Source organism: Dermacentor andersoni, chromosome 6 (assembly GCF_023375885.2).
Source record: "Dermacentor andersoni chromosome 6, qqDerAnde1_hic_scaffold, whole genome shotgun sequence".
Taxonomy (NCBI): Eukaryota; Metazoa; Arthropoda; class Arachnida; order Ixodida; family Ixodidae; genus Dermacentor; species Dermacentor andersoni.
In genome coordinates this window covers 26,120,903-26,409,260 of record NC_092819.1, presented here as the reverse complement: position 1 = coordinate 26,409,260, position 288,358 = coordinate 26,120,903, and the positions used below count along the sequence as shown (strand labels likewise).

Here is a 288,358-nt window from a genome sequence, read left to right as displayed (position 1 = left end):
CTCAGAGAAAACTCGCGGAATTTTTGCTTCTACCAGGAAAAATTAGCTGTAATTTTATTAAAAGGAAACAAAGGTCGCGGTAATGCTGGCTCGAGCAACAGAGAGGGATCGTAACGAATCGTCTTTGACGCCATGTCGTCGGCTGGAGGAGTTGCCAGTGTACACTCAATGACTGACTTTCCGGACGCCAGATAATTCGGACGGCTTCGTGGAACCACTAAACACTCCATAGATTCGATGTATAAAAATGTATGAAATTTCGGTCGCAATATCCGTTCGGCGCTTTCGCATGCGAATCTACTGATCTACCACCGTGGCAAACGCTAGACCTAGCTGCTTTGTTCGGCGCCGTGTTATTCATTGAAAGGATTCGCCGCTGTCAGCAATGGCACCGACTCCGACTTTGTGGTCCTCGCAGTTGGCTTCAAAGCTTGGAAAACACGACGCGTTGCATAGCATAATGCGGGTTCCCAAAAGTCAGCTTCGCCTGTATACTGCAATGTTACGCGGTGAAGCATACGCTAAAGTATTGCGGTGAAGCATAACAAGCGTGGGAAGGGGCAACTGTCACGGAACACAGTATGTATTCCTTAATTATACACACGTCCATCCGCAATCTCCTGTCACAGTACGAGCACCGACTTGCGTAATAAGCGTACTGGCAGGCCTTTTTGGATGTGCCTGCGACGATTTGAGAGGGCAGTAAAAGACATGCATTCATTTTTTTGAACTGCTCCATTTTTCGGACGTTTTTGCGGCACCAAGGAAGTCCAAAAAAACGGATGTTGACTATACAGCCGACCAACAGGATGCTTCAAATAGTCCGTGGTGCGAACGCACGGTGGAAGAAGGACGAGAACAGAAAGGACCTACGCATTGAGGAATTAACAGGGAAGGAACCGTGCCGCTGCTTCTTCCAAGGAGCTTGAGCTCTAAAGACAGTGTTGGCTGACGCCGAGGTGTAGGTGTCCCTCATCCAAACCAAAATAAACTCTTTAAAGTAGTGAAACGCAACACTGAGGCATTGTGCGCGTGCTGCGAGTATGTCGGGACAGTTCAGGATGACATACCAGCTGTTGAGACCGAATCTCGCTTGCAACAATGTTCGAGCCTCATACCAATGAGCTTGCTATCAGTTAATAGAAATAGCTCATATCTCCTTCAGTCACAGCATCCACATTTGTGTACGCGACCTATTTTTCGTATTTCTGTGCAGTGGTAGCAAGGAATAGAGCACAGACATTAAGCTTAGGGTAAATTGCTCATTCTGATAACCTAATTTACTTCGATTCTACTTCCGAGTGATATGTATTGTTACAGAGTACTGATTTAGTGAAGGCACTACCATGTTTTATGTGACGTTTGACATGTGGCATGCCAGTAGCAACCTTGAAATATATTTTTTCTTTCTTGAATTCGAGCGGGGGATTTAATACTTTTTATGAAGAAATATAGCATGGCTAACTTTATAATAATCAAATATTTAATTACTCTAATTCTGATGACTCATCATAAAATGCTCAGAGTCATTCTGCCACCTTAATTTGTTTTCAGTGAAGTCTCAAGCACCATCTATGCTTCACATATGTATCGACAGTCGATCATAATTCATGCCTGAATGGTATACTTGAATATACCTGTTTCTATGTGCATCTCATCTTATTTATATTTGAGGATGTTTGATTAGATTTGCAATAAGCTTTACCATTTTTTTTTCATAGATATTTTATTCGCTGTGCATATTACTAACCCCTCCCTTCTGATTTCTTTTTGAATAATATAAACGCTGCTCCTTACTATTGAAACTGGATCGTCTTTTTTTTTTTAGTTTTTAGAATGCTTACTAGAGAGTGACAACATCCGGTGACATGTCAGCCCATCTTGACAAAAAGTGAAGTTCTGTATTACTCGGGGAATTTTGCTAAGGCACTCGGGGAAAACCTTGAAAACTTGGGGAATTTGGAAATGTCAACTTGGTAGACACCCTGTGCAGGGGCATCAATAAAAAGGTAAGCAACGTTGCTGCCTCTTCCACATGTTATATGTGAGGCTAGTCGGGCACAGAAATGCACAATCGATACCAAGGGTTTACAGGATGTGGGTTTTACAGTAAAGCTATGTTTTTGCATGGTCTTGGCACCTGGAGTACGGCTAGACACTGCATAATGTTCTCGTGATGAAACGTGGAGTGGACTTTGAAATCTTGCCTAACCTGCACGAAAATCCAGCAATATCATAAAATAAGTCACATGAATTTCTTGTTAGTGCATACTTGCTAATAAAAAAACAGTGACTGCTGTTTTGAAGTCAAGATGATGCATTTCAACGTAGCGCAACTCCAACAAAGCTTTAAAGACAGTTGCTAGCCACTTTGATGTCCCACCATCAACAATTCACTCTCGTCGTACCAAATATTGGTGTCTATCTTACTGGATAGCCACTATGGCACGGGCTGTTGTACCTCGGTGGCTGATGCAAGGCTTTTAGGTTTCTAACCCTTTGAGTGCCAGGTGTATTGAGCATATCCAGCTGCTGTCTGCTGGAAGATTTTTCAAAATATACCAAATTCAATTTCTGTCTAAATAACACATTAGCAGGGTCTATATTCTTATGGTATGTATTGGCAGTATGTTGCTGAACCTTTTACAAAGTTTCTTGATGTGACTATTCATACAAAAAATTAATCATTAGCCAAATTAATTTCATTTATGATATGCCTCTTCATTGCTATCATAGTCACTACAAGTCAGAGTTCACAAGAAGCTCCTGAACTTATGCATCATTAAAAAACTGCAGGCTTCTTGCACCGGTCTCCTATGGCAAAAAAAAGAGAGATGCCAGCTTGGAGATAGACGTGAGCAACACTAACAGATACAGTCGAATGCTGTTAATTCGACCCTGGTGGAACTGACAAAATTAAGGAATTATCCACTGGGTCTAATCAAACAAAATTCAGAAATAACGCCGTAGCACACTACGGATTAATTTGGCTGTATTTTCCTGATTCTAACGCACACCCGAATCAAATGTGCACCCACTTTCTTTGTGTCTAAAGTAAAAAAAAAATAACCTAAAAATGACACTAACGCTCCTAAACAAAGTAGAAATCTAACCTGCGCCTGATTTTATAGCAAAAAAAATGGCCAAGAGTTTAATGTCTTGCACGATGGCAGCTAGTTTTCTAATGTCAATGTTGCCGCAGTACATTCGTGTTATGCGGTAAAGCATACGAAAGCTGCAAAGGCTCTTTTTGGTATCGTGTCCAATTGCACCGCGCAGACAATTTTCGGCCCAATTTTCGTAGAAAACAGAAGAACTCGCATATTAGAATAGGGTAAGTAGCGTAAGCACACATTGTTAACTGCGATTATTGCTTGAAAATTTTCCTGCGGTCAGCTGAAAATAAGTATTTTCGACTGGGGATGACGAGTTCAGTGCATTCGCTGTCTCGTAAGTTCCGCCAAGACAGGCACTCTCTAAATGGGTCACTATAGAGGTCAGGCGCATGCATTCTGGCTGGTCAATTTCGAATTAGCTGGCGAAGGCCAATTTTAGAATTGAAATAACTAAAGTTTGGTCCCATAGAAATGCATGGGTACCAGCCGGGACCCTCGGGCGAGGCCTTCGGCCGGGATCGAATTACCCACAAAAAAAAAAAAAAAAAAAAATTAGCCAGAGTCAAATTAACAGAAGTCTACTGTACAAGTCAGGTTAGCTTTACCGCACCACCTGTCATACACTACAAACAAAACCAGCCACACATTTCAGTCTAGTATATATGGCTGTTTTCACTTGCAAATTTGGAGAAAGGCAAAGAGGGAGTGTAAATTGGCATGGCTTTACTTGGGCTCAGCAAGCTGTCTGCTGAGGCACCCAGACGAGTTGACTCAGGCATGGCACTCAAAGTATTCAAGCCCAACATAATTATGCTTGTAGGTGTCATATGTAGTTGTCTCTGCTGTTCACCATGTTGAATGAACACCAACTAGCCCAGCTTTGAACTTTTGGGGCCTTGTAGTTTTTTGCATCGAAGTGATTTCATCCCAAAGCTTTTGAGGAGTTTATCACATGTGGGAAGTGGGTCACGGTGCCGATCTGATTGATGGCTCTCTGCCTTGCAGGTCAAGCAATGCAGAACCGCGTGCAGAGTTGTCGCTGCCTGTGACAGTGTGTGATGGCACTGCTCGCGCCAACCTGCTGGAGTCTATCCGACAGGCCGGCGGCAAGGCAGGCCTTAAGAGTGTGCATCGTCCACAGCAGCAACGCAAGCAGGTGGCGCAACCTTCCATTCACCGTAGGAAGTTTCATGGTAATTCAGTGGAACTGTCATTTCATACTTTCTGCTACAACATATTTATTGTATATTGCTTCTAAATATTATCCATATATTATTAGTTGACAGGAAACTTGGCTTGCTGCTGGTCAGACTTTTCATCTCAAAACCCTAGATTGCATATTCCGCATGTTTACGCTTCAGACGTACTTAAAATTTATGACTCTTTAAAAAGACGTACCCAATATGTATTTATCACTGAACCATCGATTTTCTTTAAGTATCGCTGTCTAGATTACACAGCCCTCAGATATTATTTGTGCGAGCACAGTTACAACAATTGTATGTGTCCATACGTCAAGTTTGCCTTTCAAATGATGCCTTACCAGACGTCAAAACTGAATTCAGGGATATATTTCCAAATCATGCTAAACTATTACCAAGCAGACATTTAATTAATATCTTGCACGACCACCTACACCAGCTAGTCACTGACAAGGTAATATGTACTGACGCTTCTCTGTGCAATAAGACTCAGGAATGGTTACATAATCTGAATGTCTTCAATGGTCTCACTCTCTGCACTTTCCGGACTTCACGCCCATATTTCAGGCAGAAATATTAGCGATTAAATTAGCATTACGAAAGCTTCCCCAAAATGACCCATTAGCTGTTATCGCGACCGACTCACTGTCTCTAAGCACAGCACTTACTGCATCCTGAAATTCAGGAATTCAACAACCATTTTGTTCGATGGTGCCTCCGTACTTACGGAAAGTATGTTTGTTTTGGGTACCGGGACATCGTGGGTTGCACTTCAACGAAATGGTTGGTTCACTCGCACGAGCATCCCTCAATGGCCCTATCCTGGGTTGCCGACATCAGCTTATGTCACCGCGGCTAGGTACACAAGTTTCTCGACATCGAAAAATTCTGCAGTATCCATGCTAACACCGTCTACTGAGTTCCACCATCTTGGCTTGCCATAGAATAATAATTGGTGTCCTTCAAGGCAATTCGAAGTTTCCTTTTCGAAACTCAGATATCGTATACCGCCTCCACATTTTTAATTACACAGGTCTGGTCTCGTCATGTCCTCTATATGTTCTTTCTTCAATGCACCTAAATCTATCGATCATTACTTTCTCTCGTGCGGCCGATTTTCTACGCAACGAAAACTCTCAGAAAACTAATTTAGCAAACTTCGGCTATAGCTAACCCCGCCAAACATTCTTTTGGGGCGACTTCGTTGGTATCCACTCACAAGAATGCATTTCTTGCAGTTTACAATTTCATTAGAGGGACACAAAGAGCATTTAAACTAACCAATTATTTCTATTATTTCATTTCTTTATGTTAACTTCCTTTATCAACGTTCTTAGCAATACTTTTTTATTTCTAAATCAAATTTTTTTACTTCCACGCCGTTTTCTTCAAGTTTTCTTTTGTTTTACTTCTAAACGTACCGGAAACCGGCTGCTTTTTGGGAAATTCCCCATGATTGGTATGCGTCAGTGTTTGGAAACGAGGAAAGACGAGACGCCCACCCCGTCCTTCAGCCCCGAACGCAGCGTCCGAGTGCCGACCGTCGAGCTAATGCTGGTTCAACACAATTCGACGAAGGCGACAGATGCGTTGCGGTGACCGGCCATCGTACAATCGTGAACACACGAGAAAGATCCGCCCCAAAGCACGAGAATACAGGCACTTGGGAGTGGGCAGAAGTTGCACTGATTTGGAAACGAAGCCGGCAGTACAAGGAACAAGAAGTTGTCAATGAACTCCGCCTGTTACGTATTTAATCATTAACTAATGTATTTTATTTTTCAATCATATTATTACCCGATTCGAGGACTATCCCCCATAGTGGTTTCTCCCATTAGTTGAGGCTTCATCATCATCATCATCATCATCATCATCATCATCATGTCCTCGCAGCGCCTGCACAGACCAGTAACTTGACAGTCATGCTCTTCGCTCTGGCGATTGCCGGTGCTGCATTCTTGCTCCTGCTCAAGCATGTCTCCCGCATTGTCGTGAACCTCACCGGCCTGCTGCTTGGTCATTGCACCTAGTACCTCGTTGAAGGGAGAGCTGACCATGAGGGAACAGTCGTGGAAGCCATACATCAGGTAAAGCGAATTAAGTATGCGCAAGAACAAAAAAGAAAACATTAGGTTTCAGGCAATACAGAGTCGTCTGTTGCCCACCACGTGCACTACGCCACCCTACTACTAGGCCAAATTCGTTTGCTGCGCACAACACAACTCTGCCAATTTGTGACGCAACAGTTATTTGTGAATAGTAAAAAGATAATCAAGAGCAGCAGATGCACGTTTTTCTCATGCCAGTAACAAAAACTTCCTTCTTTTATTCCGTACAACGGGTTACTTCCTAGTCCAAACAACATTCTATACCTAGTCAATTTTCTGCGCAGCTCTCCTTGTGCTAATGTGCCGATAAATATCCAACAAAATGTACTTAAAATGTCTGTAGTCTTTCTTCATATGTGGTTTTGTTTCACAATACAACATGTAAGACCACTAGAGCTTCATTCAGATCTGTAACATTGTGAACAAGGTATCATTAAGAAATTCCTCTCGAGCATACTGCAGATGTTTCTTAAAATGCACTTCGTTTGTTATATCATCATCTAGGCATTAATGGCACAAATGAAAGTCAATAACAACAAATAGCATGAAGATTTTTTTTTTTTTTTTTTTGAGGAACACTTACTGCAGGAGACGCATATGTCAATCGGCGGTTGATCGTCGGTAGAAGTTGGCCAATGACAGAGTGATGCCCAAAGATATTATAGAACGCGTAGCTTCGGGAGATAAAGAAACATTTTATAAAAGCAACGCAAGTAGGTTACACTCAGTGCATCAGGGCAACCTGCTCAGTACAACTCACTTTCGAATGGTCTTCAAGACGTTCCTCTAATACGCTGAATGTACGTAACGCACTTTCTTTAACACAGCCTATAGGCTCACTTTTGTGCGACTTGCTTGAAGCATAGAGCTAGCATAGCAAGCATAGCAAGCATAGTGCTAGAGCTATGTTACGAGTTTCATCATTGGCTGGAAGTCACCCTTCATGAGAATTTCGGTGTCGACACGATAAGGAGGCGACAGCATTTCAAATTTTGTCGAACACTCGTTTCTGGCACAGCATGCTTTCTTTGCGTATTAAGATTATTCGTGACTTTGCCGCAAGGAGTCGCCCTCCCCGTTCCCACATTTACAATGTCAATGAAACCACTTAAGTCAAGAGCGCTGAGCAACATTAGTACTTGCACAAATTTACTGAATTAAGCTCGAGAAGATTCTAGCATCCCAAGATCCATGTATGCTAGCCACGTAGTAAATAATCCTTGAAAAGGAGGGTGCAAGTGTGGAAGCAATGACTGCCTGATGAAAACATACGCTGCACGATGCTTATGCAAATATTGATACATGCGGAAACATTTTCTAAAGATAAGCTAATCAGGAGACCGTCCTAATAGCTATCGGAGTTACAAAAAGAATAAAATATCAGTAAGACATTTTTTTCTTAACCTTCCAGCTTCTGGGGCTTTATTTCTGCAGCGGCTTTTCCCTCACGGCGTCCTTTTTTGAGATTCAGGTTGATGTAGATTATGCGCAGCATAATCCACGCGCAGCAGAACTACTTCAGCAGATCTGCGCGACACTTATTAGAGCGAAATACATTGTATTTCTTGTAGCAGACTGCCGTTTAGCTTACATTTCAGTACAGTGGTACACCGAACAACTGCGCGACCAGCACCATGTCCTTCCCTTCCTGTGCGATAATGGAGTGCCACCTGGCTCCGCAAGAGTTGGTAGAACTCTAGGCTCACATGATCAATCAAATGCTCTAGTGCTTCCTCCGTGATAATCTTTCGAAAGCTCTAATTTCGATGACGTGCAGCACCTTTGTGTGTCATTCCTCAGTCGGCCGATGACGCCTGCGGTTTCTGTTGGGTATATTTTCCGCTTTCGGCCTGCCTGCGGCGGTGTAGAACATTTAAAGACAGATACATCGCTACAACACCTTGTTGGGCTAGTTGGCAAATTTTCGGCGAAGTTGCACGTAAGGTGAAGTAAAACTACACACAGGCCCATAGGACAAGCGCAGTGTACTGTCGATGCTTGAGTGTCCGGTTCCATTGTGAAGCGAATTCCATTGCCGACGAAAGCGTGCCACATAACATCGCTTCACATTTATGAAAACACGACATAAAAAGCCCATTCATTATCAAATTTGTAGCGCAGTTGTCAAAAAAACAGAACTATTTACGTAAAATAGTACTTTCAATCCACGCAGGTAAGTTCTATTTATATTTGTTGCTGGATTTTAGTGCAAATATGCTTCCAAGTTTTAATAAGCAAAGTTCCAAGTTTTAGTGCTGCTATATATTAATGCAACCTGCTCAGTATTTCTGGTTTCTCAATAATAGCTGGCCGAGAATACTAGGAATCAGATTGTTAAAGCTAGTTTTTACGATCGATGAAAGTTTTTGAGTGATCTTGTTAAGCATCAGGTTATTGAGCGTTTTACCTACTTTGGCTTCATTTTTCTGCAAAATACCCGTAAGAGGAAAAATAATTTTCGATAGTTTAAAGCTGCTGGGCGAGTGAGCACTGGAATTTTCACTCCGGAAGAATTTCTGCTCTAAAGCGACAAACCAGACTCAGGGAGAAGACGGCTGCGCGCGGCACTGGCGATACTGGCTTCGCCGTCTCGCATGCTGTAGCTCCATGCGCTGCGCGACTTTTCACGAACGTGAATTCGCTCATTGCCAGCGAAAACTGTTCGGCACTGTAGCATAGAGCCCATAATCGGGAACATCGCGCACCGCAGACGAGCAAGCGATAAACTGATAAGCACGCAGTTCCTTGGCGCCCACGGAGCGAATTTCGCTGCGTAACGTCACATGGCTCCGGGCGCCGTAGCAGACGACGTGGAAAAGACAGCGCTCGCCGTGCTTATGACACTTGCGCTGTGCCCTATCACGTGGTTTCTGTGCGTAAATAATGAACTACAAGAGCACAGATTCGCAACCACTAATAGCTTTTCCTTACTTTCATCGATCAGGGACCACTCTTCCAGTTTAACAGTCGACACAGCCGACCACAACAGACAGGGTCGGCGTAGTCGCTTTCTGTGAACTGGTCCGAGCAGAGACCGCAGCCGTTGTACTGCTACTGCTCTATGTCAGCCCCGCCAGGACTCCACATTTAGCGTATTTTCGCCATATGACACATTTGAAAACTGGTCAAAGTACGCGTAGTCTTGATTAAAGAACACCCTAAAGGCGAAACCAAAGCTGGGAGTACGAAGAAGCGACGAAAAAATTCTGTACTTCTAGGCACAGGCTGAAAAGTGAAGCCCACCTCGGTCGTCGCGCAGGTAACTCGTACTTGTGTTTCAATGGGCAAGCGGTGACCTGCTACGTAATTGATTCCTTTTGGCTTCTGCCGAGTTCCCGAACATTCAAAGGTGTTAATGCCACAACAAAACACTCGTCACCTGAGTTTGTGCAGCGAGCATTCAAATACATTCGGCAAATAAAACTTGCAAGTTTTCTACTCGTGGAAAAAAGGAAGAGCAACCGCTAACGTACACCAAAGCGGAATTTCCATCTTCGCGTCGGTTAGCATCAGTCGGCCCATGTCTACAAGTAGCCTTCACTTTCTTACAACAGCACATAAAAAATGGGCTGCGCCAAGCCAAAAAAGATAATCACTTGAAAACAACCGCGGAAGGTTTTTTTTGTTTCGTCATATAGCTGTTTTGATAAGGATAGCGCTTTTGCCTTCATAACGACTGCAGAAAAACTGCGCTTACCTCTCGTCCGCTGGAAAACGGAAAAGTTTCACCCTGCTGTTCCTCCCAGAGACGCCGCATCACACAGCGGCGCAGCACGCTTTTGTGCCATTTCCTCAGTTTTTCCGACATTGCCGGAACGTTCAGGGGCACAGAAAGCAAGTTGTTAAGTGCGGAGCACATGAAAAAAAGAAAAAAAAACGTGCACGTGCAAACAAAGCGGCAGGAGCAGAAGAATAGACTGGCAGCCGAAGCCATAGCCGAAGCTGAAGCGATAACAGCGAGAGCGCCGCCCATTGGCGCAACTAATAACCGAGTAAACGAATATATGTGACGCTGAAAAAGAAAATAGCCAAATGCACATTTTATTTCTACATATAATTGTACACTTTACTTTATTGCTATGTAGGTTGAAAAGACAGAGCGACATATGCAAAAGTTGAATCTTCTTTTGGCTATCAGTGTCAAGGCGACGCTTTTTTTTTTTTGCCAATACCGAAACCAGCCTCACTGTCCACCCATTGGAAACGTCACACTGCTGTAGAGGCTGCCAGGCATGCTATGGCTCTCGACGGTGTGCTTTCAGTTCACAGGTACACGCGCATTCACGCTGCCGCGTTCCTCATTGGCACACTGTCAGACACACTGTCGTGTGTCCTGGAAGCCATATGCGGCCTTATCCTTACCGAGATAAAGGGACAAGTGACCATAAGTTTCTTATCAGGGGACGAGTCACCCGTTAGGGGACAAGTGACGCCCCCCTATACCCTACGGCATCGTCGCCGGGGTCCCGCCCCTCCTCTTCCTCTTTCGGTCATACGAAGCCCATCGAGGTTCCCAATGATAGACACGACCTTCATTTGAGTTATTGGACCAATACGCTTCCTTCTCATTTTCTTATTTTTATCATCCTTTAGCCTCTGCACTAACCGTCTGTATTAAACGTTTAGAAAATTGTGGAGGAGCATTACTTCGTCTGTTATGTTTATTTGTTCCCAACCACACGTTCGTATAGAGAATCGCTCGTGGTTGCAGCGTAGAGAGACGGCAAGTATGAAGGCTAAATATCTATCTGTATGGTGTGTCAGTACATGTTTGTCATTCGACAAGAGATTACTTCATCGTAGGAAAATTTTGAACTGAAGACAGCCCGCCTCCAACTTAGACATTAGGCTTTAATCTGAACCACCCCAAAGAACAGACAGAGGCATGGCATGGAATGCAGCGCCTCAACGCAAGGAATCTATGGTCATCTTTTGCGCCACGCATCGCCCTTGCCGAGGTCGAAATCTGCGGAAAGCAAAAAATAAAAAATTAAGAAAAATACACCCTCTCCGTCACTTCAGTGCCGATGGTGCGGTATGAGAACGTTGTCTACGATTAATGTAAAGAAATAAATCACCTGCACCAACGTTGATGCGTTCATAAGCAGTAAAATTTCCTTGATAAACTTATTGACAATCTATCACAACATTTGACCCAGACTTTCATATGATTAAATACGGGAAATCAAATTTCTTGCATTTTTTCTCTGCCACTTTCAATATTTTCCTCTCTTAAAGAAGCGTTGTTTTCGGCAACAGTGGCGCCTTTGTTATAGCAGGACGCCGGGTCATCAATTTCGGTTAACTGAATTTTTCCCTTTAGTGGGAAATTGCCTCCCACATACAGCATGGGCCAGACTCGCGTTAGAAAATTAATGTTCCACTGGAAATTATGTTATAGCTCTCATTTCTCTTACTTAAAGAAAGAAGAGAGCATTTATGTATAATGGGTAGCCATCCATAAAAAAGACCGATTTGTAGGCCTCCTTGTTATTTTAGTAACAATAATTGCTCTAAAACTAATTAGACATTCCCCTTATTATGATCCGTACTGTAAGCACGGTACTGCAGCAAGCGTTATCTGGTCACACCAATCCCTCTGCGCCACCAAGGCTCCCAGTATGACCACTGCAGAAACAGTTGACTAACCAGTGTTCGTACAGAACATTAAGCCCAAAACTGAAGGACAATTCAAGGACTTCAAGTAAAGCAAAACCTAAAATTCAAGGAGGGGCAAACATACCTTATTCGATTGAATTTGAAGATAACCTTGAATTGTCATATATTATTTTCCATCAGATTATTGAAAAGTTACGACTACTTGACGTCGCTTAATTGACGCTTCGAAACTATTCAGTTAACTGAAATTCAAACATGCATTTGGCATGAAAGTCTGCATTCTATGACCATATATAACCGCTCAAGAATAAAACACATTGCGTCTTGTACGAGTCAAAACGATTGCATCACTCAATCTCGCTAGCCAGGTGTCGCCCACGAACTAATAAAGAAGTATACTTGTTGCAACTAGAACAAAATTAAAACGTCATTCCGTTCGCGAATTGATAGGTTATCATCTGGTGAATACAAGAACCACCGACAAGGCAGCGTCCATAGTATACTCGGTCAGCTTCCTTTCTTTTTCTGCTCTTGCAGTAAGTGGATACTCAAACTCATAAAGACCCGAATGCAGACACTAGGACTGCCTGCCGTTGAACATCAAGGCTTCATCATGCATTCAATAATACTACTTTACCCAGGGTAGGACGTTTTCCGCCATCAAGTCAGCATTGATGGGCCTTGAGGGACACTACGGTCCGTCTGATTGGCTCAAAATGTCGCTATTATATAACGTGACAGTATGGCGGAATTTGTCGACGTTCAGACCCCCAACCAGACCCATTTGCGTCCGTATTCACGGAATCGCCTTGACAAGACAAGACCGATTGCAGCTCTCCCCATCTTCAACTGACGTAGTCACTGCGCTTCTGTCACGTACACAAAACTCCTAGGCTAACATTTCGTAACCATCAACTCACTGCAGGTACTCCAAACACTGGCATTTTAACGGTTATTTCCCAAGCAGCTCCCTGTTGCAGAAACAGTCAAAGAGTGTTGTTTCAGCGCAGTGTCTAGTTCATTCCAGGGGCGGCACATCCTCAGAGTCGAAAGTCGAGTAGGAGCTTCGTGTTGAAGCGTGTTTGTCAAATCGGGAGTCACAGACGCCAAGCCCCCTTCGATCTACCCAATGAAGGTTGTGAGCCGTCTTAATAGACGACTTTGACATACTTACTCAAGAATTTCGTCCTTCAGCATACCGACCTTCCCAACAGTCCAGCATTCCGTAATCCGCTCTTGCCAACGGCTTTCTGGACGCCAGTTTGTTGGGTTCACACGGATCACGTTCTGTGTCGAACAGGTATCGGCCCTCGCCATGCACTTCAATACCCGGTAGAGAGGGATCCTACCACAAGCACCGCACCGCGACCTTCTGACGCTAGCTAGATGGCACTACCGAACCACCTGCACGACTTCATCAGCCGGTGCACGTGCTCGAGCGCGGTCTCGTCCTTTTCAAACTTAGGCATGCCGCCTGGTGTGGGGACGTGTTGCTGGAGTGCGTCCTCCCCAAAGGGATTAGGAGCATGGGACGTCCGACTTGTGATTACGACGAGTTTGTGGTTGCCGTCCCGGTAGGCCACCAGCCCAGAGGCGGAGTCAGTGTTGATGAGAAACTCGTTGCGAGGCCAGAATGCGGCGCTTTCGGATTTCGCCTTGGACAGGGCTGGCCCTGGCCGAGGCCGTTGATGGCACCTATAGGTGACTGATGCGGCCACCTGATCAAGAAGAATCGTTATTGCGGAGATGTTAAGGCGCTTAAGCACTTCTAGCTTCCACGGTTATTTCAAGCCTAATAGCTTCTTCAGTATTTTCCATGTCACACTTTGATATGTACCTTCCCCTTGTTAATATTTCACATGTAAAGGTGATGGAAGCGTTCATGCTCTTTTAATTTCTTAAGTTCCTGGTTACCGGAAACAGCATGTTAGCTTCCTGTTAATTACCAGACCGTTTACTGCAGTCTCCCCGCTTCTTTAGGGAGCAAATAAATCCAGATAGAGATTTTAAAAAAAACGTTATCTAGTGTAATTTGATTCGGCGTTTTCTTTAGCGGTGCCCTCAGGAGTCGACACTCACCGGCAGCCGAGAACAGAGTGGGCAGCCAGTCGACCAAGCGCACGGATCGGGGAATGACCATGCGGGAACCAGGCTGGAGCACACCAGCGCCGGCAGACGGATTCCGCCTTCCCACAGCATGTCCTTGACACCCCGCAGCGGCCAGTTGGAGCCAGCGTTCGAGAACGTTCCCCACGGCTTGGCCCCGTTGTCGCTGGTGAACACGATGACGCTGTTGCCGAGCATGCAACGTCTGTGCAGGGCCTCGACGATGCGGCCGACGGACTCGTCCAATGCGTCCACCGCGCCTGGTGAGAGCCAGCCGTAACATGCGAGGTTTAGCTTGACGTACTCGTAATGTGACAAAAAAGGTTATTGTAGCCGCAAGGGTAAGCGTCAAACGTACACTGAAACGGATTCGTCGTCTACAACAACTGTAAAGGACACCAAGAAACGACGCCAAGTTTAGTCTGCTGAAGAGTCCTTCAAGACAGCCGTATTTATTCGAATAAAGGTCGACGTTATTTCTTTGTTTTCGAAAATATTCCCTGTGACGGTGAACAAAAACCTGCTCAGTCTGAGCGCACACTAAAGTCGGGTATGCGCCTCGAAAGGCCAACGTCTGCAAAAAAGGTGGGGGCTCGAGCTGGTTCACCGGCGGGAGCTGCCACCAAACCCGTTTGTCGAGTAAAAGCCCGGGTTTACCGAGGGAGAGAGGACGGGGAGGCGAGCGCGCCAGCACCCTGTGGTTCCCACGGGAAGATATTAGGTTTTAAATAGAAGAGGTAACCACATAAAACAAGACAGGAGAAATATTCGGTGGTACACATAAAGATCCAATTAACGATTTTTCATAACGCGCTAGGCTAATATGTAGCCAAATCGACTCACGCACACTTTGCGCTGAACACATCTCAGTGAACTGTCAAAAGCTATCAGTATGCCGTCAATAGTTTGCTTAAGCCCACTAACGTCCCGGTCACTATGGAATATGTTGTGGTACGGTGGGAAAAATTGTGAAGAGGTAATTTCAATGCACATCCATGTCTCGGAAATAACACTAATAGGAAACGAAGACGAAACAACCTTAGAGAAAGAGTGACGCGCTTAATTGTGTGCAAAGATGAAGAAAGTTGGAACTTCGGACGTTATCACGGAACAACGAAGCGCGATGCAGAACCGGCACATAATCAAACAATCCAATCCACTCAATCAATGAATCAATCAATAATCTAACATGCCCGGGAACAGCAATGAGTTCTGAGTACTGGTGCACAGAGAAAGAAAAATAGATAAAAATGTAAAACTACAACCAAGAGGTATTACAACAATTAGACGAAAACAAGAAAGGATGTCTCGAGCTTGTTCGGTGGCGTGGTTAGCAACATCCGCCCGGCATTGTCGCTTGCGATTCTTCAACATTAGACTGCTTGAAAGTTAAATCAGTGCGCATAGTTAATACGTCCTTAAGCAATGGCTCATACGCCCGTAAACGCGGCCTCCCCGTTACGACGGCAGAAGAGAATTGACATTCTACGCTAGAATGACGAGCGGCAGCTCAGCCAGCTGCAGAAGACGCCAACGAACGCGGAAGCAGTGGCACGAGCTCGTCTGTGCGGTAGCGCTGTGGAAGAGGACGACGACGCTCGAGCTATTGCCGATGATGATAGCTTTAGCGAACTCCAACAACAACGGCACATGGTCCGCAGACCACGCGCACTTGGTAGAGGGCAGAAATTGCGCTGATTTGGAACAGAAGGCGGCAGCACAAGGAAGAAGAAGAAGGAAAAGAAGAAGTGTTCGGTGGCCTCTGCCCTGTCCTCGCAGCGCCAGCACAGACTGTTCACTTCTCGCCCTCGCGGTGGCTGCCGCAGCGGTCTTACTCCTGCTCAAGCGGGTCACCCACATTGTGGTGAAGAGCACCAGGCTGCTGCTTGGATATTGCCGCCACTACCTCATTGAAAGCACAGCTGACGGTGCGGGAACGGCCATGGAAGTCATAAGTCAGGTAAGGCGAATCAAGCATACGCAAGAACGAGAAGAAAGCTTTCGTTTTCAGACAAAATTGACTCGTCTATTGCCCACCATGTACGGTTTCTTTCTATGGTTCTTTTCATTTTTTAACTTTGACTTCTGTAAATCTCTCCGCAGAATCTCTTCTGCTACGTCCGTCCTTCTGAATGCCAATAATGCCATTTCGTTCACCGCTCGCTAGAACTCGTCGTTAGTTTAGGTAGTTTAGGTAATTTAACGACCGCCCTACGAGAAGTCGAGGCGTTATGGTATAAACAGTCCTGGACGAACGAAGCTCCACGTAAGCATATTCCCACTAAGAACAGGGCGTTTTCGCAACCACGAGGCGAGTAGCGTGGTCTCATTTTGGCCGAATATACCTCTTTGCGAATCAATTATGTTCGCAGCTGGATTCTCGACAGCATTCTACTCGAAAACGATAGTGGACCTACAATGGCACCAATGAGTGGGAAACAACGTGCACGTTTCCATTAACTAATAGCAACTGCACGAGTGTAGCCTTTAAATGGACAGTAAAGAAAGATACTAAATCAATTTACACTGCCATGTGTTCTTTCATAACTCTATTTTCTTTATAGCTTGAGGTAATATCGATTAATTAATAAGCCTAGAGAATGAAAATCAGTCCCATTTTTTTCTCGCAAGCACCTCAGCGCCTCTACGTCATTGTGATGTCAGATTTCATCGGATTTGAGCTTATCGACTTTAGGCTACCTTGCAACAGAACGCTGTACATCTATACATAGTGTTTCCGACAACATTCTAGAGGGTACTCTGGCGCTGCATTCGTTGACCCACCATGGTAAAGAGCGAAGTACTTGCATTTGTCTGATCTTCGTGCTTGTGAATTCGAAAGTTCTTGTGGCCTTGTATATTGCCATTTATGTGCATTCATTGTCCTAAATTTCAGAGCAAACCATACCCTTGAAAGTGCAGAAGACGCTGCGAACCTGCACAATCGCTACTAACTGCGACTATTGAGCTTGTCGAGGTGGCCAAATCGAAACGCGCCAAGCGTCTCAAGCCACTGGCTTGCCCGACATAATTTCATAAGCGCGCTTCGCATCGCCTATAGATACATGGGTCCATGGCCTAATCGTTTCAATATCAGGCCTGTGTGCTAGAGGTGCTGTATTCGAAACCTGCCGTCGGGCAATTTTAATAATGTTTATTTCAATATTCATTACGGAGTACATTGGTGAAAATGACGAGTTTACAAAGTCACAGAGCCGTTTGAAACCAGAATGACGAAGTTTAGGCAAATCCATGTATTTCGCCATAATTTCCATGCTGGCACAACGGCTCCCATTTGCCGCTCCCATAGAGACTACCGCCAGAGTTTCTTTTAGTAATTATTGTATCAAACTCTATGCATCCATACCGATTACACAGTAACTGAGCTCCAGCAGACGCCCTCGAAATCCTTGAAGCCATGCGGCGTGCTTCCATACGGAAAATACAAGGTGGCGTCGCCTCCCGCTTTAAGCTACTTTAATCATGAAATGCTTTCAGCTCCCGTTTTCGGCGACCTTGAAGCGACATTGAGCCAAAAGCAGGAGCCTTTAACCGGGCACTGAAACGAGAACATCCGGTCAAGTTCTGAGAGCAAAACGACATGAAAGGGGCAAACCGTGAAGGCCGCCTTACATACACTAGTTATCCCCCCCCCCCCCCCCCCCCCCAAAGAAGTTAACAAAGCTATTCCTTCCGAGATCTTCCAAATGTATCTTCACAATATCCCTCAAGCTGTAACTTCCAGTACGCTGAAGTTTTGTTTGTCATTTCCAATAGCGACGTCCAAAAGGCGGATAGAGCGCACTATGCGCCTGACTCTCGTCTGTTGGCGCTGAGAAAGAGTTGTCTATGCCCTTTTCAACGTCATGGGTCTCGAGGTCCCCGGCGCGTACGGCTCGTCCGGCCGCGTCCAAGCCGGTGGCGTCCGGCACACCGTGGAGGGTTGTTTGACCGAGACGAGTCTTGCAATCAGGTTCTGTCTGCGACAGGAAACTATTGCGTCCATATGGACCAATGTATGGCGTGGTACGGGGTGGTGGGGTATGCCGTTGCCAACATGCACACCCGTTTTAATATTGTGGCTAGTATCTTCTCCAACCAATCTGCTTTGCCGGTAGCCATTTGATGCTTACATCCACTCTAGGTTACGGGAGAGCCAGCATTTCTTCCTTGTTGCGTCATTCCTGTCTTACCGTGGTTTCTTTTCGCGGTTTGAATAACTTCATTCTTATCGTATAAGCGTGATACACAAATGCAGCTCAAGTTAGTGCTTCTCTTTACGGTCCCTTTAAAGCACGACATACATGGCACAACGCAGCATCCGATATGACGTGCGAACGCGTCCGAAACGTGGCTGTTCCGATTGCTCGAACACGCTGAAAACTGTTCGATCCTGTTGGCTACTCGCGGTATATGGTTGTTGATAGCGAAGTTCACGTCGCACTTCATGTCGTGTGTGGACCTGTACCTTGTGTCTCCTCTTTGCAGCTTTACATAAGACAGTGTGGAAATACGACTGCAAAATAGAGCTATTTTGTTTTGTTCCACAGATACACATCCCCAGCAGTTCTTTTCAAAGCGTGCTCGTCGCCAGCTTCCTGGGACTCTGTGTTTTGGTGTGCGCCCTGAAGCCGTGGCGACGGCTCTCCCGCATGCGGGCGCACCGTGCGAGAGCTCCCGCTGTCCCAAGTCGGCTATCAGCCGGCGAACCGGCTGGCACGGACTTCCTGGAAGACAACGATCCGCTGGTAGGTCTTCAAGGCAATATTTGCAACATTTTCGAGCGCAGCGTTGAGCGTCGGCGTGCCTCGGCGGCGTAGCCGAGCGAACGAGCGCAGCGAAAGATGAAAATACGGCGAGAGCGAAGCCAGGGGAGCGAGGAAGAAAGCGGAGGAGGAAGGTAAAGCCGAACAAGACCTTCTAGACCAGTAGAAGGTGTTGAGCGGAAGCACGAAGACGACAGCAGTGGAAGCCACCTTGAAATACCACCATAAGGCGCTCATGTCCACCCATCCTTATTTATCTAGGGGCCTTACGCACCCTCAGATGCGACGGCACCGGCTGTGCGGGGAAAAACTACAGCCTACCCGCCGTGGTTGCTCAGTGGCTATGGTGTTGGGCTGCTGAGCACGAGGTGCCGGGATCAAATCCCGGCCACGGCGGCCGCATTTCGATGGGGGCGAAATGCGAAAACACCCGTGTGCTTAGATTTAGGCGCACGTTAAAGAACCCCAGGTGGTCGAAATTTCCGGAGTCCTCCACTACGGCGTGCCCCATAATCAGTAAGTGGCTTTGGCACGTAAAACCCCATAATTTAATTTTTAAAAACTACAGCCAGAAAGGTCGTATTCGCGCATAGCGTTCGCCGCAAGCGCTTCCCGTTGAAGATTACGGTTGCATCAGCTGCAGTTGCCGGGAAGCGGTAACTGTGGTGGCCTGTCTATATATTGCAACGTGCGCCGGTCGGCTCGGTGATCGGTGCGATGTCCCATTATATCGCGACATGATAACACTTGTAGAGCTGAGCTGAAATTTCGCATTAGGGAGTACAAGAGTCGTCGGCTTTTAAACCCCGACTCACGGCGTCAAGCTGTATTTCTTGAACCACAGTAATACGCGCATGCAAGCGTAATGCCAAGACGAAGGTTCTCATTATGCGTGCGGTCAGTTGTTTTTCATGCACACTTTGTTCCCCTGCTTTTTGTCTATCACAAGAAAGGGATTCTGGATTCATCCACTTTTTCTGAATCTACCAGCCATCTATCTATCTATCTATCTATCTATCTATCTATCTATCTATCTATCTATCTATCTATCTATCTTTTTTTTTTGCTTGTTTTCTTGCTTGCTTGCGTGTTTGTTTGTTTCGCTCATTCAACATGCCCTGTAAACGCTTTTTTTGCCCACAGAGCTCTGAACACCTGTCCGCGAACATAGACGAAGTGTTCGCAAACCTACTCGCAGCGTGCGGTCAGCAGACATGTGCGACGTTTGACCAGCTCTTCAACCGCATGTACGCGGTCTCGGTAACATTTTATCGCATATTCTTACAAATTGTAGCGGGAACTTCATAAGAGCAAAGCACTTATTTGTTGCATTAGCCAATGCGTCTAAACTAACTCTTCATCTTCCATGTCTTTTGCCTTCATTGGCATAGCTTTATTTGAAACCAAGTTACTTTCTCCTGTAGCAATATTTATTTTTGCACTGTGCTGCGACGATCAATATTTGCTTCTCGTGTGCTTTTCTTGGCTTCATTTCTCCTGGCTTCATAAGGTTATTATTTGCAGAACAATAATGCAGAAAGGTTTCCCACTTAACACTGTCAGAAGATCGTCCTGATAGAGAAATTAAATACATATATATTTCAATCCAACACGATTCAATGCGTTTTCCATAAAATCTACTGAAGGCAACTTTTGATAAAAAACGGAATAAACCGATTGATAAAAAACGCAATCAACCGATTGATGGGAACCTAGATTCCTCTAATAGGCAATGTATGACCAAGCAGAAAACTACAGTTGAATTGCATTGTCAATAGCGCAACATAGAGCAGGGAAAGAAAAGAGAAAGAAAGGAAAATGTCACAACTTCGCCCGAAAGGCGAAGCATCGATTGTGATAGCAAGCTAGTATAGAGCTATACGAAGTAACGATAGCAGTATTATGGGCCGCATAAACTCGGGAACCTTCGCTTGCTAACTGGATTAACAAGCATGGCGTCAGCGCGCACGAGTAAACATAAAAAATTGGAGGACGCTTAAGCTTCGCCTTCAAGAGTGGAACGCGATAGCGTTATCGCACCCCGTTCGCACCGCCCCACTCATTCGCTTGGCATGCTCTTGAGTCACACAGAGGAAACGTGCGCCTCAGCAAGCGGAACGAACCAAAGAACTCGGTGTCTCGGAGGGAGAAACGATCTACGCGAGGCAAACGTCGTGATCGGCACGGACAGCCAGGCCGCGACGCGCCATGGAGGTGGACGCGATCATGGGGCTGACACCTCAATGGGATCGTCCTCAATCTCGATTGGGAGCACCACGCAGGCGCATGACCCCTCGCCAGTAGCACGGCACACATCGCAGGAGACGCCTTCCCACCAGACGCGCTACGGCGCGTCTGGTGGCAAGTGGGGGGAATCCTGCACCCACACCTGGTGGTGGGAATCCTACACCGGCGGCCACGCGGGCCCTAACTTGAAAGTGACCTGGGATGAGTACATGCCTAGGTGGGCCGAGAGCTTATAATTTTGTATGTGCTGTGTTCTTGCCGCTGAGTTCGCGTTGAAGCGAGAGGCAGAACCAAGGTCAATTCGCTCCCTGCTGTTGCCGCTCTTCCTCATGCTAGCATTTTGACAGCGAGAGTCCGTGGTGCTCACCGAGTGATATATGTTTAATAATGATAATGTTAATGATAATGTTAATGATAATGATAACGATAATGTTTGCCAGTACGGACGCGACAGCATGCTTGTTACTTTAATTAACGGCCGATAAGGCTACTATCAGTACTTCGTATAGCTGTCTACGTACTAATTTGGTATCGCAATCGATATTTCGTCGTTCGTGCAAAACTTCTACCTTTTTCGTTAATCATTGTACTAGTGCTTCGAGTTCTCGATACATTCCTCTTCCTTACTCTGACAGCTGCTAGTTTGCTCGTTTGCAGGCTACCAGCTAGTTCAATTGGTTAGCTTACTTGGAAGACCAACTTTCACAATGTTGGGAGGGGGCTCAGAGAATTTTCTTTTGATGGTGTTGAAACTCATGGGAGCGGACGAGAAGAGAAAGAAGATGGCGGGCTCCAGAGGTGCGCGCGCTAAAGAAAAGCAATAAAGAAAAAGAAGAATCTTGATTTCGTTCGCATCGAACGCAGCTGTCTCGTCTCGTTTCTGCGACATGGTGCCGTGACCAGGATTGCGGCGACTCCTCTTCCGACTAGCCACGGACTACCAGAACGACGGACTGGCCACAGAAGACGGAGAAAGAGGAGGCCCGAAGGCGAACCAACGGCAGCGAGGCGGGACACAAACAGCAACGAGCGGCACGGACACAGAGGGCGATCAAGACTCAGATGACGTTTCGCCGCAAGAATCTGTAAGCGACCAGCAGTTTTCTCAGTCATTCAAGATGAACAGAGAAGTGATTTTGAAAAAGCGAAAAACGCTGAGGACACAAATAACCAACTTAATAAGCGATGCTGAAAAGAAAATAAAGGAAAATCAGGATCCCACAGCGATGTCGCTGATAGCCAGCCAGATTAAAGGTATTGCAGACTCGCTGAAGAAAGCAGACGAGCAGATGGAGCAGTTCATAACACCCGAAACAGCTGACTCGGAGTTTGCGAAAACCATTGAGTACGAGTTAAAGATAATAAGTGCTCTGAACGGCATCAACACGTACCTTTCTCGACAAGGAATACGGGAAATAGCGAGGGAACAACCCAACTTTATGACGAAGCTAGACAATCGCAGCAGGCAACAACAGTGAAGCTACCAAAGCTAGAAATGATGAAGTTTGACGGCGATAAAATGAAATGGTAGAGATTTTGGCGGCAATTTGAAACAGCTGTACACGAAAGAACCGATTTGAACGAAAATCAGAAATTTACGTACCTTCTGTCATGACTAACCAGAAAAGCGGCAGCTGCCGTGGAGGGACTACAGTTTTCCGACAGTAACTATGGGAATGCCATTGATCTACTCAAGCAGAAGTACGGAAAAGATGACGTGCTGGTAGAAATGCATATGAAAGAATTAACTAATTTGAATACAGTAGCAAACTGCAATGACCATGACGGTTTAAGAAAGCTGTCACAAAAGGTGCAAGTGCACATACGTGGATTGGAATCCTTATGATTGAAACGTGAGTCCTATGCATCGATGTTGCTTCCGATCTTGAGAAGAGCGTTGCCAGTGGATCTGTACATTGGATTCCAGTTAAAACAAAGAGAAGTGATCAATATATCTTCAGCACAAAATCAGAATGTGGCTTTACGTCAAGAAGATATTTTCAGGCGCTTGATGAAATGCATAGAAGATCAGGTGGAGTGCAGAGAGGAATTGTCGACAGAAAGGAGAGAAAGCTACGGCAACAGAACTGAGAGCAAGCAGCAGGCAAGAACTGTTAATTTTCAAAGTACAGCTGCAAGGTTTTGCATATTTTGCGAGAATACTACTCATAATACTGACGATTGTAGGAAAACGATGCCTTATGAAGACAAGAAAATGAAGCTCGAAGAGGCAAACAGCTGTTTCCGTTGTACCAGGCCTCGCCATACTGCTAAAATATGTAAGGCAAACATTAGGTGCAAGATATGTCAAAAATGGCATGCGACGTCTATGCGCCGAAGCAAAGAACTGGCAGCACAGTGTACAGCATCTACTCCTGGTGAAACTGAAAATCAGGAAGAGAAAACATCTACTTGCCAGTTTATGAACCTATCATCAAGTGTTTTTCTGCAGACTGCAGTTGCATTAGCAGAAAGTAGAAGGCAGTCATGTTATTGTCGTGTTCTGCTGGACGTCAAGGAAAGCCTCGAAGAGCAGCATTCTCAGGAGAAAGCGGAACTCCTCTCTGAGCAGGTGGTACGTACCAAGGAGCTGCTGGGCAAGCATCGGGAAGAAGTGGAGCAGTTGGAGAAAACAGCGGAGACAAGGCTAGCTGACCAGCGGAGACGCGTGACGGAAGAGCTGGACGTCCTTCATTTCAGCCTCTGGGAAACGGTACAGGCTCTTAGCCGGTATACCAACGAACAGCAGGTGAAGGCTTCTGCCGAAATGGCAGAGCTTATCAACAAACACGGTGAAGAGGTCCAAAAACTGTCCTCTGCCCTCGAGGAAGAGCAGAAAAGACAGAGTCACTCCGCAGTGCACTTGATTCCCTCAAGAAAGAAAGGGACGAAGTCGTAGAGCTTGCAGAGAGCATCATAAGGGCCAGGTCGAACTCGGTGGTTGACCCAAGCACTGCAATTAGGCGACTTGCAGAAGAGAATGCGACGTTGCGACGAGAGGCGGAAGCGGCACGCACCGAATTTGAGTATATGCTCCATGAGGAGAAGTCTAGACTGAAAGATGAAGTGGAGACTGTTCGTGTCGAGTACGAGTCTACACTGAAGAATCTTGAGGAGAAGCTCCGAGGGACCGAGGTCGACCACAGGAGACATCTGAAGGAACTGCTTGCAAGACAGAAGCAGTACCAGGAAGAAGTGAAATTGAAAGACCAAGAGCTACTTCTACTGAAACACAAAGTGGAGCAGTACGCTGACACGCTTGGCTCGCAAAGGCTGGAGTATGACCAGGAGCGGGAAAACATCGAGCGGAGTCTGGAGGCCAAGCCCGCTGCCGGGATCGAGTCACTCAAATCAGAGCACGAGGAAAACACTGAGATGCTGAGAGAGAGTCTTCAACGAGAGCTGCTGGTACGCCATATTCATCAACTCACGCTGCATGGAGGAATAAGCGACACATCATCGCAGCTTCGAATTAAGTACTGGATAATACAAGGAAGACAGCTGGTGAAGAAGAAAATTGATGGATGTATAAAGTACCAACGATTTAACGCCAGACCGCTACACCAAGAAACAGCCCCACTTCCTGCTGACAGAGTCAGCTTTGTTGCACCATTTACAGTGACAACGCGAGGACGTTCAAGAAGGCCAACAGAGACAGCAATCGTATGATTAAAGAACTACAGGAAGAAGTCTCCAAAAGAGCAAGCCAAGCATGTCAAATCAAATGGAAATGCATCGCAGAACAAGCTCCTTGGTGGGGAGGCTTTTATGAAAGGATGGTACGAAGCATGAAACCAGCAATGAGGAATGTTATTCGAAAAAGACTGTTTTCAAGAGAAGAGATGCAAATAATAACAACTAAAGTTGAAGCTATCCTTAATAACAGACCGTTGACCTATGTACACAGCGAACCGGATAAGCCTCTACCTGTTGTGCCAGCTGAGATAGTAGGTGGAAAGCATAGGATTAAAAACATAGCCGAATGTAAAAAAAAAAAAGGTCAGCATAGAAGAAATGTGGAGAAATAAGCAAAAAATCACGAAAGATTGCTGGAAAAGATGGAACAGGGAATATCTGAAAGAACTGGGAGAGCAGTGTAACGCAAGAAAGCAAGTAATGACGGTGAACCAAGGAAATATCGTTTTGATCGGCGCACGCACTCCTAGATCCTTCTGGAACCTGGCTAAGGTCATTGAAGTATATTCTGAAGTCGACGCGAAGCCGCGCGTCTCTCTCTCTCTCTCTCTTAAAAACGAAAAGAATACTCGGTCGGAGACCAGTACATCTTTACACACTTGAAGGCTGCTTCCAATGATGAGAAGAAAGCTTTTCGCGGCCGGAAGCTGTTGAAACTCATGGGAGCGGACAGAAGAGAAAGACGACGGCGGGCTCCAGAGGCGCGCGCGCTCAAGAAAAGCAATAAAGAAAAAGAAGAGTCTTAATTTCGTTCGCATCGAACGCAGCTGTCTCGTCTCGTTTCTGCGACAGATGGTGAAGTCTTCTTTCTGAATATAACAAGAAAAAACGCGCGGGTGTTGGAATTGACAGCGCAGTGAGGAATGGTAAACTAAAATTATTTTTCCTCTATTGTGTCTTACACATTGCCCACTTACTTTCTCTCTCACTCCTCAAGTGTCTCAAAAGAGGAAGACAAGTTCGAGAAGATTGCCGAGGGCAAGCACTCGGAGGTCTTCCGCATCCACACTCATACGGGCGACAGCGTGCTCAAGGTGGTGAAGCTCGGCTACACGCAAGAGTCGCAGGATCGCCTCTTGACCCAAATAAAAATAGCCTCGTGAGTACGCATGCCACCGACTGTGCTTAGTTGAGTGCAGTTGACAGCGCATACGCCAGCGCTGCGGCGACACGGTGTGATGCGGGCGGCGGCGCAAGGTGCGCTGTGGACATTCCGATCACGATAAACCGCTATCGCTCTTTAGCACATCATCCATCCGCGTCGGACCATTATGAACCGTGACGAAATGCACTCCCCCGGCGGCACGCGTATTATTAACCCTTTTCGCGGCGATCCCGTGGGCGCTGCCATGTTTGACCACGTGGTGGCGGGCGTCTATTGCTTCCCTCAACTGCCTCCATTGCCCCCGCGTTTACAATGTGCGTGTGCATTTATTGTGCATATACGGCGCGGACATATTCAGTTATGCGCCCGCTCACTCATTGCCGCTTTGGCGATAGAGTGGGCGTAAGATGCCGCCCCAGTTGGAGTAGATGTGTGTAGATACTGCGCGCGAAACGAACTACGACAAGAATGGACGATACTCCCTTTGTCGTTGTTTAACGAGCGGTACTCGCCCTTGTCGACGGTGCGGGGCAGAATCACTTTGTTAGAGCGCTAGTGATACAACGCTGGCGGATGAGCAAATTTCTGTAACCTCGAGGAAAGCCGTACATGTCGGAAGTGCCGGTAACACGTGCGGAAAATTTCAGCAACGATCCGCGAAGGTGGCTACCCAGATTCATTCCATTCCTTACTATACCAGTCACTATCTTTGCGGCCAACTACTGCACAAGTCTACAATCCAGATAATGCAATCCGGCATGATTGGAGCACGGTGCGTTAGCGAAAACTCAGTTGCATTTCGGACGCCTGATCGCACATAAGCAATGTGGAAGCGGTAATACAGGTGTTCTGTGGCGGTAATGGTTTCGTATTCGTGCGCTCTCGCTGAGGCGACATGCGGCGCGCCTCCCAAAGCGTCATCTCGTTTCTCTAGAACAAACTGCTCCGCGAAAAGGGTCAATAGCACGGCCGCGAGGACCTTATCTTGAAAGCGATCTGCGAAACAGGCAGTTTGCTGCATTTGCTGAGAGCTCCGTGAGCGCTGTGTTACCGCCTCTTCGTTCGCATTGAATGGACAGTCAGCACGAAGCTAAAATCACTCGTTGGTGCGGACTCTGCCTTGCAAACGATCGTCTTACATAACGGACGTACGGTTTTCTCATTGGGTAAGCCCAGAAGTGCTTGCGCGTTTAAAACAAACACAGGTTTGAACTGTGTACGCCTGCTGTATAGAAAGACTGTCACCAACACATTTCCTTGTGAGATCATGCAGTGAACGTCACAGATTTTTCTTATCTCGGCGTCTGTATTCCGGCCCTGCAGGAGACTCGCAGAGCTAAGAGAGAGGCTAGACTACTTCACGTAGGGCTTCGTGGAACTCACGTCACGACAGCGTTCCATGTAGCCAAGTGCCTAGATGGTGTGCGTCAGTCTACTTGTATATCCTAACGCGGAGTTTCGACAACGGAAGTTAGGTGCGCACAAATCGAAAGGTTAAACGTCTAATTGCTTGCGTTGTATGGCGAACATTTTGCACTAATGAACATGGATTTTCACGATGCGTGGTATCGGCGTTTTCTTTTTCATCGCAGCGTCACTTGCGTGTTCGACTCGTACCCCGCAAAACTCCTGGAGGCCCGACAACGAGCAGCCCTGCATGATGAGCGGCGAGACGGAAATAAGTCAGATGACGAAAAAAAAAAGAATAACTCGAAGCCGGTTTGTCGAACGCCCTCAGGACCTCAATAAAAGTTCATTGTCTCTCTGTCTGTCTGTCGAACGCCCCCACAGTGAGATTTGTCTGCCTTTACAATATTGCCACACACCAGAGTGGAAGGTGCACGAGAAGCGCATGACGCTTCAGACTGTTCAGTCGGCGCTATGAGGCGAGCGGACGCTCGGTGCATGGAAGGTCACGTGCACTGGAACGATCGCGCTACTTGTTTTAGCTAACGGCAGCTGTAGCGACATCGCAGCGAAACGGTATCGGAGGTAGTATATCATACCATTTAGAGCAGCCGCTTTTTCCCAAAGGTGTGAAGGAGACATCGGGCGGTCGCAAATACAAAAAATATCTATGTAGATAAATCTCGAAACTTAAATCCCTCACTGGGCCAGTGTACATATCTTCATGTCGGTACTGAGCCTTCGTCACATCCTTCGCAGTTCGAACGCCACGAGCGTACCTGGCCTGGCACATGTCGTACGGCGGCGTTCCTCTCGACTAGCTCAAGGTGGGTGCGTGGTTTGTAACGACTTCACCCGCCCTTCACACCAGAATGATGTGCTCTCGCTGGCAAGTGCACACAGTCTCGACTGTGTTGCATGACGGGGCTGCCGACGACAAAGCCATGGCGAGCGAACAGTAGCAGCAAGCACGTTCTAAGAGACTGAGCACTATAGCAGTTCTTTTGCTTTTCCGGCCAGTTCCCGCAAGCCTCGGCAAAACACTCCTGGCCCCTATAAGCGCTCAGAAGCTTTGTTGAATAGCCAAGCTTCATGTCTGCGATGAATGCTTGCAAGAATCTACAACTTCGTTGAGGTCGTGCTTGTTCTTGTTGACGTCGTTCTGGCTCGACGCTTTACAGAATAACCATTGCCAAATACCTGTTGAAAAGCTCACCACGCGTAATAGTATTACTATCAGTTTTATTTCACGCCGTTATTTTCTATCAGACTTTTAAAGCGAAGCTGTTAAGGGCTACCTTCCCCACTGTCGTGTCCGCGTCTAGAAAAATATCCAAAAATAGTGCAATGCCGGGCCTACCCGCGGCGGAGGTGGTGAAGGCGTAAGCAGTCCCCACACGTGGTCCGATCCCGAAGATAGTGCAGTGCTGGACCAGAGTGGAAGGGCACTGAGTTTGTTGTTGAATGGGATGGCTGCACTGTATTCGACGTCAGAGCCACCGTATCTTTGTTAAGCCACGGTTGACAGCTTGTTGCCAAGCAGCTGACGCAAATACGTTGTTTGAAACAGAGTGAGTATGTGTTTAGTGGTACGCGCTCCTAATGACATAACGCGCTCTGACAGTTCTTTTTATACCACATCGATAATCCTCCGCATTCTCACAAACGCTATCTTTATAACGCCGTCTGCGTGGTGCTTTTCTATTGAATAGGCTACGGTCATATCCGGCCGGCCTGAGAAGTATATGGCCTGTCTGGAGGGAGATTAACAAAAGCGCCTCCGTCAATGCATGTTTACGTTAATAGCGCAAGAAAGACAACAACTCCAGATAAAACGACGGGACAAGCGCCAAGTCCAAACTAAGCTTTCTTCCGTATACGAAACGCACTTTCTAAATCGCTGTAACAAAAATTTTGGTTGCGTTAACATGGTTGCATTAACTGCTGAAATGGTTGCATTAACTGCTGTGACACAAAATTGCACAGTACTGGGCGTGATATCTTTGACTCTGGCCGGCCAGTCTACGTTTCCGTTCATAATGTGAAATCAGCGGTCCCCACGATGCAGTGACACGTGCAGCAAGAAGCACGATGACGTAGCATTGTCGTCTGCAGCGCTTGTCCCTAATGAACGCGTTTTTCAACTCTACGAACATTTCAGGGACACTTCAAAGAAAGACTGGGTCGAGCTGTATCAGTAAATCACCCCTCTACTTAACGTCAGAAACCAGTCTTACAGTGAGAATAGGCCTGGTGGCTTGGTAAGACAGAAAGAACCAAGGGCAAGTGAAGGTGCCATGACGTCATCAATTGGGAGGGCGTCTAATCGTGCCTGCAGATTTTTTTTTTTGTTGTTGTTATCGTTAAAGATACAGAATGTCATCTACATGACCCAAAGAGAGCGACTTTCGACAACCTTTGCTGAGGCATACCGAATGAATTCGAAAGAAAAATTGAAATCTCCCACGCCACACTGACGTACCGGCACCAGATTTTGGAGTAGAAAATGAAAAAAAAAAAGGAGAAGTGGAACTGTGGCCTTTTTCACTTCTTACCCTTCCGGGGCAAAGCAGAAGGGTGGGTCTAAAAATTAATCTGCAGAAAACCAAAGTAATGCCTAACAGTCTCGGGAAGAGAACAGCAGTTTACGATAGGTAGCGAGTCACTGGAAGCGGTAAAGGAATACATCTACTTAGGGCAGGTAGTGACAGCGGATCCGGATCACGAGACTCAAATAATCAGAAGAATTAGAATGGGCTGGGGTGCCTTTGGCAGGCATTCTCAGATCATGGACAGCAGGTTGCCATTATCCCTCAAAAGAAAGGTGTATAACAGCTGTGTCTTACCAGTACTCACGTATGGGACAGAAACCTGGAGGCTTACGAAAACGTTTCTACTTAAATTGAGGACGACGCAACGAACTATGGAAAGAACAATGATAGGTGTAACGTTAAGGGATAAGAAGAGAGCAGATTGGGTGAGGGAACAACCGCGAGTTAGACATCTTAGTTGAAATCAAGAAAAAGATATGGGCATGGGCAGAGCATGTAATGTGGAGGGAAGATAACCGATGGTCATTAAGAGTTACGGAATGGATTCCAAGGGAAGGGAAGCGTAGCAGGTGACGATAGAAAGTTAGGTGGGCGGATGAGATTAAGAAGTTTACAGGGGCAACATGGCCACAATCAGCACATGACCGGGGTAGTTGGAGAAGTATGGGACAGGCCTTTGCTCTGCAGTGGGCGTAACCGGGATGATGATGATGATGATAATGATTATGATGATTTTTTTCAGTGGAAGTCTCCATATAAAGGTGCAACTTACTTTTGAATATTCCGACTGTAGACGAGATAAAAATATGCCAATAAATCAATATATTAAGGAGGGGCTTGAAGAGAGTTTCGACGAGTTTATCGGTGTCACTGCTGTTAGTGTTAATCTAACACCAGAAGGCCCTCAACTTAATAACAGCCAGCACATCTACTTGTGACAGGTATTTCATTTCATTAACATGATATTACGCATCGTGCTCCATAGATGTCATTCAATCAATTAATGTTTGTAATAACGATGGCCAGTCTGACCTAAATATTTATGCTGCAGGTTTTTTTTCTTCAGTGCTCGCGCCGTGTTTCTATAAAGACAAACGAACTTGCAGCCTTTAAAACGACTCAATCATAATTCGACACTGGAAATGCTTATAATCAACATACCGGAAAATTAAGAAAGAAAGAATTGGGATATGAAAGATTATTATATCAGCATAACCTATTTAGTTCTTCTAACTCCTTTTCCTGCGCTGCAGTTGAAGAGGCCGCTAAACCTCTGGAGCGTCCTGCACCAGGTGGCGATGTCCCTGGCCGTGGCCGAAGAGGCACTGCAATTCGAACACCGGGCACTCTTGCTGCGTCGTGTGCTCGTCAACTACACGCTCGAGTGCGCCTCCCGCTACACCATCCGCGGCCGCGACTATCTCATCGAAACGTTGTTTCTGGAGGCGTGCATCTTGGGCGGAGCCTCGGCCCGTCTCAGCGATGGTCGGTCTTGCGGCCAGAGTGCAGGCGAGAACGCTCGATTAGGCTTTGGAACGAGGTAGCACCGTCGTTGCACTGACAGCGCGAGCACCCGCAATAGAGAGATATATATAAAGCAAGGAACGGAAATGCAGGGAGGTCAACCAGGCGAGCGTCCGGTTTGCTACCCTGCAGTGGGGTTAAGTGAAATGTGGATAACTGTCCGTTTCGTAATTGTTACAGTATCGGACTTCTGTGCTAGACGTCCCCTGTTCTAACCCTGCCTTCGAACAATTTTAGTTATCTATTCAAATACCTGTACGCACACATATACATCTGGAACACCAAGGCGACCAGTGGGGACAGGGGCATTAGCCCAGTAGCACAAACCGTCTGATATCTTCAGCCGGCACTATCTTCAAGATCGGCCACCTAAAGAGGTTAGGAAATGGCCGGATACGAAACGCGGAGGGTAGCTCGCTATAAGAAAGACAATGTCTTCAAGACATCAACGGCGTTAACTCAGACCACTCGGTCTGTGTGCCGGTCCTTCCGTGTGCCGCTCCTCATGCCACTGTGGTCACACTGTCTACGAACCACGGTCATCATTTGAGAAATGTTATCCAATTTCATCCCATCCAATTGTCATTCATATGTTCTGCATCCCGTAAGGGAGCGCAGAGCACAGCGTAAACTCACCATTTCCTTTCTTCAAAGCACTATATCTATACACTCACGGAACGGTCATTCATGTCGAGTAACTAACATGTCCCACCTCATAAGCATCTTTCACGTCGGAGAACTCACTCCTTTCGTCATATATCACCGCATGATAACTGTGGCATCATCACAATTCACGACAGCATGACAACGATGGAATGACGGAGGAGGAATGACATCGATGAATCACGAACGGTGTGTCGACGACGGAAAGGCAATTGGATCACGTTTCTCAAATGATGACGATTGTATATGGGCAGTGTGACCATAACGGCACTACGCAACGCCATGATGACTGCGATGGCGAGACGCGATGGTACGACGAGCTAGACACGAACGGACGGACGGACGGACGGACGGACGGACGGACGGTCAGGCAGGCAGGCAGGCAGGCAGGCAGGCAGGCAGGCAGACAGATAGACCAAATGACCGACCGACCAACCGATCGACCGACCGACTGAGTGAGCGACCTCCGTTAAAGCCTCCTTTGTACTTCTGCCCTTTTGATTATAATTTTTACTTTCTGTATTTAACATGCGGCGCTCGTGGTACTTCAGGCCAGGCATTGAACTCTTTACACGTTCAGCATTTCTCGAGCGAATTACAGCAGCAAGCGTACAAAAAAAAAATTATGCGTCCTTCGAAACTTCGTTTTCTGAGATCTGGGGAACTACCACTTGACATAAACGGTGTTCTTTGTACTTGTTGCTCTTTGAGGCTAATTTTCTTCTGCCGTCGCAGGCGACACACCGGTCTTCACGGTGATCAAGGACGATTCACACGAGCCGATGCAGCGTCACCTTCTCAACGTCGACATTAATATGAAGATAGTAATCAGGTAATATACGCACTTTCCTGTGCCTTATAGTCGCGAGCAAAAGTTTGTGGACCAAAAGTAGCGTGTCTTTTTTTAATAGCGCACGAACTACGCGCGCGTTTTCGTCTAATACAATGTACCAAACAGATTCCAGGCCGTGGAGCTGCTCTAGAAGATATCTTCATTTTTTCCTGATGCCGTGGTCTGCAAACATTTACTCGCGACTGTACGTTGTTACCAACTGACCTTACAATAAGTAGGAACAGCGGGGTAATCGACAGCTCCTGGCTCGCTGTTTTTACTGTTTATAACTGCTCCGGTGTGTCGTTCGGTACTCGGCATTCGTAATTTACTTAGCAAGTTAGCGTACTAATAAATGCCATGTGGACTTCGTGCAGGGCGTCTCGCTTTTGTTGTTAGTTTGAAGCTTAGCTTTATTGCGTGCAGCGTGTATGTCTGCGAGTGTGCGTTCTATATGTGTGATCGCTGTGTGTGTTCCGTGACTATCGTCCTACAGCTGAAGTGACACAGCAGGCGTTCAGCCAGGCTCACATCTACAGCTTATAACTGCAGCCACAATTTTTTTCTTTTTTTATCCCAGCGTATCTGTCCACGCCTTTTATGTATACACCGCATATACTCCATGGACAAATGTCGCTGACACGCGCTTATTTCCTCTGTTCTAACGCGGTTCATCGATTCCTGAACAAGCTACACGGGCATTAGCCGAGAAAAAGGGTAAACACGCACGTCCACAACTTCCCTATAGAAAATATGTTGGCATAATCTATGACATATTTCTATCAACATAAAAATGTTGATAGAAATATAATGATAGTTCGTCGAGCTTTCTGACGGGGGCAGTTACAAGCCCGTCGTAGAGTTTTGCCTCGTTTGTAAATACAACGCGATGCGCACTCAAAAGAAGCACGCACTCAGTGTTCTATCCCGCAGAGCTGTATATGGCACGGAGAACCCTTAGACCCGTTTATATAGGTATCTGCCTAACGCTTCGCCTAGCCATTTATTAGTTGCTTTTAGTGTTTTAAAACGAAGCTTTCTTTACGAGCTCCCCCTAGCTCTGGCCGAGCGTGGCTGCAGCGAGGTGCAACTGAGGTCTTGTCGAGTAGCTTACCCGCAGGACAGCACACGACTGCACAATGTCACAATCTCCAGTAGCGCGCTGACCCTGGCCCCGGTACTGCGCCATAGCAAAGCGAGCCCATGCCGTAGACTGTGTAATGCGCGGACACGTGACTGACGTTTCGGGGCTGTCCGTGTCTCGCCGTCTGCTGCGGTAGGCAGGTAATCGCTACGGGGCGAAACGCTGGGCAGAATAGAATCGATTGCGTGGCATTTATTTAACCGCTTCGCGCTAGCTTCGCTTCTCAAGTACCAACATTTGGGTCAAATCTGCGTACATGTCTTCGTGTGTGGCTAACTTGAAGAAGTGCTGATTTTACTATAGCTTTTTATCACTTGGCGATTCCGGTTAAGAGTAAACCGTACGTGCACATGTACTAATTTTAATATCAATAATATCATTACTAAATGAGAAATATGTTGATCTCAGGAGGCGCTAAGATTATTTCATGAGAGCCACCGAGTAGAAGCCATTTGTTGCCTGTATCCCGATACCCTCTATTATGAGCTGTCAGAAGTGCTGCAGGTGTACATCTCTTTTGATATATTTTGCATATCGTCACCTAACAAAATGAGTTGTACGGAAGTTCTTAAGGTTGACGAAGACAAAGTTGAAGGATTGTAGGCATCGAGTTGCAAGCAATGTACGCGTCTGCCTACGTGCGTGCGTGCGTGCGTGTGTACACACACACACACACACAACACACACACACACGCGCGTGCACGTACAATGTACACGTGCACGCAGTGCGTACAGCACAGACACCTCCGAGCGTGCACGTATGTACTGTGCTGTACGCACTACGTGCAAGTCTACATTGTACGTTCGAGCGTGTACATATGACACAAACAGCGCTCCGGGACTGACGTGCATAACTTTCAAAACAGTGTGGTCCAACGCCGTGGGCCACCTCGCATAGTTTCTTTATCGCTTTACATTTATATATCAACTTTTCTGTCCCTTGCCTACATTTTTTTCTTGTTATTCGTGGCCACGAGACAGTTCAGCCGTCAGCCTTGAGGTGGAACCGTTCCGATGCCTACAGCCTCTCCTTCTTCCTTTGCTAAAGAATATTACTTATTGAATTAATGTTTTATTTTTGATAGGATGGCTTGATCTTTTCTAACACTGTGAAAAAACTGCTACTGGTACAGGAACGACTGGCGCGCATTCCACCCTCTCACCAACCGTCTATGGCTGCGCTACTTGACCAAGGAACTGCGATGGCTATACAAGCACAGATTTGGCAGCGACATGAACGAATTCGAGACACTCTTCTGGTCGGATATTGGCAGCTGGAAGCAGAAGCTATTCAAGTACTCTTCGCAAGCCCAGTTCGTCGAAAACCTCCCCCACGTCTGAGCGCAAAGACGCCACGGGGGCTTGACAACGACGACGGGTTGATTGCGCGAGGAGAAACACGTTTGCTCGAAATTCTTTCGGCAATATTGCTGCAGCCTGTCTTGTTCCCTTGGTATGACACTTTTGCAATGCGCTTGGTGTACCTTTGATGTCTGCGAAAGTTCACTCACCAGCAGAGCGCCAACTAACAATTGGCGCTCTGCTGGTGGCTGGACTTCTGACAAACAATTGTCATTTGGTTGTCAAAAAGGGTACACTCACTCAGCCTTGCAGCCAGGTTAAGACTTATAAGCACACTTAACCTTCTTTCGAACGAAGCTGATGCCCAATACCAAGCTGAGTGGTATTCAACTTCAGCCTGCCGTGGTTTCCTTTTTAAACAGTTTTGTTGTGATACCGGTATACTTCTTATGTTTGTCAAAAAGCCACTCGTGTTTAGAATGGCAGAGCTCGGCCTGGATCACCTTTCGACGAAGTTGACGCTATATCATAAGGCGAGTCGTACTGCCCCAGCCTGTCTTACTATCTTCGTTATGGATTTGTAATGTTCGGCGAACCCTTGACGTTTATCGAACGTCCACTCGCCACGACTCTGCGAGAGTATATGGGCCCTTTTCAGGGCGATCCGCGGACGCCACCAGACTTGGTCACGTGGTGACGCGTCCATCGCTTGTCTCAGCTGTCTCCATTGCCTCCACGTTTTCAGTGGTTGTGCATGACGCCCCGGTGCGGATAAGCAAACCGTTATTTGACCGTGTGTCGTAGGCGGTGACTGGGTAGATGACACGCGAAGCCTTGGCCACAGATTCTGAGGACACGCAAGCGCTTTTGCAAATTATTGTGCCTTGTCCGAACGGCGCGAGCAGCGCGTACATGCGGTGCTTGCACTTTAAATTCTGGGATCTTACGTGCCAAAACCGCCAGTTCATTACGAGGCACGCCGCAGTGAAGGATTGACCACCTTGGGGTTCCTTAGCATGCACCCAATGCACGGCACACGGGCGTTGTTGCATTTTTCCCCAATGTAAAAAAGGCCAGGATTCGATCCCGCGCCTTCGGGCTAATGTAGCGCAGCGCCATAGCCACTATACGTCCCCACGGCAGGTTGAACTTGTACTGGAAGCGGGGCTGGAAATGCTTTCCGTGCTGCGCAAACTTTCCGCTCGTGAATTAAATTAATGTCTGTGTTTTTGCTCTTCATTCTTCATTTGGCTAACACTTTGAAACAGCGGCTTGTCATATTTCCGGTTCTGTGAAATTCCTGGTTGCGGTCACTATCTGATTTGCGACAGATGTTGTTCTTGCTGCGCACAACGTATATGTTCTTCACTCTGTAATAGCTTGTAGCACAGACATATTATGGCTACTCACTCGCTTACTCTGTGGACCTTTACGAAGCGTTCAGCTACAAACAATCGTGTGTTGTCGATGTAGTCGCCGTCAGCCATGCTTTGTGGGGTTCTCACCCGTGCCCTTGGAACATTTTTGATACTGTGCGAAAAATTTACTATGCCCGGAAGCGGCATTACTCCCTTTGTCACACTGTAACGAGCGATATACTCACTCTTGCCGACGTTATTGGGTTTAAGTGCTTTCTTTGGAGGTTAGCGGGACAACGCTGACGGATGTGTGATGTGATAACATTATTTGAAATCCGGTGATTGGGAGGCCCGGGCCTGGGGCCGCCTAGATGGGCACTGGGAGCTGCTGCTCCCGTGCGGCTTCCTTGGCTCGCTGGACGGCCCAAAGTTGGTTTGGTGTTCTGAGCTGAGCAGCACGGCCGACCACAGCGCCCGTAGATTTTCTGGGGAGACTGCCATTTTATTTTGGTATATTTCACATCCCCACAACATGTGTTGAAGGGTGGCTCTAACAGACTTGCATGGCTTGCACAAATCGCTCTCGTATATATCGGGGTAGAAAGTTTTTAGTTGCACGGGACTCGTATAAGTTTCTGTTTGTAGTCGGCTCCGAGTAACGGATGAGTGAATTATTTTATCCTCGAGGAAAGCCGTGCATCGCGAAAGTCAGGCGACACAGTCGGTCCTTATGCAGCAGTGGTCCGTGGAATTGGTCACGCAGATTCGTTCCATCCCTTGATATGCCAGTCGCTGTTTTGCAGCCAACTATTGCCCACGTCTTCCCTCTACAGTACTAAGTTTTGTAGTAGGAATGGGTTATTCAGTGCGTCAGCAAACACCCGTTGCAATTCGAACAGCTGATCGCACTTTCGCTGAGGCAACGGGAGGGCGCGCTGCCGAAAAAACCATCTCGTTCTTTAAGAGTAAAAGCGAACTACTCCGCTACCATCAAGGGTCTGTCTGTATGCAGTGAGCATGGGCTTCCAAGGGGCGCGGTTCCTCGTTCGGTCAAAGTAAGCGCATCGAGGGTCCCAATACTCGACACGACTTTCATTCGATTTAATGTACAAATATGCTTCTTGTTCTTCTTCTTCTTTTTATTTATTTTCGTCTGCGTTCGAAGACTTATCAAGCGCACAAGGAGTAGCTCTGCTCTCATGCGCCCTTGGAACCGAAGAATTGAAATTGCAAGAAGGTTAAGACTTTTTTCTTTCTTTTTTGTTTTCTTTGGTTGTTTTATTTATTTTTTTGTCTTTCCTTCTTTGTACTGTTCTGGGCATTTTCAAAAAAGTGAGGTACTGCATAAATGAACTTAGCACGCCGAGAAGCGGGTGGCCGCATATTGCGGCGTTTGTGTTCGTTTTCAGAACTATGCATTCATATAGCACACCTGACGCGATCTTCCCATATCCACGCCTGACTTGACATCTACATCGCTTTGCTTTCTGTCACTTCCCCTTTGCACTAACCATCTGTGTTAAACATTTATGAAAATATGTACGAGCATTACTTCGTCTGTTGTTTGTTCCAAACCACATGTTCGTATAGGGAATCGCTTATGGTTTCAGCGTAGAGAGATGCTTACGGCAAATATGCAGCCGAAATTCCTACCTTGATGGTGTGTCAGTGTGTGTTTGTCCTTCGACAAGTGATTACCCCGTCGTTGGAAAACTGTCAACTGAAGACAGCCCTGCCTGCAACTTCGACATTAGGCTTTATTCTGTATCGCCCAAAAAACAGACGGAGGCAAGCATGGCATGCGGTGCCTCAACGCCAGGATCGGAGGTCATCTTGTGTGCCACGTACCACCTTTGCCGTGGTCGTAAGCTGCGGGGGAAAAACAACCAAAAAAGAAAAAGATAAAAACGCCACTTTCTCCGTAAGTTCAACGCCAACAGTGCGGTATGGGAACGTTGTGTACGAAAATCTGTTCAATTTAATCATCTGCACCTGCGCTCATGCATTCATAAGCAATTAAATTAGCTTGATAAGCTTATCTTCTAGACATGGTTACACTTGACGTAGAGGTCCTATGATTCTTTTCGAGAAACTAAATTGATTGCAACATTTCTCTGCCACTTTTCAGCAAGTTCCTCGCTTACGGAATCCTTGCTACCAGCCACAGTGGCGCATTTAATATATCTGGACGCCGGGTCATCAGTTTAGGTTAACTGCATTTTTTTCCCTTTAGTGGGAAATCGCCTTACATATACAGTACGGGCCAGACTTTTGACAAAATATTAGTGTTTCAGTAAAATTAATTCCATCCCTCATTTCTCTTACTTAAAAAAAGAAAGCATTAGTGTATGATGGGTAGCCATCTATAAAAAAATGTCCGATTTGTAGGCCTGCCTATGTTATTTTAGTGACAATCATTGCTCGAACACTAATTTGACATTCCCTCTTAATATGATCCGTACTGTACGCATGGTGCTACACCAAGCGTTATCTGGCCACACCAGTCCCTCTGCGCCGTTAAGGCTCCCAGTATGACTACTGCAGGAACAGTAGACTAACCAGGGTTCGTACAGAACATTCGACCCAAAATTGAGGGACGATTCAAGGTCTTCAAGTAAACCAAAGGCTAAAATTCAAGGAGGGGCAAACATACCTTATTCGCACACATATACTAAAACATAGAGGGACATTTCCTTACAGCTAAGCTCTGCAGGTGGCTTTTCTAAGTTGACTCCCTGTGTAATAACGTCGATCGCCTTCTGGCATGAGAGTTAGTTGTGTTTTTGTTCATGCCAAATGGCTGATGCTTTCCCATCCGGCATTTTTAGGACCTAGGGCACGAAAATACAGCCATAATCACTGCGGTGTGAACCAATTAGCAAAACTAGGAAAAAATCAAGAAACATAATGGCACAAGATTGGTCGCTTCATCTGGCTTTGTTCAGCACTACGAGGACAACAGTGATTTAAAGAAGTTTTTCGTTGGTGGCTGCGTATAGCCACGTTTTTAAAGGAATATAATCTGGGATTGCATGATTCCCGAAAAGCAGCGTCCATGGCATAGCCCTTATACGAAGTTTGTTACTCTGAATGTTTAAATGTCCCCCGCAACCGCAGTTTTTAAGGTATTCAGGAAGCACAATTACTTTCAAGGAGCTCTCAGGGCCCTTGAATCTCTTTTTCTAAATTAAAGAGTTTTCAAGGATTTCAAGGAGGTGTACCAACCCTGAGACTTGGTTTGCAGAAACGTCACGGGCAGGGGCAGCTACGATTTGCCGTCTGCGCTACGTCTTTCCAGGGTGCCCAGACGCAGTCGTTCACATAGGGCAGCCCCGTCGGGTCGACCTTCATCTTCAGCGGTGACACTGCAGCTTCCGTGTACGGCTTCAGTTTCCTGGAGAGCCTGTCCACAACCTGCGGAGTAAGCAGGCAGCGTCCTTATGGTACCGATAGCTATATCGGCGAGAACTGGGGCAACGAACATCGACTACAACGGCAAGAGCAGAAGAAGATAGTGGAGTCGAAATGTGCCAGGGAAATGGGGAGGAAGGTTGAAACACCAAGCAGCAGGGAAAAGAGTCTGCTGACCCCACTAAGCTGAAGCAGAAGAAATCCATCAAAGTTTTCTCCGAACAGCCCACGCCTTCAGTATAATGCGCTTCTTACAAACGCGAATGGCCCACTTGCTCTTGTACTTCTTCCATCGCGGTCACTGACTGATCCAGTGGGGGAGCCCCACCACGCCACTGAGACGTAACAGCCAGCATTGAGCCCCACTCAATCTCCCTTAGCACCGCTCCGGAGTCACCCTACCAGAGGCTACCTTTAATCCGCTTCTGATCTCTCCTGGGCCATCACTGAAGCTGCCGCGACGAACTAGAGGTGCGGCTGTCATGGCTGCCCCGTTTGTCAAATCGGGCGTCACACATGCTAAGTCCCACTTTATCTACCCAATCAAGTTTGTGAGTCGTCTTTATAGACGACTTCGATCAAAAATTCAAGGGGCACTTTGTTATCCCTACGTCGACGATGCGAAAGCGGGTCGACCACCACACGATCACTGTGCCCTTTCAGTCGTTTAACTTCGCCACCTACCATGGTTGCTTTGTCGCTACGGTGTTGGACTGCTGAGCACGAGGTCGCCGTATCTAAAACCGGCCACGGCGGCCGCATTGCGATGGGGGCGAAATGCGAAAACACTCGTGTACTGAGGTTTAGGTGCACGTTAAAGAATCCCAGGTGGTCAAAATTTCCGTAGTCTCCCAATACGGCGTGCCTCATAACCAGAAAGTGGTTTTGGCACGTAAAACGTCATCATTTAATTTAACTTCGCCGTAATTAACAACAAAGGTCGCGGGTTTGACTGCGAACAGAGGGCGTGGGTTCGAGTGGCTAAATTAACTCTACCTTAATTAACTGTCCCTTCATTGCCTTCATCTTAACGTCAAAAGTCGTGGATTCGAGTGCCGTAATGAACTCTCTCTTAATTAAACCTGCCCTAATTCGCCTCATTCACTCTTTCTTAATTAGCTTTGCCTCAATTGACGTCATCAACTGCCTCGATTGGCTCACTTGGACCACTTGAACTTTTATGACCATCGTCGGTCGCGGCAACGGCGGATTTTCCGCCTCCTGAGCCGTAGAATGCTTGCGCATTAATAATCTCGTCTTTGAGCAAGCCGACCTTCCCACCAGTTCATCATTCCGTAATCTGTTCTTACCAACGGTCTCCTGGACGCCAGGTTGTTGAGTTCACACGGATCACGCTCTATGTCGAACAGGTATTGGCCCTCGCCATGCAGTTCGACACCCGGCAGAGAGCGATCCTCCCGTGAGCACCGCACCGTAGCCTTCTGACGCCAGCCGGATGGCACTACGAAACCACCTCCGCGGCCGAGCAGCTTCCTCAGGGTCTTCCAGGCTTGCGACGACTTCATCAGTCGGTCCAGGCGCTCCACCGCGGCCTCCTCGTTTTCAAAGTCGGGCATGCCCCCCGGTGTGGGGACATGTTGCTGGAGCGCGTCCTCCCCAAAGGGATTAGGCGTTTGGGACGTCCGATTTGAGATTACGAGGAGTTTGTAGTTGCCGTCCCGGTAGGCCGCCAGCCCAGAAGCGGAGTCAGTGTTGATGAGGAACTCGTTGCGAGGCCAGAATTCGACGCTTTCGGATTTCGCCTTGGACAGGGCTGGCCATAGGTCGAGGCCGTCGATGGTGCCTAGGTCGCGGACGCGGCCGCCTGGTCAAGAAGAGAAACCGAGAAGAGTGAGGGGCTTTCTACGAATATAGATATTGCAAACTTCACTGACATAATGAAAAGACGTATTGATAATGGAACTTATGCAGTAACTATTTTCGTCAACTTTGCAAGGGCTTTTGACTCTATTGACCACAACATATTTCTTATAAAACTGGAGCGTTATGGCATAACTACCCCCGAACCATTTACGTAGTTTTCTGAACAGCAGGAAACAACGCATTGCTATTAATGTTGTTAACTGGCATCCAATTACTATCAAATGTGGTGTTCCTCAAGACTCAATTTGGGCCCGATTCTCTTCTTAACCTTCATCCATGACCTCCCCCAGTGTTTAGCTACTTCGAAATGCATATTATGTGAGGATGATACCACCATTTTTTCTTCCCATACCAACCTTGACCATGTATTGTTCAACCTTCAAACAGATTTAAACTCTCTTCAGAATAGATCCACTATAAATAAACTAAAAATTAACCTAAAGAAAACGTGCTTGGGGCTAACCCTTCAGAAACAAGCTATTCACATTATATATTTCGCACTTCGACAATCGCACTCACTTCCGTTCTTTATTAAAAATGCCGTACTACGTTTATTCTTGTCTTTCTACTATAATCTTGGTCTATTATTTTTCAAAGGTTTTCATCGCTATCTTTACTTCAATATGAAGCAATCATACATATTGGTTAATGCTAGCTGCACCTGTTTTCCTATTAAAGTCTTTCTTTTTTTTTCCATAAGGTGCACACTGTCGAAAACTATTTTTTTCTGCGATATCACTATGGAGCTTCCTACCTAGTGACTAAAAACAATGCAACTCCCTTTCCATCTTATAATCTCAATTAAAGAGCTACCTATTTGAAACAAAAAATTACTAATGAACTCGCCATTGTGTATGAATGTCTGCGCCTACTTCAAATTTATCGTGAAGACACGTTATACCAGGGCATTAATTTTTGTTATCTTGTGTTGGTTTTCTTTTGTACTTTTGTACTGCTCTGATTTTGCAACTTGTTTTTTATTATAGGATCATGCATGACATCAGTCAACTTGTTTCACCTTTCATCTGCTTAATAATTTTTCACCTAAGCATTGTTTTGTACTAATTTACTTATCAATAAAACTGAATTGAATTGAATCGTTGGTGCACAGACGTTACCTTTATTAAACGTTTGTAACCTCCACGGTTATTCCAGGCTTAACTGCCTCTTCAGTCTTTTCCATGTCACACTTTCACATGTATACCTTCCGCTTAACTTGTTACTAATTTAACCTTCGCGTTCTTTTAGCTTTCTTGAGGCCTTCGTTACTCGAAACACCCCTTTGGCTTCCTGTTGATTACTAGACCATTTACTGCGGACTCCCCGCTTTTCTGGCAGCAGATAAATCCAGATAGAACTTTCAAAAAAACGTTGTCTAGTGTAATCTGATTCGGCGTTTCTCTTTAGCGGTACCCTCAGGAGTCGACACTCACCGGCAGCCGAGTACAGAGTGGGCAGCCAGTCGACCAAGTGCACGGGTCGGGACATGACCACGCGGGAACCCGGCTCGAGCAGTGGGCTCCACACCAGCGCCGGCACACGGACTCCGCCTTCCCACAGCGTGCCCTTGACGCCTCGCAGCGGCCAGTTGGAGCCAGCGTTCGAGAACGTTCCCCACGGCATGCCTCCGTTGTCGCTGGTGAACACGATGACGCTGTTGGCGAGCATGCGACGTCTGTGCAGGGCCTCCACGATGCGGCCGACGGACTCGTCCAATGCGTCCACCGCACCTGGTGAGAGCCAGCCGCAACAAGCTAGGTTTAGCTTGACGTACTCGTAATGTGACCAAAGGAGGGTATTGCAGCCACTCGAGTAAGCATCGAACGTACATTGAGAGGGATTCGTCGCGTACAACAACTATAAAGGCACACCAACAAGCAACGCTAAGCTTAATCTGCTGAAGTGTCCTTCAAGACCATCATACTTGTTCGAATAAAGGCCGACCTTTTTTTTTTCTTTTCTTCTTTCGAAAATGTTGCCTGTGACGTCGACTGTAAACCTGCACAGTTTGAGCGCGCACTAGAGTCGGATATGTGCCTCGAAAGGCCAACGTCTGCAAAAAAGATGCGGGCTCAGGCCGGTTAACCCGTGGGTGCAGCCACCAAACCCATTCGTCGAGTAAAAGCCCGGGTTTACCGAGGGAGAGGGGACGTGGAGGCGAGCGCGCGGAAAGTGTCGTGGGAGTACTCAGTCTGGAGTTGGGAGTCGTAGAAGGATTTTTGTAGGAAACTCTATGGTAGAAGGAGGGTTGCAGCAGACGCCAGGCAAAGTGTCTCCGAAGCAAGCTAGCCCCTATTCGACGCATGTGCTCCCCATTTGCCTTCGTGTATATATGTAACGTGTGAATGTTGAAAATGCATTCATTGTACAAAAAGAGGTGCCTCGTCATCTTTGGCGGCGACGAAGATCAATCCACTAGCTGCAGTGAGCAGCAAACCGCCGGCGGAAGAAGCTTGTGGATGATACTTTGCCCAAGATGAGCTATCGACCTATATTCGTGAACGAAGCTAGCAAAATTACCGAGCTAACGGAGTTCTTCCGCCGCGCCCACTGTAAATAAAGCCAGTCTCGAGATTATGTAGATTCGCTCAAAGAAACTGCGTACATATATCCAACGCGCTCGACGGCACCGAGGACAGCGTTGTTTGGCGGTGCCTAGGACGCTTGCGAACCATCGGACGAGGACGACTTTTCGGGCAGTTCCGACGACGATGCAGCATATGGCACCAACTCGCGAGATTTAGTGGTGGAGCTTACGGTAAATAAAGGTGTGTCATGTTCAAAGTTCTTTATTTTTCAGAAAAATGATATGGGTCAACATATATTCGAACTATATATACATATATATATATATATATATATATTATTTCCCAGTGAGTTAAGTATGTAACCGCGCACCCTTCGATTAAATACCGTATTATGTAGTCAACTGGAGGGCAAGCAAAAGGTGCGCCCGAGTCGCAGCGCAACTACGATAGTCTGACGTCACGAATGCAGAAGCCTTTTCGTGTGTTTCGGCTGTTTTTTGTTGAGAAAAGGCTATTACAATTTCCCTCGTTGAATCATTGTTTCTTTTGTTATGCAATGTAACCTTGGTTTATCGGTAAGAAATTTAGTACCGGCCCTAGCAAACGTTGTTCGAATGTCATGACGTCACGAGGACCTATAGCGAGTCTTCCGTTGCAGGATCGTTTCGCGCTTACCAGTACGGCGCTCACGGCATGAAGGAGTCACGCTTCTGACGTAATCTAGAGAGGCGGAATCTGACAATCCAGCTTCATGGGATGTTAAACAGAAACCCACAATCAGTTTAGACTGATAGAGCATTCTTTTAAAAATTTTGTTTCGCGGTAAGTGGGTGATTACAAGAAGTTAAAGGTCAAACGTTGCTTCCTTTTTTGTTAAGTTTCGATTCGGAACCACAGCGCTGCTATGTCACTGTGACGTCATGAACTCATAACGATTTTCGCGTATTCCGGCTGTTGTGGCGCATCACGTGTTTTTGAAACTTGGCGAGTTCCCGTCGTTGGCTCCTTTAGAATACCGCCATCTTTATATTACCGATAAAGTTACTTAGGCCTGAGCATAGACTCACAAGATCCATGACGTCACAGCTGACTGGCGTTACGCGCCAAGAGAGCGCTACTGATGTTCTTGCGGGCCACAAGCCTTAACGAAACTTTGTAAAAATATCTCCACTGTTTGCGTGAGTGTGTGTGTGTGTGATAGTACGTGCTGCATACTTGTCGACTGTTACGATTTTATCGTAAAATGACCCATCGTAAAATGACGCAACTTTGAGCGCTCGTTTACGAATGTCGTATTCGCACAAATATTTTGTGATGTATTTTCTTTAATTTGCATATAGTTTAGAGCTAAAACAACTAGTTCAAAACAAAGACAAATATAGTCGCCGAGTAATACTACACGGCCCGACTTTTTGGACCTATTGATTACACAGGCGTATAAGTAAAGCGTAAAACAAATGTACAGCGGCAACCGAATCATCGATAGCCGTTACGTGAATATTGCATTAGTAAACTTGATAAATATTCTTGCTTGTCTGCGGGACATATCGATCAGAGTACCAATTTACAGCATCCTTACAAAACAACATCTGCGAATCTCTAGTAAACAGTAAACATAAAAAAATAATAAAATGAATCTAAGTACTTTTTCAAGGTATTTCACTATTTCTTGCATTAACCCGCCGTGGTTGCTCAGTGGCTATGGTGTTGGGCTGCTGAGCACGAGATCGCGGAATCGAATCCCGGCCACGGCGGCCGCATTTCGATGGGGGCGAAATGCGAAAACACCCGTGTGCTTAGATTTAGGTGCACGTTAAAGAACCCCAGGTGGTCGAAATTTCCGGAGTCCTCCACTACGGCGTGCCTCATAATCAGAAGGTAGTTTTGGCACGTAAAACCCCATAATTTAATTTTATTTCTTGCATTCCACTTTAGTATCTTTTTTTTTTGGATTCTAAAGCTGGCAGGTCTGGTGCTGTTTGTGTGCTAACGTGATCGTTGTGTATAACATATTTATCACCCAGTACCTGGAAATAACGTGTTCGACGACCAGCCAAGCTAGCATCTCCAGCATATGACTAAAGTTTGCATCTCTCTCTCTCTCTTCAAGGCGACGCTGCCACCTTTCTTTCGTTTTGACGTGAAACATATTTCATTCCGGTCGAAACAGGAGGTCGCTTGCTAGAACCGCATGTAACGTAACAAAAACATGAGACACTAATATCGCTTACGCCTTCGCAAACGTCCTTGCTCCCCTGGCTACAGCCTTGCAAAATTGGCCGATACCGGACATAGTGCAATCAAACACCGGACACACTGCGATTCGAGCCAGCCCGACGAGGCAGGCGATGCACGTAAGCGCAGACGCGAGCTCCAGTAACGCCAACACGCTGTTGCGGTCGTTTCGTCATCGTCACTGCTTCGTCGTCAATCCACCTTCGCAACTCCATCGCCGTCGTGCCCCTGTCGTCATTGCATCGTTGTCACAGAGTCATTGTCATGCCGTCGTGGTCGTTCCATCGTCGTCACCGCGCCGTCATCGTCGTTCCAGTCACCTCCGCTCGCTCCTGGCTGTAGTGTTGGACGATTGCCCGGGACCGGACCTAGTGCAAACAAACACCGGATAGTGCGAATCGATGCAGTTCTTGCCGAATACGTGGGCCATACTGAAAGTTATGTCGTCGTCACACCGTCGTCGTCGTACCCTTGTCATAATTGCCTCTTGCTACAGTCTAGGGGGATTGGCCGGTGCCAGACACAGTCAAAGGCTGGAAAGCAAAAGAAATTTTACGAGGACGGGCGTGTCGTCGTCGACCGGTTTTCGGAGATATCAAGATTCTTTCCAAGAAAAGAGATAAAACAAATTAAGAAAGCATGGAGGCGTTTCATATCAAATGACTTGGAGACACATGCGTCAGCCAGCCGTCATTATCCCTCGCAGACAAAGAATTTGCGTATACCTTCGAAGCACGTGTCGCACGAATAACTATCCTGGTGTTTGTTGGTGTTTCCTTTGTTCACGATTGATCGCGCGACGTATGTACGAGGGGCTACCACCATAAATGTTTTGTTTCCTTTAAATAACTAGGCGCCCGTCCTTGTCAAGTTTCTTAAGCTTGTCCCATCTGTAACATGCACAGTTTTCAGGAATGCAACCGCACCAACTTGCCAGCTGTCTATACTTTTGATACAGCGTGAATCGAGGTGGCCCGTGCCGGCAGGTGATGCACGTAAGCGCGGACGCTAGCTCCAACGTCAACATGCCGTCGTCATCAGTGCGTCGTGGTCGTTCCATCGTCGTCATTTTGTCACAGTGATTCCACTGTTGTCCTCCCATTGTTGCCATGTATTTGTCGTCAAGCCGTCGTCGTTATTCCGTCGTCGTCATTCCAGCGTTGCCATTAAATGGTCATCGCATCGTCGTCGCCATTCCGTCGGCATAATGCCACTGGCATTATGGCATGATCGTCGTGTCGTCCTGGTCGTTCCATTGTCATTTTGTCGTATTGATTTCCATTGTCGTCGTGGCGCCGTCGTCATACCCTCACCGACGTTCCGGCATCGTCATACCGTAGTCGTCGTGCCGTTCAGTCATACTATTCTAACGATTTCAGCATTGTCATCATATTATCGCCATGCCGTCGTCGTCGTTTCATCTCCGTAATTACCTCCTTCACGGAGTCCTCTTTGCACGTTCCACCGCGTCGCTCCATCGTCGTCTTCATGGTCGCCACGCCATCCCCGTGATATCGTCCTCATGTCATTGCAATATTTACATCGTTATCATGCATTCGTCACGTCGTCGTCTTGATCGTTTCGTCGTCTTCAATTCGCCGTTGATTCTAGTGCCGTCGTCATAGTCATGTTCATGCCTTCCCGGTTTGTCGTCGTCATGCGTGGCATGTGCATGATCGAGTTCAACAGCTTTATGTTGAGCGAGGCAGTTCCCAGTGTAAATGTGTCCAACTGGGCAGTGTGGCTTCTACTTGCAAAATATCGCTAAGCAGGAACAGCGTTCCTCACGAACGCCAATGAAAGCTTCGCTTGATCCGATTCACACAGCGCGTGGAATCAGCAAATATTATTTATTTTATGCAGGCCAGAGCACTGATTCAGTCCGACCTCTCAGCTTTTCTATCATAACAAATACATCTCTCAGTAGAAGCATAACTTCCTAATACAGTTCAAGTTACGTTTCTCTTCGCTGTACCTACTTTACGAATCTTAGTGCCCCTTTATCGACGTTGCGGGATTCAAAAGGAAGGGAAATGTTCGTATTTCATGCAAAGACGGCGGCGTCCGTAGACGGCGCACAATACGCAGCCCGGGCTCCAAGTCTGCTCGTCATGCGAGGCCGCCGTGGCGGTGGCGCCATTCAATGTGGTCTCTCTGCTTGCCTCTCCAAGCGTGCCCTACTCACCGGCGAGGCGTGTCCTGTTGTGGTCGCCGATGTACGGAAACTTGGCCAGGTTTCTCTCAGGTGCGTCAGCCGTCAGAGTGTCCGTCTGGCCGTGCGCCGCCAGGCTGGCCATGTACAGGAACAGCGGCTGTCGCGTACAGAAGCAAGAGGTATAGCGTAAGGCACTACTTCTGCTTAGTGTTTTTTTTTATGTACATTCTCTGAGAAATCAACATGTACCAGTGCCAGGTTTGACATAGAGCGACCCTTGTATTCTTGCGAACGAGGATTGGCCTCTATATAGGCCGTTTCACTCGTTTGTACATAAAGGTATCATGTATATAGCAATTTCGTTTCCCTGGGGCAGTTCAAAGCCAGATGTTCTGTAGCGTCACTTTTGGGCTGAACTTGTGTGCGTACGTGCTCAATGAGCGTGTCTGCGTGCGCGTGTGCGTTAAAGAAGTAAATTCGGGGGTTTCACGCGCTAAATACCACGATTTGATTATGAGGCAAGCCAGGGGAGGGGGGGGGGGGGGGGGGGGGGTTCCAGATTAATTTTGATCACATGGGGTTCTTTAACTGGCACCCTCATACACGGTACACGGGCGTTTTAGCACTTCGTCCCCATCGAAAAGGGGCCCCCATGACCTTGTGCTTAACAACCCAACGCCTTAGCCGCTAAGCCATCAAGGCGGGCCTGCGTGTTCGTCCATGCGTGCGTGTGTGCGTGTGCGTGCGTGTGCGTGTGCGTGTGTGTGTGTGTGTGTGTGTGTGTGTGTGTGTGTGTGTGTGTGTGTGTGTGTGTGAAACAACGGATATCTAACCTTGTGCGTGTCATGTCTGTCGAGTATGTCGACAGCCCTGTCGGTGACGAGGTCAAGGTCGTACACGCCGTCCGCATCCTTCACCAGATCTTCGTTGTCCCAGAAGTCGCGGCCACATATGTCGTACTGAAAACAAAATGCAGATGATTCAACACACGTTTGAATCTATGTGAAGCGAAGCTTTAGTATAGAGGCCAATTACATGCTTCCCAACTAACGGCAGTGTGTACAATTTTGTTTGCTTTAATCCTAACCCCCCCCCCCCCCCACACACACGCGTGAGAAAACCGCGCACCCTCCCCGCCTACCTCCCTTGCGCGCGAGAAAACGCCGCCGCCGCATGTCGGGCCATCATCCTTCCTCGGCTCACCCTCACAAGTTTTCCCTCACACCTGAAACATACGGCGCGCTGCCGGGATGTTATCGCACTTGGACTTTATACGGAGCCTCACGGCGGCACCCACGCCACTGCCGACGGCGGAAATTTGCATGCAGTGTCGATATAACTGTTATCGCAATAAAAATACCCAATGTCGGCTACACCTGCTCGCTCACAATGCACCGAATATCCGTCGAAGCGCAACGATGGATATAATCAGCATTTAAAAGCACTTCAATTATGGTAACCTTGAAGCGCGAGCACTTGTATAGAGTATACAATCGTGCGGAGCATTTATTCACGTACAGTCGGAGACAAAAGTTAGTGGACAGCGCCGACGTGGGAAACTCCTAAGTTTCTCGAATTCAGCGTTCACAACCAGCAACTGAATTCGCTAAGCTTATAGAGCGAGGATATTTAGTAGGCACTTCTCAGAACTTTCGAAGTCGCAAAGAGTTGGAAAAGCTCCCCGTGTCGTCATAAGACATCGTCAGCTTCGCTTCCTTGGCGTGAGCACCACGTGCACTGCATGTTTAGCACGCCTTCTGCATACTTACATTACGATAATGAAGAACCTGACGTCGTCCACTCATCTTAGGCGTAATACGAAGCAGCCAGTACCTCATTTATTGGTTATTTCAAATTATTTATGAGTTTCTAAGCAAATCGAACCACCGACAAGACATGCAATGTCATTTGAAAATCACACTATGCTAACATGGCTAAAAAAGGACGCCACAGTTGCCCTTTGAGCGCCATCCACGAGTGGTGATGGCAGCCGCAATGGTCTCCTTGTCTCGCCAATCGCTATTATCAGTGGCGAGCACCCGAATAACCTCAAAAAATACTGCGCAGAGCCAACGCACATGTTGGGATCTACGTGAAGCGGAGCTGTAATGGAGCGGTTAATTAAATCCCATGTAACGGACAGTGATGCGTACAATTGATCGTGTGCAACGCGTAATCTCATGCAATGTTTATGCTTATTCGCAACAACGATCTCAACTTCAATGTAATGCAATTTTTATGTTTATGTGCTACGCCGCTCGCAAGCTACGCCGAAATCCAAACACCACATCAGGCGGATGCACCATGAGAGGCGGCAGAATGACGACGACGGAACGACCATGTCGACGACTCTATGACGACGAAATTACTACGGCATGATAAAGATGGAATGACGATGCCGGTCATGATAACAATAGGATGACGATGATGACGGCGGGACGAAGACGACGAAAGGACGGTATCATGATAACGATGACACTACGGCCTTGGGATGGCGATGCTGGTATTACACCGACGTAATGAAGACTCTGACATGACGACGATCCAATGACGAAGAAGGAATGACGAAGATATAATGACAACAGCATAATGACGGCATGATGACGATGGAACAACCGTGAGGGCATCATCACAACGGTATGGCCATGAATGCGTGACGACGACAGCATGGCGACAGCACAACGACGACGATGACATGATGACGATGGAATGACGAAAGCGTGAATACGTTGTCGTGATGACGATGGCATAACGATGACGGAATGACAATGAATGTATGATCACGCCGGCTGACGACGGCATGTGGTGACGATAGAAAACGACGACGCAATAATAATGACCGCGTGGCGACGGCGGCGTGGTGACGACGAAATGGCATCGCAGTGACGACGACCAAGTGGAGGCGGCGGATCGATGACGTAGGAATGTCAAGGAGTGGTCAAAACGGAATGTAGCCAATAAAATGACGACGAAGACGTCTTTGTGTTGGAGCTCACGTCCACGCTTACGTGCATCACCTGCCACCCTGGGCCGCCTCGATTCGCGCTGTATCTGACGCTATATATAGTTTGCACTATTCCCTGTATTAGTCAATCGTGCAAGACAAAACCTCCATATACATATTCGCAAATATATCTGCAGAGATGCCGACCGACCCACAGCAGACGGCAGCCAGCTACGCCCAACCAGGGAGGATAGGCAACGAACCACACTCCCTCTAAGGAAATCAAAACGATAAAACAATCTAGTGACCGTACAAGCAATAGATATTACAAAAGTAAATGGGCACACAAACAAACGACCAAGCGATCAGACGCAGGGAACTCACGAAGTTCAGTCCTTGGGTGAAGTAGTACTTGGCAGTGTTGTAGTAGCCATAGAAGGTGTCGAAGCCTCGCCGCGTGGGAGTAAGCTCGGCGCTGGAGTAACCAAGGTGCCACTGAGACGAAAGAAAAAGGCGGGCGGTTAGAACGGAGGAAGTTGTGGCTTGGCTGAAGACCGATATCGGCGGCCGCATGCTATGCCGAAAAGCGATGAGCAAGAGAGACGAAATGCAAGAGCGACATGCGGCGTCGGGGGAAGAGAGAAGGTGAGCGAAGAAGGACCGGTTGTTTTGGCTGTGGCAGCGTGCAACATGCTATACATACACAATAAAGCGACAACCACATTGTAAACCCCTCTCTCAAGTATTTTAGGCACGGTGTTATGGTGTGTCGGCGCGTCCTTTAGTATTGCGAAGATGTCTTCGAAGACCCAATCTTAGTTTTCATAAGTTTTCCGAACAAAATTGGACCGAACATGCGAAAATATTTTCAAATCACTGACGTCTTACTAATGTGCCGTCGCATCGATTCGGGCGAAAAAAAACGATAATTAATGAAAAGCTTGTCCTTCTTTTTCTACCAAGCAACCCATTCAAGCCAAATAAACGCAAATCAAAACTTGCAGAAAAGATAATTCACTAGATTAAAGAAGACCACCCCAACTACGGCACTTCTGCTCACCCTGACGAAGCTATGTCATGGACTGTTAAAACACAATTGACAATCACGTAAAGCGCCTCATCATACCGTATACGACGGAAAAGTGTCCTATGCCCGTCCGGCGTGCTGAAACACTCACTCATTGATTTGCGCAAACAGCTCTGCACGCGAGTAGCGTGCGGAGCTTGTACACTTACTTTTCCGAGACCGTGCGTCTTGTAACCAAGGCTCTTGAGTCGTTCGGCCAAAGTGGGTATATTCGGGTTCATGCCGCCCTCCTGAGCAGGAATCAGCACATCATGCTGTAAACCTGCAAAGCAAGCCGACTTCACGCTGAGTTTCACTACTCCATCGAGGCCGCAAATGATTAACACAAAGTGGGCTTCGTTATGAGTGGAGTTCCTCTAAGATAGCTATATGTAAGTGCACTCCAGCATCATGAGAGTTCCACAAAGGCACGCTCAATGGCGCCGACATGACAGCGGCGAAATTTTGCTGTCGCCAGTGCGAAGCCGCCTTGTTGTCTCTCTGTCATGATCGCGTGGTACAGGGAGTCCCAGCGAACTTCCGTCACTTGCCGAAGTGACCTTCACAGCGCTCTTTGCCGCTTCCAGGCAAAGAAAACCAAAGGGTCACTGTGTATACACTGCACGGTTTCTACCAAGTTGAGTACGGTGCCGCTCGTCTTCGAAATATCCGGTCTCAAATGCAAGAACTGTAGTGGGGTACGATGCAAAACATCGAATAAAGCGACATTTCGAATAAAACAATTCTGGCATAACGTAGCTTCACTGTACGTGTAGCTTCACTGGAAAAGAACGAAGTTACTGCGCGTCCGTCGGTTGCGATTGCTCGGTGCGACTTCTTTATTAGAAACCCACGACGCCTGGCTCGTGCGCGTGGTCATGCGCGCTTCTTTCTCTTCTGTTCTCAACAGTACGTGCAGCAGACAGGGACATGCGTTCTTGTTAACATTCGCGCGTTTCGCGCTTGTAACAGTGGCCCAACAACGCCTTGTTTTGCTCTGCTATTTGCGCGTCCAGAAGAACATATTGATAGACTATATAGTTGCATGGCATTGCATTGCGTGAGGGGCAGCGCAAACAAGGCACGCAAGACTACAAAGAAGGCAAGGACAGGGCACTAATATTAAGTGATGGTTTATTGCACGAGGTCAATGCATATATACCATGGTGCGACAGGGAGAAAAAAGAGAAAACAAAAGGCATCCAGCATAGATTAAATTAAAGCAAAATCATCTGTCACAGGCGGCTACTGCGAAAGAAACAGGATTTCTTGTAGTCTTCGTTTTTTGATTGAGAAATACTATTTATGTGTCTACTGTATCTCAAATGTCTACAATTTCCCTCGTTAGCTGATCCGTGTTGTCGGACAGCGGTCGCTCGTGATGAAGCGTTTTATCACGCTCGTACAGAGGCCGAGATTTAAATAAAATTCACCGACAATTACGATACCCCCTAACTGCAAATTTTGAGCGCATCTCTATACGTGTTTTCATTTCGCGATATATCGGCTGGCGCGGCCAATCTGTCTCGTGCGGCACGTTGCAAACGGATCGCAGTGTGGCGCGATTGCCTCGCTAATCGGAGATCGCGAGAGGCAGCACGTGGATGACGCGTGAGCTCGATTCACAGCAGCCGCCGCAGACAACGCTCCGCTCATGCAGCGCTTTGGAGAAAAGCCGACGCGTAGTGTGCCTCGATGCGCGCGCCCCCGCGAACGGAGCGAAGGCGAGCGAGCGCACGGAGGAACCATAACGACGCGCGCTACTATGGCGCCATCTCGTAGCGGTCGTCACCATAGCCCGTCTTTCGCGACACTACGCTTTTCTTCTCACGCTTTCGCCACAGCCTCATCCCCCGCTTTCCTCCTCGCACTATCTTTGCTCTCGCCGTAATTTCATCGCTCGCTGCGCTGCGCGTTCGCTCTCATCTATCGCTGTGCTCGTTCGCTTCGTTACGAGGTACGACGCCGACGCTCGCCGCAGGAATGGGCACCTAAGAGCTGCGCTCTAAAAGCAGCGCAGTCAGTCCAGTCACGCGAACTTTTTGGGCCAAGTTGTGCATGACGCGCTTGACTGTGATGTACTTCTGCAGCCACTGCGTTTTCGTGTTCCGTGTGGCAAAACCCGCAAGTGTATCCGTTTGTCCGCTTAGGTGCGTTTAAAAATAGCTTAAGAAACCGAAAAATCACTAACCCTGATGATTCAGATAAACTGCAAGGAGATCTTCACAATGGTCTAAGAAATGGCTCATGAAACTGAACGCTAGCAAGTGTAAATCGATGCGCATATCCCGTACGGCCAGCAATATCAATCAGTGCCGATATGTACTTAATGACACTTCATTAGCATCCATTAACGCTCACAAATATATTGGCATTCACATAACTAATGATCTTTCATGTAATATGCATACTAACTATATTACTGCTAATGCTAATCACATGCTAGGATATCTTCGTCGTAACTTTTCTACCGTTCCTACTTCGGTAAAATTAACACTCTAGAAAACCTTAGTTCGCTCAAAACTTGAATACGCATCAGCCATTTGGGATAACATTCAAGCATCACTAACCGTAAACCTTGAAGCAATTCAAAATCAAGCAGCTCGCTTTTGTTTTATCGAACTATTCCCGCCATTCCAGTGTTACATGTATGCAAAAAACCCTGAATCTTCCAGATCTTTCATTACGCAGCAAATGTGCTCGTCTTTGCCTATTCCACAAGGTTTATCACTATAACCACGTGCTCAAGAATCAACTTATCACCTCACCTTTCTACGTTTCATCCCGTTCTGACCACAGATATAAAGTTGCCGTCCCATCCACCCGAACGAACAAGTATTATGATTATTTTTTACCCCACACAAGTGTCGACTGGAACCACCTTCCTGCTTCCATCATTCAGATCACATATATATATATCTTCATTCAAAACAGCAGTCTACCACGCTATCGCTTAACTTTCTCTGTATACCATTGTCTGCATATTACATTGTTTTGTTATGTACCACTCCTTTCTGTAGTGCCTTAGTGGCTTGAAAGTATGTATAATAAATAAATAAATAAACATGTAAAATTTATCATTCTTTAATGATGACACATTTCATTGACAGTTCGTGAATGCGAGTCGATTTCGAGCTTTTTTTTATTTAATGTTTAGTGACTGTTCAGAAAGAGTGCTTAAAAATCAATGGGCACCAAGTTCATCATTTTGCGTAAAAAAAGTACTATGACGACGTGTACTGTCGAGCAGGCCACTCGGCTGTTGACAGGCACAGCAATCAACTATGCAACTTTCTGTCAAGACACCAGTACTTGCTTGAGTTAAGCTGTGGCGAAGCTCAGAATATGACACCCTTCACAGCGCAAGTGCACTGTGCACGCGACCACATGTTCTGAAAGTATGCACCAAACAGGCTCAAGCCCACTGACTGGGCTCTTCTTTCTTCTTATTCTTGACCTTCCCAGCTTGGCCCGAGAGAAGTTACTGTTTTTTTTTTCACCTTAAAACGACATGGAATGTGCGCAGCTCGTTATGACGCATACTGAAGTCACTACTGCGCTCACGGAATCGTGTGTCAAGCCAGCGTGCCCGCATCGACGCAGCTGTCTTCGGCGTCCCTTACCCATCCTGATGGGGTAGAGGCCAGTCAGAATAGCCGCCCTGGAAGGGGTGCACGTATGCAACGAGTACTGCTGCGTCAGCAAGAGGCCGTGGGCTGCCAGTGCGTCCAAGTTGGGGGTCGGGACCTGGTGCCCACCCACCAGGCTCGTGTCGGCCCAACCCTGCGACAACAAGCAGTCGTGTTGCAGTCTAAGATGGTCACGCAGTATGTCGCGGTGATTCGTTCTGAGATACCTTAAATAACAGTGGAGGACGCTTACCCTTCGTCTTCACGAGTGGAACGCGATAGCATTCAAAGAGCCCTGACTGCTTTTCATGCTTCCCGGCGACTGCAGCTTATGTAACCGTAACGTTTACCGGCAAACGCTGGCGGCGAAGGCTATGCATAAAGGCAAGCTTTCTAGCAGAAGCGAGGGCTCTAGCAACGGTCGATCTCCTCTTATTGTTTCGCACTTTTAATATTTCAGTCTGAGAAGTGCTAACATAAAAGATATGCGCTGTCATTTTTCTTTCTTTCTTTTTCATTACATTTCTTTGTGGGTTGCCGTTCTCAAAATTCCCAGGAATAACTTTGTAAAGAATGAAAGACAAGGTATGAGTAACTAGTGGTAGAAGAGTGGTTGCGTATGTGCGGTTCTGAATTTGGTTCGAAATTTTTTCTGTCGAAGTGACGTCCGACGCCAGACTTTCTGCAACATGGGGCCCTTATAACGCTCTCGCATTAAAAGACAGCGCTCTCCAAGGAGACCGGTTCGTCAGCGTTCAAACCTCGCGCAGAGGGCTCGTTGTGCTATTTATACTGAGCCACGTCGCTGTGAGGACAACGCGGTCTCGTCACGGAAGCAAGAAAAAGTAACATGGGTATTGAAATAATCGATTGTTTCTTCAAGGACCAAATGCACACGTAATCCTTTATTCTAATTTCATGTAACAGTGGCCTCGGCGAAAGTTGTGGGGTGCCTTTGCAGTCTGTAAGCACAACCCGAGCTGCAACACTGACGCGGCTACCTTGGCATGGAAAGGATGGCATTTCGCTGAAACTTGCTTAACTCACCATCTCGCATTAGCAATAGAAAATGCAAAGCGCTCTGGACAAAATATCGTATATTAGAATAGGTTTTACAAAACATTTCATTAATTTTCAACGCTTGGGAGAGAAATAGACAATACTAGGAGAAGAAGAGACAACAAAACGCGAATGGGACAGTTGAAATCCTTTCTGTCATAGGTTGCCTTATCCTATAGTATACTGTGTTTATACCTAACCTCTGGAAATACAAAAAAAAAACAAAGTTCCAACTAATCCAACTTTCTGCAATAAGATTCACCAAACAGTCATCGCTTGCAAACAGCGCAACTTCAGCGCTTTCCATATTAAACCGCGCGGAAGTGCGCTGCCACGCTTTTCAAAGAAAACTTGGGGCGCTCGAATAGCGATCGAATCGAATACCAAGTATTTTCTTATTTATAAACAAACTGAAATATAAAGGTTCCGTGCAGTCCGCTTGGTAAAAAAAAAAAAAAATGGGGCAATTATTGTAATCCAGTCCCGAAATGGACTTCTAGTCAACTGAAGGGCTTCCAAATTAGAAAAAGTTGCAGTAATGGAACACAGTAAGAGTATATCGTCTGATGCTTTAGGTGGAATGTGTAGTACTACATCAGCCCCCACCCCTCCCCGCCGCCCCCCATGATTCGTTGTAAATGGGTGTAAACATGGACAGATTCTCTAAATAATGAGTTCCTTTACGTACGTAAATGCGGCAAACAGACATCAACTGAAAAAGTGGACATTATTCAGCAGAAGTCGCTAACTCAGCTGATGAACTTCCGCAGCACCCGGGTGACCATTGTAGCAGAGTCACTCGGAAGCGTTACCAATTGCATCTGGATTTCTTCCTTTACTCACATAATAATCGTTATCTCTTACTCAAACAGATAAGAATATTCGGTAACTTCGAAAAGCATAATTCACGAATTGAATATATTGAGTACAACATCGACAGCAGTGAGGTGTCCGGGACAATGTCATAAATATCTGGATGTTATTATATCAACACTAAGAGCCCGTGGTGCTCCCGTGTAACTGCCATTTACTCAAAAACGGCTAAATCGCTCGGATACTTGCGTCGAAACCTTCAAAACACCCCTGTTAACGTTCATAAATTAGCCTATACTTAACTTTTCTACGCCCACTGTTGTAATAGGGCTCAGCCCGTTTCATAACAAGCAACTACAGAGAGTCCTTATAGTGTTTCACAAGTTAAACGTGAGCGTTAACTTCCAGCCATTGGATTCCCACCGCAAGATAGCCCACACACCTTTTTCTTTTTCTTTTACACGCACCGGAAAGCATGTCGGAACGCTTGCGTAACCTGCACAAGTTCATGTGTACCTTTGGTATAAGACACGCGCGTTCAACTCATCTACCCGCCGTGGTTGCTCAGTGGCTATGGTGTTGGGCTGCTGAGCACGAGGTCGCGGGATCGAATCCCGGCCACGGCGGCCGCATTTCGATGGGGGCGAAATGCGAAAACACCCGTGTGCTTAGATTTAGGCGCACGTTAAAGAACCCCAGGTGGTCAAAATTTCCGGCGTCCTCCACTACGGCGTGCCTCATAATCAGAAAGTGGTTTTGGCACGTAAAACCCCAAATATTATTATTATTCAACTCATCTGTTTTGCCACGAGCCACCTCACTGTGGAATGATCTTCCCGATGCAATGTGTTTTCTCTCTCTTTCTGACGTGTCCAACAGCGATACATGCCGTGAGCGACTGCATTCTCACTATGCGTAGCATCGCTTCGTTACGCACTTCCACAAAGCGACGTATGTTCTGTGAATGCTTGTTTCCATTTTGCAATTATAGTTTTTACCGTTCTTGAACTCGTTGGTATATTTATTACTGTCGGTGCTGTTTGCGGTGTTGTTTGTATCCCTACTTTTTCAATTCAATTCAATTTTATTTCCCAGAAGCATCTGGACGGCTTCCTGGCTAAAAGCTGCTAGAGCAGCTTGACAAAAGGCGCAGGAAGCCGTTACAAGGCATAGCGGACAAGTCACATAAAAAAAACAGGTATAATCGCAAGCAATGGAATCAAACACGATTTCAGTTTAAGAAATCAGTTTTGCAAGATACGCCAAAGAACAGCAAATTAAGTATTGAAAGAAAGAAACAAAGTTGAGAACAGGTAACGAAAAGACACAAAGTTGAAGTTCATTCTCAAATAATTTCAAAATGCACTGTACGCAATCAGTAGGCATGAAAACACATAATGGAAAAAAAAAACAATATGTCTTACAACACGATACATAAGCAATCGCAAACACTCGGTACATAACAATACATAATAGGCCAGAAACACGATATCAAACCAAATGGTCACTCACAATATGCTGGATCTTTTATTTAGTTATAATTGCACAACATATGTTCGAAGCTGCCTTCTACTATATCCAGCAGTATTTTGGTGCTTGTTAAGTATTAGGGGAAAATTGTGAGCAAGTGACTGAAGCTTGTAATTCGTACGAAAGTGTGGTATCGCCCACATATCAGTGCAGCGCTTTTTAACAGTCGACGAGTAACGTTGTAACGATGCCAGAGAAGAGAGGTAATTAACCAATTAACCTTACCCTATGCCTCAAACAGAGCCTGTTGGGTAAGATCCCTAAATAAATAAATAAGTAAATAAATAAATAAATAAATAAATAAATAGCGAGGACTATTCGACTCGCAACCGAAATTTCGAATCTTCGCACACCCCAAAAGAAAATATAACTGCACGACCACCTCTGAAAGCGTGATGAGCGCTCTCCTTCGCGCGTCCCCATCCCCCAGCCTTAGCTTGACGAGTCATTGCGCACTACGCAAAGGTAACGTCACAGTCTTTTAATGAAGAACTCTGATGCCACTTACCACATCGTCCGCTACAATAAAGACCACGTGCGGAGGTTTCTTGATGGCAAGCACGGCCGACGGCGTCAGCAAGACGAGAAAGGTGAGGATCATGCTGAAAGACAACACTAACACAAACGATTCATAATGAAAGTAAAGAGCTGAAAAAGGGGGGACGAAGAGAAGATAGGAGACGAGTGAGAGCTCACTCACAACTGAAGTTTATCAAGGAAGTCATGTGGCGTATATACATGTCAGGATAACAACAAAAACTACAGACACTCTTAACCAAACAGAGTCATCTAGTGGCAAAATAAAAGGAGGCACTAACTTTTTCATGACACTCACGTTATTAGCACAAGCAGGCGGGAAGTCACGTGGCTGGTGATAGAGTCATATCAAATAACGCGCGGTGATGTAGGCATCAGTCAGCCATCCGTCACGCTCTTGGACAAATGCAATGTCCGCCTGGCCATTGACTGCAATCTAGCACTAGATAATTCTGGTATATAGATTAAGAGTGTCGTAACTATTGTTATCCGCCGGTCGTTATTCTGACATGCATATAGATATATATGTCAAACGATTTCCTTAATAAAATTCAGTTCTGAATGACTGCTCGTCCTGTCTCCTATGTCGTCCGCGTTCCTTTTCCGCTGCTCTCGTGAAAACAGGTTTGCAGAAGGAGGTTGAGGTTGTAAAATGAACAAAAAGAAAAGAAAGAAGGAATACAAATACAAAGCAAGGGGGGGGGGGGGGGGGGGAGGTGGGCTGTTCGGGGGCATACACGTGAATAAAAAAATTGACAGTCACTTCAGCACACTATAAAGAGGATGTATGCGCTAGCCTGCGCGCTCACGAGGTATTCACTAAACTACTTGACATTCTCATTCGAATGTGTTGTTACTTCCTATTACTTGCTTTCTCCCACCTGAGGTCATGGGTTCGAGTGCCTTAATTAACTTCGTCTTAATTAACACCAAGGGTCGTGGGTCTGACTCTCACCAATGGTCGTGGGTTTGACCATCAATGGTGGCACCATAAATTCTAGTTCATTTGAATTGTGGCCCCACCAGAGGTCGAAGGTTCGACTCCCACCAAAGGTAGTGGGTCCGAGTGCCTTAACTCTATATTATTTAACTGTGTTTTAATTAATCTCGCCTTAATTAACATCAAAGGTCGTGGGTTCGATCATCAATGGTGGCACTATCAAATTTGGCACCATTGAATGTTGGTCCCACCAAAGGTCAAGGGTTCGACTCCCGCAAAAGATTGTGGGTTTGGGTACATTCATTGACCTTGTCCTAGTTAATACCAGATGTCGTGGGTTTGACTCCCATCCGTGGTCGTGCGTTAGACTCCCACCAAAGGTCGTGGATGGCACCATCTAGTTTCGTGCCATTAAGTATTGGTGTCGTAATGCGGAACAACGGATTTTTCGACCCATTAGGCACTCAAGGCTTTCGCTTTAAAACAAAACAAAAACAAATAGAATCGCGTTACGCGATTCACTGTAATCGAACAATTCCACTATAGCGTGGCTATAGGCGAAGGCACTGCACTGTTCGCGAGATATGGGATTTTGATGCGGTGATGTATGTTCTTTTGAGGCGAAAGCATCAAATGGCCAATTGAGTGAGAATGACGGCGTCTGTCGTCTGCACAGGCGAAAAACGGCGCTTAAGTTCCCATTGACTGCGACGCACCGTGACGAGGGCGTGTCGGCGGAGAAGAGCGGGCGAAAGGGTACACCTGCTGCAGCGATATCACACCAGGTGTTGCGTGAGGGGAGTGGGCATCACCGCGACGCCACGTCATCCTCGGTCTCGGTCTTGGAAGCCTGTGTTATCCGCACGTTCCTTGCCCGCGCAACCTCTAAAGCCCTTGCCCGCGCCTGCGTTCTAAAGGCGCCTCGGTAAGGCCATATCGAAACGCCCCAAGCGTCTCAACGCGTTCGCTTGCCCGCGAGGAACTCATAACTCAAAGGACCGCTTTTCGGCATTCAATTAGATATTAATGCTTTCGCATTCACAGCTCATAAGAAGTGCTTAGGTGCTCTCGGATTTTTGATACCACGTAACGTAGGGAGCACGGAGCTCCGGCCAAGCCCAACCTCTGCAGCTTTCTGTATGTATCCCTGGCACCACGTGACATCGTGGCGCATAGACTGAATAAATTATTAAATTATTCAGTTATTTATAAACATTATTTCGATTGAACCTTCCTTATTTATTCATATCGGGAGTAGACAGCTTGTTGCTGCAGTGGCTGCTGCCGCACATTGTAGAATGGCAACTTCGTTCGCCTTTTATCACCTGGGTCGATTAACAAAATGCTGCAAGATGTGGCAGAAGCACTGAATCAACGTCTATAACAAGAACAAAGTATAGAGGCCATTAGACTTTCCTAAAATTTACTCTAGATGCGCTTGAGGTGATCAGCAGCGTCACACAAGGCATGCCTCAGGCTGAAAGCGTCTGTTAGCACGAAGTCCCCAGTTCGATTTCCGGCCGCGGTTGCCGAACTTCAAATGCGGCGGCGAAATGCAGAAAAACGCTCGTCTATACTTCGGTTTAGGAGCACGTTAACGAAACCTATACTGCCCTTCACTACGGCGTCCCTCGCAACCTACTGTGCTGTTTCGAGACGGTAAGCCCCGCAATTTACTTAGGCTGGAGCCACCGTTCCAATAATGTGCTTAGGATTTAAAATGTACGCAATGACCGCGCCATAGGATATTAAACATCGCCGCAGTGAAACGAAACATTTCAACTTTTCTTTTTTCGTCTTGCTTCTTATGTACTGTGACATACATCTGTCGATTTACAATTCAGTCGTGTTTCGCGTAGTAAGCAAATAGAAGCGTGGACAACAGGAAAGGAAGCACTACCTTGAGCTATTCTTTGCTTAGTGCAGTCACTTGCCTGTTCGAAGTTCGCACGTTGCAGGCTAGCAGAAGCAGCGGCCGCGTCTCTACATGTGAGGTGCAAGTTGCAGCGAAGAGCGCCCGATCGCCACCGAAAGTGTTGACCTTGCCCGCCTATATCAAGTGATGTAGGCTGCTTTGGCACTGGCAGATGCGTGAAACTATTTTCCTTTCTACCTGGTGAAGGACACTCTCCTTTTACTGCAAGCGACTCGATAAGACACTGTTGTACCAGGACGGTAAAGCCATGACGCCACCAAGGAAGCACGAAAAAACACCGCACGCGATATTCGGAGGGTGTGGAGTGGGAATACTTCTTAACATCTTATACCTCCTCTGCAAGAAAAGGCAAACAAAAAACAGGATTACAGCTTCAACAACGTCTGCACAAGCCCTCTTCGAGCAAGGCTTAAAGTGCGCAAATGGGTCACTAAAGCAAAACACTATTAACTTTCCTCTGGAACTCTCTTCTTTTGATCTCCAGTGAAAGATAGCTTGTTACTACAATGAAAAAATATATAGAGAGAGAGAAGAAGAAGTTTATTATTTCTTTCCGAATGCAAAAGCACATGCACCAACAGAAGAAACCAACGTTGCGCATTTGAACGTAGTTCCGAACAGCAGCGGCGACGACGAGCGTACGTGACGTCACATATTTCTCAGTATTTCCCCGTATTTGGGTCTTCTTTGCACATGCAGGGAAACTCTACATTAGATCCCAGACTACATTTTGTTTACTTAAATGCGCAATATGTTTCTAGCTCTTGAACAAACAACAAGCCCTGTTTAAAACGTATTAACGTCCAGTGTCGCGAATTCATGACATACCGAATAATCGCCTATTCCACACTAACGCCTAGCAATTGCGGGCTGGTTTCGGTCCTTCTATGTTCTCCATACAGAAGGCGTCCTTGATGAAAATTTTGTATAGCCATCTTCAGGACAATCACCTGAACGACAAGCGAGCGCGCAACGGGACAACTCGCACGTGCAATTTCACGTTTTTTTTTTTCGTTTTTGACTTCTGATAAAGGAGATGAGACAAAATAAACTTGGTTTTGTGTCCTCTCGCTCCTCAACATTTATTTTACAGCCAAGCTGTTGGCCTTTAGGCGGTCGGCATTTTTCGTGTCCATCCATGAACAAACATTATCATCATCAGCAACGGCTCACGCCCCTCTAAGCAAGCAAAATATGCAATGGCTCATCCCACTCGTAATGCAGAGGCTACAAGCACTCAGAAAAGTGAAGCGAACAGTGCATACATTCAGTCAAATAACCCATACAACACACAGAGCAGTGTAAGTTTCAATGAAGAACAAGCTCAAAACAAGCACGTATCATCATCAGCAACGGCTCATACCCCCGTAAGCAAGCAAAAATGCTGTGGCTCATACCCCCGTAAAGCGGAGGCTACAAGCACTCAGCAAAGTGAAGCGAACAATGCATACATTCATTGGAATCACGCATACAACGTACGGAACAGCGCACGTTTCAATAAAGGACACGCTCATAGCCAGCACTTATCATCATCAGCGACGACTCATACCTTCCTAAGCAAGCAAAATGCAATGGCTCATCCTCTCGTAATGCAGAGGCTACAAGCACTCAGCAAAGTGAAACGAATAGTGCATACATTCGTTGGAATCACGCATACAACGTACATAACAACGTATGTACGTTTCAATAAAGAGCAAGCTCAAAACAAGCACCTATCATCATCAGCAACGGTTCATAATCCCGTAAGCAAGCAAAAACGCAATGGCTCATACCCCCGTAAGGCAGAGGCTACAATCGCTTAGCATGGTGAAGCCAACAGTGCGTACATTCATTGAAATCACCCATACAACACACAGAACAGTGTAAGTTTCAATAAAGAACAAGCCCAAAGAAGCATTTGCACCATGAATAAAACACGGCATATCGCCCTCAGCAGTTGTAGTGGTGGTTTTGCAATAGCTTCGCTGGACATACACTTTCGCAGGGCCGGGATGGCGAGCCAATTTTTTTTATAACATGGACGCGATTTAGTGGCACTGGTGAATCGAGATGCGCAGGCAGACTGCAATTGACTATGTTGTCGGGACGCTGGTGCAGCTTTTAATGCCTAATTTCACGGTTTCTGCTGCCGTGCAACGCTGACTGTGCGACTGTGCGTGACACTCGTGTGCTTTGTTTATGTTTATGAGTGGGTGCATGGCTTGGAATACGGTTTGAACTAAATGCAGAATGTTGCGTTCATTCCATCTAGCGGATGCACGTTCTTTTGATGAGTCAAGTCAGCTGAGGGCACGTCTTCCACTGGAACAGGACAGTGATAAAAGGTGTCTCGGCGACGATGTCGACGACTATGCAATCAACTTTCGAAACACGATGTCTCCCATAATCGACATGATCAGCGAGACGAAAACTGGAGTTGCTCCGAAAGCATCCCTCTCAGCAATAGAAAAGGTGTGTTGAGACCACAACAACAACAAATGATAGAGTGGACGAAGACACCCTGCATTTTTTTATATACTGCAATAACAAGGATGTGTTGTTGCGATGCTAAGTTACGTCCCGAACCCGGCTCCATATGGTAACATGGCTGAGGCTTCGGGTTGAAGAAATCAGACACTCGGAATTTGGGAAATCGAATACCAGCAGGTTTACTGGCACTTGAACAAAACTTATTTTCATCGTTGAATAGATAAAAAAAGTAAAGTGTTTAACGGCGAGCGTCTGGTGTTAGATACGGGACCGTTTCCTGAGCCTACTTCGATTTCTCCAGACCACATCGAATCGCACCACAGCTAATTAAGGAGCGCACAAACACGGATACCACATTCCTGAGGCACGGTACGTGCAAACAAGTTGGCGGACCCCACTTCGTGTGCAGCCGGTGGAGCTATTCACTGCTTGACTCTTCCCGAAAGTGAAGCGAGAGCCTGGCACTGTGGCGGGTAAAGTGGGTCCCGAAGCAAGACGGCTGTCATGCGCCGTGAAAACCTGGCGGCGTCGCCTCCCCTTCCGCCTATTGTGACGGCGCCTTGCAAGTCAGCAAGGCAAGACCGCATGGAGAAGAAAGCCCTCGGACAAACACACGAGCAGCGACTCTCTTCGCCGGGTGTGACTCCATCGCACGGGCGCCTACCACTGGCCGAAAATGGCGACACCCGAGCGGGCTCGCCGATTGGCCGAAAATGGCGTCACCTGAGCGGGCTCTCCTATTGGCCGAACGTGACGTTTCTTCGAGACACCGAAGGGCTTAAAAGACGCAGACCGGGAGCAGCAAGAGAGCATTCCTAGAGCATTCCTAGAGCATTCCTTGATTCATCTCTTTCGAGCTTCTTGCCACGGGCCGCAGCATCCGAGTTGCTGCCGGCCCGTAATGACTCTCCGACTGTTAATTGACTCTCACTGTAAATAATGTAAATAAACCTCCCAAGTTTTCATCCCGACGTCCTCCTCAACTCCTACACTGGATGAGCCTCATTTCCATGGCGCAGAGCAGCTTGCTTTCTCTCCGCACCGTCATTGTAGCACCTCTGTTCCAACCCTCCCTCCTGACGGTAGCCAATCGCACACAGGTCACAACCCACCAGGAAAACAGCCAATCAAGAAACACAAACAACACTGTCCCAGACGGAATATCGGACCAACAACCCCACCAAGTTCCAGCGGGCGCAAAGGCGGAGAGAGGGTCTGACCGTGGAAATAAGAGATCTTTTACTCCCGCTGGTCTTCTCCGCTGCTTCTCAGTATAGACCTTTTCATCGGGCGAGGAGGATAGGGCGCGCGGAGAGCCTTTCCTCCTCTCTGGCTTGGGCGAGCCGGCGCGGCGCTACTTGAAAGTATTGCTGTCGCGTGCTGCGGAACGATTCCGAGATGTTTTAGATGGTACTTTGTGAAATTTACACCATGTCCTTTCATATAAGGTCGTCAGGGAAGCTTTTCGATGCATCGGTAACTACTGTAGGCGGAAATATCTCTTGGGGGCGCAAAAATGTGACGCGCTTTATCAGCCGCGGTGTACGCACGGTGTATGTATGTGTTGTGAACTATTTTGCTTATGTCGGTTCTAATTCAACAAATAAAACCGGTGTCTCTGTATTAGCAGCATGAAATGGTAAATCTGCTCACTATCTGATCACTTGGCGTAGGAAGTAAAACATAAAGCATAAGAGCGCATGCTCGTGCACGGCCAACCTAAGGCAACCACGAAACATCTAAGCGGCAGGCGCTATCAAATATTTGTGATGCACCGGCATCGTTCTCGCGCATTTCAAGTCTAGTAGGCTTAAATTACCATGTGTCTACGCTAGCCTTCCTGCATGAGGCTGATGGCGCTGCTCAACACAGCGATCTCTGCGGTTGGTGAACCAGCACGATACATATGTAAGCTGAGCGTTTCAGCATTGCCTTTTTGGCCTGTATATAGCCATAATACATGAGAGGGATCGCATAAAAAGAATGCGATGCCTATTTTTGAGGACAAAATTTTCGCAATACGTGTGAGTGCGTCGTAGAGAACGGAACGAACACAACCGAAAAAAAAAAATCGGTTATCATCCTCTTTCTCGAAAAAGCAAGAGAAAACGGACTAACGCCGCAATACGACCTCGCATAGTCACGCCGCACAACGTTCATAAATATATAACCGCTGATAATATATAACCGCTGGACCATGCGGTATATAGAACAAAGATATCTGTAATCCAGCACCTACCACTGCTTACGACGCTTGCGCAATTCGTAAAGAGTCCCTTTGCTGGACAAGCTTAATCCAGACTGTAAGGTATGCTACTATTGCTTGCCAAAACTATTTTATTCAGGGGCGGAAACCTTATCCATCGAACCAAGTAGTTACGCAATGTAACCTGCAGCGAACAGTTTTAACGATTGTCAAAGTATAACATCACAGCTCCTATCGTAGCAGAACGGTAGCAGAACGTCGTAGCAGAACGTCGCGTATGTTTCATCGCTCCTAAACCGCAGCTTAGAAATAGAGGATAATACTGCAATAAGGTCACATTAGTGATCGGAACATTCAGAAATACACAATTGATCTCCGAGGCTGATTGTGGGCTCAAATATGCACGCACACATCGCGCTGCGTGTTCTGTCCACCTCAACGCCAGCAGAAATTCCAGCCATGACGCCTTAAACCACTTCAGCACGTTTCACAGAACCGTTCAACACGTAGAATACGCACGTCATACTAAACAGACCGCACGACCGCGAAAACAAACGCCAGAACCTACCGCCGAGCGCATACCTGCCATGCAAAAGACCGCTTTCACCCAAGCCAGTATGGCGCTGCTCATAGGCGGCGCCACTGCGTTCACAATATGGCGGCGCCTGCGAAAAAACGGTCTATAGGGCAGGCGCCAATTCATCGCGGCTTTCTCCGGGAAGCGTTCACGAGCCCTTCACGTCGTCTCTGCCTCCCCGGGAGTGGCAACTCTTTCTTCCCTTTATGGCGCTTCTGCTCTGACGAGGGGAGCTCGTTACGAGAAAATTAGCAGCGCCAAGCATCGCGTGGGAATTGTCTTCCCACTATCTTCTCAGCGTAGTTCTCGCATTCTACTCTTGCGCGTGGCAAATAGCATGTCGTCTACTGCAGTCATAACAGTGCCTGAAACTGAGGGCGTGAAGACTCCGAGTGAACATTCCAGATACCTTTTTTTCTTTCCTTCATTAACTATTTTATTATTTTTATTTTTGAAAGAGCGTGTTCTAAATTAGGGAATTGAAACTGCTCCAAAAACACAGAAAAATTAAGGCATTCATCATCCATGAAAACATTCCTATAGTGGCAAACAGGCGCGGATCTTACGGCACATTCGCTTCCCTACCAGGGTCAGTGAGGTTACGTAGAACGTAACACGAAAAACCAGGCTTAAGCAGGTTTCGTCGAAAAGTAAGGCTTTGGGTAAAGTAGAAGATTACTGTATCTTTTGCTTATGTTTTGTTTAACTAATGATTTTATGCTGTTTCGCTCTGTAATTTGTTTTCTCTTGTGAACATATCTGTCAACTAAGTGCACCGTTTTCCAGACCCTTTCGCAGCACCGCCGGAGGTTATCGAAGGACGTTATCCTTCGCGATGAATTATAACAGCGCAGGATGTGTCTATCCACGTCGGAGCCGGAAAAGCAGCGAAGCTGCAGTCGCCTTATCTAACGACATTCAAATGGAAGGAATTTTGACGAGGTCAGCGCTACAGGCACTAAAGTGAAGCAATTGTATTAGGTCTATCGACATGTGGGCAAAAAAGATGAAACACTTGCAGCCGACTTCCCAAGTTATGCACTAAGTAGTCATTAAGTATTGTTACTATCAGAGTGTATAGCAGTATTATCGGATACCGACAATTACCTTAATTGTTTGTGACTGTATTTGCGAGCTTTCTTTTTACATACCAAGAAGAAAAATTAACATTGTTCCTACCAAAAGCCATGTCAATGCCGTGTGCGTTTTCGCAAAATTAGAGATTTCGTCATTATCGTCATTATCATCCCTCCCCCTTGTTCGCTGACGACCTCCCTTCTCTCACTCTCTTAGAAAGAAGCAGGCTGAACCCCTGGCGAAGGAGAGCACTACGAGGCCATTTCCAACCGCAGGCGTCCCGCTGTCCCACAGGCTATATATGTGCGGGACGGTGTTTTGTACCGTTTTGGCCACTCGGGAGCCTGAGTTCTCCGGAAATGCCTGCGCGGTGGCGTCGAATTGTGTGTTTCTTTCTCGGGTGTGCTCGTACCACCTTCAAAAAAGACTCAAGAGGCAGGCGGCAAAGCGAAACACTGCCGGAAGCGAGGCACAGAACGGACCACCACTTACCGCTAGTAAATTTTCTCGATCCAGCTACAAGGACTCCTTATTGCGTTGATTAACGAGCGGTAGCCAAGCGAACGTGCAATGTTCATGCATCTTCATGTCGTCTAGCTTGTCACGCACGTTTTGTTGACAGCACGTGAAACAGTGCCGAAGCGCAAGTAGAAATTTACTGAAGAGGTTGGAAAAGAGTTTACGGTCAGACAAAAGAAATTTGCAATAAATGTTGAAATTTATTTACATATCTCCAACCACTCTCTCTCTTCCTCATCCCGCTATGGCGTCCTAGGTCGCATTAGCTATGATGTGTCTGCTCCATTCTTTGCATGTGTAATATTTTTACTGTAGGCCTTCTTTATATTATTTGTGTTTCTTTTTTCTTCGGATCTACACATCCTCTATTTTCGTTGCTTATAACACCATTGGGACGTATTAATAATTGTGTTTTTTTCTATGACATATCTGTTCATACATCGCATTGATTATTGCAATATTCTTTACTATGAGCCTGACCTGCTTGGACTGTGTTCTGGCCTGCAGCACGTACTAAATAAATGAATGACAATGTTCGAAATATTTAGTTCGAGTGCAAAATAAATCCGGCATCAAGGGGTTAACAAACAACGGAGAGCGAGGAGGAAACATGCACAAGGAAGCAACACACACACGACAGGGCGGCTGCACGCGTGCCTGTCTCTCTTTACGATCGTTTCTGCGTCCGGTGCTGCAATTTTGCATCCGGTGCTGGCTGGACCCGTGGCTAACATACAAGGTCAGGGGTGTTAGTCCTATGGCAAACGCCGAACACTTAAAGTTCTTCTTCCCCCTCCCCCTCCCCCTTCTACATGACAGAGAGCTCAAACTACGCCTGCGATGAGACAAACCGTAGTTGAAAGCTTTGCATGAACACTAACGACTCGGTGGGCACCAAAATATCTTACACGAGATGGATGTTCAACAGCGACAATCTGCATGAACGCTTATTTCATGTAGTTTACGTGTCGTCTCTCGCAGGGAGTCGCCATTTTTACTTGCCACAAAGAAGTGACCAAACAAAACTGTCACTCGTTCGTTCGTTCGATCGTTCGTTCGTTCCTTCGTTCGTTCAATCGGGCCACTCACTTACTTTGACAATCATCTTCAATGATTCCTACCCATGTTATTTGTTTATTTATTTACTTGCGTATTTAATAAAATTATAGGGTTTTACGTGCCAGAACCACAATCTGATTGTGAGGCCCGCTGTGGTGGGGGACTCCGGAATAATTAGGAGCACCGGGGTTTCTTTAAAACGCACCTAAGTCTTAGTACACAGGTGTTTTCGCATTGCGCCCCCGTCGAAATGCGGCCGCCGTGGCCGGGATTTGATCCCGCGACCTCGTGCTCAGCAGCGCGACACCTTAGCCACTATGCAACCACGGTGGGTCTTGCGTATTTATGAATTGCATAAGAAATAAACACAACTGCACCCTTCGTATTTAGTTTTATAGCATTTTTTTAATCGTTTCCCATGTATTCCAACAAGTGCCTTAGCAGAAGGGTTACAAATTGAGCTTGTTGGTAGATCGTCGGTGAATTGGGAACTGCCGTCTTCCTTGTCCCGTCGTTTCGTGCTGTTCCCGAGTTACCAACAATGTGCGTTGGATCTGCATAATTTTCTTTCTTTTTTCTAGAGCTCATTCTCGAATTCGGCCGTGTTCTTTTTCTTCAGGATGTGCAGCTGACAAACTGCGACCTTTAATACAACTGGAAAGGCAAGATCTGCTTCTGTGCCCCGGACTGCGTGCCGCGCTTTGTGGCTAATAATGTGCTCTACCCGAGCCTCGAATTATTCCGCTTGATTACCGATTTAAGCAGCTTATCGTAGCGGCTTTTCCGAAGCCCCCTCTCTCGTTCGCAATCCGTTTTCATCATTTCCCTATCGACCATCGATATCTGACGGATATCCGGACAAGGTCCGAGCGCCCATGTCCGGCACGGGTCGTTAACAGATATCCGACAGATGCGCGGAGAACACCCGGACATACAAGTGCAATACAGACATTTGTGCGAACGAACAAGGGTCGTCGTATTTTAAAATGCGACGTCGTTAGAGCAGCCGATAAATTTTATTCAGTGGATATCGTACGGGCGTCATCACTAGGATATCCGACAGCGGACACTGCCGGGAGGTATATTTTCTTCTGTCTCCCCGAAACAATTAAATGTTGGTATGCGATGATATGTAGCGTTACTTGTCTCTTCAGTATAGCGTACGGTTCAGCGGCCTTTACATATTCAGCTTGCAAGTACCCAGACGACACTAAAAGCACCATGGATATCCCAAAAAAAGATACACACGTGCGACATCCAAATGAAGACGTCCAGTAGACGTCTGAGCGACGTTCTAGCCAGCAAAGTCCAAAAAACGCGCCATCACGGATTCGAAGACACCCACATGATTGGCACGAAGAATCAGCACGGGAAATGTTTTCTGCGTACGTGTATACCAAGGGGGGGACGGCCTGCCAGTCGGCTAGGTGTGTGTGCTTGTCAGGACGGTCGGTCTCTCCAAATTTACATAAAATTTTAGGTTATACTATTACGGGCGTCCCAGAACATCACACACGGACTTTTCCACATAGAGTGGTCGGCCTCCCAGAGGTTCGGTCTTTTAGTTTTCTGATATGTTCAAATTATAACACGCCTCCAACTCATGCATGCACCCTACTTCGTGTATTTTCTCATAGCAGTTAACATGAAAACATTAATTAGTTGAATATCCCCCCTGTGCCAGGCGGATAGTCTTGAAGAAGGCAACAGCCCGGTGCACGGCCACGCGGACGCGCCGCGCTGGCGTTTGTGCGCACGCGACGTACTTATTGAACGCGACAGACATTGCATGCTACGCATTGCGTATGCGATGTGTCCCATGTAACGTGTGCCAAATTATAAAGATATGCAAATGCCGCGTAGCTGCAGTACAGAACCAAGATTATCATACGTTTGCCGTCGCGAAACGCAAAGTGCCACGCGATATCGGCTTTTTTTTTTTTTTGCGCGCTTTCAGGTTTGGAAGAAAGCTTTAAGGTGGCACGTATTGAGCAACAGAAATCTGGACCTGGAATTTTTCAGGATGATCTACAATTTTCTCATTGACACTTTTGCTCTGAATATCTGAGCGGTCAATCCATAAGAAATACAAGTGTTCCGACTTGCTCAAAGCGATGGCAAACAACATTACCTCGGTTATGTCCAGCTACGTGGCACGTGCATATTTCAAGTGCGTAAGCATTTCTACGCCTGCCCAACGAGGATACCAAATGCGTCCCTCCCGTAAGACGATCGCTTTCAAGACGGGGCCCGCGCGGCCACGCCATACGCAGCCTTCGTCGTAGTGCGTTTGACCCACGGTTGATAATGATTCGCCGCGAATGGGTAGGCATCATCGGAACGTCATCAGCGCATCTGGCGCCGCCACCTGCAGTAGTTTGCTGCATCATCAATTTACCTTGCGCCGCCGTCCGCAGCAGTGTCGCCGGAGCGCTGTTGTTTATACTGGTCCAATGAAGTTTCCGAACATTGATAATGACACCGGGCTGCGCGGAGGTAACCTTCGTATTCAGAAACGCATCTGAACTTGATCATGCTTGACTTGATATAAATGACGCCTGGTGCGAACGCACCGAAGACGCTCATTGCGTTTCTTATGGTGCTTTGACGACAGGCGTCGTTTAAATCAAGTCACGCATGGGTTTCAAATTAAGATGCATTTCTGAATACGGGGGTAAGCGGTACAATGTTTACGCATACTCAGCCAACTCTCAGAGGAGTTTCTGCGTGAACTTTAAAAAAGAAGTTTGACAACTTACGTGGGGCAACCAGTATGTCACATAAATGTAACGCATAGCGTTGAGTGCCAGCCGCGATCACTGCGAACAGTCCGCTGCTTTCCAATGCTACCAACGTGCAGAGCAGAGAACAAATTCAAGTCACCGCCTGAAATCATCATAGGCCATAACAGCCAAATAACGTCCCATGGATAACCTGTGAACGTCAAATATCCGAGCGCTGCATATAATGGATGTCTCTTTAATGTTCCAATGGAAAAAGTATGGATTTTAACACACAATGGATGTCCCTTGGATGTTTCACAGGGGAAAAAAAAGATTTAACACGACATTTAATACGCCCCAAAGACGTGGCAAATCAATTACACCACAGGCACAGATCGATCTCAATATGAGTCCCCAGAAGCGACGAAGACAAATCACCCGATGTGATGATAATCATGTGCAGACGATGAAGAAGTGCATAAGAAAAAGCCACAATTGTTACATCTAATGGATATCCGCATGTCTGAGAGCAACATCTCCAGAACGTCCAGTCAGCTGCATTCTTTTTTTCCAGTCAGCTACTATGATTGTGACAATTCTGTCCGGTCAGTTTCCATCGCTGCTGTATATTTAATACTATACTTCTTGTGCAAGAACAACGAAAAAAAAAATCAAACTTGAGCTAATGCACAAACACAGGACACCTTAATTTCGGTGTCCTGTGTTTGTGTATTCATTCAAGTCTGGTCCATTCATTGTTATTGCGCAAACCGATGTCAACCAACTAGCCCACTGCCGAATATAATTATGAGGCATGCCATTAGTGGGGGACTCTGGAATAATTCAGACAACCTGGAATTCTTTAACGTGCACCCAATGCTCGATACACAGGCGTTTTTGCATTTCACTCGCATCGAAATACGGCCATAATGGACGAGATTTGATCCCATGCCTTTGGGCTCAGCAGCACAATGCCAAACTACGTGCCACCACGATGGGTAATTATTCAGAGCCAACGCACATGTTGGAATCAAAGTGAAGCTGCAATCAAATGCCACACCACGAACGGCAGAGAGTATAATTATGCTTACTTTCATACAATGCAATGCATAATTTCATGCAATGTTTATATTCATCCACCGCAAAGGTCACAACCTTAACCACACCACATTTATGTTTATGCACTACACTGCTCACAGGCCATGCAAAACACAAACACCAAATCGGGCGGATGCACAGTGCGAGATGCCCATGCACGATGTCACGAGAATTCTACAACGGATGATGCCTGCAAAAGAATGGAGATGACAGGCGTATACACAGAGTACAACACACATCTATTTACACATAAGAATTCTGTACCTCTTGCATCACAGTGACACATGCTCATTCTGGAGGATTGTACAGGGATGGGCACACCCCAGTGGCACGTATCGAATGGCTAAACCAAAGAAAATTAAGTAGCTCAAGGAATCCATAAAATGAATTATTCTATTAAGAGACCAGCTTGCTTTACGGACACCTATGAGTCACCATTATATGTTTGTTTTAGGAAGGCATTTTTTTTTTATTATTATGCAGGAGAGGTGTGCTCACTGGCACTACTTTGTCGGCCAGCATACAGGGGTTGTAGAAAACTTAACATGAGGACACCAGACAGACAGCTCCTACTATAACTTCATGTACAAGGGTATAATATACGAGAGCTTCACCTCTACCGCCATCACATTCTAGTAGCAATCTACAAATAAATTGTGTGGGCCTCGTCGAGGAGCCTAACATCTCTAGAGGTCACCGGGACGAGTCAAAGACATCTTCCCTCGTCAAGATGGAATGCTTCGAGCCTGCCATCTGAAAGCTCAAGAGGGCAAATTTATAAGAAGGCCAGTGCCGAGGAACGAGGAAATACAGAGAGCACGTAGAGACGTTAACCAGAAATGCATCTGGTTAGCTATCCTATACTTTGGGGGATGGGAATGAGGGAATAGAAAGATGAGATAGAGAGGTAGAAGAGGGGGGAACAAAGGCTGCGGTGAGCTCACGCACACATGCGGAGAGCCAGAGCAAGTCAAAGGCGTTCACATAGGCCAGTTGCCCTCAAGAAAGACAAAAGTGCCTTTACAGCCTTGTGGGCCGACAAGCGATGGGGTTGGTCTTCAAGTAGCACCTGCACAAACAATGGCCGATTGTCCAGCCGCCACAATGCGATAGATGTTTGTCTTTCTGACCGAAATCAATCACAGTGGCACAACAAATGTTCGATGTTCTCTTCACCGCCGCAGACGTCACACACAGCACTGTCGGTCATTCCAGTCAAAGTAGTGTACACCTTCGTGAAAGCCACTCCCAACAACAGCTGGTATAGAAGCGATGCCTCATGTCGGTGAAGCTCGGGTGGAGGTTGAAGCGAAGGGTTCAGTTCGTGCAACCTGGTGCGCCTTATATTTTGTGTTTTACTCGAAGCGATCTTGCATGCCAAGTGACCAAGCCGAAATCGTACAAGCTCGAGTTAGACAACGCTAGTGGGGCACAGAAGTATGCAGAAAAAGACGAATAAATGTGCACAGGCAGGCACTGCAAAAGAAAAAGAAGCTGGAGCAAAGAGTAGCTCTCTGTCTAGTTTCTTCGCATCTCATGTTTTCTATAGGGGTTATACAAGCCTGTTTGCTGGTACTTGCATCCGGTGCACGTATCTTCCTGCACGTATACACGTATGCACGTATACATCTTGCATATATCTGCCAAAATGCCAACCAAACCAGCAGCAGACAGCAGCCATGCCAAACCTGGGAGGGCAGGCAAAGAGGTTCTTTAAAACTACAAGGTAGAGAACACCTTCCTATGTTACAGACATGTGCAGCAGTATGCAGGCAGAGATTCTAGAATGTAAACAAAGGCGTACTGCCTCCTCCTAATGGCACCAGCATTCTATTGGCAAGGAAGCTCAAGCCCATCAGGGTACTAAAGCCCACTACTCTTACTTACGCACTAACTTGTTAAATTTCAATATGCATACCTTTTTCTTGGCCTCCCCACTCAGTGATAAATGTTCAGAAGAGGCTAACAAGGAAGTCATGCTGAGACTAGGATAAAAGAAAAATTTTATTTTTTTACAAGGTATCAAAAATACACAATCAGATGTTACAAAAAAATATTTCTCTCATCAAAATACTTATAATTGCATAGAAATGGCAAAGAATATTACGCAAGTGCTCACTGCACGCCAGCGAGTTTGACTAGAGTGTGACCTTTTTTTCTTTCAAAGATGGCCTCCAAGAAACAACAGTTGATCAACAGACAGGAATTGAAAAATACATACATAAAAAAAAACTGCTCCACTGTGCGATATGTCACCGTCAAGGTAGATGAGTTCACCACGACAAATTCCTTTTCAAATGATCAAACATAAGCTAAAACATTATACTGAATGCTTGCAGTAAGTCTTCAATGAGCTGACCGCATTAAAAGTGGCAAAATAAAGTGCCAGACACCAGCTTGACCTTACATATGGCAAGACAAGGTAAGCTGACAAAGCTGAAAGAGTGCTCCCTCATATGGGCAGACACAGTGCACTGTGCACCAGGTTGCATGCCCACTGCACACAACTGGTATTTCATTCTAATCCAAATGTGCACAAACAGATGTAAACATACAAGAGTTCAGTACAACAAGCATTATTGCTACTATCCTTCAGGAGTGACAGCGTTCTCACATAGACGCAGCATAATTGGCAGAATGAGCAAATAGCGTGCAAGAAAGGCTTCAATGTGTCTGGCTGATGTATGCGAGCCTGAGAAATGATTGCCAACTGTTGCATGCTCTGAAATGAATACACATTGAATATTATTAACAGCGCACAGCTGATACTCAGCTCTTGAACGATCACAGTAACCTTGTAAAGCTTGGCAGAATTGGAGGCACCGTGATGAAGTGTTAAGACAAAACTTACACAGCGAGGTTATAGCACAGATTTGCCCTACTCTCAAGCACTGCTACTTAGGAAGGGTGATGGCTAGAGAAAGAGTTACACATTTTTGGTCATTAGGCACATGGAAAATCTGAACACGCATTGTAGAAGATGCTACTACAGCTGAAAGGAATGCACTCAGTGGCAGCAGACATTCCCGAGCTTGGAATTTCTCTTAAAGATAAAAAAACATGCCTTGTGCGGACATCAAGCACTACCAAATAAGTAATTCTGCTCATCCTTGATTAACAACAACAGAAGAGAGACACAGAAGTTTCAAAGCTTTCTCACTGAGGCAGCAGACCTTCAACACACCATAAAGCCCTGGAAAAAGATGGGCTTTAACATTAATCTTTGCACAGAGGACATCACCAGCATTGGCAAGCACTTCAAGAATGCATCAACTGCCACACACTCCTCAGCACTGTCAAACTCAAAACAATAGCTCCGCTTGCATTAAGTAGTACAACTTTAATCAACATTCACAAATAAATGAAACAAATCAACGATAAAAAAAAAGCATGAAATGTTGACATCAAAGTTATCAAGCCTCTCTCAATGAGCAAATGTTTGGCTTGGCAGTGGTTAACACTGCAGTTACAACCGTAAAATCTTAGCTGAATGAGGATCAAAAAAGGCACGTGAAGAGAAGGAAGTCCCGCACGTTTGAGATGAGAAGCACAGACCTCTCTTGGAAATCTTGCATGTCTCACTGGATGTTGGAATCACGGATGAATACACACTAAACACATCACACTCTTACGATACATAACTAAAACATATTGGTGCTTCGCAATTATAAAATGGCCTGGGACCATGACATCCATGGGATTGTGGTTGTCATGTTAACCAGTCTGGAGGTGTTGGTGTTCCAATGCATTGACCATAGGTCCAATGGCAAAAGTGCCCTGTTTAGAATCAAGCCTTGTTGAGCACTTTCTTGGCGGCTCGTATTAAAGGCACAATGGTTGAGAGTGAGGCTGCCTTCTGCAAGAACGGGTGCTCCAGCAACTCCTGTGCATTGGCACGCTTCTCAACATCCACCTTCAAGAAGAAAAATACAAGTATCGTTAACACACAAGAATCAGCATGACCAATAGTATTCTCAGCAGTTGAATAGTTTAGCATGGTATGAGAAATACCATCACGTTTAAAACCATCCGCAACCGGAGTTCTCCCCACAGAAAAAGCAGCATAGTATTGATGCTGTTATGAACAGTCAGGTTACCTATCCACGTTTCTATGATAAATTGCACACAACTTGACTGTGTGCACTGCTGGTTCAAGGAAGTGCATGGCATGCCAATGACCAGGCACGAGGTGCACAATGGGCACATTATAGGGAGTGTTTTGACCACACAAACCATCCTTGTGCACACCACTGTTTTCTTAAACACCAGTAAATCAGTCTGCTTGGTGGCTTAACTACAATGTATCCAGTGAAATTGACACACCATCACACTCCGCTAAATCAGCTCGGCAGCGAAGCTGGGGCGGCTTTTTATCTTCCTCTGCAGGTACAAACATAGTGCATACACACACTAACATTCTTGCTAAGTAGCGGTGTGCAAATTGTAAAATTAAACAGATCTGAGCTGAGAGGACCTTAAACTTTTTGCTTAAATCTCTAATATAGGTAGTAGTAGAAAGAGCATGTTTCACATACTCAAAAGAAATATATAAATTTACATCTTTTAATCTACACTAACAATCTTCTCAACTGTGTTCTTTCTTAATAATGCTGTTTGCAGACGACTCTGTTCTCGACCGTAAAATTAGTTGTCCTTTCAGTATCCAATAGCTCCAAGGCAACCTTAACTACATAGTAACTGACCGGAGTTCCAATTGGCACACGTAACTTAACTGAAGTAAATGTAAGGCTACGCACATACTTCATTCTAGCACTGCCGTGCATACATACTTTAACAGTGCTCCTTTACTTCCTACAAGTATCTCGACCTTTACATAAGTACTCTTGGCATGCGCATGCTGACTGCAACTAATCATACGATAGCCGCATGCTAGAAAACTTACACCGTAACTTTAGCTATGCCTCTTCCTCCCTAAAATTAACTCTTTACAAAACAGTGGTTGGTTAAAAAATTGGAGTACGCCTCAGCCATTTGGGATCTGTCTCATTCTTCACTAATTCTCCCTTTTGAAAGTGTACAAAATCATGCAGCTTGTTTCATTTTGTCAGACTATCCTTGCTATGATAGTGTTCTATGAAACGAACCCTTAACCTACCCAACCATTCATCATGCCCAAACCATTCATCATGCCACAAGTTGCTCGGCAACGCTGCTGCGTCCGCAAAATGATGTCGGCTACGAGGTTTGACTTTTCGCCATCGTCGCCTCTGCTGTTGCTGAAGTATCGCCTAACGACAGTGATGAGGACGGCACGGAAAGTGACTGAACGGGCGATTCAGGCCCGAAAGTGGCAGAAGCTGTGCATTACATCAGCTTCATGAATGCAATCATCACGATGAAAAAGGTGCCCCGCGATTTCTACAGCGCTACCGCGTCCATGCATGGAGCATACGCAACGCCAACAAGGAATCTGCCGTGCAAGTATTTTCCAAGGGGCTGGCTGAAAAGCTGACTCACAGCTTCAGTAAGTTTCAGGTCGCTGTCATCGCTGCTAGGTCGCCTTGGCATCAAACGAAAGTAACAGACTTTTGTCGCGCAAAGTGAATAAATACTGCATGTTTTTGTCCTTTGATTGCACTCTCTCTGAGTTCCGTTTCTGAATGGTAAGTGGGCAATCTTATGCTATTTCAGTTAAGCAGTACTAACATTTAGGACATACTTTTCCCGAGCTCTGGCCAACTTAGTTTAACAAGGTTTTACTGTAGCCTTATCAGCCATATAAACTTGTAAACACTCGCTTATAACTAAATTAAAGGGACACTAAAGGAAAATACTAAGTCAACATGGACTATTTAAATCATCAGCAGCAGCAGCAGCCTTTTTTTATGTCCACTGCAGGACGAAGGCCTCTCCCTGCGATCTCCAATTACCCCTATCATGCGCAAGCCGATTCCAACTAGCACCCACGAATTTCCTAATTTCATTTTTCCACCTAGTCTTCTGTCATCCTCGATTGCGTTTCCCTTTTCTTGATGCCCATTCTGTAACCCTAATGGTCCAACGGTTATCTAACCTGCGCATTACATGACCTGCCCAGCTCCATTTTTTTTTCTCTTGATGTCAATAAGAATATTGTCTATACCTGTTTGCTCTCTGATCCAAACCGCTCTCTTTCTGTCTCTTAACGTTGTGCCTAGCAATCTTTGTTCCATCGCTCTTTGCGAGGTCCTTAACTTGTTCTCCAACTTCTTTGTCAGTCTCCTAGTCTCTGCCCCATATGTCAGCATTGATAAAATGAACTGATTATACACCTTCCTTTTCAATGACAATGGTAAGCTTCCTGTCAGGAGTTGACAATGTCTGCCATATGTGATTTTTATTATTCTATTAATTTTCTTCTCAAGATCAGGGTTCCCTGTGATTAATTGACCTAGGTAAACATACTCCTTCACAGACTCCAGAGGCTGACTGGTGATCTTGAACTCTTGTTCCCTTGCCCAGCTATTCATCATTATCTTTGTCTTTTGCATATTAATCTCCAGCCCCACTCTTACACTCTCTATGTTAAGGTCCTCAATCATTTGTTGTAACTCGTCTGCAGTGTTGCTGAATAGAACAATGTCATCGGCAAACCGAAGGTTGCTGAGGTAGTCGCCGTCGATCCTTACTCCTAAACCTTCCCAGTTTAATAGCTTGAATATTTCTTCCAAGCACGCAGTGAATAGCACTGGAGAGATCGTGTCTCCTTGTCTGACTCCTTTCTTTAGAGGTAGTTTCCTGCTTTTCTTGTGTTGAATTAAGGTAGCTGTAGAACCTCTATAGATATTTTCCAAGGTATTTACGTAAGCGTTCTGCACTCCTTGATTACGTAATGCCTCTATGACTGCTGGTATCTCTACTGAATCAAATGCCTTTTCGTAACCTGTTAAAGCCATATAGAGAGGCTTATTATACTCTGCCGATTTCTCAATTACCTGATTAATGACATGGATGTGATCCACTGTAGAGTATCCCTTCCTGAAGCCAGCCTGTTCCCTTGGTTGACTAAAGTCCAGTGTTGCCCTTATTCTATTGGAGATTATTTTGGTAAATATTTTAGATAATACTGGAAGTAAGCTAATGGGCCTATAATTTTTCAATTCTTTAACGTCTCCCTTTTTGTGGATTAGTACAATGTTTGGATTCTTCCAGTTTTCTGGGACCCTTGCAGTCGATAGACACTTCATATGAAGAGCCGCCAGTTTTCCAAGCATTATGTCTCCTCCCTCTTAGATTAAATCGACTGTTATTTCATCTTCTCCTGCCACTCTTCCTCTTTTCATGTCTTGCAAGGCCATTCTGACCTCATCGTTAGTTATAGGAGTTTCTGTAACCTGTTCATTACTGTTTCCAATTGAGGTATCCAGACTCCTCTGGGTACTGTACAGGTCAGTATAGAATTCTTCCGCTGCTTTTACTACCTATATCTTCGAGATTGCTGATGATATTACCCTGCTTATCTTTTAGTGCATACATCTTGGTTTGTCCTATGCCAAGTTTCTTTCTCACTGATTTCAGGCTGCATCCATTTTTTACAGCTTCTTCAGTCTTTCTCAGTTATAGTTTTGAATATCGCTTATTTTCACCTTGTTGATCAGTTTTGACAGTTCTGCGAATTCTATCTCATTCTTTGTCATTTCTTTATTAGGTCCTTTGTTACTTGGGAGAGCTTGCCTACTGGTTGCCTTGGTGCCTTGCCTCCCACTTCAATTGCTGCCTCTGAAGCCAGCCTCGTTATGGTTTCAATCATTACCTCCATGTCATCATCATCATCTCTCTGTTCTAAGGCTGCATATTTGTTTGCAAGTACCAGCCTAAATTTGTCTACTTTTACCCTTACTGCCTCTAAGTTGACATGTTTTTTCTTGAGCAATTTTACTCTTTCTCTGTTCAAATTAAGGCGAATCCTGGACCTCACTAACCTATGATCACTGCACTTCATCCTACCTATCACTTCTACATCCTGCACTATGCTGGGATCAGCAGAAAGTATGAAGTCAATTTCATTTTTTGTTTCACCATTAAGGCTTTTCCAGGTTTCCTTTCTGTTGCTACGCTTCTTGAAAAAGGTGTTCATTATTCTCAGCTTATTCCTTTTTGTGAATTCTACCAGCATCTCTCCTCTAGCGTTTCTAGAATCGACACCGTAGTTGCCGATTGCCTGTTCACCCACTTGATTTTTCCCCACTTTTGCATTGAAGTCCCCCATAACTACTGTATGCCGCGTTTGCACTTTTCTCATCGCTAATTCAACATCATAAAACTGATCTACTTCCTCATCATCGTGACAGGACGTTGGAGCGTAGGTTTGTACTACCTTTAATCTATGCCTCTTATTAAGTTTGATTACGACTACAGCTACCCTCTTATTAATGCTGTAGAATTCGTCAATGTTGCCCGCTAAGTCCTTATGGATTAGGAATCCTACCCAGCATTGCTTCTTACCTAGGAGACCTCTATAGCAGAGGACGTCTGTAATTCAGCAATGTATAGCCTCATCAGTTCTTCTAATCTCACTAAGGCCGATTATATCCCAAACAATGTCTGATAATTCCTCAAAGAGTCCGGCTAAGCTAGCCTCACTCGAAAGGGTTCAGGTGTTAAACATTGCAAGGGTCAGTTTCCATTGGCGGCCTGTCCGGATCCAGAGATTCTTAGCACCCTCTGCTGCGTTACAGGTCTGACCACCGCCTTAGTCAGGTGCTCAATAGCTGCTGGGGACTGAGGGCCATTGGGTAATTGAGTGAGCCATGTGGGAGGGGGTGGCCGACTACTGCACCATAGAGGCCAATTCCTGTTCTGGTGAGGGAGTGTCTTGTTGAAGCTTAGTTGGCCTTCCTCATTTGGTTATACCTAGATTAGTATAGCCCCACGCACTCTCGGCATCTTTTAATGGTGACAGGTGTCACTCAAAGCCTGCAGATGTTGTGCACTGGAGGAGGTGAACTTTAAGCTCACCATTGTTAAAAAAAAAAGGAAACCTTTTATACCAGGATTCAAACTTCCGACTATGGCGACCGAGCATTCGACATAGCTCAGTCAGATAATCCCACAGGCGGCGAGGCTACCTTATCGCCAACAAGTAGACCCCTGAGGACCCTGCGTGCCTAAAGATGTCCTTGATTTGTCCACGATACATGCCTTTAGCTGATCGTGATGGGTAACTCAATATAGAACTATTTTTAAACAGTTCTGGCCTCGTAGTTAGGGAATTTCATGTGCCCAGTCAGCCGTGAACCCAGCTATGTATAAGGCATCCCTGCCGCCTTTGACAGCGTTTAGAACGTGAAGGGTAAGGTAATGGTGGAAAACGGATCGCTTCTCTCACCAGAAAGGCGACTAGACACGGGGCACCTCCATCTCGCACTCCCTTGAAGGCATTTATAGTATGGTCGCCTTCAAACAAAACGTAAGTAGAGATAACATATGGCTCACAGGTTCACTTGCTTCTAGCTGTGCAATTGTCTAGGCTTCGTTTTAGTTGGCTGTAGCACTGGCATTGCAGCAAAGAGTGTTCATTTTTCCGTGGAGAGAAGGCTCTAACCAGGGGTGCTATCCTGGAAATTGTACAATCAGACCATATTGTCAGTCTGCCGTTGTGGCGTTTTGAACCAATCAGAGATACCATAGCAGCACTCCAGGGCAATCAGAGCTGACAATATGACAAATTCAGCAATATGGCAGAATTTAGAAATGTTCAGAAATAGCGCAGGCTGGGAAACTACAGCATGGCCGTTCATTCATGTGACTGCACAGGACCAAAGATGGGGGCGAGATTATTATGAGGAGGGAAAACATCCTAATTTTAATGAGTGAAGACAGGGATGCACCTATTATGTGATGTGTTCATTGTGCAGTAAATGCTGGATAAGAAATTTCTTCACTCAATCAATAAAGTGTACACATCTAACATAAGAACCATCAAAGAAGAGTCAACAAGCACAACAGATTGTTTAAATACCATTCCAGAAACCTCGCAATGCCTGTTTCATGCCAAGAAAATACTTAGTTTACGAGAAAATTGCATCTGAAGTGTCCGAATACCTTTTTCAAAATTCAGATCTCCCGCCACCTAACCGGGGCACTAGTGACGTTGCATACCCCATCACCACCCTTTGCTGCCGTCGGTGAGTAAAATGGCACCTGACAAATGGCGGTATCGAGCAAAGACAGACGAAGCCTCTTGAAAGACAGAGCAGTTGATTCACCGCTGCAGCTGATTTTTGGTCAAGTGGCATAGACCGTTCGGGCATCTCGCAACAGCACATGGAAGTTGAATTCTCTGCTACTTGCGGTTTACGAGTTTCACGAGCCAGCAAAACCAGCACGGCACTATGCCATAACGAAACTACTGAAATGCAAAAGCATGGGCAGCACGGAGTCAAGCGAAAATGAAACCTTTAGGCCGCCCGCATCGCTGTCAAGGGTACTTTCAATGAGTTCTTTCTTCTAAAAATGAAATAGAACTGGAAACGTAGCATTTTATTTTGTCTTATAATACACTACGAGGATGTTTTTTTGCAACATGTTTGAGTATTAGTGACAGAATTTAACTGAGGAGTGCTTTTGTGATCAGGCATGTACATGAATGTGCCGGGGGAGTCTCTAATCATGTCTTGTATTTAACTCAATTTCTCTATTGTTAAGACTCTGTTCGCTATAATATTAATGCCTTAGAGATTCTCAAGCACTAATTTATCACTTTAGCTTGACTTAATAGAGAGGTTTAGAATAGGGGCTCCAATAGTTTGGGGCCCCAAAGAGTTTTGCGGGTGTTAGCTTTGGGGCACGCAGGAGTGAAGAGATTCAGAACAGGGCTTTGTGTTTGTGGATAGCGTCTTGCGCTGACAGCGCCACTACGGTGTCAAAAAAAAGCTATTAGAAATGATTAAATAAAATATACCATTTTATGATAGGAATAGTCATTTTTACTTGTGTGTATTCACGTTTAATTACAATTTAGAGGTTATTCTGTAAGCAGTAAACAATTAGTTGTGCTTAGTTTTGAGCAAAACAACTTTGCGTGTCTTCACCAGCCAAGCTTGGTCATGTTAGTCCTATGAGCCATAAAATCCACAATCGAATTCAAAATCAGCGGTGTCTAATGAATCAATCTTCATAACACACGCTAGTTGAGACAAAGTGATAACCGCAGTCACTTCTCCTAGCTTGCGAACTTCACGCGTTACCACGAATCGAACCAAGTTTGATGCTAGGTTAGAGCTGTCGCTTCGATGGGTGCCGCCATGTTTGCTGACGCTAAGCTTTTGGGACTGCTATTTGGGCTCCCGCTAAATCGGCGAAATAGCGTTCCCAACACAAAACCCAAACGTAGTTTGCGTCTCGCGCATGTGCCATGGCTTCGACGCTATTTCTTTGGGGCCCCTATTCTAAAACTCTCTAATATTTGCCTTTAGTATCCCTTTAACAAGCACGATGACGTGCACATAGGTGAACATGAACACATATCGCTCCATGACCGTGGAAACTCGTCAAAATTCTGGAGTGAGGAATCGCAGTAGCAGCAGCAAGCGCATTGACCTTTGTGCATCTCTCACTTCAACACGAGCGAAGCGTCGAAAGCACAGTGCATATGAAGCTACCGGCACTATGCACACACTACAAACATTGAAGATCGCTTTGAAGATCGCTTTGAAGAGGCCTGCGCAGGTGCACATTTTGGCCACGTCGCATGTCGCAGATCACTTTCAAGATATGGCGCCTGCATTGCCACGGCATAAGCAGCAGCCGCCGAAGAATGACCCCCCCTCCCTCGCCTCACCCCCATGCCTCGCGTGCGACAGGAGAGGGCATATTTGCTTTCCGCCTCCCTCCCTCGAGTGTTCCAGATTGAGCCACGCTCATCGGCTCAGCTCGTGTGCTTTCACTCGCACGTACAGCATATGGCACGCTGCAAGGCAACGGTGCTATTGCCCTTGGACGTTAAACAGAACCTCGCAGCAACACCGACGGCAGAAACGCACCTAGAATGTCCATATAATTGCTATCACAATAATAATGCCTTTGTTTCTTCTTACACAGGTAGCCCATGAGGGTTGCAGGAGGGACTTGCTAGGCCCCAGTTTGTTCAAATCGACCAGCTATGCTAACACTAATTACTTTCATAGATGACTACTGGTAATAGCACTATGTCAACCAGTAGTCCTGGTAGTGCCAGGCTGATGCACCTGAGCAGTCTAGATACACTACAGCCAAATTTCGATATAATGAAAACTGATATAGCGAATCATTGGATATAATGAAGTATACCTAAAATGTCTGACATAGCATGCAACGAATACATGCTTTTAGTGGATATTGGATAAAATGAAGGTATTATCGTGTCATGTGGAACTTCATTATAACAAGGTTCTACTGCAGTGTGCACCAATCGTGAGCTACGTCTCCGTAACTTTTGGAGGCAAAGCTGCTGCTGATGGTCTCATCACCAGTCTCCATATGTTGAGCAGAAGAGAAAATAACATGCAAGTAACTCTGTATGCTACCACAGTGCAGAGGCCATGGATAGCTGGACGGGGCAGGTCAGCCTGTCCACTGTCTCCATAATGGTCCCACTTTAACTCAGACACATAGCCCAACTGAAACTTCTGAACACCTATAGTCATTGCCATTTGCATCTTCATGTAAGAGCGAAAACTACATATGTTGATAGGACAGACAACCGTTTTACATGCTTCACGCACACTATATATGAGTGACAAGTAGATCTGCCTGCATTTTTTTATGTGTGCTGAAAATGTGGTAAAATGGGCTTAGGATTTCACCAAGCACTACAGCATTGAGAAAGTTTAGTAGCAGAGATCATTCAAAATTTACCTCAAGGCACCGATCCAGGAAGTCTAGGAGCTGTGGGGATCGCCGCTCACGGTCCCGTATGTGTGGCTTACCGTGGGTTGCAATGAGGTAGAGGGCTCGCAGGGGAGTCTCGTTCAGGTAGGGAGGCTCACCATCCATCATTTCTATCAGCATAATGCCCAGTGACCAGACGTCAACCTGCAGCATGCAGCACATACAAAAACGTTGAGAGTGAAGTGCAAACAGAGAGAACTGTTTCTTAAGAGGTGGAAGGTTTGCCAGCACAGAAGTATTCACCTACGTGCTACTCCACAATGGTGGGGGAGAGGGTAGAGAAAGACACAAAAGGGGGAGGATAGAAGTGAAAAAATAAAATAATATAACACAACTTGATAGCTTGATTTCATTTTTGAGTCCTAATTGTGTAATATATTAGTAGTCTTGATTTCACTGCAGTCTTTTTTTTTTTTTTTATTCAATGTACATTAGGGTCTAAATAACAGCTAGAGTTACCAGAGGAAGTCTATTGGTGCAAGGTAATCAAGCAAAAAGTTGAGTGCTTGGCATTTTCAGCGATGGAGAGTGATAAGGACTTGAGGATATGTGTGGCTTTATGGCATAAGGCCGTCAGGGACCTAATATTGTCATGTGGTAGTGACCGTCAAGAACACAGTAGCGAAACTGTGAATGACGACACTAACTTTTATTGGGCGAACTTGTGCCCACAAAAGCATGTTATATTCAAAGCACAATGATAGCGAAGAACACAGTCGGTGATCAGCGAAATCTTATCAGCAGGTCAAGGGCGTCCGCTTTTATACACGAGTCATTGAAGGTTCCAGAGTAATCGCTGGTTACCGTGTCTTCCAGAAAGTACTATACAATTCGCGTCAGATGTGATCAGATTACACAGTGTTCAGTGACAACAGACAACGGATAGAACCATCGATAAGATTCCAGTAAGTTCCAACCATGCAGGCGCATCTTGCGCCGAGTGATAACTTCAAGTTGTTAGCGGGTGAAACGCAGTCCCCAAGAAAAGGATAAGTACACGTGTCAATATGCACTGAAATCTCAAAGGGTTCTGAGAGATTGTTGCTATGTTTGTCTTGTATATGGCCCTTTCTTCACTGTACGCCTTAGAGTCTAGTAGAATACGTTCGACCGATTCCACAGCTCTCATAACAGGGGCTTGTAGTTTCACGAGGACAACGGAGGAGGCGCGCACTTACACCGAATATTATTTACAGGTGAAAGGCAAAGCAGGCAGAAAGGAGGCCAACAGGGAAACAAGAAAAACATAACATGGTACAGATCAAGAATCATAACAATATGAAAATTCCTAGTTAACAACAATATTGGTGGACAGCATCTGCATGTATACTGGTTCTTCTAATAAAAACTGTCTCAGTGTGTCTATCTGTTTGCATGTCAACACCTAGTAGCCCCGTTGTTCCCCCATCTGCAAAAACCTTGGGGACTGCTACAGCAACAGCTAGCAAGAAATCATGACTAGAATATGCCTGCCCCTACATCAGGAGTGTCGTTGCAGGACTCCCTTGAATGCTCACAAACTCGGAATTAATTTTGTAAGATGAAACTATTACGACAACAGTTTCTAACCAATTTTATACACCTGCTCTGGCAGCTCAGCGGCTATGGTTTTCTGTTGCCGAGCATCAGGTTGAGAGTCTCATCTCTAGTTGTGTAAATGTGATAGCGGGGGCAAAATGCAAGAACACTCGTCTACTTTTACATGTTGAAAAACCACACACGCAAAATTATTATGAAGCTCTCCATTACGGCATCTCTACCTAGTTATTACAGAAAGAAAAGACAGCATATTAGCAGAGGAAAGGAAGGCCACATTTCACCACCTTAACTTCCTGCCCAGGCCGCTGCTTCAATGACATGCTGTTCTTCAGAAAAGCACATGATAAGACAGTTTGTAATGGATGTTTACAGTCATTTTCCAAAGCAAATAAGCTTGAAAGCAGATTTGCTTGTAAGCAAATGACCTTGTAATTTTCATCATGCACGTAAATTACAAGGTGCAGTAAAACATTGCTAAATCAGATTGCATGGGACAAGAGGAAATGTCCGAAACTAAACACATGTTCGGTCAATGAGGGGATGGGAAGAACTGAGATGCTTCAAACATCGAAACTTTTTTTAAATACTGGCTTCCAGCCGACTTTTCACAGTGAGGAACTTCCACGACAATAACTATTATTCAGAGTTGTCAGGGGAAACTACACATTGTCTGGGGAAATGACACTGATGTCTTCCAGAACACTAACGGTGCGTTCACACCATGAAACTTTCTATAGTGTGAGGAGCCATGCAACTGTCTGCGACAAATTGCCACATTCAGAATGGATCTCTCGTCACTCGTGATAAAATGTTTGTCACCGCCAGCTAACTCTCAAACGATTCGCTGACACTCACCAGGCCACTCCTCCCATGTTGTCACAGTGAGTGCAAGAGTATCTTAAACGAGTGTAAAAAAAGAACGAAATACGCTACACACACAACAATCACAGACGTTATATTGCAGGGGCAAATACAGTAACGGGCATCCATAAAACTACCAACAGCACTCCTGTCTCGTTTGGCTCCATGCGGCTTTATCATCGCAAACACTCGCACCATAGCTACGACAGTGTGCAAGCCAACACCACTGTGTTGATCATGCTGACAGCTATGGGCATGCATGACTGTACTGCCAGTCTCAATTATTCGTAATGTAGAGCAAGACATCATTCGTGCTCACCAGTTGCATTGCACCTGACCTGCATATACACAGCGCAGCATAAGCCACATTCTATTTGCAGACCAATGAATTTTGCAATGGGCAGGAATGATCATATTAATTTTCTTTAACCCTTTGAGGGTCAATGACGTAAATATACAGTGCCACGAATAAGTCCAAAATGGTCGATGCCGTATACTTACGGCACCATCTGTACGTTTAAAACGCACGCCAATTTCCTAACTTTTTCTTTTCTGGCATGTGCTGCCGCTATGTGAATTTACAGGGAATTTTTTTCTCGTGCCTCCCTTTCTCGGTTGTCGTTGCACGGTTTGTTTTAGAGCTAGTCTGCTCTGGCGCGTCTGCTATATACTACCGATCGCACATGGGTGCGCGTGGGCAACGGTTTAGGTTTTGTTCCGCGGGCAGTTTCAGTTTCTTGCGCTCGCAAAACGGATGGCTATCTCATTAATAATCGCTCAAAAGGCGACCGCCTGTTTCTCACTCGTTTAGTGCTCGCAGGGGTGCACATAGGAAGGATGCCGCCGTGCATGCGTTTCCTGTTCTTTCCTATTTTTTTGTTTACTCACGATATCTAATTGCCTCTGGTTGGCGATAAGATGAAGATTAGGGGAAGTTTGTCACCCGTTTTGCTTTCTTCACAGGCACAAAACCAGTTTTCTTGAGTGCGCTCACCTATGCAGTTCGATTATGCTATGGACATAAATATTAGTGTAAGAGCAGGAACATCTGACACTTGCGAAATATTCTCGTGTGAGCATTTTCGAAGCCTTGTGTGTTAACAATGCATGAAATTTTTAATTCTTAAGTTTATTTCCTTTGTTTATTGTTATTCATTAATAAACAGTGCATATATACCAACGCAAAATAATTTTGTCTCACTTTACGGTCACCCTAGAAAAATTACAGTAAACCTTTTTCGAAATAGGTCCCTCAGAAGAACTGGAATCTGCCATAAAAAAATCAACCCTGGGCGGTCACATACGGCGAAAAAAATCGACCCCGAAGGGTTAATGCAACAGCAAAAAGAAAAAGTGCTAGGTACTACTCATGGTGATCGCCTGATTCGGCTTGTACCAACATGGGAAGCACACATGCACGCTTAATCCAAAGCTACATTAATGCACATAACATCAATGTAATACACAGTACACTTGTCCTGAAGGCTCCTCTTCACACAAAGCATGGTACAAACACACAAAATGCCAGCAAACAGACTTGCAAACAATTACTTCACCAGCCATGGCTGCGCCATTTGCAATATAGCTAATCGGATGCATGGTGTACGAAGGAAAGTGCTCCAATGACATGCCACTGCAATTGGAAGGAGATGTTAAATAAACGTTCGACGGCACTAAGCAGCGGCGCCTGTACTAGCGGCCTGCCACTTTGTTGGTTTTGTTGGAGTCTCCAGCATAAACGGCTGAGCGACAGGCCACCAACACGTGCTGCCACTTGCGACGGGGCATGATGTAATCAAACATTTGCTGAAGAGCATGTCCTTACACCACGACCACATCTACTCCCATCACCTCCATTCATCACCTCCATTCATCACCTCCATTCATCACCATGTGATTGGCACAAGCCAATCAGCTAGTCCCTTTTCTTGATTTGACTGATCCAGCCTTCCGATGTGCTTAAGGCTTTGATGTTCATCTTATGTGCATACTTCTCTACTTGCACAAAGATAAAATAAAGCTGCAAAAGCACATGTATAAGGCACTGACAGAAACAGTCGGTGCACAGGGACATGACGGAGGGTAACAACAAATTGCCAAAAAAAAACGTATCCTGCAGGCTGATGACCATAGCGACATACATGCTGCCTTGTATTTAGGTTGGACACCAGCAGCACTCGTGCCTTGGGCTCCGAAATTAAGTAGCATAATGGCGACATCCAATCTTAGAGGCTTTGCATGCCTTTGAGCTCTGTGGACTGTCTGAAGTGTGTGAATTAACAAGAACATGGCAAAATATGTCCGAATTAAGAAGAGTTTCCCGCCATAAGAGAATGCATATGTTTGAAGGGCCCAGGCAGCGTGTTCAAATTACCTTTATTACCAAGGGTCAATTTAATGAGGCCTTACTGTTTACAGTGCTTGTGTGGGTCAAACAGGAGCAAAAGTGTTCAAAATTAGCCAGAACTTCATTTGACAATTTTATAAACTGTTTTCAAATCGAAAGCTAAAGAACGCACGCCTCATATGCTCATGCGGAAATAAAGATATACATTTTACGAGAGCTGCAGCTTGAGGGATGAGGCAAGGTTCTGAAGTGTTTTAAAAGCACAGCGTGCCTAAACACATGCATGTTTTAAACACAGACAAGGCATGCTACAGCGGCCACAAAAAAGAAAAAAGAAAGAATCGCCACTGCAAGTACGTGGCCATGCCATGACTAGACACACTGTTTAAAAGTGTAACAAGGCACAGGTTACGAGAAATGAGAAGACAGACAAAGTGAAGCATGATCTCACAACTGATTTTATTCCTTAATGGCATGTGCCTTACGTGCAGAGTTTAAAAAAACAAGTTCAAGAATGTTTTTTGAGCTCAGTACATAGGGCACAAGCCATTATAAGACTAAATCAGTTGCGAGCTGGCACTTCACTTCGTCCTGTTGCTCCTTAACCTGTCCCTTGTTACGCCTTTCAGCAGAAAGTCTAGCCATGATGTTTCAACAACTAGCTTCCGTTGCAACAGTACTACGCAGCCACAGCTCAGCTGTGGAGCAGCGATGCAGTGGGTGGCGAGTGCTTACCTTTGGTCCATACTGCTTTCGCGTGACCACTTCCGGTGCCATCCAGTAAGGTGTGCCCACCATGGTGTGCCGCTTCTCGTCAGGACGAATTTGGGCACAAAAACCGAAGTCGGTCACCTTCACCGCACCATCCATGCCAAGCAGCACATTATCAGATTTGATGTCCCTGAAGGGGTAAACAGACAAGCTGTTCTTTTAACATCTATTTGGGTGACTTCGAAGAAAATATTTGCAGTTCATTCATCGTGGTTCAGCAATCCAAGCAAGGGCCAATGCATGGCCAGGAAAATGGGTCTGCCAATGGAGCAAACCAGGAGCCCAAAAACAAACCCTAAATTGAAGCAGGGCCATTGACCTAAGCAAATCAGTCCTGCTGAAACTGAAACAATGTTTCACTTTTGGAGCAAACAAAGTTCATTCTCTCTCTTCTGTGTCAAAATGGATCTGCACGATGTCTTGCAATGGCTTTGCCTGTTGAAAGAGGCTGAATGTGTTTTAAATATAAATGGAGAGAGCAGGATTTAAATTTCCACAACCTCACAGCTAAATTTGCATGCACACTGAAGGGAGTGTAGCTGTAAGCCAGAAAACGTAGCCATTATACTGTAAAAAAAAATAGAGGACTTATGAGGCATGGGATCACGTCACCTTTTCATACCAGGAGGAAAAGTAAACACTGAATCAGTCACGCTTCAATAACTTTCTGACAAACAACGCATATCTCTGACCCACATGCTACTGAATGGCATAAATCATGCTCTGGTTTTGTTTTGTTTTGTTTTCTAGGTTGTTCTAAGTTTCTTTCCTAGGTTTTATCTTTTACACTGGTGGTTACAAGTCACCTTGGCAGTTTTGCAAATAATACCTTATCATTCTTCAAGTAAACTCGACTTGAAGTGTGCACTCATTTGTTTGCCTCCTTTAAATCTCATCCTTCATGTAATTCACAGCAATCACTTTGCACCAACTCACTCAGCTGCCAGCTTTATTCTTTCTTGTAGTAATGCATCCACACAAGTTACTTCTTACTCATTAATGTAATCTGGGATGAAGTGCAAGACAGTGGTAACCCAGCAATGAATAGAAATTTAAAAAGTTATTTATTTTTTACTCAGTCACTCATTTATTTAATTTATTGAGCCATCAGGGCATACAATGCATTAGAGGAGGGAGGGGCTATCATTACACACACAAGAAAAACAAAAACAAAATAAAGCAGAACACAAGGAGCAAATAAACAATCATTTCATCAAACGAATTCTTCGCACAAATCAAATGGTGTGAACTGAAATGTGAAGGTGCAGCCTACCGACAGCCCTTAAAACCAAGGACCTGTGTTCAAGACAGTTCTTGACTATGAAATGCCGGCTGCACTAAGAGAAGCAGGACCATATCTATAATCACTAGAATCATGCTGAACCTTCACTTGCTTTCTACATCCTGCCCATACACCGCCGTCACTGTCATTCCTACTCAGCGTAACAACCAGCTGTCTCACCTGTGGATGATGCCCTGAGAATGCAGGAATGCAATGGCCCGTGTTGCCTCAAGGCAGACAGCAGCCATCTGCTCTTCACGCATGACTGTCTCCGACACAACGTCTGTCAGAGCGCCACCTTCGAGGTACTCCATGATCACCCACAGGTCTCCATCAACGAGGTAGGCATCCAGAAAGTTGACCAGGTTAGGGTGCCTGTTCTGCCTCATTACCTCAATCTCCGTCAGGATCAGCTCTTTCTTGGGCTGTTGGGCCAGTTCCATTGTCTTCACAGCCACTTTGCGCTGTGTTCGGCGGTCTGTTGCTGTGTATACTGTGCCTGATGCCCTGAAATGAAAGTATATGAAATGGCCAATATCAGTTAACTATCTTTCTACAGGAACTCCAAATTGCTTTAAATGTACATGACGATCTAATACTAAACGGAACACCTAAATTAGTATAATGCAATAGAATACAGCTGAGTAATGTAATAACAGCCTGCAGATTCTCCTTCGTGGATAGAAGTCTGGATGTTATCCACACTGACTTTAAGAAATGCTGCATATCTAACACACCCAATGGCACCAAGTACAGCATCGTTTGGGATGCCGAGGACACTTGCGAAGCATCCGACGAGGATGGCTTCTCCTATAGTTCCAACAAAGCTGCACCCTGCGGCATCAACTAGCGAGATTTAGTAACCGAGCTTAGAGTAAATAAGGTTGTGTCATGCTCAAAGTTTTTCATTTTTCTGAAGAGATATGTGGGCCAACCTATATCCGAATTATTTATTTCTTTGCGAGTTCAATGCTCGCAAAGAAATAAATCTTTATACTGTATCTTTATACTTTATATCTTTATACTTTATATAATCTTAATCTTTATACTTTAGACTTTATATTAGTGTTCGACCTAGTTTCCAGCACATACAGTAATTACCACTCCCTACATCATGCAAAGAAAATATATAACCATTTATTGAACTTACTGAAACTGAATTTACTGCTGGCACCAGAACACAATTCTGGGTAATGGCTAGGCTGACAAAACAATGTGCAGCAGTCTGGGCTGACAGGTTACAGGTGGGGAAAGAACAGAGGTATTACTCAAAAGTGGTTAGCTGTCAGTGGAGCCAATGTTTCAACAGGTAGACTTGTCTTTGTCTGTGCCAAGTGCCCTTGTCAAAACGTTAGCCTTGGAGACACCTCATTTGACTAGTGTTGATCATTCCAAGTCTACATCTATCTCTGAACCCATGTCTTTTTTAAAGAGTACTGCTAGCCACCTAAATACTTGCCAACCTGTGAACTTTAATATTCGTAAGACTCTGCAAAATTGACACCGAGGCGAGCGGGATGAGGCAGAGGGTAGCAGGCATTTTTTTAAAAGCTTGCCCTGAGCTTTCAGACTTACATGCACACTTTATTAAAGATGGGTAATCCTAATATGCAGGCCAGAGGCAACAAGGAGCTTAGCACAACAAATATTGACAAGCAACACATGATATTTAGATTACAGTGATATTTTGCAGCAAAACTAGTGTTTGCAAATTTCACCTGCTTCAGAAACTTGTACCTCTAGCATCCTTTCATCATCACAAAAACTTCTAATGGTAGTGTGGGTGCCGACGAGCATAGCTTGCAGACAGTATTCTTTGCAATACTTGACGCTACCATCGTAAAATGAGCCCAAATTTGTAAACCTTGTGGACGCTTGGCAGGTACGCATATAACACTCAATGCAGTTTCTCAATCATGCTGACTGACCATAAGGATAGCATCTATTCATCGCAACAGCCACGGCAACCATCAGGTTGACATTCTCTGTCCTACATTACTTCGCAGTGATTGCCAACATTGCGCAATTATAAGCAGCCTAAACAGAAGGTATGAGTTGCACTCACCCTGAGCCCACTTTATTCATTAGTGAATACCGTTCTCTCGGGTTTTCTGGATTCACTATGCTTTCTGAAATCACAAAAGTAGGCACACTGCATTATCAGATGTATTCCAACTGTTTCAACTGCTGGATAAATAATTTCATACAGCCTTCAGCTGCTCACTTAAGCTTTCCAAATGTAAACTTACTTGTAGGGCATTTCTTGTGCTTATAGCAACGTTAAAAACGAACAAAAGCACATATTATAATGTTACAATCTTCAGCTAGTTCAACTGCATCTAAAAAACTCCCACCTAATCGGGAAAAATACCCGTGTATAAGAATCAAATTCACTATTTCTTTTCGCTATACTTGGAAGCCATTCAGCCATTAAAGAAATCTTCTTGATGTAAATCATCACTGTAGACAATTAACAATGAAATTATATAGCTGCACATAATGATGTCACCAATAACTGCCTACACGTCTAAAAAATTTGTGCCACATACCTTAAATGTTACTATTTTTGCTAGCAATACTGATTTTGAGGCTTTATGTTGAAATTTACAATTGCATGCGCAGCAGTTAAAGGGTTATACCATTGGCATATATGGCATTTTAATACACTGGCTTGCTCCATTGTTGCGATTACTGAGGATTCTGCACGCAAATGCAGCCAGAAGAAATGCACACAGCACTCTTGATTATTGTCGTTATGAGCATCATCATTGTACCTAGCCCTAGTGCTAGACAATGTCAGCAAATATTTCTTTGTGTCATTGACGATGGTGCCAGGTCCAGCATTTAGTATAAGATTATAATCTCTTATGTTTCCCAGCCTTCAAATTAGCTATGTGCCCTCCTTTTACATGCAGGAAGCATGTGGTAGAGCTTCTACAACTTCCAAAATATTTGTCATTACTCCTTCAATGACTGTTACAACTTTCTTCTGGTTTGGAAAGCAGAGGAGGATTCTTACGTAGCTGCAACATGACCTCTTCTTCAGAAACTCGGGGTGCTTCGTCTCGTTTATTTCGCATTACTGGAGAGGCGAGTGGAGCAAGTGCAGGTTTCTGCTCCCCATCTATGGGCAGAGTTTTTGATGGTACGGCCTTTTCTTCGGGTGGTTCATCCAAGCCTTCATCGTCACTCATTTCTGCAATATCGTATCATATAAATTCCAGAGTCATCTTAGTAATGGTGTAACTCCTAATATTGTTTCATTAAGTCCTGTGGCTAGCACTAATAGTAAGAAGTAATATGCAGTCAACGTCCATTAAGTGTAAATGCTATGCAAGCGATCTCGCACAAAACAGCGACAAGCGACGCGATGTAGATGGCTGTCGTGTTTGTTTGTCGCCTACAAGTCGTACCTCAAGCGAGTGACTACTTTGGTGACGTCTCCTTGGTGTCGCTAGTGCGAGGGCAGTAAATACGTGCCAAAACTGGCGTGACACGCGCTTTATTAACTTAAGTTAGTGTGTTTTACTGTGAACAGCAGCATAAAATATTTCTGAAGGTCTTGCGGCTGGTTCTTATTCTTGCACGTATCAAAATTTAGTCATTTCCTCATTCCCTGCAACAATCAGTAATACTTGACTGATGTACATCCAGTTCTAGCCTCACGCTATTGGCTGGTTGCTAATAGCACTTCCAGGCGACGAGCGATGAATTCTAGATTTTCAAAATCAAGCGATATGTTCGCGCAATGGCCCGTTCCATCGCCTGAAAGCCGTCTCTTCTCACCATCACATACAACATCGCTCCCATGGGGTTTGGGCCTTACTTAAACGTTTAATAACTACATCAAACAACCTTTTATTTTACCATATGCCATCTTAATGGCACCGCTGCATCTTAAGTATGCCTTGTAATTAAATCATTGGCTAATTCAAGGCAACGTCAACATATAAAGCTGGAATCTAATTAGCCAACGATGACTGCATTTCTGTATGTAGAACTGAAGCTGCTGTCTCTCCACTTTTCATGCTAGTTCATAATTCAATCAATGGCAGATACTATTTTTCTGTCCATGTGGGCACAGAATGAGCCTCATTAATCTTGTCCAACATCAGTATTAGAACAAAATCAAATAATAAACCGGCATAAGCAATACACAACTGTACAAACACCAGCAGCTAATAGTGCTTTTCATTGATGGTGTGGAGAGCACACCAACATTCGTCTTTCTTACCTGGAAGAGTGTCTGCAATTTCTTTTGATTCTTGTTCCACAGTTTCCTTCGTTGCCAGAAATTTGGCCACACCATTCTTGTTTTTTATGGAATGTTGATAATACTTGAGTGCTTGTAGAACAGCAGTTGGGTGTTTGCTCTGCTCCTTGGCGCTGTTTGAGATAGAAGCCATAACATACTTTGTACTGCAGCACTTTGCCTGATCAATCCATAAGCATGATGCGCACGTCTTTGATGTACTCTGGGGTTTTACAACCTTTCTTGGAAACTTTTTACACCTGTAACGCTAAATCCGGTGTCCAGCATGGTACTAACGGGAGCAAGCGCTTCGGCATCTCACACGAAATTGGTTTCGTATCAAAGTCTGGTTTAGCGCCTACATGTACAATTATCTTGCCAGCACGGAAACGCCTTTTAGCTGTTGCGCTTCCTATTTGAGGGACGAACAACACGAACAGTTGCACTTCAAGCAACGCTAGGCAACGGACGCGGAAGGTATAAGTTGCTTTACTAGCAAGACATGCTTTGAACATGAAAGCGTTACCAGCAGTACTCACGATATGTTGGCATGTTGCAAGAGCTTTAGCCATGGTTCTGGCAGTCCTTCGACGTCTCCCGTTGCCGGGTTGTAGCCTACGTGAACAACGTGAGATACTTGAAACGGCTGGCCAATTTCTTCGATGACTCCAGAGTCGACACTCCTTTTGTTCTCCTTTCGCTTCAGCCTGAACCAGCTCATGGTGGCTCTCGAAATACGGCGGCTCTCACAACACAGCACGAACGGCCTTTTCAATTTGCGGGTATTGTTCACAGAACAGAATCGGTCTATTTAGGCCCACCTAACAAGGCCAACCTGCAAAGGAAAGGCGAAGGCTTTTTCAGCGTTTACATGAAACATCGAGAAACCTAGCAGACCATCAGAGATGACATTTCACAGCCTATTGTGCCAATCCACAGCGACCCAGCCCTAGTTGTCACTGCTTAAACAGGAAGTCGACTATGTTCCTTTCATTTGCACGACTACGCTGTTCCCGTGATAAGTGTCGGCGCGTGCATTAAACGTGAGGTCAACTTACTTAACAGGTGGCCACTTTAACAAATTTAGTCCGCATTTGTTGTGATACACGCACACACCCAGCGCTGGCCAAAACCTTCGATGTCGACTCAGCCTTCGGCTTACTGGCCACGCTGACGTATGCGCCGTTTACATGCGCTGTTTTTGTATATTTTATTCTGTTGTTTGCAAAGGACAAGGCATCCGCAATTACACTCACTCATACGGTGATGTAAGAACTCAGGTATTTATTCAAAACTGCAACAGACTCATCACCAAAATCGCTCTTGGATTTGTTTGCCTCGTATGCTTGCTCTCTTCCCACGCCCACGCATCCTAACAATCATTGCGATAAATTTTTATTTTCAGAGACCACAAAATAAGTTTATGCAAGGCGCAGTGGTAAACAATACGTCCTAAACCAAAGTTGTAGTTACATTTCAGCATACCGTCATGGTTGCAACATCGAAGTGTCGGCCATACCAAACATGGCAGCGCTAACGACAGCAAAAGAAAAAAAGCGGTAATTTCAAAATTAAAAGCCCGCGCAACTTCAGAGCTCCTAATGTGTATACTCACTGTGTAATGCCATGTCTCAACCAATGATAAGGCCGCGTTGTTTTAAGATCCGCTACTTTATAAACCCAGATTGCAAGTGGGCTTATTCCGCTTCGCTCTGCAGGTGGCTGCAAATGCAAGGTTTCACTAAGTCGAGACACCAAAATATGGCAGAGCGGGCTTGTTAACGTTGCGTCGCTCCTGAAATGCGCTCCTGCTCGCAACAATTAGTTCGACGCGCAAAAAAGCAGTCGGCCGAGGCTTGACGGACTGTTTCCGGCCCGCCAGCACGCTTGACTGCAGACGCGCGCTCTCCCCGACAGCTTTACGCTGCTTGAATAACGGAGGCGAGGTACACATGCTTGTTCGAGAGCTAGAACTTGCGCGCACGACTTTCTAAACGCAGCACAGATGTGCCGCATGCGGGCCTCTAAACTACATGTAGAAGGTCAGGGAGAAAGTTCCTCTGGCCGGCCTCCAGCTGCCTTTATCGACGCTTACGTAGCAGCTGCACTTTTCGCATCCGTTGTAAACCGTGCGAGTTCATCAAACGACGCGCGCAGCTTAAAACTATTTAAGCGTACGCTCTGAAGAAGCCGGATAGGGATAGGAGTGTGCGGGTTGGTAGGGGGAGAAGGTGGGTGGGGGGGTGCGGCGATCAATCGTCTTCTGACTAACAATGAAGGTTCTCAACCAGGCCCTATAACCGTGATGCTTTTTTACCAGAATTAACATAATTCTTTTTATTCATTGAGCTGGATTGCCCGAAGAGGTGGACACGCACAAGCAATCGTGATGCATAATTTAGTAATTAAACAATTTTTGCTAACCAACTTCTTAGTTTTTACTTTATGGTGCATGTTCTACTTGCATTTTAAACAAAACTCTTTTTTTTTTCTCGTGCACTGCAGAGCAAAAATATTTGGGACACTTATGCATGTCATCGCGCACCATGGGAGCGCACATCACATCACTACTGTCATGGTCAGAACTCATTCCAAGTGAATATGCCTTGCGAACTCACCACCTAGCATTTGTAAGTTGCAATATGTGCCTTAAAATGACTAGTTAAAAAGTTATTTAGGGGAATGTCGTTACTTATTTGATTACACATTTTCATTTCTCGTGCATGCAAACAATGTCCGCCACTCCGAGTTATACAGCACAAAAAAGGAACGAGCCCTTGAGTCAAAAACCCATAACGGTCATCGCTGTAAAAACGATTGAAGTGTGGAAATAAGTGAGTGCCATAGCGAACTGGTTCATTGCCCAATTGCAACCTGTGACCCGTCAAAACCATGAAACAGCTTCAAAAGATAATCTGTACAAACAGGCATTCGGGCCGTTTCCAAGGCCCATATTCACAAAAACTTTTTGCTCTATGCCCGGGGTCCGATGGCAACCGTCACGTTGAGGCTTAGAAAGTGCACAGAAACTGGAGGGAACCTCAAGAATGATGATTCTCATGTTAGTATGCTGAGTATATATGTGTGTGTCCTTGTGGCATGCGTATTCATACAGTACGGCGAAAGGCATGTCTTTCGGAAGGGCTTTTCTACCCTTATTCAATCAGCCTCAGTCGTCCACAATTCTGCTAGCGTTCTTGACAAAACTGGTCAGATTCATGTTGTGTTCCTGGACTTTAAGAAAAGCTTTCGATCTTGTGTGTCACTCGAAAGTAGTTCAGAAACTTGGGAAGATAAATATTCCTACGCATGAATAATCAACTGGATCTTTGCATATTTCGCTAACCATACACACTTTGTCAGCATAAGCGGCCTCTCTTCTCACGAACTGCCATTTACTTCAGCATCCCTCAAGGTATACCGTGCTCTGTCCTTTGTTATTTCTAGTGTGTATTAATGATATTGTAGTGTAATTAGTCACGCCGTTCAAAGTTGTCGGCGTGCCTAATGAAACATTGACGCCTTAGCAAAACATCAGCGAGAATGTTTTAATATACAGGGTGTCCCAGCTAACTTGGACCAAGATTTTAAAGATACTCAAGAGCTCTAGAGAAATCGTACCGACTGCGTAGTAAGCGTAGTCGTATGTACTTGCGGCCAGAATTTTTTTTTCCATCACGGATTATTACTTAATTACTTTTAATTAGTGAACCTATGAATTATTGCTTGAATCGCAAGCTTATCAATTACAAAGTTGTAGGGCACCTTAAGTAACCTCCGAATCTAGCATTTATTTCGTGCTGAAGTGGTCCTGGTTGGTTTTTCCAATAAAAAACGAAAGCCCGCGAAATACGAAATAGAAGCGCACTCGCACGCCGCTATTCAAGCGCCTACAAGCAACCATTGAAAATTATACGGCTGCATTCTCTTATCGCCGCATCGTACAAGGCTCCACAACGCTTATCAATGCGTCAGCGGCGTGTTCTCGTGATTCCGCGACCATCACATAGATACAGGGCGGGAAGCCCTGTATCGAGCTGCCGCCGCTAGTAACGCCGTGGCTATTCGCTTGGGGGCGCTTGAGTAGCGGCGCGCGAGCGCCTGTCTCTTTCGTATTTTGGATGTTTCGCGCGCTTTTGTTTTTTTCTCGGAAAAACCAACGAGGCATAGCTGAGCACTAAACAAAGGCTTGATTCGGAGGTTATTTGAGGTGTCCAACAACTTTGTAGTCGATATGTTTGCCATTCAAGCAATAATTAAAAATTTAACTGATCAGATTAAGAATAATTATTTAGGCAATACTTCGTGATGAAAAAATAGTGGCCGTAAGTACATACGACTACGGCTACTATGCAGTCGGTACGACTTCTCTAGAGCTCTTGGGTATTCTTAACATCTTGGTCCAAGTTAGCTGGGACACCCTGTATATATATATATATACATATACATATATATATGTGTGTGTGTGTGTGTGTGTGTGTGTGTGTGTGTGTGTGTGTGTGTGTGTGTGTGTGTATATATATATATATATATATATATATATATATATATATATATATATATATATATATATATATATATATATATATATATATATATATATATATATATATATATATATCATGAGAAGCAAACAAACACTGACGTCAAAGACAACATAGGGGAAATTACCTGTGTTTTATAAACGAAATAAAGAAACGATAAATCAATGAAACTTAAGTGGATGAACAAAACAACTTGCCGCAGGTGGGGAACGATCCCACAACCTTCGCATTTCGCGTGCGGCGCCGTTTCCACGATGCTCGTGGAGATGGCGCCGCGGTGGCTCAATTGGTAGAACATCGCACGCGAAAGGCAAAGGTTGTGGGATCGTTCCCGACATGCGGCGAGCTTTTTTTTCATCCACTTTAATTTCCATTTATTTATCGTTTCTTTATTTCGTTTGTTAAACACAAGTAATTTCCCCTATGTTGTCCTTGGTTTGGTGTCAGTGTTTGTTGGCTTCCTATGACTAATAAATATCGGGCCCCTCAATTAACCTCCTTTCTTCTCGTTTACTACATAATGAGAGTCTCGAATCCGGCAACATTGATGCCTTCAGGTAGCATGTGTCGGTTTATTTACCAGTTGCCTTTACCCAAAAAGATCACGTTCTCGTGACGCCTGCGGCAGAAAGGATGTTCCACATCCGCCGCCTAGGTCTGTGAGTGATGGCGCTGGCTAACACTCCCAGGTTTCTACTAGGAAACATAAATACCCAAGAAAGTAAATGGGGAAACGGCGCCGCGGTAGCCCAATTGGTAGAGCATCGCAATTACCTTTATCGCAATTCAAATCCTCGCCACCTAACCGTGGAGTGGTGACGTCGCATATGCCATCACCGCCCTTTGCTGCCGTCGGTGAGCAAAACGGCGCCCGACAGACGGCGGTACGATTTTTTACCCAAAGCGCAAACGAGCGGCCACGGAGAAGCCGAGTCAATACAGAGCAGTGGATTCAGCGCTACAGCTGCTTTTTGGTCAAGTGGCGTGGACCGTTCAGGCGTCCCGCGGCATCACGTGGAAGTTGAATTCTCCGCTACTTGCCAGTTTGCGCAAGTTCCGTGAACCAGCAAAACCGGTGTAGCATTACGCCATAACGAAACTACTGAAACGCGAAAGCGCGGGCGGCGCAGAGTCGAGCGAAAACGAAACCATTCGACCGCCCGCGCCATTGTCAAGGGTAGCGTCAATGAGGTTTCTTTTTTCCAAATATCAAATATAGCTGCACGAGTAGCATTTCTTTTTTTTTTTCGTTTTATAATGCAATACAATGATCTGTTTATTACGAGTGGCTGAGTAGTAGTGGAATAAAAATGTAACGAGGAGTGCCTCAGTCATCGGGCCTGTACTTGAATGTCCCGGGGAGAGTGTGTAATCATGCTCTGCATTTACCTCAATTTCTCGATTACTAAAGCTCAGTTGGCGATAATATTGAGGCCTTGCTATTACTTTAGCACGGCTTAATATTTGCATTTAATGTCCCTTTTAACAACAACAAAATTGTGTGCGCAGATTGTACTGTCTTCGTCTGTTGCTCTTCTGCGCAGATAATTTTCACAGAACGCCTCTACCAGCTCTCTTGCCGGTAAAGTTTCTTTTGACATGCGATGCTCATTCCTTGATGCTATTATATATTACTTCGAAATGAAGAACAAACGATCTTTTTGGAGTAATATAAAGGCGACCTGAAGCAGTCAACATGTCTAATAATTCCTGCTGTCAAACAGCAATTGTCCACATTCGCGAACAGTAAACTATGGACTAAGCCTCCACAATACGCGAGGTACGCGTCAAGGTTGTGCTAGCCATGTTTTGTTCTTTCCACCACCGTGGCTCTGTCCGTTCTTGTCTGAATCAAAAAACGGTGTTTGTACGGTCGTTCCATGCATAGACAATATACAACATTATACTATGTTTCGTGGATGACAATCAGCTGAAAAGGGTACAGCCGTGCAAGTTCATTTCAGAAAATGTCAACTGATATTCCGCGAGCGTCATCTTTCCCATCCTATAGTGATTTGTGTGATCGTATCATTCGTATCATTTGAACAGTCAGTAGCCCACTGGACCTAACAGTTCGTGCCGCCGAACAATGGCTGAAGAAGCCAACGTTTTGTTTATTCACATCGAACCACGTGCAAAAATGATTCCTCGGAGCTCCCAACGGTCCTGTCACGGGTTGACGCCAGGGAGTGAGCTGATGATGTCGTTGATGTTCGGGATTCCGGTCGGAAATCCAGGGGGGAGGTTGGTAGGTATAGCGGGAGGGATCGCTGTGGGCAAGTTGGGCGGCATCGTCACGATGCCGCTGACTGCCGAAGCGGCCGCTCCAATGTCCGGCATCGTCACGATGCCGCTGACTGCCGAAGCGGCCGCTCCAATGTCCGGCATTGTCACGCCCGCGGGTAGGGTGCCTCCAGGAAGCAAGTTGGTCCACTGGTCCAGGCCCGGGAAGATTCCACCGCCACCACCGCCGCCACCGCCTCCTGCTCCACCTTCTTCGTCCCGTCCGGGACGCGAGTTCTGGGCCCACGAAACAGAGTCTTAGCAATTATGTCAAACTGCACAGTTACAGGCATAATATCCTCCTCAGACTCGAATACAGCTGATGGACGTAATCAACCTTCGATAATTTTTTTACTATAGGGAGTTTTAGAGATAGCGCACCCATGTTTGCGCACCCAGAACCCTCGACGTTGTGCTTGTGTTATTTTATGCTTCTTTTATGTTATTTTGTACTCCTTTTTACGTCCTTTTGCCAGTCCAATGGTTTGCGTCCGCTAACTTCAGGTGTGCGAAAGCTAAAATTACCTATTACCAACTGTTAAATCCCGTAGGCCGTCAGATACAGTAGCACACTGTGTCAAAAAAAAAAGTTACACAAACAGGGATAAAGTGCTTCAGAAAGACCGACCAGCGTTTCGATATATAGGTGGACCTGTCTTTGTCAAAAGCGGCCTTTTCCTCCTCGGCGGGTTAATCTTAACGGGTTCGTAGAGTGACGTCACGTGCGGTCGTTGACAGCAGCGGCTGGCTGCAAATGAAGAGACTGAAAATAACTTTCACGGACTTTACCCCTGTTTATGTAACTTCTATTGCCGACTGCTGCAGGTTACGAGCGTGTTTTTTTTTTTTTTTAAGTCTTTTATACTCTGGTCCCATGCTGAATTATGCAAGTCCATTTACATGGAGAAAGTAATCGTCTACTTGTGCTCTTCGCCGTAAAAACTGCTTTTCATGGACAAAGCACAGAGATAAAGTTGTATCGTGCGATAGGGTGGCGCGCTGAAGCTGCATCCCAGATTTTTATGCCACATCGATGTATTTGAAACGCACTTCACGCGTGTGCTATTCGTCGTTTGCGATTACCCAACGGAGCCGATCAAATTGGTGTCAATTTTCATGAAAGCTGGTGGCAAGAATATGCTTAAATCGCTTCCATGCAGGTGGACATGCATCCGATTTTACTTCCGGGATGAATATTTTACGTAACCGCTTTTTTAGTTAATTCTGAGAAAAACGAAATCATCGAATGCAAGGTGCATTTTAATTTACATGGGTTCGCATGAGGATTTAAGCTCAAGCATAAGAATCAGAACACATATTAGACCATCTTTCTTCACGTTTTACAAACGTGCATACACTTGTGCACACAGCGTCGATGTGGTCTCAAATTTACATGCGGAGAGCGAGACAACGGTTGCAATCGTTTCTTCTTGTTATACTCATCGCCGCAAAAAAGGACACCTGGAAACGTGTTATTGCAATTATGTTATATTACCCGCGCGGTGGCTTAGCGGCTACGGAATTGTGCTGCTAAGCACGGGGTCGCGGGATCAAATCCCGCCCGCGGCGGCCGCATTTCGATGGGGGCGAAATGCAAAAACGTCCCTGTCCCGTGCACTGGGGGCACGTTAAAGATCCCTTGGTGGGCAAAATTAATCTGGAGTCCCCCATTACGGCGTGCCTCATAATCAAATCGTGGGTTTGGCACGAAAAACCGCAGAATTCATTCATTACAATTATGTTATTGCGCTCAACGTACTATTACGCAAGCTCTTTGCGGCAGAGCCGCTAAAAATTACTGCAGAACTTATTGCTGTCCGTTGTATCGTGCTCCGTTAACGGTTTCTTTTATTTGTATGCTACTCCTATCTATGTCACCGCAGCTGGGTTTAGACAGCAGCAAAATTGGCCACAATAATACAAGCTCATGGAACATAACATCGTATCTCGACTGTATATGAAAGCTTGCAGTGACGTTATAACTTGTTGCCAGTAGTCTGGGTAACGTACCTTCATCGGGCTTGGAGCAGCGCCTTGAAGAAAGAAAAACGAAACGGATATTAGGTTGTGGCAGTGGACAATGCGCTAACGTCTGACAAGTGTTGGAGACCTGAATGGAAATTGAGATAAATTTAACCGCTCGTTCGGTTTTGCCTTTCCCATTTCGTTTATTGAATAATGTATTAGCCAGATTTAAATGAGCAACATATGAAGCACTGAGTGACAGCAAGTTTAGTACGACTGTGTTTATTATATTGTAGAAACGTCTGACTACGCAGTGCGCTTATTCAACGAGTTGTATCATTCTTCACGGACCCTTTCTGCAAGCATGCATGGAACCATTTCACAATGCAGTCGGTGTGCTTTCTTTCTCATATTTTTTTTGCTATAATGTATTCATTCTTTAGACGCACGACGGCACCACTACGAGGCCGAACATTAGTGAAGTTATGTCCACTTAGCACAAATCCTAAGAATATTAGCGACACCTGTCACCTGTCAACAAAAGCTGAAAAAAAAAAATGCATCGGCGCTAGTTACGATAATTCGAACGGCTTGACTCACGCTTTTGGAAACTGTTAGCTGGAATAGCACTGTATTTCGTAGCGCACTTAAGGCCGAATATCTCGAAAGTGGTGCTGGTCTTGCGACTCCTGAACACGACTTCGCTACTGTTAGGCTTCAATTTCGCATGTGCAACGTGTGTCTAAAGGGAAGAGTCATGAAGTTGATTAATGAGTATTTTAGTTAGCTGCCTAGATATTACGACTTCTTCACGCAGGTATTTTACGTCTCTTCCATAAGTGTACCTGGAAAGGCAAAACGACGCTATCTGTCACATGCGATTTAATATTATATATATATATATATATATATATATATATATATATATATATATATATATATATATATATATATATATATATATATATATATATTCTCGAGCTAAAATATAAACAGATGGTATAGCTCGCGCAACACATGAAAATATGCGTCGACACTCTTTCGCTGCAGTAGGTTACAGGAGCTTGGTTATCCCCAAATCGAGAGGCCTCACCGACTGATGAACACAAGACGGCGGCGACCACAACGAAGGCGACTGCGAATCTAGTCATTGTTAAACGTAGCTTCCAGTCAATCTTGCCCGACCGCGGCACAGGGCTGGCTTCGCTGTTTTATAGGCCGTGTGGCTCCCAGGGCATATGCTAAGTGCAGACGGTGGGGGTCCCGCATTTTTGGTAGATACTGAATGATGACAGGATGAGACGGCATATACCTCGGTGCGGGCAGAGTGACTGCTTCTTTCGAGCAACCGCGCGGTGCCCTGTTGAGCTTCGGGCAGCGGTTCAGAATGTGTCTCTCCATCGCGATATGCTTGCATTGCTTTCGCGATGGCGGCGGGAGAGGAAAAGGGCCCGCAAGTAACGAGAAAAGAGGCAGTAAGAAAAGACCACGATATATTTTGCCTGTCGCAAGCCCCGATGAAGTTTCCACGCCAGCAGACACGCACTTGCACAATTGATTGTGTTTTGTCTAACAAAAGATATGGCACCTTACTTCCTTTGTTTCTTCAGCGCCTACTGATTGATTTATATTAATTTCGTGTCCCGGAGGAAACACTTGAGTTATTAAAATCTCCAAGCATGTCTGACGGCTCTAAGGCAGCACGAAACTGCTTTAGATTGCTTGTGTAACTCTGAAGTCAACCCAAACTTGTGCGACAGTAAATCGCCAAGTCGAACGGGAAGAAATTGAGCAGGAGTAGCAATCCCACAGATTACCAGCCACAATCGCAAGAAAAATCTATATCATTTGGCCATATAAAAATTACTGCATTTAGCAATGCCGTTAAAGACTACTCCAATAATTTTTATCCACATTATTTCTCATGGCACGCGAACGTGTTTGTTTGTTTGTTTGTTTGTTTGTTTGTTTGTTTGTTTGTTTGTTTGTTTGATAGATAGATAGATAGATAGATAGATAGATAGATAGATAGATAGATAGATAGATAGATAGATAGATAGATAGATAGATAGATAGATAGATAGATAGATAGATAGATAGATAGATAGATAGATAGATAGATGCATTGCTGGTAATAGCAACGCGCCTCTTCGCAATGTTAACTTTTACATCACTTCTGCTAATTAACAGTCGGCATTTACTTTTTACCAGAATGGTTGCTTGCTGGGTAGTTGGTTCATTGCAACTTATGTAACAGCGCGAAGAAAAATTAAGTAAGTGACGACGATAGAGCAGAATGAAAAGAGCGCTCTTTATATGTCATCACTTCCTTTTTTTTTTTCGCGCTGTTAGATAAGTTGCAAGTTACTTGTTACCGCTGCGCAATATGCTTACAAGGGTGCTGCCCTTTGCCACGATGTACAAAATGAGGTGCTGCAACTGGCTCTCAACTACGGTTATGGTTACAGGGCAGCTACGACAGGGAAGCCTCAATCACTCAATCACAATTTTTTATCTCTCAGCTACGTCTACGATACTCAGTAAGGAGTTTTATAAGTTAGGAGACGCTAGCGGCTTGCCTACGTAAGAACCCGCATACGTTGCTATGGGGCCTTGCTTGAAGTCGAGCAAGTTGTATGTGCACACGCAGGCAAGCGCAACGCAAACCATTTACGCCCTCTGGTATAACGGTACGTAATCACTAAGCGATTTCCTAATTACACCCCATTTAAGCATTCTGGGAAGTTCCCTTGCATTCGTCTCACACAAATTTCTTCTCTTCCTGCTCTTTTCTTTTTGTCACTACCCGCAGTCCCCTCTTAACCTTTTGTTTTCCCTTTTCTAGCCCGATGCTTCCACTTCCTTCAGAGGACTGGCATTTTCACGAACGCCATTTACGAACACCCAGTGGAAGAATTATTAACTAAAAACATCTGCTTTGTTGCAGAGTACATAAATATCTGCCTTGTTGGAGAGTATATATATAACAAAAAGAAAGAAAGGAAAAGTAAGTAAAGGAGAACTTGAGGCCATGAAAGCCGCACACAGCAAGCTGAAAGAGACGAGGCGAACCTCGCCAAGGCCGGCCCTGATTGCGCACGTCTCTCCGGAAGCGCTAACGCGGATAAGGCGCCTTGTTCCCGTCCCACACGCTTCCGCTTCCTTGTGTTTCTCGGCGAGAGGCGCGTGCGCAAATGCGCAGTCGTGTACGCAACACACCCACGCACACACGCGCGCGCGGGCTTTTGTCCGCCGCCGCAAAAGCACGTTGCTTTATCTTCGGCTGCCGCATATCCTGACAGCGCTTGATTTTTGCCGCTTCTATTTCGCTCTGCTCCAGTCGCTGTCCTCTCCCGGTGCCCTTTCAGAAGACTTGTTTTGAGGGACACTAAATAGCAATACCACAAATCGGTTACGGAGAAATCTGCCAGGTGCAGTAAGAGCCAGGAAATACGTGTAGCGTGTGGAAGTAGTGCAGAAACCGGGAGCACATTTTCATGGCATCTCGCAGTATTCATCCAGAGCTAAACGACGAGGTAGTCCCTTCTTTTTTTTTTCTCGAGGGGGGCTGCGCTTCAGGTATAATAATAAAATAATAATAATCTAGAAATGAGTGTAACTCCACAGTGTGCAGAAAGTGCGGTAAGGCTCTGCAATTATTGTCATCTTGACCTTACTTGCTGAAGTCAGTGTGCCTGCACTGCGGAGGCCTAACCACTACCCCAGGCTTCGTGTTCTTAAGACAACAGAGAGAGAGAGGGGGGGAAGGACAGGAAAGGCAGGGAGGTTAACTAGACGCACGTCCGGTTTGCTACCCTGCACTGGGGGAAAGAGGTATGGGGATGAAGAGAGAGAGAAAGAACAGTTTCGGCGCACAGTTGAAGGTTCGCACCGAGTCTACACATGGTTGCGAAGACCTGTCGACTTGAGATGTTTCAACAGCGCTTCCGTAGCTTTCTGTGCCATCGACGCGTACGGCCATGGTCCAAGGATCCTCACTACTGAAAATCGTCTAGAGTCCAGCTGGTTAAATGCTGTCTGGAGAGCTTCACGCTCGACGTCGTATTGGGGACAGATACATAGTATGTGTTCAATCGTTTCTGTGGTTCCACAAGAGTCGCACATGGGCGTATCCCTCATTCCAACGCGGAACGAGTAGGCCTTCGTAAATGCCACCCCGAGCCAGAGGCTGCATAATACTGTCGCCTCAGAGGGGGAAACTTTTGATGGCGCTCCTAGCTTTAAGGATGGATCCAGCCTATGAAGATGACACTTCGGGAGGTTGGGAGAAGACCAGTATTTGTGTGTCATAGCGTTAGCCACGATATGAAGCTTTCTTGCCGCGTTGGTTCTGGATAAGGGTATTGGAGCTGGTCGGGCTTCCAGATGTGCTAACCGGGCGGCTTCGTTGGCGAGGTCATTACCAGCGCTGCCGGTATATCCAGGTAGCCACTGGAATATAAATTCAAGCCCTAAGACAACAGAGGAAAAGTTAATGAATCTGGCGTTGGAAAATGATAAAAGGCGGCTGCCATATTGTTGGGCAAGGAACATGCAGAATGAAAAGACATTACTTTTTAGTGCAATAAATTTAATCCAGTCTCGATTGTTTGCTAACATAAACGACTGGTGACAAGGGCCAATGATGAACGCAGAAAGGTAAACTTGGCGAGCTTAGTTGCATCAGCCACCACCATGTTTCAAAAGGGATGCGCAATAATAGGATGGATCTACATATGCCCTCTAAAGAGGCAGTAAATACCCAGAAGTACCATAGAGAGGCAATATAAAACAAATGTCAAATTAGCTAGACTGATAGACTAAAGTTATAGAGCACCGAACATGCCAAGCTTAACCCTAAACGGAACCTTGTTAAGCAAGAAAATCAGTAAGACCAACCAGTTAATTGTGACGTGATAAATGTTGACCTGTGTCTGTTCTGGATTATGGTTAAAAGTATTCTCACAAAGAAAGTTTGTATTTTCTCTGAACATGCGCGAAACGCTCAGGCTGGCAACTTTAAAAAATTTCCTCCGCCCAACACCTCCCAAAAGATATGATTCAAATTGCACTAAAATACCATGAAATCTGAAATTTGTGACATGGCATTCACGCTCACGGCACCGCGGTGTGAGAGCGAAGTTCAAGAACGAAATAATCCTTTACATTTTTTGGCGCCAGTAATAGCCAACCTTCTAGCGCCAAAGAAATATAAACGCAAGTGTGAGACTTGCTTTGTTTTGTCTGTTGTGTAGAAGTCCTGCTTACGACGTAATGGTATATTTAATATCGTGCATGATGCACAGCTTCGGTTATATGTATGCATGAAAGAAAAGAAAGACATAACACAGGCGTTGTTCTACAGAAGCAGCGTACGGTCATTAGCAGCCATTGGATTTGTGATTGAACATCCTGGATGTGACAGACACGTAGAAAGAAAGGAAGAAAGCGAGAATGAATGAATGAATGAATGAATGAATGAATGAATGAATGAATGAATGAATGCTAAGTGGTGCAGCGCGAAGCAGGACCGAGGGACCGAGGAGCCCAAACAACTACCCTTCTAAATAAATGAATGAATGAATGAATGAATGAATGAATGAATGAATGAATGAATGAATGAATGAATGAATGAAACGGGAGAGTCAGGAAAGCGTGGTAGTGACCACGATGACCACGCGACTATGGCTTTCTATTGCCGAGTGCGAGGTCGGGGTTTTGATGCCCGACTGCATTACGATGGGGGCGTTATGCAAAAAAGACTCGGGGGCATTAGGGTGCGTGTTAAAGGACCTGCGCGCTCTAAATCGATTCGAAGCCCCGCGCTATGGCATTACTCAAAGCCCCTGCTTCTGGACATTAAAACCCATTTCTTTCACTGTGCACAAAGGTATGTCACGGCTCGAGTTGCGGTGGACCACCCAAGGCAAAATCCAAGGATTGCCCCAAACAGAAAATAGAGGTGGAAATATCGAATCGAATGAGAAAGACCAGTACGTCACGCAAGCTAGCGACAGCGTAAACGCACCACCGGAGGAGGCGGTCGCGTCGTCGACGTTAACAAGCTATAGGTCCAAACGAGAGCTTTCCGACTTTAGTTGCACGGGCCCAGCAGGAGCAGATTGAATCGGCATCAGTTGGTCTTCTCCAGTTATTGAGCCGAGCGAGAAGAAACGCAAGCCCGAATTAAAAGTGTATTGCCACGACTGCCACCGCGGGCACGGACCTTGGAATGTCAGCACGAACGACGACAGCGCGCCGAGGCATGCTCTGTCATCAAGATCATGCTACAGCAAACAACCGAGGCCCTGCAGCTGCGACACTCTCTGGTTTAAATATGCAAACCGTGCGAACAACTACGAAAACTATACACGCTTTAAACAGCCTCCTGGCCACGCAGTTGCAGCCGCGAAGATGCATGTACTGTGAAGCGTGCCCGTATGCGTTGCACAGAAACAGCCATGCTGCTCAGCTCTCGCCATCAACTTCACTGCGCCGCCATCCCTCCTCCTCACATCGTGTTGTTCCCCCGAACCCTTTCTGGAGTAGCTGGCCGGAGGCACTTTCCCTCAGGTCAACCTCTCCACCTTTCTCATTCAATCTCAATCAATCAATCTTTATTTCGCATTCATTTATTTACGAAAAATGAACGCTTGGACAAGAACTAAAAGCTGCTTTTTTTACGGCTTGACAAGGTTTTTGCGCGTATTCATGACAACGGAGACATAATAAAATAAAGTTCGTACACTTTAGTGTGTGCAATGTACGAATGTATAAGTGAAAATGTGCAAGGTGACATGTACAATCAACCATTATGTAAATGAACAATCAGCCATTAAGGTTCATCTCTCTCTCTCTCTCTCTCTCTCTCTCTCTCTCTCTCTCTCAAAACACATAAATCAGCGCAGCGGCCTGTTGTACAACGTCGTCGCGCGCGGGTTGTATCTGTGCCTGACAGATTAGTGTTATTCCTCTGTTAGAAGGTAAGCTCCAGTGGCTAACGCATCCTTACGAATGAACGACGATCGAACGTGAGGGCAAAACGTAAGCCTTGCATCTCCATAATCGAACGTGGGTGAGTCACAGAACAGCCCGCAGAACGTGCTGGGAAATTATTCGCGCATAATTGACGCGCGCACGCGCAACGATTTTTATGAGCCTAAGCCAACTGGATCGGTATCACGACACAGCAGCCCATGCAGCTCGTGATGCCTTCGTCAAATGCTCCAGCGAGCCACTCCACAAAAACAAGCCAAGGTCGCACGATCCTGGCAAGCGAACACAGTGGATGCTTTTTATCATGTTTTTCTTTCTTTTTTTTTTTTTAGAAATCAGCGACCACAATCTGGAGAAAAAAAGAACACCCGGGTGCAAGACGCTGCGTTGCCCTCGGCGCGGTACTGAAATCGTTGCACTGAAAATAGTTAATGCCTAAACAACGACATGATAACATTTGCGGGTAGTGAGGTAACAGCCAGGATTGCAAAATCCAACGACTATATTAAAAAAATATTAAGGTGGTTGAGATGCCAGGTTGTTGGAGGAAGGGAAAGGGTGTTGCGTAAGCGCAGACACAAGGTGATTTGACTCTGCACGCTATAATGTAAGCCGAGTCATTTGTTGCAATTGTGGGACAACACTGCAGACAGAGGAATGAATCCGAGGTAAAAATAACGTTGGCGGCGCATCCATACTTTGGAAATGATTGGCGACGTTAATGCGATTGGCAGTTTATCGTATGATGGGTTCGTAATTGGTGATATGTTTTAGAAGCTGTTATTATTATCATGAAGTTATTATTATTATTATACCCAGGGGACGTATTCTCGGACGATCCCTTTCGGCGATGATATCGCTTTCGCGTAACGTAATGCTCTACCATCCAATCCGCTCATCCGGTTTTGCTCAAACATCCAATAAGCGTGCAACGAAAGTGATATCACTGAAAGTGGCAGTCCGAGATTACGTCCTGTTACGTTTCGCCTACAACGCGCGGTAATGCCGGCGCGGATGCAACGGACGCCGGGGCTTTGTTCAAAGCGGCGGACATTTTGGCCCGTTCGACGCCGCCGCAACGCCTACCCGCCAAGCGTGTCCAGGCGTGTTTCAGTGCCACGTGTCTTCGTGTGTGCGTGTGTGTGTGTGTGCCCACGCTTGTCAAAGCGCGGCAGCCGGGGAGCGGAGCTCCCCAAGTGAGGTGCCAGGAGGTCTGTCCGTCGGCGGGTTGGCGATGCTTCACTACACTCGGCTCACCATGTCTCTCGGCTCGACCGTGCGCGCCGTCGTGGGCTCATGCTCCGCCGTCGCGTGGGCTCATCCCGTGACCTTCCTTCTGGCCCGCGACGCCGAGAGTATAAGAGCAGCTGCCCCCGGACGCCAGGAGAGAGGCTCCGATTTCTTCTGTTGAGTTACGTGCTCTCCCGTCTCTCCACTTCGGTCGACCTGACCGGCCGCTCTTTTGCTATGTTAGAATAAACAAGTTGTTCTGTTACCAGTCTTCTCTTGCTTTGCCGGGACCTTCGGATGCTTCCAGTGCCCCAGGCCGCCAGGCCAACGCTACCCTTGGGGCTTGCGACCCAGTTGCAATAACGGGCGTCAGCACCGAGTCCCCAACAACTGGTTGCCAGCGGTGAGATCGCGACAACGGAGGCCAGCAGCGAAGAGATGCGGTTGACTGTATGCTGAGCAGCACAACGACCATCCGGGAGCAGTGCAACGAGCCCTGTGTGATGACTGGTTGCCTGCAGCGGAACGACTGCGCTGAATTCTTGGCTGCGAGGTTTGGTGAGTGCGGGACTTTCTTCTTCTGAGTTTTGCCAGGCTTTTGTTAGTGTTAGAAACAGAGCTGGTAATTGTGGTTGTCGTTGCTGCCGGGTTAGTTTGCGGCAAGACAATAGTAGGCAGTAGAGAAAGCAGCATTCAGAGCAGCCATGGATTTGAAGTCGTTGCGCAAACCGAAATTTGGTGAGGCTAGCGTTCAGGCCTTAACCAGATCGAAGGTTCGGGAGCTCGCTGCAAAGGCGGTAGTTGCGGGGCCGACGTTGTTGAACGATGAGAAAGGGTCAGAGGCGCAGCAAGCTGGTATTCAGAGCACGCCCGAACTGAATAAAATTGAGCCTGTAGCGTTAAAGGCACCAGATACTGGAGAGGAAAATCCCGACACGGGAAAGTTAGAAGAGCTGTCTCCAGATTTGCTCATCGCGCCTACGTCAGACGGACTTAACAGGTTGCTAAAAGTCAGCCGGTCGGCTTTGATAGCCGAGCAAAAGAAGGATGGCAGCCTAGAAAACATACGCTGCATTATCAAGGAAGGTATCGCCAAGAAAAATGCTCGCTTTGTGGAAAGAGGTGGGGTCCTGTACCGGAAGTATCTAGACCGCAGGGGAGTGGAGTTCGATCAGCTGATCGTGCCTCAATGCTATCGTCAGGATCTGTTGCGCTTGTCGCATGGGGGTTCGTGGTCCGGACACCTAGGAGTTAAGAAAACTAAGGACCGTCTCTTGCAAGAGTACTATTGGCCAGGGTGTTTTCGGGACGCAGACCACTTTGTGAAGACATGCGACACCTGTCAGCGGGTGGGCAAGCCAGGGGACAAATCGAGGGCGCCGTTGAAGTTGGTACCTATCATTACGGAGCTTTTTAGACGGCTCGTTATTGATACAGTGGGACCTCTGCCGGTAACAGCCGCGGGGTACCGACACATTTTGACTGTGATCTGCCCAGCGACAAAGTTCCCTGAAGCAGTGCCGCTTAAAGAACTCAGCTCAGTTGAGATAGTCAATGCACTACTGTCCATATTTGCGCGAGTTGGTTTTCCTGCAGAAATCCAGTCAGATCAAGGCACAGTGTTTACTAGCGCTTTGACGACAGCCTTTCTCGAAAGGTGCGGGGTAAGGCTGTTACACAGCTCAGTGCACCACCCCCAGTCGAATTCCGTTGAGAAGCTCCACTCCGTCATGAAGCGCGTGTTGAGAGCATTGTGTTTTGAACATCAAACTGACTGGGAGCTGTGTCTGCCTGGAGTGATGTTTGCATTAAGGACCGCGCCGCATGCGGCTACGGGGTTTTCGCCAGCTGAGCTGGTGTACGGTCGCTCGCTGCGATCTCCGCTTCGCATGCTTCGAGAATCATGGGAAGGCAGGGGCGACGACCCAGTCGTGGTAGAGTACGTGCTTAAGCTCCTCGAACGCTTAAGAAGGGCACAGGAGTTGTCAGGTGAAGCAATGGCAGAGGCCCAGCAGAGGGCCAAGGTTTATTATGATCGGACAGCCAGGGCCCGTCGTTTTGAGGTGGGCGATGAGGTCATGATATTGCGCACATCGCTAAAGAACAAACTCGACGTGCAGTGGGAGGGCCCAGCACGGATTGTTCAAAAACTGTCGGACGTTAACTACGTGGTGAGTCTGCCAGGAAAGCGGAAAGCACAGCAAGTTTACCACTGTAATCTGCTCAAACCCTATAAGCAACGGGAAGCAGTGGTGTGCATGATGGTAAACGTTCCCGAAGAGCTTCCGGTCGAGCTTCCGGGACTAGGCTCAGTGACGAACAGGAAAGACACCGATCAAGTCATTAGTGACTTAATAAGTAAAGCATCGCTGTCGCCTGAGCAGAGAACCGAACTACACCAGCTCTTACAAGAGTTTCAAGGTCTGTTCTCTGAGAGGCCTGGTAGGACTTCTGTCCTTACTCATGACATAGAACTTACCTCCCCAGAGCCAGTACGATCCAAGGCGTACCGGGTGTCACCCCGCCAGAGCGATATTATGGAGGCTGAGGTAAAGAAAATGCTACAGCTCGGTGTTATTGAAGCAGGTGAGAGTGATTATACCTCCCCTTTGATTTTAGTTGAGGTACCGGGCAAGGAACCTCGTCCTTGCGTCGACTACCGCAGGCTTAATTCCATCACTAAGGATCAAATTTATCCGATCCCTAACATCGAGGAGCGCCTTGAGAGAGTGAGTAGCGCTCAGTTTATTTCCACCCTAGATCTTGTCAGGGGTTATTGGCAGGTTCCACTTACAGAAGAGGCTAGTAGGTATGCGGCGTTCATTTCACCAATGGGGACATTCCGTCCTAAAGTTTTGAGTTTTGGTTTGAAGAACGCGCCATACTGCTTTTCAAGCCTCATGGATAAAGTGTTGCGGGGACAGCAAGAATTCGCTTTACCGTATCTAGACGACGTAGCGATATTCTCCGCATCCTGGCCTGAGCATATGGCCCACTTGCGGGCAGTGCTAACCCGCCTGCGCGATGCGGGCTTGACAGTCAAGGCTCCCAAGTGCCAGTTAGCACAGGCCGAGGTTGTCTACCTCGGACACGTGATTGGTCGGGGTCGTCGCCGCCCCTCTGAAATAAAGGTGGCCGCTGTGCGAGACTTCCCGCAACCGCGCACGAAGACCGATATTCGGTCGTTCTTGGGTGTCGCCGGCTACTATCAGAGGTACATCCCCAGGTACTCTGATATCGCGGCTCCCTTGACGGATGCTCTAAGAAAGACAGAGCCGCAAACACTCGTCTGGGATGAGACAAAGGAAAGAGCTTTTAGCGCCCTAAAGAGCGCCCTAACAAGCCAGCCTGTGCTACGATCGCCCGACTACACAAAAGGGTTCGTTGTTCAGTGTGATGCTAGTGAGCGAGGCATGGGCGTTGTACTGTGCCAACGGGAAAATGGAGAAGTAGAACACCCCGTCCTGTATGCTAGTCGTAAGCTGACGAGTCGTGAGCAGGCGTATAGCGCCACCGAGAAAGAGTGTGCGTGTATCGTGTGGGCCGTTCAGAAATTGTCATGTTACCTAGCCGGCTCGAGGTTTATCATTGAAACGGATCACTGCCCTCTCCAATGGCTGCAGACCATCTCTCCCAAAAATGGCCGCCTCCTGCGCTGGAGCCTCGCTTTGCAACAATATTCCTTTGAGGTGCGTTACAAAAAGGGGAGTCTCAACGGTAACGCCGATGGCTTAAGTCGAAGCCCCTAACGTGGGAATCAGCCTCAAAATTGCTTGTTACTGATGTTTTTCTTCCTGAGGCAGGAATTTTAACCTATTGCTTTCGTGTAGTGTTTCAAAGTGATGATGTGCTTTCTAGTGCAATTTTCCGATTGGTGGACGCGTTCTGAGTGCTGCTAAACTACTGTAAGGAACTAGGCAGCAGTATAAAAGGGGAAAGAGCCTGGCAGGGCTTAGTGAGGGTTGTGCCGTGCTTGCTGACTGAGCGGTTGACTTTCAGGCGTGGTTCTAACGCTTGCCGGAAACGAGAACAAAAATGTCAACTCTCCCGAAGTCACTTTGCAGTGTCCTGTGTGAACCTGAACGTGAGAACGAGGCCTTCTCTGTGCGCTGCGCTCAAGAAACGCCAAAGGACGCCCGACTTCGGTTATGAGCATCATCGAGCGACATCCCTCCGGACAGCGGATGCAGTCCCCTGACCATCGGGATCTCCTTCCCCCGGCGGGGCGGTCTGTTACGTTTCGCCTACAACGCGCGGTAATGCCGGCGCGGATGCAACGGACGCCGGGGCTTTGTTCAAAGCGGCGGACATTTTGGCCCGTTCGACGCCGCCGCAACGCCTACCCGCCAAGCGTGTCCAGGCGTGTTTCAGTGCCACGTGTCTTCGTGTGTGCGTGTGTGTGTGTGTGCCCACGCTTGTCAAAGCGCGGCAGCCGGGGAGCGGAGCTCCCCAAGTGAGGTGCCAGGAGGTCTGTCCGTCGGCGGGTTGGCGATGCGTCACTACACTCGGCTCACCATGTCTCTCGGCTCGACCGTGCGCGCCGTCGTGGGCTCATGCTCCGCCGTCGCGTGGGCTCATCCCGTGACCTTCCTTCTGGCCCGCGACGCCGAGAGTATAAGAGCAGCTGCCCCCGGACGCCAGGAGAGAGGCTCCGATTTGTACTGTTGAGTTACGTGCTCTCCCGTCTCTCCACTTCGGTCGACCTGACCGGCCGCTCTTTTGCTATGTTAGAATAAACAAGTTGTTCTGTTACCAGTCTTCTCATGCTTTGCCGGGACCTTCGGATGCTTCCAGTGCCCCAGGCCGCCAGGCCAACGCTACCCTTGGGGCTTGCGACCCATTCGCAATAACGGGCGCCAGCACCGAGTCACCAACAGTCCCCAGATGGCACAACCCAAGGCGGCAAAGAGAGACACCGGGAAGAATGCTAATTGCATTAAAAAGCTTTCTTTAAAAAAAGGCCTTCTTGTTCTAAGCGAACATGGTGATCAATATCCGCAACCTACGACAGCCGTATAGCTGGGTAAACTCTTCTAGGGTGTACATATTAGTGCGACGTGGAAACAAAGACTTTGTAGGAGGGAGTAAGAAAGAACAGAGCGAGCGGCAAAAATTCAACTGTTTATTCGTAGAGCGGAATTTAAATGCGTATTTCTATGCTTACCCAACGAGAAAACCGTCCGTCCGTCCGTCCGTCCGTCCCGTAAGAGGACCGCTTTAAAGATAGCGCCCGCAGTAGCGAGCGAATTCATCTTCGTGCTGCCTCTCGCTTCAACGCCAACGAAGCGACGAGAACACAGCGCTCACGGAGCTCTCGGCACACGCCGCATTCAGTCAGTTTCGCAGATCGCTTTCAAGACACGGGCCCGCGTGTCACTCTTCAACGCCAAGTGGGGAGAGCACAGCGCGCGAAGCTATCAGCTGTCGGTACTCCTTGTCGGTATCGCATATCGCTTTCATGGGTACGTTTACTCACGGTTCATAACGGTTCGACGCGGATGAATAAGATGCTAAAGAACGATAACGATTATAATGATCAGAACGTCATCAGCGCACCTGGCGCCGCCACCTGCTGTACTTTGCTTGCGTCATCAATGGATCTTGCGGCGCCGTCAGCACCAGTTGGTGTCGCGGCAGCGCTGTCGTTTGTACTCGCCGTATCATGTTTTATAACATTCATAATGACACCGGGCTGCGTAGAGATGAGCAAGTGGCACAATGCTTACACACACTTAGGCAACTCCCAGAGGAGTTTCTGCGTGATCTTTTTTCTATAGCTATGTTTAGATGCTATAACACTGCATAACAGCTGTTGAAAAAGCGGCCATACGTGCCAGCTGGTGCCTAAATTGAAGCCATTGGTGGCGCAGTGTCTGGCTCGTTTCTCATTCAACGTACAGACATGCTGAGACAATCGCTCTGGGGCGCCGGTGTGAAAGCTGAATAAGGTTAGGCATATTTTCCTGTGTATTTTAATAACCTAAAAGCATTTTTGAGCATTTGCTATAGCTTGTAACAGTATAAACTTAGATAAACGTATACCTGTGTGACGAGCGCCCTTCCCACTCGGCGAGAAAACCCGCATAAATAAATGATGTCCAATGTATTGGACAATACCGTGCACAGTACGAAACCTTCAAAGCACAAAAAAAAAGAAACAAGAAAGACAACAGTTCCTATGTTTATAGTCACAGCCTTGAATTAGAATATTCCCTCTTACGTTCAGGCATCAATAGTTGTCCCAAAATAGATTCTGAAGCCTCAGCTATATGCTTGAACGGATCAAAAGCGTACATACGCTGTAGATGTAAAGCCTTGGAGTTAATGGCACATAACCATTCGAGGGGATTGGCCAATAACCGGTTATTCGAAAAAAAATAAGGCAGAAGAAATGTAAAATTCAAACATTTGATAATATTCGTTGATTAGAATCAAACGAAATATACTGAAAAAAAATTAAATTATTAAAATGAAGGACTAAATAGGCTCAGTGCAGAGCAAGACCCTTTTTGTTTGTTTGTTTGTTTGTTTGTTTGTTTGTTTGTTTGTTTGTTTGTTTGTTTGTTTGTTTGTTTGTTGATAAAAATACTGCTGAAAAAAACATGCGACCAGGCCTTTCCTCGGGTCGATGCACGCTGTATGCTGCCATCACGAGGATAAAATTAGGGAGCCGATAAAGTCCGAAAATTCAACCGGATACGAACGGTTTTGTTCACTGCAAGCGGTGTTTCAATACATTCGAATTCGTCCTGCTGCGCATACGATAGACGACACATGCTACGTAGCGCGCGCGCGGGCGCGTAATTGCGATTCCCGCCTGCGCCACGGCTCCGCGTCGTTATGGAGATGCGATTCGCCGAACCGGCGTGCAGGCCTTGGCCGCCCCGAACGAAAGCTGCCCTCCTCGGCGGGGGGGGGCCCCGTCCGCGTGCGCCAGCCAAAAAGTCGTCGCGTGACCACAGAAACGTGACGTAGAAATTTGCATCTTCTCGCACCTGCCCGCTTACCGAAGCACGCAGAACGGAACCGTTTAAAAAGCTTGCTTTCACTTGACTTATTTTCTTTTTTTTTTTTTACGGTCAGAGTTGTTATAAGCCAGCCAGGCGTTTGTATATGTAGACGAGGTGTATGTTTTCAAACAATCGGGCACAGGGGGCATGGACACAAAAAACAACAACAAAAATAAAACAAATAGAGGTTGGAACTTTTCTTGATTGCTGTTGATTGATTGATTGTTTGATTGATTGATTGATTGATTGATTGATTGATTGATTGATTGATTGATTGATTGATTGATTGATTGATTGATTGATTGATTGATTGATTGATTGATTGATTGATTGATTGATTGATTGATTGATCTTACAGTAAGCATTTTACAGATATGTATTGTGCTGACGCATCTGAATCTCTAGCGTGAGTCTTAGTTGTTCACCGCTCCAACAATAATCATTGCTAAGTAATTTTAGGAACTCATGATATGTATCTTGCCTTTCGTGAAACAACACGCTACTATAGTTGGCCTTTCTCTTCTTTTTACTAATTTATCCTTTGGCAGTCATTTGTGTCCTCTGTGAGTAACTGGTCTAGCTGAATGTATCCTTCCGCACAATCTAGACCTCAACCACCAATCGTGAATTCTCGTTCTCTTGCCACGAACAGTACCCTAGACTTCTGCATCTTAATCCTCAAACTTATCTCTAATGAGTTTGCCGGTTGAACTCTTTATATATTTGCTGCGAGTCATCTCCCGCTTTGCTGAAAAGGACAATGCAATCTGTAAAACGCAGAGACGTTCCCCGTTGGTTTTCACACATAATCTACCTCAGTCTAACGGCTTGAATACTTCTTCCGAGCATGCAACGAATAGCTTTGGAGTGGCTGTGTTTCGCTACTCGATACCCTTCTTAAACGGTATTCTTTTTTTTCGATTTGTGATGAATACTGCAGTTTTGATTATTCTTCTTGCTTGCTGTATGCACTCGCCGCCTTTGCCTTTCTTTCTTTCTTTCTTTCTTTCTTTCTTTCTTTCTTTCTTTCTTTCTTTCTTTCTTTCTTTCTTTCTTTCTTTCTTCCTTTCTTTCTTTCTTTCTTTCTTTCTCAACCACTCGCGTCTGGACGACGCTGGTTATGCAAAGAATGCATCGAGAGACAGAACGGGCGTTGTTTTTACCGGCCCGCACGTAGGCAATAAATCAGCGCCGCGCACCAAAACGCACGGTAAGCGGGCGAGCGGCGTCAAACTTAACGACCTCGTTGAGGACGCACCCTGAGAAGCCGGCTTTCTTCAACGCCCCTGAGCTGTGCCAAGAAACCAGCGTCCCTGGGATTTCCGCTGCCGCTGCCGACGTGTTTTTTCGTCGCTCTATTCTCTCTCTGCTCTTTCTATTCTCTTTCGTCGCTCTATTCTCGGAGTGAAAGACGAAAATTCTCTAGAGAAGGATAGAGCGCCCTTCTTTCCGAGCCCAGTTGTCGTCGTGACAGGCTAACTGCGTCGAAGACACACCGATACACCGTTGATTTCGCAGGGGCGCAAGGAGGAACAACGATGGTTCCAGTGACGCAAGCTTCTGAGGGAGCAAGGCTACGCGGGACCCACTGGCGGACTGCCATTTTGCCACGACTTTGTCTGTTTCTCTCTCTCTCTCTCCTTTCAGTGCGAAAGCTTAGTGGTGCTTTCGGTCGTGCTTTAAAGCGGGTGACGGGGTGGGAGCCGTTTGTCTGGGATGGTTATGTCATCCCTCGCAGTCATCCTGCCCGTCTCACGGTAGGTATCACGCAACAAGAATTTCTTCCACTCGATTTAACTTTTCTGACGCGTTGGAAGGCTTGTGGACAAAGAATGAAGGGTCTAAAGAAATGGTAGAAATCTATACAGGCAAAGGTAGAGTGTAAGAGACGGAGGAGGGAAGTGGATGGGGGAGGACAAAGACGGTTATGAGGAGCGACGTGGAGGATACAGGTCAGGGGAGTAAATACGGTAACCTGCGTTTTTATTCTGGCGGTTTTACAAGAAGTTTTTGCGTTACCGTCCCTCTGTTTTCGTTTCTGACTCTGGCATCTGGCAAGGCCAGATGAAGTTTTCCGCGTCGCCTACTTTGTTGCACCCCATGCGACATGGACAAATAGCCCGACGCCCCATGTCTTCTAGATCAACGCAGCACGAACTCATAGGCGCAAAGCGACGGCCAAAATTTTTATCACTAAATATGCCGAAATTTCAGCACTTATAAAATTTTGCTACTGAGTGCTTGCTGTAGTGTCAACAGCACAAACTCTTGCTAGCCTGATTTCGGTATTTTGGACTTTAGAAACAACTGTACTGATGCCATTACAGTCTAGCTACGCTAAATAAGGAAATTATTACGTAGGAAGGCGGTTAATTACTATTGATACAACTCTCAATTTTACCGGCGTAAAATATTGTCGTCAGTTACACCTACACAAGCTGCCGCGCATGAACATCATGAGACAGGCATTCGAGCGGTGGAGCTGGCGATGGCGCGTGACTGTACCTGTATTTGGCTAAGATTACGACGCAGGCTTTTCGTTATGCCATTTCGGAACACTAATGCAGTGAAAATAACACGCAGATACGAGAAAAACGCATTTACACACATACACATAGCCATGTGCGTGTGTTCAAGTGTTCTTTTCGCTTCCTAGTCATGCTTGCACTATGCTGTTTTTTTACGTCTCGCTTACGAATCACACCGGCAGACAGTTACCGCTGGCATTTAGGGGACCAGAGAAAGCGACCCATGCGTCTGTCTTGTTTACAGTTGGATATACATTTGAGAAATCGAATCACGCCCTTGTTTCTGCGGGATGGCGCAGGAATGCCCTGCAGTTTACGCTGTGAATTTCGCAAACGCGAAAGAATAAATATGGCGTCGGCGGGCAGAGAGGCGTCTCTGCAACACGGGGAGGAGGTACGGGAGTGTATATACACATAACACGGGAGCGCCCAGCCATAAAGAACACGCGCGGGGACGCCAGAGTCAAAATATAAACGTGCCTCCTCCACCTCGACTCTTTCCACCGTCCTTCCTCCAAGCCATGTCACCGCAATACTCCGAGAGGCAAGCTGCATCTGGCGTGGTACCTCGCACTGTTTACGCTAGCGAGATTGAACGCGTCTCCGCGATCACGCTAAATCTGACACAGGCAGGGCGGGATTCGAGCAGCGCTAGCAAATAAGAGTGAAAGAGAGACAAAAAGAAGGGGGAGAGGGTGAATAGGCTGCTGGCTACGCACCAAACGCCGATGTTCTTTCTCGCGCGGTTCTTGTGAAGGTTGCAAATGACTCACTACACGAAATGACGCACCCAAGCACGAAAAGATAATGATGCGAAATTCGCTATAAGCGGCACTTTTGAAGCCGTGTTCGATTACAAACACTTGTTTTCGTGAGCGAGGCAGGAATGCGTGAAAAACGTCACGAAGTGCACGATGTCAAAGCAATATCAGTTGTTAAGGCATAGTGCTAAGGCGCAGGTTCTTCTTGGCATTTGATCTCAGGCAGACCTATACGGTGTTAGGAAAGAGAGATAAAATGATAGATGACGAGAAGGATGGCAAACATAAAACGTCCGTACTTTATGGTTTTCGTGTAATCTTTAACTGTCGTTAGAGATGTTACTAGCTGTCACAGAGGTGAAAACACCTTGTCGTTACAAAGCTACCGCGTCGTCTCGTCGCCCACTACCTTTGCATACATCACTGTATCGCTTTTCCTGTTACATTGTCTGAAAGATACTAGAAACCCTTTTAACCATATGCTCTTTCGTCAGTGGCCTATGAAACTTTTAAGAACTGTCAGCTTTCTAGGGCGTCAGGCCCAGGAATATTCAGGGGTCGTCCATTGTCCATATTGAATCGGACCATACACGCGAAGAGATGCAAAGAAGCTAATTTCGGGGCCGATATGAAACCTGGTTCCATGCAAATGCCCCCAAGATACATATCGAGGCTTATTCGGGAACTTCATAGTTGCCTTCAGTGAACTGAAAGAGTCTTTGTGCATGCATTGTTTCATAGTCTTTCGCTGCTCTACTATGATTTATTGTGGAACAGAACACTGTTCTTCTATAGATGGCTTTGAATCTACTTTCGGATACTGGTGCCATTTTAATTAAAGAAAGAAAAAAGTGTATCATCTGCAAACCCAGTCGTAAAATGTACATGGAAGCCCCGGAGGATAATGACGTATGCCAATAAGCGTACGCGATAACTATCCTGAGCACCATCTACGTCACCAGTGCGCTACTAATGGTCTCACCTACCGCAAGATCCCGACTATGGTATTGACGCTACGGGAGCATAGACGGCACCTACTAGCCGAAACGTCTACGAGGTGTTGACACTTCGCCTCTGAGCATCAGTGAGCTCTCTCAGTCGCAGTGTTCCTTCTCAGCGCTATTCCTTGACTGCTGTGATTGCTTTGCAGTATGTTCTCTCACTGGACCCCTCACGTTGACAGGCGTCGTCGCTGCTGACGCGTGGTCCCGCCGAATCCTCTGAGTTTCCCCCCTCACCATCTCCGTTATTCTCGGACCAAGCAGAGGCGGAACCATCGAGAGAAAGGGAGTGCAGGACAGATAGGCACACGGAGACGCCGGGAAAGGGGGAACAGCGGGGCGTCGTCCCTCCGCTGTCAAAGCGCCGACTTCGAGATTTTCCTCCGGGACTTTAACGACAGCACTGCATCGCGACACAGAAGTTAGCGTGGCGTAAGCTTTCGCTGTGCGCCACACAGCAAGGATTTCGAGTTGGTTGGGCGGCGTACAGCGCCGCAGTTGACGGCTATACGCCTCCGGGGGACCGGTGGTGTCTTCCCCTGGACTCGCTGACGACGTCTTGGTTCTCAAGTTCGGCCGGGCCAAATTAGGCTTCACCGGCGGGGGAGGAAAAGAGCCCGCCGGGCGAGACTCGGACGCGACTGCTATTCATAGCACGCGCCCGGGAGAGGGACCGCCGCGCCGTTGTCGTCAGTGCAGCGCCGCCTGGAACCCCCCCTTCTTCCCACCGCGGTCTGCACCGCGAGCGAAAAAAGCCGTACCCGGCGCGACGCCACGGTATACACGAGCGCTAACTACTGTAGTACGCGTCGCGCGGAAACCTTCGTTCAATCTGTGCGCGCTGTCGGATCGTTGCAGCTCTTCGAAAGCCGCGGTTGAGTGGTGTGCACTGAAGTATAGACGCAACCCGGAGGAGGATCCTTGGTGGCGGTCGTGCGTAGCAGGTGAGACGGGACGGTTCCACACGCGTCCGCTTCCAGTGTGCTTCGACTGGGATTTGAGTTGCGGCCGGGTTCGAGGTTGCGACGCCTTCGACCACCAGTGCGGCAGGAGGCGTGCCGTGCGCTGACAGTGCGGCCGAAACGGCCACGGTGACAGCGCGTTTTGGGCGGGGCGGCGCCATTATGCTGTCGATACAGGAACTAAACTTTCGAATCGTGAACTATGTCGGCGTGAACTTCGCCAGTGCAGGATAGAAAAAATAATCGCGCCTAAAGTTCTCCAGAGCAGGTATGCTTTTGAAAGTTCGTGGCACCCTGTGAGTTAGAGGTCCGGGGCAACTCCTGCTCTGTGGAATTGGATTATCCGGCACGTCATCATAAGCCTTTCGAGATTCAGCACCCTTTAGAAGTATGTAGCAATGGCACGGTATCGCAAAATAATTGTCAGGCGTCTCCGTAAAGTGAACGCATTTCCCTGACGACAGCAGCGATGTGAGAAGACCGGTAATCTCCCCAGCATATATACAGTCGTTTAAGATGAACGCCGACGCGAAGTCGCGTATCGCCGTGCTCGCTTACCGCTGGGCAGGGCCGATACCGGCGCCACAAAGCGGCACCATTATGTAAGCGGAGGTAGAACACCCCCACCTTCGATGAGGTTATGGCGAGAGCGATTCCACTGAAAAAGCAAACAAACAAAGCATCTCCTTTACAATAACACTGCGCACAAAGCTCTGACTTGTCCCTCCCTCTCCGACAGCATGGTTTTGGCAACCTGTCCATTCGAGACCTTAAGTAGCTCGATTTATGCTGCCACGCGCAAAGGAAAAGAGAAAAAGAGATGTGTTCGCATTTCTGTTTTCTCAAGGCTGCCTTCGCGCTTTATCTTAACTTTCTTGCTTTTCTGATTGATTCGTGGAATCTCAAGTCTCACAGAAACACTGGTGCTACCATAGACGCCGTAGTGGAAAGCTCCGGATTAATTTTAACCAACTGGATTTCTTTAACGGACACCTAAATCTAAGCAAACACGAGCGTTTTCTTTTTTTTCTCGTTTTTCTTTTTTTCCTTGCATTTCGTCTCCATCGAAACGCGGTCGCCGCGGTGGCCGAATCGAACCCTCGACTTCATGCTGCGCAGCAGAACGCCATGGCCACTGCGCCTTCCACGACTGGTATAGCATGTAGTCTCCATGTGAGCACTGCGAAATCGCAAATGTTTCTCGACAAAGCTTATGCATCTCCTGGCGCTACCAAATTCTCAATAGGCAACTCAATGCAAATGTATTTTTTTCTTCGGGACCATGTCTCGTGTACCAGCTAGCCAGCTTACTTCTGCAGCCGCAGCATGCACATCTAAACTCTATGACAAAGCGAAACGCACAACGGTGCTTGACTTCTTTTTTCGTTTCTAATCCTAATAATCCTGACTGCTCTATGTAATATTCATAGGCTTGGGAGAACACGCTTCTATATCGAAAAGCGGCAAGTCTGTATGGCTGCCTCGGTGATTTGCCTCAGTAACACTTTAAATGCGGAATGCCTTTCTACAGTCGTTACTCTTCGCTTGAAGCGGCTCTTTCTGGTAAATTAATAGACAGGTTAGATTGAAAGCTCATTCAGCCTGTCAGCGATAGATAGACTCGAAGACATGGTTTTTTTTTACCACATTACTCAGCTCTCAGATTGAGCACAGGTAGTCAGAACTTCATTTGGGAAGACTGCACTGTGGCGTTTTCTCAGTATATAGCGTTCGCTATATCTTTATGCGCACAATGTCAGGGATTCAAATTCCGGCCTCTGCGGCCATGTTCCGATGGACCAAATGCTAGATATATATACATATATCACAGATGGTCAAATCACAAATGATCACTAATAATTCACCAGAGCCCTCCAATTCCTCAAAGGACATATTCAGCTTTGGCACGTAAGATAGCACCACTTACTCATACCAATCTGAAAAATTTATTTTGAACAAAACTTCCCGCTCTGCCTCTAAAACTACTCATATATTCATATATTGTGAATCGGCTGGTTGTTTAAGATGTCAGCAGCAGGGTGGTGGCCTGGCAGACTCGGCCCGCTCGACAGATGTGCTGACGTGTCGATTTCGCAAAACGGACGGTCGACTGTGAAATCTTCGCGCACAAGGAACGAGTGCTTACAAACTGGTTTCTCGGTCAACCTAGGAATGCATTTTGGATCGATGGATTTGAGTCACGTTTATACACAACGTATTGGCGGTGTCCGACATCCGGACGCAGAGGCCGCAGGAAGAGGTCCAGACGGCAGCGTACGTACTGTTTATTTTGGAGCAGAGGTCGCCGTTTAAAGGGAAGCAGAACAGACCGAAACTGCAATTAAGGAGCATAGAACAACAATGTTCTTAATAGGCGAACTTCGCTGTAACCAAGATGATCCCCCTGACGACACGCAGCAGGTGCTATGGTTTGACGCACGCTCTGTCAGTGTACTCACTTTCTATGCGCGACGTTAAAATAGTTCCAACGGAAACAGGAGCATAACATCTTCGTCACGTCTGCTTTCAGTAACTCAGCCAATCACCGTGCACTAATTGTGATGTATACATTCATGGTAGCAGTGTTTGCCACTACTCGTGCTCAAAACCGACTGCTCGGATACCCTTTGGCCGAGTCAGTATGTGGCATGCCATTACGCAACTTTGGAACAATACCAGATCAATGAGTTTCCGTGCAAAATGTCGGACTTTGATTATCGAAAATCACGTGATTGTCAGTGTATTTCTGTGCAACACACGCGCACACACACACACACACACACACACACACACACACACACACACACACACACACACACACATATATATATATATATATATATATATATATATATATATATATATATATATATATATATATATATATATATATATAATGAATGTTGAATGAAAGATTTTATCTCGAGTTTACTCGCATAATATTGCGTTTTATGATGTTTTTCTTAGTCTACCAGAAATGAACGTTTCGTAAAATACAGCAGGGGAGGCCATGGCGCACTACGGAAGCAAAGTGCGGTGTTTAAAAATAATGTTACTGACTCCTGTTAACTATATTACACACTAAAAGAAGGCTGGATGCGATTTTGCTTCAAATGTCATGATTAATATTTGTCTACATCGTGGTAGCCTTATGGTGGCCGTATGCGCCCGTTAAGATCAGCAGCTTCGAGACCACTGAGTCTCATATGCATGACGCTACGGTCGTTCAGGTAGCCAAGCAGTGTGCGGGCCGTGAGCAGTGCATTAATGTTACTCTGGCACTGCTTCGCTTAAAGATCCGCTTCTTTTTCCTTTTTTATTTGTATTCTCTCAATTCTCCTGAGTGACAGACTTGCAACGTTTCATTGGAATCGTTAAGTGTTTTGAATTCACAGGCAATTCACTTTACCACTGAATTTCCTGAGAAGAAATAAATTTCACCACTTTCAAGAACCCATGCCTCTATATAAATTATTTTATGTGGGCATTAATGCACACCCTCGGTATTTATTCTTAATGCGCTATGCAATATAGCATCAAACAATATAATTGAACGACTAAATAAGATTAGTCACTGTCATACAAGATATTCTATGACCAATTAGACATATGGTGGTTACTTGTAATAAATGCTGTACTGTCCGTACGTCTGTAGAACGTTGCGCATTTCAATGCATTTAGGTTTGTGTTTATCTCTTTCATTTTTACTTAACTTAATGTTGTTAAAGGGACCATGGGTCTCGTCATACCGTATTGTGTCGTTTGTGTCGTATTGTGTCGTATTGAGCCATCAGTCAAGGAAAGCCAAACCAAACCATGATGATGATGATTTATTGGCATCCCTTTTGAGACGGGACGGTGTTAGTCAGCTGCCTGCTTGAGTTACTCAGGTATGCTATACATGCTTTTCATTCTAGCATTTTTGTATACATCTCTCTAATCTTTTTTCTCGCACTCAAAACTTCTCTACCTACGTTGTACCACTACACATGGCTGTAGAGGATCCAGTCGTATCAATCTGTTCCCTGCCTTTTTCCGCACAATGCTATAAACGTCTCTTGCTCATCTCGACTGCTGAACGGTTGATGCGTCCGTCCACTTTAAATCCAAGCGCTTCTGGAAGGTGTACATAGGAGAGTTTTAGACTAGGGGCGACGGTACTGCGCGTGCGCAGACCCAGACGTAGGGGTCTGCGCATGCGCAGTTTCGTGGACCCTGGTTCTTGCGTACGCAAGCCGCTTGCGTCCACTAAGCTAAAACTCTCTATTACCTAGGGTCACACTGGGTGTATCCCATCGCATTCCATTGGGGTGTGCTGACAGGTCTCCGGATTTTCGCTACAGCATGCACATGCTGTAGCTCCGGTGTGTTTTTGCTCCGGTGTGTTTTTGTCCTAAGGCAATAAGTTAAAGCCTGAAACAGCAAGGCACATCCCTTCGCGTTATCATACACATTCCCCTTTTACTTTCTTTCTTCATGTTCTTGTAAATCTCCATGGTATTTCTTGTTTCCATTCTTTGCATCCACTTCACTGTCTCTGTTTTTCTCACTTTCTTTCTAATGGCTCTTTCGATTACCCTGTACTTGGTTGCCAACTTTCTTGACCTCTTCTTCCATTCGCTTTTCAGGTGCAGATATTTGTGCATTCTAGCAGTCCATTTATTTCGATACCCATGTTTCTGAGTCTTCGTTCAAAATTAATGGTGCTCTGCGCTTCTCTGACATCTAACGAGGCGTCTGAAGTCGGACGTTTATTGGTATGAAACCTTGTGCTCCAGATCATGACCTCCGAGATCGGGAGGTGCGACAGTTGGTAGCGCCGCCATGTCCCAAAGGCCACGTTGCAGACAAACTACCTTTTTATTTAGCACTATACCACTCACCCCCCCCCTTCATCCCCTCCCCTCTACCCACACACTCACACACACACACACACACAACGGAATGGTCCGTTAAATGAGCCGATGAACAGAAAGGCCCCTTGCAGGCTCGACGTCGGCAATACGGTGGCGCAAAAATAGCGCCGCAGCGAAGCAAGCGCCTTATCTCGCGGCGTGCTCTGGCGTCCTAGGAAGCGGCCCGTGCCAGTTTAGGAGTCTAGATAAAAGCCACTTAAGAAAGACGGGCGCTTCAGTGCGGAAAGCAGGCGGCGCTTAGCGAAACTCGTGCCGTCCTTTGCAGTCGCGCCTGTGACGTGTGCGCACAGCACACCACGGAATCCGCCAGACAGTTTCCTCCTGCATTTCCCCGATCTTAGAATTAATGGCGCGGATTCTGTCTTCTACCTTCTTCCATCATCATCATCATCATCATCATCATCATCATCATCATCATTATTATTATTATTATTATTATTATTATTATTATTATTATTATTATTATTATTATTATTATTATTATTGTTATTATTATTATTATTATTAGAGTGGAATCCCCTTCATTTCACCTCATCTCGGTTAATTCGACTTCTCGCTTAATTCGAAGTCATAGAAATTAAGTTCCTACGGTGTGAAACAATACATTGCTATGAAATGCAAAATCGTTTAGTTCAAACGCGTGGTTTTTCGGTTGATTTGACTCCCAGCGATCCTCACTGGCGGCCCCTCGTGCGCGCAGCTTGGGGTTACCAAGGGTTTGAAAACACAAGAAATCAGCAGACGACGCTACTGCTACAATATAAGTGAAGCTACCTTTTTTTTACTCGCCCTTTCAGAAATTTCAGAAGATTTCTTTTCAATCCAACGTTGAGGCTGTGTTCTTCGCCGCATGCTTTTTGAGTGACGCATCAAGAGAAAAAAGGCGTTACTGAATACTTATAACAAAAAAAAAGGATTTCAATTCGTTCATTTAGCCACCGTTATTTCGACCTTTCGGATAATTCGACAAAATCTTTCGATCCCGCATAGGTCGAATAATAATAATAATAATGCAAAGTGGATATTAGTTACCCTCCCTGGATGTTAACATGTCCTAAAATAGAATTATCGGTTGACGGAGTTATATCTAAGAGAGGCATGTCCATAGTAGCCGCACAACAACTGGCACTCTTCCAAATGTACTCATATCCCTAGTACATCCACGTTTATACAGATGGTTCGTGGCACAAAAATTCCTCGACTTCAGCATTCGTCATTCCACATTTAGCGCTAGAGCAAACATTTACATTATCCCCGGAGACATCTTCCACCGTAGCAGAACTGTTGGAAATCCTGTGTGCTTTGCGTTTCATAACATCAGAAAAGCATTCGCAAAAATGGGTTATCTTTACGATTCGCAAGCCGCTCTCACATTACTACAGGGCAATAAGAAAAATTCTTTGAACACTTTGCTATTATATGAGACACTCAAAAAACTTACAAAAGCAAGCGCAATGACCCACGTAATTGCATTTCAGTGGATACCTGGGTACGGCAATATTCCTCGTAATACTGCAGCGGACGCAGCTGCGAATCGAGCGCACAATAACGCAGAGACAACCACTCTTCCCCTCTTGCGTAGTGAAGTCCGTCTGCTCCTGAGACAGATTTCCTGTCGCCTCAGCGAAACTACCTAGTTTGATACGCAAACTAAGAACTCGGAGTTATACTTTATAGACCCATGTATAATATTATCAATGCCGGAAAATCTAAGAGACAACAGAAAATTTGCAACATTGGCAAACCGCCTGCGTCTTGGTACTGCGTTTACGAAACACTTCTTGTACAGGATAAGACGTGTCTCTAGTCCGCAGTGTTCTTGTGGCCATCCAGACGAAGATGTGCATCATCTTCTTCTCAAGTGCACGAAATACAATCCACAAAGAAGGGTACTGCAAGCAAATTTGTTTATATTAGACAGAAGACCATTCACTCTAAAAAAGATACTTGGCCCATGTCCAACTGAGGGCCTTCAGGAAAGAGAACTTCTTGCTCTGAAAACGTTTTTAGAGGACACCAACATTTTGGGAAAATATTAAGTTTCAGATGATCCGAATACGCTAAATGAGTAAAATAAATGTTGTTCATGGTTCATAACTGGTTTATGCGGTGATCTCAACTTTTACGCAATATGTGTAATTCTGTTCTGTACTAGCAGTGTATACATGTGTTGTGTGTTTTGGCTGTTCAAAATATCTGGCTTTACATATGCGTACGAGTACTGAACTCATGCACAAAACTTTGCGATTCATGTACTGTTGGACTGTATATTTTTTATTCATCCAGTGTTATACTGAATGTCATATTTTGTGTCGCTATTCTGCCTTTTTACGCAAATTTGTTAGTTATTATTATTATTATTATTATTATTATTATTATTATTATTATTATTATTATTATTATTATTATTATTATTATTATTATTATTATTATTATTATTATTATTATTATTATTATTATTATTATCATTAAATAAAAAATCGAAGAACCCGGAACCGCCGTTGTGACACGCGACGGCGCAGCCTGGAACAATGGCGGCAGCTGCCATGCCGAGGTGATGGCGCGAGCGGAGAAGCCGGAGGGCAGTGCGCGTGCGTAATGGTGACTAGACGAGCGGGCATGGTCCTCGCCTGGGCTACGCAAATAATGTGACTGCTGATTTCAAAGTATTGTAAGTTGTATTGAAATCAAGAGCAACAAATGCACGGCACACCGCGCTGTCATATCTTGATTTGGACATCCGAGAGAGGAAGGGGAACAGTTACCATCTTTGCCTATGCCTACGCCCCGTTGTCAGACTAAACGCCGCACGCAAAAGCCGCGTCACATCAGGGAGGAGCTTTGTCCCGGGCCTCACTCTCTTGCATGCGTAATCATGCGAGCGACAATTAAAATTTGGGGTCGGATCTCTCGGAGCGCAGACACGCTAGAAGAATTCTTCCAACTGATACCGTGTAGAACCATTACTGCCTCTAACTTTTGATTACAAAGATACCCGCTTACTGCAGTCAAAAAAAAGATTATTATTCGATATTAGTTCAGTGGGCTGCTGACAGCGATAATTATCATCTCACTTTGTGTCCCTCTGGCCACATAACTTATTTGCATAGGCGGTCTTCGCGTGTCTCCCTGTGCTGGCTTAATTAAAAAAAAAACATAAAGCTTAACTTTGAACACCCGCCTGAATAACATGCGGATGCTAATGGTTTATGTAAGCTGAAGAGCAGCTTATACGCCGCAACTGTTTACGCCGATGACGGCCCCTGTGTACCATCCACTAATAGCCGTTCTTCCAATCATCCGTTATCAAACGAACCTCCGTGAGCTGCGGTGTTTGCTCATTTTAGAGCGTACTCGTACTTTAAAGTTAACAGTAATGAGAGCTAGGCCGTCGCCTCAGAAAATTGTATTGCTGATATAATGAAGTGACGTGAATAATCTTTAAAACGCCGAATATAAGCCTTAAGAAAACGATGATTGATTGATTGATTGATTGATTGATTGATTGATTGATTGATTGATTGATTGATTGATTGATTGATTGATTGACTGATTGATTGATTTACAGATAGATAGATAGATAGATAGATAGATAGATAGATAGATAGATAGATAGATAGATAGATAGATAGATAGATAGATAGATAGATAGATAGATAGATAGATAGATAGATAGACAGACAGACAGACAGATAGATAGATAGATAGATAGATAGATAGATAGATAGATAGATAGATAGATAGATAGATAGATAGATAGATAGATAGATAGATAGATAGATAGATAGATAGATAGATAGATAGATAGATAGATAGATAGATAGATGTTCGTCTCTGCGTGCATAGTGGACTCACTTCCTCCTCCCAAGCATCCTGCATTGCGAAGCTTAATGTTATGGTCTCTTTGCTAGTCAGCTCACGCTTCTCTAAAGCGTAACCCCCGCCATGATGGTGGCTATTCACTGTTCCCGCAGCTACTGTGCAACTGTATAGCAACAGCGTTCGCTTCGTATTCGCCTAGTCACGCGCGCTGTTCCGAGCCGCTCGTTATCCCATTGTGCAAAGTGTTCCGGCGGCGCCTCGAGAGCACACGCGGCGTCCTAAGGCTTCTCGATCGCAGCAGCGATAGCACGACGGGAAGCTGCTCGCGGTGGAAGAGCGAGCGTGGACACGGATGTGGCTTGGAACGAAGCCAGTGGTGCAGTTAGCGTAAGGCGCGTGGACCGTTTGCCGACGAAACAGTACAGTGGACATGCGCATACGCTAAGAGTTCGTAAACGACCGGAATGTAAATTAGGAATCCTCAGGCCAGCTGGGACTAACACATTACTTCATGTTATCAAACAAGGAACACGCGACATTCGTTGAGGTAAGAGGCAAAGTGGAAGAGCTGATTCGCAGAGTCGCGGTGCTTAAAGAGAAATTACCTTATCGCGGGGCAGGAACGTTAACCTCCGGTAGTTATGGGTGGCGACCCCGTATACGGGGGAGGTAGTGCAGCAGTGGGCCGTGAGGAATATCCTCGTGGAGGGCTGTTCATGAATTCTGTCACCTGAGGATTCGTGACGTGCACCCAAATGTGACCATACAAGCGTCTTTGCTTTTTGCCTCCATCGGAATGTGGCCGTCGGGTCTGGCAATTGAACCCTCGACTCATGCAGACTGCCATGTCCACTGAGTCGCAGCATCTGTGGTCGAGTGCCCGAGTAAACACCGCAATAAAGATAGGGTAGCGACGCTAAAGCCGAAATTTGGCTGCAGCTTTTCGCCATAGAGCAGGTAATCAGCAACAGTTCTTTTTTTTTTTTTTTTCGTTTTGTTTAGGCGGCTGATATACAGGGTGTCCTAGCTAACTTTAGCCATAGTTCAAAAATATGCCGACGCACTCTAAGACGATGCGACCGAATGCATGTCGCTGTCTATTGTACGGAGTAAGTCACACTATTTATTGGTATTCTGCTTAATTGCATAATTAGTCATGATTAATTAACCAACTTCTAAAGCAACGAATGTAGGCGAAAAATTCCAGTTAGAAAGTTGTAGAGCGATTTACAAAACGTCCGATTAGACAGTTTCTAACTTTCTATCTATTAGGCAATAGTGTTTTTCCGGTTACTGCAGATGCCCGCGAAATAAAAAAAAATTACCACGTGGCATGCCCGCTTGCGCGTCGTGATTGCAGCGCTCCCAAATGTTTCTTGTACAAACGAACACAGTATCTAGCAGGGTGTGCTGCCGCTTAAAAGGCGACAGGGCAGTGACGCAGGCGTTGGCTGTGCGATTTACGCCACCGATGTGTTTCCCTCGCGGCAGTTCATGATAGCGATAAGCAGGCGCAGCGGCAGCCCACCCGGCTAAATGCTATGTTCGTTTGTACAAGCATTGTTTGGGAGCGCTGCAATCACGGCGGGCAAGCGGACATGCCACGTGGTATTTTTTTTCTTTATTATTTCGCGGGCATCTGCAGTGACCGGAAAGAACACTAATGGAGGGGTGGGGGGGAGGGCTATAGACAGGAAGTTAGAAACTATATAATGGGACGTTTTGTAAATCACTCTACAATTTTCTAATTGGAATTTTTAGCCTGCATTCGTTGCTTTAGAAGTTGGTTAATTAATCTTGAGTAATTATGCAATGAAGCAGGATACAAAAATAGTGTGACTTACTCGGTGCAATAGTCAGCGACATGCATTTGGGCGCATCGTCTTATAGTGCATCGGCATATTTTTTAAACTATGGCTAAAGTTAGCTGGGACACCCGGTACATCGGCGCAGCCCATCGGCAGAACGCGGCGGTTGCTGGCATCTCGAAAGCCGCTGCATAGTGATGCGTCAAGGTAGTGGTGTTATTGCTGGCGCGGTTCACGCGCCAGTCAGTTATTAGAGAAATGTTGCCCTTTCATTTGCATTCTCTCCGCTAACAGCCACTTACCGCTAGAGGAATGCCCAGACTTCGATCATGAAAAAGGGCACACTGTATCAACTGCGACTAAGTTGAGAGAGTGGCGCCAGTGAAATTACATCACTTTGAGATGGTGTGGTATCTTTAAATGAGTAAGAAGATCTGGGATAAAAGGCATGCGCTGTGAATTAAATGTCTCATTACTCTTGTTCGCGCGCTGCAGTTATCAAAATTGTTAAAGAATAAGTGAGTCAGGGGCATATAGGACCCGATTTGAATGTGAGGTTGAATAGTACGGCATCTACCGCGCATATACATCAAAGATAAACATATGACATACATAAATATATACAGAACATCACGGTGGCGGCTACGCCGATTCCTAAAATTCGGCTGGAGTGCCCATATAGTTGCTATATCGCATTAAAAATCAAATTCGTTGACTTCTCATCGAGGGCTCTGCGGAGTCGTTAGAAGAACACCTCACTCATCATATGGCATATATGAAGGTTGCACGAGCTTGGAAGCCGTCGTTGTAGTCACCGAGAGACAGCTAGGGTCGGACTGCGTGAGTTTGGTTGCCATGCCGCGGGGCACGATATTTATTGCTCGGATCGTTGGCATGAGTTCAACACGAAGGCTGTCTGCGCGCGCCCTGCCGGAGAGGCACACAAGCGGCGGTCCTTGTCTTCGCCGCTCCATGCGCAGGTTCAAGTCGGTCGGCTAGTTGGACAAATACGGGATGTATGAGTCTGTTTTCTTGTCTTTTGCGAGCGTGTCTACGAGCGTTTACCCCTTAATGGTGCGCTGCGAAAAAAACTCCTTTTGTCCAACGAGCCTTTGTGCACGGAACCAGTACGCCAGTAAGAAGGGGTAGAAGGGACAGAGGGAGAGAGAGAGAGCCCGGATTAGAGGGAAGAAGAAGAAATGCTTTTTTGCCGGTATACGTATGTAAACTGTTATCAGGCATACGTGAAAACATTGTTAGCTGAATTGCAAACACCTGAAGGCTCGTGGGCATTTCCGAACACAATATACAACTAAACGCTGGAGACCACAAAAAAAGAAAAAGAAAGAAAAGATAACTGGAGTCTGCAGATGTTCACCTGAGAGCCGTTATAAATTTGGGGAAGGCCCTACGCCTGCTCGCCGCGGCGCCCGGTCGCTCTACAAAGTGTCATCCCAACTTTGGCAATTGCAGGTTCTATGATTTTACCGCAGCTTCTTATTAGGGCTTTCGCAAGTCCGCACTCTGTAGTGTTGTTCGTGGGCGTCTCTTTACTCACATATCTCTTTCTCTTCCTTCTTTCTATTCCTCTACTCACTTCCCCCAGCGCAGGGTAGCCAACCGGACTCTTGACTGATTAACATCCTTGGTTTTCTTCTCTCTCTCTCTCTCTCTCTCTTGTATTTCTTTAGCGAAAGTCCGTCTGGATATGCCTTCCGGTCTGGGTACGACGGTCGCTTTATAAACGCCCACCAGGCTACTTCTGCACGAGTTCGGATGAAGTGTTAAAAGACGCTGGCCCGAGCACGTGCGAAGTGTGGACGTGCAGCATGGTAATACAAACTTGAGAGGACGGGAGGACTGGGAAGAAGTTTCAGTTGAAAGCGCTCTAGCTGACGTTGTAAATGAAGAAATTGTAGATAGATAGCATAAACCGCGCACGCACCCATGCAAGCCGCACAAAAGGGCAAATACGAACATCTCTGCATTGTGAAGCAGAACGTCCCACGAAGTACTGAGCCACTACGATAGGTCAAAGAAAGAAAGAAAGAAAGAAAGAAAGAAAGAAAGAAAGAAAGAAAGAAAGAAAGAAAGAAAAGCCACACAAAAGGGCAAAGACGAACATCTCTGCACTCTGCAGCAGAACGTCCCACGGAGCACTGAGCCACTACGATGGGTCAAAGAAAGAAAGAAAGAAAGAATCTTTGAAAGTAACTCAGCCATCCACATCACTGAACACGAATGGAATGTGCTCGCATATGAAACTCGTACTGCGTCGGGCTGCAGCGCCAGCGGTATTCAAGAGCGGAGATAAAAGAAGAGGTCGTGGAAGCATATCCGCTAAAGCCACCTTTACCGTCCCTGTCAAGAGATAATAATTACACAATCTTCGCACAGATGGCACGTACCCACATGCAGGGCTCAGCGATTCAAATGCAATATAATCTTGCTGAATCTAGCTGACACCGCATGGCAGCCCGTGCTTGTCGCGCCACCGGTAGGCGTTTGGGACACCAAGATGATGCATTGTGGTATACTATGAAAGCGAGGCACATTGTAACACATCTTCTGGCCGAATTTGGCCCCCCGCTGGTTTATCGGTGGCGCAAAAAAAAAAAAAAAAATAACGCGCGCCAGTTGCCATGCGGGTCGATCATCGCGTTTGAATAGCTGAGATGTTATACGTGAATAGCGATATGTGAACGCGAACGTTCGTATAAGGTGGTGACCGTTTGGGTGCCGGAACCAGCACGCTGCCAGTGAAAGGAACGTCTGTGCAAAAGAGAATGCCTTCGCAACTCGTAGCTCCAAAACCCATCAAATGTATTGGCCTGCCATGCGCGGCCGCGTTCCACGACAGCCATACTTCGGAGTGCATAGCTTAAACATCGACACATCTTTGTGCATGATATTAAAGCTTACTTGCTGTGCATCGGCTGTCGCCATAAGGTTGCGGTGGCCTACACGGTGTCACAATGTCCTCGCATATAAAGACTGCTTTTCTGTGCCTGAGTGTTCTATACCATTTCGTTTCACACCCAAAGTCTTCGTAACAGAATAGAACTATTATTCTTAATGACTGCAATGAACCTTCCTTTGTTGTGCAACGCACAGCAAGGCAAGGCTGCAGTAACCACTGCAGTGAACACGCTGTCGAGATGTGGTATTTGTCCTTCGGCAATTTAATTTGCTGTCTGTCTCATTACGCAGAAATTGTGTAGCAGCTGATAAAATGTGAGTGACGACCTGTGCTCTCTAGCTAAATGTACCTTAAAGTAACGGGTGTGAATATCGTGCGCCAAGTAGTTCATGCGCCCGAGTCCTGTTATAACACCACTGCCACAGGCAAACGAGTACTGCAATCCTTCATTCGAGGTGTTAATTCTCGCATGCAAAGCGGGGGAAAATAAAGGAAAACAAAGGAAGGGAAACGTACAGTCAGAATTCCACTTGTCTATAGAGAGGTCAATTGGCCGATTTGGCCGCCCTCTCCTGCAAACAAATCAATTAAATTAAAATAAAAAGAAAAGAAGAACAGGCCGACTTCGCAAGGAGGCCACGCATGGTCATGCAGCATGTCACACGTCCATCCGCTAGAGGACATACATCAGTCGAACTTATAGCAGCTACCGCGAGGTGGCAGCGGAGGTCGCTGGCGCAGCCCGCAGCGGCCGCTCTAGACAAGTGTGATTCATACTGTATACTGCTGTACGTACGTGCCGCATAGGATAACGGTGCGAACGGTTTCCACACGAGGCCCATCTCCAAAACACTCTTCCTTTTTTTTCTTTGTCGATGCAAGACCGGTTCTGCTTATCTCGGCCACGTCAGCATATGGGCCCCCAGACGTTCCTTGATAAAATTCAGCATATGCCATCAATACGCGCACGTTAGAATGAAAACAGGGCAACAGCAGAGGCTCCCACTCTAAGCGCAGAAAGCAAAAGCGGGCAAATGTGGCTAGCGCTGTATGTGATCCAGTTCGCACATACTCCTGCTGCATTCTTTCTGCGTTTTTTTTTTCTTTTTCGTTGATCTTCACTCGGCCTATTAATTTACAGCGACGTAAAAGAGGAACCGGCGCTGCGGCTATTCTCAAAGAGCTTCACATAAACACACGGCGTCTCTTTTAGATCCACACACACGCACACGCGCACACACACACACACGCACACACATATATATATATATATATATATATATATATATATATATATATATATATATATATATATATATATATATATATATATATATATATATATATATATATATATATATATATCAACGTGAGGGAAGCCCTCACCACCAAAGGTATGGCCGGCGTAAGGCCAATAAAGCAGTAATAGAGGTTTAAAATAATCTACAGCGCAAATACACACGCGGCGTGCGGAAGGGGTGCTGCCGGGCGGAGGGGACGCGGAGGGCAGGGAGGGGCGCGGAATGTTTAAACGGTCCGACGCGGCGCCCGGCTGACCGACCAGCGGGCCGGCCAGTCGGGCGGGAGGGCCGATAGTGGCCGAATTCCGCGCTTCCAACTTGGGTTTATATGCGCGTTCCTCACCCACTTTCTCTCAAAACTCTCTTCTCCCGCAGGAGGAAGGAACGGAGCTTCTTCGTCCGGCCGGCCGTGCGTAAGAGGGGCAACCGGCGCGTTGTAAAGAAGCAGGCGGCGAGCGCGCGGAAGTGACGTAACTTTCACCGAAGGGAGGAGAGCGCACCGGCATCGCGATGGCTTCGGATCGGCGCGGCAGTCGAGTGGTGGCCTCGTCGCGGGCCGACGACGACGAGGACGTGATGGAGCGCGAGCTGGCCGAGGACGCCGTCTGGAAGCGCATCCAGCAGAACACCTTCACCCGCTGGGCCAACGAGCACCTGAAGACGGTGAACAAGACGATCGCCTCGCTGGAGACCGATCTGGCCGACGGGTTGCGCCTCATCTCGCTCATCGAGGTGCTCTCGGGCAAGCAGCTGCCCAAGCACAACAAGCGGCCCACGTTCCGGTCGCAGAAGCTCGAGAACGTGTGCGTCGCGCTCAAGTTCCTCACCAACCAGGAGGGCATCAAGCTCGTCAACATCGGTGAGTGCAGCTCGACCGAGCGCCTGCGGCATTACCACGCCCCCCTCATCCTCACCCCTTTTCCAGGACCCTCTCTCTTTTTTTTTTCTTGAGCATCACAGGTGTCAGGTTCAGAGTTCGACCCCCCCGCCCCCTGTCTGCGTCTGTCAAACGTGTGTTGGTGTATTCCTCGTGTCTTTAATTTACTGAGAGTATTGAGATCATGAAAGGGTAGCGTGATGTTAGCTAGTATAATTAACACGAAACAAAAAAGAAATATTGAAACTGGGATAGAAGCCGGGACACACAACCTGCCCCTATATCGAGACTTTTGTGCTAAATATTATCTGACGTCCCTCGCCAACAAGGCCCAACCTCCACACTTGCAAAGGTAGCGCGACGTTCATTTAATCTCAATTTAAAAGCGATGGATGCAAGACATAATTAAAGAGCCAACACCACAGGCAGTAAATAATTCTTCAACTAATGGTTAGCTGAGGAAAGAGCGCAATTAATATGGCCCTTAGTTCACGCCGAATTCATCAAGCTGACGCCGATTACAGGGGCCCAAGTATGCGACATCCGTTGAAGGTCCAAAGTTAATTCGGTCGGATATTCGTCTTCCTGTCTTCACGGTATGCTGTTAACTTCACTCGTGCAAAAGTTCAACGACGTCGTTCTTGGACGCGTGTAAATTCGTGCGCACAGCGCCGACATTCCCGAACAACCTGCACTTGCTGTCCCGCCGCTATTACATCGCGCTCGTATCCGTTCCGCGCTCGGGAGCAGCTGCGGCACCTGAGGAGACGGCTCATCGTACCACGTGAGAGCCGCCTCGGTGCTGGCCGGTGCGCAAACAGGGCGGTGCCGCTCGCCGACCCGTCGAGCTTGAAAAGCGCGCGCTTTCCCGCTCGCTGCACGTGTCCGCGCACCGCCAAAAACAGGGCGTCGGCGCGAATGCGCGCGCGGCGCATCGCCGCGTTGAATGAATGAATCGAATTTCGCGGTTTTACGCGCCAAAACCACGATCTGATTATGAGGCACGCCGTGGTGGGCGACTCCGGATCGATGTTGACCAGCAGGGTATCTTTAACGTGCCCACAATACACGGGACACGGGCGTTTCTCTCTCTCTTTTTTGCGCATTTCGCCGTCATCGAAATGCAGCCGCCGTGGCCGGGATTCGATTCCGCGACCTCGTGCCCATATCGGCGCAACACGCTGTAGCCGCTAAGTCGCCGCGGTTGGAGGCGTGTCATCGTTCTTCGCCTCGACAAGCCTCACACATCGCTTTCGTCCTTGTGACGTCGCTGCGAATGAAGTCTCACCATCTGCATCCACCTGTTTTTGGAGTTTGTACTTCGGCGTAGCTTGTGAGCGATGCAGTAGGTAAACATAAAGATTGCGTGACAATAAAATTCTGACCTTTGCGGTGGATAAACATACACATTCCATGAGATTGCTCGTCGCACGCGTAGGATGAAAGTAAACAAAATCGTACGCGTCGCCGTTATGTAAAGCATTTATTTACCGCTTCCAGAATTAAGCTTCGCGTCACGCAGATTCCAACATGTGCGTTAGACCTATAATTCTCTTTTATTTTTCTTAGTTGAAGGGGTTTTGCCATATATGGTGCAATGTTTTATATGTATATCTATGGTGTAACAGCCGTATTGTTCGTGTATGAATTCAAGACGGGGCGTTTTGTGGTATTTATTGCTGGCACAACCAGCGATGGCAGATCAACACGACATTGTTGAGAAGGTCGGCTTGCAAAATAAACACGAGAGCGTTTCGGTTGTGAGTCTGGACGTGTCCATATTAATCAGCGAGCATCTGCTTCCGCCAATGGGAAGGGACATAAAGCTTGAAGTGGGCTTACATAAATTAGTAATAAATTTAAAATAATAGAATTTAAAATAAAATGGACATATTGCATGCATTGGGTCACGAGTACACGTGGCAAATGCTGTAATGGCCCAACCCGATTCACAGCCTTCCATGCACAAAACTGACATATATAACAATGTGCGTGCCTGCAATATTCGATGTCTCAGGCTTGCTTTGCTTTTACATTTGCGACAGTGTCAATTTTCTCCAATATATCTTCTCGAAATAGCTACACTAGTGCTAAGGAGAGGTTATCGAATCTTTGGCTGATGAGAGTTAGATAGAATTTTCATCTCGTGTAATGCGTCACACTGCGATAAACACAACGAACCGCTTTCTTGTGACGTTTTCAGCTTTCGGAAGGTTTGCCTAATCGAACGCTTGGAGAAAGAACGCACGAAGGCGTAGTAATGAGATATCAATAACTCCAGTTAAGGTCATCCGGTGCGTTTTCATTATCCATAGCTTGCGTGAATTACCCCGCATACTCCGGCGCACGAGCTTTCCTTTCATTAATGCTATAGTTCCGCATCATAAACTTAGTATGTAATGCGAACTGCGAAAATCGATCAGATACGAACGAGCGCAACGCGTTTCGTTGAGTGCATTAGAGCCACGAAATCGAATTTGCATTTCGACAGAGGATGCTAAATTACAGAAAGCTAAGCAGCAGTCTAAGCTGCTTCCCGTCTGCACAACAGGTGCGAAATCTGATGGCGAAGAAAGTCTGTACTCGTCGGCGTCCAATGGCCTGTTCCCGTCAGTCTCACAGGTGGCCGTTGTCGCATGACACACGCGCGTTCATGCTCTTGCACATCCGCATACGTTTGCCGTTGGCGCATGTGCCACGAGAAAAAAAGAAAATGCGGCTTATACGCGCCCGCGACCGACGCTGTGCACATGAGTCAGCCGCAGAGAACCAGACAGGTTTTTTTTTTTCCCCGCGAACCTTCTGGTTAACACGTACGTCGCGCTCGAGCTTGACAACTGCCGATGTTGTTCGCACGCGTTTTCGACCACTGAAGGCGGTGCATTTAATACTTTCACCATACGGCGAGTGTACGTACGACGTCAGTCAGTAGCGCCTTCATTTTTCTTTACTTCTCGAAGCTCCCCTCCCCAACTTTCAAGTGCAAAAACAAAAAAGACAGAACAAAACGCGGACAAGCCCATCTTCGGGACGAAGCGATGTGCCGGCCTGGAATCGATCCTAACTAGCGCTAAACGTACAAGGACATACATAAGAACGACAACACGCGGCGACAGCGCTAGCACCGTGTGTTATTGTTGCTATATATGTCATTGTATTTTTAGCGTTACTTAAGATCCCAGTATGACAGACCAACAAAGCCCGAATTGCTGCCGATATGTCGGCGCGCACTCGGTGTCAAGCTGCGGGAAGCACTGGCGGCTTCGTTTCGCCACGGATATATCGAGTAGGCCTTCACTGCAAAACACGAGTCCCTGCATCGTGGCGGCTTCGTGACTTCGCGTTCGTTAGCCACGGGTTATAGCTGGAAGGCGCGTGTGTCTTAGCACTTGACAGCTGTATAGTATACGCTCCCTGTAATGTCACGGCACGCCACACTTGTGACGACCTTGTATACACAGCGCGCGCAAAGTCGTCTTTCGTCTCGGAAAGTGAGCTGCGATGTGTCGCAAGGGGTTCGAAGTCACTGCATTGCGGCGAAGTAGCTAACTAGACAGGTCTTCGACTCATCTATCAGGTTGTTCTTCTGACAAAAGGAATAGTGTGATTTTCTTGGTCGCTAATGCCAGCCTGTCGAGCCCGTAGCCGTATGGGTAGCACTTCGTCGTTTCCTTTCTTGTATCCGTGCGCGTGCAATCGCAGACTGTGCAAGTTCCGTCACCACCGGGAGAGACGTTGCACAATCCAGACCATATAAGGTTTTATCGGCGTATGGGGATCGAATGTAAGCAGCTGGGCGCGTTTATTCACCAGCCATACATCAGGATTTCGAACCGGTTATGAAACTTCCCGTACGGCGTGGCATAAGGGGCCGTCGTCTACCGATGCTCGACAGGCTTTGCTATTGGAAACGAGGCCAACGGCAAAATCTGTCGGCGGCGGCAAACGCTGTGGAACAGAACGCTACACTTAGCATATTCGGACTGAGATCTGAAACTCATATTACCCAATATCCTGAGCACTCCGAGCTCTTGCAGGAACATTCTTTTTAATTCTACCGATTGATTTTTCTTTTAAATGAATAATCTATTTTACGAGTGCTTTGTTTGTTCCCAAGAAAGCCCACGTGTTTCCCACGCACACCTTTTCACGCAACATCTTCTCTAAAGCTGTTAATGTGCCCATCCCGAACGTGTGAATTATACCGAAGCCTTTACAAGCAGGTAACAGAGAAGATCACATAATTTAACCTCGTGTCCGCACCAAATCGGTTTATTTCTCCGGCCTTCTGCTTACAATATTTGCCCCTGAGAGTAAAGCAACAAATTACTATAGGCATGACATGTCATCGTTACACGCGACATTCAGGCATGTCCCGCAGCCTGTTCGGAACGCAATATTGCAGTTAAGTTGCTTCGTACTACAAACAGGAGTAGCTCAGGAAATCTGATATATTAAAAATAATAATAAGGCAAACCACGGTAGTGCGAGACAATACGAACAAGGGGATGCACAAAGCGGCTAGCGTCGAACAAACATTTGCTCATATATAAGAATCAGTGTAGACTGCAACGTATGGTTTAACCAAGCAATGCATACGTCAGACGACGCTATTAAACACACAGAAACAAAGACAGACACACACATGCATTCACGCACTGTACACTTAATATCACACCCTTCCTTCGCCCCGGTTTTCAGAACCGACTGCATTGATTTATGGGGTTTAAGCTCCCAAAGCAATACACGGGGTTTGCACGAGATACTCTGTAGTGAAGGTTTGCGGGTCAAGCTTGACAACTTGAAATTCTTTAGCTTTCACTCAAGGCTCGAAATGCTTGCGCCCATCGGACTGAAGCCACCGCTGCCGGCAAGCGAACCCACGACCTCGTACTTAGCAGCAGCATAACACAATAGCCATTGACCCATCGCGGTGGGTAAGATTAGAGTATAAATCATCTGGGTACTTCATTTAGAATTCGAAAGCAATTCTAAAGTTATCCCCAAGGAAACGGGTGATTTTCTTTAGAGTGTGATATTAGATTGCGACTTCGATTGCGACTTTCCAGTGTCTCGGGTTCTCCGGCATGCTACCCTCTCTGGTCAAATCATATGTGCATACTGAGCGCTATTCACAAGATAGAGAAGACACGGGAGGAAATTAAGTCAGTGCTGATGTTATCTTCCCCCCCATCTTCCTTTTCACCGTGCCCGGCTAGCGGCATTAGTCCTTTCTGCTCTGGACGTGCAGCGATGTTCAGGCGGAACAAATGCCGGCACCGCCTGCTAGGCTCACACCAATTGAACAACACCACAACTACCATCTTCTTGAATTGTCCACGCCGTACAGCCATGCGTCCATCATACGAAAGTTCTTTATACTGTTATCTGGGACAAAATATTTATTCGGAGAATCCGTCCTACCCTTCCCAGACAGTTGCGTGTTTGTAAGCGCTCGGCGGCAGTCTCTGACCGCGAAGGGCTTCAGTGACAAGAGCCAGTCTTTGCTCGTCGCTGATGCCCCGTTATCGGTGTCACGGAGGTTATTTCAACCCTTAACACAGTGAAGACCCGTGTCTGAGTCTTGGCACGTTGCCCAGGCAGGTGTTATCGCTTCGTTACACATTGACGGTGCTTGTCACTTCGCGATAAAGCCTCAGCGCGGCTCCAGACTCTCAAGCCTCCGCGGCGATAGAAAATTCAAATGGGAGCGCCGCGCGGGTAACAATGCCGACAAACGCGGTTAGCAAACTCCGCTCAAATTCAGAATTATGGCAACAGAGCGAGAAAAAAAAGGTACCAAGCTTTAGATAAGAAGCTAACGGTCGTTCTCATGACCGGAACAGGTCGTCGCCGTCAGCGTAGGCATCTCTGCACGCCGGATGCCTAAGTTTCCTTCCTCTTTTTTTCTTTTGGGCGCCTGCTTTGTGCGTAGATTTCTGTCGGCTTCCTTTCAGGCACCTATAGAGGAATTTGCGTCACCACTGGCACATATGTGAATCGTTGGGTAAGAAAGTGGCTGCCGATTGGGGGCGCTGGTTTCTTCCTGTACTGGATACCGCTTGAAGTGCCGGTGGCGCGCGCTAAGTGAAGTAAAATATTGCTACCCGTTCATCACTCCACACAGAAACGGGTGACAACTGACAAGAACAGAGTTGGGGCTTCAGTGGGGTGCTTGGTTCGCACGACATTTAATGCAAAGAACGTGAGTAGAGCTAAAAAAATGTGAACAATGAAAAAGAAAAGCTCTGACCACGTGCTGAATCTTAGGGAAGTTAACGCGACAAAAGTAGACGCATGCAACAGAAGGGAAGGCGAAGACAAGTGCTCGTCCTTGTCTCCCCTTCTTGTGCGCGTGTCTACCTTTGCGCTAATTTCCCACATCAACTATGCAAGGCCAACTATAGCCTTCAGAATCAGACAACTCCCGAGCGTTGTCATACGTTTTACTCACGACGTTCCATCGCTTTACTTTCTTTTCTCTCCTTGTGCGTTTTCAGCCCCAGCCGCTTACAATACCTTTAATATCAGCCAGCCAAAGGCTCAGATACTCGCGATAGTCTCCGTAACGCAGTAGAGTCAGGTGTCACGTTGCCGAGGAAGTCGGCGCGCCTCGTGGCGTGGGAAACACGACGGAACACTGTGCCCTCCCATGCTCCAAACATCGCGGCGGTTTGCATTTGGCTGCGTATAGCCCATGCTGTAACGATAACGTACGCTTAATTGGTTGACGATACAAAACAAGATCAAAACGAAGCAGACACTCCCAAGAAATTTGAAGAAAGTGCCACGAGAAGAGCTTAGAGGGAATGACGTCCTCACGAAAGCATGGAATCCATTGGAATTTTACATTTCTCGCTCATTACGTAGGAATTGAAGGAAACGAAAGAGCTGACGCTCCTGCAAGCCTAGCGCTGACATGTGTCCCAAAAGTGAGAGCGCCAAACATTTGTCAGAATTCTAAGGATGCAATCCGCAATCAATTCAGGGCAGTCCACAAGACTCCACATCAAGCCTATGTGATCCATTGACTTACTGGCGAGGAAGCGACGCTGTTGTACCGCATCACAACCGACTCCGCGTACGGAACTCCGGCTTGGTTATTCAAGACTGGACGTTGCGCTTCCACCCCGCTCTGTGCCTCCAGTGGTGATATCCGTGACACCTAACATTTCATTTGGGTATGCGTGCAGTTCGACACAGAAAGAAAAGCGATGGTCCACAGCCTGCAAAAGAATGGTTTTTCGCACAGGACCTTAATTTTGAATACGTCGTTTTACCCGGAGGGCCCGCGGCAATCAGGAAGAGAGTGCAACGACTGTTGATTGCCTTCCTGCGAGACACGGGGTTCATCGGCACCTGGTGACACACCCATGATCTCATATTATAGGAGGCTCAGGCGGAACAATTACCCGCTACATATGCCAGGCTAACACCACCTGCTGCAACCTCACCACCACCACCACCACCACCACCCCCGCCTCCTGACGAAGGGACTCCGGCTTTTGGAGATACACAGGTTTCACTTCCATAAACATGTTCAGTACTCACGAGCTCTTTCCCAAATAATATCTCTCCTCCACGTTTGACCTTCCCTGCCCTGTATGTCATGCCTGCAAGCCACAGTGCAAGTAATAGTCTGTATACGCCAACATCGACTCGGTTTCGAACGTGTCTGCACGTATATAGCATACGCCTTGACAGCTAGCTTCTCCGCAGTAATGGTGCCTGTGGGGAGAAGCCTGCTTTCGTCATTACCTTTGCTCTACAGGCCATAGCCAATATGCTATTTCGAACTATCCATTTTTGTCGTTAACGACGTTACCACGTTCACAGCAAGCCGTCGTCAGAGATAAATTCCTTTGAGCCGAGATAAAATCTAGATCGTCTATATTCCAAGGCAGGCGCTGAAATGATTACCGCATCGGGATAATTCTGTACCTATACTTGCACCGACAGGATGCGCTAGCTAGTGAGTCGCAAAGAGACGGAGAGTGAGATGCACGCACCTTATGCCGAACGCCTAATAGTGATCGTGCTTCCCAGTGGCAGTGCATCGATGAAACAAGTGGCACGTATCGATTATATGGCGGAGCAACTTGAGTTGATGTAAAATAGTGCTGAGACGAGTCTGAATGCTATAGAAGTTTGAAGACACATATCAGACATGTCGGCAGCAATTCGGCGGTTGTCAAAAATGGACCTAGCACAGTCGGAGGACAATAGGCGGTTATGAGACACACTTATCGGAACGCAGGACACAGAATACATAGAACATAGGAGATGCATACGTGACACATAACACACAGAAGACATGCAAAGTCAGATACATCCGGTATGACGCGCCGTCCTATATGCGAGGCGTGGCGTGTTGGAAAAATGGCCACTCCGATTGTAAGACCCTGTGTTCTACTAGTTTTATGCTGTATTTAGTATGACTACGCTTAACCCCACCTGTAACAATGACGTTGCCACCCCATCCCCACCATACTCGCCACGTACGTCGAATCGCAAACGGCATCGTGCCATGTTTTTCTTCTTTAAAGTGAATAAACACGCGCGCGTCAAGACCGTTCGATGCACCGGACGATGCGTCGGAGAGGCGGCTACTCGGGCTTTGGCACCTTTTGAAACCTGCTGGAAGGTTGTTGGAAAACACGTTCGATGCATTTCTTGGCACGACTGGTGGGACGGCGAATCGTTTGACTTTTGGCACGCGACTTATCGCTCAAGGAAATGAGGGGCTCCGGCAAAAGAGTAGACATTTGCGAAAAAGCTGTCGGCTATACACCATTGTGCATCTCGTCACACGGTAGTACAAATAACACGCCTCCTCTTTTCGACGAGGGTATAATCACACCGCGCAGTGAACATCGCGTCACATATCCCTCGCCAGGATCGCGATTCACGCGCGGGCGTGCCTTTTACGAAGTCGCTTAGGCGGCGATCGCGGAAACCCGATGCAAGACTGACGCGGAATGCGGCGTCCCGGGCAGGCGCGCGCCTGTTTTGCGTTTGACTCATCGCTGTCTGCAAACTGCCGAGCAAAGGCGCGAGGGAACGCAAGGCAAAGCGGGCCACGCAGCAATAGGCCGTATATACCTTCTCTGCAAAGCGGACGACGAGCTTCTATGTGAACGCGCACGCTTCGGCTGCCTTTCTTTACGAGCCCCCATCAACTTAAAAGAAAAACAAAGCGACCCCGCAGCCGCCGTAGACAGAACAGTCTGGGGCGACCGGGAAAAACAACAAAATAAAGACGCCGAGCGAGGAGGTGAGCGGCATAGCGAAAGCGAGAAAGCGGTCGCCGCGAAGCCGTGGCGAACTTGATTTTAGTTTTCGCTTTTATAAGCTTCGCGTCTGGCTTGTTGCCCTTGGTCGCGTTGGCCAGCGAGCCCGTGCGATGGCCATTCAGGCGTTTGCTGGCGCACGCGAACTGCGAGCGCTGAATACCTGCAAGCGGCGGCTGCTCGTTGAGGCCTATGCACGTCCTTTACTTGCGATGGGAAGTTATATATACACGGCCGTTCGATAGCAACAGTTGGAGCGGCCGCTGTCTTTGCACTTCTTCGTGAAGGCTCTTGTCTGAAGCCTCTCATGTGTCATATGTGCCTCGGGAACTTTTACTGTCGACAGCAAGTTATACTTTGTATTTGCACTGCTTCGTGCCATTTTATCTGAAGCTTCTTGGCGTCCTATGTCTAAACACGCAATTTCGAGCTATTATTTCTCAAATTGTGGGACGAAGTACATGGGCGTTACAGTTACTTTCGTGCTTCAATGCATAAAAGAGCGTATTGTTTAAAAATGGTGGAACAGTGCATTTTTACGGCGAGCATGATGGCGCATATCTCCAAACTGGTGTCATTGTGGAAATTCATTCCAAATCGATACGCCTTGCAAGCTCACCGGCTAGAATTCGTGAATTGCAATATGTGCTGTAGAGTAACTAATGAAGAGATTAATTAGTGATTTTGTTAATTAGTTGCATATGTGTTTCGATTTCTCGTGCAAGTAATAATCCAGCTCAAGCGCTGGAATTATGTTATCTGCAACAAGCGATTTTTGAAATTTTCGGAAATTTAAGAATGATCACCCTTATACAAGGGTAGGGTTCGTTCCAAACCTCACAAATTGCACAATAAATAGTTCGGGGGCTAGTTAAGTTGGTCTGTTAAAAACTTACTTAAGCGCGTTGCTTGCATCTTTACCGTCACTAAAAACTTACAGCGGCATGAGAGATCGAGAATTTGAAAATTTTCAGTGAATTTCGTTACGTCCACAAATGTGAACTGCACGTCCTCGACTATCGAGAATGCTCGATACCCTTGAACACCGTCGACTGCTTCACGCGCAGTGTAGTTGTAAAAACGTCCCCCAACATAAGGCTTGACCTGACCTCCCCGGGCCTCACACTATCGCCCTGTTCTTAATGGCCTTTGTGTATCGGCAAGAATGCCATCGCGTGTTGCTGAAAACATGCGTTCACGTCGTTATCAACGAAGTGCGCCAAAGGGCCATCGATGCATCGACGCGTCTCAGCTACGCCGCGTATGTCCCAAAAACTAGACCAAAACAAGGCTATTTACTGGACTATAGCCAAGAACAAGTCCTAGCTTATGCAAGCCAGCAAGCTCTATTCGGCAATTATTTTAGTAGCTAGTTCAGTATAAAAACAAGCCTTTCTAACGATGAGATCGCGGTCTTGGGAAAAGTGTATATTTACCACATTTACGCTTCGTTACTTCACACGTGCTTTGTTTTAAACTATATATTCACCTATTGTTCCTCTTTTCTTTTCTTTTTGCTATCGCAAAAATGAGAATACATGATAAACATAACTGTTTCTGTGGGCCCACCATTCATTATTAGTAGTAGTATTCTTATACCGATGACGGTTCTGTTGAGAATAGAATCCTAATTTCTCGGTCACGACAGGCACAATAGCGTCGCGAAGCAACAGCAGTACGCTTCCTTCTCGGCACCTGGTACAGAGGGCGCGAGGATCAATCGGCACCGACTCCTTCCGCGCGAATTACCTATAATGAACTGGCAGCTGCGACTACAAGAGGCTGCAAGGAAGCAAAGCGTCCATCAGCGTACGTTGCACAGCGTTGTGACACGCAGTGGGCTCGGGTTGAGAACCGCAAAGGATTGTGGTGTGGTTGGTTTCAAAGAGAGTCGGCGCCAGTTTATTCAAGACGAGCGAATGTGACCTACACGAAACAAGCGCGCACACAAAAAAAAAAAACGAAAGAAAGAAAGAACAGAACGGTGCTTTTGTCGTAAATCTACCATCCATGCATCGTTCTGCAATAAACACAATGGCTCGCAATACACCACCGTTGTGAGAAAGCTTGAGTGAAATTTTTTCTTAGTCGTCATTAGCATTATAATCAACAGGCATTCACATTGCTTCGTAACGTTGTCGCAGCTCTTATTATACGAGTAACTGAGCCTATTCAAAATAGTACCGCCCGAAAAATTACCTAGCGCATGAAAAGCCTTCTCCCACCCATACCAGCGCAGATCCAAAGTATTTAAGCGTAAATGAATTCTTCGGAGTGTTGCTTTTATCCTTAAAGTTCAACAATTTGAACTTTTTATAGGGCGATCAAATACCGGCAGTTCCTGTCTATAAACCCTTTCAATTCCACCAAGCTCAATAGTCAAAGAGTTTGTTATAAACTGCTTAATGAGTTGTTGTTTTTGTTTACGTGCAGTGGCGTAGCAACAGGGGGGGCCGGGGGGCCGTGGGCCCCGGGTGCACGGGGCCAGTAGCGGGGGGGGGGGGGGGGGGGGGGGGTGTCATATACGTCTGAAGACACGCGAAAATTGTCGACGACATCCTCGCCTTCCTCGACTACACCCGGGGGGGGGGGGGGGGGGGGGTGACAGAAGAGCTAAGGGCCCCGGGTGCCAGACGACCTAGCTACGCCACTGTTTACGTGTCATTCCATTTCTCAGTTTTTTTCCTCAAGAATGCCATTGAATTTAAGATTATTCCGGCGCATCCAGTTGTTCAGATCATCCACGACTAGATGAGCTTGTCTCCAATTGCTTTAAGTTGAATGTTTTGCCAGGATAGGCGTGCTAAGTAGCAGCTTTTGCCATTCAGCTGTGACATTTCAACTTGAAACAAATTTTTATCACCTTCGTAACATACAAGAAGACGATAAGAACCAGCTTGAAGAGAAAATATGTCCCATAGCTGTCTTCAGATCTCAGCAGGATGAACAAATTCTCGACAAAAAAAAAAAGGAAAGGAAAGGAAAGAAAAGAAAAGAAAAGGCGGTCACGTGTTGTACGCGGCAGCCCGATTCACCTTTCGTAACAGTATAGCACCATTTTCGTGGAATGAGGAACGCCGATCACCGGCATCTTAATCGGTAACCAAATGCCCCGTCAGATAAAAAGGACGAAAAAGAAAGATGGATTCTTCTTTTGTATACGCTTGGATCACGTTTTCGCGACAGCTATTGAGACCACGCGGCGCAACTGGACGTCAGCCGGACATAGCTGTCGCGGAAAGGCAGGGCGGCCAGTTCGTTAGTGGCCGGCTCTCTTGGCTGCGAACGCGCACACACACGCCTTCGGTGCCAGCCGCAAGTGGCGGTTCGTTATGCACGAGCCGACTGAAGCAAGTGGGGCTGTGACTCGTCGCCCGGAGTTTGCTGGGGGCACGCACGACCTGCGTCCGCGCGTTTCCGTGCGGACGAAAGGGCGCTGAAGGCTGAAAGTCGATCGATACGCGAGGTGGGGCAGATAGCTTTGCTGTCGTTGTCTGGAGCAGCGCGCTTCTCAGGCGCACCGTTTTGATGGGCGAGCAAAAATCTGTCCGTCCTGCGAAGCCCTGTATATCTGCAAAATAAATTCATAATTGGTCAAGTTAACGCGTGTATTCGTTATAATAGTAGGTGATTGGTAGCGGTTGAAAAAGAAAACTGGTTACGTCGCCGTCGATGCGCCAAGGTCATAACAAAAAAAAAAAGGAAACTATGAGGAAAATAAGTAAGGCTGTGGTGCGGCAAAAAAGGAAAGCAAAAAAGAACGGTTGTGACGGCATTTCGGCTTAGTTGATAAGATATATCTGCAAAATCAATGCATAATTGGTCAAGTTAACACATGTGATCATTATAATAGTGTAATAGTAGACGGTTGGTAGCGATGGGCAGACACGCATAAGTTATCTAAATAAGTAAGCGAAAGCGAGGTATAGCAGCCGGGCCAAAGAATGCTTACGCATTAGTAGACAATTCTCAGAATTTCTGTAAATTTTTTCGGAGTATATTTGGGAGCACGTATCTGCTCGTTATGCACTACCAAGAAAACATTATTATGCATACTTTTGAAAGTTACTTGCGGGCCACTTTTGCATCAGTATTACGAACAGCTGTTTGCGATCTCCATTTGCCGGACATGCCTGAAACATTGAGACATCAAATGTGATGCGGCAATTGCATTCCTACTGAGGAATTAGCAGAGGTTGCATAGCCATGTCTTATGGTAGTGCATAACGCGGGCCATTACGTGCTCCGGAATAGGTCACACATGCAAAAACTGAGTTAAAAAACATTTTTTTTAAGTGTATATATGTACTGCAACAAGGTCATCGCATAGTGGGCTGGCAATTTAATCTTTATTTATTTCCTTTCACGCCTACGTTTCAGTGTGTACCGAGATGCGGATTACTCGGCGATAAAGAAAGCCGCGGTGGTTCAATAGCTGCTGCTGCTGCTCACGTGACGATGCCGCAGTGACATCGTGGGCAGTGACGGGGCACTGCGCTGTAGATGCACGTTAAAGAGCCCCGCGTGGTCAGAATTAACCCGGAGCAACTCACTCCGTTGTGCACAGATTATCTGTGGACACAGCTTCCAGCTTTCATTGTAACGTGTGAAAGCGCGCAAAACAAACAGACACAAATGGAAGAATACACGACAACACAGCGGCGTGTTGTCGCGTATTCTTCCATTCGTCTCCGTTTGTTTGCGCCGTTCCACACGTTAGAACGAATCGAAACCGTCTCGCCGTCTTGCTTTTGAGCTTTTGAAAAGGCTGTTGTTTCGAAGATTTCTACGGAATATGCCCGCAGGCTAGAAAGAGGAAAAAAAGAAATGTGTAAATCGAGGAAGCGGTGTACAAGGCGCGCACAGGCATCACGTAGACTGCATAAATATTTGTGTATCAGGTCACGCGGCACTGTCTAAACGCCAGTCAGATTGGTCAGCGGTGCGACGCCGCATCGAGTCTGTCCTGTCGGCGGACGGCGACCGTGACCCTCCGAACCGAGGGCAACCGCCGTTGACCCAAATACGGAGGCGCGCCGTGCTTTGTACACAGAGTGCTCCTTTCTTTTTCTCGTAATTTGTTTGTTCCTTTGATTTTGTTTCCTCTAATGCGTGCGACACGCCGTGCTCTCTGCCTTTGCCGCAAGTTTAATTCGCCGTGCGACCACCAAGCGGCCGTCGTTCTTTATTTTGTTTTTTTTTTCCTTCCGCGAGTTCGGCGAAAGGAAAAACCTGTCCTCTCGAAGGTCTTCGGCGAAGAGCGACTTAAATCACGCCGTGATGTAAAGAAAAGAAAACGAAAAGTTGGCACATTGGGTAGGGACGCGTTGCAAACGGTTCAGCTCGCTTTAAGGCCTAAAGACGCGCGTCTCGCGGATGCTTTCAAAGCGTACAGGTGCCGTGTCCGTATAGTACTCGTGGCAGCTCGCAGTGCAGCCAAGTCGGCAGAACTAATTTGAGCGTGACTGCAGGAATGAAGCGCCAAGCGGAACGGACACAAGTAAGAAATAGAAAAGACTCAATGTCCTACTTACGACTGATTTGTTGAAGGATGGAGGAAGAAACCTAAACCTACTTACATACTCAACAATTTTTTTTCGCTCTACTGCGCATTCCCATCTGCGAACTGCGATTGTTTGGGTGACAATGATATTGACGTCCCACTTACGCATTGCTCGCCAAGCTGAATGATCTTTCTATAGACTTCAGGATCAGCTTCACGTCAAACCATCTTCACCAAGCTCCACTAGTCTGCATAACTTGAACAGTCTGGAGGACGTCTTGTTCTACATCGAGTCAGGATTTAATTACAAAGCGCACAAAGTACATTGTTGAAGGCCACCCTCGCAAGAAATTTGTAAGACCACAGGTTGACGGGGCCAAGAGGCCGCTACCGGGAAACAACAGCAGTGAGTGCATATATAGGGCAACAACAGCAGTGAGTGCAGAAAAGTTAACATGAACACAAATGTGTTTGTTTGTTTGTTTGTTTGTTTGTTTGTTTGTTTGTTTGTTTGTTTGTTTGTTTGTTTGTTAAAAGGAATGTAAAATTTGCGTAAATAGATTTCGGGCTATGCTGCTCACGTAAAAAGTTGCGCTTCAAAGAGCATGCAACTGAACTCAGCCAGTATTTTCAGCTGCGTTCTTAGCGTACTTTGTCTCGCGAGAACAGCGGCGCGGTTAACAGAAGGCGCTGCAATAGAACAATTTGTGTTCTCAATGGATGAAAGGTTCGCTGCTGCCACTCTTTAGACAAGCCTCGGTGGCGTATAAATGTTTGGTACGTTTGATAAACATACTTGGATTCGGGTTAACCTCACATAGCTGCTCCGTCAGGCTTTGTTTAGACGACCTTAGTTTAGCTCGTGTGGCGAGTTACGGGAGGAAGTAGAATAAACGTTCGCGTATGGAATACTTGTATACCAGTAGGTGTAACAGCGGGCTAAATGCGGCTTCGGGCTTTTTGTAACCAGTGTTAAGCGTATGAAGAGCGACGTTTGAGTGAGTCGGTGGTGCTGGTATGACACATGTTAGTGTTATAGCGTTGTAAACATTTCGATAGGTTGCCGTATACCAAGTAGTCACGTTATCCTCTCATTTTTGCATCCTGCCTCTCTCGTAGATGAAATGCTTTCGCCACACATCTGTCACCCGATTTCACACCTCATCTAAGCCAGAGCGTCTGACAGAATAAAAAAAAAGAGAGAGAAGGCGAAAGAAAGGGGCGAAGAGAAGTTCCTTCTCCGAGCAGTTTCATATGCTCCGAACGTAGAAAGAGAAAAGACTGGCCCAACGGGGAGAAAGCCGAGACAGCGCGAAGGTCTAGTGATCTACTACTGCGCGCACACGGGTTGTTTGGGGAACGTCCGACAGCGAGTGGCGTGCGTTATGGCCTGCGCAGTCTCAGTCGGCGCGCTTCCACGGCGGCACCCACATCCACAAACAGCGCACGAACGAAAGAAAGTATGACGGTTCGCGCTCTCTCGCACGGTTCATACGAAACGCAGCCCGGTGCCAAGTTAAGGAACGAGAAGGATACGCACATGAAAATGACGAAAAATATATATAAAAGAAGAAAAGAAAGATGACGAAGAATAGGAAAGTAAGAAGGAAAGAAGAAACGAAAAGAAGAACGAAAGGAAGAAAAAGCAAAGGCGCCAACAAAAGAACATAAAAGGAAGGAAGGATAGAAGACCCGACGGCAAGGACCCCATCCGCCGTGGCTCCAACGGTATTACAACGGCAGAGCCGAGCTTTTCCTCGCGGTTCGGCCAGCCGGCAAGCCAGTCCCGGAGCCAGTTGGTCGGGCACAGCCGCTGACAGCTGGCAGCTTTCCACAATTCTGGCCGGCGTGTCTTCGGCGACGCGGCCTCGCCCTTATAACGCATGCACGTCAGGCCTGCACACAAGCACTGTCGCTGCTGCTTCACGGTCCGCCGGGCTCGCACGCTCTCGCACGTAGGCAGGAAACAATTAACTTGCTAATCTGTTTGCCGAGAGTGAGGAGTCGGTTCTCGCGATGCAGGAACCAGCTTCGCACTCTCCTTTACGCATAAGCCCGTTCTCTGCACATCTAGGAGATTACGAACATTTGACACCTGCTCGCACACCTGTATACGTGGGCTTCGGTGCGAAAAATGTTCGTTCCGGTGGAAAGCTTTAACGGATGAGAATCTGAAAGGAGAGGCCACGCCCTCTGGTCTTGCGGTTTTATGCCGAGGAAGTAGCAAACGTTTGACAACTCTTCAAGTGTGCGTTGTAGTGAATCAGGCAGAATATCGAATCCGCGGATGCGCTCAGACTTTAGACGGTTACTAGAGACGTCGCGTGAGAGGACTGTAAGGGCACGCCCGTGTGCAGATAAGAGACGTTTGCCGTGCAGTAGGTTTGTGCACACATCATATGTACTCGTCACACGGCTCGCTGACCACGACGACGTGCGGTAGCGAGCGTGACCCAATCGAGCGGGTTTTGTACACCGCGACACGATGTCAACGCAAACAGGTGGCGGAAAAGACGTGATTCATCTCGCGACTTGTATATATTTTTTTTTGTTGTTGGGCTATTGCCCAACGCCCACCCCAGCTGAGGCGTCGGCTCTGCGGATGGTCTCCATAACTTGCGTGAAACGTATATGAAAAGGCGTTGAATTTGAACGGTTCGTATTCAATACGTTATCCACGTTTCACTCGCCGTTACAACTAATGAACTCTAATATAGTTAGCTCATTTAGAGTAGTAAAAAGAAAATGCGTCATGAATTTAACGAAAAGCTAGCCCTCACCCTTCACCCCACGTAACCCCCTTGTATTTAGGTTATACTCGACATTACCGTCAGCATACCCTACCTTCATATTTGACAAAACTCACACATTCAAATACTCTTTTTTTACGTACCATTAGTGATTGGACTTCTCCTGACTACGAATTATATAGCAAGTCACTGGGCCTTGGTGTATTTCTAACATGTTGCTACTTGCTTTTTGCTAATGTGCTGGGTTCTTTACTATTAATATATTTATGCCTTCATTGTTTATACCGCCAGTCTGCAGTATGTAGCAAGCAAAATGTATAAATAATGCAAGAGTGTTTGTAAGTAATAAGTTTAATAAGTTGTCATAATAAGTTGTAATAATAATAATAATAGTTGTAATAATAATAATAAGTTGTAAGTAATAAGTAATAATAAGTTTGTGCTTAGCTAAACAATAACCCACAGGTTCAGACGAAGATGAAGACTTCAAGTGATCAACAGTGGTCGGACTAGGTATATCTCAGGTTGGAGCCAAGATTTCGGCCAGACCACTTGCGTCGATTTGCCCTGACAAATAAAAGCCCCTAGGGGAAACGCCAACTCTCCAGCGATGGGTGTAACGTTAAGAGATAAGAAGGATAAGATGAGGGAACAAACGCGAGTTAATGACGTCTTAGTTGAAATTAAGAAAAAGAAATGGGCATGGGCAGGACATGTAATGAGGAGGGAAGATAACCGATGGTCATTAAAGGTTACGGACTGGATTCCAAGAGAAGGAAAGCGTAGCAGGGGGCGGCAGAAAGCTAGGTGGGCGGATGAGATTAAGAAGTTTGCAGGGACAACATGGCCACAATTGGCGCATGACCGGGCTAGTTGTAGAAGTGTGGGAGAGGCCTTTGCCCTGCAGTGGGCGTAGCCAGGATGATGATGATGATGATGATGATGATAATGATGATGATGACGACGACGACGATTATGATGATGATGATGATTGTTCGCAGTTTGATGATCCCAGCTGCCTAAAAATATGTGCGGACATTTGATGTACTTGAACAAAAGCGAACTTGCTGTTTGCCTGTTTCTTGCGAAAGTTTCCACGTGCTTCCTGTGGTCTCCGCATGAATCTGATAACGACAAAGACAAACAGGCAAGAGTGACCTTAAAACAGTCACAAGTGATGGTTGGTCCTGTCTTGCGCAAGTTATCTTGTTAACAACGAATATTTCGTCAGTGGTGAACCAACCAACTTGTACCAAGCTTTCCCCGAGTATTGCTTTGCGCCGACTGCTTAGTATCCCAAATTTATTGTTTAGGTGGGCAGGTTTCACCACAAGGGTGCGAGTTCTCTGTTGAAGCAAATTCACTCTATAGTCTGCCAACCAGACATTTTCTCCATGCGGACGATTGCAAGAGCGCGTCACTACTCTGGACAAACAGGGTTGCAGTGCCTATAGGAATAGTTCAGGGCGTTGGCCTCAAGCAAAACAGTTATGGTGTTCGCAGTAGGAGGCGGTCCTGTCCGTTAGCGAATACATTTTTTTTTTCTTTTAGTTGTCATGTGTTTGTGAAAGCTTTCCGTTTGAATGAAGCCCGGAGCTCTGTGTCCTGTTTTCGAGCACGTCTCGTGGTTGTTGTATGCTAGAACGCTTTCAGGGTCTCACATAACGTCATTTCGAAGGTTCATAACCTCCTGCAGATATGATACGAGAGGCCACTGCTTAAGAATAAAAGAAGGTTGTAGGACCTTTTCTTTTTCTGCGAGTACTCTGTTGACTAGGAAGCTGAATTTCGGCGTAACAAACTTCGCCATGTTCTAATGAAACAAGCATACATGTCACCGTTGAAAATAAAGTGCCAAAGTTGCAACATTCTCCCTGTGTACAGTCAGTCCGACTCCATCCCAGAGAAAGACTGAAGCCTAAAAACGTTCTTCTTTCTCAAAACAAAACAAAAATCGCGTTTGCTTGGCAGGTCGCCCAAACGACACCAGCCGCAATTTATTTTGGTCAGTACGAGCCTCAAGCTCAAACCCGATGACTTTAGCAAGTAAAACGGCTAGAACCCACAAAAGCTTTTTTTCATGGTGAGCGATACTGCGCTCCTTCGAGGCCAAGCCAACGCCTTGTTTTATTCTTGCACCTTTATTTAAAAAAAGAAGTCTGGTGCGTGGGTCTGTGTATGCTCCCTGTCAATATTTATTTCCCTGCTAGATTTATCTACTCTGAGTCTCATCGTCTCAGCCTTGTGTCTCTGTAAATATATCCGCTTCTATAGGCGTTAAAAACTAAACGGACCAAGCGAAGGATGTTACCGCAGTATAGGTGTGAATAATGTCGCGGCAGTGACAGGCATGCCGACGCTGCAGGCGCCACCGATTTCCACATCCGTCGCCCACAGCGCGACGCGACAGACCCGACGGTTGCCGCTCGATGTGCTGTCGCTGCAATGTCGTCACAGCACGGCGGCAGTACTTCCTCTCCGCGCATCCGCTGCGACCTCCGCGGAGACATCGGCAGTGTCGTGCAATGCGTGACGTTTTACAGCGTTTCCCCTTACATGGACCTTATCCCCGTGGTGTCAGTGCAGACTCGTCCGGAGCGAAACATTTCTGCCGCGTTTGCTAACTGACACCTACCTCGGCGCTTAAATTTCCGACCAAAGATGCCTGGTCGTGAGGTTTCACTGCGTTGCTTTGGTGTGAGGAGCAGAAGCGCAACTACTGTCAGTACCAGTTGCGTAATATTGTCGTTGCGAAGCCGGCGGACGAAGATGCTCAGTGACTACGGCGCTCTGTTGCTTCGCCCGAGATCAAGGGTTCGATTTCCGGCCGCGCCGGCAGCATTGCAACAGAGGTTGAATGTAAAGAGACTCCTGTAAACTGCTTTTGATGCTCGTTAAAGAACCTCAGGCGATTGAAGGTGATTTAAAATAATCCGGAGGTCCCCAACTAAGGCGTTTCTCAAAGTCCGTGTGTTCATCAGGGAACATTAAGCCCATAATTGCATTTATTCTTGTGACATTGCGAACTTAAGTAAATAAAGCGCCAGTGTATTTGTGCAGTCTCTGCTTACCCAAACGCATTCAATTTACTTCGACCCCAATGGTTAAATTTGTCTGACGTGTGTTCCCGGCCTTTCATTGTTCCTATATGATAAGGGGATGCTGGCTAGAGAATGTGCCACCGGACTGCTCCCTGCTCCATGAAACAGAAGCGTTATACTCGTATTCTCTTTTACACATACACACGTATAGTTAATGCAGAAAAACTAGCTTGATTGCAGTGAACGTACACACCACGACATTACAACGAAAGTGTCAAAACAGCATGGTATTACCACATAACGCTCGTACCAACAGTGCAAACAAATACACCGATGCAAAAGGCAACTACACTACCACGTACGTAGCACGCAAAGCAACACCGCTAATGAAGAATGCCGGCAGCTGTAAAGCACCAGCTCGGCCTCTTAAATGCTAATTGTTCAAATAGTGTGATGTCGTAACGAAAAACTCAGCGGGACAATAAAGAATAAGGCTAATTTTCCATTTATGCTTGGGTTGTGAAAAAGGAAGAAAGGAAGCTCAGTATATTTGAACAAACGGATTTCGACATCACCATCCTTGACTCCAACTGTAACCGTCTCGCACCCGCTTTGTCGACACGAGTTATTCGGCTGGTTTGAGACGAGAAGTGTAAATATAGCACGGAGGGAGGGAGGAAGGGAGGGAGGGATAGGGAAAGGGAACAAAAACGGAGGGTCAAGAATCTGTAACTGCCGCGTCGGCTCGGCGATGGTTCGTTCGCGACTAAAACATTTTTCTCCCTGTCCGCAACCGCAATAAGAAAATTAAGAGAAAGGTCCAAACAAATTAGCCGAAAGAGCGAGAAAGAAGTGTGAGCGAATATTCCTCGGCGTGCTCCCTCCCGCCTGACAGCTCTGCAGATTCCCCTCCAAGACGAGGCAAGGCGGGCGGTGTACAGCCGCTTCCGCCACGTCGCTCAGCCGCTCTCCGTTCCTCGCCTCTGCTCGAGCCGGTGCGCGTGTCCGAATTTAGCATCTTCTCGAACAGGCGGCAGAAGAGGCAACGCCACGCGAATGCAGGAGGCATCCGCAGAAAGCACGCGATCTATGCGTGGGCCGAGAAAGGCAAGAGAGAGAGGGAAAGAGCGAGAACCAGCCGCACCGTCTTCTAAGGTGGCTCACCTTATTTTGCCTTTTATTTTTTCTGTTGTGGCTCTCTGTCCCTATCTCACTTTCACTTAAGGTTGCTTAGTCCTTCTTCTATACCTCCTCCTTCCCTTCCTTCTCATCCCTCGTTCTCTCTCGCCTATGGCAGCGCTTACAGCGACGACTGCAGTGAGCTAAAGTGCGGTAATAACGTTAATTTAGAACGGTCCCTCAGAAAAATCGTTATAGAAATTGTATCTGCGCAGTAATAATAGTATAGCAGTTATAAATGTAGTCACTGACCAACACGACGACGAAATTCGCCCTTTGGTGACCTTACGGGAACTTTGTTTACACAGCCGAAAAATGAGAACGGTCCTTGCTGAAACAGCCTATGTACTATTGGATACGTGACGAAGTTACGTAGACTTCTCCTTTCGACCGTACAAAATATAGATAGACTTTATGTGGGTATTTCGTAGGCACTTTGATGCCCTGCGATTGCCTGCCGCCTCGTGCACAGCGCAAAATGTATCAGGCAAACTATGTGCTTTTTGCCGCACCCCCTGAGACTGATGTATGTGTATGTACCGTACGTCTGAAATAAAGAAAAAAATTTAAAAAGTACGGTTAACAATGCTATTGGCTTTGTATTTGTTGTAATTAAGCTTACTAACGGATTATTTTCTTAGTCTACAAGAAGCAGTGGACAAAGAGTGGAATGCTATACAGGCTGACCTTAAAGATTCTACACATGGAATGACTCGTCAAGATTTTGTGTAGACGGTCTGACTTCATGTGTATTTTGTGCGTGCTGTGCTCGCTCTTGCCCCTCGTCTATTTTTTAACCCCTCCTTTTCTTTTTATTTAAAACTTTATTCTTATTCGTTCTGCGTGATACGAGTTGAGAGGCCAAGTTTTGGCATTTTCGCTATTTTCGAATATTTTTGTTTTCCCTTCCGAATTTGTCCTCTGCGTTCGAGAGGGTGCTAATTAGACGTTGGCAAGCGTCAAACGACCTAGTACGGGCACGGGGTGTTGCTAGGCCTCCTTTTCCTCTCAATCTCAACTGGGATATCAGCTACTCACGTTTGCTCCCTAACCGACACAGCTCTTTCCCCATCATTCAACGTTACGCCTATCATTTTCTTTTTTTTTTTTATTTCGTCACTCACGGGATCCCCATCGTTGCGTTTCGTCTTCGGTCATAGAGTGTTGCCTTTCCCTTCCCTAGGGACGAGGGGTTAGCGGTGTGCGTGCCAAAATGAAGTCGAAGACGCACCGACTGACCGTCAACATTCATGCTTGTCACTTGCAGACAGTTCAGACATCGTGGACTGCAAGCTTAAGCTGATCCTGGGCCTGATATGGACGCTCATTCTGCACTACTCCATTTCGCTGCCCATGTGGGAGGGCGACGACGACTCGGCCTTCGACAAGAGCGGCCCGTCGCCCAAGCAGCGCCTGCTCCGGTGGATCCAGAGCAAGCTGCCCGACAAGCCCATCAACAATTTTACCTCAGACTGGAACGACGGACAGGTCTGTGACGTCATGTATATCGGTCTGAGGGTCCGCGCATGTGCGCTTGACGTACGACCTTTCCAAGGGCTGAGAATATAGAGGAACTTAATTCTAGTTAGGCTAGCTGGTGTCTTTGTCAGGCTCTCATGTTTTTAATGAAGAGACAGGACACTTGCGACGCTAGGAACATGAATCTTCATTAACGGTGTTCAAACGATGGTGCGCCTCGTTCCAGTGATGCCTAGTGCACCCTTATTGCAGTATTGTCGGGATGTTTAGTTATAAACAACCACAGGCATCATCACGAGACGAAAAGCAGGATCATCGAAATGTAGGCACAATCAGATAAGAAAACTAAAGTCACCTTTACGTCAGAGCTGTCGTGTGTGAAAATGTAGCATTCGGATCTCTTTAACGTCAATCGAGAAACGCGCGGTAATCTTCCAGCACCGTTTGTCTGGTGTTTCTCTGGCCCTCAGGAGGTTCAGAGAACAAGATGCTTTTTAGTAGAAGCACATATTACGCATTAAGTATCGCACCCAAGTCATATACCAAGCAGCGGACGAAAATTCAACGAGTACAGGTTAGTGATGACATAGGTAATGCTGGTGACGAAAAATGACAATAAACGTTCACGCCGTGATCTAGGCTAATACTTCCTTCGGAACCTAAGTATCGTCCTCTGTTATCCGTGCTGGATTTGTTTGACGAATAGCCATGAGAAGTAGTTTATTAACGACAATAATGCATGCTTATCTACGAACATCGAAATTTGTATGCCCGAATGTCTGTTGTTTACGGTGCTTCAATTTAGGCATTGTTTCACAGCTATAACAATTGACTCCGAAACGAAGAAGGACGAATGTACAACCGTTAGCAAAATGACAAGGAAAAATAAATTTGGTTTTAGCGTACATTCGACATAGATATTAGTCCTACGTGGCTTCTTAAGTGCAATATCGAACGTTCCCTATATATTGCTCACAGATGCACAGAGTGCGTCAGTATAAAGTGGAGCACCAGATCTGCGTTTAAAGACGGTAATTTCCTGGTTCCTGCGCTAAAATAAGGTTCATTGACGGGAATCTCCAGCACGAGAATTATACAACAAACAGCCGCGAGAGGTTATAGTGAGGTTATAGACTGCACATGTGGAAAAATCCCTGCTAGTACACAAGTGAGTGAGTGACTAAAAAAATTAGTTCCGACACTAACTGAACAAACAAAGATAATTTTTAATTATTATGAAAACAAGAGTGGCAGAGATAGGTAGAAAGGAAAGGGCAGGGAGGTTAACAAGATACCCGCCTAGGGTTTAAATGAATTCATAAAGAGGACTGTACCTCCTAAAGCGAAGGCGGCTCATTTAAGTGTCATTGGCGCAGACCATTACACATTGTATAAAAGCTAACACTTGTGTGCGCTAGTCTGCCGTCACCGCACTGTCTTTTGTAAGAGACGCGCAGTGTTTGTGTTGCTGCAAGAGGTTGCAGCTGACCCTGCACTCGTCTTCACCCAGATTTAGGAGTGTCCTCGTGATTGAACGAATTCGAACACACTCTAGGGTCTCACCGATGCCCCGTCGATTTGCAGGCCGTCGGCGCCCTGGTGGACGCTCTCGCGCCAGGCCTGTGTCCGGACTGGGCCACTTGGGACCCCAAGAACGCCCAGCGCAACGCCAAGGAAGCCATGGACCTGGCCTCCGAGTGGCTGGGCGTGCCCCAGCTCGTCACGCCTGAGGAAATGGTCAACCCCAAGGTGGACGAGCTGTCCATGATGACCTACCTCTCGCAGGTATGCGTCCCCTGCTCCGCCTTCCTGCTCGTCCGCTAGAAACGTGATCGACAGCGACTCTCGTGTGCTAGAATGCACGTTCTGGCATAGCTTGTCTTTCGTATAACGTAGTAAGAGCTGAACTGACAAACTATGCGACGATTAACAAGTAAGGAAATTGCTTCTGGCCTCACTGTGACTGCCTGGCCCAAGCAGCTGACAACTGAACGGCGTCCACAGAGGGAAAGGGATATGAGGATAAGAACAGGAAGAGAACTGAAAGAATATAGGAGATGAAAAATTACTATCTACATTTCATATACAAGGTTCGTGACTATAGGTTAGATTGTTCATCACAGTTCAAGTGTTGAAATACGCGCGGTTCACCGCTGCAGCGAAGGATGTTGTTTCACGACACGGTTTAAGTTCCTGCGGCGAACACTCGGACAACTAAGCAACATGAAAGTAATGCCCGCGGAAAGTGTGCCTGCCCAGGGTTGTTCCTTCATCAATTCCAGACAAGAGAATTGGAACGCGTGTTTCCATCGCGATGTATCGAAGTCAACGTTGCACATTGCAGACGCTGATCTACACGTGTTTCGGCAGAGTTTGAAGACTCAGGCTCGAACCTGTTCCGACGTTTTGACAAACGCATCGGTTTTCAGTCGACTGAACGAAGACAGCCCACTAAAGACATATCTTCTTGTCGAAATTTTGGCACAGGGCGAAGGCAAGTAACCCACTTCTCTAAATGTTGGCTCCTGGCTGATTTTCTGTCGTCGCCCATCCCTCACTCCTCTCCCGCTTTGCGCTCGGTATATGCTGTGGATCATCAGGTGCTTCTCGAAACGTCTGAAAAAAAAAAAAGAAAACGTAGGAAACGCCGATTGCTCCAACACACGCGTATGACATAGTTAATCTCCTAAGCATAACGCAAATTACGGGGCAACCCATGCCGATAAGTTCAGGACCCCTAAAACTAGTAATTTATTTATAATATGGCTTTTCTGGTAGCAATGGCTCCAGTAACTCAAAACTTGTATTAAAATGAAAAAAGCGACCAGTTCTTCCTGGTGTTCTGCTTATTATAAACATCATTTATACCAAATTTTGTAGATGTAAAATTTGATTCAACCATTTCACTGTTTCGGGCATCGTGTCACACGCTCTTTCGTTGCAGATATGCGGTAGCATATAGTTAAACGCGTGTTCCTCGTTTGCTTTTCGGTAAAAGGTGTGCCTTTTCGCGCAATGTTTCTCGGCGTTACATTAACTTTACAATGAAAACAGTTCAGTACCAAGCACTCGATGCAGTGCTCTCCCTCTACAGAAAGCGGTGATGTGCCAGCACAAATTTAGCTCCCTAGAGGCTAAAGTTATGTAACACATTCCGTGTGGGATTATCGACGAAAGCGATGTGATATCGTAACCGAGCCGGTCGCTAGCTGTAGTGCGCCCCCTGAACTCCGCGTTCAAGTCTAGACCCACCTCGAAGCTTCTGTACTGTCTCTGCAATTGAGTCAAGAAAATGCAAGATATGGACAAACGGTCTCGCGGAAATACAAAGACGCTTTTTGTGTGTGTGTCTTGACCAGCTTCACATTCAGTTTTAAGCCTACACAGTACGGCGCCATCCTGTGGACTAACAATTTGGATATGCCGTGTGGTGTTCTGACGTTGCGAAAAGCAACGCAGGCGTTGCTGAAGTTGTTCGAATGAACTGACATAAGTGATCATTAGCAGACGTGATATGCAGTACATTTTCGCACGCATCTCCCTTACTTCTCCCTTTCCGTTCCTTCATCCCTTTGCCCAATGTGTAAAACAGCGAACCAGACATACATTTGGTTAATCGCCTTGCTTTATTTTCCCTTTTCCTTTTGTTTGCCACTCTCTTTCTCTAAAGTTGCCTTGTCAATAAAAAATTACCTGCACAACGAAAACTTCGGTAATGGTCTGTATAGCCACTCATTTACAGGATACATATCAGTATCTATACCTCGACCCCTCCAGCTTGTAAAGTTGAAGCACGGCCAGTGTTGCCACAATGTTGCCACAGTGTTGTCACAGCTACTGATTTATCAGTAGGTCTACTGATTATTTAAAATGTTTAGTGATTCAGTGATAAAGCTTTAGAATCTACTTATTTTTGGCGTCTTGCAGTAATAAAATCAACCGTATTTACTAATTTTAAAAATTGTTATACTACTTCTACTGCTTTCTACGAAATCTAACTACTAATTCAGTAGATAACTGTTAAAGCGCGACCAACTTTTACAGCGTACGAGCAATGAGCGACATCTGCTATTTTTTTTTTTCGTTTTGGGACATAGTCCAAAGCACACTGATCACTTCCATACTTCAGGTACCAGATGTCATCATAGGTTCTTGCAAAACTGGTTTGAAAGTTGGAACAAGGCGTCCTTTTATCGTTGTGGTGTTCCAGGTTCGCTGAGCACCGTGTGGATTTTTTTTTTTTAACCACGCACCACGTGAAGAATTTTGGAGGTCACAGTATGTAGAGCAAACAATAAGCACTGTACCCGTTCCCGCAACAGCTTCGTTAAAAATGCCTCTTTTATCAGCACCAAGAATCTCTTGATTTCTACTAGTTTTTTTTTTTTTCGAGAAAGAATCTGCTACTATTTTTATGAAATGTGCCAACGCTGCGCTGCCATCTTAATTTCAGCTTTCGTTTTAGTGAACTCTAATGAAGGGCTTTACACCTCAGCGGCCATACGGCACACTCCATTGACTTCGTCCACACTGCGGAGCAGCGAGGACAATCCACCAGTGTTGAGGTCCACGAGAGTTGGTATTTCACTCTCCAAACTGGCACAGCGCAACATTACACAGTTGCTCCTTGTTTGGCCGGCTCGGCCGTTTCTTCCTTTCCCCGTTGCGCCGCGTACACCAGTTTGAGAGCAGGCTCTCGCGCAATGCCAGAGGGTCGTTGCTGGTGACCAATCGGGCGGGGCCCCCGCTTCGGTTCCTCGCAGTTCCCCAACGCCAAGCTGAAGGACAAGGCGCCCCTGAGGCTGCAGACGAACCCTGCTCGAGTGCGCTGCTACGGGCCCGGCATCGAGCCCACGGGAGTGGTGGTCGGCGCGCCCACCACCTTCACCGTGGAGACGTTCAGCGCCGGCCAGGGAGAGGTCAAGTCGCACGTCGATGCGCCGGGAGGACAGCAGATTCCCGTGAGCATCGCGCATCCGCGTTCTCGCCTTTTCTTTCTCTTTTCTTTTTCTTGTTCTTTTTTTGACGACAGGGAAGCAGGTACTCCTCTTCGGGACGAGCTGGGCTCACCTGAGCGTTGCAGCATGACAACAACGTGGTCAAGGGAGAGCTAAGCTCGTCCACGATAATTTCAATGTTATCGCGATCTTCATTTTTGCATTTTCGTTTTCACAAACGTAAGTCAACGGTCAGCGCCTCGCCTTGTCCTTTTGTCGCCAAGTGTGCTTCCTTGCGCTGTTTAGCAGCAATGAATTCATGCCGACTAGCTTAACTTTCAATGCTTCTGTAGTTTCATTTTTCTAGTCGACGACGATTTTCTTTTTTCTTGCAATTTCCTTGTACGGTGCTCCTAAGCTTTGCTGTGGCAATAAATTATTGAAACTTTGTAAACTAAATGCTTAAATTATTGTCCATTTTGTCTTACGTAAAGAACTCGGCAGTAAAGAAGCTTGGCCATTTTTAGTCAGAATCCATGATAGCGTGCACGCATGGAAGGGCTTAATAAAACAGTAAAGAACTTTACAAGTTGAGCTAAGAAAGCACGAGAGGAGACCTAAAACGAGCATATGAAGTCCCGATGGAGCGACATACATGGGTGCATACAGTGAAAAGCCGTTTATTTTTGTGATTATGTCTTTAAGTCGCTCATGATTAATAGGTGGCAGGCGCCATTTACAGGATCTACCACTTACATTTACTTTTGTGTGCGTCACAATGAATACCATGTGCGTCATCTCCACAGAACGGTTGAAACTTCACATCAGGGAAGACATTATTTTGGCAGAAGCCCAATGTGTATAAAATAAAGTTACTGCCCGCGTTGTACATATAAACATTCTCGATAGATGCCAAGCCCAGAAATTTCGATATTCTGGAGCTTCAGCGAAACGCGTCTCCTTCTTGAACAGGCCACCTTCCACAACATACTGGGATGAAACAGGAACGGTTCGTTATGCACTAAGTTGCCGAGAGTAGTTACAAGAAAAAAGCGAGGGTCACCTTCCACAACATACTGGGATGAAACAGGAACGGTTCGTTATGTACTAAGTTCCCGAGAGTAGTTACAAGAAAAAAGCGAAAAAAGTTTTTCATTTAGAACAGCGCAACAACAGACAGGGACAGAAGAGGCCGCACACAGCGCTAACCTACGAGACTCTTTGTTTGTAAAGAGAAAGCATAGTATAAACAGACCAAACGAAAATAGCAGGAAAATAAGTGATGCGAAACCATGTCGTGTCACTGCCGCCGTTGACTCCCAGATACCGTAACCCTTTAGTGGACAGCGCCAGTGACGTCAGTGGCGGTAGTGACCCTGCATGAGTTCACGATATTGAAGCAGCGCACTTAAAGCTGACACGTTCACGCACGCATGAAAAAGGACGAACACAGGCACCTGTGTATGCCCTTTCTCATGCGTGCGTAAAACGTGTCAGATTTAAATGCGCTGCTTCAATATCGTAGCTGACCGACTAGCCCATCAATATTTAATTCAGCAAATTCATGACTTCACATCAGTCTTTCTTTTTATTTTGCTGTTTTTCTTTTGCTCTGTTTATATACGGCTGCTCTTCCGGAATAAAGTGTTGGAAGACAGCGCTGTGCGCGCTCTCTTCTATCACTGTCATTTGTTGCGCTGTTTTAAGTTCGAGACGTTCAACCAACAAGCCGAAATTCTGACGTTCTGAAGAAATGTTAACTAGTAGGTAGTGGTCACGTGCTCTCTGAAGTACTGAGTACTGCGTCGCAGGTGGACATTCGGTACAACGACGACAAGGCGAAGACGTACACCGCCACGTACACCGCCCTCAAGGAGGGACCGCACAAGGTCCACGTCCAGTTCGCCGGCAAGGCGGTGCCCAAGAGTCCGTTCCCCGTCAAAGTCGAGGGCTTCGCCGGCGACCCGACAAAGGTCAAGGCCGTCGGTCCAGGCCTGCAGCCCACGGGCGTCAGCGCTGGGGTTCCCACCTACTTTGACGTCTTCAGCAAAGGTGCGCGAACCATTCGAGCTGCACCATTTCTTGATTGACGGGGTGCGAACAAGGGAAGCCTTTAGAATGAAGCCAACGTTTCGACAAGGGTAGTTGTCTTCGTGACGGCCACTCCGCGCTTACTGAAAATGGCGCTAACCGAAATTTTTGAAGCGTGCTTTTTCTCAAATGAGTGATCTGTTTCCTGATGGCCTGAGTCGTGCGTTAAAAAATTATATCCAAATAAAAAGCAGAACCAGCGTGCTGAACACGAGACACATTTCCGTGATTCGTATTTGTTCTGCCAGTCCCGCTTTCAAAACAAACAACTACCAACTTTCGCAAGTCCCAATTGTACCCTCCCCCTCTTGCCCCACCTCCCTTTGCACTTAATTAGGATCCTCGGTCTATAAGTGGCTTCCTATTTTCACCGCGTCAGCCCTTCCTAGCTAAAGCGTATTGGTCATCCTAATATAATCACTCTCTATTCTTCCCTCTTTTTTTCCTTACTACCCCAATTCCACGATCTCCACTGACCCTATGCGGCGTTAGAAATTTAGATTAGTTAAGCATGTTCTGATTTGGATATAGAAGGACATAGACGACAATACGCGCAGAGCTATGCGTGCGTCTTCTTCATTTTGTCATCGTCCTACTTGGCAGCGTTCAAATCAAACAACCTGTTTCTTTTCGAGAACTAGTTCCTGTTTAACAAAATCTAATACTGTCTATGTACTGAAGATAGCGCGAGACACACACTCGAGCGAGCACCTTTTGCACTATTTTTAGCATGTGACCAAGCCACCTATCGTATACTAACCCAAGTCTACACCTTTCTGAAAGAGGGTTTACTATTTAACGGTGCGCAGGTCTCAAATGAGTACTGACACGACATTTTCGACTTGCCACTTCTTTTTTCTCCCCGTTAAGTGACGCTATAAACTCTCTAAATTCTAGAAACTGTATGCTCGATCCTACGAGCTACGGTCGGGGTCGTTCGTATTCGACTGCACTGGCTGTGCATCCTTGGCGAGACCATGGATGTGTGAGTGATTTCTTGTCGAACGCAGCTGCGGGCAAGGGCCAGGTGGAGGTGGAGATCGTGGACCCGAAGGGCGGCCGCAACGCCTTCCCGTGCCGCGTGAAGAAGACCAACGAGGACGAGCACCACTGCGAGTACGTGCCGTCCATGGAAGGGCCGCACCAGGTGAACGTCCTGTTCGCAGGACGACCCGTGCCTGGAAGCCCTTTCAAGGTCAACGTCGGACCACGTGCGTTCCTTTTTTTGTTTGTGTGTGTGTGCGGGGGGGGGGGGGGGGGTATTCAGCCCCTTGTGCTTGACTGACTGAGAAGGCACTGCCTTAATCATTTCACCGGCTTATATATTCTTTAGTTCGCTTTGTAGTTCACATCCGCGATATTTGTGTACACTGACTTCTTTTCAAAGCCGGGCCTTTGTCAAACATTGGTTATCGCATGATATATTGGACACTCGTTAGCAATAAGAAATGGCAGTAATGATACATGACGATGGCGTATGAATTTTGATAACGGAAAGGCCAGTTATGGCCAAAGAGCGACAAGACAGTGTTTTAAAGCTTGTCACTGGTAATTGATAACAACGATGTGTGTAGTTAACTTACTGTCAGTTAGGTAGCTTTGGTTCATCGTAAAAAAAAAAATAGAAACTAACAAGGAAAAAAATTATGAGGATAACGGGAGGATCCCGCACCGTCACGTATCTGAGCAGCTGAAAGCTGAAATGCATGCCAAGGAGACCACAAACCGCAAGTCCCGAAATAAGCACTTTACAGGCTACACGCCTATTTATATTTGCGAAAAAAAATGAATCTCGTGGACCTGCGGCAGTGTAGTGCGGATCCGACGTGCCATCGGCTCCCATTTTCCAAGGTTTTTGGCTGTTTTGCGAAGCCGACCCACGGAAAGTATACCTTTTATGAAGCGGCAAGTTCCGAGGATGGCGCAAATAGTGGACTCTTATCGGTGGGTGGACTTTTCACCATTTTGTGACCTCTTGAATCTCCGACCACGCCGCGAGAGCGCCAACCCTGTGGGGGTTCCACTCTGCGTGCGGCTAGGGCTGAAGGCGAGCTCCGGATCTAGCCCCACGCAGTCGCTTCGTGGTACTCCCAACCCGTAGCGCGGAAATCGCGGCTACGCCGGGTTCGGACGAATAAGGCAACCAGCGGTGTCAACGGTAACAACGTTTATTGCTATTAGCAATCGCGAACACTCGCAGAGGGACGTCCTCTCCGTAATAGTAATAAATAGTCTCGCCTCGTTGCCCGGGATAGTCAGGCAACGTGGTCACTCACGGGTAGCAGCAGGTACTCCAGTCCGGCAGTCCAAGGGGTCGCGTCCCAAGAGAGAGAGGGTCTGCCCCGGTCGCGCTGTTTTGTCCCTTTTTAGCTGGGCGAGGGGAATGTCCTCCTCGCCCGTCAGCTGCCTGCCCGCGAGTCGCGGAGGAAGGGCGCGTGCGCGTCGCGAGAGCGAGGGAGAATCGGGAGAGGGCATAGTGCGCCTCTCCCCCGTCTATGCCGGCTCTCGACGCGACGGCGCGGGGGAAGATGGGCGCGCGTGCTCCCCACATCCTCCTCCCCTTAAGAAGCCCCCCGTACGTTGATGCTGGCACCTAGGTACGCCCGAAGGGTTCGGGCGCCCGTTTGCTAAAGTTCCCGCCAAGGTTGACGATCAAGGCAGCGTTGCACACGCCGGCTTTGAGCGTCGGGCTTGCGTTGCTGTAGCCCTCAGGTGGCAGATACTTGATGCCGTCGAGTCTGCAAAGCTGCTGCTGTGACCGGCGGACGCCAGCGGTGTACCCCAAGGACAGTCGGCTCGCATGTTACGGACAGCGTGTGGACATTTCCCCGGCGCGGCCACTGTTGCATGTACCACCTTGTTCGCGAAGCACGTGTTGATGTTAGACCGTGTCACATGTTTCGCCGGAATAAGAAGTGATTTAAGGTTGGGGGGATGTGGGGTTGCGCGGCCCTCGCGCCTCCCCTGATGTTTTTCCCGCATAGCGCATCCCCTGATATGCTGTTTTCCCGCACGGCTCGCGTGGCCTGGCGCCCGCGGCGTGGTACAAGCGCGGTGCGAGAGATGGCGCGACTGTCGCGGCGGGGTTACTCGGGCGCCGAAAGGGAAGGCGCTTGGCCTCTTGGGTTGGAGACAGGAAAGCAGCAGGGACGTGCCGTGCCGCGGGTGGAGCGACCCTCTTTCCCGGCGGGTCGGGCGCACGGGTGGACGTCCCACGCGCGCGCGGCGACCCATGCTTCTGCGAGACCGCCTCGCGTGGCGGCCTTCGAGCGCGCCTCCGTTGGCGTGACCGAACACGCGAACGACCAGGCGTTGGGATCCAGCATGGGGCGAACATATTCGCTCGCTCGCGGTGAGTCGGACTTCTAGATTTGTCGCGCGCCCATCGGCATGTTTTGTGGATAGCCACTCGGCTAGCAGGCATTGATCTATGAAAGGTGCAATAAATGCCCTTGTGACTGTTTGCACTACTGTGTTGTCGTTCCTTTGTCCCAAGAGTACGGAGGAGAACCTCTTATCTCCCACAACCCTAACGGGCTACGCCTACTCACGGCGCGACAGCGCGAGAAGGCGTTGGCCTAACCCCCCCGCCGGTGCGGACGACCGGCGTGCCAAGCAAACTACTGACCAACATAAATCATGCCTGGTACCATAGTCGTCGAGGGGATGGAAATCGCCCCGGAGGAGCTCGATGAAGCGGGATAGACGACCGCCCTCGGCAGCAAACGAAAACAACCAACGAATACGCTGTCATATGGCGGGCAACGTGTCACCAAGAATATGTCGGCTGGCAGCCACACGGCCAACTCACCGGCCAAAAGGTTCATGAAGCAGGTAACGGCAGCCTCGAGGCTACCGAAATTACCCAAGGACCAAATGAAAATCATCGTGCGCCCCAAGGGAGGCCTCGACGTTTCCAAAACGGATATCATACTCCTCGCCCAAGCCCTGGCCATGGCGGCGGCCTTGACGGAACAGCAGACTGCCGAGGACACCATGTGCCCCAACAAGATGCATAACATTTTGGTTATCTCTACCCCTCACGATCAAAACGCGAGGGCATATGCAAGAATCAGCAAGATACATACTAAACTCGGCGCCTTTGAGGTGTCAGCCTACATTTCTGTCCCTGATGACACGTGCAAAGGTGTAATAAGAAACATCGACCCTTCATTTGACCAAGGAGCCCTTAGGAGGATGATTCTGAACCCAAGAAACCCTACGGCATTAGAAGTCAGAAGAATTAAGAACACACAAGTAGTTGTTATACTCTTCGACGGCATGCGAGTGCCCAACGCGGTCATGTGTGGAGCCGCCCTCGTTCCATGCTTTCTGTAGAAACGGCAGATGGATGTATGCTACGCGCGTGGCCACGTGGGTCACCGAGCCGACGTGTGCCCCAGTAGCGAAGAGGAAAAGAAGTGCCGCGGCTGTGGGATAGATAGATAGAAACTTTATTGTAATAGAAAAGATTTGAAGGAGGGGTTGTCGGAGCCTCTCAGTCCAGGGCCCCACTGGCCTCTGCCGCCTGCCTGACCTGGCTAAGGACTTTTGTCCTGTCAGGTCGGAGCGGGCGAGCTGTGCCTCCCACTGCTCCATTGTCTTGCTGGTATTTGGCCTATGAGGGTGCTTAGTGCACTCCCAGGTTATATGTATTAGGGTAGGTATGCCACCGCACCAAGGACAGTTGGCCCTATAACGAGTGGGATACATGGCATTTAGCAATTTTAAATGGGAGAATACCCTGGTCTGTATTTTACGCCAATCGGCGGCCTCCTCCCCGTTAAGTTGTGGGTGAGGCGGCTGCGGACTGCGGACTCCGCGCTGATGAGCAAGAATGTCTTTGGCATTTAAATTGGAATTTTGTGAGGGATAGTGCGGGTGGTTGGGGTTAGAATAGGACGCCGTCGCTCGGTTAGTGAACCCTCGAGCTAACGCGTTAGCCTTTTCGTTCCCCTGTACCCCGCGTGGCCCGGGCACTAGAGTAGGCGATGATGGTGGTTGAAGGATTTGGGGATTATTGCGAGGCTAGCAGCAGTCACGTGCCCCTTGAGAAACATGCGACATGTCTCCTGGGAGTCCGTGACCACGACCGAGTCCCTTTGCGAACGCTCCGCGTGACCGAGTGCGATCGCTACTGCTAATATTTCAGCCGAGGTGGGGGATCCCGCCGTGGCCGACGCGGTAATTTGCTGTTGGCTGATCGCGTTCACGACTGCCAGGACGTACCTCCTTTGGTAGCGCTGCCCGGTCGCCTCTGCATACACAGCTGCGTCCGTGTAGTACGTGTTGTACCTATGGTTATTAGAGTACGCTGATTGAATGTGTTGTGCGCGTGCTTTGCGCCTTTCTTTGTTGTACTCGGGAATTGGGGCTACTGTAAATTTGGATCTCATCGAAGGAGGGAGAGGTACGGCCTGCTCTGTGAGGTAAATAGGGTATGCTGGGATATTGAGTCTGGCCAATATTGCCCTACCAGTTTTTGTGAAGCTGAGGCGCTCCCTCTGTCTCATGAGGGTGGCCTGCCTCAGTTCGTCGAAAGTATTGTGCACTCCCAAAGCTAACATGCGCTCCGTTGAAGTACATTTAGGCAGGCCCAGAGCAGCCTTGAAAGCGGTTCGGATTATTGTGTTAGCCTGCTTTTCCTCCTCCCTGTTCAGGATTTGGTACGGTAAGCCATACGTGATTCGACTAACCACTAAGGCCTGTACGAGCCTTAGGGTATCGTCTTCTCGCATTCCCACTTTTCGATACGTCACGCGACGTATCATTTGGGCTATGTTGTGGGCTGTGGATTTGAGGGTCTTGAGTGTCTGTACTGCTCTCCCATCGCTCTGAAGCCACAAACCCAAGACTCGCATCGTGGGTACCTCTCGGACTGATTGGCCCTCGACCACGATGTTAATCGATCCTCTGGATTTGTAGCCTTTCGCGTGTATCCGGATGACCTCAGATTTTTCGGGTGCGCACTTCAGGCCACTTCATGTAGAAAATTTCTCCACCGCTAATACTGCGCTTTGGAGAGTATATTCCTTATTCCCTAGTGAACCACTGCTCGCCCACAGCGTGATATCGTCCGCGTAGAGCGTGTAACCTAGGTCGGGTATACGATCCAGACCGCGAGCGAAACGACACATCGCCATGTTGAAGAGAAGAGGAGATAATATAGCTCCTTGAGGTGCTCCTTTGTCAGGCATTTTAAATAAATCCGAAGTGATTTGGCCAATACTAATGCTCGCCTCGCGGTTGGAAAGAAACGCTCTTAAGTAATTGTATGTGCGCTCGCCACAACCCGCGAGTTCGAGTTCCTCCAATATTGCGTCGTGAGAGACGTTGTCGAAGGCTCCCTTGAGGTCTAGCGCTAGGGGACTAGTCTCTCGTCTCCGTACGGTATATTAGAATTTCGTCTCTAAGTAGGAGGAACGCGTCCTGGCAAGATAAACCCGTGCGATATCCTATCATGGAGTCCGGGAGCCAGCTCCGCTCTTCCAGGTATCGCTGCAATCTGCTATGGATAACCCTTACATAGAGCTTACCCAGGCAGGACGTGAGCGACACCGGCCGTAGTGTATCAATCGAGAGATTCTGTTTTGGTTTGGGGATCATGATTATTTTAGCCAATTTCCACTCTTGGGGCAAGTCTCCCTTGGCCCAGCACTCGCTATTGAAAATCTTTGTTATTTTTGCTAGGGCTACCAAATCCATATTTCGAATCATTGCATTTGTGATCGAGTCTGGGCCCGGTGCCGAGTTTTTAACTGCGAATTGTGCCACCTCATACACTTCCGCGTACATTATTTCTTCGTCTAATTTAGGGTTCGCCTCCCCCGCGTATTGTCTCCTCGCGTACGACGATCCCGTGGCAGGCGAGGGTCCTATGTACTTTTTCTGAAGAGCATGGACTAGATCTTGGTCTGTACCCTCGAAGTTGTCTGCAACAATTTGGAGCTTCTTGTTATTCTTAGTACGCGTGTTCATCGGGTCTAGCATGCTTCGTAGTATTCGCCACGTACTGGTCGTTCCCAGAGTTCCTGATAGGGTTCCACAGAATGTCGCCCACTCGTCTTTAGCGAGCTCGTTGGCGTGGCCTTGAGCCTGCTCTGCCAAGAGAGCGATGCGTTGTCTCAGGTGTTTGTTTAGACGTTGTCTTTTCCACCTCCTGGCCAGTTTCCGCCTCTCTTCCCATAGGCTGACCAGGTGAGAGTCTATCACCGGCACCTCCGCTGTACGCTCAATGGCTTTCGTGGTGTCTCCGTGTGCTCGTCGAAGGAATTCAGTCCATTCTCGCATGTTGGTCGGGGCTGTATCCGACTCCTCCAGCGCTCTCTGGAGTTCTCTATAACGAGGCCAGTCAGTTAATTTAGTAATTCCTATTGTTCTCCGTATGTTGGGCGTGGAGAGCGCTACTCGGATTATGTCGTGATCGCTTCCCAGGTTTTTGTCAAAGGAAACCAATTGTGCGTCTCTGATGTTAATTGTAAAGGCACGGTCGGGCTCCGTGTCTCTGCTGACGCTGTTACCCGTGCGCGTCGGTTTGCCGATCTGATTGATTACCCGTAAACCCAAGGCCGCTGCGGTGCGCTCGAGTAGGAACCCTTTGGGCGACGTTTTCGCGTATCCCGTATCCCCATAGTATGTGGCGTGCATTAAAGTCACCCACCATCACCGCCTTATCCCTGGTGCCCGCTAAATCTTTTGTTGCTGAGAGAATGTGGGGTAAGTCGTCCCCTTTGCTTTTGGGAGGACTGTACAGATTTGTGATTAGTGTGTGTGCCTTACTTCGTTTATTTGGCATCACACTGATAACTATGGAATTAGTCTCTCCCTCAGTTTGTGGAAGTGTTAATAATTGAGCGTTTATAGAGTTGCTCACCAGCGTGGCGACCTTCGAATTTTGAGGATCGCTCAGAGTGTAGTATCCCTGCAGTTTGGCCGGCCAGGCCCCAACCTCGTGCAGACATATCACGTCCGGAGCGATTCCGGAGTTCTTGATAAACTGGTGTAACACTGCCGCTTTCCTGGAGAAGGAGCGGCACTTACATTGCCATATCTCTAATTGGTCTGAATTTTGTATTCGTTGTGATTTCTGAGCGTGATTAGCCATGTTGCCCACTCTTATTTTAAGCCCGTGACGTTTCCGTCTCCGAGCCGTCGGATTCTGTTTCGCAGTGGCTTATTTTAGTTTTTGCCGAACCCACTCCTATCGCAATTGCGCGTTTTCTGGTGGGAACAGCCTGCGAGACTGCCTTAAGCTGTTCCGCCACGAATACCTTGTGTTTCTCGAAGTCGTTCGTGCACAGTTGTTGAAATTCCGTAAACTTTGAGTAGCTAACGTCATCATTTCATGCATAAATATTTTCAAGTTTTCCGCTATCATTGTCTGGATCTGCGCTGCCGTTGTCTGCGCGTTATATGAGATTTGGGTTGTCGGAGGCTGCGCGGAGACGGAGTTTATATCTGCCGCCGCTTTCGTTTTGGCTATTTCTTCAGAATGACGCGGCGTTTCCAGCTGTTGTGCTATTGAAGCGCGCCTCTAACTCTGACAGCTGTTTCTCAAGTGATTGTCGCTGGCGTTCTTCTCCTGAGAGCTGTTCTCTTACTCGCGCATTTTCCTTTCCCAATTTCTGAATACGTTTATCATTTTCACCAGTATTCTATTTTGGAGCAGTGGGAGAAACAACCCTCGCCCAGCTCACCTGCTATTTTTTAGGCAGTGGCGAATTCGACCGCTGCGAAGCCCTGGAGCTGGAGGGGTCCCTTGAGGGGGTATTGCTCTTCGCTATGCTTCCGTGTGGAGATCTGGATCTCGATCGGTGCCGGTAGAAGTCCTCCTCATCCGTCGACTCGAACAGCGCCCCGGTGCCTTTTCGGTGTTCTGTCCCGGCCGCTCCCGCGATCCAGACTGGCGAGTCGTCTTCGCGCGCTTGGCGGCAATCAGTTTGTTCGGGCACCGACGCGTCTCGTGCCCCGCCGCCCTGCACACGGCGCACTTCACTTCAAATTCGTGTCCTTGTCGGGGTGGATTTTCGAGTCCGCAGCCACGGCATATGTTCTTCGGTTTCGGTCAAACGTCCGAGCGGTGTCCTCCTTGCATGCACTCCAGGCACATTAGGATTGTTAGCCTTTACTCCGTGCACCGCATTTCTACTCCCATGTAGTACACGCATTTGGGGCGCGTGCCGCCCGAGAAGGTGAGAAGAGCGGCATTTGAGCTTCCTAGCATTCGGGCCCTTTCGATGGTGACTCGTTGGGTCCTGACTAGCAGGTGTTGCAGGAGATCTGTTGATTCGGTGTGTGATGGTGTGTGCAGATTCGGTGTGTGTTTTGTAGCTATCATCTGGATCCGCTACGTACACGCTGAAGGGGTGTTGCTTGCCTCGCAGCTCCATGTACGTGATTCGACGAATGACGTCCGCCACTTCCAGTGAAGGTGTGGAGACGATGATGATACTCGCTCCCTCTCTGATTCGCAGTATGAGATCCTCTCCGGTGATTTTTCGCTGGTTCGGTCCGCTTCCTGTGATTATCGTCCCGGTAGCCCGAATAATCGCTTGTCGTATTTCTGTTCTCAGATATTCCTTGAGCATTAGTCCCTTGTGGGGCTTCAGTATTATCTTGATGTCATTCTTCCGTAATGGTGGCAGAGGCTTCCCCTTCCTCGGGCGCATGTTGCGGCGGCCAATTTGCCCATCTCCTTTCGCGCCGCCTGCTGATGGCTGTCCGTTTATGTCATTCTTGTTGTTGGAAGCCGTTTCCCTGTCGTTGTGCTTGACAGCCTCTCGCTGTCGCCGCGATAGAACTAACTGCCAGCCGTCCGTCGCCTTGTTGTGGGCGGCGATCTCTTGGCTTGTGCTAGTCCCCGCTTCGGAAATTATTCTTGTGTCCCCGTTTTCGTCCGCGTTGTTAACCGGATGCTGGGGGGGGGGGGGGGGGAGGTATTTGGAGGTCCATGTCTTCTGAGGTAGCCATCTCCTACGCTCGGCAGAAGCGCTCCGGTTATTAAGTGGTGAGGCGGTCGCTCACGCGCTAGCCTATCGAGGCCTAACGGGGCTTCCGCCGCTTCGAATTTTCAAAGTCGCGAGGGATGACGAAAAGTTCACTCACTAACTTGAACTTGGTCTTGAAACGGAGCGTTTGTCGAGTGGAACCCGATCGGATAGTCGAGGCTGGTGCAGTTGACGAGTTTTCGGCTAAAACGTCGATAGTTGGCGTAGCCCATCTGAAAGAGCGTGTTCTGCCGGAACTTCGTCGTCTTCTGTCGCGGCTGTGGGAAAATGAAGTCATCAGAGTCACAAGAGGAGAAACACCAATGCACACCCAAATGCGAAGCATGCGGCGGCCCCCATATCACCGGGGATAGGACATGCTAACAACGCTACCAGATACCATACATCGTTAGGCGTCGGCGTCGAAGGCGACGACAAATGTTGCGAAAAGCACAGATGGCCAGCGGCGATGACATCAGTATCTCCTACGCACAGAGCTCGGTGACACCTGCGGCAGCATATGGTGGCTCCACCCTGCGAGCCCGCTCACAATCGAGGGGGCGCTCTCGCTCCAGCAGGCGAACCGGCTCAGGGAAAGGTGGAAATTCCAGCGCATCCAGATCGAGATCCCGATCCTGGTCTCGCTCCCAGCCCGCGAAGCGGGCCACGTGGGCCGACAAAGTCAAGGACTCCGGCACAGCGCCGTCGATCGGAAAGAAGACTACGATGGCCAAAAGAGCAAGTGGTGAGGCACAGTCAGAGCAAGTGAATGATATCCGAATCCAATCACTTGAGGCGGAAAATCAACAGCTCAGGCGCCCACTTGCAGAGCTTAAAGAGGCCTTAAATAGCATTAGAGGGCAAATCTCGAACCGCGATGAGGATAAAATTAAAGATCTAGGCCCACTTGCTGGCAAATCCAAGCGTAAAGCTCCCAACCCAGAACCAGTGAGCGAGACAGAAGAGGAGGATGAGATGGCTGAGCCGAGCGAAGCCATAGCTACCGCCGCCGATCCTCCTGCCAAAATAAACAGCAGATGCAAGCTACCTGCCATAGAAAAGACCCTAGGACGCATGATGGAAATGCTCTCCGGGATGGAGACGAGATTACCTCAACTAGAGAGACCCAAGGTCCAAGCCAAAGACAGGCTTACGGTGTCGACAGTGCAGAATCGGGCAAACCCGAATCCCGAAAGTGGGGCTAAAGGGCTAATTCATCATTCTCAGTAAGCAAAATGGCGAACGCGAATAGCAACAATTTGAAAATCTGGCAGTGGAACTGCGCAAGTTTCCAAAGGCGCAAGGCCCCATTGGGACAGCTTGTCAGGTCTATTGCGGACAAGCCGCAAGCTATATTGTTACAGGAAACGCTATGTACAGCTGAAATTTTCCTTTCGGGGTACCGCACGGTAGCATACGGGAGAGAAAAGAGCAGAGGTATCGCTACCTTAATCAGAAAGAATATCTCGTTCGTTGAGCACGAGGTCCGCGCGTACAAAGCGGGCCTCGAGGCCCAGTTAATAGAAATAGTACCCAACAGAACAATCAATTCTAACATTTTCATTCTCAACGTGTACAGCGCACCATCGGACAGGAAAAGAGACTTCAAAACATTACTAGGCACCACGTCTAGGGCGGCGAGAAGCGCGCCTCTCGTTGTTGCGGGTAACTTTAATGCACCCAATACGGAATGGGGGTACGGTTACAAAAGTGCAAAAGGGACGAACTTGGCCTTCAACGCTGCAGAGGTCGGCTTAATACTCGTCACAGACCCAAGGCTCCCCACCAGATCCGGTAATTCGGTCAGTCGAGATACGACTCCCGGTCTCACCTTCCTCCGAGTTATCGAAGGAACGTGGGACAACCTCCAGGAGGGGCTAGGCAGTGACCATTAGATACTGGAAATTCTGTTGCGTGTCAAACCCAGACCACCCGCGAGATATGAGTATGTGGACTGGGAACTTTATCGAAAAATCAGAAATGAAACAGTCCCGCCAGACGAAACGTATACAGATCTGCTAGAGAATCTGAACATGGCGGTTAAAGGAGCAACCAAAGAAATCATTACGGATCTTGAAGTTCCTAAAATGGACTCGAGACTTGCTCACCTTCTGGAGGCCAAACACGCCCTCTCAACCAGGTGGAAGAACCAAAAGCTTAATCGTAGACTCAGGTCGAAAATCGCGCTTCTTAACAAGGAGATTGAAACCTATTCGACCCAGCTCGCCCGGCAGCAATGGGATGAGACGTATACCAAAACGGACGGGCGTATGCGAAGAGGTAGCAAATGGAGCTTACTGAAAAGTATCCTCAACGATAAACAGTCTAAGGACACCCTTAGCCTTGCAACGGATAGGCTCATTAAGAAGCAAACCGCAATCGGCCTCACCGACAGGGAATTAGCCAACAACTTAGCAAGTACTTATCTCCCCCTCGCCAAAGATGCGGATCACCCAGTAGAGCATGTGAACTACATGGGATTCTCGGCACCTGATCTAGACAAACCTTTTACCGTTTCAGAGATCAGACACGTTCTCTTCGATCTAGATGGCAGATCAGCCCCGGGACCTGATGGAATCACGAACAAACTCCTCAGGAACCTAGACGATAGGACAATCGAGATAGTCACGGCCAAAATAAATGAGGTATGGAAAAGTGGACAGGTCCCGATAGACTGGCGTACCGCAAAAGTGGTACTCATACCCAAACCAGGAAAACCCCCACATATAAATAATCTGCGGCCTATTTCCCTTGCATCATGCATCGCCAAGGTTGCGGAGCACGCGATACACAACAGTATCACTGAACATATTGAAAAGAAGGAGCTCTTTAGACACAACCTAATCGGCTTCAGACAGGCGTTGTCCACACAGGACGCTATGCTTTTGCTTAAGAAAGCAATCTTTGATAGCCCTACTCGCGACGTGAGAGGGATCCTCGCACTGGACCTCTCCAAGGCCTTCGACAGGGTCGCGCATAAACACATCCTGATGGAGATTTCGTCTCTCAACCTGGGCCAGCGGTTTCCTGATTACACCAGATCTTTCCTCGCGGATCGCAAGGCAGACCTCCGACTAGGCATGGTCACGGGAGGACTCTACGAACTAGGTACCTGCGGTACCCCGCAGGGCTCGGTCCTCTCCCCACTCTTATTTAATATAGCCATGCACAAACTCTCCACTCGCCTCGCTGCAATCCCGAACTTGGGTCACGCCATTTATGCGGACGATATCAGGATCTGGGCGCTGGGCGGATCGCTAGCCATGCTCGAACACTCGTTGCAAAGCGCGTTGGAGGCTACCGAAGATTTTCTTTCAAACACGGGCCTTGAACTCTCCCCCGCTAAATCAGAGCCACTGTTATAGCGCCAGTCCAGACAGGGGGTCAGAAATCTTGCACCTCTGGAAACTCTGCCGATAGAAATTCGAGCTAAAGATGGGCATCCCATACCGAGGATGGACTCGGTCAAAATTCTAGGTCTCCTCATTGATGCCAAGGGCTGTAACTCGACGGCCCTCAACAGGCTCACTGGACAGGCTAGTAATGTCCTAAGACTTGTAGCCCGCGTCTCAAATCGAAGAGGTGGTCTCAAAGAGGACAATTTGCTCAGAGCTTATCAGGCATTCTTCCTGAGTCATGTCATCTACATCGCGCCGTACCTTAATTGGGGTAAAGTGGAAAAGGCCCAGCTCGACTCCCTAATCAGAACCGGCCTCAAGCGCGTGCTCGGCTTTCCACAGTCCACAAGCACTGAGAAGCTGCTGGAGCTAGGACTCCATAACACCATCGATAAACTAATAGAAGCTCACAGAGCGGCTCAGATAATGAGACTTTCATCCACTAAGCCAGGGATTAAGATTTTAGAAGAAGCGGGAACCCAACCCAGACATGAACCGGCGACCAAAATTAGCTTCACCCGGGAAACCAGAAGTCGCATCATGGTTGACCCCGTACCGAGAAACATCCACCCAGTGCATAACGAAGGTAGAAGATTCGCGAGAGCCAAGTCCAACCTTAAAAAGATCAATCAGCAGAAACTAGATGCCCTCTTTGTCAATGCTGCCAGATATGACAGTGAGGATAAGTTCGCTGTCTCGGTCGTAGACGCGAGGGGCAACCTGGTCAATGCAGCCTCTGTTTATACGAAGTTTGCCCATGTGGCGGAGGAAGCGGCGATCGCTCTGGCTTTTCACAGCTCAAAAGTTCCCGCTATCGTCTTCTCGGACTCGCGCACGGCGGTTAGATCCTTCTCGTCCGCCATCATATCTGAACAGGCGAACAGTATTGTGATTAAAGCACTTCAAAGGACTAGGGAGAGCAGCGAAGGAGGATACCAAATCTCGTGGTTCCCAGCCCATCTAGATAGCTCAATTAACCCGCTTGGATGTAGTCCTAACGAGCAGGTCCACCGGAGAGCGCGCGATTTCACGCACCGCGCTGTCGCGGGTAGCCAGGCTTGGAACGAGGTCAACATCCACAATGATCCATTACGTACTTCCCACGAAATTGTTTCCCATTATCGACTAGGCAGGAGATCATTTCCACCCCCTCAACCCAAATTGAACAAACCTCAGGCTACCACACTCAGACTCCTGCAAACCCTTCGTATCCCACTCCTCGATCCCTTAACAAGGTAGATCCTGAACACTCACAGTCGTACCCCAAATGTGGTCATGACTCATGCTCTTTTGACCACATGCTTTGGCTGTGCCCAGTCCTTAACGCCTCTCCACCCATCACGAAAGAACAATGGCAGGAATCTCTCAAGAGCATCAACCTCCACATTCAACTCCCGGCTGTCCAGAGGGCCCACGACATTGCGGCGGGACTTGATCTCCTGGTCCCATCGTGGGCAAAGCAACCGACTTGATCTTCGGGAACCTTCGGTTTTGGCTCCCCAAGATCTGTCCCTCAGGACTCAAATAAAGTTCTTGTCATGTCATGTCGTGGACATGCAGTACTAACAGGCATAGGCAATGGGGGTCGCTTTTATCGCTTGTTAGTGTTCTTTTTTTATCACTCCACAGCACATGTGATGCGATTGGTTGGCTTTGACGTGACACTGCGTACAGAATGGAGGCGGAAGAGAGAGAGAAATGGGGCGGGGAATGCAGGGAGGTTAACCGGAAGAGCTTAAGGTTTGCTACCCTGCACTAGGGGAATGGTAAGGAGAAGTGAAAGACGGTGATAATAGCAGAGAGATAACGCAAATGCACGAAATAAAATAACGGAGGTAGGGAACCTCCGTGAGAAGTGTTCCCTCCTGTTATGTAGTTAGACGAGCGAATGCCATAAATGCATCCCACCGACTGCATTATAGCAGTAGTAGGCGCATAGTGGAGCAACTTACCGGACTCCATGTTAACTAAACATACATATCTTAACTAAACATACATATCTTGCCCTGCCCCATCCCGTCCTGCACGTGGTTCCGTAAACAAGAAGCGAGTATTTCCTGACATTTGCTGAGTAAACATGAAGATCGAAGTGCTTCCGGTGTAACTGAGGGAAGGGCCACGACTGCCCGTAAATCTCCAGACAGTACACGTGGAGCCATCTGTATCCCAACTGAAATACCAAAATCGTTTGTCGTGATATTTCCCAGGCTAGGTAAAGGTAATTAAATCATCGTTTGTAGAAGACCCTGACAGATAAGCTAAAATGTGACGTATTACGTGTGCATTCCGAAAACCACTCGCCTCGAATGGCGCTATTAATCATCGTTCAAGACACTCTGTTTCCTTCCTATCTTACGATCTAAAAATGATCTAAGCTGCGATCGTGACTATTATCATCACACACTTGTTGGCTAAGCTCCACGGTCGAGCGAAAACTCACTAAAGGTGTGCTTTTATTTTAGAAAATATCGAAAATCAATGTCGATTTGAGGCCTAGGCAATATACATGTTTGCGAAAGAACCTTAACATGTTAAATCTTACCCGTTGGGATGTTGTGAAATAATCAGGTATAATGAGGGACTTGGTTTAAATACCCATAAAAGAAACCAAAGATTACTGAAGGCGATTAACTCACAGAGAAACTAAAGTATCTTTTTCTATTCTTTCTTTTTTAGAACATCAGTTCACCAGTACATTTGTCGCCTTTTGTGACTGTTGGCTTCTTCGGTATGTGCAAGAAAATATATTTGTGAAAATACCACCTGCAAATCTAAAAACAAAAAGAAAGAGAAATATGAGCTCGTTTATTACAACGTGCACTTGAGTGCACCTCGCAATCATTGCCTGTCACTCTGCACAAATCTGAAACGTAGGAGCACAACCCTGCTCAACACAGGCCACTTTTTTAAAGCCTAAAGAACGAGCTTACCTCGATTGACAATTATCTTGAGCGATGAAGAAGCATGCATATCTGAAATTATTTTCAATAATGGTGAGCAGACAGATGTCAGTAAGGAGAACGCCCCTAAGTACAGATTGCAATCCAAGAAGAGGGAGAGAAAAGATGTACACAAAGTTAGGGAAGTTAACCAGATATAGTTCTAGTTGGCTGCCCTGAACTGGGGGTAGGAGAGAATGCGCAGAAAGAGAAAGGAAGAGCGGCACCAACAAAGAAAACCGCGTTCACAATCCAGCGGCAGTAAGCAGCGTTCTCATAAATCTCTTATGCAGACGCATATACCTTTTACAGTAGTGCGATGACTCGTTTCTTAGAAGCACCGATTCTTAAAGGGCACATTACTCATACATAAGTTAAAACCCGAGAATGCTACAAGCTGTGCCGACCAATCGCTGCAAATCCAGCACGAGTGACGTAAGTTTGCCCATTGTTTTCAAAATAAACAAGCCCACACGGTCGCGTGCGGCGCTTGAGGCTCGTTCGACTGGAGCTCTTCTCGGCGTGTGTGTCAGTGCATGTCAGCACTGGCGTTGCACGTGTTTGCTAACAAAGGCGCCGGAGGAAGTGCGATTTCCTGCTTCGTTCCTGCTCGTGCAGCTTGCAACCCGCGTCGCGTCCGTGCCTCCGGACGTGGTCTCCAGAAGAACGGCGTCCGCGTTGGCGACGTGGCTGACTTCAAGGTGTTCACCGAGAACGCTGGCGAAGGCGAGCTGCAAGTCAAGGTGCTCGGTCCAGGTACGTGCAACGCCCCTTTCTTTCTTCCTTTCTTTCTTTCTTTCTTTCTTTCTTTCGAACCGTTCGTACGATTCCAATTGCAATTCCCTTGAATGAAGCGACAGTGTGAAACGGGCCCCAACACCCGAAGACCGAGCGAACTGTCCTAAGCACGCTGCTCCAGCTTCTACAGCGGACATTCACCACACGTTGTAGCTTTGCCCAGTAACTAGGAATACTTGAGGAAAGATGCTAAGAGATGCCAAGTCACGATCGGATAAGAAAGGCAGCTATAAGCGTTGGCTGATCGACTACAATTAGTTCACAAAGCCATTACTTCAATTTCTGCAAGAGGAGGACCTTGACGCGTTCATTTAAGTAATGAGGTATGCTGTAGGGCAAGTTTCACGACATAAATAACTGCAGGATAAATAAGCATAATGAAATGTTTCACTGAAATGTAAGCATAACATTTTAGTTAGGAAGGCAAAGTTGGAGTTTAGCTTCAGCCAGCTAAACTAACTCTAATATGATACAGCAAGCAGAGAAAGATCGTTTGGGCTAGGTATACGCTCCTTGAAGTTAGGTAGCACTCTGCGAAAAGCAAGCAGTTCAGCTTCAGTGTTAGCGGGCTTCCCAACAGAAAGGCGAACCACCCTTTTACAAGCTTGTCAGTACGGTGCGGCTTCACCGTATCAAACAACATACTGCAGTGAAGCCAAACCGAACAGGTCTGTGCGCTAATAGTACTTTTGGCACGCGGGCGCTAAATTTACATCACAGCTGCATCCTAGTCTTTCATTAATTAGTGTTTACAACAAAGTCTGAAATGTAAAGCAGAAAAAGATATTCGTCGTCTTTTTGTTTTATATTCGATAATTATAAGTTAGCGTGACCTGCATACCAGCTCATTGTATAAAAAATAACGCGTTATTTTATAGTAAACACGTGCATTATTCTATATAATTAAATAATTTCCATTCCGTAGTATTGATTACATTTCTCTTAGGTGGCGAGCAGATGTCTTCATTGTTGTATTTTATTATACTTTCAAAAAGAGGCAAACGCCACTTACAGCTGAAATGCAAGCGCGAGACAGTCGTTGCCATGAGGCAAGTAAATATCAAGTACGTCAAATACATAAACAAATGCAATAAAAGCGTGCATCCGTAAATACCTCTTTCTTCGACGACAAGCTTCAGTGACTGAAGGTCTTGACATCTTGCTGCTCCACACGACCCAATGACGGCAAATGTCGCAGTATCGATTACCTCTGTGGTCATGTTCGCTTTAAGATTAAGGGGCCGGTTAAGGAACCAAGATTTAAGCGGAGCTTGTCTCTCTGGCGTTCGTCATAGCATAAGGTCCATCTCTGGGATGTTTAGTTTCGCCGATCAATGAATTGGCCGATTGGTCAGTCGAGTGACTAATTAGTCAAACCAATGTTTACATTTGTTCGTACGCTTCTAATGAATTTCACTTACTCCCATCGTCGCATACAGGCGGCAGCGTCGAGAAGGTGAACATCACGCCAAAGCCCGACAAGACTTTCGAGTGCAACTACCATCCGGCCAAGGAGGGTCGCTACGTGGTCATGATCTCTTACGGAGGCCAAGAGATACCGCGCAGCCCGTACGAGGTGAACGTGGGGCCCTACAAGGAGTCCAAGATCGTCGCCTACGGTCCCGGCCTGACCGGCGGCCTGGTCGGCTATCCGGCCACCTTCACAGTGGACACGAACGGCGAGACCGGTCAGCTGGGCTTCGCCATCGAGGGACCGTCCAAGGCCAAGATCGAGTGCTACGACAACGGCGACGGATCGGCCGACGTCAAGTACTTCCCCACGGCTCCCGGCGAGTATGCCGTGCACGTGCTCTGCAACAGCGAGGACATTCCCAAGTCGCCCTGGATCGCCACCATCCTTCCCCAGAGCACCGTCCAGCCGGACAAGGCGAGTTTATTTGTGAAAGGCTCCCGTTCAGGTAAATGGTGACGAATTGTTGAGGCGAATCGAAGTACCCTCTTGAACTACCTTGATGGATTGTCTACGACCATCTTGAAGTGCCAGCTAAAGGGCTGCGTTGTTTCTGTTTCCTATCTTGTCTGTCCTCGCTTTGTGCACACATACATTGACGTTCTCTCGAATTCGCTCACATTGCGGACAAAATAATTCGTGGTACTTGATCATTATAGAGAAGGGGTTATGGGGAGGTGTTCATACTTATCATAGAATTTTCTAAGTAGAAAAATTCTTACGGCTCGAGGTCGAGTTAAAAACAGCACAACAACAGCACGCTTCATCGCCCAGCACCGAGGCTCCGTTCGCAAAGAACTATATGCGCAGTAGCCTCAATTGTGTTCGCAAAAGATGACATGAAGTGTGTGCATATCTCAGTGAGGGTGCCAGCCATCTTCTTTTATTGTGCGCACAATGGATATTATACATAATAATCTTAAAGCAGGCGAGACTTTAAATTACAATCCAAGCACTGCGCCAAGACTGACATGACAGTGACAGGGCCTGGCTATGACCATGGAAGTGGGAAGCATCTGTTGCCTATGCAATTAGCTCCAATAAAACTTTGTGCTTTTTTAGTTGGCGTTTCTTGAAAGCTTCGCGAAGGCGAGGTGAGGAAAATCGCGCTGGGTGCCAGAACATCAATATAATGCTCATTTTGCGTTTGACAGTGTACTATTTCTTCTAGCACGCACTTCCCTCCCCAAGCAATATTTCTTCATACTGTGGACAACAGTACAGCATGCTACAGGTTGTAACCCTGAACTTCCTTTTCTTCTGTTAGGTTTTGGTTTCAAATGCTTTCGCAGGCTTCTGATTCACATGTTTGTTATGCTTATCATGGGTTATGAGTGCCCAGTTCTTCTTTGCATAGAAAACCCCGAGTGCTACCCACTTATTACACAACAGATGAAAGTAAGCCGTTTCATTTCCATTTCCTTCGTTTAAATTCGAAGGCGGTCTTGCTTCCACGTGAAGAGACGTTACGGGTGCTCTCCTGCGACGACGAGAGAAGGCCAAACGCCCTTCCCCCAGATGCATTTTACAGATGTGCTGCGAGTGTCGACTAGTGACATTTTTACAGTTCCGCGTCTCTCGGCGCGATGTGACCTCTGTGCAACGCTTCGTCGCTTTCAGGTGGTGGCCAGCGGTCCGGGACTGCAGCCCACGGGCGTGCTCCAGGGCCAGCCGACCCAGTTCACGGTGGACGCTCGCCAGGCCGGCGGCAAGGCGCCGCTCGAGGTCATCGTGGCCGACTCGCAGAGCAGGCCCGTCGACGTCAAGGTCAAGGACAACGGCGACGACACGTACACATGCACGTACAAGCCCGAGTCCAACGACAAGCACACGGTGCAGGTCAACTACTCCTGCGTCGCCGTGCCCGGAAGCCCCTTCCGGGTAGCGCCTCCGCTTCACTCTCTTCTTTCGGTCCTTTCGCACCATGGTCCCCCCCTGCACTGTATCCCCTTCCTCGTTCATTTCCTCACACTTACATGTCCCCTTCTGTACTTATCTTTCTGGGATTCCCCTGCATGCGCTGGCTTGTGCTAGCTGCGCTGGCAAACTGTAGAAACCAACGCAGCAACCTTTATCTGGTAGCAAGCTTCTCACAGAACGACAGAAAGCTGAGCTAGTTGGTAAGGATCCATTATGCAAAAAAAGGTGAGGCGTGCAGACAGGACACAAGAGAAATGGCGTTCGTGTTGTCCACTTCTCTTCTCTTGCGTCCTGTCTGCACGCCTCACCTTTTTTGCATAAGCAAGCTTCTCGTACCGCGGAAAAAAAAATGCTTTGATAAAACCGAAGTACTCACGAATGGCTGGATTAGGAATACGTTTATTTATTTGGAAGTCGGCGCCAGCCCCGCACTCATTGTTGTATCGTGTGCACCCTTCTTTTGCATTTTGCTAGCATGGAGAAACGAACCTTTTCTTTGAAGAAAGCATTGCTTGAAAGTTTCCGATACGTGGCTTGCTCGAATGGATCGCTTAAACATTGCTTTGCTTTGTCATACAGGCTTTGCCTTGCTTATAGTCTTGCTTCCTTTTCTCTTCCGGCTACTGCCTGCGCCTGCGCGAGCTTTTGAAATTTCAAGTTTTGTGAAAGCGATCACTCTGTCTAAACAGCTACGTTATCGTCCTCCAGCATGTTGGGTGCCTCACACTGCCTGCTCATTCATCGTGACAGGCGTCCTGCTCCTTTCATGCGTGCAGACCTGGATCCCTGCCAGACTGCCAAAAGTAGTGACACATTCAGCGACTGGGCTTCACCCTATCATGCGTCACTTTGGCTACTCGATGCTACGCGTCAATGCAGTAGGAAGAAGTGCTTTTCTTTCTTTCTTTTTTTAGAAACACAAAATCGGCAAATATTAAGACGTAGTGCCTTTTATCAGCTACGCTTTAAACACCAAGGCAAGCACATCGAGAACGGTTACAAGCAAGATCAACATTTATGGGCTAGTTAATAGGGCAGGACCTAGACAATACACTTTTTATTCGTTCAAAACTAGTTCAGATGTAACGAAAATTCCATAATCATAATGACCTACGTGAAAACTGTCACTGATGTAAGCGTTTATCGCGAACTGGTCGACTAGAGCTACTGGCATGCACCCACCTTCTGCGGAGCTTTCGCGGATATGTGCGAGTACTCGAACCATGTGCCTAGACTCGACAAAAACATTTCCATGGTAAATAAGTGTGCAAGTATAAACGACAGGCTTGCTATTTTTATGGAATTACGATTATACCTGGCTTCCACCTTTAAGCCAAAATAAACCAATGACATGGCCACGCGTGGTTTCGCATTCCGATTCCTTGCCTGTTGGAAATTATGACAGCTTACCGGGTCAATAACATTGCGGTGAACGTCCCGGTGCGTCGCGAAATTAGATTTAACAGAGCAATGTATCGCGAAATGTTCCTTTTTTTATTTATGCCACGAAACATTGCCAGGCATTTTGTAGTAGTAGCCACCCTTCCTGCTGGTTACTTGGGTTTCCAGCAAGCTGTAGTAGTTTCAACACGGAGCAAAGCAAGGTTTTAAGCAGAAATCGCACGTTAGGTGAGTGAAGACTAAATTGATTTCAGGGAGTGAATCCCGCACTGAATGCAAGAACAACGCACAAGCTTCAGTCATATTTATCCTTCCAGTTAGTGTTGAACGCAGACTTGAGGGAAACGAGCCATTTCCTCTACAGCATCGAGTGACTAAAGTGACTCATCGACTGGTTTTGATAATACTAGAAGTGCTAGCAACTTTATGGTTGCCGACCTTTGCGCTTTCGTTGGTTTTCGTATTGTTAAACAGAAGTGACACGGTATTTTAAAAAAATGCCGTCACAGGTACATTAAGTGAAACAAGCATCATCGCTAAAGGTGCCACTACATTTGCTCGTCTAGCAGGTGGTATTGCATGCTGCTTCCTGGTGAAATAATCGTGTTATGTTTTAATTACCTTGCCAGGTCAACGTGGCTGACAACACGGATCCCGGAAAAGTCCGCGTCTATGGACCGGGCGTCGAGAAGGGCGTGACGTCACAGACACCCACCAAATTCTACATTGACTGCAAGGCTGCAGGAAAAGGTAAAAAGAATAATGCGTCGCTTCGAATCCAACTGATGTCGGAAGGTTGAAAATTATCGCATAATCGCGCCAGAAGAATATGTACATGGCGAAGACGCTAGCATCGGAACACTCTCTGCGGTCAGGCTTTATAGGGGCGGTGCAGCACTACTTTCACCACAGTAACTGAACATAATAATGCGTTTATGAACAGGTTAACAAAACGTTCCAGCATCAGTACACAATACAGGGAGGCTACGGTTTAGCTCAAAAGACTGCCTGCTTCACCTTACAATGTCTTGTAATTGTCGCCACTTTTCTTGTCTACTGTGACACACCACGAAGCACGGTCAGATTTATTTATGCGTCGCGACTATTCACTGTTGGCAAAGCCAAACACAAAGGCATTACCGCCCAAGCACTGTGTACAGATGGTTAACCAGCGAAGCTAAAACGCGCGGCCCCGGTGTTTATCACTGGGTTATTTCCGACGGTTCATTGAACGACGGCTTGGTAGGCTGCCGGATCCTCGGTACGCAGTTGCTGATTGTGATCGGCTGCACGAGCCTGTTCTTGTGCCCAGGCTGCAGCCTCAGCACGGCGTAGACGAGCTCGTTCCCGGTTCTGCTCGCGGCGTTGCTGATCGAAAGCTGCCTGCTCCTCAGGAGTATGTACGACGCGTGGCCTAGGCATTTCAGAGCCGGATATAAACTTCTGAGCGCGCGCTCGGCTGCGGCGGAGGGCAACGACGTCACTACTGGCACAGATAATCGTGCGCTTCTCTTTCTCTTCTTTTTTTTTTTCGCGCATGGGGTTGCGCCAGAGGAGTTTTTGGCGTACAGGCGACATACGGACGGACGGACGGACGAATCGGCTAGCCATATACAGCTAATACACACCACACATCTTTCGTGTGTCCTCGTTTTTTTTTTTTTCGCGCAGATGAAAGAAACGTCTAAAGCTATGAATCAACTAGCCTGCCAGAATGTCCTACTGGTAGAGCGGAACGATAACACTGTACCAGGCTATGTCATCCAAGACATGACGACCCGACGGACTGATCTCGAAAGCCATGTCAATCCAAAAGCTCAGCGCGATGATGGGCGGAGCAACGCAGTCACCATGTGCACTTCGTCACAGCTTCGAACATAGTATAAGCAATTATATCTGGGGGAGGGCGTGGCAAAAGCACCATGTGAGGACCTGCAAAAACCGTTCATACGAAGCGCAAGCAAAGACTTTTTGCTGGAAAGGATTCGTAGATGATGCCCTTTATTAAGGGATACATTCCGCACACCTCCCTGAGCAGATGTTGCAGGGCCCCTCGGAGCATTTTTTTTTTTTTTTGCCCCCAAAACAAAAGGTGTTTGCTTGAACGACATCGCTTTCACTGTCCTGAAATTGCATGATAGCTGCGTTGATCCGCTTGGTCAGTACTGCACGTTTACTGGCTTCTTTCTGCATTTCGAATTACACGTGCGTTTCACCTTAACGACACTGAACCTTCACCTCACCATTGTCTTTCCTTTAAGCCGATGCAGGAAATGCCACAAATATATCAGCCGTAAAGATAACACTAAGCAGTCATTTACATGAAGCACTGCAGTGTGTGAAGGCATGAAATTCGCAGATTTAAAAATGACCTAATGTTTTATATGTCTTGTGTTTTCTCATTTTTTCCCCTCTGCTTCACAAAGGATAGGACAACAGGTGAGGCATTGTACGTTCCACCAAGTACTGCAGTAAAGACGCTTCCTTTTTTTATGCAATGTCGTGCATTCATGACCGCTCTGTATCATCACGCTACTAACGCCGCTCCGCGCGTGCTACTGCAGCCAAACCCAAAGTGAAGATCACGGACGAGAAGGAGCGGCCGGTGCAAGCCAAGGTGACGGACAACAAGGACGACACCTACACCTGCAACTACACTGCGCCCACACCGGGACCACACTACGTGAGTACACGGAAAGCAAATGTAGGATATAAAATACAACAAATAATGCAAGGACTGGAACCCACAATTTACACGTGAATTCCTGAGAGAGAGGGAGAGAGAGAAATTGGGTTGGAAAGGCAGAGCGGTTAACCTGAAGAGCATCTGGTTTGCTAACCTGTACTGGGGGAAGGGTAAGGTGAGAAAGAAAGACGAAAAGAATAGCGGGGAGATAAAATAAAGGTGCGGAAGAAAAGAAATACAGGAGGGGGAGAATGTCCTTGAGAACTATAGTCTCTCTAATAGGCCACCAAAATGCAAATGAATTCCTGACAGTGCAGAAGAGATTTCCTGCATGTGCGGCTGTGCGAGGAGAGATGACACTTCCAACAGAGGACGGAATAAGTTCAACTGTAGTAATTTCTGAGACTATGCGAGGGCTGTAACGAACGTATCGAGTAAGTGGGCATGGCTACTTTATTATGCAATACCGGTTGTTTCACACATGTGGATAGAGAAGTTTCTTGCAAGCATGTAGTTCCGAATATTCCTTCCACATCTCATGTGTATAACGACGTTTCAAAAAAAAAAGGGGGGGTGGGGGACACTCACTGCATTGAATCTGATGAAAAGGGACGCAATCCGTGAGACACCCACAGCAGGCCACGAAATCATTTTGGAAACGACGTTCTGCAGAAGGTACCATAGATGCAAGCAGTGACCCAGTGCGCAACTATAAAGAAAGTTTAAATGTACAGAAATTTGTATTATGAAGAAACTGCGCAGTAAGAAACATTCATCTGCGCAGCGACATATGCACGAATGATAAGTGACTGGATGGAGTGGTAGCAGAGACAGATGAATGACAGCACGTGGCGGAGAACGAGTTTATCTTCGGCGGCGGCAGTAGGGTTCACCCGCCTCTTTTCTCTATAGTCCTGCTCATTTCTCGCACCCCAGCACAGGCCACACAGCCATCCCTTCTTAAACAAAAGCTATTAATTCATTCAGATGAACAAATCCGGGAGGAATGCCATCTTCTAATTTGTTGTCGCGCAGGCACGTAGAAGGAACATGAGAAAACAAACGTGGCGCTGTGTGTTGTCTCTCGTGCCTTCTATGTCAGGGTGTCGTTGCCCTCGCGCGACAACGAATCAGATGACTTACCAACAAGTCTATATATAGCCACCCTCACCGAAAGCTAGGACCGATGGATTTTATGCGGGCCTTTTATGCAAACGGATCTTTTTCAGGAAGAGGCAATAGGAGGAGGAGGAGGAGGAGAAGGGCGGTAAGACAAAAAAAACGAGAACCTCAAACGCACTGGTTTCATTGACTACAATTTTAGAGTACTAATCATAGACTACGTCTCTATGTTAAATAGTGGCTTTGACAGCGTTGGAGCGGGAATATTATTGTTCATAATCATGCAAACATACATACAAACACCAACAAAGAGAAAGAAAAGCGGGTTAGCAATTGTCTTCTAGGAGGGACACCATGCCCACCTGCTTGCAGAGGAGAGATAAAAAAGGAAAAGAGAAGGAGACAAAGAAATAATAAAAAAGAGAGGAATAAACAACACATAACACAGTGAGACGCAGAGTACCAGCGTTACAAACGAGAGCCTAGACCCGTGTTTGACAAAAATTCCAGGGTAGCTTTGTGAGCCTCAAAACGAGTGGACGCACGATTATCCGGAAACAATATATCATTAAGCGCAGTTCATTCAAGATTAACCCCCGTATTCAGAAATGTAACTTGAAGCCCATGCTTTACTTGATTTTTATGACGCCTGTCGTGAACGCACCGCATGAAACGCAATTGATGAGCGTCTTGGGCTCGTTCATGCCAGGCGTCATATAAATCAAGTCGAGCACGGGCTTCAACTTAAAATGCATTTATGAATACGGGGGTGAGTTGTTGAAACCTGCTCAGCCGCACACAGCGACATGTGCAGAAAGTTGGACATTCAGACAGCAAGTTCGCCGGCATTTCGCAGGAGTGTCCACAAGCGAGGCACGAAGACCTCGACGCACGTCCTTGTCGGTGAGCGCGGCGACGTGCGACATTTACGCACCCGATGCGCAACTTTAGCAATAAAGCCACCTACTGCGGCAAGTGAGAGCACGGTCAGTGATTGGTATAAGGTGCGATTCTTTGGCTACACGTTTAGCGATGTAGGTGGTGGGGCATAAGCAGTCTGGTGTCGTCAAACTTGCATAGATTGTCATCTGTGAAATCAAGGTTGTGTTCTGACGCCGCCAAAGCATCAGCGGTTTCGTTTCCCGAGATCCCAATGCATGAGCTGGTATCCATTGAAACATCGCTGTTCCTTCGGATGTGATCTGCTGGCTCATCTTAAAAGTGTCGAGTAGAAGTGATGAGTCTACGTTAGCCATGGAAAGCCACCTTAGAGCTCCGCGGAAGCCACGTAAAATAAACAGCCTTCGATAATTTAGTTTTTTGGATAATATACTTCCGAGCCATGTTAATACTGAATAGTCCTTCAGATGTTGAAAACGCCGTTGAAGAACGCTATGCTTCAGGTTCTACGTAACAAAGCGCAGCAGTTGTGCTGCCTTGGTGAACAGAGACGACTACGTAAACTTGAGTAAAACGTTTATGTGCGTGATGTCATCAGTGTCATCTTCAGTGTCACGCTGTCATTTGGCGTAGACCTGCAGGGTATACCGCTGTTTTCTTTCAAACTCCTGGCACATTTCAGTGGTTGAGCATTCGAGGACGGTTGTGCTTTCGCTCAAGCGCGCCCTCTTCCCCGGAAATAACAATCTCAAAAAAGGCAGACGTCGGTTTCCCCATTTACGACTGCGACCTGCTGAGCAATGGCTCAAAAAGCTTCCTGCCGTCGTTAGCCCGACAGAGACGACTTATGCGTTGTAAGACCCTTTGATCAACTTGTAGCCTCAGTGGTAGTTGTCTTGGCAAGTAGAGCATTTGATTGTGCAAATGAATCATGGAAGGTCTATTATTGCTCGAAGAGCCACTCGATGATCTCCAGCTGTGCCACCAGTCGAAGTGAAAGAATGGCCATGCAAAGGCAAAGCATAACGTACTATTGACAGCACTGTTGCTTGGTACACTCCTAGAGCCGTTAAATGATCACAGCCGTTACCTCGATATGTCATTGCTATCACATATTTTAGAAAAGACGGGGATGATATACGCACAGCTTTAACATCAGGTCGCCATCTGATGCGCTCATCTACGATTATACCAAGGTATAGATGCTGTTTCATTCATGGTATAGGAGAATCCTTCCGTTGAAAACGTTTCAGGGACGGCCGTGCTCTCTGTTGATGACGATAGGCAATAGCTTCCGACTTAAACGGGGAAATCTGAAAGGCCGATTTCATCTACAAGTAGGCAAAACAGTTAATGGCATTGCATCACTGTAGTAATATTTATTATTCCCATTACAGAAGCGGCGATGTAGGGCTCTCGCTTACAAAGTTACTTATTCTTGCACTCTTCGTCCTTCAGTGTTCATAGGTTTCGGTGTCTTCGGCTGAAGATACGGCGCCAACAACGAACATAACCACGATCAACTATCCACGCTTCTTTCAATCGACAAACAACACGCACACACGCACACACGCACACACGCCCCCACTATGGAGCAGCACAGAAAAAGCGAAGATCTTTACGATGACAAAAAAGGAAGTTCCTGGTGACGTGTATTTATAGGACGCCAGTGTCGTGAGTTATTCGCATTGCCTAGAACCTATGTGATAGGCAGTACAAGGAGAGGGGTAGCATATTCAACGTTTTCACTTGCTTCGTCTTTCGCTTTTCTCATCATTTATTTCATTCCTTATTTCGTCAGGTATACCTGTATGAACGGCTGGGCGATTTACGTGTATTGTTATGGAGCGCGTATTTATGCTAACATGCGCCCTTCAGACCACCTAAGCACATCCTGTGCTAACATTTTCAAGCCAGCTGGTCAAAATGAGCTTGTGCGCCCTGTGTACTGCGTGAAGTCTTCTTCTTTGATTTCTAATTTCTTGTATTTTCTTTGACCCCAGGCATAACCGCCACCTCACCAGCCGAATAAATCTCGACTTCATTTCAATAAAAAAATGATGTATTTAAAAAATATATATTGAAATATGGGCCGCTGACCAAACGTCATGGTCTACCACCAGCGGTGTCAAAAATAAATGAGCTAGTCTCAAGGGCTGCACTTATAGGATGTCATAAACAATCACACAAAAGGGAGAGAGAGAGAAATTAAGTTGTGCCCAGTTGGCCACCATACACTGGAGGAAACGGAAAGAAAGGGTGGCATAAAGACAAGAAAGAAGAAAGAGTCAGTGTGCAAACAACACCCGCTGCGGAATGCTCAGTGACATACACAGGTGGTCGCCTAATGCCCTTGCTTCCAGGCAGCTCCGCAGATGTTTAGTGACCTTGCGCACACACTAATGTACCTCGACCAGGGTGTGGGATACTTGTAGCACACGCGAGTACGTCGGGTGCGCCACGCGATCCCAAGAATAGCATGTAGCGATTGAGACTAGCGCATACTGAATCTCGTTGACCGTCGAAGTGAGGGCAGCGGCACAGGCTGTCTATGATTTCGTCGTACCCGCCGGGATTGCATGCGGCGTCACCGGAAATTTTGATTATGTATGAAACGAGGCACAGAGCTGACCAACTATCCCCTCACAGCGACACTTTTCATCCCCATCGCCAGAAAGGTGTCTGGGGAGGACAAACTATGTGTAAGGAACAAAAAAATGGCGAGGAGAGGCGGATAAAGTTGTTTAGACTGAGAATAGAGAAAGGGAAGCAGTTTTTACTAGCGATTTGCAGAGCTTTACTATAGATAGAAAGGAAAGTAAAAGCATGTAGGGGGAGGCATCGTACAACCACTCTGAATGATGGTTGAAATGGTAGCGGCTGTGGCAAGTTTCACTGCAGTGCAATGAAAAGTGCAGGCGGAGCACTGTACCTTCAGCTGTCGATCAAGGTAGCACACAAAAGCGGGAAGGCCATCAATAGTTAAAAGGAAGTGCGCTCGACTTAGGTGAAATAAAAAAAAAGTCGCAGTTTCCGCCGAAAGGTGAAGCTAGCACCGATTACGATATCAAATTAGTAGATAGCTATACGAAATAAGGATAGTAGTTCTATCGGCCTTATAAACTTGTAAACATTCGCTTACTAACTCAATTAACAAGTACGGTGTCACGCGCGCAGAGGTAAACATGATAGCATCTCGCTCGATTACCACGGAAACTCGCTATCATAATGCTGGAGTGAGGAATCGCGGCAGCAGCAGAGAGCGAATTGACCTTCGTGCATCTCTCGCTTAAGCGTCAACGAAACGTCGAAAGCACAGCGCACACGCAGCTACCGGCATTAAGTGCACTGTGCAAACATAGATCGCTTTGAAGATGAGGCCCGCGCAGGCGCGCACTTTGGCCACGTCGCAGATCGATTTTACGATACAGCAGCAGTAGCCGCCGGAGAAGACTGTATCCCCCTTCCCTCGCCGTACCCCCGAGCCTCGTTGCGCGACAGGAGGGGGCGCGCTTCCGCCCGGCATTCCTCGCTCGCGCACGCGAGATTGAGCCGCGTTCGCCGGCTAATCCTCCTGCGCTTTCGCTCCTACATACATAATACGGCGCGAGGCAACAATTTTATCGCCTTTGCACTTTATACGGAACCTCACGCCGACGGCGACGGCAGAAATGCGCCTGGAGTGTCCATATAATTGCTACCGCAATAAAACGCGCTCACCTGTAGACAGCTGTTTGATACTCCGGTGCCTAGAAACGCCAACGGAATGCTTTCGTGAAAGCATTGTTGTCGACTATTTCAATTTTCACATTTCTTAACTAAAAGAGGCTGCATTGGTTTCACTACAATGACCTAGCATCCTCAGCCGTACTACCGAACGAATGTTTACGTAAGCAATGCTCAAGATTGGTCTTCACTCCGCTGAAGAAAGCGTCTTGTGGAGATGGGACAATGTTGAGAACTGCACGCTTAGTGCGGTGATCTAGTGTGTTCCGCGAAGAGCAACTGCGCCAAAGAACGCTGTCAGCGCTGTCGGCGAAGCAGCTGAATAAAACTTCGCTTTTGTTCCACGGAGCCACAAGCAGTCTGCAGCTGTAACTCACTCTCTCAAATCCACTTATGAGTGGCGGAACAAGCATTTCATCTTTCGACGCAGGTCCTGGCGCAGGCAAAAGAAAAACGATTTGGCGCAGCAGCAAGCACTTTTGCCGCAGGGTCCAACGCACGTGTGCTTACCATATACCATGCAAATTTCAACTGATATAATCGATATGTTGTGGAGACAGGTTTGCACGAGGCTAACCCTGCAAGCGCGGTCAGGAAAGGATGCGATGCTCCTCCACACCGCGAGGCAAAGGACGCTACGGCCGGGTTCGTCGATAAGGCGCAGAGAAAGCACCACAGAGAGATCGTCAACAAACGCGGGTTTGTTTACCCAGGATGCAACACAGTGCGGCACTCGCGGCTTGTGGGCAAAGGCTCTTCTCACCGCAAGACCGATCGAGTACACGCGCCTTCACTGAACATGACATCATCAATGCAATATACTAATGTCATGTGATGTCATACAGATTAGGGAGTTTTCGAATAGGAGCTGCAAATGTTTTGACGCCGCAAAAAAAAAAAAAAATGCGTCAGCGCCACTACGCATGCGCAAGACGCAAATAGAGCTCTGCGTTTGTGTCGGCGAGGCTATTTCATAGAAATAGCGCAGCGACCCAAGCTCGACGCAAAAAATTTCCGTCAACGAACATTGAGGCACCCCCATCGAAGTGCAGCCTCTCGCGGTGTGCCACATTCCACCTCATCGGCAAACACCATTCTTAACTGTGCACCACGTGCGATTCTGGTCGCAGCGGCTCCTTTGAAAAGCCTCGCTATCACCCATAACATCGAAAAAGCTTACCTTGAATCCTTAAATGTGGCATCCTCCTTCGGCAAACTCTGCGATACCACAGGGGCGTTTTCGATAAACACAAATAAAGCGCCAGCAAGACGGTGCAGTGGCACTACATTGTACATCCGTCAGAGAAAAATTCGCGAATGTTGAACCGAACGACTCCGACGGGCACGTAGAGTTCCTCACTATAGAGAGTTGCTCGCTATATAGTGATAAACTTTATAAGGACGGGGCTCTGCTTCCTATGATTGTGATGATAGCATGCTGTTGGTTTTGATTTCTGTTTTCTTAGCTGTGAAGCATCGACGGAAGGAGGGTTTAGCTCTTATACATGCTTCGTCGCAGGCTCAGCGCAATTTTCCACTAAAACGCCGTTTTGGCGCAGGCTTGGCGCAAAGGACCGCTCTCGGCGCAGGTTGGCGCAATTGGTGCAGCTGCTCCACCACTGCACTTATGCCTATACCGTCCCAGGTTCTCTTCTAGCAATCACGTTCCCGTTCATTTCGCTCCATTGGACATATTTGCTCGCGGCTCTGCCGCCCGCCGTTGTGTTTCGTTCAATACTTCACCGTCTGCCGAAGCCTCGCCGCATACTACCCGTGCCTGTTGGATCTAAAATTAAATGACTCCGGTTCTCTGCTTGAGCGCAGTCCAAGCGTCGCGGCATAACACAAACAAGCAGGTCAGCAACGACCCACGCTGTAGCGTGCAGAGAGATGCCGAGCGCGACGACTTCCCTGCCAGGCTCGTCAACCGCGCAGAAAACGAAATAAAATGAAGAAGTTGACGCAAGCTGGCTTCTCTTTCGGTATAGGCAGCGGGATGCCGCGGAGGAAGCGATGCCTCGGTCTTGGCGCGGGGCCCGCGTGACAGAAGGCATATACCGCAACGCCTACAGGTCGGGCGATAGCTGCCAAGGCCATCGGCACACACCGGGAGCCGGGAAGAGGGAGAGGGGAGAGAGAGGGAGCGGTTGCATATCCTTCAGGAATCCTCGTCAGGAGCGAGCGTCCCGGTAACATTTATCTGCACGGCGCAGCCAGCGTATAGCCGAGAGCTGGGCCGCGAAAGCGGTGCCAAGCAGAAGACACGAGGAACAGACGATAAACAACGGGACATTAAGACTTGCGCGATAAGCGACGCTGAACAAGGTCGCTGTATCTTTCTGCCCGAGTGCTTTCGCGCTGTTAGCGCCTATCACTCGTTCAAACTAAGAAGTATTTGTCGCGGTCCGCTTAATTGAAGGCTTTTCGGGAGCTACGTTCGATTAACTTGCGTTTCTCTCCAAAGCAATACTTCGATTCGCGCACGGCCGTCAGGTACAAGCCATGCTCCACTAGAAACCCCGTGGAGATGCATGTTTCTCTTCAGTTTCGTTGCCAAAGGAATCAGACCTTTATGTGGTAGCGTAGTTGGCAAGGCATTATTTTTTGTCCTGTCTCCGTTTTCAGGCTGCTGTCTGACGTGGTACGATAAGCGAACTCAAGCACAGATTACAATTTTCGATACCAACAGCAATCAGCCGTGCTGGAGTCAGGAGACCAGGCTAAGGTCTTATTCCGAAATCGTGCTTATTAAAGTATCGATCGGTTGAAATTATTTATGCGCACATTTTCACTTGAGAAACACGTTGCGCGGTTATTTGACAAGAAGGATGGAACCGTATATATTTACGAGGTTGGTATGCGGAAAGAAAGGCACATCTCGGTACAAGATGAAAAACCACGAACGTCGGAAGTATTCCTTATTGCATTTGTAAATGCAAGCTACAGCATATTTAGCTAATAAACTTAAACAGCGAGTTAGACAGCGAATGAAGTTTTGTACTGTGAGTGCAAATACCGTTCAAAACGTGCTACTGATAGGGGGCAATGAGAAACACGGAAAATTAGTGCAGAAACTATAGTGGGATTTGTAAGACAGTGCGTAAGCATTCCTTCCCGAGCATTCGTTCGAGATATATATATATAAAGAGAGATACAGGACCGGATGCACCAAAGAACCCTATGCGCCCTTATTTGCAGCAGCGTATTTGTCACTCTGGTAGGCGCCTGCCTACTCGCGAATCCAATTCCCCCCCTACCACGTCAACCGGGGCGGCGTATACTAGAGTATAAGGAAAAGAGAAAGATAAGCGATTGAGAAGGAAAGATAAGAGAGAGTAAATACAATATACATTTTATAATTACATATATAAATCAATTAAATAAGAATGCTTTCTTTTGCTGAATCAGCATGTTTGGCCAGTGTCAGTATTTGTAAATGGCACTAACGTGCCGATTTAGCTCATGCTAAACATTTTAATACATTCAGCAGGTTATTTCTGACCAGATTCAGTATAACCGGCCCGGGGTCAGTATACAGTCGACTTAGTCGAAGATACATAGAGGAGCAATCATGCTTGAAAAGCTTGCGGCCCTTCATACGACGTTTCTCACTACTTCAAGGCTCCCAGAGAGCTGGAAAAATGCCAACATCATACCAATCCACAAAAATGGAGACGTTAAAGAATCGAAAAATTGTAGACCCACTAGCTTACTTCCAGTATTGTATAAAATATTCACCAAGATAATTTCCAACAGAATAAGGTCAGCACTTGACTTCAGTCAACCAAGAGAACAGGCTGGTTTCAGGAAGGGATGCTCTACAATGGATCATATCCATGTCATTAATCAGGTTATTGAGAAATCCGCAGAGTACAATAAGTCTCTCTATATGGCTTCAATAGATTACGAAAATGCATTTGATTCAATAGAGATGCCAGCAATCATAGAGGCATCATGTAACAAAAAAGTACAGGAGGCTTACGTATATATCTTGGAAAATGTCTACAAGGATTCCACAGCTACCTTGATTCTCCACAAGAAAAGCCGAAAGATACCTGTAAAGAAAGGGGTCAGGCAAGGAGACACAATCTCTTCAATGCTATTCACTGCGTGCTTGGAAGAAGCATTCAAGCCATCAAACTGGAAAAACTTAGAAGTGAGGATCAACGGCGAATATCTTAGCAACCTTCGGTTTTCAGATGACATTTCCCTATTCAGCAACACTGGGGGCGAGTTACAACAAATTATTGAGGACCATAACTGAGAGAGTGTAAGAGTGGAGTTGAAGATTAATACGGCAGAATACAAAGATAATGATCAATAGCCGGGCAAGGGAACAAGAGCTCAGGATCGCCAGTCAGCCTGTAGAGTCTGTGAAGGATTGCGTTTACCTAGGTCAATCCCTCACAGAACACATTTAAGCTCTAGATAAAAAAAAATTTTTAACCAAGTTCAATCACATGCACGCTGCCAGTGCTTCAAAGATAGGACACACGCAGCGAACAAGTTTCGCAAAGCACATGGTGTCTTCCTTAGAATGTATAGAGCAGGCAACTGTCCAGGAATAATCCTTGGAAAAAGGTCACGATCCACCAGCGCTCTAAGTATGACGCACAGTTTTCACCTTCGCTGGAAATAAAATGAACACGTTAACCACACATGAAAGACGATCTCAGCTGGTATACCACGATGAGGGTTCAGCGCGTCCGGTTCTGTAGTACGCCGATTCTATAGATCGAACTCACTGAGACTTGCATACCAACTATTACTTAACCGAGTGACCTTCGTCCCCATGGTTCAGCAACACATTAAGACAACTAAACAGTGAAAAAGAAAAGATTATTTCGCAAAGCCAAAGATTCCGATACCGCTCCTGTTCGGGAAAAATATTACGCCAATGAAAAGGCGTTTGATTATTTGGCCGCAACAGGTAAACGAACATTTTACTCGGCAACACTTCCTAACATGGCGCATATGATAACGATAACGACAACAGCGGTGCTCCTGACCATAGAGTATCTGAAGTACTAAACTCTGTCTTCTCTTCCGTGTTCACTTCTGCACCTAACACTGACCTCCCAGACTGTCCTTACCTCAACCATCCAACCATGTCAGACATAACACTTGAGGCATACGGTATCACCAAGCTAATAGAATCCCTCAAATTAACATCCTCGGCCGGCATTTGATGGAATCAATTCCAAAATGCTTAAAAGCACTGCGCACATATCTAGCGTATTTTTGTGTCATATCTTTCAGCAATCATTATTATCTGGAGTGGTGCCGCAAGACTGGAAAATAAGTAAGATAATTCCAGTACAGAAAAAAAAGGATCATCGTCATTGTGCCACAATTACCGTCCAGTTTCCCTCACCAGTGTTTGTTCCAGACTAATGGAGCATATAATTTATTCTCATATTGTAAAGTATCTAACAACCGCTAATTTCTTCAATCCTAATCAACATGGTTTCCAGAAAGGCATGTCCTGCGAGACTCAACTAACCCTCTTCGGTAATGATATCAGCTCACATCTTGATCAAAACGTACCCATAGATGCCCTCTTCCTGGATTTCCAAAAGGCTTTCGACAAGGTTCCTCATGAACGGCTCTCCCTAAAACTATCGCGTCTTAATCTTAACCCTTGTGTTCTCCAATGAATACGCAACTTTCTGACTAACCGTCAACAATTAGTTTACGATAACCAATGCTCGTCAAATTTATCGCCCGTTATCTCCGGCGTGCCGCAAGGCACTGTCCTGGGGCCACTACTCTTACTATACATTAACGACTTAACGAAAGGTTGTTCTTCGGAAATTTGTTTATTTGCTGATGATTGCGTAATATATCATCCTATTACTAACGACCCTGATTCTCGTGCTCTTCAGTTCGACCTTAACGTCATTGAAACTTGGCGTAATAATTGGCTAATGTCTCTCAACGTCAAAAAAAAAAACGTTGTAACTTACTTATCACCGTCGCTGATCATTTATTTCAGCTAATTACGTTATCGCCGGTTCTGAAATATGTGCTGTGACTTCTTAAAGGTGCTTAGCTATTAACTTGTCCAGTAACCTCGGTTAACCCACATACATTTGCAGCGTTAGCAATGATGCCAATCGTGTAGTATGCTACATGCGCCGTGATCTACGTTTGTTCCCACTTCAGTAAAACTACTCGCACATTTAACACTTCTTTGACCCAAACTGGAATACGCATGATCAGTGTGGGACCCATACCGATCTAACGTGGCAACAGCAATGGAATCCATACAGAATCGTGCAGCAAGGTTCATTCACTCTGACTACTCTTACCACACTAGGGTCACTAAAGTCATCTCTGAACCTTCCAAGCCTCGAATACCGCCGCAAAACAGCAAGATTGTGTCTCTTTTTACAAATTTCATCACTCGCTGCTTCGCCAGACCAACATCACGTCTGCGCATCGCACTTCATCCTGTCATAGCCATTCAAAGGCTGTTTATCCCCTCCAGCTCGTACCACCGCTCATCTTAACTCGTTCTTCGCTCAAACGGCGAAAGACTAGAATCGTCTTACCAGCTGAAGCGGTGCACCACTCCAGTCATTCATCGTTCAAGGCATTCATTGAAAATGTGACGTAGATATGCCCACCCCTCATGTAAAACCCCAAATGGGGTATTTGAGGTATGAATAAATAAAAGGAAGTCGTTGGTGAAGGAAATATCTAGCCACAGTTGAAGTTGATGAAACTAAGTTTCCACTTCTTGCGCTAGTTAATAAAGTATAATTTAATAGAGAGTCCACTGCACGAAGAAGTTATCTCTCTGCTGCATCGCCTAACCATACGGCCGAAATTTTTAACGAAAGGTTGTTTCAAGATGTGCTTTGTGTCACGGCTGAAAAAATAATAATAATGTGCTTCGCCGCGCGCGTACGTCTTTCTTGCTATATGAGGTGCCTGGTCACTTCCACGATGTCAGTGTTTTTAAAAAGATAGATCTTCTGTATCTGATGCAGAAAGGTCTGATACACTCACAGTCAATCTTCGCAATTTTTGCAATCGTAAGACATTTCAGTCTATATACTTTTGTAACGCATAGAGCTTCGTTTCCGCTTTCCCGTCCAAAAAAATTTACTCAAGGATTTGGTTGAAAATGCGAAAAATTATTCTCCGCCGCCTTGTTTAGATAGGTAAGGCGGAAGTAAAGACGTCTCTTACCAAACGAGCGTGAGAAGAAGCCAACGCAAACACCCATCGGTTTGGCTCGGTGATGACACGTCCTGTCGTATAGTGTCGGTAACGTAACCTGCGCGCGTATATATAGTTAGCGGTTTTGGTTTCCGCCACCTTTCCGAGCTTAGTCATAGTCGGCACAAGACGACACACGAAATGGGAATTGAATGCCTCCCACAATTTTGACGCACCTTTGTTGACGTCACAGAGCTACGGAGTGACACGTGACGTTTCAGGCGCAGCAAAACGTCCGCAAAGAGCATGCATATCGGTAGCACCGTCCGCGAATAAATAAATTACTCCTAAATCTGCCGCAAGTGTAGCGCCGCAGGAGGGGGCATACAACAGCACACTAAACGTAGTGGCACGGAAGTGCAGTTACTGTCGACAATGAAATTATTTAAATTGTTCTTTTTTTTCGACTCGGCCATAGTTTATTTAAATCGTTATGAGCCCAACCGCACCGATGTCCGCGAATTATAGAAAGGGGACCCCTTTTGTTCGAGCTGAACATTTTAGCGTAGCCTACATAATGTATGCTTAATTGTCTCGGAGAGGCATGTTCGATGAAAGTAACCAGGTAACTCCAAGCTCAGGTTTGAAATTACCACCCCGAGGCAATTCCTTATACTATTACTTAATTACTGACGTGTAATGTAAATCACTTTAGTACTTTGGCTGCACTTTAATTAAACCATGTTTAACAAGTAATGTTCCACAGTCACATACAATATCTGAAACCACTGTCCCGACATAGGCCATAAATGTGTCCGTCCCCTGCGTGCTGTTAATAGTTCAGCACAATATTTAGAAACTGAGGGACGAATACGCAACAATAGATTTATAGTACCCTGTGCATCGGTGCTACCCTGAATTCCTCTTCGTGTTTAGAGACAAAATTTCCGTTTCATGACTCCGGGGAACGCAAGTCAACAGCCAGCTACGCATTCTTCCTGATTGATTGATTGATTGATTGATTGATTGATTGATTGATTGATTGATTGATTGATTGATTGATTGATTGATTGATTGATTGATTGATTGATTGATTGATTGATTGATTGATTGATTGATTGATTGATTGATTGATTGATTGATTGATTGATTGATTCTGTGTCTTCGCAATCCGAAGAAACAGATGCTGAGGGCCGTGGACTAAAAGCCACAAGACGGCTTGACGAGGACCACAGTCCCTTTAACTTGGAAGAGACGCATGGCAAACATAAACGCAGAGCTAAAATATTGCTTACCGTAGCAACATAGCAAAAAGAAAAGCGTAGCAACAAAACTTACAAAACTTACTATCTTAGATGTCAAGCATTCAAGTATATATTAACACAAAATATCAATGCAAGATAGATGCAACTCAAAGTAAATAAAAACATGCATACAGAAGAAAATAGAAATTTTAGTTTAAACGAAATGTAGCGGACAATCATAAAACGGAAATTCGATTGCTTGGTGGGTTCTGGTTACGAGCATACAAATACAACATACCTACGTTTATATATATATATATATATATATATATATATATATATATATATATATATATATATATATATATATATCCCATTTTTTTAATAAGGCGAGTAGCGCGTTGTTCTTGTTTTTCTTTCAAACAAGAAATGCTGGGCAAGGAGATGTTGGTCCTGGAAACAGCTGCCTCATATCATTTAATAAGCATGTTTTTTGTATAATTTTGGTTAAAGGAACTAAGTTTAATTGATGAAAAAGCGGTTCAGTGTGACTTTCGTGTGGGAAATTCGTGATGGCAGGAATTGCCTTTTTTGTATAGAGGTTACTGATACAGGGTAGCCAATCGGACATTTGTTCTGGTTAATCTCTCTCTCTCTCCTCTCTCTCTCTCTCACCGATACTACATATGAGCTAAATTTTTACTTGTTTCGTTGGATCCGCAGGTGAACGTCTCCGTGAACGGCAAGGACGTGCTGGGCAGCCCGTTCAAGGTGGCCGTCGCCTCTCACCTCGACGCCACCAAGATCAAGGTTGACGGCCTCGAACCAAGTACATAACTACGCTATCATATTCTTTGTTGGACAGTGTACCGCAGACGGCTATGGGTCTTAAGACGCGTTGGCTATACATACTCATTTCGTGCGCTGCGTCCACAACTGTAACACCAATAAAAAAATATCACGCCTCAGAATCATAAGCGTTATAAGGAAGCAAAGCAGTTCTATGGAGGTCGGGGAAGTGGAGAGATTTTCACGAAGGAAACGGTTGTCGTCCGCACGAGAACACAATGATGTAACAAAAGAACCCATACGGGTTCCTCGGAGAGAAATCGTCGAAATTGAATAAAAATTCACCGGAAAATCTTCTGGAAAGAAGAATTTCCGTGAAACCTAGCTTCGTGCTACAATCATGTAGATGGCTGTTATTCCTTTCATTAAACATTAAGGAAGGAAACCAGCGTTAAAGCATTTTTCGTGTATATTAAGGCACTTTCAAATCGAGCTGTGCTGAAAAATCGATTACCGTTACATTAGGCGATTTGGGAAAAAATTATGAAACTCACGAACTTGCAAGCATGGTTCATAGATACACCGTTCATTTAATTAATCAGCCACCAAGAAGGCGAACAAAATATGCAAATAAATTCTTGAGATTTTTTTATGTGTTCTGAAGCAACGAATTAATGTTTATCATGCATACTAGCCTAAGTATGACGTTTTTAGCAGCGGTAACTTCTTGATAGCAGTTGCCTCGCATAATACAGCCACCTATATTTGGAGTATTAGTGAGACTCGCAGATAATTGAGTTACACATATATTTCACTACCGCGTCCATGATGAAGGCGCCTCCTCTACGTGGTCGCCGAGCATTATTATGCGCAAATGTCGGTACAGTTCTTAAGTAAATAATCGCTGTGAAAATATTTCGGCACGCTCACGCCGGCAGTCTTCCTGTACTCGCTTTCCGGAGTGACGACAAACCTTCACGCGTCCATTGTTTACATGTCAAACTCAAACCGGTGCTCTAATTTTTTTAAGTGGGGAGGGTACAACGAGCACCTATACGGAAGGGTGCCTGCGTCGCTATTTTTCAGTCGCGCTTGGAAGCGAGTGCAACATACAGCCTCTAACAAATACGCTGCTGAAATAGCAGCTCTGTTCCTTAAATTACCCTCGCGTTTGTGGAGGAAAAACTACCTTTTCTTGTGCACTAGGCAGCAGGCGTCAACGTTCGTATTTGTCCCAAAACAGGCTATAGGCAGGAGAAACGAGAAGGCAAGTTGAAGCTCAATAATACAAACGCAAATTCGTAGCTGATGGCAACCTTAACTGAATGCGCGTTCCTATAGCTGAACGGTGTTGTAGCTGAACGCGAACGCTGTTCCAAGGATCGCGACGTCTCAAGCTCGCTAGGGTGCACAGCTTCAGCTGACGCGAGAAGTCGCTGCACTCGAAGACTGCCGTTACATCTGACGGGTTGTTCACGCCTCTTTTTTTCCATTTCCGACGCGGTGCAGCGGTGTTCCTGGAGGCCCCAGCCCAGGTGCTCATCGACGCGCGGGCCATCAGCCCGAACAGCGACGCTCGCGTGACCTGCACCCTGTCCACGCCATCGGGCAAGAAGATCCCCATCGCCGTCCAGCCAAAGGGAGACGGCACCTACCGGTCCGTCTACATACCGCACGAGGAAGGTACGCCGCTCAAGCGCGCTCTTCGTTGCAGCACAGCACTTCTACGCCCGAGTCCACCTGCCGCTATATGTGACACAAACTGTCATGACTGTGACAACGTAGAAACAATCTGATCTGGAGAAGTTGATTCATCTCTGGCGTAGTAACTTGCAAAAGCACAAAGTGCAAACATGACAGAACATAAGGGATACACATTGTTTGTGTCCTATATGTTCTACTGTTGGGCTGCTGAGCACGAGGTCGTGGGATGGAATCCCGGCCACGGCGGCCGCATTTCAATGGGGGCGAAATGCGAAAACACCCGTGTACTTAGATTTAGGTGCATGGTAAAGAACCCCAGGTCGTCGAAATTTCCGGAGTCCTCCACTACGGCGTGCCTCATAATCAGAATGTGGTTTTGGCACGTAAAACCCCAGAATTTAATTTAATTTTTTATATGTTCTACATGTTCGTTAGCGTTCATTTTTCGCGCCGTTGAGTGCCACCATGCCAACGTACCGCAGTTAATGCACATAGGCACTAGCGTGTTTGTGACAATGTTGACAGTTGCTGTTCCCTTACTCCCGTGCGCAGGTCCTCACGAAGTGGAGCTAACCTACGACGGCGTGCCCATTCCCGGATCGCCGTTCAAGACGATGGCCGTGAAGGGCTGCGACCCTTCGAGGGTGAAGGCCTACGGACCTGGACTCGAGAAGGGCATCCTTGACCAAGTGAGTAGGCAACAACCACACGAAACGAAAGATTTCAGTGTCCGCGACGAAGTAAAAATAATAAGCAAACAAAGGCAGATGCGATGGGATTTGCGCGTCAAGCTTCACCTTCAAGAATTTTGAGGATCCAAGAGCCTTCGGATTTCTTTTTTCGAGAGGGAAAGCGCACATGAGCAATGACAGACCTACAGATATAAATATGAAACAAAATATAGCTTGTAATTGTGCGTCTATATTATCTCTATGTCGTCAAGAAGCACATATAGTTCAGTTATTAGGGAGGACGTCAACCGATTCATGTGCAGCGGCTGTCCTGTTTTCAATAAGCGCAATTTCTCGGCCTTTCTTTTCCAGGAGAATGTATATATAGCCCAAATAGAGCCCAATCGTAATTGAGCCAGAAGCTGGTATAAACCCGCGTGGCGATCCTGCGGTCATCGGACCCTGACCATCTTTCTGTAGGTAGAGTTCTCGACAGTCGCCAGAGCTTCTACAGCGTCGAAGCAGTTCAGTGCCTGCGAACGAAGCAGCACCACAAAATCTCACAGTTGCGATGGGCCGTGTTTTCTCAGCCCAGGTCGGTACAAACACGGCCCATGTCTCGCCCAAAAATGCCAACCTTTTTCTTTGTCAGACTCATCTGCCATCTGGTTAGGACGGTTTACTGTTGCTCAGATAGGACAGAGGAAGAGTTTAGCTTTTACCACTTATGTCCTTACCAGATAAAAAAATTTTTGTAGACGGCGAATAAACGATTTAATGCAACCCGCACACGCTCGCAGCCAAACCGTTTCACGGTAGAGACCCGTGGCGCGGGCCCCGGTGGTCTGGGGCTGGCGATCGAGGGACCGACGGAAGCCAAGATGACCTGCAAGGACAACCGCGACGGCACCTGCACTGTCGAGTACATCCCCACCGAGCAGGGCGACTACGACATCGCCGTGCGCTTCGCCGGAAAGGACATACCCGGTGAGCTAACGGCGTACGCAGTTCACGAGGTACCACAAGATAGAAGCTCGAGACCGAGATCTTTTGAATATGTCACAAGCTATCCGCATTCGGCCTTATACGGCAGAACGTTCCGTAGCACTCTGCACATCTTAGCGTCCCAGCATCGTCCAAAGCACATAGGCGAAATTTAAGGGCGTTTCACTCTGCATTTTCTAGACACTCTTACGAACTATCAGATACAGTCCTGATCATAGTCAAGGTGTCAGCAATACCTTCGTTAATATTTTCGAATAATTAAATTTCTCGCCAGTGAGTCGCTAGAATTGAAGCTGTAGTACTCAGGCAGAGCGCTATAGTGCGCCATAACGCTATATATGAAGCACAGCCTTAATCGCAGTCACGTAATGTTCTTCATGATCAAAATTTGCGAACGTAAGACCCGCACCTATTCACAACGATCAAATTGCAATACCGCGGAACCACATCAACAATTTGACACCACTTCCGCTTTGAAAAGTCGTGCTGCTATCACTGACGCCTTCGATCGCTCAATCTCGCAGAGTACCTCGTTTGGCGCTGAATTAGGGTCCCGGTCATGGAAAACGGGCGATATTTCTTTTAACTCTCCGAGATACGAAAACTCTACTAGAACTTCTTTCTGCATAGATACCAATAAAACGAGCAGTAACCTTGAAGATCCCAAAATGGTAGCTCCGATATGTCCCCGGATTCTAACTGTAACACTCTGTTTCCTGTGCAGGAAGCCCATTCAAAGTGCCCGTCGATGCCCCTGTAGACCCTACCAAGGTTGTGGCATACGGCCCAGGCCTGGAACCGCGAAACTGCCGTGCCAACGTACCACAGAAGTTCACTGTGGACGCGCGGAAAGTTGGAAAGGCACCCATGGCTGTCGAGGTCTCATCGGAGAAAGGTAAGTGTTCATACGACAAACGTCAATGCAGGGCATGTGCTAGGAAGAGTAAAATGGCTTATGGGCTGTACTCTGACCAAAGTACTTGACCTAGGTTTATATCAGTATGATTTACTGCTCCGTGCACTAAATATACAAAAAAATGGGCCTGCCGACGCCATTTCGCGGCGCCCTGTCAAATGTGACAATCCCAACCATATCAAGCAATATATAAGGCATAGTTAGGCAAGATGTAATTTACCTGATTAGGGTAAGGCTTGCATGCTTGTAGAAGCCGTCACCCTCTATCTTCATCTCTCTCGAAACCAAACGAGAAAGTTCAAATCAGGAAAGCAAGTTCGGAAGATTGTGCCAAAGGCATCTGACGTACCTCTCCGATAAGACTTCGATGATTACCTTGTGTTTGTAACTCTTTGACAATATCGGGCCCTTGCGCCAATAATATCCTCAAATCAACATCATTAAAACTTCGTCATCTTCAACCTCAAGCTTCAAGGCCGGTACGACGTTTGTCAACAACTTATTCCTCAATATTGTGCACATGCGCGTTCACACATGTAAGAGCCGCTTCAACGGTGATGCCTCATCAGATCTGACAGTTCGGTTACATTTTGCTTGCCGTGTAAAGTTGACCAGCAGCGAACAACAACGCTCCTAATGAGTGTTCTGAAGCTGTCAAAAAAATAGAATAGTTGCGATGCAGGCTATGTCACACCCGGATCATCTGCCACGCGCTCTTTGGTGCAGGTCCGGTTCCCCAGAAGCCTACTGTGAAGGACAACAAGGATGGCACGTACGACGTGAACTACATGCCACCGCCTGAGAAGAGCGAATGCAATGTCCGCATTACGTACGACAACAAGGACATCCCCAACAGCCCGCACAAGATGAAGGTGAGGCCGACCTGCGAGCCACAGAACGTCAAGCTCGTGGGACTGGACGGGAAGCCCGTGCCCGCCAGCGTTCCCCAAGAGTTCACCATCGACGCTCGTGAAGCGGGAGTTGCCCAAGCCGAAGTAACCGTCAAGGTGCGTGGCGTTTCGGTCTGTTCGCCGCGAAGCCTGCGACTGCATTACTCTATTGCCAGCAGGGTGAAAAACGTAACGAAGTTGGGGTGTCTTTTCGCGTGTCATTCTAACCCAACGTGTTTTCTCGACGGCGCACATACGATGAATAGGCTCTACGATTAGATGTCCGCTTATTGTATTTAAATAGTGAAGAGAAACAACCGATTAGACGAGCAACCTCGCCCTTTACATCAATAACTAGCCAATCAATCAAGCAACCAACAATAAAGCAAGACAAACTAAGTGAAGGCACTGTATTATCTCGACCAGCTACCGGCATGGTGACAAGCATTGAACGGTAAGTCAATGTCAATTGCACTTAATTCGCTCTAACAGCAGCTTAATACGTCATGAATCATGTAGCCCTAAGAACATAATCTAAAGGCCAAATGAGTGCGTACTGAACTTCACATTTCTGTATACGGTCGACTGCCGTTAAATGGACCCTGTCGGGACCACAAGGTGTGGTCAAATTATCCGAGAAATCAAGTTAACAAACGGCACCAAATCAAATAATTCAAAATCGTTTGTTGCTTGAGTAGTCGCTCGTGATCGACAGACTGCTTCCAATGCAGTATTACAATACATGCACACATCGCTGTCGGTCAATGGCCGAAAGACCTCAACACTGCCATCGATGCTGACAAAAATCTTCAGAACATCGCCCAGAGCACAGCGCAAGTCGTCATTTTCACTGCAGGACAGCTTTCGCCCGTTATCGTCGACGCCTAGGGAAGCACTAGCGGCGTCAGTAGAATTTCTTGTGTCATTAAACTTTTTAGAAAACTGTTAGCATGAAAAGGCGTCGGCAAGGCCAGTGGGGGTCGAATTAGCCGAAGAATCATGCTTTTTGTATTCTAACTACACAAGTTTTCCTTCCATAACGATGCATGATTTCTCGTCGAGACAGTGCAGTGCATTCGAACTAAGCGGAAAGCCGAATTAACCGAAGTCGACTTCGCGGGAGCCTACTGTGCTGCCGTTCTCACGGAAGGTGTCAGAATTTGGACGTGCAATGAAAAGGATGCGCAGCTAATTATCTAGCCTGTCGGCGCTCACATGGTCCAGGGTCCGGACAACGTGCCGCGCAAGGCACGCGTCGTGGACAACGACGACGGCACGTTCCGCGGCCAGTACGTGCTCTCGGACGTGGGAAAGCACCAGCTGTCCGTCAAGTACGGGGGCAAGGAAGTGCCAGGATCGCCGGTCACCCTCGACAGCGTGCCCACGGGACAAGCCGACAAGTGCAAGATCAGCGGTGCGTATCACACGGTCAACCGCCTTCATTTTTTGCAGTTGGGCTGTGTACGCGTTTCGAACGAACAACAACAAAAAAAGACTATCGCGAGTGTGAGAACAGGAGCAAGGTTTACACAAAAGTGCAGAAAGTTGCACAGTTGGTACGCGTTCATCACAAAAGATGCAGCGCGGAGGCCTCTTAGGAATGTACTATTTGCCGCTGTTCCCTCCATGTCATTTTGTCGTGACAGCAAGGAGTCTCATAATCGAATACAAGCTGCGCTAAAGATAATTGAAAACAGGACGTACACTGAAGTTTCGCACTAGAATAATGACGTACAGCTGCAGGCAAAAAAAAATAAATAAGGGAGGTGGGGGGTGGGCTACCTGTCGCCAGTATTGCGGTTTTCTCATGTGTGCGCTTAGTATTTTGTTTGCAATTGATATGTCTTTTAGGAAAGTGCCAAAAACGTCCTCTTCAGTGAATAGTCACCTAGAGGTGGCAAGTTCCCTTAGTTAATGCTTATCACTTCCCCCACATGCTATTTAAGCATAGAGTAGTACTTGTACTTTCATTTTACTAGCTAAATAAGTTAAAAACACTCAAGCATCATACCGTGTCGACACTAACACGCCTTGAACTTTCAAAAGCAGTAGGCTACACTGTTCAACCACATTCCTTGGTCCCGAATAGCCCGTCGATTATATAACAACGCTGTACTGACACATCAAAACTGGATGACGTTTCAAATGACGCGCAGTCTTGCTAACTCCGACGACACTCACGAGTGCGAACAGAGAACGTAATTTATTCATCGGAAACGAGGAGGCTGCTTGGCCGCATGCCTGGCGTGCTGCTTCTAACGTAAGGTTGAATATGAAACGAAATATGCAACAAGAACACACACCGCCAACGCTATATGGCACTCACACTCAAAAGTACGACAAGGCCTCAAAGCGGCTTGCTGTCAGCAAAAATTGACAAGGGTGTCCATTGTGCGCAACATACAGACTGGCTTTTTCTACGGCCGTGAACTCCTCCGAACTCTAGAATCATGCCTCATGGCCTCTGCACGCGGGATTAAGCGCTGGAATATACACCAACGTTCTAAAACGCACCAGTCAGACTTCCAACGTGCGCGACGTAGATAACGCTGTGGATTATTTCTGCCGTGTACGTTTTGCGCCTGCAGCCACTACTGCTGCTGTCAAAGAACGTGTTAAAAGCTGCGTTAAGTCTTGGTCACTGTTTGGTCCTTTCAGAGGAAACGAAGCAAGAGAAGGTGACCATCGGCGAGGAGTACAGCATCACGGTGAACGCCAAGCAGGCCGGCAAGGGCGCCGTCACGTGTACGCTGACCAACGCGGCCGGCGCCGAACCCGACGTGGACGTCGCAGTCGAGGACAACGGCGACGGCACGTTCACCATCTTCTACCGCGTCAAGGAGCAGGGAGAGCACCAGGTCAACATCAAGTTCGGAGGCCAGCCGGTGCCAAACGGAACCTTCAAGATCACCGTGAGTCCCGCAACAGTTTAAGCCTGGTGCCATAATCACGTGCCGCAACGTCGCGTGGCCTGTTTATTGTCCTTGCTTGCCTCAGGGAAGAGACTCCTACTCAAAGCGTAACTTCGGTCGGTCGCTTGAAAATCCAAACCTACTCAAAGCGCACATATAGCCACCTGTACTCAAAGCGGTGACAACGGTCACAGTGCCGAAGCATAGCTACAGTGAAATATTTTTAGTGGACTGTGTCGGCTGGGTGTCGCATCCAATATTGTCGCCTAAAGCTGCTGGATGCGATACGCTATGCCTATACCCACTTTTAATATATAAAGGTAGCAAGCGTAGCATACGCAGCTGCAATGACAAAGTTTGATTAACAGGTTTTTATTTGCTCATATGCCTGGCGAGGTCATACAATGTCCAGGTTACGACTGTTACGTCTGTAAAGCACGCGTGACCTCGCGTAGGGGTTCTACACTGTACGTCACAGTTAAACAAGATTACAAGTCGCCTGATTCGTAAGCGGCCACTGGCACAGGCGTTTACAATTTTACATTTGCGTTATATTCAGCAAGCATCAGGTCACAGTTTGCACGACGGCACTCTGGCACGACGACACAGAGAGCCGCCAGCGAAGCGCTGATAGGTCGAAGAAAATTGCTGCATGTATCTCTCAGTGCTCTTCTGTAGACAGAGCAGACGAGTTGTTCGGTGTGCCTTAAAATATGAGCTTTGCTCACATCATCCGTGCGCTAGAAAATTCATTAAGCGGAATAAGGTACGGACATGCAAGAGAACATACTATCGTACATCTACAGCACAATATCAAACGCAGCGAAAAAAGAAATTAACAACAACAAAAAATTGGAGGACGCTTAAGCTTCGCCTTTAAGGGTGGAACGCGATAGCATTCAAAGATCTCTGACTGCTACGCTCGCTTCCCGGCAGCTGCAGCTTATGTAACCATAATGTTTACCGGAAAACGCTGGCGGCGAGCGCTATGCACGAAGGCGAGCTTTCTGGTAGAAACGCGGCCTCTAGCGTGGGCTGATGTTGGATGATGTTGCCAGTAACCGGGCGCGCCGCTTTATGAATGATTTAAACGCTGGAAAAGGGGTTAGTAGTTGAGCTTCCGCCTCGTACATTCGAATTGCAATCCGACGCTATCATGTCTGCAGGCTGTGTGTAAGTCGCACTTTACGATTTTTCTGACGCATTTTACTCTGAGAAATTCAATTAGTTCGGTAGCGTCTCTGCGCCACACGGAGTGCTTGCGTGGTTGGGTATGCGTGGTTCGGAATGATTTTTCGCTCGCAAGACGGTCGACGCCGACGCAGGATTTCCTGCGACGCGGGGCCCTTAACGCTGTCGCGTTGAAACGTTGGTAGAGCGCAAAATAGTGCAGGCCCCTGCATGAACAACAGGCGCAAGAGAGCTCGAAGTGCACGACAATTTTTGGCAAGAGGGATCGTGTCAAATATGATAAGTGCACGACGCACGAACGTTCGCATTATAAATATGGTGTTTTGTGGCGCAAGGGCCGAGTATGGCCAAACAGCGACAGGCCACTGGTAATGAGTTCGCAGTGTAACGATGAATTATAAGCGATAGATGTGACGTGGCTATAAAGGGTCCTGAAAAACAGTCGCTGTAGCGAGCGCTCATAAGAGTACGCGGCGCATGCATGTTTGTGTTCCGAGGTCCAGGGAAATAGTGACTCTTGACCTCAACAGCACCAGAGACTTGAAGGAATGCTAACATGGTGATAATCTACAAAAAAGGGAGAGCCGAAGAAGTGAAAAATTATAGACCTTTTACTTGCTGTCTGCATTCAAAATATTCCCCAGCGATAATTTCGAACAACATCAGGCCAACACTCCAATCAATCCAGGGAGTATAGGTTAACTTAGAAAAAGATATTCGACAAGCAATGATAGTCATGTCGTATAAGCAGTTACTGAGAAGTCTGAGGAACATAACAAGTAATCATAAACGAACGGCATTAACAAACTGCGAAAAGGCATCAGATTTCGGTAGAGGCACTGACTGAGGCATTCCGCATATACGAGGCGTGAAGGAAGCAAACGTTGATATTTTCAAAAATCACGGGCGCGACCCCTAGCGCCTAATCAGAGATAAAACCAGCACTGCCCGGCTGGCGTCAACGTGGTTAGCGAGGTCTGTTAGCTGAAGCAAATATGCTCCTTGGTTTTAATTATACCAAGGAGTCGCGATGTGTGCCAGCAGTAAAATTGCTTTGCGCTCTCGCCGCGGCCTGCTGACTCAGTTGGAGGTTTTGGCAAAGCACGCACTCCCCCTTAGGCTACCCCTTCATGTTCTCAGGTAGGCTTAGTGGCTCACCCTTGCACTTACCAGAGCTCCGCAATTCACGCTGAACGTTATAATGTGCGTAATGCCTAGATGTTTGTCTTTCTGGGCCTTGTTTAAGAATGAATGGTGTCATTGTGAAGCGTTTAAAGAACTGCTCCCGAGCCTGTAGTATGCAGGCAGTCTCGTGATACATATACCCGTTTATGCACAGTTGCCAGGTTTGCCATCAAGAAGAGTTCACGCCACAATAGTAGAGCACGGAGCCTAAGCGTTAACTGATACTGCCCCTCTCTTTTCTTTTACGAAGATTTTCCGAGTCAGCACCATTTTTAGGCCTCGATACGTTCGTTCGAGGCCCGCAAACAGCCGTATCTTTAGTACACAATGCATGAAATACAAGAACGTTACAGTTCTGGCACATTTTAGCATACAAGTTTTCCGGATTCCAGGAGACCGCTAAACTTACGGGCTCTTGCGAAATTGCTATCGCGTGTCTCTGTTGTATATGTCTTACTCGGGGCCTTTTACTTAGAGTCAGGTGACAAACTACTTTGGTTCTAAGGATTCGGCATGTAGAAGAATTTCCACACAGTTACTGCTGGGTGAAATTAACGTAAGGATAATGTGAGATGTCCATATTGTGCCGGGTATAATAATGTCTGGACTTTTGCGCGAACGCAAGACTGTACAAAGGTGCCAGGAGAAATAACACTTCCAGAATTTTGTCAATTTCTTGCTTGCGCTCGGCTAAACGTGTTTGTTGCGGTATTTCTATTTTGAGTATCGTTCCTATACATAGCACCGCAAGTTGGGCAATACAGTTTCAAAATTTTCGCACTGACGAGTGCGAGATGGCGGCACACAAACATTTAATTGCAATCCTCTGTACTACCCAGGGACCGGGACCCGTTTCCGTTTCGGGAACCCATCGACCATGCTTCCATCCTCCTCGCTCATATTTTCATCTCGGGGGATTCTTTCTCAAAAACGGCCGTCCCCCATCGTCGAGGCCGCCAGGGCTCTAAAAGCAGAAGTACAAGGCCGTCTGCGCACCGCGCTCTGCCCGACAGATCGTTCTTCAAACGAGAACAGCGGGGTTCTGCGTCGGAGATGCTCCGGAGATTTGGAAAGCGCGAGTCGCCATGGGCGTTAAGACTAACGACCCGTTCGAAGCATGAGGACGTTTGTATTCCTGGACCACTATTGGCAAAACGTAGAGCAAGGAGCACGCTTTTCTCCGTCTTCGTTTCGACTCGGTTTCTTCCCCAACTCGGCAAAGCGAACCAAGTTTTATGCTGGTTACGAGCAGTTCACCTGACTGCCTCAAACATTTAGAACATTTGTCAAGAGGTGTAGTTGTTTAAAAGGGACCCGGTCGCCTCTTCTGTTTATTAATGCGGACATTCGCGCTGCCTGTTTACTGTACGCAAAAAAAAATTTTGCTCAGTTCACGGATACACACGATTATCCACAGAATGATAAGCGAAGGTTGAGCGCTTCAGCTCCTGTTATTCTTCTAGTTATACAGCTATCCTATATCCATATAGCCACCTTCATCTCCTGTGATTCCTTTGCGAATAGCTGAGCCTTTCCTCAAACACTTTGCGAGAGCAGTAATTTCTCTCTCGCACACCACTGTGCCAAATTAGAACCCTGACAAAACGATAGTCACCCCATTTCTTTTTTAGCAAGAGTTCAATAGTTGTTAACACATAATTTTACATCTTGTACTTGCGAAGTTTTTGGTAGTTACGTCCGTGAAGTTGCTTTTGGAAGTACGGAAACCAAATGTCCTCAGTCAAAAATTTCACAGAGTGAGCAAAAGTGCTCGTGCTCCTTTCTATATACCCAGCGCAGTCAGCCGCACGCAAGCTGTATTTAGGCCTGTTGAGATGCGCTTACATTTCTGTTCCTGCGTGCAGGCGAGAGAAAACTAGACATTCCTCGGTGTGTTAACCCGTGTGGAGAAGCATCTCCTTCACGCCTCATGCCTGTCAGTGCAGCAAACGGAACCGTCTTCAAAACAAAAGAACAAAAAGGACGCACTTAGGCAAACTTGATCAGCAACGCTTCGAAGCGCGCCTCGCAAGATTGCATCACCGGGGGCCGTCAGCGGGTTACAGCCTCCGGAACCGATTGGTGAGCGATTGCCGCGCCTGCCCTTAACCATGTGCTTCCAACCGAAGCCGTCGGCGCCCCTCTCCCCCAATCGGCCAGGCCATCTATTTTGACGGCCCCTCGTTCAATCCGGCTTGACGACTTCCTTACGTCAAGGTGTCATCGATGCTACACTTCCTCCTCTCGGCACGGTCCCCTATCTTTGAAAGTGTGCCGAGTATACGCGTGTCTCTTTCACCACGGCCTTCGGTGCGGTGCGGCGAACCGTTAGCCCCCCCCCCCCCCCCCCCCCCATTGTTCATGTTGAGAGCGTGCCAACATCAGCAGAACCTCGCACCCCCCCCCCCCCCTCCCTACCTCTTGCTACACACGTCGGTTCCAAGACGCCGCCCCCTCCTAACTGATCTCCGCTTCCGGAGGGAGATGCACGGTCGAAGAGCAGCCGGCATTACGTCAGCGGCTTTCCTCACGGCGTTGTCTGGTGCGCCTACCGCTGCTGCGCCACCGGCAACGGTGTGCCAGGAACGCTGGCTTTGGTCGCTGAATGGTCGCCACCGAAAACCTGTAGGAATTCGGAAACACCAAAGTAGCATATCCCGCCTTTGCGAGCGCTATATGTATGTTTGTCGCGCTTTGAAATAGACAGAGAAAAGAATGACAGAAGGCATGTACGCCAACCAGGGAAAGATTCTGTAGTTGGCTATCATGCGCTGGGAAAGTAATCCGGTGTTTTGGAGTGCAATTCGTCTTGCCATCTCTGTATTTTATATACACTCGCGGAAGATTCGAGCCTAAGTAACCACGCGTTTCGTCGTTTCGTGTCGCACAGTCATCGCCTGACCTCCACAACCGCCGCTGCGGAGTTATCGGTTCTTGTCGATATGCATTAGGCCGTGATAGTAACCAGGTGTATTTTATATTTGCCTATTTTAATCGTTGATCAGAGAATCGGCGTTATAACATCGGTACCAAGTTTATTCAGCATACAGAATGTCCCATATCAAGATAATTCTGCAGTGAGGTACTGTACATACCTCTCTGTAATTTGGACGAAGCGTATCTTTGAGCGCATGTGCAGGCGGCTAAAAACGGTGGTTAAGGCTTCGATTTTGATAAGGTACCGCTTCGTCCCTTCCAGAAATAAACAAAAAATATTATTTCTTTATGTTTTTCGTACATATTCACGTAGAAAACGTCCCCCGAAAGTCAACAATTCTTTCTTGTTTCCCTGCCATTTCGTCCTTCGGTTATCTGAAATTGTTTCTGACCAGCTGAAAACAGATTAAGATAGGGTTAACCAATCTAATCGTTATGAACTCTCAAGTTAGAAGATAGTGAAGTTCTATTGAGAACGAAGGGTGTCTTGCCGTCAAGGCTTGTCATATCAGTAATTGCGGTTGCACGCGTGTAAGCCAGCCTTCGATTATCCTCCACGAAGAGCTGTCACGCCTGAGCCGCTATCTCTCAAATGTGAACACTTGTGTCCAAGGCTGACGACTTGGCACTGCCTTCGCCAGTGCACGTGCAGACAGTTTTGTTTGTTTTTGTTTTTCTGTCGCTCGCGCAACATTTCAGTTGATTACCCACTCATTCGTGTTGCCGTTTTCGACCCTTTTGTGTGCACGTTTTCTTTTTTTCTTCTTTGTTTTTACATCCGCTTCTTCTAATCGTGCATACAACACGACGTCTCGTCGAAAGGGCCTCCGTCTATAGCGACGCCACCTCTCACATTTCACCGATGCCGCGCCAGCGCGGCTTCCTCGGACCGACGTCTACAAATAGATTTCCGAACAATACCGGTACGCGTGGCCTATTCCTGGAGGCGCGGGTCGCGCGCCTGGGCTTCGAGCCATTTCCCAAGTCAATCATGCCGCCGTCCATTTGTATGCTGGCTTGCCTGCTCGGTTACTCCCTTACAATCCCTGGCAACGCGCTGCCTCGCTGTTCACTTGTTCGACTCCTGCTGTTCTTTTCGTTTTGCGCGTTGGTTCTCCCCCCCGAGTCGTCTGTCACCGGGGTTCTTCGCTGTCGCCCCTTGTGCCAAATGCTGCGCGTATGCCGTCGTCTTTGGATAGCTTGTGCAGCGCTTTTGGAGGCTTCGTATTTACAGTAAGTTCACGGGGCACAGGTGAGGTCTACAGAAGGTATGCGAAAAGCTGAAGCTCAAGAAAGTTGGTATATGTTCGTGCTTGAATCCGCGCAGCGCCCTCAAAAAAAGAACCGTCGTTCGTCTTTTCCTCTCTTGCACGTCGTTCTAGGGAAATATTGTTGCAAGCATGAATTCGTGAACTGTCCATCAGCACGCATGGCATAACCGTGGAACGAAACGAACCGCGCTTCTCAGGTAGGCGAGGAGGTCGTCGGCTTTGTTTCCAGACGCAGCGGTCGTACCACATCAGCGAAGTTTGACATCCGTTAAAATTGGCCCCGGATCTCAGCCGCCACACTGGTTTTCATCTTTAGAGCTCGCCATCTCGGTAAGCTCGAGTGTGCGAGACTCCTCTTTCGAATCATCGACTAGGTAATACTTTCCGGGATATCCCCTTCTCACAGTTTTTAGCGATGACCGCAAATAGGTAAGAGCAAAGTGCACAGGCTTCTTCGGCAGAAATTTAGGTTGCACAGTTTGAAATCAATTCAGAGTACTCCATTACGGTAGATGGGACAGTTATGCATTCACGTTCGAGAAGTTTTTTGTTGTGGCTGTACACTTGAGTTTACCCGAGTACATATATTAAGTCAACAAACGCTTTGAGAACGCGTCACATGAGGTCTAGTCATTTTGTTCAGGACCTTCACATTGTGAACATCATTGGAGATAATAATACGACAGGAAAGCTGCTCATGTGGCTTGGGCAGCAGCCATAGTGCTGCAAAGCACTGTAGTAACGTTGAAAACATTCTACTTCGCGAATAGTCCGAACTTCGCCAACAAGTTCAAAGTTCCGCGCCCCTATGACAACTGAGGCGTGCTCGAATCGTTACGCAAATGTCACGCGTCATTTCACCCCTGATGGGAGCAAATCCTCGCGCCAACGAAAGCAAATAAAATTAGAAAACGTCCTTCTCCTTGTACGCTACATTCAGTTTGAGCAAGAAATAAGCAGTACTTGTTTCGTCTAATGTTTCGTCCAGAATGACAAGACGCTCGCTGGCGATGGCCTTACTTAGCTATGTATAGACGACAAGTGGTGGAGCCCTTTAATGTCGTTCTAAATAAAATACTTCAACATTTTCGCCTCGCGATTAACACGTAAAGAGGAGGCGATTAATGCAGCAAGACACTGCAGGGTATGTGTATACGACAGGTGCCAAAAGAGCAAACGTCCCAAGGAAACGGCATGCCAGCTCAATTCCGGACACGATTTAAAACTGTGCAGCTGTTATACTACCAGCATTTTCTTCGCTTTCATACAGCGCTTTTCCAGAAAACAGTGCGGCAAACCCTGAAGCTATATTTTGCTCAAGGCTCTCGCCGGAGCGTTGTAAACATTCACGCCGCGCGCAGTTTTCCTCGTTTTGCAACTACGCAGAATCTAGGGGCGTATAAACGAATGCGGCACCGCGGAGACGAAAGGTCCCGAGTACGCGGGCTACATCAGAGGCAGATCCGGAACGCCTTGGCAGTGAACAAGCGCTGCGTTGAACAAAAGAGCGAGTGGCTTCGCTCTGCCGCAGAGCGTTGGTAGGCTTCCAGAAGCTCGCTCCATTCCTCACTCAGTGCCGTGCGCGGTTCAGTGCCAGGACTTGGGCGTTCAGACACTTGTTCTGGCTGAAGGTTGCAAGTATGGTCAGACGAGCTGGTTGCGCCAATTACGCGTTCGAAAGCATTGCGCGCAGAGCCCGCCTATATCCGCTTCGATGGCTCGACGGATCTATATCGTTCCGCTACTGATTACGAGGTCGCCAGTTCGCATGCCTGCTGCAGTGGTCGCATTACGATCAGGGATGAAGTCACAAACCATTCGTACACTTCGACTTACGTGGGCGTTAAAGAATCCCTGGTAGTCAAATTTAGTTCAAAGTATCGCACTATTCAGCGTCTCTCGCAGCTAAACTGTTGCTCTCGGACGTAGAATTCAATAAACTACATTAAACTACGCGTCTTGGGAGGAGTACAAGACGTGCATGCGTCGGAGGTCATGTGCGGCAAGATGAATTCCAACAAAGTACAGTTGAAAGTCCAGCGTCCGTCCGTGTCAAACACCTTTTCCTTGCGTAAGCCTCCTTTGTGTTTCGCTGGTACCCCCTTATTCAAGTTCAAACTATACATTAGACCTCTCAAACTGCCTCTTGAGGTTCATGCGGTTGTACAGCGATGTTCGTGTAGTTTTATGTTCTTTTCTATGCTTCTCGTTATTCGAGTTGTACGTACAGGGCGCCTTCAGAGGAAAATGTACGTTTCGCTAGCCTTATACATAGCTAGCGAGAACGGCAACATATTATTCGTTGCTTAATAGAAGTGCCTGGGCGCGGTACCTTCTGCTAAAAACTGTGGTTTTGTTATTATTTCAGAAACGTAAATGACGCGGACAACGAAAGACACGACGCTCCCGCCTGTGTGAGCGTCATGTCATTCGCTGGTAGCAGGCTGGAAAGTAAGTTGACTTGTATTAAAGGGTTAACTGAGCCAGCAGCAACACTATCGCAGTGCAAAACCAAAAGCAACGACCTTCTTTGGCCACTAGAAGTGGCGAGTAAGCTTCATGTGAACATTGACTGTATCATTCAAGACGTGACATGGAAAAAGGTCGGAAAACAGCAGCTCGCTTGCCAAATAAAACGTCCAACAATTCCACACCTAGGTGTAACGAAAAAAGAGAGTTTCTCCTCGCACTACCTAACTCTTACTTCACCTCTTCTGGTCCTCACCGCCCTTCAAAGAACGAAAGGGAGCGACAGCACATTAGCAATGCGAATGCGTCACGTCTCCTGGCGGTCTATTTCTTCCTTCTTGCGTTCGCTTAGCGCATGTAGCAATGCCAGCTATTTGCGAAGACCGCAATGAATCTACAGGAAGACACCGGTATAGCTACAGGAAGGGACGAGCGCGAACCCCTGTCGACAGCGCGATGGCGTCACCGGTCCGGAGCCCGTACACATGAAATAGGCGCGACAAAAGCAGCGACCATGTCTGCGCGAGACGAAGGCGATTACGCAGCTTCCAAATGTAGCGGTGAGTTTCAGCCCCCAGCAAGAGAGGCCCGCGCCGTCGCTTAGCTGACGGTCCGTGTGTCCTGTTTTATACTCAGAGTTTGTTTCGGCGGGCCTACCCCCTTGGCGTTGTGTGTATTTCACTCGCCACTCGTGTATATACCCGCGAACGGGACCCTGAGCGCTTGCCCGCTTGCCAGCCTCCGCAGAATATCAGCGCGACGTCGCGACAGGCGCCGACGTGCGTCACAGCAGACCTTCGCTCCTTCGTACCACCGCCCCCTCCCCCCATTCCCGCTCCCCACTCCCTCACCGCCAACCTCGGGTCCGGAGTGTTCGCTTCAAGCGCCCAGCAGCCCGTCGCGCAGCACAGCGCCCGGCGCGGTTTATTTTCGTGCTAAGAGCCCCAAAACAAGAAGGCGGGGCAGTCCCTTGCACGCTCGCGTTTCGGGAAACCATACAAGGGCGCCGCAGGACCCGTCGCCCTTCCAAGCGAGCTCACGCTGATTTTCTTCTGGACTTGCACGAGCGAGGTCCAATCATGTCACGTTGACGGATCTTTGATGTAGCCGTCGTATAGCAGCAGTGTTCCGAGATTGGTTCGCGACGGTAAGCCGGAGGGGGGGGCGAGGGGGGGGGGAGCCGTCAACACGGGAAGACCGCGAAGCTCACGGTATTCCTCCTCTCCCAGTGTCTTCTCGTAGCTTCGAGGAGAGCCTACAGTGCGCTCTTCAGATGCGGGTCCTACGCTGCGCACCTTCCGTACACACACACACACACACACACAATAGAAATAAAAGCCAATGGCAATGCAGATGTTTCAAAATGTTTCAATGCATACATTGAAGCATGCATGCTAATGGACGATGTAGTTATGCGTGCTGGGCGCATGTTCACACTGTACTATGACTTCCTACGTAGCTTGGCCGTGCCTTAATGTCATTCTGTACGCTGAGGCCAGAAACAAAATGTGAGCAATATTGGTGCCGTAGATATCACGCCATTCAACGGTCATATTATCACTTTGTTTAAACGATAAAGCTCATACGTAATTGTTAAGCGGCGTTACTAAACGCGGCACTACGTTCGCTTGTGATCGAAGGTATTTTCAATGTAGTCCTATTAGCGTTAGTCGCGTTAGATAATTCGTAAAGTACGACTTACACACAAGTTTCAGACATGATAGTTTCGGTCCGTACGTCGAATATACGAGAAAACATATTTATGTTACGCGGATACTCAAAGACAAATCCCTTTTCCAGCTGCCGTTTGAGGTCCGTTTGAGTGGTCGCGACCGCTAGGTGGAAGTACGGTTCTTGGTCAGTGTTCGCCATAATGTCGATTACAGTCCCAGCACACGTTGTGCGACAAATGCAACGGATAGAGCGCCCACGCATCAAGGACAGATACATTGTGTGCATACGTACGTCATGCGTGTACGCACGCGTGCGGAAGTGCACCATGTACATCCTCATTCTCCTAAGCACCTCCGCCAAGCGCAAGTGCGTTATTGAACTAATTGGATTTCTCAAAGTAAACTGCGTCAGAAAATTTGTAAAGTACGACTTGCACGCAGACTGCAGACATAACTTCGGATTGTAATTCGAATATACGAGAACGGCACCGTCACGTGACAATATCGTCTGACGTCATCACGTCAAACGTGACGTCACCCGCTGACGTCATGTGATGCCTCTTGTAGAAGCAGCACACTGTGCGCTCCTCACTTTGCACTGTCTGCAGGGTCGGCCAACCTTTTTGTGTGAGCACCGCGCACGCGGACACGAAAAATTCCGATCAACTAGGGGCTAGCAGCTTCGCTGTAAAACTTATCGTTCACAGCCTGACTCAGACAAAGGGCCGATTTCTGAGTGTAGGATTTTTAGACTTCGCATGTCTCGAGTGTGAAAAGACCATGAAGAGCACATGGACCTATCCGGAGGCCAAATATTTGGCTTTCCTTACCCGCAAGTTGTCACGCAGAGAAAGCAACATATATACGTTGCTTTCCCTGCGTGGTAACTCATGCGAATGGTATTCAGTCATGCCACTAAAATAAATACTTAAAGGCGACACCCAGTGTTCTCAGCGGCGCGGAACAGTGCCGTACCCAGGAGCGAATTTCTCGTTCAGCCTAGGCACGCGAGAGAGTACCGAGACGCCCGAGGTGGTTGAACCTGCAGGCATCATATCTTGACAGCCGAGCAAGGGTGGAGGGGAGGAAGCGGCTGCAGTGCACGTCCCGGCGGCGTGCCTGGTTGTCTTGCGCACTGTTCTACAGGTTCCGTGTGCAGAGAGAAGCACGCCATGGCTGGCCACGGTCCAGGCTCGCGCGCACATCTCGCGCGCGTGCGCGCAGTGCACCTCAGCTTTACTGTGGGCTTGAGGTGGCAGCCACGGGAGAGGAGGACAAGGGGCAAGGGACTGGTCGGGGGTGGTGGCGTGGGGGTGGGTGAGGTGCCCGTGGGCGCCAAAAGCGGAGGGCGCGGGGGCGTCCAGAAATAGAGAGGGGCAGGAGGCCGGCCCACCTCGGTCCGGCTCCGGTGTCTTCCACCGCAAGGGCGCGCCAAGGGCGGTGTGTGCTGCACGCAGAGTGGAATCCCTGATCGGTTCTTCCCTTGTGCCGCCTTGCGCAGGCCGTCACCGAGCAGATCCACCAGAAGACCGTGGTCGACCGCCGCTTCCGCAGCGCACCGCCGCCGCAAGGAAAGTACCGGCCGATCCAGCTCTTCGACATCCCCTTGCAGCAGAGCGCTGGAGGACAGCTCTCCGGTGCGTGGCCCACTTGCATGGATTATGAGCGCAGCCGCGGCCACGCGTCCAGGGCACGGTGCCGCCTCCTCGGGCGAGGCCTAACCCTAGCTGCTCAAGACCGCGGGTGGCCATGGCCTCCATAGTACCCTCCCTCACGGAGGCGCATTATTATGTCGCGTATAAGCAGCTGGTTTTCAGATTAGTTGTGAGCCCTATGCATCCGTCAAGAAGCGCCTCTTGGATGACGGCATTGCTTTTGCAATGCGGTATCGGTCTTGTGAAACCATACTTTAGTGACAGACGGGCACTACTCTGGACGCGTGGCGGCTCTGATAGCCCGTGTAGGAGGATTATTCTATTCCTCCCTGACTCAACTTGATCGCGCCTGTGCAGCCGAGGTGAAGATGCCGTCGGGAAGGGTGGACAAGCCTGTGATCATCGACAACCAGAACGGCACGGTTAGCATCCAGTACGAGCCGCGCGAAGAAGGCCTGCACGAGCTGCACATCAAGTACAACCACGAGCATGTGCAGGGTACGTGTGCCTAGATTGTGACACTTGTGCGAGCTTGTGCGGTGTTTGCTGCGCCGGCTGATCGGATTAATACAACGACGTTATGGTGCGGCGCGGGCCGCTTCGCAGGCAGCCCTTTCAAGTTCCACGTGGACACGATCCAGAGTGGCTACGTGACTGCCTACGGACCAGGCCTGACGCATGGCGTGGCCGGCGAGCCAAGCAACTTCACCATCAGCACGAAGGACGCCGGCAAAGGTAATGCGTTTGTTTGGGCGTGCCCGAGTGTTTGTACTGTACTTAGCAAGCCACGTCAAGCTGCTTACTGCTGCTTGTTTGGTCGAGGTTAGCGTGAGGTGTCCGGAGAATCTAGGATTGGAGGTAACCTGGCACTTCCCCACTTAGACGCCATGAGCTTGAAGGCCACTGAAATAATTATAGCAGTCATCACATTGCACTGGCTCGTGGAATGCATGCGCCAGATAAGTCATGTCTATTTCGAGTAGTAAGATGAGCTGACATGAAATGTTGTTGCAAGCAGTGCACAACGCTTTAGGACAAGGTGCACAAGGACAAGCACTATACGGCAGGTCCTGGCCGCACAAGCAGTTGCAAAGCATAGCATTGAGCAACTCTGCATATGCGCAGTCCAATCAAAATGTTGACAATTTGACATTGATCGTTGTAGTGGCCAATGCCACACGTGCTAATATTCCTTTTTCTTTAATTTGAAGCAACTTCTGAGCTGGAGCCGTTACTTTCCAGCATATATAAGATCTCATTGGTGGCGTTTTGCATTGCAATACCAAACATGTGCAATTAGTCAGCGTAGTGGAGGACTGTCGAATAATTTTGACTGTATAGACTACCTTAACGCACATGCACCTACATGTAAGTACAGGACCCCGCACATTCCAACCTCATGGGAATGCCACCGCCGTTGGCAGGGATGAAACTGGCGATCTTGCATTCAGCAAAAAGAAAAAAACAAGATTCCATACAAGAGCTCAGCTGCCGTGGTGGCCGTAATCTGAAGATTAGTAGTCTTAAAAGGTGAAAAAGGTTCAAAATATACACTGTACTATGAGTGCGCCTAGTACTGTTCGCACACGTCTACAAACGATTCGCCATTACTCCGACGATCCTAAAGCATTTCCGCCTTCGCCTCTGATGCCCATGTACCGGATATCATAATGTCGTTCCAATATTGTGGTTACTTTCTCTCGAACATCCAGAGTGAGAATGAAGTCGCACCGTGGTTGCTTTCTCAGCTGAGCTAAACGTGCGAATAGAGACCTACTGCAGCAGCGTGTGGAGTATACGGTAACGCGAGCCCGTCCATCCGCCACGTTCCGCGACTTTAGCATGCGCCTTTGTAACATCTCATCAGTGGGCCAACTGCGCTCTCTCCGCGCTCTGCCATTAGAAAACTGCCACGTCCATCAGCTGCGCCTGAACGCCGAACAGCGGGGCAGCACAAAGTTCCAATCCACCCGTGTGTGTATATATACGCGTGCCTGATTCGTGTATTTTCTCAGTCAGGCTCCCGAGCCCACGCTGCCGTGCCACATACTCAGTGCAAACATGAGGGAGCTCTGGACCGTGGCAAAGCTAACATCCGGCACTGAAGGAGGAAAAAAAGGATGAGGAGAAGAGTGGCCACAAGGGGCGCCGTGCCCCCTCGTGCCTCTGGTTGTCGACACGGGCCAGGGCACTAGCTCCGAACGATGTCTGGCAAAACAACGCGGCGCTGTTCCACCGCTGGTCGAAAACAAAAACACCGAGGCAACCACCGCGAATCGGGAGCCGACCGAGCTCGCCCGGTGAGAAATATTTGGGGGTCGCTTCCAGTTGGGCGCGGCTGCTGCCTGCGTCAGAGCATCAGCGTCTCTCCTCGAAGTCGCGACGGCAGGCTTCGTTTTTAGCATCGCCTCGCAGCTGCGGTGCCCTCGTTAGGTATCAACAACCCTCTCCCGACCTTCGTCGGTCTTAAACTTAAACAACAAGAAGGCTCCTCCACCCTCCCCATCCCTCGTTCCCGGTTCCGTGTTCTGAGAGAGCAGGGTGCACGTGTGGTGAAAGGATCGCTTGGCGCTTTCGTGAGATCACGCTGAAGAAGAAAGCGGTTATGGTATCCGCGGATCGAGAGTGGGAGAGGGGGGAGGGAGGAAAGGCTTGTGGGGGTTGAGGCCCTCTCCGAACCCGAAATCATCGGTCTGTCGTGCGTGCGTACGCATGTGTCGAATATAGCCGGCGTGTCTGGTGAACCCTTCCAGAAATAAAACCGCAGCTGTGCCAGTGCGCGACGGGAATAATGTAGCGGCCTGTTGACAGGTTTTAGACACCCCTGGCAACGAGAGCCCCGTTTATTACAACCAGCGTGCGCGCCTGCTGGCGCCTCACGTGGGACGGTTCCGCCCCTTTGTTCACGCGTATCCCCAACCCCTTCCTCCCACCGGGACGCTGCTAATATGCTGTAGGGCATTCTCGCTGGTGCTTTCGGCAAGGTCTTCATGTCATAGAGACGTTCATGACGGTAACGCCCCTGGGAGTCTTGGAACATGCGTCCGCAGTAATGCGATCGGCAAACTGATAATCCCATACCAAGAAACGCAAGGAATTCAATTTTAGCAAACCATTGGTCACTGATTGTCTTGAAGACTTTCTGCACGTTTCAATAACACTTGCAGTAACAGTTGTTCAAGTCTCAGAGGCATTTTTCGAGAGGTACGATTGCACGTAGATGTCACATCTGCTATTTCTGTAGACAACTAATGGTCAGTGAGTGGGTTGTATTATAAAATTTAACGAAAAACAAAGCAGGAATAGGTGGAAGCGATAGATTTTATCTTCTTAACACGAAATCTACAAAGAGACAATCTAAATAATAACTGATACGAAGATGTGTTAGAGGAACCCCATGGTTAATTGATAGGTAGGTCGATCATTCACGGCAGTTGATATAATAATGCACGAAGTTTTATCAGATTTTGTTGAACATAGTCTTCCGTAGCATCCATAATATTTGCGGTGGTATTCTTTTATTATTTATTTACTACAAACTAAAATTCGCACGCACTGTATGGACGATAGCAAATCACTATGAGGCAATAAAAAAATGTCGAAATCCCAAAATATTCTTCATAATTAAAACCGATAATTAATTCTCATTATTTCGATAATTAATTCTCCTATGGCTTCATTGGCTTTTAATGTTTAGTGATACTTAAGATCGAGCTCCTCGGTTCCTCTTACTGATCTCGCTCAATGCGTTACAGTGACATTTACAGAATGGTATTTCATCGCGGGCTTTAAGTGCTCGGAAACCATGAACATTTCGTTTTAGAGAATAGCGAGTGTGTTGATAACTGGTTCTAGAGACAGGTTTAGTATTGCACAAAATTTGGTTGCCACTTAGCTTTCGACGCGACCGCCGCTAGTATCACCTCCACTTCGATTCCAGGGTTTCTTCCTATACTTCACGTGCAGCAAGAGCACCATGCTGGGCTCCTTTTGCTTAGCGCAGTAAAAGAAAGGGAGGGGGGCGCCGAGTCATTCAAATGAATACATAGTACGATAACTTCCAACAGATTCATTTCGGAAATCCGTGCGCCTGTTGTGTACCCCGCATATCGCCCAGACAGCTAACAAAACGCGATGAAAGGGTCATAAAAACCTGATCAGCCACAATATACTATGCAGCTACTATCTGCTTACGGGAGCCCTCTAAGACAGCTGCGAGGACAACACGAGTTCACGTGTCGTCTTCACAACTATATAGCCCAGCATCACGTCATTTGTACCCTCTGCGGGCCGTTCGGCCCAGCCCGCCCTGAAGGCCGCCGACCCTCTAACATTTACGTGATTTGAAAAAGTTCGAAGCGATTCTGTTGAACTGATGCAAGGGAATTAATTTCATACAGAAAAATAATGGCTTGTTCCTTTCCCTCGTCAACAGAGTGACTTCAAAGCCATATTGAAAAATATTTCTGCCTCGGACGTGTCGCATGTGTCACTTCCTTTCTTCTGTATACACATAAGTGTCTCCTATACTGCTCTACCAATAATAATGACCGCAGGTGGCCTGAACGTGGCAGTCGAGGGTCCATCCAAGGCTGAGATCAGCGTGCACGACAACAAGGATGGCACGGTGGCCGTGTCATACCTGCCGGCTGCGCCCGGAGAGTACAAGATTTCCATTAAGTTCGCCGACAAGCCCATCAAGGGGAGCCCCTTCACCTCAAAGATCACAGGCGAGTGCTGCAGCAGGTGCTCTCACGTGCTTGGGATCTCACTGTCAATGCCTAGATTATCACTTTGAATTGGGCACGGCGAGTGTTGTGCTAACATAGGGGACCGCGGCAACGTTTACGGAGCCGTTTTAGGAAAAGTGCTGTAGTTCGTATCATGCAGGAAGCGGGACGTCGGGCTTGTTGCAACATTTAAGGTTCCATAGCTGTTACCTAATTGGAATTGCACAACTCTGACTTATAACCCGCCTGGCTATACTGCTGCCCGTCTCGTGCTCCTGCGCTGTACGTAGTCATCATCCTAGAACTGCTCTAACGCCTAATAAAGGGAAAATGAGACATCCACCCAGACGTAGCTAAATGCTACAAAAAAATGACATACTGGTGCTCGCAAGAAAAGCCTCACAGCTGAAGAAAAATTCGTCCTGGTCCGGGACTCAAGCCCGGGGCCACCGCCTTCCGGGGCAGCCGCTCTACCATCTGAGCTACAACCAGGCGGCTAGCAGATGGCAGAGCGAAGTCGAATTCATCAACAACTTGAAGCAAAGGCAAGAGTTTGACGTAATAGCTCTGCGTCGAGCTACGTCTGGGTATTTTCTCTTTATTGATTACTTCTCTCCACTTTCCGCAGAACTATTACGTAATGCTCTAACGCCTATATCAGCCCTGTAGCGCGTTAGAGCAAACGAGGCAGACTTCGTGCTGGTATGTTTGCAGAAACTTCTAGAGAATAGGCAGTTCTCAAACCGCTGTTATCGGCTTTACCAAGAGGCCGGCTAGCTCACATCCCTCTTCGGGAAACTGCTCAAGTTTGTCGCTAAATCACCTGTCAACAAGCGTTCTTGCCAAGCACTCCGCATCGCCCTTATGACAGGCTTGTTTTCTTTTTCCTCGTTGCGGGGCATGGACGAGTCACGCTATAGGCGCATAGCGTTGAGTCTTCCAAATGTCACAAAAAATTATACTTGTCAGCACGTTATGTAGACTCTTGAAGTGATGAGTCTGACACGTTCTTTTCTAACGCCTCGCTATGCAGGAGAGGGCCGCAAACGCAACCAGATCTCCGTGGGCCACTCCAGCGAGGTGTCCCTCAAGGTCCAAGAGAAGGACGTGAAGAACCTGAGCGCCAGCATCGTCGCGCCCTCGGGTCTGGAGGAGCCGTGCTTCCTGAAGAAGCTTCCCAACGGCCACCTGGGCATCTCGTTCACGCCTCGCGAGGTTGGAGAGCATCTGATCAACGTCAAGCGCACCGGCTCGCACATCACGGGCAGCCCCTTCAAGATCAACGTGCTCGAGCGGGAAATCGGCGACGCTGCTAAGGTCAAGGTCCAGGGCAAGGCTCTCACGGAGGGCACCACCCAAGTCCGCAACGAGTTCTCCATCGACACCCGAGAGGCCGGTCAGTTCACTGTGATCGTACGCGTTTTTCTCTTTAACTTCACGCAGTATGTCATGATTACTACTGTCGACGTCATCTTAAACATGTTTAATTCCTCTCGTGTGACATAAGGATGATGGTAAACAGCGAAGCAGAAAAGCGCTGTTAAAGAAGGTATCCATAAAAAATAGCCTATTAATTATTAAAGATGGTTATGTGACGTAAACGTTCACATGAGATAGATAAACGAAGTTAGATTGACCCCGCCATTGTAATCAAAGGGTGTCCTGCGATGGGCTCCTTGATTTCGTTCGTGGGTCCTGCCTAAAGATGAATTATCAGCACAAATTTGACGTTGCTACACCTTCACATACTTTAATAGCTTATATTGTAAACATCAATGGCTGCGACCCACCTTTTCTTTAAATAATACAGGTGTGAACAGTGAAACGATGGAACATAGGAGAACAAAGCTTATAACAGCTTGTTTCTGTGCCTCAATGACGGGCCGCAGGCTACGGCGGCCTGAGCTTGTCGGTGGAGGGCCCCAGCAAGGCCGACATCCAGTGCAAGGACAACGAGGACGGCACGCTCAAAGTGAGCTACCTGCCCACCGAGCCCGGCTACTACATCATCAACCTCAAGTTCGCCGACCACCACGTCACGGGTTCGCCCTTCACCGTCAAGGTCACGGGCAAGGGCTCTAACATCCAGCGAGAGAACATCAAGAAGCAGCGCGAAGCAGCGCCCATTGCCGAAGTGGGCTCCAAGTGCACATTCACCTACAAGATGCCTGGTGAGACATCCCAGCCAGTCTACAATTGCGTCTAAGGTTCACCTGACGCTTGGCTTTTCGTAGCAAGTTCAATCAGAAAATGGGCACTGGTTGGCAACGTTGCCTTTTTACTCATTATTGCATATGAAAGCGGGCATGTGTAGTATTGAAAAACCACAGACATTCTCATTTTAACGCCATTAGGCCCAGAATTGAGCCATAAATGCATGTCAAAAGGCGGTCGTTTCGTTCGCGACTTACCGTCGGATGATGACGCTGACGACTGCATTGCTTTCACACATCCCACGCCTTTGGACCACAGGCACCAGCGCGTTCGACATGGCGGCTCGCGTGACCTCGCCGTCGGGATCGTCGGAGGACGCGGAGATCGCCGACCTGGAGGACTGCGCGTACGCGGTGCACTTCGTGCCCAAGGAGGCCGGAGTGCACACGGTCAGCGTTCGCAACAAGGACATCCACATCCCCGGATCGCCGTTCCAGTTCACCGTGGGACCCTTCCGCGACCACGGAGCCCACAGGGTGCACGCTGGAGGACCCGGTCTCGAGAGGGGCATCTCCGGCGAATCATGTAAGCAGCGGCGGTTGGATCCCTCTGCGATACCATTTTTATAGCCGTTGGATATACCGAAAGTATTTAGTCGTTACGCGGTGCTCACTTCCCACGAAGTCGTGAAGTGTACTCTTCTATTTCATTCTGGCAACACCCGTTACTATCCTCTCCGCAAAATATCTGACAGAACCACTTTACATAGGGCGAACGAACTAAGTGAACAAGCAAATATTAAGATGCTCACAACTGCACGTTCATTCAAGAAGAAAACACTGAGTACATACACGCAATCTGGCACAAGAAACTAAAATAAAACGCGTACTAAAGGAGTACGGACGTAAAAATATCAGCCGTAAGGATAATCGCCGAGGCACCTCCTATATCATTTTTCACTAAGCCAGCAATGGCTCGGTGTAAAGCAGCTTACGAATTCGGTTGTTTTTCACTTTAAACGCTGGAAGCTTTTAAAAATATTATCTGCGGTTAGAGAAACATTAACATTGCGCAACCGAAGTCTCTTTCAGTTACGGTGGTTTCTCCCACGCAGGCGAGTTCAACGTATGGACGCGTGAAGCCGGCGCCGGCAGCTTGTCCATTTCGGTAGAGGGACCGTCCAAGGCCAAGATCGACTTCAAGGACCGGAAGGACGGCTCCTGCTACGTCTCTTACGTCGTCAAGGACGCCGGTGGGTCTATTTATTTTACGTGAATAAATGGGGGCATAGAACGACAGAAAGCTGAGCTAGTTGGTAAGGATTCATTCTTTAAGTAGGGGAACATGGAAAAGGGCTCAGAGTACTAGAAATGAAGCTTAGAATGACAGAAAGCTGAGATAGTTGGTAAGGATTCATTTTTTAAGTAGGGGAACATGGAAAAGGGCTCAGAGTACTAGAAATGAAGCTTAGAACGACAAAGAAATGGGGGCACACGCGTGTTCTAATGCCTGCACTATGATCGATAAAATGATCATAAGCAGGTTTGCACATCTTGAACAGTTACGGCCACTGTGCAACTCGTCCCGTCGTCTGTGCTGTTCGCAATGTTGAACCAAAACCAACTAGCCCAGCTTTGAAATCTCGTGAGGCTCCACAGAGAGCTGAAGAGGCCGGCGGAGAACGGTCGCAGCGACAGTGATACATATAGCCACCTCATTAAAGCAAAAGAACTGCACTGCCGTAGGCTGCCACGAAAATTCTGCGTACGGAAAATGATTTAACGCGCTTGCAACGCAAAGCCATCATTCCGAACAGACTGTACGGAATATCTCCATGAGTATGATCGTGACAGAACTTGACTCGCGAAACCGTGATACACATGTGCGCAGGCGAGTACCGCGTGGGCATCAAGTTCAACGACCAGCACATCCCCGACAGCCCGTTCAAGGTGTACGTGATGCCTCAGGCGGGCGACACTAGCAAGATCGAACTGGGCAGCGTGCCCGAGCACATCCAGGTCAACAAGCCCGTGGCCTTCACCATCTCCATGAACGGGGCCAAGGGTAACCTCGACGGAAAGGTCGTCTCACCTAGCGGCCACGACGACGATTGCTTCGTAGCGCCACTGGATGACGGTGAGTTGTTCAACACTCTATGGACGCAATTTTAACTGACAGCAGGGGGTCTCCGAACGCAATATAAGGGGGCGGTATTCTCGGGCGATCCCTTTCGGAGATGGTTTCGCTTTCGCGAGATTTCGCAAGATTCGGCACTGGGTACGTCGAAATATTCGGCCGACGGGGCTTTGTGCGAAGATAGCCATCTTGGCACAGTGCCAGAAACGCTGTCGGCCGTGCCGTGCCGTGTCGGCCAACTCGTGCTAACTCTCGCGCAAGTGAAACTATCTCCGAAAGTGATTGCCCGAGAATATGACAAACGGCTGTATAGCCATGAGGCAGCCTCGAAAGGCTTGAGCCAAATGAACAACCTCTAGCAGAATGCCTGCGCGCTCTTACTCGTGACGTCACGCGCGAAGCCTCAACGAAAACCATGCTTTGGAAGAAAATATCGCGATGATCACCCCCCTGCGTCTAACATAGAAAATTATCGAAATCAACTTCTGGCGTAACATACATTATCTAGCTAGGCTCAAAAACTTGTTTCACGGACAAATGGCAACGTGTGGAAATGATCAAATGTACTTTCGACTGCCCCGATTCCCAAGAGTACGCGTGGCAGTATATGTTTACGATCGCGTACACCCCACGATTTTTGACAGCAAGGAGTCAAGGCTGCTTCATAAACTTTTAAATGAACCTAGAGTTCATATGCTGAATAGCGTGCCCACGTTGTCAAAAGCATAGAGCGAGAATGTTTCATGGCAAAGTTTTCTGACTCACCCGATAGTTACCATTAATCTCTCTTATTATTTTTTTATTGAAACCCCATGCCAGTCAGCCTAAAAAGAGTTCAAGGTCACTTTTATATAGGTCAATTTTAATGTCTCCAGATAACACTTTCTGTGTGGTGCTCTGGATGTCTGCGGGCTGACGCACGTCCCAACTGTCTCGTTTGATTGTAGACCAGTGGTGCCTACGCTTCATTCCCCGCGAGAACGGCATCCACCAGGTCCACATTCGCCACAACGGCATCCACATCCCAGCAAGTCCGTTCCGCATCCGCGTCGGAAAGGACGACGCCGATCCGGCTGCCGTGCAGGCCTACGGTCCAGGTCTTCGGGACGTCAAGAGCGGTGAGTCCCCCTCCTGTTCCGGCAAACCCTTTGTTGCAGTGGCACACCAACAAGGAGATATATTTTTTTCCCAAGGGAAGACTGCAGTAGCAGCTTGATCCATGGTAAATGACTCGTACCTGGTCGCCTTTGAGGAGTGTTCCGGCGCCGTCATGTGACCATATACTGCTGCTGGTACTTTTGTGCTCAGAGGCGCGCTAAGTGAAGGGCGCGCTTACACTACAACTATCGCTTCAAGTTGGTCGCAGGCAGTATAGTTTGGGAACGTTGTGTCCTCAAACCAGGCAGCGAAAGAAAGCTAGATCGTCGAAATCGAAACTGACGGTTATCTACTTCCCTCAGAGGACAAAGGTCCTGCGAATAAACGGAAGAAACGGAGTTTTGACACGTGGCAAAGCGGAGCGTCGCTAATAAGACTGAAACGCGAGGACAGCAATATGAGCGCTGGAACAGTCAGAGTATAGCGCTTATGTGGCTGTTGCAACGATGTAATGTTGACCACTCGTTTCGACCAGTCGATCGTATCAGCGACACTGTTGTTCTTGGCGGTTATCAACCGATTAGAGCATCAAAGGTCATTCTAATGGGAAGACGTTGGACGTGCTGTATTGACTGCCCCCCCCCCCCCCAATTGTCTAAATCTTCATTACTACAGCCACCCCTAAGCTCTGTAAACTGCACAACGTGCTAACTATTCGCCATAGCTCAAATACTGCTTATAGACACATGCCCCGTCTGGCAGTCATTTCGCATCGTTTTTTTTTTTTTAAGTCAGACGCTCGTTGGCACTGTGACGCCCATTAAACATACTTATGCGTGAAAGTTTACCGCGCGTAAACATCTCCGGGAACACTTGTACTTGGAAACTTCTGATACCATGTAACTTGCAAGGGAGACGACGCTTACAGCAGCATAGTCAAAATGAACGCAAGTTTATTGAGAGCGTGGCTTATAAAGACACGAGTTAGTGCGATGTACATACTGCGCATCACCGATGCGCATCCGCGCTGATACACGTGTCAGATACAAGTTGCGCAGGTCTGCGTCTTGCGTGCAGTGCCATACCTAAGTATTCCTCTAGGACTTCTTTAGAACTTTAGCAGAACGAACGTCGTTGCAAATGTGTTACGGGGTGGGAGAGAGAGGTGGGAGAGAGAAAATTCATCGCAGGACAGCCAGAGAGGTCGGCCTGGGCTATTATGCTGTAGCCTGCTACTCCGCACAGGGTACGGGAAGATCAAGCAGGCACGAATCCGTGCGAAGGAGTCCAAATGAACGCGACACGGACGGAACAAACTCATATGCCCGTGCGGAAGCTTGGGCGAGATTTTGCTCTGAGTACTATATGCAGGGTGGCCACGCTTTGACAAACATCTCCGCGTTCTCGCGCAGGTGTGAAGACGGACTTCATCGTGGACACGTGCAACGCCGGCGCCGGCTCCCTGGCGGTGACCATCGACGGTCCCACCAAGGTGAACATGGACTGCACCGAGGAGGAAGAGGGCTACAAGGTGCGCTACACGCCGCTCGCGCCAGGAGAGTACTTCATCACCGTCAAGTTCAACGGATACCACATCGCCGGAAGCCCCTTCCGCGTCTCCTGCACAGGTACGGTGAACATGGGCATCCTCCTGTCCAGGCAGTGCAAGTCGTAAAGCTGTTCGATCGTCGCTTAGAACAATCTTTCCGGAGTAACCTTTGAAAACTTGGTCACGTTTACCTGTATGTATTGCCGTCAGAGAAAACACACGGCAGTAGAGTTTGTCAGGATTTTCAAGCTTCTCTATTTTTTTTTTCTCCCTCTCTCTCTTCCCACCATTTTCCGTTGACGGCTGCCTAACCGTGTAAACTGGACTGATTCCGAAGACCGCGTGGTCAAAGGTTCTAACTTGGTAGGTCGATGCTGGTATAACAGTCCGCGACACGTATCCGCTGTTTTTAACCGCGGGCCTACCCTAGATGCAATGCAACTTCACAGTATCCACACGCCTCGTGGCACTTACCAGTAGGGCTAACCAACAAGCATCCGCAGTAGCGCACAGTACATCCGCAGGCTTACCGGGAAGCGATATCGGTTGGGTTTACGAACTGCCCTCTGATGGTTTCTCCCTCTATAGGCGACGTCCTGCTTACGTCACCCACAACGGGCAGCCAGCGGGCTGCGACGGCGAGGAGCACGGAGCCGTAGCACGCTCGCTGTCCCGCTGTAGATGACGTAAGCAGAAACGACGCCCCGAGGGGCGCGGCCTTATGCTCGCTGCAGACGGCCAGTTTCGCTTTCGCGCGCTCTGATAGCAGACATTCGTCGTGCCACAGTGCCGTGGGTTAGTGCCTTTCTTTTTCTTTTTAAGATCCAAAAGTTGATGTCGCTTGCGCGGAGAGCTCGCTTCAATCTCCCGATTACGATGAGCCCGCCGAAACTAGAAGTTATTTGTTAATTATGACTAATTACCACGTATCACCCGTCACCCCGTAGTCGCCATCACTGACGGCGTGTCTCCGAAGGAACCGTCCTCTTATTTCAAAACGGCTATTTTTAAATATTATACCTAAAGTCTTCTAGAAACACTTGGTGTATACCAGGGTCTTTGAGAACACAGAACACACAAACACGCGAGAACTGAGTCATGCCTCGTTCATAGGGCATTTGGGAGGCACGAATTATCGCTGTCCGTGGCTGAAAACTGCATCAGGCAGCGCGCGAGAGGCAGAGCCCGAGGGGCAGTGCACGGTCAGTCCTCGCGTGTAACTTTTTTGCGTGACGTACGATCCGCGCCGTGCACGTGTGGTCTGGTATAATGAGGACACGCGTTGATCCCACCACATTTCGCGAATGTTCACATGGTCGCACTTGTAATATAGCTCTCAGACACCATGACCGTGAACCGTTTACTGTCGTAATCGGCAGTTATAATCATTATAGTCTCACAGATATGCAGCTCTGGGTCCTTTCACGCCGACTTGAGACACATTGCACACCTGCAAATTTTGCTAGTGCCGCGTTTTTATTTTTAGCAATGAGTTAAAGAGGAGTCAAGGTGTCTGAGATGAAGCCCTTTCGGCTCGAGCACATGCAGCCACAAGAACCAAATAGCTGAGTGATGGTGTGCGGAACTAGGCAGCGCTGCACACTGTCGACTTTAGCCGTGAGTGAGAGGTTAATTGCTTGTAAGCGGCCACGACAGAAGCCGAGCTTTCCACTTTTAGGAAATGTTCGGAGCTTTTCTCTTTACTATAGAAAGAGTCGGCGAGAACTGAGGAGGAATTTGTGTATGCGCGCAGTTTGTGCACTGTGATGATAACTGCGCGCGCCTTCGTGGTGTTTGCGCACGTCTTCATTGGGCTCTGGCAAGTTCTAAGTTTTTATATATTGTGAACACTCAGGCATACAAACGGAGAAGTTGCTCACAACATTCTTTTTTTTTTTTTTTCCCGCGGTTATACAATAGACTTACTCACAAATGGTGTATACGCCGCTGTCGCGTGTCGTGTCTATTTGCACTTGAACGTTGACAATAACGTGTGCATACTAATACACGCAGCTGAAAGCTATTTTTGTTCCCACTTTGCAGGCAGTGTCACCCGCAGTACCGGAGGCCGTAAGTGAACATTTCATTATTCTTTGATGGCAGCTTGCTTTTCCTTCTTTCTTTTTTGGATATCTGAAACGTTTAAGTATTCAGTGCATTTTCGCATTATATTGGGCGCCCACTGAATGTGAGCCAAGCTACTGTCCCCACCTAGCGTTATAGCCAAGCTACATACTTCGAACCTGCGATGAAGGATCACTAAAGGCTACATCCTCACCAGGAGATGTATTCTGTAAGAGTCCACCTAGTGGACATGTCCATTTCCGCCTGCTGCTGAAGTGCTGATTGGCTGTGGCGCGTCGCTGCTGCGGACGCGCAGCCCAGCCCAGCCAATCAGAACTTCAACAGCAGACGAAATGGACATGTCCACTAGGTGGACTCTTAAAGAATACTTCCACTGGTCCACATGACCGCAGGACACCCGGTTGAACAAAGCCACGACTCGAACCACCGGTCAGCGAGCTGTCGTCATCTGCTCTCTAGCCGCACGCGCAGCCGTTGCCCTCGTGGCCACGTGTTTACTTCGTCGCGTTACGGCCGCACAATCCACATCAAAAACTGCCGTTTATTCTTCGCCTCGTCGCGGCCACAATTAATCCGCATCATCACGGACATGTATAACTATTGTTTGGGTGACGAATACTGATTGAACCAGATGCTTCGCGGTCTCTCAAAACCCTTTAAGCAATGTACTCAGGAACAGGTTCTGACAAGTGCGTGACTTTTCATTACAAACACTATACGCATTACACATGCACGCGCAGTCTCATGTTATTTGGCCTCAAAATAAATGTCGCAAGAATCTGACGCGAGCGGGGCTCCCTTAATTCGCTTGCCCGACAAGCATTGGCACGTGAACTCTTGCATATTTGAGTACAGTTACAAAACCACAAGGCATCGAATCTAGACCACGCTATTAGCATGCCGACTTCGACAGATCCAAAAACGCAAACGAGCTCTCGAAACAAAGAAACGCAGCCTCAACACTACTTACGCGCACTTTCTCAAAATTAACTCTACAAACGATGGGCTCGAATAGCGTTTTGAACAGCGTGACTAAGGCGTGCAACCTACGTGTAAATATGGAGGCCCGTAGGAGGTGATAATTCACCGGCTCGAAATATCGCATGGACGTTTAAAACTGATTTCACGCGAACAAGGAGCGCAGCGTCATAGAAACCGCGCGAAGCTGAGCCGATCAAGCAGCCGCTGAACACTCCTTCCCGCCAGGTCTCCCGGTCCCCCTTTCTTCTTACCGCTCTTTCCCGTCACGCCCAAGCGGTGGATAGAAGGGAAATAGTCGAATAGAAGAGAGGAAGAAAAGAAAGTCGGCGCTGGCTATCGATCGAGGTCATTTTATATGATCGGTCAGCAGCGTCGGGACAGCGTGAAGCCGACGTCTCTGGCTGTAGCCAAAACTTTCGCGCTCGGCGCTATGCAGCCCTACGCGTCCGGCCTTCATTCGTCGCCAAGCCAGCGCCGACGAGGTCGGCAACATAAGTCGGCCTTTTTACTGCCAAAATTCTCGATGCCGACATTATCGGCTCCCAGTGATCTGCCGAGCACCGCCTATGGTCAGCCCTCGTCCAATTTTGCTTGGGTTGGCATCATCTCTGCATTTCTTGAGTGATACCCATTTTAGTGACAAAGCTTTCCTCGTCGTCCATGCTTTTGGGCTAGTTGACAATTAACACAGGTAAGCGAGAGACACAGAAGTGACAGATGTACTACTACCTGTGCATGATTCTTCTTTTTTTTTTTTCGTGCTTTGAGCATCTGCGAGAACGGCGGCTGCATGGACGCGCGCACGTATACGCAGGCCTGTCCATCGCCCCGCCCACTTCGCCAGAGACGTCTTCGATGACCGTGGACACCGTGGTGAAGCAGGCTGTACAAAAAGCCGACCAACTGCCCAAGTTCCGGTCGAACGCCTCCAAGGTCACTTGCAAGGGCATGGGCCTCAAGCGCGCCGTTCTTAACAAGCAGAACCAGTTCACCGTCAACGCTCTGGACGCCGGTGAGTGGTCTGCGTGCGGACTATAGGTCAGAAATGACGAGAACTCGACAGACTTGAATCTCCACAAATTTCACAAAGCACGTCTATGTCCCTGCATATAATACCGTGAAGGAAATCGGTGACATCCCTCTAAATGTGCTCTCTTTAAGACGTGGTCGGGAGTTATGCTGCGTCATCACAAACTAGACTGCAGTGGTCTGGCGTTCCCGTAATGACAATGTGCTCAGTGAAATTTGACGCGCGTCAGCTTCGGAAGCATGTTGGACACGGAAAAGGTCAGGTGCAGCGTGTGACGAATTTATGGTTTTGAACCTGAAACCATGGACGCCTGAAACTGTCAGTGGCTCAACCACACCGACACACGTTGCTTCACTTCATGCCAGCACACTCATGTGCCACACGCAACCGAAATAGCAGGACGAGAAGAAAAAAAAAAAAACTCACCATTAACAAATTTCCCACAGGCGCTACAACAGGCATGGTGACCACATTGCTACAGCCCAGCGTACTCCAAAATGCCTAGCGACATGGAGGAAACAAACTCTACGCCATGGGATGAGGAACTTATTTCTTTCCTCCATGCCTTAGCCGTAGTTTCGCACTCAGAAATCTGATTCCGCTATTGTGTACGCAACGTTAATTCACCAATTCCTGCGCAAATAACGACAGTTCAGAAACGTAGCGCTTATCCGGCCCGTTCACTACGACGACGTGACGTGTGTACTGAGAAATCGTGTACGTAACCGCTCGAAGCCCGACTTGGAAGCGGAGTCAGCGGAGTGCTCCTAGCAGCAACATCACGCGACACCTCCCGACGGACTAGGAGAAAGCTGCGCAGTCCATTCCAATGTCGTAGCACAACTGGAAAATACAGCGAATGGTTGGAGACCAGCCGCTTTTAATTTTCACGTGCGTGCATCCATTGTGCATCGGGTGTTTAGAGCACACAACCTGCCAGCGTAGAGTCCAACGACTCTCGGGGTGTCTACGTAGGTCTACGGAGTTAGCAATATGGATACACGTAGGCGGGCCTCTTCCCTTTGTCGACATTTAGCGGTCACTCTTCTGCAAACATTGTAAATTAGGTGCGTTAACTTAAGAACATACAGAACACAATTTTAAGCATACGCTGCACGACCTTATTTTATTTGATTAACAGGACACTGTTAAAGAGAAACCAAAAGTTCAGAGGGATAAAGTATTGCCTAAAAACTCAATTATAGTTAATTTCACGGCAATGGCAAAGAGAATGTCTTTCTCTACGGCAATGGTTGATTATTAGAAGCGAAGATGAAGGTTACTGTTCTATTTTTCGAAGTTTGCGCCGAAACACCGGTGCCTGTACGTCGGTGTGACGTCACATCTTTAAAAATGTTTTATTCTTACTATTTTTGTATTGGGCGCCACTGTGGCTTATAGAAAAAGTTTTTGAAACTTGTTTGGCACTTTTAGAATACAGTGTAGCTCATCTTTACGCTGTCGAAAACGATGACGTCAGAGCAAGATGCGGGAACTTCCCAGCGGCGACGCCATCCGCCTTTCCTTTTTCTTTTCTGGTTTACCAAGCCTCTTGCAATGAGACGCCTTTTTGGTATTTTAGAAGGTTAACACAGCTTAAATTAATTTTCTGTTTAGCGTTAAAGGGCAACTCCGGCGTTTTTTTTAACCATGTTACGATATTGTCATTTTCAAATGCCGTTGACAGTCCTGTCACCAGTAGGGTGGTTCAGTTTGCCTAGAAATTCAACAATAATTTCAGATAAGCAAATAAACGAGATACCGAAACTGAAACAGGTAGTTGCTTCGCGTGACGTCACGATGAGTCACTGACGTCAGATCCGGCACTACCATAATGTAAACACGCACAACGCGTGCTCAAAACGCAGTACACGTAGTGCTAACGCCAAGGAAGCGAAGCTGATGACGTCTCCTGAGGAGACAGGGGGCTTTTACAGAGTTTCCGAACTTGACAGCCGCGATTTCAGCGACAGTGGCGATGCAGTCCCTGACGTCACAAGCACAGGGTGGCCAGTAAAAATTTACGAGTAGGGAACGCAACTAATCTTTGAAATTCATTTTCAGGAAAACTAAATCACTTTCAGCCATATAGTTTGGCACTGATAATCAAAGTGCAAAAAAACATAATCAAAATTTTATTAAAATCAGTGGGCATCGAAAAAATCGCCAGAGTTCCCACTCCCCACAAATGGCGATTATACATATAAAGAGTGTCGTCCCTGCTATCATGCATTGCGGTGTAACAAATACAGGCCATTCTACGCGAAAGTAACCAAGTGTACATTGTTCACAGCCGAGCGGAGTAGCCACCAGTAATTTCTTTATGGGAAGCTTTTCTTTGCGGACCTGGCCGGGTGGTGCTGCACCTGGCGAGGTCAACCGTGGGCGCTGCGGCCTGGCTGTTCGATTGCCGAACAGGCCAACCAATCACAGCGGAGCATGCGCGCCACGCAGAATAATAGGCACAAAGCAGATTGAGAAGTTTTGAGGCAGGGAAAAGAAGATTATAAAGAGATGTACACAAAAATGCTAGAATGAAATGCATGTATGGCATACCAGAGTAACTGAAGCAGGTCAAGTGACTATTTGTCACCGCCCCGTTTCAAAGGGGATGTCAATGGGCGCGTTAAGTTAAGGCGCTCGAGCGCGCTCGAGGCAGCAGAGCGCGTTCTTTTAAGCTTAACGGCTAAAAAGCGACTTCCGGTGCGTGATTGCGGAGCGCGCTCTACGCGCACCATCCTCGAAACGGTGCGCGAGAGCGCGCGCCTGCTACGGCTTCCGGAAAAATGACGTGTTTCCTACTCTTTCCACCAATGCAAGTCCGTTCTCCTTGCCCACTCGTTCCTCTCGCCGCCGCGCTGCCGGGCGTCTGAAGCTGCTGTCGGGCGAGATCGGCAACGTGTTGGCGCGCTTTGAGCTTGCATCGCATCGTAAGCCGCTGCTGCTGCCTCCGTCGCCGCGCGTCAAGTACTTCGACCTCTTCATCGTCTAACAAGGACTGCAGGAGTACGGTCGGCGGGGCCATTTTCGAAAAGCGCGCGAAGTGCAATAGCGGATGCGGAAACAACATAACATTCGCCAGACGGCACGTTCGTGCGCCCGAAAACAGTCGGCGAAAATGGCCGTTAAGTTAAGGTCCGAAGGCGTCGCACTCGAGCGCACTCGAGCGTGCTCCTTCGGAGTTCGGAGCGCGCTAACTTAACGCGCCCAATAAATCATAATCACCGCGGCGGCGCCGGCTGTACGGGGGAGAAAGAAGAACCAGAAAGCTCGCCTTCGCGCATGCGCGGCTGCACGTTAATGAGCAAGCAAATGCCTCTAGCAGATAGAATGGATTAGAACTAAGCTACGTACGTAGATATGTGTATGTTGTCTCTGAAACCATGATGCAGTCAAGGTCATGTCAAGGCATCCATCATACTCGCTAGTGGGAGCATGTTTGGGGGCGCTGCTTTTTGATGCAAGCCAATGGTTAATCACATGATATTTTTTTTTTTTGCAAGGTTTCTTTATCAACAGTAAAAATTAAACAGGCCACAAGTACCCGACTGAAAACATGCCAGTTGGTTTCTTTCACTTTTCTACCAATTCTTCATTGGCAGCATGTCATTCAGAGCAATAAAAAAAATAGTAGCTAGTTGCAATTAATAATTTCAATGGCATCAAAAGAAAATTAATGGTGGCTGCTCTACTCGAATGTGAATATGCACTTGGCTATCTTTGTGTAGAATGGCTAGTCTTTTTTTTTTTAAATGCGATGCATGATAGCTGGGACACCGAGAGTATACACATAAGCACCAATTATGAGGCTGAGCCACAGACCATGTGCATTCACACATCCCAAAATACTAGGCTTAATGTTACTGGCAACCATCACAAGCATGACGAACCTACAGCAAGTTACTTAAATATGGATTCCAATTCCCCAGCAGCTGCATTCAGGTATGCATGCCTGGTTTTTGGGGCTTAACCATGCTTAACCAATGAGCCTGAAATTATTGGAAATTAGGTAAATTGACAACTCTGTCAATAGCAATTGTAACGTACAAACACCCTTCCCTGTACAGAGGTTTGGGCACAAAACATCAGTCATACCAAACAGCCATTCCATTTCCTTAAGGAGTCCCAACAATAGGCTTCTACTGAAGCATACCACTAAATGTTCCAACACTCCAGGGCAGAGCTTCAGAAGAATGTAAGTAGATAAAGAAATCTTCATCTGTTAGAAAAAGGAAACCAGAAAACCCACTGCAAGAAATCCAACACCCATGCAGGTCAAATGCAATTGCATTGCAGGTTTATTGTCTGTTCAGTTCGATCGAGAGGCACTCATGCACATTGAGAACACGTAGCACCAACATGACCGCAACAGAGCTTTCTTTTCTGCTGTTGTTTAAACATGTCCACATTGCTATGAACTCGTTAGAAAACATCCCAATGTTGCCCACAGATGACAGAAGAACGAAGCACAAGGCCCTGCACGTGTACACATGCAATATTCATACGTCTGGTAGCACACGAATGCAAGTTGCACGGTTTTGACTAGCTACACAAAGTGAGAACAAAAACATCTATGGCATAATGCGGTCAACTTGGTGGGCGTACAGGGACTAGCATATTTGGCACACTTTATTACAGTCTATTTAATGTCACGTGCATCCCTGGCTCTTTCTTGCTGAAACTTAGCACAGTGCTCAAATTTTAAATGTTCTTTTTTATTATCGGCTTACATGGGAGACTGTATCTGCCCGGACTGCCCAAAATTTCAAAAAAAAAGAAGAAAAAAAAAGCCTTGTAGCACACAAACAGTGGTCACAATGTTTGCTCACAGGACCAGCAATGCAGCATGGAGGAATGAAGCAGACCAACATTGTTTCTTTTGCCTTTTCTCATTAAGGTATCAATGCCAGGGAAGTTGACGTTACCAGAAGGTTAACATGTGACTGATTTTATTGATCCACTACCGCGTTATCAAACAAGAAATACCGCATTGATGAAAATATGCACAAGATCCAGACAAGACTGAGCCAGACATAGACGAGACAGAACCTAGAGTTGTTGGATCAAATATGCAAGGTCCTATACACCCGCTGCGACATGTGAGAAGAAGGAAACACTCATTGTTCGATCCCCCTTTTCACTCGCATTTGGGAAAACATCCCTGCTTACATACACACATCAACACACAGACTCCAAACTTCATCAGTGTATTATATGTGTGCCTTTCTGCATCCGTACTTTTGGCTTCGGTTTCCTGCTCTAAACCATGGCACTTCGTGTAAACTGTGGCAATCATCTAGAAGTTATGGATGCGCCTAAACACTAAATTAGGTCTAGGCCTCAAGAATGAGAACCAGTGCAAGCCTTTTTGCTAAACACGAAAGGTTGGAAAGTTTGATCAGTGACATCCAATGGCACACGCAGAAGACAAGGTTCAGAACGGATGAAATTTTAAGCTTCTGTATAGACAACAGATTGCTTCAGTATGCTTTAGAAATTAACGAAAGACAACATAGCTTACAGGGTGACTTATATTTGCTAGGGTGTTGGTTTCAGTGTTCATCATTAGTGGCATTACCACGATCCACGCGGGCACCATGTTAGGCCTAAGATTAAGCAGGTTGCACATGCGTGAGCACTGCATATTGGCTGCACACATGACTGCATACTGTTTAAATACAGAAGTGTGCCATATACTTAGCACATTGGAGTGCACTTAGAAAGTTGAATAGCACAGCACAAGCACGCCTACGACTGTAATAGTATTAAATATTGTTGGCACAAAGTGAGAGGGCTACAAAGTGGTGCCGCCCTTCATGTGCGGCACACCTTTATTCTAGTGTGCATATTGCAGTACATGAAACTGGTAACTGATTGGGGAGTGAAAAGTATAATTACTGCTGTACGACAGCATGGTCTGAAATGAGCGCAGCTAAGAATTGCATGTGGACCACTGAAAGTGCTGGCAGAACTGATAGTGACAAATACACTAGTTATATTTAGTCTACTTGATATGCACACCCACAAAGAAATGCCAGAATGCTGCAGACTTATATTGGCCTTCAAGCATTAAACTGCAAAAAAACAAAAAAAAAGAATTCTGTGATTTGCAAGATATGCAGTTGATTGAGTCATTAAACCATACAGTTTTTTGGTTGTGCATGCAGTGAAGAATATACAGAACACATTTTTCTCTTCTTTCAGCATTGTCAAAATGCTCAATGCACATTTAGGTGAAGGGCTTTATACCTGAAACAGCTCATGCTCCCCATTGATGCAATACGCATACAGCACAACAGGCATACGGAAGAATGCTCGAATCCCCTGAACAATCTGGGAAAGTCTGAAGCAGCCTTAGCTCAAATATTTCAATAAAAAGGTAGTTTGTTGCAGCTGGATGCATTATTTGCTTGTTACATACGCTTCACTGCAAGTCCGGATAGAATGAATTATTGATCTAACAAACACTTATTGCGGGGCTACCACGATCATTATATTATGGTTCAACTGTGTTTCATTCGCTGCTGCTAGCCCTGCAATGGGATTAATGTCCTTTACCTACAGTAATTACAATTTCTGTCAACCATACTGCGCTGATTTAACGTTGAGCTGGTTCACGCACAAAAGGTCACAGTAACACGATAGGAACCACTCCTTTTCTTCACTTTCTACCGGAAAAAATTTGAATTTATGTTGTAATTGCCAACAAGCATAGCGAATCTGTGCAGGAAGTGCTGACAGTGCATTATCTGTTTTTTGCAGGCAACAACCTGATCTATGCCAGTGTGTACGGACCCAAGGGACCCTGCGATGAAGTGTTCGTCAAGCACCTGGGCCGTAACCTGTACCAGGTCAACTACGTGGTAAAGGACCGCGGCGACCACATTGTGATCATCAAGTGGGGCGACGACCACATCCCAGGCAGCCCTTTCAAGGTTGAAGTGGTCTAGACTTCGACTTTCAAACGCCCGCTGCTTGCTTGGCCCTCCCTGGTCGCCACAACCGCCGAGCACACACAGCCCACGAGTGCCTTTGCAGTGACATCACGATGGCGGCGCGGATCTGTATCGACGCAGCGATCTTGAATGCACTCCAGTGAGCCCGCCTGGGTCTTCCCTATGCAATACTACACAACCAAAGAGACATGACACGCATATACAAACGAGGACGCACACTGCACCACCAGCCGTACAGCTTGACAACCGCTGCCTCACATGCAAGGATACATTCAACAAGGCCACCGTCTGCAACAGAACTCTGCCAGCCATACCTCACAATGAGACGATACTGCGCAACACCTAGAAATTATTTGTTAATTTTATTATTTTATCGATTATTGATTTTTAACTATGCAACACGCAATCTGACACTTCCCCGCCGCTGGCCTTCGTTCTAGACCGCTGCTGCGACAACGCGAGAACTGCACCAAGAAATCCCAGTGACTGTGTTTCCGGCATCATGCAAAACAGTGACGTCACGTGCAAGGCGCCTCGATCAGGAGGCATCGCCAGCGGCTGTGCCCACTGCCAATGTGCTCCCCGCAGCCGCCCAGAACGACCGTTGCCATACTCTACCGTAATAGCCTTTTCCTCTGCAAGTGTACATTCAAGAGTGTTGACCATTAAAGAAGTGATGTGATCAAATCGCAGTGGCCAGTTTCGCTAGCACCTCCCCTCACTACTCCGAAACTGTGTACTGTGCCACAGGTACCATGAGGGCAGCCTCTGTAGAAGCTCAACTAGGAAATGACACAGTGTGATATTCTCTAGGTTCTGCACAAATTTTTTTTACACCCAGAGCAACACTGCTACCCCAGTAAATTTGTTTGTTTCCTCCCCGTTATGCTACCGCTGTGTTCGTACAAACTACGACCGAACACAAATGCACCGCCAGCCAGTCAATGTAGGAGACTGCAATATTCCACAAACTCCACAAGAAAGAAAAATTTTAATAATATGATAACCAAGCTCATCAAACAAACTCTAGCATGTTGAAAAACATTTGTTGCATCACAATAGTGATAAAATGTACTATGCCCTTCAGATCTATCTACACGTGGTCATAAATTGTCCCTTTGCTACGCTACACTAGATGCCTCTCTTCAGCCATTTCTTTCCTCTCTGTGGTGCGACATATTGAACTTCCTTATTTCTTTTTTACTGAAGTCTGAATAAAACTTTCAATACTACAGCCTGGTTACAAGATACATTCAAGCAATTTATGCCTAGAAGAACAATCACAAGTCCTTGCAGTATTTTTCTGCAACAACAGAAAGCTATTGCCATTCTTCACAAACTACAAGTGCATTCTTTGTCTCTAGGTGATGCGTCATCAATTCACTAAGTGAGCAAATTGCCAGGGGCGTTTTCACACCATCTACCTAGAAATCATGGTGCCCAGTAAAACTTTAAAAAGATATTAAAGTACACACTTCGCAAAGAGATATTGTGAGCGTCTGAATGCAATGTCAGTGGCACAGAACCACCAGTTTCATGAACCAGAGCTAGTAGAATGCTGCTCCATTCAAAGCCTTTGCGCCAGGACTGCTCGCAGCATTCGGTGAGTACACAACAGATCACTGCAACATCATGAATTCAGTGCTGAAGTCATTAGTGCACACTCAAAGACGGCATAGAGCAAAGAGTTTTGTAGAAAAAGGTTTCAACAAAGTTCAGCTCCATAACAAACAAATCTGTAGCCCTGTAGTTCTCAAGAGAGTAATGCTTGACAACAGAGTACTACCGTGTCGAGTACAAAAGAGAACTGTTTCTAAGTTCATCATGTTTCTTTGTCAGAGTACAACAATATAGACAACGCATCATCACACATGACGCTGAACAGACGTATACAAGTGTTTTTCAATGTGCAGAAGTGGTGTAGAAAGATAACTAATACTTTCCACATAATGTTTCCAAAGTGCTTGAGTGGTTCCATCACTGAAGTGGTCAAACCACTCTGCACTGGGCTGCATATACCTCCTTTGCCCTAGGTCCTGCAAGTCGCACTTTGCTGTAGTGCAACCCAGATGGCACGTATGCTTCGTTGATTATGTGTAGAAAGCCTACCTAATATCTACGTCAGTAATATTGTTTCTATGCCTCTGCTGGGACTCGGGACAGAGAGTTTAAATAAGAAATGACCTAATGTGCATAGCTCTCATCCAAAAATTCAAGTTGCTATATGTAAGAAAATAAAAACCCTCGCTTACACAAATTCAGTGAACTACCATGTTTTGAGATGCTTGAACAAGAAATGTGTGAGCAAAACGAAAATACTGCAATAAGCGGGCAAGAAAATGTAAACATTTGATTTGCTGTTTATGACGAGCTGCAGCATGAAAATGACCTCGGGTAATGCAACAAGCACGATCATATGGGACAACAAAAAAATAAACTGCAGCTCGAACATGTGAGATTAGTAGCAAACACTGCATTCCTGAGTGTAGTGATGTTTATTTTCATTTGCTTTAAGTGGATGCAGCAGTAGCCTGGGCCAGCAGGTTGTAAGTATATGTACAGCACTCGTAATTTGTGCTATCTTGCACAAAGAGCCATAGGACTGACTGCTGACATCTAAAGCAGCGTGACAGCAATATCTGCTGTTTCCTGAATCTTTAAAATACTTGCTTATTGCCGAGCCTGGAACTGCAGCGAAGCACATAGTTATGAAAAAGAAAATATATATATATGTATATACCACTCATCACACTTGCCTTCTACCAAAAAAAAAAATGAAAATAGATATATATATATATGTATATACCACTCATCACACTTGCCTTCTACCAAAAAAAAATGAAAACAGATAAAACACTCACACCTTTTCACCCTGTGCACAAAATCTATGGTCTCATATTATATTAACTAAACAGCTCTGAAAATCATGATCAGAAATGATGAAAAAAAAATGGAAGGAAATAGGGGGAACCTCTAGAAATATCACTGGGGAATGTCGCAGCACCACGGCAGTGATTCAGCGACATGCTGAAGAAAGCACATGAGTTCATGTGTCAGACACATCGCTGTGAAAAAAGGCCAAAGGAAAAAACAACGCAGAAGAAGGCCCCCCAAAGCAACAACTAGTGTTCATTGCAACTCTCCCAAGTAGAAGACGATGGCGACGTTCCAACCACATTGCAGCCATGTGCAAAAGCAGATACACACTCACTGTAGCGTTGACTGGCTACATCCCGTGAGAAACTGTCCAGCCATTACAGTTTCTCCTGCTCAGCCTGTTCACCTTCCCTCACCCATCTGCGGTTAGTCCGTAAGATCACGCAGAAGGTGACTCACGTCGGCTCCACTGTCATTGCTGTTTGCCTAGTCTATGGTTCAGTCACTAGATGCTCGTGTGGTCCAACCGTCGCTGGCACGGCCCAGACGATGGTGGACTTATACACTCTGATCGGAGGTTGGACACCGGAGGGCGGAAGAACGGCTGCGGAGTGATGGGTAGTTGGTGCGCCCAATCACCTGATGCTCGGCCTGTAAGATGGGTTCCGGTTCTTGATGGGTAGCGGATGTGCCTCTGTGTTCAGAACCCACTGGTCTAGTGGGAGCACTGAGTCGTCCGAGAAGAGCAGGTAGAGGTACTTGAGCGTTTCCGCAAGAAAAAAGCTCTGTTGGACGTCGTCCTTGGGACCGTCTGTTTGGTAAACGTTCTTCAGGCCGGTGTAGCCACCGTCCACACGGCAGTGCTTCTCCAGAGCCTGGCATTGACAAAGAAAATGCTGTTCATACCACACACCTTCTCCCATGAAAAAAAAGAAAGAGTAATGACTTGGTGTTCCTGACTGACTATCAATCTGAATGCAAACTTTAAGTGCAGGCTTCACTGGCAAGCAGAAACTGACATACAGCACTCAGCTTACACTTTGAAATATTAGACCCTGCTTCTTTTCAAGCAAAAACAAAAGGAGTAATACTAGGGCGCTAGCACAAGCCACCACAATGAATACCCTGGGGCAAAGAACAATGATTTAGTGTCTTTCCAAATCTCAGAAGCATTAGACCCCTTTATGATCTGTGCAAGGGCCCGGCTTCAAGCTAATATTTGCACATCTATTTGCTATAGTAAAGCAGCATACACATATTTAAGCCATTATTCCTGTCTGTGTTTCTATTTCCTATACTCTAAGAGGCACAACAGTGTCAAGCTTAAAGACCAGAAATATTTTACTTCTCAAGAAAGCAGATGCCCTTTCACGTTTGACAACATGCAAAGAAGCAATGACAAAACAGAGTGCTTTCCAATACAAAAGGATATTGATAATTTATTATGATGCTCAGGGTAATGTCAATGTTTCCTGCAGTCTACCGTGCACTCTATTTCTCCCACCATAATGAATCCAAGGATTTTATTGCAAAAGGTAATCGGGCAACAAATGATTTGGATGACACCAGTGGCATAGCCAAAAATTTTTTCGAAGGGGGTGCACCCACTTAAACGGGGAGGGTGAGGGGGTTAGAGATGGGGCTGGGCAGGCTGCATACTACAGTAAAACCCTGTTAAATTCGACCCTCGCTAATTCAGAAAATGTGATAATTCAGACACATCCTTTGGTCCCGGCAGGTGTATGCATTATTTAATGCAATGAAACTCTCGTCAATTCAGACATATTTGGCTGCACATCATTTAATTCGGACAGCTCAGAGCTCGGTGAGCACGAAGCACCGCAAATGTGCGACGCAAAAGAGCAAAAACGGTGTTCACCGAAACAAAGCGGCGGAGTTCGCGTCACCGCAGTCGTCAGTGGAAATCTTACACAATTGACAGCAATGCCAGAACGCTTCGTGCCTGTTTGTGCCTTTGAAGCATTTATTCTTGCATTTACCGCCGCGCATAGCACTGCGCTGGCCGTGTGCCTTCATGACTGCACCATCGATAGCACCTGCAGTTTTGTCCGTAGCGGTTGCAGCAGTAGTTTCACTTTGACTCAGTGCGCGCTTCGGCTGCATGCCTTCATGACTGTGCAGTCACCATCCACGACTGCATCGATAGCGGCTTCGGTTTCTTTCGCAGCCTTTGCAGCAAACAGTAGTTTCGTTTTGACTCAGTGCGAGCATCGGCTGCGCGCCATCAGAACCGCAAGGTCGCCTTCTATGATCGCGTCGACAGTAGCCACGGTCTCATCTGCAGCGGTTGCAGCAAACAGTAGTTTCCTTTTTACTCAGTGCAAAGCTGTAGAGGTTGAAGAGCATCGTTTACATCGCGATGGGGGGCGACACTGGCGAAAAAATAATCAAGACGTGCACACGGTAGTGAAAATGTGTCAGTAAACAGGCACGCCGTGGCCACCGTGTGAAGGAAGTCCCGAGGCCTTCGCCGCTGCGAATCCTAATCAGTCAGGAGATGAAGAGAACTGCAGCTTCCGCACTGCTCTTGTGCAAAATAGGAACGGGACTTGCTGATTCATTCAGTAAAGTAAAACAGTGTTCACGTAATGGGCATTTCTTTATTGTTTTCTTGATACCCTCAATAATTCAACACTCAGTTAATTCAGACATTCTTTTCAGTCCCGTGAAATCCGAAGTAACAAGGTTTTTTTGTAATGCAGAAATTTCAGGTAAGGGTGGGGAATGTTCCTTCAAAGATAAGTATTTTGAAGGAAGCTCCTTCAAAAGATAAGTATTTTACTGGCTAAGCTACCGGCAACAAGCTGCGTCATGTGTTTTTAGCCTTCTAGAGAATTGCATGTGTTGCAGGACGAACTATAAAAATGGCGAGTCTACGCGTGGGCCACCATTCCATTTGTGAGTGTTGTGTCACTCAATAAATATGGAATATCAAATGCACAGTGGACAGTATAGAGAATGATATGTTATGGTCCATATACTGCAATAGAGTGCTGTCTGAGAGCGGTGACGATGGACATTAGGTGTAAACAAATTTGCATTGTAGGAAGGTAAACTTCCCTGGTCTGTGTCTTTCTACACGTAACAATATATATATATATATATATATATATATATATATATATATATATATATTGTATTGCCACAATCATGCATGCATGCAACATTCTTCTTAGGAAATTTGGTGCACATTACATTTCTACTTTGTTTAAAAGATCTAAAGTAAAAAGAAAATTATGGGGTTTTACGTGCCAAAACCACTTTCCGATTATGAGGCACGCCGTAGTGGAGGACTCCGGAAATTTTGACCACCTGGGGTTCTTTAACGTGCACCTAAATCTAAGCACACGGGTGTTTTCGCATTTCGCCCCCATCGAAATGCGGCCACCGTGGCCGGGATTCGATCCCGCGACCTCGTGCTCAGCAGCCCAACACCATAGCCACTGAGCAACCACGGCGGGTAGATTTAAAGTAATTCTAATATCAATGTCATTAGGAAATCTCCAATGTCATTTTTACTTAAGTTTTCTAATCTCAACCCATAAAATGTGGATTTACATTAGATTTAAGTGAGTGCTAGAATAGGGCATAGACTGACAAGTGAAGCAGCAGTGTGTTATTTTTTTTTTCTCTCACTCTATGCTAACTCAGACTGCCAGATAATTAATTGATAAATAATTAATTGTGGCGATCCCATCAAGATTAACTCATCAGAAGACGACTGTACATATTTAGGTGAGCTGCTATATGAATAAAAGGAGTAACAAATGCCCTTTTCGTATGTTTGCAATACTGTGTGCTTTGTCCTTTGTTACCAAGAGCACTTTAGAGTCCACACACTCAATAACACACATAAGACCTACCTGAACAGCTTCCCAGCCCCAATCACGATACTTTTGGTCCTTGGTGATCCTCCACAGGTAGAAGTACGACTCAATCACTTCTGGGCGTAGAATGTAGTACTTCTCATTCTGCTTAGTGGCTTTGGCCTCCAACTGCTCTGTGAAACGGAAGGACTCTGGGCCCAACTTGGTCGCTGCACCAACATGGGCAAATTTTTTTCAGAAAAAGACATTTTCTATTTCATCAGTAGTAGCATTCACCGCCACTAGAGTAGATATCACAAAAAGAGAACCTCTGCACAACCGTACAAGCTGCCACTGTCCTCAAAGATTGATTGCGTGCATTGTTACATCGTCAACCATTACCATCTAATGCTACAGTTATCTTGGAATCACCATTTTGAGATATTAATGCAGAGGTTTCCCCACACAACTGCCCATCTGTACAGTGCTCACGGAATGAAACGCAACTGCGATCATTTAGTAGAACGCTGCATATATGCAGAGAAGTCGAGAGTACCATGTCATGTCGCTAGGAATCTGGTCACCAAAGGTAACTCGGACTCCGCTCTAAGTGTACGCACCAAAATTACGTCGATGTGACACAAACTGCAGCCGGTGGAAACGAAAGTATGGGCATTAGTTAGCCCTAAATTGACGCGTTTCATTCCGTGAGCACTGTACATATCAGGACAGTCATGCTGATGCAACAGAGGCTGCAGGAGTGCGGTGACTCATCATTACCTTGAACATAATATATAGGATGAAACTATCCCAAAGGATAGACTAAGTACAAAGATGCTACAGATACCACCCAGAATGGGCAGGAAGAAAAAACAAACACTATGTTAGTGATGTACGCTCAACATCATGGAACACCATGTTCAATTCGTTACATTACTAACGTCTGCTGCCACGCCACAAGGACAATACTGCAATGTCAAATTGTCCACAGTGATAGCACAGCATCTTCAAGTGGTGCTACTAAGGGAAAATGTTTGCAACGGCAGCACAGTGACTGCATGTTCATAGCACCCATCAACTACAGCTGAAACAATTACCTAATTCACCTCAAGCCTGCCTTTATTTAGAATGTCGCAGCACATATGTAAATCATAAAAATTGTTATCAATAGCTACTGAGACTGCCTACATCATGGATAAGGCAAGCAGGCTAGGAGCTTATCTTGAGGCAATTATCACGAGACCACATTCTTTTACCGACTGTCACAGAATGTCAACATATCTTTCTCACGGCAAGCAGCCCAAAACAAAATGTACCAGGACAGTTGTGCCAAACTTCCAACCAAAATGTGTTTGTGAAAGTGTTAAATGCATCAAAAGTGCCCTTATGAGCACTCGATTAGCAAGATTTCTGCACAAACATACTCTGCACAAAGAGCTCAACAATTAATACTTTTTGGAAGGAAAGTTTAAAAAAAAAAGCACTATGGTAATAAGACCGCTTGACAATGCATAAAAGATGCAGCTTCGCATAATGCATATGATTGAAATTCATTTTGAGCATATCAAGTTAATTAAAAGATCTGCCAGAAACTTGGATCCTTCAGTGCTCACAAAATGCACTCAAGTTCTTTGTTTATGAACATGTTGGTATGACATCAAGAACAGCTGCTACACAGAAATAATAAAATGTTCAAATGTGCAAAACGTGCCGAACCATCACACGAATTGGACAGGATAAGTGTGTGCACACCTGAATGAAACCAGCAACAACCAGTGTACATAAGCCTAATGCACCAGAAGGCCAAGCACAATCAAGCGATAGGCGGTGTCAGCTTTTCTTATAAATGTACCTTCAATAATAAAGCAAACATCACATATTCGGAATAGGTCAACTTACGCGTCCTGTCGTAGGACTCATGACAAGTGTTGGTGATGTTCTTTGCTACATCCATGAAGTGGTCCTTCGTAACCGATGGGTCCTCCCCAAGTGTTTGGGAAATGAGGGCGTAGAAGCCACCTGAACAGGAGACAAATGATCACATATTTCCAGTCAAACATTCAACCCTCTTGCAGTACAAGTGGTTCTAAATTTCTTTTTATTTCATTACTTTTTTCATGTCAGGGAAAACAGAACGACAAGTTCACAAGAGTAACTAGAATTCAGATAGATCAGGAACAAAGTTAGTGATGAAATGTACTTGCTCTTTCTAGTTCTCACTTTTGCCATGCCTATACCTTCAGCACTCCTCCATTACTGCAAAAGGCACCATCTCTTTATTAGAGTGTCACAAGTGTTGAAGCAACTTGGAAAGATGGGCCTGCTGATAAGATCGTATGCAATGCATGTAACACATCCCTCAAATGCCGTGATAACCAGAGGCTGTTACAGAATGTATGATCACGCCTTATAAATAAAGACTATATGTAAGTTACCATATTCAAGTTGATGCCATGTTTAATTTAGTGCCACACCAGAATGGTTCAACTCACTTTCTACACATGGAGTGAAGAAATTGGGCAGCCCTCAATACAACGAACAGGAATTTAACATACAATTGCAGAAAACCATGTGCTGGATCTGGAACTTTACCAGCTATGGTTAATTATAACAATCGGCATCTGCAGTTATGCTAAAAACAAAAATACAGGATTTGAAATAATGCTGGTTACAGTGAAACAAATATTTTTCACATGCTGATCAAAACGTCTTCTGAAAGCAAAAATGTCAAATCGTCAGAAAGAGCAACTTGAAACGGCAGTCTTCAACATGTCTTGAAAAATCTGACACACACAACTGCACATATTGGACGCACTCACGCATTTCGTGCCAACAGCATGTCGATCAGCCAACATGTCAATCCCACGTGTTCACATTGGTCACTCGCTCGCCATTGCCATCACATTGCATCACAGACTTGCACGTTAACGGCAGTACAAACTGCACCTTTATAATTTACCATAGTTCACATGCCACATTTCCCGCTAGCCTATCAATGAATTGTGGTACTAATCATGCTTGTAGCTCTTTCATACAGGCTCCACAAGAAATTCGTTTCCATTGCTATCAGTGTGCACATTTATAGAAAATATAGGACAGATCTGACTTTATTTTAACAACATTTGCCCATATACAATGTATTGCTGTTGACGGTAGCAATATGGAACTTTTGAGACTAATCAACACAGGAAGCGAAACAAGAGGTCTGAAAGAAGACACAGACACGCACCTGCAAAGCAGGCCAGATGGTCCATTTTTGGCTCCACTCGGTCATACTTGATCTCAGCTAGGTAGAGGAACCCACTCCTAGACTGCAGCAACATCTTTGACTCGATGGCCTACACACAAGCAAACAAAGACAAGGAGTGAGCACAATGCCTTTCAATCAATATATTTCCGCGGAAATTTTTTAAAAGGCCCTAACAATAACGGAGATACAAAGAGTGCAACGTTTACTTTCCCATTCCTCCTCAACACGTTCCCTCTCTCTAAGCGTCGCAGACAGCTATGCACTGCCTATTGATCTTTTCTTGCCTTTTCTTTCTGTGGTGCACTTAAGATAACCCTTCAAGGCTAACACCTGACAAAGGTGCTCAAGAGTCACAAAAGAGCAGTGGCAGAGAGAGAGAGAGAGAGAGAGAGAGAGGGATTTTAACCAGTCAAGAGTCTGGTTAGCTACCCTACACTGGTGGAAGGGAGAAGGAGAAGAGAGAGAAGGGAGACAGAGAGCATATGCAGACATGCACAGACAGTCGTTGAGTCAAAGCCACTCGTGCAAACCAGACATTCTGAGAAAACATAAAAGTGCCTTCACTGCCTTCTGAGCCGATGATCGGTGGGGAAGGTGCTCTAGTAGTCTGTTCACTCAGAGCAATTGTCTAGTTTCCTGAATACACTGGACAAAGATTGTCCTTGTGCTTTAAATTGAGAACAGTGGCTAGATAAGTTACAATGACAGGATGGGCAGGAAGGGCAGGATGTGTTAACAATCACCATTTCCCTGCATGTTAGTATTGTATTGTATTGTATTGGGTTTTATGGCGCATAAGCAACTGAGGCTATCATGCGCCAAACACATGGTATAATTTATTTCTAAAATTGGGTATCCTCAGCGAAAGTCCTTGTCCGGACAAGGACTCTGAGGAGCCCAACAGACCAAATGAAGACCTCAGCCTTCTTCTCAGGACTGAGAAAACGGGTGAGGTGCATCATAAGATGCGTGAAAAAACTAGGTAATAATTTTTAGAATTAGTAGTTCTGTGATATATTATATTTCGTTTAGGATCGCTGCGTCTTTCAAAAAACTAAAAAGAGATGAAGTTCCTACAAGTGGGTTATCTCCTAAAAGCAGACTGGGATGAAAGGGAATGCATTCATTGTAAAATACAGTAAAATATCTTTTCCTTAGCCGTTCGAGTTGTGTGCACGAGAATAAAATGTGATTTACAGTGAGTTCATCTCCACATTTCTCACATAAGGGTTTCTCTTGTTTTGTCAGTAGTTAGTATATTGAACAAGTGTGAGTAATTAATCATCACGAACACTCGCCCAACGGCTAACGTCTACGGGCTGTAGCATGGGTCAACGCTCTCTCTCTCTCTTATATGCCTCCAAAGCCATACAAGGGAGAGAGTGATATTTTTATGCGAGTCTATGGCTTCCCTGCTATATGCAGTGAAAGACTATTTGGCTCGCATATTCACGGCACCATTATCTATAGATCAGGAAAGAAAATCTGACCATGTTCAAAAATAGTTTCAGCATCCCTTTCAAGTATGGGCACAGGGATAGTTAACAGTAATCTAGACGTCTTTCACGACTTGAATTCTGAGTAACTGGACAACCCTGTAAACTGGGCCCCTCCATTTCCTACTTTTTTTTCATCAATGAAACCCAACCATACTCCAGTTAAAAGATTGCAGGCAACATAGTGAAGGCTATGAAAACAGTCAAAAATGCTGACAGGTTTATACAGTACTCGTACAACTTCTGTGTTCCAGCAAATATTGGTTTTCTTTCATTACTAAACCACACAAGAAAAGTATTCACACAATCTCTATCGCTCCACCTGTTTCGTGCTGAAGTGGCTCACATCTGTGAGGTCCCCTATGTGACAACTTCTTCGCCAGTATGACCCTCAATGCATAACATTAATGTAATGTCAAATATACTGTGAATCTATTACAATGACTGTGAAAGTAACTCTTTCACAGTTATTATCTTTCAAATAAGTGACATGCTATCATTTAGTTTCAAATGGTGGCTATGTGCTGCGAGTGTGGTTACAATATTGTAATGCTGTGTATGTTCTATTTCGAAGTTGTTTTGGTCTACTATGTTTTTCATGCGACATTTTTAAATGCTACTACTATGCATACAGTGCATGCATTACATTTTCATATTCTTTTGCTTCTGATACGTGACACACTGTTTTCCTTGACACAGTCACCCCCCTTGCACCATTCTTTTGACAGTGCGTTAATCAGACTGTCACCTTGTGCCTCCACGTATCCCTTATGGCACATATACAGTCTATGCTCATTACAATGTACCCGCGTACAACCGACTTTTGGATATAACGAAACATATTTCAGCCTTAGTTTGGTCTAACTATTTTATCACTGCAATGAAGTTCGCTTTTAACGGACCGCGCTACAACAGACTATTGGCTACAGCGAACGAAATTAGCAGCAATTTTTTTCAAAATCGGGCATATAAAATGTACTTTTGCCATGTCAGCACGGGCTGACAACCAACTTGCGAGGGTCAGCTGACGATCGCAGCTCAATATTATATCGCGCGCATGAGAGAGGAAGGTGCGGTGGGAACGCACCGTCTTCTTTGCGTGCGAGGCACAGGGGAGGGGGAGGCAACAGAGAAGGGGGTTCTACACCTGCGACTGCTGCTTACGGTGCGGCTGCTGCTTACAGCGTGGCCGCCGTATCTTCAAAGCGATCTGCAATGTGGACAAAGTGCGCACCCGCGCAGGCGCCATATCTTGAAAGCGACCTGCGATGTCGACAAAGTGCGCGCCCGCGTGGGCCTCATCTTCAAAGCGATGTGCGATGTGGACAAAGTGCGCCCAGTGCCGGTTGCTTCGTATGCGCTGTGCTTTCAACGTTTAGTTCGCGTTGAAGCGAGAGACAGCACAAAGGTCAATTCGCTTGCTGCTTCTGCAGCGCTTATCTTGCTGAATTTGCTATCGCAATCGATGCTTTGCCTTTATGGCGAAACTGCGACTCCTTTTTTTCTTTTTACTTTGGACGTTCGTCACTCACTCTTTGCAATAAAGTTGTTAGACATTGCAACGAAAGTTTCGGAAGTGAGGCGCTTCAGATATTACGGACTTTACATAAAGCGGGCGCTTTTTGTCGGATTTCGGGGTCCGTTGTAACGTGAGTCGACTGTATTCAACAGCAGCTAATCCAAAATTCAGCCACCAGAGATGATTACATGCAGCAGCTGACTAGAGGCCACTTCCTAAATTATGCGATCAAAAATGCACCTTGACTGAAAGCTCCTCCTCGAGTGCAGCAACTGCTCAGTGATGCTGTCATATTAAGACTTAACCAGTATGCACTAATGATGCTTGTCAGAAAGAAACTGCAGTGATGAGGAGTTGCTAGAGTAAGATCTCACTACTCTAATGCCTCCGAATAGGCACTGTAAGTGTCTGGTTACAAAATTGTAGCTTGTGAAACAGCCAAAGAGCATCATGCAAGCACAGTTATTACTTTGGTGAAGAAGCATAATCCGGTAAAGCTAGAACACCTCTCCACAGAGTCTAACTAAAATTGGACATGAGAAATTTCAAGCATGCTGCACACATTTATAAAGCCCTCTATAAGCTACCTTTGCTATAAAACTCCCACCGACATATGAATGGGTTGTGCCAACCTTGACGGCATCCAACAGTAATCGCTTGGCCTGTACGTCTTCACCATCAGACTGGATCCATGCCTTCAGGAGGTACTCGTAAAAGCTGTCTCCCAGGGCTCCCATAGACATGTGGTCTGTAGAAAGCAATGCGGAGACAGTTTGCCATAATGTCCTGACTTCTTGTCCAACGCCCCTAATGGCCTTAATAAATCTTAATTATACCAAAAAGATGGTGCAGGCAATGCCTGTGTGTCCAAGCAGAAAAGTTCATGAGTGCGGTGAGGAGAAATGTCAAGTCACTAATCCACCACTAAGCAATGCCAACTATCACTAATCAGGAAACTTCACAAATGATTGCCAGTGATGTCTCGAAAACTTGCATTCCAGTATCTGTCATCTCATCATGGCCATTATGTGAGACTCACCACTTGAATAAAAAGTGATACAGGTAATTTCAGAACTTTTTCAGTTTTTAAGCACTCCAAACGCAGTAATGCCAGCTGCACATAGTTGACTGCTTGGTTTAATGATGGGTTTAACCGATGGTATAGAGGTGTTCTGACAGACACACTGAAGGAAGATTCCAAGAAAATTTTCACATGCTGGTTAATGTGCACTAAAACCTCGATACAATGGCTTTTCTTTCTTTCTTTTTTTTGTATTTTGTCCCCACTGGAATCCCACTACTGCAGCCAGGAATCATTTAGCCCCGTGCCCAGCTGCAGAAAGCCATTACTTCTTGTTCAACAGCTGCATCTTATTTTGCATCACCAGAAAACAAACAAAAAGTTTATTCTGATGAATCTGCATTTGTGTGTGGTGTATTTACAGCAACAATGGCTTTGGAGGAAAACATTTTCTCACACCATGTCTCTCTGTAGTGCACTCTGAAAAATATCTTGAGGCTTATCTCTTCTTCCAACAACAACAATTATAAATCTTGCATACATGGCCTTTATGTAATGCTCTGTGCTTGCTACTTCCAGTCACGAATCTCCCGTCACGCTGAAATGTATTGTGCTATTTGTTACCCGAAACCAGCAGGCGCTTAAAGAAATGAAAGGCAAGCAAGATAGATTATGGCTATTGTTTCAGTACATGAAAAGCAGTGCCAAGAGTGCAAATATTTTTTATGCGTGTGCTTAGGTTCTTGCATGGTCAAGGAAGAAACTAGGCCCATTTCCATTAATGAAACATTTTCACAATTGCCCACATTTTTGCCAAGCGGTCAAACTTCCTATCAGCGTCAATCCAGGACAGGGTTGATCTTAGAAAAAAGATTATGTAGATCCCACACACTGTGAAAATACAGTGGACTCTCTTTAAATGGAACTTTAAGGGACCAGTGAAATTGGTTACGTTTATCAGGAGTTCCATTTACTGAGAGACAAAGCTGAATACAATTGCATGAAGACAAAACCAACCGACCATGAGGATGGTGTTCTGTTTAAGCGATTTCCATTTATCAAAATTCCACTGCAGATGTAAGCGAAGCTTTCTGTGCTGGTTGCATTGATTGACGATAATTAGCAGTGATGTTGGTGGTGAAAGCTTAACTTCTTCAACGTTTAGTCTAGCACAAGGGTGGTGAGTTGATGTCAAACAATACCTTGCGTGCACCACTACTGTTTATCTGCGTAATACACAGAACACACATGGGGGAGGTGTTTCTGTGAGGCATTGTTGTAAGCCATATTTCATAACCTCTGAAAGGGTTGTGCATTGTCATTGCCTCACATGGCACATCGCATCGTAGCAGAAGTATTAAACTTGAATTGGACTATGGGGCTGTACGTGCCAAAACCACAATCGGATTATGAGGCACGGCGTAGTGGCGGACTTCATATTAATTTTGACATTGTGGTGCTCTTTAACATGTCCCAAAATGAAAGTGCACGTACATTTTCTATTTCGCCCGTCAAAATGCAGCTGGGGCAGTCAAGATCAAATCCACGACCTCAATCAATGCCATAGCCGCAAAGCTATCGTGATGGGCACAGAAGTGTTGATTCGACATGCAACCGCTTCTGTAGTGTGGCCTAGACCTTGCAGTGCGCTTTAATTAATGCAGCTCTGCTTCTGCACACCCTACGTAAGTTGTCCCCTTGACATATTTTCATGGTGTTTATTTTTCAGAAATACCAGAAACATACTGTATTGTACCGTGAACTTAAGTTTATCCAGTTTTCCCGCAACCGCTGTCGTGTCTATAATAATAGTGTTTCCTTCCCTTCTCATGTCACCTTTCCCCCTCCCCACCTTCCTCTCTACAGTTCTACCTATGTCCACTGTGGGCTCACACATTAGTAGAAAGGTAAGCGCTGCAGTTTCTGCAATGCTTTTGAGGGGGGGTGCAATGTGGAGATGCCCAGCAAGCTCCAGAGGGCATTGTGCAAATTCAACACGGTAGGGTCCAAATGAGTTTCGCGCGTAGCCTTTCCTTACTGCCTCACTCTTGTCATGTATACACACACTCTGAACTACCCCGGAAGCAGTGTGTCAGACAGCAGCAGCAGCAGTTAGAAAGTCAAAGGAAGAGGCAAAGAAAGCTTCGCTTTAAAATAAAAAACAATAAAACAAATTATACAGCATCCAACAGAAATATCAAGAAGGGTGAAACAACTCACGCTGTCCCCAGCGTCCTGTCTTGGGGTTGATGTAGTTGGGGTAGAGGCCCTTGGGCTTGTCAAGGTCGGCCAAAACCTGTCGCACTTTGTCCACTTTCTCGCGGAAGATCGGGTTGCCCGTGATGTCACTAAGGTAGGAGAACTCTAGGTGCATGGTGCCCAGCTCAGCCAGAATAGAGCCACCACTTGAGGCCCAAGCATAGTTCTTGCTTACACCCCTGGAACATGGCACGTGCAGAGTTCTTGAACCAATCTCACGTTTTATGTGCTACTATTGCATTGACCCCATTTGCAAAAATATTTGCTGTTTCATACATAGCAGGCAATGCTATAAGACTACAAAGACTTCTCTCACTGGCGACATTTGTAAACAAGAATTATATAGTGCATCACATGTGAAAGAAAGACACAGGTATGTGTCACCTCATAAGAAGCCAACAAAGACACAAAGGGCAACACAGGGAAAATTACTTGTACTTAATAATTGAATTAAAGAAATGATAAATTCATGGAAATGAAAGTGGATGAAAAAACAACTTGCCGCAGGTGGGGAACAATCCCACATCTTCGCATTACGCGTGCGATGCTCCACCATTTGAGCTACTACGGTGCCGCTTTCCCATCCACATTGTAGGGTATTTATGTGTTACTACAAGAACTAACCCTGGGAGTGTTAGCTAGCTCCACCACTCACAAACCTTGGCAGCGGATGGGTTTATTGACCAGTTGCCTTCACCTAAAAAGGTCACGTACTCGAGATGCCTGCAGCAGAAAGGATGTTCCACATCCACCGCCAAGGTTTGTGAATGGTGGTGCTGGTTAACACTCCCAGGGTTAGTTCTTGTAGTAACACATAAATACCCCAGAATGTGGATGGCAAAGATGCCCCGCAGTAGCTCAATTGGTAGAGCATCACACGCGTAATGTGAAGACATGGGATCGTTCCCCACCTGCGGCAAGTTGTTTTTTCATCCACTTTCGTTTACATTAATTTATCATTTCTTTAATTCAATAATTAGGTACAAGTAATTTCCCCTGTGTTGTCCTTTGTGTCTTTGTTTGTTGGCTTCTTATGATGTTATTAAAAAATCAGGCTCCTCGGTTAACCCCCTTTCTTCTCGTTCAGGTATGTGTCGTGTAATTCAATGTAGCCTTAATTGTTGGGAGTAGGCCAGCAGAAACAAGGGACATCGGGTAGCTATAATTATTCTCCAATAAAAATAAAAAAGGAAGCCTAGCCAAAGGAAATTTATATATAGAGCAATGCAAAGGATCACTGAAGAAAATAAATAAACAAACAAACAAATAAATAAACATATAAATAATATATCACTCACAGCTATGGTCCACATAAATGTTATGTAAAATGTCAAACCTCTCTACCGAGGAATAAGTGCAATCTGTCAGGTTTTTCCTTATACAGCTTCTTTTATTGTGCTCAATCAAACACATGCTGCATGCGTTGAGCCCCGTGAGTGTAACTTGACTTAGGTAAGTGTTTTCTGTAAAATTTATAAAAATTTGTTTAACTGTAGGGCAAAAGTGCTAACATGCTTAGGTGGGCAAGATATGCAATTAAACACTGACTTGAAATAAAGAATTTTTTTTTATTTCTGCATGCATCAGTATTCAGACCTTGTGTTGTTCCTGGGCACATAAAATAAACACTGATGGATTGACTGATCAGTATGAATTACTGCTGTCAAAGAAGAGAAGGCAACAACTTCCTTGCAAGCTTTTGCACAATAAAAATAACTGGCTTAAAGGTTCATGGCCACATAAACCATGAATGGATGACAAAATTAAACTTACGTCTTGATGTTGATGAGGGCATGGGGTATACCCTTTGGTGTGTTGAAGGCTGGAAGCAACAGACGGGCAATTTCCTCAGCCTTGTCCTTGAACATCTGCGCAGGGCATAAAAAGTAGCTGAATTGAAATTAATACAGAAGTTATATGAGTCAAAACCAGAATATGATTATGAGGCATGCTACAGTGTGGCACTGTGGATTAATTTTGACCAGGCGTGGTTCTTTAACGGGCACTTAAATTTAACCAAATGAGCATTATTGCATTTATCCTGCATCGAAATGCGGCCGCCACAAACGGGATTGAATACATGACTTCTAGCTCAGCAGCACAACACCTAACTACTAAGCTACTGTGTTCAGTTGAAAAGGAGCTCACTCAAATGTCCCCTGCAGAAAAACATGGCACACAAACATACACAAAGTGACATTCAATATAGTTGGAGCAACCATAAAGCTTTAATTTGCATGTCTGGCAACAAAACTTTCCTTTTTATTATTGCCTAACACTTTCTCTGCTTTTTCCCTCCATGTGTTATATCTACTGATCTACATGCAATCTCACAGCTTGTACCATTCCTGCAGCCTGGCCTCTCAAACTCAATGCACTTGATGTGCAATAAAAGTGCATGACAATAAGAAAGTTTTCTTGTTGGTCTCATAGTTATCAACTTGCACTGAATTCTAATTCGTATTACATGCAGATTCTTATAGCAATTGGTGCCTTTTATGATGTTACGTTCACTAACAAGTCAAAAAGCATATCTCACGACAAAAATACAAATTCACTTACGTTGTCCCCAGTCAAGGCGTAGCATGAAAGCAGGCCACCTACAAAGCGAATGTTGGTCTCGAAGACAGAGATGTCCGAACTCTGCATGTAAAAGTAAAATTTTATTTGATACCGCATGGCCGATTCTCTTCCCCTTTTCCCTCCCGCTACTTTCATTATATGTTTATAACCCCCACCTTTAAACACTTATATTTTATAATTATTATTTATTTATGCTCTTTACTCTCCCGCCATACCCTTCCGTACTTAGGGTAATGAGCCATCCTGTCAATAAATTATCAACTGTAGAGACTTGCGTAAGGGACGCACTTTTCTTTCACAATTTTGATGAGGCGCGGCCCTTACATGGTACCGAACTTCTAGTCAGAATGGAGCCGGCACAGATTGTGCACACCTCAGCTCCATTGCATCAAGGTCAGTGTGCAGCTCTCGTCATTTAGTACACGCCCGTGGAAGTCAGCAACGCGTGAAAATTCGCCGATGCGCACGCGTGGCATCAGGGCACCAAACACGATCGTTTCTCCGTTGGAAATTTCTTTTTACCAACTTTGGGCTGCCAACTTGGGGGTGCAGCACGTACACAGATGTGGCCCTCACCATATGGCATTATTCATGCATTCATGTTAGACAAGTGAGGCACTGACAATGCTTGTTTCCCTGGCCAAACCATGCTTTTAATACCTGTCATATCTCCATCCCTGTGAAACAGAGCATTTTATATTGTTCATTTAGGGCAGTTCTACACATTTTTGCACTTGACCAATGCCAAAGACTGACATGCTGTTTGAAGATATTCCGTCATTCTTGTAAGTGTTTTTTGTTGCTGCTGGGTTGATTTATTATTTGTTGATGTTGTTTTTAACCTCATCTTTGTGTACACTCCCCTCAAACGTTCTCTCTATGCAAGTTTACATTTGTTTTATACTTCTGATGCCATGAGAGTAGCCTGAGTGGAGGGTTCCAGTTTCATTTCAACCATCTGGGATTCTTTAACCTGCGTCGAAAGCACACAACACAAATTTTTTTTTTTTAATCCATCCACTTCAAAATGTGGCCACACGGCTGGGAATTAAATCCAATATGTCGTGCTATGCAGTGGGACACCGTGACCACTAATCTACAGCTCTGGGTACGTGAAATACTGAAAGAAAAGTTCTGTACCAGACAAAAAAGAAACAAAAGGCACGTACTACGTCATTCAAACTGAGGTTCTCTGCCACCCAATTTCGAGCACGCTGGAATTCCTCGGCCATGCCCATGAGATAGAGGGTGTCCATGCCATCCACGATGGTGGCTCCCATGGCAGTCTTGCCAAAGATGCCCGCTGAGTGGCCCTTTTTGGACACGGGTCGCAGCTCATTCTCGCCCCAGGCATAGCGCTCATAGTTGTCCCAGGCGTGCTTCATCATCTGCAAAAGCAACACATGCGTGCTCTATATTTCCTCGATTCTAAGCACTTTGATTTATTTCAAAGCCCATATCTTCAAAGTATGAGGCAAAGAAGTAGGGAGTGTATGTAGACTCAATCCAAAATGAAGTACGTTACCAATTCCAAGCAAGACATCACAGTTTTCCTTTGATGAAACTGGAAAATCTTTAAACTGCTCAGAGTTTAGAAAACAGAGGCCCACTAACCAAAACAAGCTTGTAAACAAATGCAAAAGCCAGAATGGCAAAGTACGGCAATCCTGAAAGGTTAACGCAAGATTGAAAGATCAGAGACAATAAAGGGGTCTGAAAACATGCAAAATATGACAGAAATATATTTCTAGTCACCGATGATTACACACAGAGGTAGTGACGACAGTTTAAAACATCACAGCTTGAGAATAAGGCCAACATCAATCGCGACTTACTTCGCAGCGATGAAATGGCAGGAGTCAAAAGTGCACCATTGCCACCAAAACACAATAGTAATAAAAAGGTGCCTGTGTAAGTAAACATTAAATAATTCAGATAGAGCTATTTATAACAGGTACTGCAGTGAAGGAAAGTGTTCAATAAGAAAGTTAGAAAGCACCACAGAAACAACTAAGGGCTATAGTTACTGGTTGCTGTGATGGTGCACAACCGTTCATGCAACCACTTCACATGGTTAAAGCACACACACATTTTAATTCAATAGTTTGCACAACAGGATCAGTTAGTGTTACACATACGGCACGCATAAGCAAAAAGCTTTCTTCCTTTTTCACAGTATTTTTCAGTTTGTTCAGAGCATGAAAAAGAAAGTGCTGTATTTAACCCCTTCAGTGCCTTAGACTAGCTGGATTCATCCACAGGCTCCTGGTAGAAACGACCAAAAATGAGCTCAGCTTATCAGCTGTACTTAGAATTTTCTAGCAATGCCATGGATGAGCCTAGCTAAACACCTAAGAGAAAATTGTCACTGCTATCAAATTCAATTAATTATAAAGCTTGCCCTTTTGGATTTTGGAAATTACCTGTAATTTATTTACATTAACATTTGCAAAGTAATAGTGAGCCTGCCTTATACATATATGATGTGTCAGTTTCTTTCTTTTCTTTTTCTTTTAGAGGTCGATTCTAAAAAATTTGTGCACTCTGTATAACATGCAAATTCATACCTGCATAAATATGGATGCTTTTTTAGTTATCTATCAGCTCATGTCATGCATACTGCTGTGGACTGGCTAGATGCTAGCAAATTGGCTAACAACTTAAGGGTTCTTTCATTAGCAACTACCCTGACCATTGTAAAGAAGCTTTTCTGTATGTATATACTATCAACTAACTTCTTTTAGGCAGTTGACCACATGCAGGAAGCAAGGGTACATTCGCTCGAAATATACTGTACATTGCACAAATTATGAACTTTTTCAGCTGAGCAGCTGGTTCATTGTTGTTTCAATTCCACATAAAAGTTGAATTTCAATGAGAAATACGTTCAATAATAAACTTGGATGCAGTAACGCCTTTTTTATCCTGAATAAATCATAAGCACACATTGTGTGCAGCGAAGTAGGACAAAAAGAAAATTAAACCTTATCTGCAAACTATTGGTGCCGTTTGGTTGAAATAAAAACATTATCATCACAAAATTAATTGTGCATGCCTTGTCATGGAGGCATATTTGCCTCATTAGGCCTTGATTTGCCCTTCATGAAAAATAAGTTTTTCTTTCTTTTCTCCTGCATTTTTTTCCTGCTCAGAGCATGCATATGTGGTTTCCTGTGTTATATAGCTGCTGTTCTTCCAAAATAAACTTCAGTAGCGAGTCAATGTTGTTTTTGTCATCTTTCACTGTCCCTTGTCATTTGCACTTTTCACCTTCCTGTAAAGGTTTACCAACTCACTTGGCTAGCAATTCTACTGCACCAAAAGAAGAGTAGTGCAATATAACAGCCTGAAGAGTGAAACAAATTTGCATCCCATCATCACCATTATAGGTGGTACACCTTCCTAAAACACCTTCCCACTGTTACTCTCCCCAAGAAAATAATTTTTTTTTCTTCCTGGTACAGCGTTGCCCCAGACAGTCATTCATTGGCTTGGATTTATCATGTCAGAGAAGCCTGCTAATAACTGTGGTGTTAAATAAAATCCACTGCAAAACTAGCCTTCTGCGTCAAATTTAGGCATAAACGATCCAGCAGTATAGCCACAAAAGCCATTTATACTGGGCTCTCTACTGATGCAACACACAGTACAAGTGTTCCCTGTAATTCTTTTCGCAAGAATTACATGGACCACTTGTATTAACCTTGTGCAGACATTAACTCAGCCATGTCTTTGCACTTAACATTTTGCATGCTCCTTTCCTTCCACTTAAGTAAATTAATCCAATTAGGCTCAATGAAGAGCATCAAGTTCAATTAGAAAGATTGCCTTGTAGCAGGAGCTACAAGATTAGCTTGCTGCACTTGACCTTGCCCAAAGGACAAGGCTGCCAGGTCTAGCTGCCAGAAAATAAGCATGAAAAAAAAATGTGCACAGAATGCTGCAGAGACTCCTGTTCCTAATCAAGACACAACCTGCATCAAAGTATGAAATGCCTCCAAAACATTGTGGAACTGCAAATGAACTAAATACCCAAAATAAAATGGCAAACTACACAGTCAGAAACAACAACCCAGTATGCAATACCTAGACACCACTAACCAAAAACTTCATGGAGAACAAATTAGAGAATCCCCATTAGTGTGTCATGGCAGAAGCAAGCACTGTGCAGGCCTGTTGCAACCACCATCTGCTAGGGGCAAGCAAGGTATAATAAGTACAGAGCATTTCAATTTAAAGAAACACTAAAGGGAAAAATATGCTGAGCTGAATTATAACATTATACTTCTACAATAACAAAAAAGTCACTTTTACTGTGACAGGAGGCTTGATAACCAACAAAAAAAAAAGATGCAAGAAATATCAGTTTCACCATAAGTGCAAAGCAATGAATTCGATAGCAACATGTTAGAATATTACACGAAGTGTAAGACTTGTAGCTGTAGTGGCAATAGGAATTGAAGTAAATGTAAGCCGACTAAGTAAAAACAAGCTGTTGTGCTAAGGGTCCTCTGTTTGAATCCTGCCATCAGACAACTTTATTTATGTTTATTAATTAAAGCCAACGTCTTTCTTAGTGACTTTACCTCTTTCCTGGGCCGATCCCAGTGGTAGCACATAGACGCACCAATAAAATAACATCATTTTCAGATTTAAGCTCTGTTACTGTTTCATACCTTTAATTTAGTCTCAGATTTAAGATAAAAGGCATGCACTGTCAGTATCACGTTTCATCAAATTTGTTTGTGGGCTGCTGTTCTCAAAATTTCGAGGAATAATTTTGTCAAGTACATAAGATCAGGCATGAGCAACTTTAGTGATAGAATGCTGTGGCAATATAAACCGCTTATACCGCATGTCATTTAGCATAGCATGGCATACAGCATACATACGCCTAAATATATATGGAACGTCACGGCGACGGCAATGCCATCAGCAAAAATTCGCTTGGAGTGTCCATATAATTGCTATCGCAATAAAACAAACGTCAGATGCCAACGCAAGTTCCTGCACCAACCCGCCATGACGCAAAAAATTTTGACAGCTCCTGCATGGGGCTAGTTAATCTCTAACGATCGAGATGGAATACGCTGTATTCTAAAGGTGCCAAAGACAGAACTTGGCAAGTTTAGAAAACTTTTGCTGCGCTGCAAAGGCCCAAATACGATAACAAAATACTGTGATACAATACAATAGAGTGATGCACTGGTGCTGGAGCTTCAGCATGAAATTTTAAGAAATTTAGGTTCGACCTAGACTTTTCCTTCCAGTAATTAGCCTCCTATTGTGAAATTAGGAAACTAGAGTTCTGAAAGAATACTTTATCAGTCTAAACATATTTACGAGTTTCTTTTTAGTGCCCCTTTATATTTGAGGGCTCCACATTTCTTTTGTAACTTGGCCCCCTCAAAGTGCAGCTACCATGGCCTAAAATTGAACCTGCTGCCATGTGCAACGTTTTTGCATATTGCCCCCATTGAAGTGCGACTACCATGACCGAGACGAAACCCACAAACTCAAGCTCAGCAGCGCAGCTCTATAGCCACTAAGCTACCATGGCGGGTCATAGCTTATTGTTGACTTGTTCTGTCAGCACTTAGCCAAATCCCTGGTGCAGACACTGCGTAGACAGGTGAAGGAGAAACAGATAAGGAAAAACACCATTTTGTTCTTAAGATCGTGTCTGTTCAATTCTCAACGTCCTTTAAAAATGCTGGCATTGTTCAAATAAATGTTCCACCAACAAAGTCATAACACACGTAACATCCCCACTGACCTAATGCACTAAGTAAATTACAAGTAAGTTGATGTGACAATGTTGAACCAAGTCGAATACCTGCATGGCACAGAGAAGCCAGAATGTTTATGTTTTAACAAGATGGGTGACAACTTTTCCCTTTCATGATAATTCCTCCACATTGTGGGATTCCACAGGACTGATTTACCATATTCTGTGTTCCTGTGCTTCAAGTTGTCAATTAATCGACCCTTGCGCTACGATCTGCTAGCCTCCTGGTCAGCTCAGATGGTAGAGCGACTGCCCCGGAAAGGTGTTGGTCCCGGGTTTGAAACCCGTACCAGGACGAATTTTCCCTCAACTGCAAAGAGTTCTTTCTGAGAAACCCAAATGCGTTTCCTTTGTAGTTTCGTGCGACCTTTGGACGGATGACAATTTTTTCTCTTTCAAGATGGCAAGCTTCCACACCACACGGTTCATGAAATATTATTAAAGGAACCCTAAATATAAACACTAAACCAATTTATACCAATAACATATTATTCAAAACTCTATTTTTGTTGTAATGTGTTGATCATTAGAAGAGAAAAAAAGTCAAAGTTCCAGTTTATCAATTTCGTTCCGAAATTATTGTGCCAGAGCATCAGTATTATATGCCAGATTTCAAAGTAGTTTTTTACTTTAATCTTCAGTGTCCCTTTAAAGAAAGCTCCAAGAGCAAACAGAAACCAAATCATAAAAAAAAAAGGTCAGTCACTGGCTATAGCGAGCTTAAGTTCCTATGCACATATCTTTGTTGTATTTGAAGCAGGAAACAATATAAATAAGCCCATACCAAAGTAAAAAACTCACTTAAAATAATTTGCTTAGTGGTGACGTACCTACGAAAAAACTACATATCTCAAATTTAAGTTACGTGCTCTGCCTTGTAGTCTTAAATGTTGCGTGTTACTGCTACGCTGGCAGAAGTGACTAGCAAGATGCGTTAATTCGCCTAAGCATGTGGGCACGACTATGACAAAGGCACCATATGGCAGAGGCAACTGACAACATAAAGACACTGGGATACTCAACGTGTCCTTAATTCAAAAGGAAATAACAGATGTTTCCACAGCTGCACACCGTATAAAGCGACGTGGCTTGCCACATGCCCAATTCGCAAGGCACGCTTTGCACAGCTGGAAGTGCACTGATTTGACGTCACAACATTATTAAAATGTTACAAAACATAGAACGACAATAAGAGACTGCAAACAGGAAAGACACGTGGCTGCCTGCTAAGGAATTCTTAAGGACAGGCAAGAACAAAAAAAAACTACCTGTAACATTTTGCTTCGTTAGCTGAGCTGTCTTGGCAGTTAATCAGTACACATTCTAACGAAATAGAAAAAAAAGTCACACACAGTACATTGGCTTACACAAAAACTGCAATTCCTTTAGAATAACAAAAATAAACAATACTGTTACCAAACATGGTGCATAAGGAATGTGAAGCTTACTTACTTTTGATTATGAAAGCATGCACACTCGTTATTCTTTCAGTCGGGTACATTATAAGAATAAAAAGATACTTCTCTTTGCAACTGAGATGCCTAAGTATAACAATTCCATATTTAGGCACTGCTTTATCAATTACATCTTCACCTCTCATCTACCTGCAAAATTGCGCCAATGTGTTCTGGTTTAGGCTCATCGCTGACAATCACAGGGCAAGACCATGATAAAAATATGCAAGTATATTGTTTATTTACACTTTTTGATACAGATAAAATCAGTAAGAAGCCCACTACTACTGTTTCTAATGTTTTGCTACTGTTCTCATTAGTGGTTATAGAGCAAAATTAATATAGCTATTACCATATGTCCTGTCTTTTCTAAGCTATTGATAATGACAAAAGCATACAAAACATGGGATAGACACCATAAATAGTAGGGAACATAGCTGGGCCTTTTCCAAAACTAACCATCTATGCAAACATTGAGCCATCGTGTCAGTGAACATTGAGTTTTGCATATGCGCATGTGTTATTACTGTCCTCATTATTTGTGTGGTATAATGTTCAAAAAAATTGACACCAAGACCATGCTTATGTTACAACAGGCTTCCATTTCGCTGTCCTCCACACCAACAAATGTGGCATAAATTTCTAAACTTCATAAACAAAAATGTAGTGCAATTTGGCCACGGAAGCATCTTTAGAATACAACTGTTTCTCTGGAGCATTACAAGAAACTTTCCTTTGTCCTTATTTTAACACTATTTTGCAAATCAATAGTTTCTCATATTCCCCTGTCATTAATGAGATGCACATAACACTTGAAAGGTTAATTATAGTTACTGCTGACCTTTTCCCCATCAGGAATTCAAGAGCATATCTATTCCTTAAAAAGAAGATTGTAAAGACATTACAAGGTTCTACATAAGGAACTTAGTTTTACTGCAGAAAGATTACATTCACTTCGTGGGTAATGCAATCCATTATTAATTGGCTCTACATAAATAAGTGAAATCAAGCATTCTTATTTATTTAAGAGCATGCCATTACACTGGTTATGTAACAAAAAGGAATTCAAACCTATACTATTTTCAGAAGTTTACTACTATCTAAGCCCAATAAGAAGTTCTGGTGAAGGCATCCCAGCACCAACACAGACTAACATTCATAGCACAGTTTGTCCACTATGTTTTGAGATTACCCACATCACTTTTGTATTTGTACTGAATGCTGCTTGAAGCAAACTGCACGTGCACATATGAATGTGGTTCTGGAACATTGAGATTTGTTTAGCACACCACTCTTCTTAATGACTAGCTCTTACTCTGCCTAATGTCGGACTCCTTCTATTATCTTAAGAAAAATAAAGAAGTACTGCGAGCAATGTGAACACCCCCCCCCCTTTTTTTCTCTCTCTCTCTCTAAGCACAAGTAAAATATTTAGCACAGAATTGAACATAGCGACATCACGATCGCGATGAGCTCACAAACAATCGCGGTGGCGTGAGAAATTGTGGGTCAAGTTGACAAATCTCGGAGCCAAGGCAGTGGACAAGAAAAGAGGATCCGAGCTGCTAAACTGCGCGAAATGTAAGATTACATTTTGCAGCTGTCTTCCTTCCCAGCAAGACGGGATGTAGTACACATACCACGCCGCGGTGTTGAAATCGCTGATAAGAGCACTGCTGGCCCAGTGGGACGAAATCAGAAGGCCAACGATGCGTAATGACCAAATCGCGTACGGCGCTAAGTTTTCCCTCTTCGGAGCGATGTGCGCCGGCAGCGAATGCCACGACGATCGGGCAAACGCATACACGCATTATATTCACAGGCTGCTGGATGACCTACCAAGTTGTATGCTCACCTCTCTAACTTTTTGTCTTCTTTCGCGGTTCTCCGCCTCTCTCTGTGCGTCAGGAACATGCGAAACCTGGGGCGCTTTAGCGTCGACAGCGGGGAGACCCGGGCTCTGTGGAGGCCGGGCTGCAGTCGACGGTAGTTTAGACGGAGACGCAGGCCTGGCTGCTTCGGGCCTGGCGACCTGCATAGGGAGGCCCTGACCGAGGTCCTGAATGATTTTCTCCTGGAGCTTGTTTCGGTCCTCGGCCCTATGCGGGTCTTCCTCGTCGGCGACAATACCGTTGTGACGGGGAACGTTGTCTTCGATCACTTGCGGCGGGGGTAGCAGCAGGTCCGGCCCAGCATTTTTGATATGGCGATAGGCGTTGGACGCGCGCAGTTCAGGCAGGTAAAACACGGCCCCGATGCACACCATCAGGAAGGTGGCCAGCACCAACACGACAATGTATTTCTCCCGCACCCGCAAAGTCCTACGAGCTGATCCGCCGGGCGCCACGCTAATGTACTTGAAGTATGTGGGGAGAACGCCGACAGATGCCATGATCTGGCCTTCCTTCGGTGGCTGGGAACCGCCGGGACACGGCCGCAAAGGCCGCTCGCCTTGATACCGATGATGAGGAACTCCTACTCAATCGCTCCCCGTCGTCTCATGACGTAGCCCAGCCCCAAAGCCGCACGGCAGCTGCGGCATCCAGCCAAAGCGGAAGCAGCGACAGCGGCTGCTGCGACTAATGGACTAGAACGAGGAGTCCTAAACTGGACTCGAGGCGAGCAGCTGATTTTGACGGTGCGCGATTACCGAACGTCCCCATTCCAAGTAAGAGAGACGCTGAAGACACACATTAATTCCAGACTAGCCGGACAACTCTTTGGTAAGGCATCGCGTCATAGAGTAAAACCATGGTAAAACCATAGAGTAAAACAGGCACAGCGCGACATGAAAGTTCAAATAGGTGGCGCCCTCAAACGACACTTCCGCAAAGCGGCGGCATGTGCAAAATGCGCAGAGCGCGCCGTTGCTATCTGTGAAGAATGCGCAAAGAGGCGCAGAGTGTCCGTTCTCTTGTTTGTATGAGTGTTTAAAAGAGAAGTAAGAATTACTGCTGCTCAGAAGTGAGAACAATCGAAGATGCTGTTCAACACTCGTGATTTTCTGGCAGCCGGCCTACAACGTATGCCTACCGATATCGGCCTCGAATTTGCGCTCGTTCGTTTGTACACCAGAGAAATAAAGCGCTCACCCCATTATTTCTATTTACAGCGAAGCAAATATTGGTTTTACATACGATGGAGAATGTTTTTAACAGCGAAGCGTAGTATTCAGGTAAAAGTGCAAATTTTGCGATGAGGCAGCAAATTTGGTCCTATGGCCCAGAACCCAACATCCAGCAGGACATCAGCGCTCAAGCCCTTGCTGCTGTGTCTCAAGAGATTCCGGCCGACGGCTCGGGGCGACGGGGGAGATCGAGGACTCGATTCTCTCCTGACGCGTTCGTTGATTGGTGTTTTAATAAGTGGTTTCTCTCTCTTTCCCAGACTTTTTGAAGCAACGAAAATTACGTCATCACGTACCTGACACGGCGGCACCCGACCATTTTCAGGACGAACGGGTATACCCGTTTCTAAGCCGTTTCCTTCCTTCACGAGAAGGGTGCACACGCTTTTGCTGAGCTATATATCACCTCAGCAGCAAAGTCCAGACGTTATCTCGACGGTCTCTCTCTCTCTCTCTCTCTCTCTCTATATATATATATATATATATATATATATATATGACTGGTTCATGATATAGAGAAATAAAGGCCTAGCCTATATATACACTCTTAAGCAAACTTTGCTAAGAGTGTACACTTTTAAGCACAATTACACCCTTTGGGTCGTATCTTCCCACACAGCGATAATCGTCATCTGCACTCTTGCACTCGTAGACAAAGTTACACCCTTTGGGGTGTATCTCTGCCACACAATAATCGTCATCTGCCTTGCTTGCGTTTCCTTTGTCGAAAACGCCGCACCCGCTACTTTCCTGTCGGGAATGCTACACTTTTAGGCAAAAATACACAGTTTGGGGTGTATCTCTGTCACACAACGATAATCATCATCTGCCCTGCTTGCATTTCCTTTCTTGAAAACACCGCGCCCGCTACTTTCCTGTTGTCAATGCTATGCATGCTGATAACGCGCATGCCGTTCGTTACTGGGAAGTACCAGGCTCACCGCATTAAAGAAAGGAAATGTGGACAAGACAGATGACGATTATTGTTGTGTGCCTACGCTGATGGCAAAGAATTCTATGGAGTGCTCTTAGTTGCACTGCCAAGGAAGCATATTACTGAAAATCCAGTAGGGCTTTCCAAACAAGTAAGCAATGCTGGGACCAGGCATGTGGCTCAACCTAGACAGATTGGCAACCACATACTGACACACTTTTCAATGCAATATACATGCAAATTATTTGCAACTACTTTCGCAGTTCCTACATGGTGCTCGGCAGCCGCAAATTATGCAGTGACTTACTTTGGTTCAAGAATGAAGGTTCCCCCCCCCCCTTTTCTTTTTGCTTTAAAAAGCATGCACCCCCCTTTTTGATAAACTTGTATTCAGAAGAGACATAACAGCCTGCAGTCTTTTCAAGCAGACCTAGCTGCTGTGTAAATGTTACCGACAAGACAGCTTCTATATGTACTGTTTCCAGATAATGTCAACAACTTTATAAGCTAAATTTTTATTGGAATGACCTGCATACAGTTCACCAAATGCTCATCTGCACCTCGGAAACTTATTGACCAGAAATGCAAGCTACCTAGCTTGCAAATTAAAAAGTCATTTACTTATTATGTGTATTCATAATTTTCTCACAAATGATGCAAGCACCCCTTTACACCTCCATGACAGGCACATTAGTAGACCTGATGTTGTGCTCCTTCAACATGCAATGGTACAGCTCCACAGCAGAAGTCTATGCCTCCTTTGAAAGAACCTTCAAACATTTCTCAGACATTGTTTTAATTTAGCTATGTCTTTATTGCACTTGAACATATTATTCTCAAGTATTCATAAATATATTCACAAAACATATCTTTCGTTAGTGTCGCCTAAGTTTGGTCCTTGCCATTACTTTAGTCTTGTTCACATGCAGCTGGCTACAAGAGGCAAGTGTTTAGCTAACGAGGAAAGCTCTTACGAAAGAGAAGTTTATGAATACATTCCCAAATTTACATATGCATACACTACTACTCATCTTACATAGGGTACATGTAAGTGCCCATAATGGAAGAGAGAATAGTCTAGAGGAATTCGAAATCCCACAGGTAACACCGGAAGAAGTAAAGAAAGCCTTGGTAGCTATGCAAAGGGGGAAGGCAGCTGGGGAGGATCAGGTAACAGCAGATTTGTTGAAGGATGGTGGGCAGATTGTTCTAGAGAAACT

The 288,358-nt window shown here is 46.6% G+C and overlaps 7 protein-coding genes across 11 annotated transcripts in view; 3 read left to right on the top strand and 4 right to left on the bottom strand.

Annotated features, from left to right (window-relative positions):
• Positions 1–20,146, top strand: part of LOC126521410 (uncharacterized) — a 93,741-nt gene extending 73,595 nt beyond the window's left edge. The window contains exons 10-12 of the mRNA XM_072288618.1: positions 4,122–4,309; positions 18,702–18,899; positions 20,061–20,146. Of these exons, the coding sequence (XP_072144719.1) occupies positions 4,122–4,309; positions 18,702–18,899; positions 20,061–20,068 (394 nt within the window). The 3' untranslated portion in view covers positions 20,069–20,146. The remainder of the gene's footprint in view (positions 1–4,121; positions 4,310–18,701; positions 18,900–20,060) is intronic.
• A 10,879-nt stretch (positions 20,147–31,025) lies between these two features.
• On the top strand, positions 31,026–35,504 carry LOC129382270 (serine/threonine-protein kinase haspin-like). The gene is made up of 3 exons (XM_055065980.1): positions 31,026–31,409; positions 32,847–32,943; positions 35,221–35,504. The coding sequence occupies exons 1-3, from the start codon at positions 31,115–31,117 to the stop codon at positions 35,426–35,428; spliced, it is 600 nt and encodes a 199-aa protein (XP_054921955.1). The 5' UTR covers positions 31,026–31,114; the 3' UTR covers positions 35,429–35,504.
• A 1,587-nt stretch (positions 35,505–37,091) lies between these two features.
• Positions 37,092–58,284, bottom strand: LOC126521406 (arylsulfatase B-like). The gene is made up of 10 exons (XM_055066072.2): positions 58,265–58,284; positions 56,594–56,859; positions 53,141–53,253; positions 52,289–52,399; positions 49,794–49,919; positions 48,991–49,117; positions 43,476–43,772; positions 41,469–41,983; positions 39,973–40,161; positions 37,092–38,616 (listed from the first exon to the last, which is right to left on the bottom strand). Exons 1-9 carry the CDS (start codon positions 58,282–58,284, stop codon positions 39,997–39,999), a joined length of 1,740 nt encoding a protein of 579 aa, XP_054922047.1. The 3' UTR covers positions 37,092–38,616; positions 39,973–39,996.
• Positions 58,285–77,133: 18,849 nt separating this feature from the next.
• Pak3 (p21 (RAC1) activated kinase 3) lies at positions 77,134–100,250 on the bottom strand. Of its 2 annotated transcripts, XM_050170096.3 has the most exons (9): positions 100,123–100,250; positions 99,604–99,899; positions 99,047–99,198; positions 97,832–98,008; positions 96,878–96,941; positions 94,993–95,319; positions 93,495–93,660; positions 87,980–88,156; positions 77,134–79,055 (listed from the first exon to the last, which is right to left on the bottom strand). In XM_050170096.3, the coding sequence occupies exons 2-9, from the start codon at positions 99,783–99,785 to the stop codon at positions 78,930–78,932; spliced, it is 1,371 nt and encodes a 456-aa protein (XP_050026053.1). In that variant the 5' UTR covers positions 99,786–99,899; positions 100,123–100,250; the 3' UTR covers positions 77,134–78,929. The 2 variants fall into 2 exon arrangements, with proteins under 2 accessions (XP_050026053.1, XP_054921954.1); XM_055065979.2 differs by having other exon boundaries at positions 99,604–100,250.
• A 4,591-nt stretch (positions 100,251–104,841) lies between these two features.
• Positions 104,842–241,509, bottom strand: LOC126521752 (uncharacterized). 3 transcript variants are annotated; one of them, XM_055065977.1, is made up of 3 exons: positions 241,426–241,509; positions 107,902–107,924; positions 104,842–106,128 (listed from the first exon to the last, which is right to left on the bottom strand). In XM_055065977.1, exons 1-3 carry the CDS (start codon positions 241,451–241,453, stop codon positions 105,778–105,780), a joined length of 402 nt encoding a protein of 133 aa, XP_054921952.1. In that variant the 5' UTR covers positions 241,454–241,509; the 3' UTR covers positions 104,842–105,777. The 3 variants fall into 3 exon arrangements, with proteins under 3 accessions (XP_054921952.1, XP_072144754.1, XP_054921951.1); XM_072288653.1 differs by lacking the exon at positions 241,426–241,509 and adding an exon at positions 196,793–196,881; XM_055065976.2 differs by lacking the exon at positions 241,426–241,509 and adding an exon at positions 108,950–109,086.
• Positions 128,209–257,690, top strand: cher (filamin A protein cher). 2 transcript variants are annotated; one of them, XM_050170412.3, is made up of 34 exons: positions 128,209–128,326; positions 143,487–143,970; positions 167,019–167,239; positions 168,815–169,015; positions 171,994–172,191; positions 173,979–174,219; positions 175,269–175,469; positions 191,200–191,337; positions 192,819–193,267; positions 194,471–194,731; positions 196,801–196,921; positions 198,736–198,854; positions 213,740–213,845; positions 215,315–215,488; positions 216,062–216,198; positions 216,981–217,167; positions 217,910–218,080; positions 218,828–219,108; positions 220,216–220,405; positions 221,650–221,903; positions 234,131–234,266; positions 234,642–234,782; positions 234,891–235,019; positions 238,841–239,014; positions 240,048–240,410; positions 240,904–241,185; positions 241,487–241,753; positions 242,283–242,420; positions 243,059–243,304; positions 244,252–244,422; positions 245,815–246,030; positions 247,995–248,021; positions 249,832–250,029; positions 256,810–257,690. In XM_050170412.3, the coding sequence occupies exons 2-34, from the start codon at positions 143,622–143,624 to the stop codon at positions 256,995–256,997; spliced, it is 6,675 nt and encodes a 2,224-aa protein (XP_050026369.1). In that variant the 5' UTR covers positions 128,209–128,326; positions 143,487–143,621; the 3' UTR covers positions 256,998–257,690. The 2 variants fall into 2 exon arrangements, with proteins under 2 accessions (XP_050026369.1, XP_050026371.1); XM_050170414.3 differs by having other exon boundaries at positions 128,210–128,326; positions 194,471–194,683.
• Positions 257,691–257,975: 285 nt separating this feature from the next.
• Positions 257,976–285,556, bottom strand: alpha-Man-Ia (alpha-Mannosidase class I a). Its single transcript, XM_050170436.2, has 10 exons — positions 284,933–285,556; positions 277,005–277,223; positions 275,815–275,895; positions 275,026–275,120; positions 273,214–273,431; positions 270,605–270,720; positions 266,937–267,045; positions 265,607–265,726; positions 263,765–263,937; positions 257,976–260,755 (listed from the first exon to the last, which is right to left on the bottom strand). Exons 1-10 carry the CDS (start codon positions 285,467–285,469, stop codon positions 260,516–260,518), a joined length of 1,908 nt encoding a protein of 635 aa, XP_050026393.1. The 5' UTR covers positions 285,470–285,556; the 3' UTR covers positions 257,976–260,515.
• Positions 285,557–288,358: the final 2,802 nt, after the last annotated feature.

Coding starts and splice junctions, on each gene's coding strand:
- LOC129382270 (XM_055065980.1), top strand. CDS start 31,115: ATGAAAGATTATTATATCAGCATAACCTATTTAGTTCTTCTAACTCCT. Junction 31,410..32,846: donor CTCGGCCCGTCTCAGCGATG/GTCGGTCTTGCG, acceptor CTGCCGTCGCAG/GCGACACACCGGTCTTCACG. Junction 32,944..35,220: donor AATATGAAGATAGTAATCAG/GTAATATACGCA, acceptor CTACTGGTACAG/GAACGACTGGCGCGCATTCC.
- LOC126521406 (XM_055066072.2), bottom strand. CDS start 58,284: ATGGGGGGCGGCGGGGAGGG. Junction 56,860..58,264: donor ATGGGGGGCGGCGGGGAGGG/GTGGGGGCTGAT, acceptor CCACTCGTGAAG/ACGAAGGGTAAGCGTCCTCC. Junction 40,162..41,468: donor TGGCGTCCAGGAGACCGTTG/GTAAGAACAGAT, acceptor CTTACTCCGCAG/GTTGTGGACAGGCTCTCCAG.
- Pak3 (XM_055065979.2), bottom strand. CDS start 99,785: ATGAGCTGGTTCAGGCTGAAGCGAAAGGAGAACAAAAGGAGTGTCGAC. Junction 99,199..99,603: donor TTGCAACATGCCAACATATC/GTGAGTACTGCT, acceptor TATCTCAAACAG/CGCCAAGGAGCAGAGCAAAC. Junction 96,942..97,831: donor AGAGGTCATGTTGCAGCTAC/GTAAGAATCCTC, acceptor TTGTGATTTCAG/AAAGCATAGTGAATCCAGAA.
- LOC126521752 (XM_055065976.2), bottom strand. CDS start 109,007: ATGACTAGATTCGCAGTCGCCTTCGTTGTGGTCGCCGCCGTCTTGTGT. Junction 107,925..108,949: donor CGTCTTGTGTTCATCAGTCG/GTGAGGCCTCTC, acceptor TCTTTCTTCAAG/GCGCTGCTCCAAGCCCGATG. Junction 106,129..107,901: donor CTGCTCCAAGCCCGATGAAG/GTACGTTACCCA, acceptor TCGTGGGCCCAG/AACTCGCGTCCCGGACGGGA.
- cher (XM_050170412.3), top strand. CDS start 143,622: ATGGCTTCGGATCGGCGCGGCAGTCGAGTGGTGGCCTCGTCGCGGGCC. Junction 216,199..216,980: donor AGAAGGGCATCCTTGACCAA/GTGAGTAGGCAA, acceptor ACACGCTCGCAG/CCAAACCGTTTCACGGTAGA. Junction 218,081..218,827: donor CGAGGTCTCATCGGAGAAAG/GTAAGTGTTCAT, acceptor TCTTTGGTGCAG/GTCCGGTTCCCCAGAAGCCT.
- alpha-Man-Ia (XM_050170436.2), bottom strand. CDS start 285,469: ATGGCATCTGTCGGCGTTCTCCCCACATACTTCAAGTACATTAGCGTG. Junction 275,896..277,004: donor ACCTCAGTTTGAATGACGTA/GTACGTGCCTTT, acceptor TTTTACATGCAG/AGTTCGGACATCTCTGTCTT. Junction 267,046..270,604: donor TACTGTTGGATGCCGTCAAG/GTTGGCACAACC, acceptor GCTTGTGTGTAG/GCCATCGAGTCAAAGATGTT.